This window comes from Pelecanus crispus, chromosome 2 (assembly GCF_030463565.1).
Source record: "Pelecanus crispus isolate bPelCri1 chromosome 2, bPelCri1.pri, whole genome shotgun sequence".
NCBI lineage: Eukaryota > Metazoa > Chordata > Aves > Pelecaniformes > Pelecanidae > Pelecanus > Pelecanus crispus.
The window spans coordinates 39,030,791-39,319,148 of record NC_134644.1 but is presented as its reverse complement, the minus strand read 5'-3'; the positions used below and the strand labels follow the sequence as shown (position 1 = coordinate 39,319,148).

The window sequence follows — 288,358 nt, the reverse complement described above, 5'->3', positions numbered from 1 at the left end:
TATTTGCCCCTCTCTCGTTCTCTCCTTCTTTCTATCACTCACCGTTTCTTTCAGTAAATGAGACTAATTTTTCCAGTAGCCTTTAACTCACTAGATTAAACTGATGTGGAAAATGTGACTACAAACCCGTAGCACTGTCTAGCCTCCAAACCCATCACAGAATCCACTTTGTTGTAAGTGTTGAAGGACACCTAGCAAGCTGCTACTTGCTAAGTTCATAACCCAGGACTATATAACTCACAAGGAACAGGACTGCGCCATCTAGTTAGCTGCCAGCAGGCTCTGCTCTGCCTGTTGGGAGCGGATGCCTCGGGATGTGGGGCTTGAGCACTTGGGAATGTTCAGTTTCTTAAAGATTCAATTGGTTTGGTTTGGGGTTTTGTTTTTTTTTTTTTTAAATAAAATATCACTACTGAGATAATCCACGTCTAGTGGATATGGGAAAATTTAGGCTATAATAGCGCCGCGAACGTCTACATCTATCTTTGATTTACAAGATAAAAGCAACTTTTAAATTAAAGAGCCTTTCTGCTAATAGAGCTTATTATGCCAGAGACAGGAATGATTTTCCTAGAAAGTTGTCCCTGTGTGCATGCCTATTATCTTTGCTTTCCCCCTTCCACTAATGAGCATTTATCTAAAGAGCCTGTTAATCCTCTGATGTGTGCTTCTGGTCAGAGGTAACAGTTTGAATAAAACCACTAATCACTTATCACTAATCACTGATCATTAATCACACTTTTCCCTAGTGCTTTGCGACCTGTACAGCTCCCCTTAGGATTAAGGAGTCACAAATAAGGATTTTAGCCATTTTTTATAAAGAATTTCAAGCTTTTGATACCAACAACCTCATTCACCACATGAAAGTTACAAAATACCGAGCGGGGACTTTTCAACACTGTACACTTTTCTACTGAAAATAAACCATACCCTTATGAAAGCGTACCTCCTTCAGCAAAATCCCCCCAAATTACGCTACACTTTTGCATTTGGCTCTCACCTTCCACATCTCAATTTTCTTTCAGTCCCGTTTCCGGATTATTTCTGCATGACAGTTTCTTACAAGAAAGTTTCCCTTCACCACTGTTACTTGACACACGGCTGCTTGTCCAAATGGCCAGACGAGGAAAGGCTGGTGCGAGGCAGCGGGTGAGTATCTCTCTGAAAACTGCACGGTCTCAAGGAAAGCCCAAGCAAGATGCTTTGCAGGAATTACTACGCTTCCGTTCAAGCTTTAATTTCATCTAGCTAAGCGCTGTTTCTTACTGATAATATATGGAAATCTTCTAATCTCGCTGCTTAAGATACTCCTAATATCGTTCTGGATTTTTTTTTTTTAAAAAAAACATATGGTCATTTCATTTTCCTTTATTCCTACCCCCATCTTTGAACGACCTCTCTCTTTCCGATTGTAAAGCTTATATTAAGCCCTGGAGATGAAGGATCACTCACCATGCTTGGACATAAATAATAGAGGAGGCAGAGTTTAGCAAGTATTCCCCTTACACTCCTGAAGCTCTTAGCGTCCTGAAAACTTCGCTGGGGAGAGAGAGACCCCTGTAAGAGAGGACAGCGGCGGGGGGGGGGGGGGGGGGGGGGGCGCAGAGCTGGGGTTGGGTGGGGGGGGGCGAGGAGCGGAGCAGCGGGGCTGAAAAGGGACAGCGGGGCTGCAGAGCGGGGACCTTGCCAGCACTCCCCCCCCCCCCGCCCCGGACCCGACGGCATCAGAAGCGGAGCATCAGCCCCGCACCGGGCCGCAGCATGACGTAAGGGCCGGGAGCAGCCCGGCACCCGGGGCGTCTCACGGGGGAAGCGGCCGCGCACCGCGCACCGCTCCGCGCCCCGCGCACCGCTCCGCGCCCAGCGCCGGCGGGTCCCGGCTCGGCGGGGCGGCCCGGCGCCGCCGCCAAACTCATCCAGAAGTTTCGGGGCGGCAGGGAGAGGGGGCGGCGGGGCAGCCCGCCGCCGAGCTGTCACTGCCGGCCGCCGCCGGGGCAGGCAGGGGCGAGGAGCCGTCCAGCCCGCCGCGGGGAGACCGCGGCCCCTCCGCCGGCAGCTGCCCGCCGCGCTCGGGGCAGCGCGGAGCGGGGTGCTGCCTGCGCCCCGCCGCAGCCGCCCCATCCCACCCCCATCCCGGGAAGCGGCGCGCTGAGACTTCCCGAAAACTCCCCGAGGTGCGGGCGGGGAGCCCGGCTACCCCGCGGCCGTGCGCCCCCCGCCGCCCCGCTCTGCCCGACCCTCGGCGGGGACGGGGTGGGGGAGCGGCGGGACCCCCGCGCCCGGCAGCGGCGCGGCAGGGACGGGCGCTGCCGCCCGCGGAGCAGATGCGGCCGGGAAGAGCCCCCGCGGCCGCAGGCTGCCCCTTCCCCGGCCGCTCACCCCGCCGCCGCCGCCGCTGCCCCGCTCCGAGCCGAGCCGCGCCGAGCCGAGCCGAGCCGAGCCGCGCCGTGAGCGGGGGGTGCGCTGCGCGCCGCGCCGCGCCGGGCGCCTTCCCGGGGCAGCCCCGTATTTTTAGGAACTTACCGCCCGGCGCGGCGCGGCGGGGACGGGACCGGCAGCGCGGCCGGAGGAACCACGTTGGACTGAGGGACGGTTACAATACGTTCTATTTAGAGAAGCATTACATCACCCTCCGTGACGTCACGTGGGATTCCTGAACTTCTAAATCATTGCGGTCCGTGCCGGGCGGGCGGGGGGGTGAAGGGGGGGGCGGCCGGGCGCGCGGGGTGGGGGGCGTGGCCTGGGCTGGCCCCGCCCCCGGCGGCGCGGGGCGGGCGGCGGCGCGTGGGTGAGTCAGCCTGGAAACAATGTCCCGCCCCCCGCGCGGGGTCCGGCACCGCCGGGGTCCGGCACCGCCCGGGCCGGCGGGGGGGTGGGGGGGACACAGGCTCCGGGACCGGGGACTCGGGAGGTGCAGCCCGGGGAGAGGGCTCCGCAACTCGGCTGTGTGGCCGCCCCAAGCGGGGATGGGGGTGTGCGGGGCCCCCCCCAGGGCCAGCGGCTTGGCAGGGCGCAGCGGGGCGGCGCTGGGGGCCGGGGGGGGGCCGGTCCTCCGGCAGTGCCCCCGCTGCCCGGCCGGCGCGGAGCCTCCGGCGACGGGGACTCGGTCCCGCAGCCCCAAACTCGTTTGTTTGTTTGTTTACCTGGGAAATGGCTGATAAATAACGCCGTGTCCGAGAAGGGGGGAAACCTCCGTCCCGAGCTGCAGCCCTGCGAGGGTGCGCCTTCACCTGCCCAGGTGTGCCCGGCCCACGCGGGTCCTCCCAGCAGGGCTCGGGTGCCGGGGCCGACCCAGGGTCGCTGTGGCAGCACAGCAATAAAGAGTCTTAACTGGTATAATCAGGTACTTCACTGCTTTTTCAACGCTTAACATTCTGCATCTAGCTGACAGCATGCCTGTAATTATCTGGGACAATGACCAGCGACAAGTTTATTATTCCACCCTGTAACTACTTCAGTGCCTCCTTTTCTGGGTGTTCTTGCATTAAGAATAATTCCTTGGTCTCAGCCCAGTGCTCCTCAGCAAGTGCCTCTAGAGCACCTGGGTCTGGAGGGTCTTCTAGCACCTAACTGTCCACACTGTAGCTATCCAGGAGGTATTCGTATCAAAGATACATGTGATAATTGACTGGATTTACCTGCTGATTCATGCCAGGAGGTATGACTTAATTTCAATGCAGTGTTTTAGCACCTAAGCCTGGAATGACTGGTGAGGAAACCTCAGTGTTTCGAGGCAGGGTCTTAGAATCTGCAACGTATTACTCAGTTTGGTTTTTCTCTGATAATTAACCGAGGAGAGAGTAATATAACATGTACTGCCAGAATCAGGAAATGCCTTATAAATGGCAATAATACAGCACTTTACTCCCAATAATACTATTCTTTCGCGGGCTTATATTAGGCTATCTAATAGTCATCCTCAGCTTTTAACAATTTGCTGGCACTTTATGCAGGATTTAAAGCAGATAGAAGCGGATCCCATCAGTGACTGATGATAGGTTTTGAACTCATTTAACTACTTAGGATAAGGCTCAATGATGCTGTCACTGTAAGCCTTCGTTCTGTCAGGTATTATCCTTGGAAATTGCATGCCCAGTGCAAAGTGCCTTACCTCTAAACGTCCTGAAATTATAAACTACAGAGATGACTAAACTAATAAATGCAGTTACTTCTGTCACACAGGAAGGGTTTTAACGTACAGAAACACTGCAGTTATTTAAGGACATGACAAAAAGATTTAAGTGCGGGGAGCAGCTCTGCATCTCTCATTGAGATTTCATCATACAATTTATGCACTCACAGTTTTTACAGAGGCACAGCCAGGACTGCAGCTGATCGATGGGTTTTCCTGGGGTAACGCACAGTGGTTTTTTCTCTATATTTCTCAATGAGACCAAACTGGAACTGGCAATGGAGAATTCAGATGCCAGTCAAGGATAACAGGGCCCAAATCCAGCAGGTACCTGTGTATTAAGAATCAGTTATGGCAAATTTGACAGAGATAGAAGCAACAAAATGCTAGGTGAAGTATTAGCCATAGTTTTATGTTATCAGCCTAGTGGTGATGCTTTCTTATGAATGATATTGTAGACTGTGTGTGACTTGTACACAGATTATCGTGAGTAAATAACTGGACCCACTTTGGGTGCGACTATAATTTAATACATTTTGTATTAAGTTCCTGACTTGAATACCCTGGATGTCCTTCTGCCCTGTGCAGTGTCATGCAAAAAGACATCCTAAAAGCAAGATGCACATAGACCGCCACATTAGTCAGATCAGTAACTTTACGTGCCACGTACCTATTTGAACAGATCGCTACCACTTGAAGAGACAGGCAGCTTGCAGCAGCGGTTTGTGTGTGTCTGCCTCTGGGAGGGTGGTGACAAATGCTTTGATAGTTGGTTACGCTGGGTTTTGCTGACAGCAGAGCAGAGATTCCTGAAATGAGTCTCAAGTCCCGAGGGAAGACTCTTGACTCTTGAAATGAGCTGTCGTCCTGGCGGGGAATGAGTACAGAATAAAGTCAACGGTTCCTCTCGGGTTTAAATCTGCAGCAATGTGTCGCATATCGTTGCTTTCCCCCATGCCCAACTTCTGCTTCACTTGTCACCCGCAGCCTCTGTTGCTCTCCTCCCTCTTCCAGCTCTTTCCTTGCGTATTTCTGCTTTCCTCTTGCCTGTTACCAACCTTCTCTCCATCCTAAGGCAGCTGCTCTGATCTCTGAATGGGCATGTGAAAAGGAGCACTGAGAGATGCGGCTTTGCTTTGTTCTACGTTCACTTCAGTGCCTGGTTGCTGAGCAGCTCACAGAGGAGAGAGTGTGTCGATCCTCCAGCCTGAGGACACCAACCAGAAAAAGGACATCGAGAAACGTAATTGCCGAGTTCTTTCTCGATGCAAACTATGGAGTGATGATAGGACAAGAGGAACTCCCCTGCCTGCAGAGTTGCTGCTTTCCAGCTGAGCTGATGTCTGCTTGCGTGTTGTCACTGTGAAGAACAACTCTTTAATATGACGCCCTATAAAGGTGGTTTAGATTAGCATATTCCACTCAGCAAATGAGGGATATACGCAGAGTCAGTTACCACAGCTCAGCTGACAAGCCGTAACTTGAGAACATGCTTTATACAAGGGACAAACTTGGGCAAATCTTAGAGGCTAATCAAAGGCACCTCCTGTGACAGCAAGACAATCAAGTTCCTGCTCCAAAAGCACTAGATGTTCCCAGCAAATAAAACCTTGTGAGATTTGGAATAATGGTAGGCAAGGAAACTTACCTTTTCTGGAATATTGTTTCTGGAATGATTGTATTTTGGAAGCAGCTTTCCAATATACTCCTGCCTAGGGCAGGCACCTGGCATGGAAAACTCCATCCTGAATGGTTCAAAACTTGGCAATGTTTTTAAGTGATTGAAGAAACTCATAATGAAAAGTACTGAGCAATCAACTACATGGGGCACTACCTGTTTTATCTGTAATGTTGTTTCATAACTAATTTAAAGGTAGAAAGTCATATGCTGCTTTTCTATTTTTATGCTCAGGTATTTATAAAGCTGCTTTCTTCTGACAGCAGAATCCCTACTTAAATACTTTTCTGTATTACATGTTCTAATAAATGTTTTCCAGATAGGTCTTTGTCATTTCTATTCTTTAATCATAAAACCCCAAAAGAAGAACATACTCTTTCCAGCAGTAGCTTAATTAATATGAAAACTACTCAGACTTTTGCAGTGAAATGAGTTAGAATGACATTTTGTTTGATTGATAGTAAATGACAGTAGTGCTGTTTCAGCAAACACCTACAATCTTCGTCATATCATTAAAATTTTTGGGAAGTAAAGATATTAAAATAATTATAGGAGTTTTGTATGTCAAATATCAGTCTCAGACACTATTGCTGTCACATAAAATTAATATTTACTGCTGGCACAGTTGAATATTTTACATATCCGTTGTTCGTATAACATCATTAACCACATGTTTAACTAAGCTGCTGCCAGCGTTGAGTGTTACTCTCAGCTTTGGCACTTGCAATTATCTCGTTACAAGTACTTTTCAGCAATATCTTTTAGTCTAATCGAACAGTAATTTATTCACCTCCTCACATGCTACTAAACACTTCAGATCTGCACATTTATCATGTGAAACTACCCACAAAAAGTAAGAAAAAGTCATTCAGCACTCTCCTCTTTACTACTCTTTACTAGTCACGCAGAAGTGAAGCCTTAGAAATAAAATGGTAAGGGGAAAAATTGATTTCTAGATCTTAACATATGCTTTAATCCATAGTGATAGTAGAATGCATTTTAAAAGGAGGTACAAATTATGCTATTTAATGTGTAATAATTCTAGTGATATCCTGAACAAATGTAAATATGGCAGTTTTATGCAACACTGGATTCCTTAATTATTACATCTCTGTTCAGATCTCATCTCTACTTATTTTAGTAACAGACTGAAAGGGATATGAGCAAAGGGAACCAAGTACTCTCTATGGTTTCAGGGGCTCATTAGGAAGTACCAGATTAGTCTTAAAGCTGAGACAGAAATTGGAGAATAAGTAGAGATAACCAGAAGTTAAGTAGTATTCAACATTAAAAAATACCCACTCTATTAGCTGAGATTTAAACGATAAGCAATGTTCCTGTTCAGCCTTGTCATTTCTCCAGTGGGCTGGAGAGGAAAGGAAGTGTGATATATCACAGGGATGTGAAACAGTCCTGTGGGATACCAAGCAAGTCATATCTGCGTTTCTTTGCTCTAAGTACACATCCTCACCTGTTCATCTGATGGTGTGACCCTTACTTAAGGACATTCCTCTGTCTTAGAGCGGGTGACATAAAGTAAAGAGAGCCAGGTCTCAGCAGGAGCACGTGCAATGCAAAAAAAATGCTTTGCGAGAGAAGGCTAACACGTCCTGTTTCTTCTACCTGTGTCTATAGGGTGGATTTACATGGGAGCATATTTGGTCCCATAACAGTATTAATTGCCACAGTTCGGTGTTTTCTGGGAATTAAGATGCCTCCTGGTTTTTACAACATCAAACTGAAATCTTAATTCTCCCCTACTTCTGAATGATGTCCTAGACTCTGACACTCCTACAGCTACTGTGCGACGCTGAGAATGGATCTAGCAAGGGATTAATGTTCTCTTTGACAGCATTTATCTGCAAAGGCAAACTGACTTGAATTTGGTTGAACCAAATAGGCGCTATCTGTGTCTTGCCATATCTATGCTGCAGAAGCCACAGCCCAGAAATGTTGCTGTTTCTTTTCCATTTCCTGGAAGGTTACCTGCTAAGTATCAAATCACTTAGCGCCAAACTCCCCTGTCTGAACTAAACTGCTGAGTGTCTGTAGGACAAAACCAGTCTACGTCACTACAGAGAAGCAATAGAGCTGGTGGTGGAAGGAGGCTCTTTCTAGACCTGCAGGCTTTTAACCAAAGTTCGAGATGTGCTGATCAGGGACATCTAACTGAGTTTTAAGCAACACTTAAAATGATGGCTTTTAGCTCTTCCCAAGTTACCTAAAGTCAGTTTTATTCTGTGTTTCTCCTTACTCTTCGTAAACTTAAGAGGAGCCACAGGTTATGTTTGTGGCATACAAAAAGAATGGGCAGGAGAATGGAGAGGCATGGTCCTTCCCAAAGATAAGACCCCGACCGAACCTAATCCATGCAGAAAGGTGTGTGCTGCCCTCCTCAGCTCAGTGAGAATAGCCAGGGCGCATGCAAGGCCCAGAACTGCAAGACGGAGAGTTGTCTTTCCTCTTTTTTCATCGCTTCTCTTGCTCCACTCAGGAGGGATGCCAGTATGTCAAGAAGCACGCTGTGTTTGTCCAACCTCCTCTCCTTCAGATCTCAGCGTACATTTGTTCTTGATGCCTGTGCTGACCACGCGTGTTCTCTCCGCTCTGACACGCAATGCCATTTAACTCCTCACCTTTTGTGCATGAGTGAATACGCAATGGTTCTCCAAGTGGATCTGATCTCAGATAACTGAACGATCTCTTCATCGTAGCTATGTGCCATGTGGTCTATTTCAGGGAGATAGAAAAGAAAGACTTTATATTTCCTTCTGTACAATTCAAAGAACAGTCTGTCTCCTCCATACTTGAGACACCATTATTTCATGCTTTTTTGGGATGAGATCACAAAATTATTCACGTTTTTATTCCCCCATAGAGCTCCTGCATGACTTCTTTTATATTCCATTTACCCTTTTTGATGCTTGTTGGAATATTCCTAGTTATAATTTAATTGTTTAGTGCATGAATATGGAAGACTGATTTGATACATGTTTTTTGGATAGCATAGCACCAGTCAGACAAATATGGAGGTTTAGAGAGATTTTTGCTGTTTGACTGGGCTTTGAGGTCTGTTTGCTGTTGTCTGGGTTGTTGGTTTTTTTTAGTCTTAGGAGCAGAATGAGAAATAAAAGGGGAAAGAGATGACATTTTTGTATGTTCATGAGAGTCTAATTTGGATACCATATTTAAATAAGAAGGAAAACCCACAAATTCTTCTACAAATTCTAATCTGCCTCATTTGGTTACATCTCTGGTTATTAATGGACTGGAATAGCATAGCAGCTCTATTTATGCACAAAAATCATGTGGCAAAAAGATCTTAAATATATTGTAAGTGTAATAAGCTTTTTTTTAACAGACTCTCTCTTACCAGTTATCTTCTTGGGGATGTCAAGAATGTCAGAGATACAGAGGTTGCTCTTCCTCCTCTAAATGTGCTATAAAGATGGCTAATTCATGCCTTCATATGACTCACTTCGAGTTTTTTGCTGCTTGAAACAGAAGAGGAGAAAATATTCTGCGTGAGAATCCGCAGGTACTCTATTTCAAATGCTTTTACTAACACTGACGCTTACATGAACCCAAGAGATGGGCAGAAATACATGAACTGTCCTAACAGAGAAGTCCTGCAGAAACTCGAGTTAGGTCAATCAAGGGTAAAGGTGTAGACTGTCAGGGGCTCATTTTCTAGCCCACAGGTGAGGGCTGCAGAGGGATTGTAATGGAGCCTCCCCACAGTTAGTGGATTTACAACCCCTCTTAAAGTTCTCTGCATAGTCTGCTTAGTTAGGCTTTGTGCAGGGAGAATCAGATTTCTGCCTTATTTTCTAGCTGAAAACCTGAGAAGGAGATGATGAGGAATAACTCTAGCAGTTCCCATGCAACTGCAAAGTTTATAGCGGTGACAGTGCAGCAGGAGAAGTAAAGTGTTTGCTGCCAGGCAGCACTGCCAGAATTTCACACAAACATCAGTAAAGGAAGTTAATAACAACTTTTTAGTGTGATTTGGTTTAGACACATGCAAAGAGCAGCCCTATCAGGAAGAAATAAAAAGCCATAGTACCCAAGGGTTAAAATACTTTTTTTTCCGAGAAGAAAATGACTAAAAGTCACATTAAGTAAAACAAAAATCAGTCTGCACTACTAAACTTCATCTGCCACTAAGAACTTACATAATGTACTGCTGACATCATGCCTATATAAATTAGATGGTACTTTCATATGTGACATAGAGATTGTATTACTAGTGTATGAAAAAATCCTTTAACTTCCGATTTTTTAATTTAGGATGAACTACTGCAGTATGTATTATAAAATTAGATGCACATACCAAAACAACGACAGCAGTTTGATGACTTTTTATTACTTTTACCCCAACAGGTGCAGAAACATTTATTTAATCAAAAGCTTATAGATGCACAAAACCATTTTTAGAAAGGGTATAGCTTTGTTTTCATTCTTGTAACACAGAATGTGTCACGGGTTTTATTTTAGCTGAAGAACAGAATCAGGTTTGTTGTGTTTTGCTGCTGTAAATCCATGGGTAAAATCCTGGCTTCAGGAAAAAAATTACAGCAAAATACTTGGAGTAGTTTGCAAATACTTTGGAGACTTGAGACTCGGGCATTAATGCCTCTCCTAGTTACTCCCAGAAAAACATTTACAAAACTCGTACGTAGGTGAGTTCCAGATTGGATTTTCGAAGCATGTTCCATATTTGACATTAAAAATTACATCAGTTTTCACTTCATCTCTCTCTCAATGATTCACTTGTTACTCTCGCAAGTTTCTTTCGCACATTTTGTTCTTTGGTTGAAAAGGAGAAACATTCAAATATCTTCACTTCCAAAACGGAAACATTCATTAATCTTAGATGATAATGCAAGAAAAAAAGGGCAGATAAATGTTTGCAAGTCATGCATTTTATTTTGCAATGCATTGCCTCCGAACTTCAGCACAGTAGCGTGAAAAAGAAGAAATGACACATGAAAGTGACAGAAAATCGAGAAGTAGGACAACAGACACAGTACATGGCATGAACCCTGATTTCCTCTTCTCCTCCCCTTCCTCTCATGGACCAAGCAACACACTGTGTGCTCCCAAGACAGTTATTTTTGTAATGTAATATTCAAGATGAGCAAATTAGAAAGGGTTTCTAAACTACAAGCTACATGAAATGCAGTGAAAGCTCCAAGGAGAGGCTTTTCTTACATATTACACAAAGTTACAAATAAGACATTTATTCAGACATAGCTGAACCTTAGCTACTAGCAACGCTAGCAACAAAATTAACGTGTTATGTAAATAGGCAAGAAATTCCAATTCCAACTTACCTGATACAGAATAACATATTAAATTAATTCCTTTTTTCGAAAGTGATGTATTTCATTCATAAGAGCAACAATAGAAGTAAATTCCCAATATATTTTTTATCTTAAAAGTCTCTCAAGGCCCCGTCAATAAATTAGAAGGAAGCATGGGTGGATGGGGGCTCTTTGTGAGCAAATAACAGGGAAGCATAGAAACTAAATCTCATCCTTCTGGCTCAATAAAAGTCCATCTTAAATTCAAGGAAATTTTACCTGAATAACCGCCATATGAACCAGGCACAGAATACCCATTGTCTCCACTTGTATAGCTGGAATGGACATATTGGAGCTTGAAGAGAAATGAGAATGGGGAATAAAACAGCTTTTCGTATTCTCTGCTGCTAGAAAAGATGAATGCACTTAAATATCCAGGATGGATTACCTAGCTCCTTTAAGCAAACAACACAACTAAAATTAATTCAACTATAGCAAGGTTGACTAGAAACACCTTTAGGAAATACAGGTACATCGTGGAAAAAGAGAGAACTTGTTTTTCTGAAGCTGTAATTCTAAATGGTTTCAAGTATTGTTTTAATAGCGAAGATAAATAGCTAATGTCAGGAGACAAAAACCAACACAACTCTTGCCAGAAGATCGGATGACACTCAGCACAAGGTAGCATGAAATAAAGAGCACTGTAAAGATCACAGGGTTAGAATGGAAATTAAATGGCCAGACAGCAATAGAGCTGTTTTTCTTCAGGAAAAATACCTGGGAAAACACAGAAATGTAACAGCATGTTTGTGTGCAGGAGAGTAGAATAAAAGAACGCAATTGCGACTGATTGAGACATCAATTTGTTTGTGGAAAGCCCTAAGAGATGGCAAAAAGCCTGCTGGAAGCGCAAGGGGAAAAAGACTTATGCTGAAATCCTAGACTCGCTGATGCTCATACAAGTTTTACTATTAATTGCTGACTCAGTGTTTACATCCCGGTTTTTCCCCACTGGGGAGGACATACAGGACACACCAGGTAAGACGATCAGAGATGGTGAAGAAGTGCTGTGAGTTACTAAAATATACACACAGATAAATGCCGAGGCCGTCGATGACTCAGGAACGAAATTACAAAGAGAAAGTTTGTATAGAAGTCTGTTGCTGTTAAATATTTCTAGAAGAGAAAGACTCTGGACATGAGTAATTTTGGAACAGGGAGCTGAGCATTTCCTAAGGAGTTTAATTTCTTTTGGAAGTGTTGGGCTTGAAAGTGGAGCAGAAAATAGCCAGGCAATCCATGAGATGTAGTATGGGGGACATCTTCAGGGAATCAGAGAAGAAACACAACTGATCAGAGCTTACAGGAAAATTATTAGATACTTGGCTGTACCAAAGTCATCCTTCTTTGGAGATGGGGAATGCTACCATCTAATTATATTTTTATTTACCTTATTTAAAGAAACACAGAACAATTTTTCACACTTTGTAACTGAAAACTGGTTTCAGTGTATATAAACACTACCTTGTACTTCAATAGAGTGTGTTTAAAAAGCAATATAAAAACCAAAATATGCTAAATTGCTCAATCTGAGAAAAGTTTCTTGTGTTTTAAAGATTATTGTAAACTGAAGGAAAGCATCTTTATTTTTTTGTTTTAAAACAGCTCTGAAAACCTACTATCTCATCATGCAGGGGGTTTTTTTTGTTGTTGTTTAAACGTGTGGTAGTTTTTCGAAGTATCTGTAGACTGTGCCTGCACAGACATAGCCCGTATGGGGTAATGCAAACTCTGAGCCAAGCCTGCTATCAGAGATATTAACACAACTGATTATGCTGATGGAGTGAAGCCACTATTTTTATCTTACCTGAGATAAGGCTCACAGGATATAAGTTGCTGTTCGAAAAGCAAGGGATAAAATTTAAAAAATTAAAAAGGAAAAAAAAGGAAAGAAACTTTTTCTTTTTTTCTTTTAAAGGTATCGCAGCAGTAAAGACTACAAGGGAGGGAAAATTGTATTGGGCACAGCGGACCAGGAGGACACACCGGGAGGGAGACAGAGCACCTCCGTCGGGGCTGGGAATCACAGAGCCAGCTGAGGCTGTGCAGCTACACGTGGGGCTGCCTATGGCCCAAGGCACCATGGCAGAACCAGCTTCCATCTTAAAGCAATTAATAAAACCTCTTAATCCCCTTATCCTACAGAGCACTCAAGGCACATTTGCCAAAGACAACTAATAATAGCCCCCCGGCACCATTCCTGCCCCTGTGGCTGGTGCTTCAATACCTCCAGGTCCTCCACTCTGCAGGGAAGCACCACCAAAGCCTGGCAGCTGTAACAGAATTAAAGTTTGGGAAATGAAAGATTTTTGACCAAAAATTGCTTTCCTTTATGTTTGGTGCCTTGCCGTGTGGTGAGCATTAGCTAACATATGTGTCTACAGACCAAGAGCCAGATCTGTTTGTTGCATTGAATTTTTGTCACGAGGGTTGTGCTTAACCTTGACAGATCCTGCATTTTCAAGACATATTCCCCCTCCTGTTCTTTCAGAGCTCGTGGGGCTCCAGATCAGAAGCAGAGCTTGAGTTTCTCTACCTCTGCCATATCTGGGATTGAGGATGAAAACGTGCAAAAGTTTGAATGCGCAGCCCACCACGAAGCCGACAGGCGTTTTGGTTGGCATCTAACCCCTGCGATACACAGGTTGCTGGGATCCCTTGCTGCTGCCAAATCTAATGTTTTAAAGCAAAGTTCTGCCTCATCTGAAACAGCAGTAAAATTTCTGGTGATTCCTATGGGGGTAAGATTTCACCCCTGAGCTGGATGATGGGAATACTCACTGACCTACCTCAGCTGCCGACTTCAAGCACACAAACCTGCAGGCAACAGTCTCGTTCTCAGCTACCGATAGAGTGACATAAGGCAGACTTTTCAGCCATGAAACATTAGCTTTATTGCAGCCTTCAGAGCAAAATGTAACTCCCCACTTTTGTATTAGCTTTCCTAAATTAATTTCTTCAAAGACAGGAAACGAAAATTTAAAAAACAGAAATTTTGTATCTTAGCCTAGATATAAATGTCAAACAAAACCACCCTAAAAAATCTTGCTAGGAAGTGCAGAATAACGCTGTGTCTGATTGTTATGTGGTGTTGGTTTTTAATCTGGTACATGTAAATGAGTTCCCCTTTTAATTGTTAGCCTAGTTGCGACATCTTGTTGCTGACATTTTCAGAAATTTCACTAACCAGACTAGCTAAAAGAACTGCTGGTTTGAAGCTAAAATGTTAATAATACTTGTATCAGAGTCTCAACTACAGAAGTCAGAGTAGGTCCACTGATTTCAGCACAGTTATAACTACTACCCCTGATTAATGTACTGAAGTCACAAAACAGTTTTCATTAGGTGACTTCCTAAAGTAGATCTTACAGACTTGCCTTCATCTAGGACAGAGAACAGTGGTAAAAACTTGAGAATATAAAACGCTCATTTTTTCTTTCACAAAATCTGCTGTGCTTTCAGCACACGCTCCATCCCAGCGTTATTTCACAAACACAAGGTATTCTAGAAGGCGATCCCTCCCCAGCTTCTCCAGTACAGCTGTACAACGTACATGATTTATCACCAGGTTATGTGGGAATGTCTTTAATAGGTGCATCTTACCATTTTTGAGATACACGTTAAGACTCAGGCTCTGTTTCATCTCCAGTGGTAACAAGTTCTGTAGCTCCAGGCCTTCTGTTAAGAATGCTTGTGCTGTTCCCCACCAGTTACATCACCCCGTTCATCCCAATTACATATACTGCAGCTGATGTAGTGCTTTAATAATTTGTTTTATTTGTGCACTGATTAAAAATTTCTAGATCAAACATTTAATGAAAAGTCCTCCAACCTGACAGGTTTGCTGCTGAATGCAGTCATTTACAACTCAAACCTTATAATAACCAGAGCAAGTGTTGGAAAAGCTGTTCATGCCAAATGCTCAGCAACTGACACATATAATCTTATATCTTTTCATTCAGACCCTTTTTGAAAAAAAAAAAAAAATCTGAGACCTAATTATATTGGTTGTAACTGTTCTGAAATGAATGGTGGCAGGAACTAATACTTGTTTATTTTCTTTCCTGACAAGTGCTCTGAATAAAAACAGTTTCTAGACATGATGGAATGACTTTTCCTATGACTCAGACACATTCAACGAAATAAGGTTTGAAGAAACCGGACCTTGTTTTCTGTCTAACAATAGTAATTGAAAATACCCAGAACTTTTAAGTATTTACACCATTTAAGAACATTGGGCTAAAACTGCATAGGGAGGCCAAAAAGTCTCCAGCAAACAAGCTCTCACCCCATGCTTTTTCATGTGAGAGAGATATTGCGCTTATGCACTCAGGCTTATTTCAATTTAATGAATTTCTCTTTTCAGCTTGATTTTCTATTTCATTTTTAATTTACAGGTGCCACTTAAAGTAAACAGTCATATTTCCAATTGGCAACATATTTAATGCTCTTCACAACTCCAGGGCAAACTGGAGTTTTAAAATATAGTACTCAATAATATAGGAAAGGCACATAAAACTTCATGTTTATTTCCATGTTGCAAAGCTCTAACTAGCACACTTTTTGCAAGCTGCTTAGCTTCCAGTACTTCAGTTATTTCAGCTTTTCGAAGAGTAAACTACCTAGTTTGGCTCTGTTTTATAATGAAGTTATCCTAAAATTTTGTTATTGCTCTCCAGTAAGTAGTTTAAAAGAAACTAAATATCAGTAAATATTATTTGAAAACTTAGTAAAGTGCCTGCTGAGAAAAGAGAGATATCTGGTAATTTAATTACAGTAATTGCAAAGGCATGAGAACCCGCTCAGAATACAGATTTTTTTTTTTTTAACTAACTTATTAAATACCTTTGTGTATATTCTTCCCTCATCCCTAACAATGCAAGCATATTTTCCGATCCCAGGAAAGCACTCAGGTTGCCGATTGTACTCCTGCAATTGTAATTAAAGCCACTTGGCCTTTCACCTCACGCTCAAAATGTGCAAGATGTATAAGCTGCAACGCACACCCCATTGTATTTCCTTGCTAATGCTACCTGTGACCCATCTGCTCTAGCACCGAAATCCCACGGTCAATATTGCCACACAAATGCCATCTCCGAGCAGCCTTTTTGTGGCGTGCACTGAAGTGTCAAACTCCAGCGAAGAACTGAAGTCATGTCAAGAACCTCAGTTTTGGGATCATAGAATGACAGAATTGTTTAGGTTGGAAAAGACCTTGAAGATCATCCAGTCCAACCATTAACCTAACACTACCAAGTCCACCACCAAACCAATTAAGGGTAGGGTAGTAATTTCGTGTTTCCTGGCCTGGTGGCTGGATTATTTTTTAATGAAAGTAAAAACTAGGAATCATTAAGGTTGGAAAGGATCTCTAAGATCATCAGTCCAACAATGGGATGCATCGGCAGTCCTGCTCCTAGGTAAATACGGGGTGATCACGCTCCATATTTGTATTAGCTAGGGGTAGGCTTTGCTACAGGGCACGTTTAGTTTCCAAAAGGACGGGAGGGAAGCCGAGCAAACCCCTGCCTCCCGAGCCATTCCTCATCGGAGGGCTCCCTCTAGAGGGGCCCGGCCCCCGCTGCCGGCGGCCCGCCGCTCCCCGCACCGCATCTCCCGCTCCCCCGCTCCCCGCACCGCATCCCCCTCTCCCCCGCTCCCCGCACCGCATCTCCTGCACCCCGCCGCTCCCCGCACCGCATCTCCCGCTCCCCCGCTCCCCGCACCGCATCTCCTGCACTGCTCCCGCACCGCATCTCCCGCTCCCCCGCTCCCCGCACCGCATCCCCCTCTCCCCCGCTCCCCGCACCCGCATCTCCCGCTCCCCGCCGCTCCCTTCACCGCATCTCTTGCTCCCCGCCGCTCCCCGCACCGCATCTCCCGCTCCCCCACTCCCCGCACCGCATCTCCCGCTCCCCCGCTCCCCGCACCACATCTCCCGCACCCCTGCTCCCCGCACCGCATCTCCCGCTCCCCCGCTCCCCGCACCGCATCTCCTGCACTGCTCCCGCACCGCATCTCCCGCACCCCCGCTCCCCGCACCGCATCTCCCGCTCCCCCCGCTCCCCGCACCACATCTCCCGCACCCCTGCTCCCCGCACCGCATCTCCCGCACCCCTGCTCCCCGCACCGCATCTCCTGCACCCCGCCGCTCCCCGCACCGCATCTCCCGCTCCCTGCCGCTCCCCCGCACCGCATCTCCCGCTCCCCCGCTCCCCGCACCGCATCTCCTGCACTGCTCCCGCACCGCATCTCCCGCTCCCCCCGCTCCCCGCACCGCATCCCCCTCTCCCCCGCTCCCCGCACCGCATCTCCCGCTCCCCGCCGCTCCCTTCACCGCATCTCTTGCTCCCCGCCGCTCCCCGCACCGCATCTCCCGCTCCCCCACTCCCCGCACCGCATCTCCCGCTCCCCCGCTCCCCGCACCACATCTCCCGCACCCCTGCTCCCCGCACCGCATCTCCCGCTCCCCCGCTCCCCGCACCGCATCTCCTGCACTGCTCCCGCACCGCATCTCCCGCACCCCCGCTCCCCGCACCGCATCTCCCGCTCCCCCGCTCCCCGCACCACATCTCCCGCACCCCCTGCTCCCCGCACCGCATCTCCCGCACCCCTGCTCCCCGCACCGCATCTCCTGCACCCCGCCGCTCCCCGCACCGCATCTCCCGCTCCCTGCCGCTCCCCGCACCGCATCTCCCGCTCCCCCCGCTCCCCGCACCGCATCTCCTGCACTGCTCCCGCACCGCATCTCCCGCTCCCCCGCTCCCCGCACCGCATCCCCCTCTCCCCCGCTCCCCGCACCGCATCTCCCGCTCCCCGCCGCTCCCTTCACCGCATCTCTTGCTCCCCGCCGCTCCCCGCACCGCATCTCCCGCTCCCCCACTCCCCGCACCGCATCTCCCGCTCCCCCGCTCCCCGCACCACATCTCCCGCACCCCTGCTCCCCGCACCGCATCTCCCGCTCCCCCGCTCCCCGCACCGCATCTCCTGCACTGCTCCCGCACCGCATCTCCCGCACCCCCGCTCCCCGCACCGCATCTCCCGCTCCCCCGCTCCCCGCACCACATCTCCCGCACCCCTGCTCCCCGCACCACATCTCCCGCACCCCTGCTCCCCGCACCGCATCACCCTCTCCCCTGCTCCCCGCACCACATCTCCCGCACCCCTGCTCCCCGCACCGCATCTCCCGCTCCCCCGCTCCCCGCACCGCATCTCCTGCACTGCTCCCGCACCGCATCTCCCGCACCCCTGCTCCCCGCACCGCATCTCCCGCACCCCCGCTCCCCGCACCGCATCTCCTGCTTCCCCGCTCCCCGCACCGCATCCCCCTCTCCCCCGCTCCCCGCACCACATCTCCCGCACCCCTGCTCCCCGCACCGCATCTCCCGCTCCCCCGCTCCCCGCACCGCATCTCCTGCACTGCTCCCGCACCGCATCTCCCGCACCCCCGCTCCCCGCACCGCATCTCCCGCTCCCCCGCTCCCCGCACCACATCTCCCGCACCCCTGCTCCCCGCACCGCATCACCCTCTCCCCTGCTCCCCGCACCACATCTCCCGCACCCCTGCTCCCCGCACCGCATCTCCCGCTCCCCCGCTCCCCGCACCGCATCTCCTGCACTGCTCCCGCACCGTATCTCCCGCACCCCCGCTCCCCGCACCACATCTCCCGCACCCCTGCTCCCCGCACCGCATCTCCCGCTCCCCCGCTCCCCGCACCGCATCTCCCGCTCCCCCGCTCCCCGCACCGCATCTCCTGCACTGCTCCCGCACCGCATCTCCCGCACCCCTGCTCCCCGCACCGCATCTCCCGCTCCCGCGCTCCCCGCACCGCATCTCCCGCTCCCCTGCTCCCCGCACCGCATCTCCCACTCCCCGCCGCTCCCCGCACCGCATCTCCCGCTCCCCCGCTCCCCGCACCGCATGTCCTGCACCCCTGCTCCCTGCACCGCATCTCCTGCTCCCCGCCACTCCCCGTGCCGCATCTCCCGCACCGCTCCCGCACCCCCGCTCCTGCACCGCTGCTCCCCGCTGCTCCCCACACCGCCGCTCCCTGGTACATGTGGCTGCGCTCGGCCGGCGGCCGCCCCGACTTTCCTCCGCCGGGCTTGGGGCTCCAGCTCCCCAGTGCAAAGCAGAGGGAAAGAAGCCATGGCAGAAAGGAGAAGCTGAAGGAAAGGAAATTTTGCTACCCTTGTCCACAGCAGTGTCAGCAGCACGGTTGTAACAGTGCTGTTACTGAATTTACAACCGATGCCAATACGATTTGTGAAAATATCCAGCTCGCTGGAGTTCATGCTATTTACAAGAGAGCTGTTACAATATGTTGCCCCAAATTATTAAAATACAGCTTGGCCTATAGGATGGCGTTTGGAACAAAAGGACACATGAAAACCACCCTCCATAAACCCTCAGGGAGACTGCAAAAAACTCATAAACGTAGCCCGCAGCCACCTTTCTTCACACTCCTAAACCCCAGCGTGTCCAAGGAGCCCGCTGCCTGCTGACATGCTGCTTCACCACCACCACCACAGAGATCAGCAGGTGGATTTCCAAAACACAGTGAAACGAGAGGTGGATCTGAGGGAGGGAGGTGTTTCACAGTGACTTGGAATAAGCCCTTCTGCGGAAGCGGTAAGAAATGATTTTAAGCTCAGGCTTTCAAGGCTGAATGGGAGCAGCGTCCCTGTTCCCTCACTCCGCATTTGGGTGATAAAACTTTGGCCTCACAGGCAAAGTCCAGCCTGCTCTACCGGTGCTTGTGATGTGCTCAGCACCGCAATGCCTCAGCACCTGCCAAGGGAGCCTCATCCATCGCCCCGACCTCCGCTGCGTGCATTTCTCCAACCCATCACATACTTCTCCTATACAGAACACGTATTCCTAATCACAAACCAGAACACCTCTCCATTTTAGACAGATTGTTTCTTTGGTTCTACATTCATACTCAGTATGGCAGTACTTAAAATATTATTTGTACTGAAGTATCTGAAATATATTAAGGCCTGATGTCATAAACGGTGTGTAAAGTAGTGACAAAGCATGTTGTACCTGTAGTACTCGAGGCATTTTCAAGTAAATAAAAAACTGTTCTGTAATAGCAACACAACACAGCATATGTGTCTGCTACTCACGCAGTAATTCATCCTCTGGAAGAGCACCACTCCCTCCACCGACTGCAGAGAAGTCGGAAAAAATAGCACAGACGAGCTTCGTGTAGGTCTCAGACATACAGGGTAGTGGAGATGACTCTCACCTGTCATTTATGTCATACTTGCAATTAGGTGATCTGTTCCTTAAAGTCTGATCTCTCTATACCAATAGACACCTATACTCGTCCACTTTTACTTCCAAGTAAGAATGCAACGTCACTTAGCTTACGTCTCCCCTGTGTGACGGAAAGGCACACGGCGGGCAAGTCCAGCTAGCATTAAATGAACTGGTGCATGTCTGCATGGAGAGGTGCGGATCCTAGCTCTGTCTTGAAACTACGTGTAAGCTGTGAGTTCAGCCTCTCACTACGATGTATTGGCTCAGGCAGAACATAATGCTGACCTGACTATATCACCTCTGCCTTGGGTAATCATTAGCCCCAGGATCTGCACTATACCTGTAGCCAGTCTAAAGCAGACATAGAGATTTGGACCAAAATTGCTACCTTGAGTATAAGAAGCTGACTAGCTTGGATTGGTGCACAGCTGAGCCTGTAGATAAGTAACACCACAGAAAGCCACAGATGGAGGCACTCTAAAGACCATTTCAACAGCATTGTTGAAAGAAAAACAAAGCCTCAAAAATAAGCTTGAGCTTGGTCCTAACTTATTTTCTTATCTGTGTTCAATTAAACAAGTGCAGTTATTTTCTATTTATTTATAGATGACATTTTTGTTATGCCAGAGTTTTATTATATGTTGCCAGCTTACAGAGAGCAAAGGAGTGTGTTTATAGAGCTCTTACCTATAATTAGTGTCACCCAGTTAAACAAGGCACCTCTGTTTTATAACTGCCAAAGCTGTCATGCTTTTTTTCAGAATGAATTTCAGTGATAGACCACTTGAGCCACAGTTTCTTTAAAAAGTAGCATAAAAATGTGTTACTACTCTAGACCTGCTATTCTAACCAACCATATCAGGTGGCAGGCTCTGCCCACAGTGCCAGAGCTCAGAAAATGCTTCCTCTATTATATTTCCACTTAATTATTCTTGTACTTTTCAATAACATTGTGTCATAAAATCATGGCATATAGTCGATTCGGATTAGCTTTATCCTACCAGGTTATGACAGACTTTCAGCCTAGTCATTAATCTGTCGTCATAAGTTTTGGAATCGTATAGACGTGCAAGCCAGTCATATTTAAATGGGGAAGGTATACTTTTTATGAGTCTACATTTAATTAGAATTCCAATAAAAGTGACACATCTATTTGAGGCAGGCTTAATATGCTGAGTTTTAACTTCTCTTTGAAACACCTTTCTCTTAAAGAGAAATGTCTGCAAAGAAAAGCAGTATTTTCTCCAGATATAACAATCTTTTTGGCCTTTCCCAAGGAAATATGGCCCCCAGGGCGAAGGCCCCAACTGATACTGCAGCCCAAAAGGAGACTGGGACGTTGTTGAACAACTCAGCTTGAGTCTATCGCTTCCTTTTGGCCATTTACTCACCTGCTCTTGCATTAGCAGTGTAAAAGGTGAATCAAGCTTCGCGGGGACAAGCGTAACTGAGCTGTGTTAGGCGTTACCAATGCTGCTTGTGCTGTGTAAAGGACTTACGAGCTGGTGGTGGGGTTTCTCCATGACCCACACATCCTCTTCTCCACTCCACATACTTCTCCTCCCTGCTTCACACAGATCTCAGAGAGCCCCTGGCTGATGCTGCTGCATCACCTGCTGCCCAGGCTACTCCTTGCAGATGAAGGAGCGGGGAGAAGGTGGTGAGGGTGAGTTTGGGTGGCATGGGGGAACAGGCAAAAGATGCAAGCCACCATCACAGAAACGATGCACAGGTAGGCTCTGCACCTACGTGCTTCCACAAGCCACCAGGACCCTCACAAGACATTTCCTAGTTCTTCAAATGAAGACATGGGTTGATTTCCAACCTGGTCAACCACCCCCTGCTGAGAAGATGGGATTCTGATCCCCCGGGAGTCAAGGAAACAGCCTCTTGCTTTTCATGGCCAGGTCTACCAGCTCCCATAACACTTTCTTTTTTTCCTGGCTGAGGCAACAAATGGCCCCTCTGTCTGAGGACTTCAACTCAATCAGTCTCCACACTTGAAATGCCTTACACCAAACTCACCGTCTAACTACCAGACTTTTAGTCCCTTGGACAGAAGGACACAGGCTATCGGCATCACCAGCCTCAGCCAGCCTGATAAATTTTAATTTATGTGAGCCAAAATAACCTATAAAATGGATGCATTTTAAACAATTCTAACAAGCCGGATAACATTTGCTGCTTTATAGCAGCTAGTATTTTTTCCTATTTAAACATATTTTTATTATTAAAAATAGGCCTGCTTAAAGTTACATTTGATTTTATAACACCCTATATTAAGACCAAAATTTAATGCCTGAAAACTGTTTACATACACTTTAAAAATATTCTGAATCAATAAGCCTCCTTAAACACCAAAGAGATAAAAGGTGCTATTCTTTAGTTATATGTAGTTAAGGAAACTTTTGAGGTCAGCTCACCTTATAAATATGTTGCAAAGTCATGCACTACATTAAATATTTACATTATTTTCAGTCTTTGCAATTGAGCAAGTTCTGATATTTACATTTCTCCAGACTGAAAGCACTCTTAGACTCTGTTGTACATTAAAAAAAAAAAAAAAAAAAAGTGTTGCCTGAATTTGCCCTGAGCATTTAAGTTAGCTCACAGGAGCAGGAAGAATCTTTACTTCATATTGCACTGCTGAGAAATGTGTGAGACAGTTGAAAAAAAAAGCAAGAAAATTGATTTCCCTGTTGAAATCATTGAACAGAGTATATCCTTCATCAGGATCAGATCTTGGAGAAAAGGCACCCGCTTTTCAAAGGCATGAGAAGACACAAAGGTTTCAGAGGGCCTGATTCCCATTGACTTCATCCCTCATTGATTACTATGAAAGCAGCTAGGCACTGAGCTGGCTGGGCACTTCTAGAAATCCTTCCAAGGACACAGATTACCTTACATGACTCTTCGATACCATGCTTGTGGTGCACAGACCTAGTCTGTGATACTGTTATGGCTTCTTTCACAGAGTCATTAGCTTTAGTTAATTTCACATGCAAAACAATGATTTCATAAGTCGGTCTTCTTATTTACTCTATACTTTCTGACAAATAAATTACTAAAATTAATAATGTTAGCTTTTGACTATTAACAGTCAAGTTACAGTTTCCACCTAAATGCAGCTTGATAAAATCCCCAGTAAAAATTACAATTCAGTAAATAAGAAATGCTTCATTTGCCATTTCTTCAGATGAGGAAATGTAAACATGGAGAATCTGGATAAACACTAAAACTATTTAATTGCTTAAATAATATACTTCTAGATGTATTGTGTCCTTTTTGGCTAAAAAAAAAACCCGCAAGTACCAGATTGAGCATGAAGTGTTCATTTGTTTTAATTGCTTTTCTAACCAATGAAAATGAACCTTTTATAGGAAAAGCAGTAAGAAAAAAACCCCACAGAACAAGTTTAAGCATCACTATTTTAAAATAGAAGCTTACTGCTTGTATCATTGTTAAAACTGGTGATTCAAATTACCAAGTATGGGATTCCTCTGATCAACTCTGATATGTATCTACATCTGAGTTTAAAGGGCTCTTAATTTCACTGGCAATAAAGGGGCGCTTTATAGGGCACAATTCCTCTCATCTGAAAGTAGACATCTTAAATCAGATGAGATGTACAGCATTAGATATAGAATAGACTATTTCAGTTGGAAGGGGACCTACAACGATCATCTAGTCCAACTGCCTGACCCCTTCACGGCTGACCAAAAGTTAAGCATGTGGTTAAGGGCATTGTCCAAATGCCTCTTAAACACTGACATGGCTTGGGGCATTGACCACCTCTCTAGGAAGCCTGTTCCAGTGTTTGACCACCCTCTCAGTAAAGAAATGCGTCCTAATGTCCAATCTAAACCTCCCCTGGCACAGCTTTGAGCCATTCTCATGTGTCCTATCACTGGATCCCAGGGAGAAGGGATCAGCACATCCGTCTCCAGTTCCCCTCCTCAGGAAGCTGTGGACAACAATGAGGTCACCCCTCAGCCTCCTTCTCTCCAAACTAGACAAACCTAGTGTCCTCAGGTGCTCTTCACAGGACACTCCTTTCAGCCCTTTCACCAGCTTTCTTGCCCTCCTCTAGATGTATTCAAGGACCTTTGCATCCTTCTTAAATTGTGGGGCCAGAACTGCACACAGTACTCCAGGTGAGGCCGCACCAACACTGTCAACACACCACCTGCTGTCAAACAGCACCCACAGACCCCTTTCTGCAGGGCTGCCCTCCAGCCACTCCTCTTCCAATTTATACTTGTGCACAGCATTACTCTGTCCCAGAATCGTGCATTTGTTCTTGTGAAATTTCATCCCATTAATTATAGCCCAGTGCTCCAAAATATCTAGATCCCTCTGCAAGGCCTCTCATGCCTCGAGAGAGTCAACAGCACCTCCCAGTTTGGTACCATCAGCAAGCTTCCTAATGGTGTATTCAACTCCTGCATCCAGATCATTGATAAATATATTGAATAGAACTGGCCCTAGAATTGAACCCTGAGGAGCACCACTGGTGACTGGTCTCCAGCCAGATGTACCCCATTCACTCAACCCTTTGAGCTCTGCCCTTCAGCCAGTTCTTCACCCAGCACACCATGAATCGCTCATCCCACAGTTGGACAGCTTGTCCAGAAGGAGGCTGTGAGGGACAGTATCAAAAGCCTCACTAAAATCCAGAAAAGCTATATCTACTGCCTTCCCTTCATCCACTGATGCAAGCTGTTTCCCTTGGAAAAATAAAACAAAAGAGCATGAGAACAACAATACTCTGTCAGACTGAAGGTCCATCTAGCCAAACAGTCTGTCTCCAAAGTGGCCAACCATAAATGTCTGAAGGAGAGTATATGAGCAGTGCAGGTCTATTTCTGTCAGGGTCCTGGGGGTGCTCATAGGCCACAATGGCTGGGATCAGCCTCCCCTGGGACCCCCACCCCCCACCATCTCCTGCCAAGGGCCCAGAGGACGTGTCTCAGCTCAGCCTGGGGCCTTCAGTCCCTGCCTGAGCCATGTTGTAGGTATGCCCATCTATGACCCTGTCTCCTGGATGGGCCCAGGACCTGCACTACAGATAGCCACTCTCCTGGATGGAACCCTCAGACCCAGGTCATAGCTTGTCATGCATAACATAGCATAACTCAACTCTTCTCTCTTCTCTTCTCTTCTCTCTTCTCTTCTCTTCTCTTCTCTTCTCTTCTCTTCTCTTCTCTTCTCTTCTCTTCTCTTCTCTTCTCTTCTCTTCTCTTCTCTTCTCTTCTCTTCTCTTCTCTTCTCTTCTCTTCTCTTCTCTTCTCTTCTCTTCTCTTCTCTTCTCTTCTCTTCTCTTCTCTTCTCTTCTCTTCTCTTCTCTTCTCTTCTCTTCTCTTCTCTTCTCTCTCCTCTCCTCTCCTCTCCTCTCCTCTCCTCTCCTCTCCTCTCCTCTCCTCTCCTCTCCTCTCCTCTCCTCTCCTCTCCTCTCCTCTCCTCTCCTCTCCTCTCCTCTTCTCCCTTCCCTTCCCTTCCCTTCCCTTCCCTTCCCTTCCCTTCCCTTCCCTTCCCTTCCCTTCCCTTCCCTTCCCTTCCCTTCCCTTCCCTTCCCTTCCCTTCCCTTCCCTTCCCTTCCCTTCCCTTCCCTTCCCTTCTCTCCTACTCCCTGCACTCATGATGGAGTTGAATAACAGTGAGACCATTATTTACCTGAAATGCCAGGGTTTTTTCAGCTCCAAGAACACTTTCAAGGACACAAATCAGAAAGATTACAAGTGGTAACATGATTTTATTTTATTTTTCTGGATCTGTTTCAGAGCTAATGCTCACAAGCATTAACACAATGTGCATGTGTAGCGAGGAGCAGACTGATGTTTAGCTTTAGTTTAGCTTGAAAAAACATCACTTGGACTCTGGCAAAGGAAAGGTACAGAGCTACAGAAAGTAGAAGCAGGAATACAGGCCAAGCAGCCCTTGTTTCCTGAAGAGGGAAAATTTGAAGAATGAGGATCGGTACCAATCACACACAAAAAAAGAAGTGTGGTACCATGGGGTATTTTCAAAAGTATAAAACCTATTGATGACAATCATACTTTTTGCCTTCAAAAAATTCCTCTGCTGTGCTGCTTGGCCAGCAATGCATGAAAAGTGCTCTCGTGCATGCCCTGCGCTTGTATTGCATGCAGGGAGAGCTGGAAAGTGGTAGCTCCTGATGGTGCAGCAAGCCTGGAGCCCTTTTGCACAAGCCAGAACGCCTGCGGGAATGGAGCCAAGGAAGGGCAGAGCTTGCTCCTGATACAAACTTCCAATGGGCAAGAGAGCCAGAGAGCACCAGGGCACGAGCGGTGCCTTGGTGGTGTGAGAGCAGCAGGCAAGAACCTCGCCTAAAGGGCCCAGAGGAGCCCTGACAGGGGCTGTGCTCAATGCTACAGAGGACAAGAAGCAACCCCCTGGGGCCACCCTTGGGGCCCACCCTGGGAGTCTAGAAAGCTTCCTCCCCCCGGATGCGGGGCACGAGGGCCACCTTCGTGGAGCAGGAGCAGCAGGCACCTAGCCAAAATGGCCCAAAGAAGCCCTGGCAAGGGGCTGTGCTCAGTGCTGCAGAGGAAGGCAAAAACCCCCCAGAGGCGCTGGCCAGCCCGCTGTGGGGGAAAAAAAGCCTTCCTCCCCCCAGCTGCAGGGCACGAGAGGCCATCTTCGTGGTGCATGAGCAGCAGGCAGTAACCTAGCCAAAATGGACGAGAGGAGCCCTGACAAGTGGTCATGCTCAATGCTGCAGAGGAAGGCAAAAAACCCCCAGGGACCAATGCCAATCTGCCCTGGGGGAAAATTCCTTCCTGACCCCAGAGCTGGCGATCGGCTATTCCCTGAGCATGCGAGCAAGACCTGCCTCCTCATCCCACAGGCTGGTCACGCCTCCCAGGAGACACTAGCACTGCCCATCCCCTTTCCTCCCTCAACCTGGAGCCGTCTCAGGGGCTTCCAAGAGTAGCAAAATGCCCCCGGCCTGATCGACCCTGGGGGCAAGAATCCTTCCTGAGCCTGGCAGGAGACCAGTGGGTGCTCCAAAGCACTGGGGGAGGGCGCTGGGACATCCGTGTATCCCATTTCTTACAGCTGCTGCCACTGGCTCCACAGGGGATGAGGACGGTGAGCTCTGCAGTGCTCCTCAAGTACCAAAAATGCATTCCTTTGGTCTTGCCACTACTATCCAGCTGAAAAAGCCTGAGAGCCTCGGGCACCTCCAGGGGTTGGTGGTTCTTCTCGTCTCCTGAGGAGCTTGCCTCTGTTCCCCAAAGGCTGAAGCAGGATTTCAGTCCATCAGATGAGCTCTGAGTGTGGCTCCTCTAGGAGCTGGAATTGCAGTGGAGAACCTCCAGCAGCCTTGTCCAGCCTCAAGTCTTCCTCCCTCAGCCCCCTCCAAGTAATCCCACCAGCTCCTCAAGGAGTCCCTCTCAGACGCCTTCAGGCTGCCCCCAGGCCAGCTCTGACCCAGTGGCAAAGCCAGGCAGGCTGGCAGCGAGACATGGGCGGATGTCCCCTTTATCCTGCCCTGGGGCATTGTGACTGCTGCGTTGGTGGGTGGTGGCACTGTGACGTGGGGGTGACAGGGCTCCCCACAGCCCCGCCCCCCACAGCCCTGCCCGCCGCCCCTCCACATAGCATGCCTTGGAGGAAGGCCTTTGGGGTGCTGGCCCCAAGGCAGCCCCTGTGCCCAGGAGGCCGAGGGGGCTGTCCCTGCCCCTGGCCATGCACTGGGCACAGCTGCTGGGTGTCCCTGACACATCCTCTGCCATTCAGCTCCCAAGGACAAACCTAGTGCTGTTACTCTTCCCTCAGGCCATGGCAGAAACCAAACCTGCACCCAGAGACGACCCCAATTAGCCGTGCCCTCTCTGCTGTAGAGCTAATGTCCATGAGGCCATGAAGACTAGGGACTTGATCTGGCTGGACAAAAACGCTTTTCTGGAGGGGTGGGCATGATTTTGGCAGCCGCAGCCTGGAGGAAAGCAAAAGTGTAACCAGAGCCATAGGTTGGGATGGACAGTGCCAATAGACCGCCATGGAAACAACACAAGCCTTGAAAAACAAGTGAGCAGAGGTTACACTGGTGTGATGGAAAAGTTGGTCATTTTCACATGTAGAACATTTGGATCCATGCCCCAAGCACAGTGAGGCAACAACAACTCTTCCAAACTGTAAAAATAGCCCATTGCTTCTATCGCCGTCACATCAGCTCGTCCTACTGAAACCAAGCTGCACAGCTCCTCTGGGACTCCACATCGATGGGATGGGGATACAAAATGTGCTTCAGCCATGGGGTAAAACTTCCACAGCTCATTGGTGACTTTAACCTTTCTGAGAGATATTTGCCTACCTCATTTTGTGGGAAGGTGTTCAGATCTTATCTAAAACCCTGGCAAATCTTTTTTTCCTTTACGATTTAGTATTTTTAGTACTGAAAGAGAAAGGAAGGTACTATTCTTGTCATTTTGTATGGTTTAATCATACTTTCCTGGGCCAAAATGCTCAGTGTTCTTTGATTTAGCTGGAATGAAGAAATAAATTAAAAAATATTTTGTTTTTAAACACACATATTCCACAGGGGTTTTTTTGTTCTTTCCCTGCACTGAACTGATATGTATCAAAGCCACCTCTGACACCAACTTAAAGATATTCTAGCAGACATGCTGATTTTAGGCTGGTCTTCCCCATTTGCAGTAATTACTGAGTAACCTTCAGAAGCCCACCTGAACCCAGGCGAGAGCCTCTGGTTAATCAGCAGCATGCTGGGAGGAAGATTTCTCAAAGCCATCTCCACTAAAGAGCTATGTAGAAACACAGAAGATTGCACAGACTCAATCATCCGACGGATGTACGTGTACTCAAAGAAAAAGAATGAGGTCAGGAAATACAACTCTGGAGGAACTGTGTGGGGGTAATGACATGCTTTTGGCACTAAGGACAGTAGCTTTTATCTGGATTATCAGCCAGAAGAGTTACAGCCCAAACTTCAACCTGGATTCTGACTCTCACTCCTGAACAAGTAAGAGTAGGACCTTAAAGAGCTTCAAACTCATGGGTTGTGAGACTACCACATGCTGCAATGAAAACACCTAGGAACACTTTAATACTTCACATCACAGACAAACCCAGAAAACCTTCCTGCTCTGCCCCCCACACAAATATTTACTCTCCAAGACTATACTATTCCTACACGCAGCTCTCCCTTTCTGCAGCCCAACCCAATGGCCTTAAATGTCCGTTTTTCTTTGGAACAGAATGTTCTTCTAATCAGTTATTTATATTATTTGTGTTAGTGTGATTTATTTGCTTGCAAAATGTAAGCCTCCTCAACAGAGTATAGGAACTTTTGACTCATCAGGAAGCTTTCCGTCTTGCATTAAACCTCAGGTGAGTGGTGCAGCTCTGCCCAGACCTCACAGGCCATGGTGATGAGGCCCTCTGTCTCTCCAAAGGCTTTATTGAGCATCACACTTCAGATACTCTTCGCCCAGTGCTGTTAACTGAAGGAAATGGCTGGTCCAAGATAAATAAGCCCCAGTTGAGGAAGAGCTGCACAGAGGAGCTTTGACAAAAGGAGAAAAGGGACAAAGTCTATCCACAGCTCACCTACAGCATCTCTGTCTATCCCATCACACTTAGCTCGTTACGCAGGACATTTCATCCCAAGTGATTAGGCAGCAGTGACACCTAATGCACAAGCTGGTAATTCCTTTTAATACAAAAATACTGAAGGCCCCTCTGCCTGCCCATTTCTAGAACCAGGGTGTACCCTCATGGACAGTTTGCAAGTTTTAGTGAGTTTCCAAGCAGCTGGTGGATGCAAGCCCATCAGCATGATTTCTGAGCACTTACTTATTATCAAGTCAACAGAAGTTTCTGAAAAAATAGCAAACATGTTTCTGCCATATAAATCTGGTTTTTATTTAGTGATCTCCTTTTAAAATTTTAATTGCTTAATTTGAAATTATGGTCACCTACTTATCTCTTAAATTCAGATTTTTAAAATTATTTTAATAATAATAATAATAAATAAATAAACAAATAAATAAATACCTATTTGCTGCTGAAGCATTTTTTAACAGATACCAAGTACTGAGTTGGAGGAGTCTTTTCCTTATCCCATGGAAACAGAATATGTCAAAGGGTAAACTCACGACCAATATAGGCTCTTTTACAGCTCCAGAGCGAACATCCTCCTCGTTTCTATTTATTCAGTTTTGCCAAGTCAATAATGAGTTCATTCAAACCAAGAAACTGATTTGGATTTGAATAGTAGGAAAATTTGTTCTCCTTTTCCAAGCTATGAACAAAAAGTCTGAGGCGCTTGAACATGCTAGTTCTAAAATTCTGAAGGACTGAATGACAAGAAATAGTAAGTTGACCATTTATTGGTAAAATTTCTTTAAAAGAAATCAGTTTTAAATTAATCATATTTTTTCTATGCATCCAGCATATTCCACATACTTTTTTTTTTTTTCACATCAGATTGTTTTCAGAAATCTGGTTTTCTGCACTGTTACTTGAATTTCTCTTCCTATCCAAAGGCATTTCTACCCAATAGTGAATAAGAACAATTATTCCAATAAATAAGAGATACCATTTATAATTTGATAACATAATAACATTTAGAAAATTTCCTTAAGTTTTAAAAGGCAAGTTCTATTTTCACTTATATATGAAAATAAAGCATTTTGTTGGTTAGCAAAAAGAAATATTAGATGAAGCATAAAAGCAATCTTTAATTGTAAATAAATATATATTAATATTTACCTATCAAAACCCTAACTTTCTTAGGAAAAGAACTATATTAAACAAAGGCAAAACAGGATGAGTGTTGCTTATTAAAATTGTGGTCTCCTGAAGGTTAAAATCTTTTCTTTAAAACAGCGAGCTCTGCTTATTACAGCTGAGCTATTTGGGAATAAAGGTATTTCTCTGGGCATTGCTATATCCGTTTCTGTGGTTCTTTATACTTTAGTTTGGAATTTTGAAGGCTGGTGGTGATTTTGAAGGTTGATCGTGATACAAGGTTTTCCTCCATCATGAACTATTATGTAAACCTAGCTTGAATAAGCTACATAATTTTGCCAAATGATTCCTGAACCTTAGCCAATAATCTGATTAAAGAGAGCAAGAACTCACTTTTTATATTTAAAAAGTGTGTTTAGAGAAACTCCACTGGTCATTCAGATTTCATTAACCTCCAAGTTAATAATTCACATTCTGTCCATTATATTACATTCTGTCTCCAGGCCAAATTCACCCCTGGTATGTTCAAACTCCAGAAAAAGTCACCCAGAATGACTCTATTTGCTCAGAAACAAGTAAAACTAGAACAAAAAGAAAGAAAACAGATAACACTGCAGGTCCTTTCCTTAAACTGCTACAAACACGCTCTGCTGCTATGAGTCTTATATAGAAGGTAACGTAGCAGCAGCTCTCAGATGAGAATAATGTTAAGAGTGAATTTAAAGACTAAGATGCATACGACAGCAGCACAGAGCAGGAACTGTAGAAAATAGCTTTCTTACCTAACATGTACCCAAAGCATTACCAGCTACGCTGAACTGAATTCTGCACACTGTTAAGAGGAGCAATGATGATTCATAGAAAGATAATACACTGAACTATCTCCAACGGAGTCCCTAGCAGATCTTAACAGATGGGACAGATCTCCCAGCGTGCTCCCCTGCCAGCATCCATTACCTCTCTTGTAAATACCAAGCCAAAACATTACTCAGTGCATGACCTGTCCATTCACAGAAGTCATATGCTCCTTTGAGAAGACCCAGGGAGTAGAAGCAGGAGGGAAGGCAGATTTTACGTAAGTTTCTTTTTTTTAAATGCTGTCTACAGTTTCCTCTGCCCTGAATCCCAAGATGTGTTGCTTCCGTGTTCCACTTCTTCACAGTGCACGAAGTATTCGGCCTTAAAAACATGCTGAGCCCTTTGCAGAAGAACAGATTCACTTACGCTCAGCTACCTGTATAAATAAGATAAAAGTCCACAGGCTTAGAGATTGTTTTGGAGAAAAATCTAAATATTTATATGTATCTCCAAAGTCTTAGACTGGAATATTGTGCCTTATCCCCAAGGTTTCCTTGTTCTCACCCGTCCCCATCAGCAATGCCTCGTGCTGAAAGTCCTCAAACGACGGAACAGATCCAGTTTATCTGTTCTAACTCACTTGTGTCAAGAGCAGGCCAATTCTCTCCCTCTCTTCCTCCCTGTCTTTGAGCTTCATCAGTAGATACATTACAGTAGAAAGCAAAACAATACTGTCTTGATTTTTCTAACGCAAGGTGACTAACAACTAGGTGATAGATTCTACACACTTCTTTGAATGACTCCTAGAAATATTGTAGTCCCTACCACCTAAAAAAAAGCAGTTCCTTGCTTATTTTTGTTAATTAGATCACAAAAATCCAAAACACTGTTTCCATGGAGAAAAGAAACCAAGTAATCTTCAGCCACCATTTCTGAGAGCAGGCTAGAATTAAAATGGGTAACGTAGTTTTAGGCTTGCGATTTTTTTCACTTGTCCACTCCCTGCCCAAACAGTCAAAGTCAAATGCATCCATATAATCTACTTATAAATGTTTCCAGACTTCCAGACAATGCAAAATTATATTCATACCCAGGCCTGACAGCCTCTTTCACAGACATTGTAGAACATTGTCCAAAATGTGCTGATCTGCAGACACTTTTCAATCTAAGCAATTTCACATTAAATATTTCTTGCAGGTCTAACTTTAGAAGAATTCCTGAAGACTATTATAGTGTAACAAAATCTAAAGTGAATTAATATGACCCAGCAAAATGAAGTACAAAAAGCCTGTATTGATATTCAAAAGCCTGGATATTCAGTTCTTACAGGTCTTGCTTCCCATCAGCTTTCGTGATGCTTTAAAAATGAGAGTAAGACCAATAGCCAAAAATTAGAAGGTTTTGTTGGGGTTTTTTTAATAAGCTAATGTGTGAAAAAAGTTAATAGATGCCTGATACACCTGGATGAAGTATTCATACGCATGGCTGCCGTATGTTTCTGTGAAAGTGCTGCTCTCATGGGAGTCTGTTCTATGGCATTTTGGTATGTGGCTATTGACAAGTCTTAGTATCAGGGCAAGTCTGATTTACATTTTTGTTGCCAAAGACCTTATGAAACCATGTATGAAAACAAAGTAGTATACTTGATATCACATAAAGTAGTATGTTTGATACCTCCCAACCACAAGAAATTTGTGTTGCGCTGCCTTTTTTCCCATGAAGGATGCAGTATAATGTAGCACTCACAAGAGTAAACCATCAAGAATACTGTTTCACTGGGAATTTGTACTAGAAGTTATCTGATTTGGATCTAACAACATGCTTATCAATACAAAAGGATGATGAGTTGACAATATTATAAGACCATTGACAGAAACCAGCAAGTCAGTCATGAGCAGTTTTCAAAGATATTCCTCATCCTTTCTTTTAAAATTCCTGATTATGGTATAGATACTATCAAAAAAATACAAAAATCCAAGATCACCTCTATATTGCTGTCAAGGTAAGCAGACAGTGTTTTGTTGGAAACTGTTTTATTATGGAAAGGCATATATATTTTGCAATAACTGTGTTTTAGAAAGAACTGAATAGTGGTCCTTTCTTCATAAAACTGAAGAAACAACTGACAGATCTTTTACTATGAGTAGTCAGGGAAATATTCCTGAAGGGGGAAGATGACTTCACAAAACATGGGTCTCTTGAAAAACTGCTTTTTCAAGCAGGAGGAAGCAGGTGAAGATGCTTCACATCCCTTCAGACTCATGTAGTTGACCCAGAATATCTTTTCTCAGAATATCGGGATGCAAAGCACAAATAAAAAAAAATTAGAAAAAAAAAAAGAGAAGAGCAAGCAAAAACATCAGAGCTGAGCAGCAGCCCTGCTGAATCAATTCTCATGGGCTGGAAACAGGGCTCTATGTGCTAAAGGAGAATTGTCAGATTACCTGTAAATTAGTAAAGAATTTAGAGCCATGGTGGATTTGCAGATCAAGTCACAATAAAAGAGTCGGTGCCCACCACCAAAGCTGTGTGTGCCCATGTGGCTGGGATTATCAGCCTCTGAGTGGATTAGCATGAGTGGAGTGCTGATGCGCAACTCATGCTGCTGTTGGGCAGGGACTAGAAATTACAGTCTGAAAGGCTGGTGGGCACTCTAGCCAGACTGCTATCGGCATTCGGAAAATGTGTAGGTCTTCCCAGTTTCCTGGTTTTATACTTTGAACACAAGGTTTCTTCAGCTACTTTTCAACATCTGGACCGTCCACCTTCTGAAAAGGATGGGCAGATTTGTCTTGGCATATGTTGATACGATTGATTATTTTAGCCAATCTCAGGAAAACAAAAAGCCTAATACTGAAGAAGTGTTCAAATTGAGGGCTGATTTAATGGATGAACAATAATAAAACAACAGAAGCAGATTATCCCAACAATGGAATGGAAAAAAATCAATGCTAAACTAGAAATGAAAAAAAGCCCTTTCATTTAGCAATATGTCCAGGTATTATAAAAAACCGTATACTAATATCTTATCTCTTTCACTGCATGCACCCCACAACAAAACATGCAAGAATAATAAACTAGATGTCGTAAGGGATCCCACTAAGTGGTAAAGCTTTCATAAGACCTGATAGAAGCTCTGAGAAACGTTCTGTTAGGCCTAGAGAAACATTTTCCCATGAGAAAAGTCAAATGAAGACAACCCTAAGTAGGGATGAAGAACCAGGAATTCCCTAAAGAGCCAACCTTGCTCTGTTCTTTTCTCTGCAGAAAAATAAAGGGAAGAAGGAAAAGGGGAGAACTGAGGAATAAAGGAAATCTCTCCACTAGTTTATAATGAATATTCTAACAATCCCTTATTACTCACCTGCTTGCCTACATGGAGCTGCATCAGAAAGAGTCACTATGAGAAGAAAACAGGAGACAAAGCCATGGATGGCTGAGAGATCATATGTTCAGTAAGAAACACAATGATTCTTAAGAACAGAAGGAAAAAATATTTATTGGAAAATACTATCTCCATATACCATCTGATGTCTTGGTCCTAAGACAATGTCCTAATAAAATAAAAATTTAAATGAATAAGAAAGCCTAGAGAAAAAAGAAGGATGTGGGGAAAAGCTAACAACCACTGAGATAATGTTTGCTAGACAGAAGGGACCATATATAGCTAAGTAGAATTCACCAGCCTTTACAATGAAAAATAAGATTTGTTAAGAATCAGTTGATTTTGCCTTCTGTTTTTGCAGATATCTATAGATGGATAAATAATAGTTTGTTGTGAACAGACAACACATTAACAGGCTAGATCATAGGCTTCTAAGCAAAGAGGACTTCTGGTGTCATACCTATGTGGGATGGTCGACTGGGAAGCAGGAAGATTACTGTTCAGTGACCCAGTCCTGGGACAGAGAGGGAAAGGAACATAGGATTCCTCCAGCACATCAGAAGCCGAGCCTGTTACCTGTGAGCTGAACTCCTGATGGAATAAGAGCTTAGTCTATAATTATGGCATGCATCACAGATCAAGCAAGTGCCCCAGATATGACCCGTGCACTTTGAAAGCTTTGGTGCAGCTAACACATCACAGTCATTCAATAACATCTTCTATAGACTGCATTTCCAGCATAATCCTGTGTTTTCTTAACTTTTTGAAACCTTTGCATTTTGGGCTAATGCCTATTCTGGGGAGTAGTACTGTTAAAAGAATTAAAAAAAAAAAAAAAAAAAAGCAGAATGGCTGTGAAAACTTTCAAAATGAAAAAAAAAGTTTCACCATAGGACTGTATAGAACAGTCATGTTTTTAAATCTGCTATTTGGAGTGATGTGGGCACTACTGCATTGCTGGTTTGAAGATAACTTTTTTTCATATAATGTGATTATTGAATTATTACATACCAAGCACGCTCAATAAGAAGACTAAAATAAAAGAGTCCATAGGATCACCTAGAAAGAGAGAGGCACTGGATAGATACGCACAGCCAGGAAAGCATGCACTAGTCTGTATTGGTATTAGGGGACTTTAAAACATCACAGGGCAAATTGGCTACCTTTACTTCAGCTAAGTGTGAATACGGATAACCAGATATACGGCACAGAAACAGAATGATTTCAACTGCATCAATGATTTCAACAACTGAAATGAACATGTGTGTAGGCCTGGAGGAGGAACAGGTTTAACATGCATACTGTTACCTCTAGTACCTGTAACCATTTTGAATGTCAGGATTCTCTTGGAATTTACCTGGTGTCACAGAAAATTATTAACAGATAGACTAAATGTGCATATATACATATGGAGATATATATTTACATATCCATATGTAGCAATCATAGTCTACCTGTCTCATACATATTGTGCTTTATAGAAGTTTTTCTTGCTTATGATCCACAGATCCCTGAGGTTTCAAAAGCTTCTGAAGGAAATTGGTACTGGAATTGTACAGGGGTCTCCATGTTCGTTAGCAACATTTGCAGGTCTACAAATCAAAAAAGTTTGAAACCCCTCCACTTAGAGAACTAACAAACAAGAAGTAAGTTGTCTTACTTTGTAAATAGAAACACATTGAATTTACCATGGCATAACTGTTTCATTTTTAGCTTTTCTCACATATTGTTCTTTTCAGAGAATAGATCAAAATATTTAGATAAAATTAGTTGGAAGAAAATGGGTACTCAAAAAAGAAAAAAAGTAGCCTAGTTTAGTCACAGAGCTCCAACTCCAATCCATTATTGACAGTACCTTAGGTTCACAATAAAACTTTGCCAAGAGTCTCCTTGATAGTATTTGGGTTAATGGGGAGAAAGGGACATGCATTTACAATACAGGACACACCGAAGACTGGGGTTTGTACTGCACAGAAATACAGAGGATGTTTGCTCAATATTTATACTCACAAAAAATGGTAACATGCTCCCTCCAGTATAGAAACTGGTTAACCATGACAAGATAAATTGATCAAAGGTCTGCATATCTGAGTCACGGGGAGCAGCTGGTGTTTAGCAGCCTATGTGTTAGATACCAAGGAAACCTTAAAAACAGGAAATATCAAGCACAACTCAAGAGAGTAGAACTGTTGTGAATTTGTACTTTTCTGATTCATCCAATGATTTGCAGATGTCCTCCAAAACCTATGGCCAAGTTATAAGAAGCTAGGCAAGCCTAGTCTTTAAATGAAGCTGACGCATCAGTCACTAATAGCAGATCCAAGCTAAAATGCTACAGATTTTTTTCTGCCAGATAGGACGAATGAATTTCTAAGAAGTTTCAAATTATGTTGTTCTTGAAGAAAACTGTGTCCCAAAATCTATTGGTTAAAGAAGTGGTAAAGCATCTGTTATTATTTTTAGAATTTCAGTAACTAATTACATTACAGCACATCAGCCAAATGCAGACCTGCAGCCAAAATCTGCTCTGCTACACTGGTGTAAATATGAAATAGCTGACCTGCTTTGACGGAAAATTTAAACTGATTTCACTGAGATCAGAATTTAGCCCCTAAAATCAGCAAGCACAACTCTATCAGCCCAGTTCGATCCTGTTGGAAAGGCTGGGCAATTTACTCTTACTTTGCCTTCAGGAGATGTACAATAATGTTGAACAAATCGAAGGGCATTGCCAAACACCACTGGTATCAAGAAAAGTCTCGCCATTAGCACTGAGGACAGTTGTTAATCCTTAGAGGAACTGAGTAAGCAAATACATACATGACAAAGCAGCTTGTTCTTTTCCCCCCAAAAAATGTTAATGACAAAATTCCTGCCTTAGGAGATACAAATCTTCCAATTTTAAGCATTGGGAATCTTCCAATATTAAGCATTGGGAATAGAAATACCCTCCAGGAATGCAATTTATTTACTGTGCTTTCAGATGGACAGAATTTGTTTCCCCCATATTCTGGGAAAAAAATTAAAAAGACTTTATCTGTTCTATTTTAATTAGAGATATGTGCACACACGTGAAGACCTGCAAATCCAGGTCTTTTCTTCTTCCCCTCCCCCTGCAAGCAAACTTTTTTTTAAAAAGAAAACTTAATTTTGTAATTAACAACTACGCAGGAAAGCAATAACCTCAATGTTTGACTTTGCAAATGAGCTACTGCTGACCTAAAACAGCCTTTATTTTAATGTCTGAGAGAACAGTGTACTGAATTAGAGCCGAGTACAGCACTACCACCCTCATACATAACACTGTTAGAAAACTTCTTAACCTACAGAGAATAAAACATTCTTCCTCTCTCCAGCGCAAGTTCTTCCCACCAGCTCAGGAGGTTTATTGACTAGTTGTTGTGAGAAACATTAAAACTATTATGAAGCCTCTTAAGCAGTAAATAAAAGAACAATCAAGGAATTTTGGAAGAGAGCCCACTATCCGTGGGTAGACAGATTTAAAAATAATTCCCTAAAGACTACTGGGTTCTAAATTGACAGTTTTACTTAAAGAGAGGGACCCAGACATTGCCCTGGACAGCCAAGTCACTTCAATGCCCAGATAAGGTCAAAAAAAGCAAACAAAAGGTAAGAGGGCATAAAAAAGGAGGGGGTGGGGTGTGTGAGAAATGTTGCCTATAAATGATGTCATTATTTATATCATGCTCCTCTGCAAATACAGTTGGTACTATGAACACTATCTCAATAAAAGTACTGCAAAATTAGATAGAATTAAGAACTGGAAGCAAAAAAGGGCATGAAGAAAGATCTCATAGAAAGAGAACGTGAAAATGTTGGAGTTGTCTGCTTCAAAGAGAAAACTAACTACAAGCCATCATAAGAAAATCCCAGTCATCTAGGAAAAAGAAGAATAGAGACATTAATTTACATTATATATAACTAAGCAGGCAATCAGTGAAAAAACAAAAGGTAGTAAATGTAAAACTGCTGAAGTGGACTTTCTCCATGCACAATTCATCTTCAGAACCTTCTGAAGCCAAAAATTCAGAAAGGAAATGGAAAGACAAATGCAAGACAAAAAATCTATAGAAATATTTTAAAGCACAAATGCTTCATTGATACTCCAAAGAACACAGTACAAGTCCCAGTTCAAAACTTTCTGAAGTCAATGGAATATTTTTCCATTTGTCTTGAACTCAGATGAGCCTATTGTTATGAATGTCCATGATTTGTGAGAGAGGATATAAATGCCGACTTTAAAAGAATACAAATGTAGTTTCTGTGTTGTTATTATTATTTCAAAAGTACTTGTCTTGGTTTCTCCCTTGGGATAGATAATGGAAATGGTATAAAAAGAAACATAATGAAATTTGGAAATAAAATTTACCAGAAAAAGAAGCAATATCAAATAACAGCACTCCCAAAATTGAATACAGTTATGGAAAGTTGCCATCTGAAGAGCTGACTTGTTCACATCCATTACTCAGAAATCACTTCGAAGATGGCAGATGCCTAAATGTGTGATACTTAGTACTTCATAGAAATCTACAGTAGACGCAGACACATGTAAGAAGTATTTCAGCTGTTTAAACAATCTGTTTTGCACAGAAAAGCTTTTGATCTTTTGGCTGGTAGTTTTCATGAAATATGGGGAAAGAACTTAAATGTAATAACACCATTACTGAAAACAGTACTTGCAGGCACCTGAAACAAAAACAGATTGGTAAAATTAACACGCACACAAAGAAAAACTGGACTAGAAAATAAAATAAATGTAATTATGCAGCTCAATTGACACAGCAACTGGACCAAAACCTTCGTTATTTCAAATACTTGCAGCATCGTCCCCCAGTGAGTTGGATGTGTGAAAACTATCTTCATGAGAACTGGAATCTATTTGTACCTTAGTGACTAATAACAAAATCAATGCTCCTTTGTGCTTGTAGCAAGCATTGTGTGGGCCTTTATCTCCAGCACTGATCAGCCATGAGAGCAAGGTGGAGAAAGACAGCAGGTGGAACAAAAGAGCAAACAGTACAAGAAATAGGAAATCGAAGAAAGTGAGAAGAAACGAAGGAGACAGCAACATAAGCAAAAGATATAAAAAAAGACAAACTAATATAATATCTGCAGAAGAAGTGTCATTTCATCTTAAACTCCATTTTTTGAAGTCAGAGAGGGATTTCCATGGCCCATTGACCTTGTGCTCACCTTTCCCAAAGGGCTGAGTTTCATTCACCATGTTCTACAGCTACAAGGACTCTGAACTTTGCTTAACAAAATTTTGCAACAGTGCTAATTACTTTGCAACTTTTTCACCAAGTACTGAAACCATTTTTGCTATAGGAGTTGTTCTCCACCCTTATTTCTTTTTGTAACTTACTATTGAGAAGGGAAAAAAAAGATATAACCAGATAAAACTATTCAAAAATACAAATTAAAAATATTTGCAGGAGAATGAACACACATACACACATTCAATGAAAACTAGGTGAACAGAAATAAATTAAGATTATGGGAGGGAAAGAAGTCTTGCATAGAAAGCAAAATATGGAAAAAAGACATGAAGTGCTGTGGAAACTAAAAGAAAAATAAAATATGACACAAGAAAAAATGTAAGGCTGATTTCCTAAGTATTTACAAATATCATAAATAGTGTAGCTACCAAAATCTGAGATAATCCTGAATCTAAGATGACTCCATAAATTTTCCAGCTTAATTTAGGAAAATACTTTAAAATTGATTTGTTGGCACTTAAAAAAATTTTTTTAATCAATACAAGGCATACAATCTTGAGTTACCTTGCAGTTATGGAGGGATAAGAACAAGCAGCCCAAGCAGTAAGTTACTGCAGCTTGGTTACTCCTGGCCCACCGCTCCAGCCAGGAGCAGGGCAGCTGCGGGGCAGCGGGGACAGCCCCAGCCCCGGGCATGGGGCACCTCCCTGGGGATGGGGATGGGCTGAGGCTGGACCAGGATGTCCACCCACGGCTGGGAGTCAGGACCAGTGGGGTCTGTGACCCAGCAGGGGTCCCGGCGCTTTTCCAGGCCCTCAGCAGTGGCTTGAAAAACAAGACTTGCTTCCCCTTAGTGTCTTCTTTGGCCTTCTTCCCACCCCAGAGGAGAAGTGGTTGCTTGTGTAGGGTGGGCTGGGAGCAGGTCACTGCATTAGAGGAGAGAAGAGATGGTCCATGGTCCTTGCAGAAGATGGACTAAAGAGGAGGAGGCTCCACGCTCATGAAACAAAACTGAAAGGAGGTCCCAGAAGTACAAACAGAAAGAGAAAGTTTCTTGTAAATCCCCAAATCTGTCAGCTCTCTGATGGACTCCTCCGCTCAAAACATTACTAACTCCACCCAGTCCATTCCCTCAACAAAATCATAATGCAAAATTTTGTAGCCCCTCCATGAACAGCGCTACGAAAACCCTAATAACTGTTCCTAATCCTCCTTCCCTCCCCCACTCTTCTTTACCTGCTCCAAAATTTCTCAGCCACCACTGCAAGACTGAGTCATTATGCTGCTGAGAAACTTTGAGCCAGCTCCGGGACCGGGTCCAGCAGCAGTGCAGCTGCTCTCACACGATGCTGAACCTGAATCATTAAGCTCTGCCAGACATGAGCCACAAGGGTATCTCGACACACAGATCCCCAATGCTCCCGCTTGTCAGAGAGTTTATTAGCCCAGGCAAAGTGCCAGACATTGGCAGACCCGTGGGTCTGTGGGGTGCAAAATTCAAGGTGTGGGAGCACTTCATGCTTTTCCAGGTTTTCCATTAATTGAGGCTAAAGTGAATTTGCCAAAGGGGTGACTGATCTTGAGCTATTTTTCCCTTTTGGTTATTTTCTCTATAAACAAGTTGACTTAACGGAGCACCTATTATAATTCTTTCCGTAATAGGTTAAAATACAGAATTCATGGATTATCACTGAAAAGTTTTGTGTCAGTCTTTCCACCTGCTGCTCTGGTACCTGGTTCAGTCATGCTTTTGATCAAACTAGTAGCCTAGCTGGCATCCCCAGTTCGAACTGCTGCACTTATGTGAGCAATTCAGTTGTTCGAAGATAATCTTGAGACCTCCAAAGCAATCCATGTAATGGATCCAGTGCACAGATGTCCTTCTGTCAACCCGGTGATCATAGTCCCAGTGTTCACTCTCCAACTGCACTCCAAAAAGAGGAGCCTGGGGCAGGTTAATGACTTGTACAGGTATGATATTGTAAGTACCTGTGTTACCAAGCTGTGGTGGTCCTCAACCCTTTTATTCAATTCCTGTATTAGCCCAGTCATATATTATTTGGAGTAATTTGGTTGTAACGTACCCAGATCCAAGGGAAAACTGTATAGGCATCAGAGAATGAGTTGTCAGTGTGCTTTCAGATGTTAGTAGGAAAGAAGTCTTTAAATTCAGAGGATAACCACAAAAGATGTTTTGCTTCCTCCAACAGATAGAAAAGTGGAAGACAAACTCAAAATATAATCTGGAGTTACATAAATAATAAATACAACAGAAATTACATACTTCTGTGTTATGTCAGTGGAAGAGTATATGAGAAGCAGCGAGCCATTAACACCTGGAAAGACTAAGAAAACTATGTATTTTTTTGATTTTATGAACTAGGCTTAATTAGACAGAATATGGCTTGCCTACGATTTCACTATGGATTCACAGATTTTGCTTTACCTCAAGTGTTAGAGGCTAAACTGACACATCTTTGGAAAAGGGGGCAATGAGGCAGCATGTCCACCTGGTAAAAGAATGAAAATCTACTGGATAACAGGGTTGATATTTCAAAATTACTTCTGCAGTCACAAAATACACATCCCTCTATCATTTCTAGAGCTTCCCCTTTGTGTTCCCACCAAAAGCAGATAGTTGAAAGTAACTAGCATTACCATCATAAGAAATAGAATTTCCCCATTCTCAATGTGGAAAGCATTTTAGTAAGATTACATAATCATAACTGTAACGATTGTAATGAGATTCACAGTATATCAGCTTAGTCTAGAAAAGTGACTTTACCACCCTTGTGTATAGAAATCTATTACAATTTCTTTTGTTGGTACCTTAAAAAAACCCCAAAGCCTAACTTTTAGAAACTTAGCACTCTTTCTCTCACTGAAGTTTTATATTACATTTATCACCATGGTATCCAAACACAAAAAACTTTAAAAATCTCTCTGTAGGAGCTTTCAGTGTTCTGCAGAGAACAAAATAGACACCTTGTGAGTAGAGAGGAAGGGCAAGAACCACGATGCTAACGACGGCACCAGGGAAAGGTGGGATTTCAGGGCAGCATGTCAGAAGACAGATCCTTCCGTGTGCCAGTTTTTCCAGCTGCAAAAGGAGCTTATAAAGCACAACCATGTTTCTAGAGTGTTTTGAGCTTTACTGAGAAGAATTACTAGGGAAACAGAGAAATTACTACCCTACCAATAACAAGACAATGATGGGAAAAAGGCATAAGAGCCCTTTTTTTTTTGAGCTTGAGCTGAGTTTAAAGTTTTCATAGTGCTGCTCATGCTGAACCACCAGGCATCTACTCTCACTTTCTCTCTCATTTTTACTGTTTACATTTAAATAACTGCTGCTGGCCATACTTTACATCAGACAAAACAACGAATCAAACTAACTTTTCTCTCTCAGGTTTCCTAAGCATTATACTTTGGATGACTACTGACTATCAGGTACAGAAGAGTTCCAAATTTTTCACTGACCACCTTATATTCTCTGACTCACTCCCTAACTATCTTCCCCAAAACCAATATGACACTGCAGGATAGTCCGGAAGGTTGACTTTCCCAAACACTTCAGGGGAAGCATATTAAAAAGCATTTGCATGGCAGGGGGGAAAAAAGTGTTATAAATAAAAAAGGAGGAAATGTGACTCCTGGAAAATGTGCTGGAACTTGTCCCTCTCATAGTAACCCTTGTGGCAGCCTCACATTTGGTGTTATAATCCAGATACCCACTTTTCAGTGGCACTATGCCATCTTCTGTGAAGTCATAAGAGGGAGCATGTTTTAAGCTCTATAAATAGTGGGCTCTTGGAACACAGGAGGACATCATTACACAGAATTATCATTAAATAAAATTATTCTACTCTTTTAAGTTAGGACATAACATAAGCTAACACCCAATATTGTCAGAAAGCTAAGGAACATAGCAGACTGGACAAAAATGTGATTTCTTTCTGGAAAGGAAGAATGAAGATAAAAATAAGCAGGTAAGTGGATGGGTGCACTTTGTTTATCCTCTCTAGGAGTACTTCCATCTACCTTTGTCTAGTTAGCTGGAGAATTCTGGCAGTTTCTTATTCTCTTATTTAGCAAGCATGAAGACAGATCTGTTTTCTTTTCAGCTCGGATTATCTAAGAGACATTTCAGCTCTGACTGACTACCAGTTGCCACGTACAGTCACAAAGCAGCAGCATACAAGCTTTCTTAACAACACTATCCCAAAACTGTTCCACAACAGTGACTTTCAAGAGAAAAAGAGGGTGTATGTAATTCTAGTCTTCTGTCTTTGCTGAGATTTGTAAAAGAGCAATTACTGAATGGAACAGCTGCCGGCTGAGAAATGGAACTAGAGAAGCATATGATACGCTATCCATACAGACAGCAATCATTTTATTCCAGAGATTAATTCAAATTAAGATATAGTTCCCAGGACAGACATGAACCAGTGATCTAAAGGTGAAAAGCTTTAGAGTTTATAGAAATGATGCACCTTTTTGCTGCAAAAGTAATAAACTATAAGTTGGAGATGTCTCTGACTTCTGGAGGATGTACCAAAACCGGAGCGGCATATTCTGAACAAATACAAAATGCAGCTAATAGGAATACACAACTCATCCCTCTGTTGTAGTTCAGAGCTTACAAGCATTTCAGGGTAATTCCCTCTGTATTCAATGGAATCAAAGGAAGCATAATTCTTCCTGGGAAACCAGAGATCTCATTATATTAGTTTGGTTTTTTGCTAAGCACATACTCCTGTCATCTGATATTTTGTTATTAGCAGATCCCAGAGTTATCCTGAAAGATAATTGCAAATCCTTCAAACTAAATATTTTTTTTTTAATAAGGGTTGATTTTTTGCAATTTGCTAATGAAAATAGTCATTAAGAAAATCTAGATTTTTTTTCTTACTGATTCTGCTTTATAGCTGAAATGATGCAACAAATATTATTAACCCTCTGTATCACAATTGTTGCTTTTCACACAATTCGCAATCCAGTCTCTGAGATTTTGCAGTTCTCTTCCTCCAGGCAATGTCTGCAAAAACTATATGTTATTATAACTCTGCATAAAATCAAAGTCAATGATAAAATGGAAAGTGGAGAGGGAGGAGGAAGGAACGAGAGCAGATCAAGCCTGCTAAACCATTGATTTATTAGCATATAATACTGAAAACCTGCTTTTAGAAAAAATGGCCCACACGGTCTGTTTTTGATAATTTTGCCTAGAAAAGAAAATTGACATATAGGGATACATTTTCAAAGCACCGCACAAAGTTTTAACAACATGATTCCCATTGACGTTAATGAGTCACATGGCTGAAACCCTGCACAGTGCTTTGAAAATATACCCTACAGCCTTTTAAGCCTGCTTTTGGGAAACCGGAGCACTTGCCTCCTAAGTAACCTTTTGGTTGCAAGTCCCGATTGCAACTACAGGCTCCATTCTTCATTCTTCACCCGCCAGAGAAAGCTTCCTCCGTGCTGTGTGAAGATGGCCGTAGCAGAAGTGTTTTGTGGGTGTGTGTGGAGCTGCTCCAGTGACAATCCTGCTCCTCCATGACCAGGAGAGGGTGTGGGTAGGGAGAGGAACATGGTCCGATGGCAGCTGCCATAATTGGAAACAGCTTCCAAAATGGTTTTAATTATGATGAGATTTGGCCTGGCATCTACTGTAGCCAGACTCAAGATTGCCCAGCCCTCTGTCTTGAGCTATGTTCTCGCTGTTGTAGTGCAAGGTCTTCAGATATGTCAACAGGCTCAAGAATTGTGATTTTTTTTCCCCCCCTTTTCTCTACTAAATGGTGCTACAAAAGGAAACAAACAGGGAAGTTTGCAGGGAAATGTGGTAATTGTATTATACCAGCTGCTAATTTACCCCTTCACACAATCTCGCTTGCCTTATGTCCTTAGTCCGTCATAGCAATAACTTCACTTCCTCACTACTTTCTCAACAATAAAATGAGCATTCGAACTGAAACAATTCCTCTCTAGTGAGAAGCAGGAAGAAGTTTCTCCTCTCTTCCTGAAAAAAAAAAAAAGGATAAATTTATTTTGGAAAGCTTAACATCTTGAAATTAAGAAATGGAGAAAGCCAGTAACAGGGAAAATCTATTTGCAACATGCCTTTGCTGATGTTAATTAAACTGAATGCTATTTATATCCTCTCAGACATAAGGAGAGGATCTTGCAAACCTTTGAAACGTTAGACCTGGACAATCCATAGACACTACAGAGGAGTGTGGGTTTTGTTAAGCCTGAAAACGTTTGGTCATGCAAAAACTCTAAATACTTCAGACATATATCAAAAGATGATGTAGTTAATGACTAAAAAGGATACAGACTTTGGCTAAGCTCCATGGCCAAAGTACACAGCATTTTTGATGAGCTGCTTAGTTAGATGCCCTAGCAGACCAGCTATACAGAGAAGCAACATTGTCTCTGCGTGGGACACAGACACCTTTCAAAGGCTGTCCCAGCATTACTTTCTATGAAAGGCACAGGATGTGTTAAGGCAAGAAACAAAAATGGAGGTTTGGATTTTTGCTGTATCCTCTTTCCAGCAGATGGCTGACCAGTGCTGTTCAGGTATTAGAAGCCTATTTTCTTTGTTAAAAAATATAACATTAAGCTTGCACAATTCATCATAGAAAAAAAAGAAAGATTACAGAATCAGTAGGCAACACTGACGCCACCTTTCTGTAAGTGAACTATAAAATTTATACTTTGAAGACAGATCAATGTTGGTATAGTTATGTTATATAGTTATGCATGCATAGTTTAAAAGTGCAGCATTTATCTTCCTAAATACACATGAAACATAAAAAATAAGTAATTCATGCTCGCTCCTAGTCCACAGCCAGCGCAGCATAATGCAACTTAGTTGAGTTCTCAGTAGGCATGTTACCTTGCATCTGCTGTGGACTTGTAGTACACAAGAGGACAATCACTCAAACTCAACTGGGACTTGATAACAGGTTACCTTGGTCATGTATTTGAGAAATTGGAAAATAAATAGCAAGGTATGTGCACAATAGGGTAGAGGCTGGTAACAAGCATTCAATCCTACTTCTTTGTCTTTCAGGGTAATCTGCACAGGTAAAGTAATGACACATAATTTTTACAGGGCAATGGCATTTGCTTGCATTGCAAGTGTTAACTCTTCCTGTGTGAACTTGTTTCAATAAACTGCAACAAACACCCGGTAGTAATGTACAAATTAAAGCACTACTTTCCTCTACAAGAGAATTTTTCCTTTTTTTTTCAATTTTTGTGTGGGTCTGGTTTTGTTTTTTCAATACACTCGCTGGCATATATCATAACATAAAAGAAGATAATACGAAGGGTCACATCATTACCAGGAGCCTTATTTAAAAACAAACAAAAAAAAGCCCACTTTTTTTTTAGAAAAGGTTCTAGAACGTAATAGTCAGACTATTTATTAGTTTACATGTTGGCAACACCATTTTCCCCAACAAGCTGCTGTCAGCAAAATGCAAGGCAGACTAGGAGACCTGTGACATAACTTGGAACAATATATAAAGTTACTCCGTTTACCTGTTAATTACTGCCTTTCAGCAGAAGGTTACTGCTTCCCAAGACACAGGACCTGACAGCATGAATGCTCAGTCTTCTCAGTGGAGAGTAAAACAGGTTAATTTGGGTCATCATCAGTGGAGGAGACCATGAAATTCCTAGTTCTGTTTCTGCTTTGCAGATAAGCTTCATCCGAGGTAACGGTGCCTGTCAGTTTTAATAGCAACTTTATAGCAGTACTGTGTCTAAGACTGATACGGCACAGATACATTTAATAAATAAATAAGTAACAATTCTTGTGGGATAACATTTTCTTTAAAAATTGTCTGAATTTTTTCATGTTTTGGCAAAACCTGGATGTGAAATATTTCCTTCTACTTTAAGAGTTTTTTATTCAGTATTCTAGGTTGAGTTTCAGGAATCATAGGATCATAGAATCATAGAATCATTTAGGTTGGAAAAGACCTTTCAGATCATCAACTCCAACCGTTAACCTAGCCCTGCCAAGTCCACCACTAAACCATGTCCCTAAGCAACACATTTACACATTACTTCCAGGGATGGGGACTCAACCACTTCCCTGGGCAGCCTGTTCCAATGCTTGACTACTCCTTCCGTGAAGAAATTTTTCCTAATATCCAATTAAAAGCTCCCCTGGCACAACTTGAGGCCATTTCCTCTCGTCCTATCACTTGTAACCTGGCAGAAGAATACAACACCCACCTCACTACAACCTCCTTTCAGGTAGTTGTAGAGAGTGATAAGACCTCCCCTGAAACTCCTTTTCTCCAGGCTGAACAACCCCAGTTCCCTCAGCTCCTCCTCATAAGGCCTGTGCTCCAGACCCTTCACCAGCTTCATTGCTCTTCTCTGGACATGCTCCAGCACCTCAATGTCTTTCTTGTAGTGAGGGGCCCAAAACTGAACACAGTATTCACCAGTGCCTGAGTACAGGGGGACAATCATTTCCTTAGTCCTGCTGGCCACACTATTCCTGGTACAAGCCAGGATGCTGTTGGCCTTCTTGGCCACCTGGGCACACTGCTGGCTCATGTTCAGCTGGCTGTCAACCAACACCCCCAGGTCCTTTTCCGCCAGGCAGCTTTCCAGCCACTCTTCCCCAAGCCTGTAGCGTTGCATGGGGCTGTTGTGACCAAAGTGCAGGACCCGGCACTTGGCCTTGTTGAACCTCATACAGTTGGCCTTGGCCCATCGGTCCAGCCTGTCCAGGTCTCTCTGCAGAGCCTTTCTACTCTCAAGCAGATCAACACTCCCACCCAATTTGGTATTGTCTGCAAACTTACTGAGGGTGCGCTCAATCCCCTCATCCAGATCATTGATATTAAACAGAACTGGCCCCAGTACTGAGCCCTGGGGAACACCACTTGTGACCAGCCACCAAGTGGATTTAACTCCACTCACCACAACTCTTTGGTCCTGGCTATCCAGCCCGTTTTTTACCCAGCAAAGAGTATGCCCATCCAAGTCATAAGCAGCCAGTTTCTCCAGGGAAATGGTGTCAAGGACTTTACTAAAGTCCAGGTAGACAACATCCACAGCCTTTCCCTCATTCACGAAGCAGGTCACCTTGTTATAGAAGTAGATCAGGTTAGTCAAGCAGGACCTGCCTTTAATAACAGGAATAAACAAAGGAGAAAAGGAAAGACAGAAAAAAAACATGCTGCTGGCTTCAGGCTTGTAAACGCAAGCACAAACAACAAAAAAAAGAATGTGCTACTTTGCTTTACACAGAGGACACCACCACAAAACAGATTTTGCAAATCATTTGTTTCAATATTTTGAGGAGAGTCAAGGACTTAGCCCAAAGTCATCATTTTGTAACAATTCTATAGCCTTGTGTAACAAAATGTTTAAATTAGATGTTTTAAGTACAGGAAAAAAAATATTCAAAATGGTGGATGTTCCTAAGATGTATTCATTCTGCCTATTTTGAAATAGCATAACAAACTTAATAAGCTGTTAAGAGTAATAAGGACATCATATTAAGTAGTTGAGAAAGCAGAGAATGCAGCAAGCTCAGACTTTATCATCTGAAGAAAGTTGCAACATATATTCCTGGTGAGCAATCTTCATGCCCCTTTCCAACAGCATTAACATATTACAGTGTAATTTTCTCATTTCTAGAGTCCCTTAAACAAACAAACAAACAACATTAGATGCAATCAAGAGAACCTGCCATTGAGTAAGGCTGGTATATATAATATATAAAAATATTATGTGCAAGGATCAATACAAGGATTCTGTTACTGAATCAGTCAGTGCAAATCAAGTCACAGAACTAATAATAGTTGAAAGTAATAGCACAAAGCAAACAAAGAAAATTCATACAACTCTAGAGATGGCCAGCCCTGAGCCTTATCTTGCTCTTCTAAAATCATAGAATCATAGAATCATAGAATCGTTTAGGTTGGAAAAGACCTTTAAGATCATCCAGTCCAACCATTAACCTACACTAACAAGTCTACTCTAAGCCAATCAAGGGTAGACTAGACTAAACCATGTCCCAAAGTGCCACATCTACCCGTTTTTTGAACACTTCCAGGGATGGGGACTCCACCACCTCTCTGGGCAGCCTGTTCCAATTCTTGACCACCCTTTCCATAAAGAAATTTTTCCTAATTTCCAACCTAAACCTCCCCTGGCGCAGCTTAAGCCCATTTCCTCTCGTCCTAATCCTCAAATATATTAATTTAATTAATTATTAAAGTATAAATATATTAATTTAATTAATTAAATAATAAAATCCTCAGAAACAAAAAAATATGTTGTCTTTCCTGCAAGACATTGGCTTGGCCTACTCTGCAGTCCAAGCACTGCTTCATAGACCCCTTAAAAATTCCGGGGAAAAGGAAATCCCTGTGAGTACCAAACACCAACTCTGTGCAAAATGAATGTCCAGCATATTACATGCATGGAGCAACTACAGTGAGCAAGCATAGGCTGACACTGATACCAACAGCTGTGCTGACTTTAGACATCCACATCCTTGCACACATCCTAAATCTATGCATGGGCTTGAACTTTTTCATAACCTGAAATATGTTGTACCTGGCAAATTTGCTACAGCTTTGGATAGTAGCTTCATCTGAAACATTTTATTAAATGTCTGTGCTCACCAGTCCTTCTAACAAAAGGGGCAGCCATGGGTGGACACCAGCTTATTCAATTTGACCCAAGCCTGTCCAGCTCTGAGTCTGCTCTAGATCATTTGCAATACAAATGATCTGCTGTAAAGTCAGACCTTTTGTCATTGCCCATCTACCATAACCTGTGGCCCACCCAGGTTCTGTTCCTAGCTAGGCAACTGTTTCCAATGGCAAAGTTACAACATTATAATGTGCTGAATAACACATTTCACTCGTCTCAGGTGATTTATGGCACTAATACTTTTGAATCCCTCTTCTCATAAATAGTGGAAATGGAAACTTTTTACTTTATTTTTCTTTTCTACCAGAGTTAACAACACTAACATGTACAAAGACTGTCTGATCTGGTAAATAACTAGGACCTATTCAGAACAGCATGCATTTTTGGTTCAGACTATGAACCTTTTTCTTTTAATTAAAATAGAAAGTAAACAGTTAACTGTGTAGGTCCTGTCTGATTAGATGCAGACATCACTTAACGATTATGATAAAACAAGGGCTATGTTACAAGAGGTTGGGAAGAGAAGATAGTGGCCATTATCCACTGAGTGTGGTTTCAAGGAGATGCAAACTATCAATTTTTCCTGGAACACCAAATATAAACAGAGCAATATTCGTTGCCATATTAAATGGATATCTGAATGCTTTTCCCTACAGTCCAAAGCACTGCTTCAGAGCTATACAAAAGAGAAGAGAATGAGCAAGAGCACACAAGTAACCTGAGCAAGAGCACACAAGTAACCTGAGAAACCTGTGGATGGTTTCCCTTTGGCCGGATCCTCTCCATGCAGAAGGGAGTTCAGCAATATGTCCCATCAAAAGCTTCATGCAACAGACTCATGAAACAACATACTATCAGATGTAGGCAAGAGGTGGCTCCATAACTTCAATAACTGTTCCAAATCACCATGAAGATCCAAGCCTTATTTGCTGTATAAACATAAAAGACATTTCCTGCCCCAAAGAGGTCACCATTTAAGTAGACAGACAAAAGCTTGGGCAACAGTAATATTTATGTTTCCCTAACACAGTTGGGAACTGCAGCGCTAACTGATGGAATCCACTGTAGTGCTAAAATACTATTCACATTACAACCTACACCAGGTCAAAACTTTAAAGTAGCTTGCTTGGGTTGTGGTGCACAACACTTAAATCACAAATGTTACCTAGTGAATGTCTATTCACAGACCTGAAGGGATTATGGCAGTGCACTGAAGTTCATGCTGCCATTCTCAACAGGTACGACTGATTGAGCTAATTTAAAGTTAGCCCACATAGGTAAATCCAAGCTGCAATTACACCTCCGGATAGAAGTGTACCTATTCTCAGTGACCTACCCAGTGTAGCAAATAAAAAAGACTGCAGTAAAGCTAAGATCTGACTGAACAAGGATATTTGAGTGCCGATCCAGCGTCTCGCAAATCTACCCTTACTCTCTAGGGTCTTTTTAGGTGCAAAGTTAATTCTTATACCTATAAAATTCAGACTGCACTAATATCTCTAATTGTGGTGTATGGGATGTAGGAAGTGCATGAACTCAACAGCAGGCGAAACTCTTTTCCTTCCCTCAACACTCAAGACAGAAACAGTTTCACTGCCAAGAAAGCCATATAACACACATATGAATGCCCATTTAATTTGGGTGCCTTGTCCCATGTTAGACCTGGCTCTGGATTTATACAGCATTGAAATGGGAGGAGGGGAAGGACAACACAAATTAAGTTGTCAGTGATTGTTCTGGGCTTGGGCACTTGTACTCTTTATAGTTTGGTGTTATTCTAGATATATATATTTTTAAGCTAATACACTCCATAAAAAGGCATGCCTTTTAAAAATAAGCTTCCTTTAAAAGAAATTAAATCTCATGACAGCTTGTTGAGTAAACCTTTAGCTTTGTGGAACACCTGAGCAAACAATAGCAGCAAATTTCTGACACGAATATAGGCAACTTTCTCCAGAATAGCTGCTGAACTACATCAGGTGATAAATTCTGTCTCTCCAGTGATGGCAACGAAGGCATTTTCTGGCACACCCCAAGGTGTGCCACCCAGCGGCAATCCTCTTTTGGTGGGACTAGAAGCCCCTGGCATCCTCCCTGCTGACACTGGAGCAGGAAATGCACATTGTCTGAAATGTTGTTCTAAGGTAGCTCACCGACAGCCAGCAAGAGCTGTCTTGCAGAAATATCACCAGCTTTAACTATTTATAGCATAGCCATCTAGTTGCAACATTTTTTCCCAGTAGGGGACGGGAGGTCAGTGTCTCCCATCAGCGTTTTGACAGTTTGTGAGATGTGAATATAGCTGGATGACACATTACAATTCTGCAGACCTACGTGAAGGGAGGGAATTTGACATTTTACATTCAGAGGACTGCACGGTGTTCCACACTGGTGGCCAAAGGATTAAAAGATAGATTAAATTTTGATAAGGAATGAACATACTTTTTCAAGTCTTCCCATCTTTGGATTTTAGCAAATTCAAATTCTCTCTTAGTTTTTCTTTCTTTACTTTTCCTAAAGTAAAACATTCATTTTTTAAATCATACTTAGAAGATTTCTTAAATCATTAGATTTTCTTAAAATATGTAAGATGAGCTCTTTAAAGATATCCACAGTTTTTTAACTTCCGTTAATTTCTTTCTAATATCCATCCCACTGAGGTAAGCCACTAACAAAGCTTTACTTTTTCAGTCACACTTTTGTCAAAATCCTACATTAAATCAACAGGAGACAGATCATCTACTCAACATGTGGTTCAAATAATTCGACATGGCTATCTTCAGTTACATAAAAAAAAAGTTTTCCCAGAGGCGAGAGCCATCTTATTCCTTCTCTCCTTGCCCGGAGAGCTCTGGTGGAGAGGTCTTCAACCACATTTACAAAACAATTCTCCAAGGATGGGCATTAGGTCCCTGCATCGGAACTTCTGTCCAGAGCCACTTCTGATCTGCCATCCCAGTAAGCTGCATACTATCTGCTCAGTTTGCCTGCAAATGGTGCCTCGTGAATATTATTCTACATACATGCCTCAGACCTTCTACCTCCTTGCTCTCATTTCTTATCACGGTGCAAAGTGGTGGGATGTGTTTCCACCACAGAGAGCAAGTGGCTCCAGTAGGCTTGGCCATACACCTCATGTGGGCTCTCCTGTCCACCAGCAATGACAAAACTTCACCAAGGCCAAATATTTACTTGTCCTTTCAGGGACACTGGGGTATATTCAATTTAGGACTCACCTGTGACAGCCAGGAAAAATGCTGTCCATCTTTCTGGATGGAACTGCACACAGACAGCAGGGAGGGCAGCAAGTGGACCTGGAGGCACAGGGGCTATGTTGTGTCCTCTCTCTGTCTTTCCACGGACACATGAGTCATAGCAATGGCTTGCATTGTAGAGGATCCTGCCAACTGTAGCAGAAATCTTCTTTCAGACATTTTTATAGGGAGGGAGGAAGGGCCAAGTCTAGTTGGACTGAGACAAATTCAGGTGGCAGACTTAGGTCATTTAAAATCACAACTACATTTGATATTCAAGACCAGTCCACGGATTGACTTTATTGAAGCAGCATCAATTCCAGCTGGAGGTATGACAAATAGTGACAAGACCACTGAAGATTTACATGCCTAGTTTTGAAGGCTATTATCCTTTGCACATATTGCACAGTCTGACTCAAATGAGTGGTAGTAAACACAATTGAGACCTCTATATTGATCTTGCAAAGCTGTTAAAAAGCACTAGAATCTGTTTTTTTCTAGAAACACATTGTTAAGATAAAGTGATTTAATAAGCAGTAACTTCCAAGTAAATTTGCTGCTGAGCATCTTAGATCACACTTGCATTCAGCCAGGAGCCACACACACCTTTTTAGCTTCTTGCAAAGTCTCATATGAAAGGGGAGAGTAGATATTCAACTGTCTCTGATGTAGGAGGAGAGAAGATACAGTAAACCCAAATATTTTTTCAGGGAGAACTTCCTTTAAGGGTTTCCAAATGGTGGCCAATGATGCTCTTGTGCCTAGAACATCAGCCTGTACTTTAAGGTTTCTGGGTACAACTGAAGGAAAAGAGCAGTTGGGAACTACCCATGTTTAGATATGCAGCTGCGGTGATCTGAAGCTTATGCTGCTTCACCTGAGAGGTAGTACAATGCCCCCACTCCTCCTATTTGAATGACTCATACCGAAGCAAGATCTTCGTTCAGATATGATCCTCTGTGGCCTCTACACTGTTCTATGGATTTGTCAAAATCTGTCCCTTTCTATAATGAAACAATGCTGCGTGTTGATGCAGCATTTGTGAGTGATGTTGGAAGTTCAACCATATCTCTTGTGATGGAAGAAAAGTTGTCCTGTATGAGCTGATGAATGAAGTCTGCAACACTGTACTGAGATGTTCACTGTTTGACCACACTGAAGCATATGTGAGCAGGTTTCAGAAATCAGTATGGTGATATAGTTAAATAGCAATGAGTTGCTGACATGTTCCTTAAGGAAACTGAGGTCTGCCTACGCAAGCATATCCACTCCCAGCCCAACCTGTCTGAAGCGATTAGGCTGCTCAGGGATCACGGGACTCCTGGGAGAAGACAGGGGAGGAGGATAATGGCTGTAAGGCAGGCATAGGCAGTGTGAACTGTTGTGTTAGATTGGGCTCCTTCACCCAGGTTGCCCTTTCTTCTTACTTAGCACTGAATTTGGTCCCGAGATGGCTGTTTGCTGACTGACTTTACTACTGGGCAAAGACTGGCCAAGGGAGATCCAGAAAAGTGAGAACCCAGTCAGATCTTCTTAGGAAGTGTGAAAAATAATTTGGAGTCAGCCTGAGAAAGAGGTGTATCAGTCTTCCCCATTGGGGGTGGTGGCACAATATCAAATACAGAAGGGGTGCATGTTTATAAAAATCAGGACATTTTTGATGTAGCTTGTCCAGTTGTTATTATACTACTTGTCTTTATCTATTCAAAATTGTGGCATTTACAATAGTAAACATTAAAAATACAATACTCAATAGTGACCAATGTTTGTGCCCCATTGTCGTGGTTTAGTCCCAGCCAGCAACTCAGTACCACGCAGCCGCTCGCTCACTCCCCCTACCCTGATGGGATGGGGGAGAGAATCGGAGGAGTAAGAGTGAGAAACACTCCTGGGTTGAGATAAGAATAGTTTAATAATTGAAATAAAATAAAGATAATAATAATAACAATATAATAATAATAATAGTAATAATAATATACAAAGCAAGTGATGCACAATGCAATTGCTCACCACCCGACGACCGATACCCAGACAGTTCCCGAGCAGCGGTCGCTGCTCCCCAGCCAACCCCCCCCAGTTTATATACTGAGCATGACGTCATATGGTATGGAATAGCCCTTTGGTCAGTTTGGATCAACTATGCTGGCTGTGCCCCCTCCCAGTTTCTTGTGCGCCTGGCAGAGCATGGGAAGCTGAAAAAGTCCTTGACTAGCATAAGCAGTACTCAGCAACAACTAAAAACATCAGCATGTTATCAACATTCTTCTCCTACTAAATCCAAAACACAGCACTATGCCTGCTGCTAGGAAGAAAATTAACTCTATCCCAGCCGAAACCAGGACACCCATAATATTCAGAAAGGACAGAAGCTCCTTCAGAGGGTCTGATGATTGGCAGCAATAACGCTTTCATTTATACTGCTTCTTTGTGTGAATGTAGCAGCTGGAGAAAGTCTTTGACTTGTGTTCTTGAGACTACAGATGCCAGAAGAGAAAAGCATGCTCATATAAGGAGGTTTGTTTTGCTGCATTGCCAATATGACCACGTTTAACTACAAGAATTAAAATTGTTTATAGAAAAAGAAATGCCACTCGTTCCTTTGCGTGGGACAGATGTGTGCTCCTCCTCCTCTCTCTGAAGGCAAGGCTTTCCAGTGGTTCCTCTTGGGAAGGCACAAGGAAAACTCCCCCTTCCTTTCCAATCTACTTTAGCCACAACCTGACCTCAAACTCTGATGAAAGAACAGTGTTTTTATGAGGCCCGTTCCATGGTTGATCTCTCTGCTGAAGCTGCTAGCAGCCATGGTCCCCTTCGGGATGGCTTTTCCAAGGACACCTCTATGGTCTAGAATTTGCAAGACTAGTGTTCTCTGCTATCCTTTAGTGTGCTTTTGCTTGTTTGGTGGTTTTAGATTTTTCTTGGGGTCTTATCAATTTAGTCAAGTTAACCTGATGTGGCAAATGCTGTATCAGCCTGTAACTTAGGTGACCTCAAACAAACCTGGAAAGCAAAAGGAATGCAGTAGAGGTTATGTTGCCTATGCAGATGAGACACGGATCTTTCAACAGCACTGGCCATGCATTTGGGGAAGGTTATAGAGACAGGACCTGCTTTGCTGGTTTAAATCACTAGGACCGCAAGTGTTATTGCCAAAAGGGCCACGCCCAGCCTAACCTGTGAGGTTAGGGTGTAAGGTGATGTTTTTCATATTTCTCTTTAATATTCTGACCACTTGAAAAGAACAAACTAGCAACACTGTAACAGCTGTGCCTAACTTAGCACTGAGGATGTTATTTCTCAATTGGACAAGAAGGTTTGATAATACCATTTTAATGGTTTCACCTACATTTTTAATGCACTCACAAGAAGCCCTGCTGCCAACCTTTTAAACCTTTGAACAGAAGGGGGAAACCAAAATACTACAGTGGCAGTGAAAAAAGCTGCGGCAGAAATGCAATTCCACTAACTTTGCTGTTACATACCTGTGCATCTTCAAATAGTGAGATTTAAAAATTACCTTGGTGAAAATAATTGTTTTCAATACACCACTTATTCTAAAACTTACTGAAAACAGGCTAAGTATAATTCAGCTGTTCCATTGCCAATCTTCTGGAATTGTTCCAGGGTCACCTGAACAGGTATCATAGAGCTGAGCTGAAAAAATTAAATATCCTAATAACTTGATCAGCCCATCCAGTATGGGTCTAGAAGGTCCTGCTTTGTCCCTCAGCCTCAGACTGAGAAAGGAATGAGTCATTTAGGAGAACTGAAAGGTTATGAGGAGGTGGGCTGAAAGAATGAACTGAGAAGTGCTGGGAGTTAGGAAGTGTCTCAAAGAAATGGAAGAGAAAAGGGTGATGATATATGGGAACCTTTTTGTTTTTATTACAGGCCATCATATGTAGTAACATTTGCAGCAGCCTCAGTGCAAGATGAATTCAAACCACAAGCAGAAGGCTCAACTGATTGTTACACTAGGTATACAACTGGGTTCCTCTTAGCTACTAGAGCTATTTTTTATACTATTAGAAATGACACAAAACACTCAAAAAGAAAATAGACTTTGTTTTTAAGCTATCTGTCATTTTCTTCAAGGTGTTTTTGAATCTCAATAAGCAAAAAAACCCACAAAAACACAGCACATACTCCCTCCTGTTAGTATCAGCTATTTTTTAATTTCCATCTATTATTACAAAAATGTATAAAACTACACTGAACATGAGCATGGATGTAGTCCAGTTCCTCTGAAAAACAACAGGAGTTTTCAACATTTGGTTAGCTTACAATTTCACATGAGCAGGTTTAAAGAACAGTACTTGACATAGATTAGATGCCAGCTAAATTTAAAGGTCTTCTGATGTAAATTATTGCAGTCCTGCCAAAGTCAGTGATACCAATTTAGGCAATCAGATGATAGAGCCTTTAATATTCTTAATAGTGCAAGCTGATGAAAACTGACCTACAGTTACCTGGTTTTATTTTCGCTGTTCTAAAATGATTCTAATTTCATTCTGATATGCATAATATGAATGAGATGGGTCCCAAAAATATCACACTCTGCTGCTTCTTGGGGTACCAATGAATTGTCACCACTGCTGTTGGTTAGGCTCTTTGTGGTTTTCTTACCTGAAGGTCAGCTGAACTCCAGGTGTACTTGTCTAGCCTGACTTCAGAAGCAGGACTTCTTGTTTCCATACATGTGCCTTATGAGGGCAAGGCTTCTGCTATTAGAAGATCATATTAATTCTGTAATAATCTATAATTCTGCTCTATCTATCAGTATTTGAAAAACCTAATAGTGAATAATGACACTAGTGTGCATTAACTGGACATGACCATTTCTGTACACCACAATCATCAGCTGTTCGTATCAGCAGTCAGAGAAGCAGCAGAAATACAACTCTAATCTACCTTGAACTATGATATTATGATGTCATAATATATGTGACATCACATGAGTATAATAGGCAACACAAGAACCGTTTGCCACTTGCTTTCTTAGTAAATATTACTTCTGCTTAAACTCAGAAATATTGCAGTTGAAAACCAAAGCCATAGTATAAATAGTTCAAAAGCCTTTAATTTTTCATATACAGTCCCAAGCACAATGCAGAACAATAAACTGCCCTGTTTTATCATACTTCTTTTTTTTCCCTCAGGCATTTCTTAAAAAAACACAGCCTATACCTGGAATCCCGGTTTACTCCTCTGCAATGACTTAGAAAAACTAACCTTTCAGTAACTAAATTTAAGTGTTATACAATCTACGTAACCACAGGCCTAGCCAACAGACTGCCACAGGACAAATTAAATTTTACTACAATTCACTTTTGCTTAGAAAAAAGTGTTACATTTCACAGAAGCCACACGAAGATTGTTGTTTAAAAAACAAAAAAATCAGGGTAGGTTTTCATGGTAGTAGCCACCGGTGACTTTTCACAGAAGTTACTAGAACTGTGCCAGTTACTTCATCACAGAATTTAGCCCAGAATTTCTAATTATTACAGTAACTTTTGGGTAGCATTAAGTAACTCTTGCTGACCAAATTTATTCTTATGAATGCTGATATCTCTGCAGGCTTCTAATATTCTGGTTAAGAGTAAAATTTCATTATTAGAAAAAGTTTAGAAAATGAACTGATGTCATATTTTGGAGGCAAGATCTGGGACATAAGCTTTCACAACAGATTGAAAAAGTGAAATTACTTTCTTTTGGTTCCCTCTACCCCTTAACTTCTGAGGGAAACAACTAAGCTTTAAGATAACAATTAACTTCTGAGAGTCTGCAGGATAGGATTTTGTTTTGGTTTTGTTTGCTTGTTCCACAGATAGTACACTTCTTTCCCTACACCTACACAATTCAAGCATGTCTGTAGATAGAATTGGCTGCACTTTATAGCTCATACCAGAGGAGCTCCATTTAGAAGGGTGTATCACCTTGATGCCGTAAGTTTATTTTCACTTTATGGAAGAAGGGCAAGAGTAATAATCATGTGTTCTCCTTCTGGGTCTCGGTATACAAGTCCTCATCCTGAGCAATAAACAATCACAGATAGCAGACACCTATGATTTACTAAAGTTAAACTAAATTTGAGGCGTGGTAGTATACGTCTGCTAGTGCTTATGCCAGTCCTTGTAAGGCCAGGCACCATCTTCTTGGGAGTTGTTTTTTGTTTGGCTGACAAGAATTTGACTTTATTAACAGAGCAAGGGATAAATGCAAATACAATAGAACTATTTCTTTATTATTTCTCTATTTTCAGAAGTTCTTCTGTGTTAAATCACAATTCAACACTCAAATAGCCTGGTGAGTGAGAAACCCTGCAGTAGGGAAACTTACTGTTTGAATGAAGAAGAGATCCTGCTCTTCTGTTAGCAGACATACCCTTTGAGATAAGTTTAGTGAAGCCAGAGTGGTTTTCAGTGTGCAAGCAATCAGTATTGAAGAGCTCTTGCAGTTTCACTTTCTGTCACAGTCTTAAATTAGTCTGAATTACATTTTTACTGCATTTACCATAAATTCTGAGAAGAAAGGCTTTGGATTTGTGACACAGTAACACATGGTGAAAATTTCCTTTTCAGTGGCTGTGAGAGCAGCAACTCGAACTGAGGAACTTCTGAAAAGAAACAAATCTCTCTAGATGCAAGAGCATGTTGTCCCAGAAGCAGACAGCATGCTAGCTGAAGCCCAGGACTGTGCTAAAATAGCTGTACCTGGCCCTTGTTCACAGCTGGCTTGCAGCCAGTAAACTTGAGTGTGGGATGAGCACCCTCTGCCTGTCTGCAAATCTCTATATAGATATACCCTGAGGCTTCCTGGAAGCAGCTTCCTCCAGCTTCCTCAATTTTCACAGCTCATATAGGCTTAGAAATGGCCATGGGGTACTTTTAGCGATGATATTTAGTTATTCTTTCCAAGCTAAGGAATATCAAAATGCAGCAGTGGTCCATTCTTATTTCTCTCACTGTCTATGCTCTGTCCTGGGAACCTTTGACAAACACTTCACTTTTTCAGCACTGAATCTCTCTCCCCGCCCCCCCCCCCCCCCCTAAGACTCATTAAGTGAGATACAGGGTCACTTTGCTTCCCGGCAAATCTCAGAGGAGCCATAAAGAATGGGAGGGGCTCATGGCATTGTGCATGTTTTTTGTGGAACAGGGGATTCGTAAGTAGATCACAATAAAACACTCCTGGAAACTAAAATATGAAGAAAATAAACATCAAATTAGTTAAGCCTCAGTATGTCATTCAGCAAATTCTAGCACAGACATTAGCCAGCTCTAGTGGTTTTGAGAAAGCTTGTACAATGCAGTATTTGGAAGAGAACCAGTGAGAACCAGTGTCCCTTCTGAAGAGCTGCAGAACATCCCCTGGCTGCCTCCTGCCAGACACCTCCCGCACACACCCCAGCTGCACCATCTCAGGGGACAGATCTGAAAAGCATTTGAAAAAGCTCAAAATCACAAACAGGAACCAAATCCTTGATTTCTTTTCAGTGATTGGTGTTCAGCACCAGATAGCACTACACTGGGAAGAACTTTTTTGTTCAAATACATCCTTTTGCGATGATGGCAGGACTTGAGACTTAGTAGTTATTCTGTTAGAAGAACAAAGGATAATGATGAAGACGACATTTCTTCCCCCTTATCACCAACTGATACAATGAGCATCACATGATACAACCACACACCACAAAGTCTTCCTCCTATTGCCCTATAGGGTATTTGCCAAGGTGAATGCAAAGCCACTCTTAAAAAGCATTTTTTTAACAAATAGCCCTATTGACATCAATAATATTAATGCATAGGATGTAGTGCTCATCAGGCTAAGAGTAATGCAAGCTAAGAGGTCATTACACCTAGTTCTTAGTTAAAGGCTTTATTTCCAATAGAAAGTGCTAGGACTGTTGTGCATCTGCCGTGCATCTTTCTCCAATTCCATCGTGTCACCTCTCTCAGAACTGCACCCCTCGAAACTCATTTGCCATCACCCAAAAGAGATGAGTCAGCTGAGAAACACCTTAAAAATCCACTTGGAACAGGGACTTCTAGAATTAAGAGAAAGGACTTTCCCCTCAGACTGTCAGAACAACTGGGAAAACTCCTGAGAGAACTGCCCATATCTTTCATGACACTGGATGTCTTTCCAGTGCTGCAACTAATTCCCAGTCTCATCTAACACTAAAAATGGATTTCAGAATTACTCAGACTAGGAAAATACATCGCGAGGTGAAACTTGACTCATGAGCTCATCCCACATTTAGAGAACAGGAAATATAAAATAGTCAGGAAGCCTCTGAAAAATGCAAAGTAAAAGTGGAAAGATCAAAAAGAAAACCACAAGAGGGCAGATGGACTACATAATGGATGATGAAATGATTAAATACAGAAGGAAAGAAAGGGAAGGTGTCCTATCTCTTAAGAGAAACCTCATCTAGGGAAACAAGTATTTTATGCAGAAGATGACAAGTCAGGAGCATGACGGGAATTCTACTTTTTCCACTTAAGGACTGTGGAATTTTTAGTAGCTGAATAATGTTATATCAATGGTTATGGAGATTTGGAGGTCCTCCAGCTATCCATGGGAACAACTGACATATACACCTTTGCTCCCACACACTTTAGCCTCTCTGGAGGGACTGGCAAGCAAAGTGATAATTAAATCCTTGGTCTTGTGACAGAGACTTTTAAATTCTCACCAGCAATAAAATCAGAGCTGAAATGACAGGCCAAGTCTTTATTGACATAGAAAGTCACAGGAACCTAACCATTTGGAAGGAGACTAGTTAGGAAAGGGATTACTTGCAGGAATAAGACATACATGGCTGGGACCATATGCTTACAGAGACTTTCTTCACTTACAGACAACACCGTGGTCCCCTTGAAGTCCATGTTAAAGCGCTCCCTTACTTCCATAGGGTAGCATTCACCTGTATTTATTTTACTCCTAGAGGACTAGTCAACTGCTGTACAGGAAGTTTTTAGCATCTTTGCTTTCTTTAATGTGCTTGAGCTCTGGACCAGGCCCTTTCCCCAGGCCCCTAGGGGGGGCGCAGCTTTGGGGCACAGCAGCTGGGATTGTGCCAGTTCCCACCAGCACTTTGCTCAGGGAAATGGTCTGGACCTGCAGCTTTCCTGCAAAGGCAATCCGGCAATTCTGAAGCTTTCTTAAAAAGGATACAAGCAACACTGCCAAATTGGGTGGTACTATGATGTGGAGAATAAAGAGTAAGCTCAGTTTATAACGTGAAAGATGTAGGTTAGATGCCTGCTTAGCTATTTTCAGGGTCCTTGACTAGAAAAGCCTAAAATCACCAGCTGCCACTTTTACCAAATGCAGACTGTTCATCTTTCATTAGACGTGACTATGTTCTCTACATTAAAACATTACAGAAACCTCCCAATCACATTTCCTATCTGCTATGTAGCTTACTGTAAATGTATTTGAGTAACCTGTATGTGAGTAATCTGTAAAACTTCTGATTTCAAAGGTTCCTTTTTTTTAAAATGTTCACTCTTTTTTATTCTTATACTTATTCCCCTTTTAATCTTAAAGACATACAATAAAAAAACCCACATGCCTATGCTAAAGCTTCAGTCCAAGTTTTGCTTGAATTCACAAGAGTTTTCCGCTGACTTCAGAGGGAAGGGATCCAATTCCAAAAGAGAAAATGTTTAAGAAAAAAAACCATTTAGTCAGATTAAACCCCACATTTTTTGACATCAGTTCACATTGCTACACAGATGATAATGTGAAGGTCGCCTGCTCTGAACTATACAAACATTCTCAGCATGGCACAGTTTATGGCAGCAACTGTGCTAATATCAAAATCTGCAGACAAATTATTTGGAACAGCTTGTACCAGGTGTAAAAATGGGAAGTATCCTCATCAGGAATGTATGGCGTCTGTTATATATATAGATCTAAAAATGAGATTGCAAACACTGTAGGATCAGAAGGCTGGATTCTTCCCTGGTTTATAATGTTTTAAATCAACAGCTTTCATTTCATTAGGTATATACTGGCTTAATCAAGAGTCGACTTTGATGCAGAAAATTTCAGAATGTAATGCAGATTAGTCCTTTATAAAAAGACGCTTATACCATGTACTCCTAATGTCACATACAAAACCACAGCAACCGGTGGAGTGAAGGCTTTGTTACAGGTGATGGGACCTGAGACACTTTGGCTCTCAGCTGCTTGTTCCAACCTAGCCAAGGTAAGCATGATCAAACCACTTATTAGCCCACAACTGTCTCATGATCTCTGTAAAATGAGCCTGTTGTTAGCTCAGCTGCTAGTGGATATCTGACAAAAATACCACCACACCTTAAGCTTTTATTGTTAAGTTTCAGGTTAGCACTTCTAAACTGATAACCTTAGAGATAGCCTCCTCAGATAAGATTTGAGATATATCCATGGGGCAACATAGAAAACCCTGGACTGCTGATTTCCACATTCATATCATCCATGCCAGAGGATTTGGAATTTCAGGGACTATCGCAGTGGCATGTCTGATGGAACTGGTGAAAAAAGGTAGGTTAAATAATCGTATATATTCTCGGGTAACAGAGGAGCTAAGGAATCTGAGATAGTTGAGCTTGCCTAAAAGTTAGCAGAACAAAAGCAAGAGCTCCTTGGGATGTTGCTCCTCGTACCTTGCTGACACATAATCCTTCCACAAGGTAGCAGAGCCCTCGGGAATCCCAGCTGCCATGCCCTGCTCCCACACAGAGCATTTCCTAAGTGGGAAGGATCCACAGAGATCTCTCTCTCCAGCAGTACAGAAAAACCAGCATAACTTCCGATCCTCTGTCCAAAGCTGAGGGAAAAGGAAAGGCTAGGAAGAAGGAAGACTGGCATGTAGTCACTTCTTAGCTGATCATACGTGATTTAGTTCAGGAAATGAACTAAGATTTGGATCCATTCCAAGTTATGGGATATTGGTTGGGTGGCAAATGTAGTCTGCTAACTGACAGTACATCAGGTACCTTTTTCTTTCTTTTTTTCTTGTAGGGTTGTGACAAACAAGTTTATACACAACTCTAATACTCTGTTTCAAATTTCTGCTTTCAGTTATTCATAATTTTGCTGCAGTCAAAACAATGTTAATTAAGTTAAGTTGCCTGTGTAATAAATACTAGAAATGTCAGAATTAACTCTGACCCTCTATGTATGGCAGAAAACAAGCTATCACATAATATTTTTTTTCTGTAATTCATTTATTGCATTGGGCAAACAGTAAGCTACTCTTTCTAAGGCACTGGACTGGTTCCAGGAGATCTGTTTCTCTCCCTAATTCTGCCACAAAGATGCTACATGAAATATCATCATGAAGGTGCTTTTCTATGTTTTAGTCAATGAACCACCTAAGCTTCTTGAAAAAACCCTGGCACCATCTTTTGCAGCACTTCTATGTTTGTTTCATCTAAGTAAATAGCTAGACACTCAAAGTTTGGTTTTGGCCATTTTGCTTGCTTTGCTGTACGTACAGGAATACAGGTGAATAGTTTTGCAAGCCATATAGTCCATCAGCAGTTCACAGACCACAAGTTAAAAAGCATGGCACTTCAAGATTGACTTAAGCTTATTGTAGCCTTAATTTTGACATTTACTGAATGAGGCAAATTGATTTTGAAAGCTTAACATTTTAACGTTTCTTTGTATGTTGTCAGGGGTTCTGCCTACAAGGTTTGTAGATGGCTGGGCTTGACCCCAAGACACTGTCTCTTTGGCTGTTTCACCTCTGAAGCAGTCAGGGCAGCTACTTCTCCCAAATTCTTACATACAGGGAGAATTAGTTTAGCTTTGTGCAGTACGGTAGAGTTATTCATAGAGAATATCTTAAAAAAAAAAAAATGCTGCTTTCCTATTGTTTTCTATTGTTTCCTGTATTCCTATAATTCACTTTCTTTTTCTGTATCTGATGCAACTAAAGAAGATTTTTTTTCCCCCAGCACAGGTAAGATAAGAGCGAATCACTGTGATTCCACATTGTCTCTGACTTCAAGACTCCTTGAAGTCCCTCATCCATGAGGTGAAGAAATCTTGCTCTAGGGGTTAGATTGTATCCCTTGACCCACTGATCACAGAAAATCCTTCCATCTCAGGGAGTTTTCTTAGTACAGAGGAAGCATCCATGCAAGATTCTGCTGAGAAAATCATCGTTATGCAATTTGTAGTGCAACCACTTATTGACGTACACCTCTTCAGCTCCATACAACTTACACACAAAAGCCCTCATGTAATGGTCATGGGACACACCACCTTCTCCCTCACCATCCATGAATTTTAATTCATGTGAGTTAAGGCAAGTATTTTGCCTGTAGGAATCCAATCGTATATTTAATATACACAGCTATGGCAAATTCCTGTGTGACTATCAGAAGACTAATTTATCTCAGGTTGAAAGTATAACTTATAGCAATTTATAACAACCTTACCCAGTGTTAAAAATGGTCTTTTTCTATCATGTATATTATGAAAGAACATCTTCAGGAATTAAAAAAACCCTACAAAACACATCATGCTTCTTTAAAAGTTCATGAATGATTACTTACACTGAGTTGTGAAACAAAGTGAAAATTGGAATTGAAGTGCATGATCTCTCATGTCTGGTAGCTTATATTCTTGATGTGTGAATAAAAGGAAAAATAAGATGATGCAGTGTTTTCCTATGATTCTAAAGGAGATTCCAGCAGAGTTAGAGTCAGAAGCAAATTAAATTTAATTCTGTCATATACTGTTTGAGTGTACCTAGGTTAGCAAATTTTCCATGGAAACTTTCTGTTTAGATTTCTATTTTTTATGTAACCTTCCTTTTTGAAGTTACACTAGGGCATATACTGAATAATTAATAAACTATATAGTGAATACTGAATATACTATCTAGTTGAGCTTATAATTTTATTATTTTTATAAGTAATTTCATATCACATATAGGCAATCCATCCCTTTAAGAATAACATGGTACACCAGATTGTACAAAACATTTACAGAAGACAGAATTATTTTAGACGTTCTTGGTTGTGTATCCATGAGGTGGATTTTGTAAACACAAATAAAAAGGCAAAGCTTGATTTAATAAACCTGTATTTCAAGAAAGCAATGCAGAGAGAATAAAGTTAGCATTTACTTGTGGGTGTTACGTGTTAAGTACTGCAAGCGAGGTATAATTTACTAAGCTGAGTCAAACCAGAACAACAAGCCTACTTTATTCATTTGGTGCTTTCTGTTCCATCTAGGAGATATGATAGTTGGAGAAGCCAAAGCAGAGAGTTAACACACAGAGTTTTGAACTCTCTGACATATTCAGCAGAGAGGCCAAAGTTCTGCAGAGATTAAACTGTTAAACATAGAGATTAAACATAGAAGGTTCAGGCACGCTGTCAAGGCAGCCAGTATAGGAAGTTTAGTGCAACAGCTGTCCTGTAAATAAATAGAGGACAATATTTTCCAGGGATTTGATACCTTCACCAATACTTGTCAAGATGGACTTAAGCCCACAGAAAAGCAGTCGTCTGTAACACTGGAATTTTTTTTGCTCTGGGCCACATATATTTATTCACCCAGACAAGTCTGAGTTCGCAGTACCCCCTGCTGTCTTTGAGAAATCCACTGAATAATGGTTGTTCCTATGTTATCTGCTGTTGCCCCTCCAACATTGAATACGCTTGTCTCACATGCATAGATGACATCAGTCCATTTTGCTCACCTGTTCTTTTCACCGATCTTGCAGCAAAAATGGACTATCTTCTTCAGCAGTAAAGCTGCAGTCATTTAATGTGAAGATTAAGTTTGCTGTATGCAGTTTATTTGCAAATCCACAAACAGCAATGAAATGGTTCACAGAAAACTGTATGGATCAGCAGTTATCTGCAAAACCTCAGGCACAAACATGGAGCCACATTTAAGACGCAGCAAAAAACAAAGCAAAGTCAAAAACTCAAGACCCTAAGAATATAAAACGTATCCTAGCACAGAGGCTGAAAGCTCCCATGGGCCTTGAATGCTCTGAAAAAGTTATACAGCTTATTTACAGGAAATGACAGTTTTTGCTTCGATCATATTGTCATTCCTAGATGAAGAAATGAAGGAGGTAAAAGGTACTCATCTACAACATCCAGTGTAGCCATTTGGCAAATACTGAAGATCAGTATGGCCTTACTCAATACATTCATAGTCCAGTTTCCATATTACAGAAGCTCATTCAAAGATACATATGCCACAGGAAATAGTCTTAACTTCTTTAGAAAACCTGCCAAGATTTTAGTTTTAACTCATACTTGCAGTAAAAATATAAAAGGCAAGAATCTATGCTTACAAAATGTTCAAACTGATATTCTTAGGCCATATTGCAACCCAAACTCCCATGGTTTCCAGGGGCTACAAGCATGAACAACACTTAAGGAATGTGAAGTATACTGAATGTACTATTTCAGCAGACTTCTCAAATAAAATTCCACAGGCCAGCTTTTCCATTGGAAGGAAAAAAAGATTTTTCTGAAGGAAAATAGTACTTTGTGAAAGAACCCTCGCACAAATAACTTAAAAGATGCCATCACCTGTCTCAGTAACAGACTGATAAAAGTTACGTTAGTAGTTGTAACTCATAACAGGACTTTTAAAAATAATAACCAGACTTTTAAAAATAATAACCCCATGCTGTATGTTGCAAACTATGGTTTGTAATTTTTTCCTGGGTCAGCTTTACTCTACAGAGAAGAATCACAATCTTCTTTGCAGTTTTTGAGATTTTAAAAAACTTTGCAGGAAGAGAGGAGGTGGGTAGGACTGCCTAATTATTCAGGCTTAGAATTTGCTTAGAGCAATATGTCATGCATCACTAAAACCACAAAATCACAGAGTAATTTGGATTGGAAGGGATCTCTGCCTAGCCCAATGCCCTCCCAGGAGCAGGTTTCTCAGAGCCTTGTCCAGCCAAGTTCGGGCTTTCTCCAAGGACAGAGATTGCTCACTCTCTCTGGGCACTCATTCCAATGTTTGACCACTCTAGTGGTGAAAAAGATTTTCCTAATATCTAATCAGCATTTCCCATGATCTGATTTGTGTCTGTTGTCACTTTTCCCGTCACTGTACACTTCTGAGAAGGGTCTGGCTCTGTCTTCTCTGCACCGTCCCATTAGGTGGGTTGTGAGAGTAATAAGATCCTCTCCCAGCTTTCTCTTTTGCAGGCTGAGGAAAGTCTCTCCCTGTACATCATGTGCACCAGTCCCTGATCATCTTGGTGGCACAACACTGGACCCACTACGGTATGTCAGTGTCCTTATACTGGAGAGTCCAAAACTCGCAAGTAACAAGTAAAGGCTATTATATATTCTATACCATACACGTACTATGTATGCATATATATACAAGCATATACATAAAGAGAGAGGAAAGGCAAAAATACTTTGCATTCCAAAGTAGTATTGTCTTTTGATTAGACTTTCATTTTTAGGCCCTCATTACTTCTATTCAATTATTTTCACTGTAAATTTAAATTTAATTAAATTTAATTTTCATTTAAATAATTGATTGTACCCGAGATAAAAAAAAGTCGGTATCTAGGGGTCTTAAACTGCAGGCACATTTAATTCTGGGTGAAAAATCACACACACTGTAGTTGTTTTTCCCAGTTGAAGGCAGAAAGGTAGAAGCCAAACTCTGAAAAGGCTCAAATTATTTAAAAAACCATTAAGTGTTTGGGAAATTAGCATTAACCACACCATTATTGCAGAACACACACAGTGAATGTTCATACAGTCACCACACATAACAAATGAAACCAAAAAAACCACCAATGTTCAGTAATGTGGGCTGGCAGTGACAAGCTAGAGCATTCCCCCACGGAGAGAAGGCCCTTCCTGCAGTTTACTTCCTCCTAAGATAGGATGGCTTCTCGCCTCTGCAGACTGCAGATGAGGTCTTTCCAAAGAGTTTGCTTTCAATTTTGTGGTTAATATACTTCCAAGAATTATTATCCCAACTGTGAGGGGGAACTCTTTTCTTGAGTGATATAAATTACCTTGTGCAAAAAGTGGTGAGGACTGTCTTATTGTGCTCCAGGCTAGGCTTATTTCAGTTTGTGTTACATCAATTGCTTTAACCAAATGGAGACCAAGCCATTTCTAAACCAAATAAAGTGCCTTTGTAGAGGTTTGCAACTGCATAACCTAAGCAAAGCAATTTGGGGTGGATATAATACAGCAGGCTAAATCTTGTAAAACTTTACATGGTCAAATAAAAATAGACATGATTGGGGGGTAGGTTACATTATGGGGGATATCACCATTTTTCTCCCATTTTCTTATCTTTTTTTTTTTTTTTTGGCTATTATTGTTCAGCATAGTAATGAATTGGGATACTCTTGACACGGCCTTTTTGAAAAGCCAAGAACCTTCCAGAGATTTTTATTTGAAGAGACATCTTAGCTCTTTTTTGTTTATCATCCATGCATCAGTTCAAGTGATTTAAATAGGTCCAGAATAATACTGTAGGTATTTGCAGAGGTGCTCAAGATAGTACTACAAGCATTTTCTATAGGCTGAATTCTGGCTTCTGCATGTATTCATTATTTTACTTCAATAATGCCTTTTTCTCTTTCTGATCACATGAGTAATCTAGCCTCCATTCATTTTAGAAGGAAAAGACTTCTAAAGGATATTGCACCTTGCCTGGGTACTTATTAATGCCTGTTCTTGTTCAGTGATTATACAAAGATTGTTTGTACAAAGAAGTTGCATTGGCTTGAGTTAAATGGGTTTTAAAAAAAAAAAACAACCCACAATGTATTTAGGTCAGTACAAATTCCTGGTTGGAAACTTCTAGATAATCTTAAATCTTTAGCTATATAAACTTTAAATACTTTACTGAAAAAAGCAGTGTCAACAAAAAACTTGTGCTAAAATAACAAAAGTTAATTTTAAGAAACCCAGTTGTGTTTCTGAGTAAATCAGGCCTGGCAAATTCCTCCCACCTAATTTTATTTTCAGAGAAGGAAGCATTATATTTGGAAGGAAGTACCTCTTCCCGCTACTAAAGTTGTACAGCTGTAACCAATTGCTTCATCAGCATGCAACCTGAATGCTTTTCTTTTGTTTGAGATGGAGTTGAAAGGAACAGCTTCGGCTGTAGGTGAACTAAATTCCTGTTTATAAAGATTCAGTGATTTTTGCTTCTTGTTTAAAAGGCTTTGGGATCTTGCTGAAGGAATTCTTTAATTACTACAGGAAAAATACAGGTTCTCAGAGAGACAATGACTAAGGTGTGTTTCATCTGTATTAGGCAACATATAAGTCTAACTCAACAAAATACATTTGTAGTATTTTATACAGATTTGCTAATAATTACTTATAAGTTTTACTCCTACGCTTTTTGCTGTATAGAACCACTGCATCATTTTTTTTTTTCAAGTTCTCCTAGCCTCTGGCATTATCGAGGCCTTCTAATAGGATTATTTCTTGACTCTTCAGCTAATGCTGTGAGAAGGAGCAAGGCACTGTTCTGCACTCTGGAATTATAAACTATGATCCTCTCTCCGTTAGGTTAAACGGCAGTTTCCTCCTTGGAACACCATGCTGTCAGAAAACCCAGGCACCCCACTAAACCAATAAGGAGCCCTATCAAAACCCTATCACAAATAAGGTAAGCATATGCCTGTGTGTGTATATATATGCATATTTTTACATATATATGTATATGCAGATATATATATATATAGATGAACAATGCTAAAAACCTGGCTTTGCAAACAATTCCCAGAATCCCAAACCTCAAACCCCTGCTCAGGCAACACTCAGCTCCTACAGGCAAAGAAGAAAAGGTAGTCCTGAAATATAATAAGCTTGGTCTACTACAAACCAAGGAAAGAAGATCCCATGGCCCAGGGCCCTACAGAAGTCACAACTCTTTCCTTAGACCAGTCACTCTCAACGTACTTTAAAAATAGGGACACCAGAGAATCCTTGTGGTAATTATGATGAATCCAAAGAAAACTAAGAAAAAACAAGGTCTTGGTCTATTCCTCTGTTAAAAAAGCTTGAAGGGATCTGCAAATAGAAAAAAAATGATGGGTTTCAAGCCAGGCACCTCAGCTGGCCTCAGGTGCCATCAGTATATCATAGAGTTGGAGTAAATATCTCAGATAAGTAGAACTTTGGTCATTTATGGTTTTACAGATCACAACCAACAGCTAAAAATGAGTCCAGAAACCAGAAGGCCAACAATGCAGACCATAAGGAAGACTTATAATGTAGCTGGGAAAGAGACATTGCTTAATAAGCAAACCACCGATTTTTTCCGCAGTGGCTCAGATTTGTTTGAGATGAAGCTTTCTAATGGAGTAGTCTACTGGAATATGACCAGCGTGTATAGCAGATTGCAGAGCTGCACTGTCCTACTGATTTATGACACCCTCGCAATCTTCTTTGTACTAGTTGTCTGGTCGCCTTTGCACTGGGTCCTCTGTCCCATGGGCTCATGTCTTAAGATGGAATGAGATTGATCACCCCCCAAAAAAAGTACAGCCTTGCCATCCCTGAACAGGCAGCTTCTGTCCCTGCTGACAAGAGAGGAAAGAATGAGCAGCTAGGTGTCTAACAAGGTAGTCCAAACCTCCAGAAATCAATGAGACAGAAACCATCATTATCTCTTCCAGTTGTACCACCTCGCTCTTGCCTTGACTAAGCCACAACTGCTGGTCCTTATCCATCCCAACCACTTTCTCCTACTACTAATAGAGCCAGCTTGGTTGTGGAGTGTGGAAATGGGGTACAAAAGACACTGAATGTGTAGTCTCAAATGACCACTTATATGCATTAAACAAGGGGAAACAAGCAGGTACTGGGTGGAACTCAGTGAGGCAACAATCTTTGGCCGTTGGAAATGCTCAGCAAGGTGAGAATACCACCATCCAAAGGGTACCTCATCCATTTTTGGTAGCAAATGAGACAAAACCATTTTGTGATCCAAGGCAGTGAGAGGTGTAATACCATCAGCACAGATCTTAATCCATCTCCAGGAGGAGATGCCAGCGTGTCTCTATTCTATTCACCACTCAGCAAACAAAATTACATGGGGCAGGCAGCACTGTGGCCAAAAGACAGTATGTTAACTGTCCCCACACAGCCTCAAAACGAAAATGGAAAACATTAGGTAACATCTGGTAATAAGAAGAGTATTGAGTAATAATTAGCAATAGATTATCACTAGACAGTAAGGAAATTGCATGCTGCTTCAAGTCGAGAGTTTACAGTCCTTAAAGAAACACTGACAACTACTGTCACTATGGGACCCAACACTTCCCCATACACTTCCAGAAGTAAAAAGGAGATGAGTCTCAAACATAAGATGGAATTAGAAGTGCTCCCAAAACTTCTATTATTCCAGTGAAAAATGCTGGCAGTGAGGATGTGGCCCTCTTTGCACTTCTACCCTGCAGACGAACAGTTCTGACAGAATTGGACAGCATCACTCACAAAGCAAGAGGCAGTTTACTTGCAGTGAAGGATAATCAAACAATTTGGATGAGCAATGCTGGTCTGGGCTTACTGAAACCTGTCCAGCAAAATCAAGTCTGCTGATTATGATTATGCAGATGCTGTGGTGAGAGCATAAACTTCCCCATTTCTTAAGCATGAGAAGTCTGGCCTGATGACTCCAGAAACAGATTTAGCCTGGAGTTTTCTATGAAATAGATCTCTCACCTGAAAATAGCCTGCACAAGCACAAGTCTACTTTGTAAAAGGAAGAGGGGCACTGGAAACGTGCTTAAATCAATAATAATGGAAGCTTTCAGGGATAAATAGTCCTTAGATTCACTAAGTTTCTTAGGCCCTTAAAACTCACTACCATGTCAAATGCTCCCACCTAGAACTTAAACAGTGGTGAGTAAAATAAAAGCCATTTTCTTCTAGTTGACCAAACTGTATACATTTACTTGTAGACCAATAAACTGCCCTTCTTTCTGCTTTTGATTTGTCCTGGCCTATTAAGGCAACACACTTACAGCAGTTAGAGAAATAGTCACCTACACCAGCCTCCTGTGGTCCTCCAGAGACCATTATTTTTTCTCTCAGATGCACTGTCAGGAGGTGGGGGGAATATGGTGTGCAGACCCTTCTCAGGGTTCATCACCATCCCTTCACCAAGGAAATTGTGCTCTCAAGAATCAGGCTGAGCCACTATCATTGCTGCTCTGTAACATCAAAAGTGCACAACACAGCCACTGCAGAATTGAGGATATTGCCCGAGTACTAATAGTCCTTCTAACATGTTTATCAAACAAACCAACATCCCAGAGGAAGAAGGAAAAAGTATTTGGCTCCTGCTTTCCCAGACAGCAGAAACAAAAGAAAATCAGAACAAAACCAAAACACAGTGAATCATAAATTCCCCACTGCCAATCTTGTTAGACACTGCAGATCAGACAGAAGAACTGTACTCAGAAAACACTAATGCTGCAAAGCAGCTGTGAACTGCATGTAAACCCATGTAGGTGTGGAATCCCTCTGACTTCAGCTGGGGTTAGTTAAGGGACAGGGGAAAGGAAACCATCTGCTTTCTATGATCAGGGCCTAAATCAGCGGTGGAAAACCTGCAGCGTGGAGGCTAGGGTATGGCCAGAGTTCTACATCGCAGAGTCTGATCTACTCTTTTCTCTGAAATCCTACCCCAAATGAAAGCTCCAACAACTTTTACGGATCTATGATAGCTTACTTCAGCTGAAAGAGTCCTTCTAATCTACGTAATACACTAAATTTAAAGATTTAATTATTCTTTTATCCATATAAAAATTATTGTGACAATGCTCAAAGGACAAAGCAATTACCAAAAAAAGGCCAACCAGCAACATCTGACTACTAATCCAACGAGGAGATAGAAAGACAATATTGTTACATATTAAGAGTTCTAAATTAAATGATATTTTTTCTATGTTTGTACATCAGAGAATCATTTCACGTTTAAAATTTAAGAGGCAATATTTGTGTGTACTTCCAAGACAACACAATGTGAACATGCAGTTTCTCAAGCTGCAGCTAAGCTGGAAATGTGCCACACAAAACAGTTGAAGGCAAAGTGTGAACCTGGCAATGCTTCTGAGTACTTTTTTACTATCATCACAAGGAGTCACATCTGTTAAAGGTGTAAGAAGCCTCTAATTGTACTCTTCCATAGATTCATACATCTGTATACCCCAAAACTACACAAAATGAAGTATTAAAAATAGATGTAGAACAAAAAAATCATCACATGTATGCGCTGATGGACCTCTTTCAGAGAAAAGCCAAGAACATTTTTTGTTTATTAAGGTCCCCAAGTCTTTTTTCTAGTGCAATTTTGGGTATTCAAATTGTATGCTGGAAGATGGATTGGTACAGAGAATGAATTAAGCACAAGCAATTTGAACTCCAAATGAACAAAAAGGATTAAGCTCTTGCAAATAATATCTGTTCTGTTTGGTCCACGTACAGGAGAAAAGCAGGGATAAGGATTCTTGTTTCACTATGTTCTTTGATACTTTTGTGGGGCTGGCCATAGTCTAGTTACAGTATAAACACCCAGAAGCAGGAAAAATAACTGAAGACGTTGGGATTGTTATCCGTAGATATACGCAGACACTATTACAAAGATGTATTTCCATTAAGAGTTTTGTGAGAAACTGAAAATGAGTAGGGCTTAGGATATGCTTTTTTTTTTTTTTTTTCTGTAAGATTAAGTATCTCTATGCCCATGGAACATTGTTTTTTCTTTTACATACCGTAGTTTGAAAAAGTCATTGAACAGTCAGTAATTTGTTCAGGTTGAAATATGATGAATTTGCAGGATGCAACTATAAAAGCTGGAAATAAGAGGTGAGACACTTCAGCATTCTGCCAGTGCTTTATGATACCTTATTAAAATACCACACACAAATCTATTCCCTTATATTTCACGCCTTCCCTTGCTAGGAGCTCCTGGCATCTCATGTAGAAGCATGTTAGCTTCTTTTGTTTCATGAGATAACTAAATCAGGAGATGTTCTGAAGAGTGAGTAATGTCCAAGTTTGTTTCCAAATACTGCATTATGCATAGGCATTTTTGTTTGTTTGTTTATAAAGCAGACCCATGACTTTCTGAGACTATGATGAGTAGTTTTTTGTTTATGTAAAGCAGGAGCTTCCGCAGCTGTTTACAGATTAAATTCTGCAAAGTGCTGAATACCTAAAACCACACTGAAGACAGTGGGAATACACAAGTGAGAATATACACAAAATGAGGGGGAGTTTAAAGTAATTAAGTATATCGTAGCTTCCAACCTTTATACATTCTTATGCAGATGAGGAAAAGGATAAATTTTGTATGAACATGCCAACTTTTTTTTTTTTTAACATAAGATTTATGATGTAATAGACATTGAAAGGTATCAGAGGAATGCTTGAAGTCTTCACAACTACACATTCCTCTGAAGGAAATGAGGGAATCGTTGGGTTGTCTTGGCACTTATCTTCAATGGGCATTCATATTTTCTATGACATGGAGTTGCACCCCTTGCCTAGGATGGGAAACAGCAAATACTGTCTTTGTGGAAGTGTTAGATCCCCATTCTTGATCATGTTTCCCATGTTTCTCTCAGATAACTGTTCAGTTTCTCCTCACTCCTTTTCATTTTTTCTTAGCACTGTACAATTCACCTGCAGGTTTCCCCATTTTTGGATTTTTTGCACAGCACCATTTCAATATTCCATTTTAGTATTCCAGAGACTTGCTTTTTTTATTCCTGTTCAATATCTACTTCCAACGATGCAACGTATTTGTGGATTTGAACAGCTGATTCTAAGTAAATCATGTGCAGTAAATCTGCTCAGTGGAGGGGAGAGCCTCTTCAGAAGTCCTCAGCTGCTACTAGAGTACTACACAAATTTTCACTAGTTGACGTTCTTCTGTTCTTTTGTTCAGACTTGTAGTGGCCATATTCAGTCCTCACGATCCGTGTGATGATAACAGGCATGTTATTTGTACCTCTGATTTAAGCTGTCACAAGAAATACATATTTATTTGACAAACCACCCTTGGTGGTGATTGCAAGTGATTTGCAATATTCTTGCAGCTGAGCTTCTGATGTTTGTTTGCCAGAGATCATTAGAGACGTTTACTAAGATGGGGGTTTCTTTCATTTGTTAACGGGTCTTATTCTGAACTGTGGATCTTGTTCCAATGATGTCAGGCTCCACAGCGAAGGATGGCCAAGCCTCCTGTTGACAAAGTTACTTGATTTCCTTTTCTGCAAACTGTCCCCAGTGCTGTAAGCTAACTTTATGCAAAAGCTTTCTTTTCCCTAACCTAACTGAAGAATGTGAGAAAGGCGTGTCTTTTAAGAACAGGAAGAATTCCCTGTGTAATTGCCTGCTTGAACACTGGGGATTCTCTGCCCTTGTGTACAATTTAGCAAGTGGATTTTTGCTGGCGTCTATGCCTCGGTGCAGAATTCTCCCTGTCACCGGTATTCTTGGCTCAATGAAGAATTTTTAAATGGGAAATTCTCAGGCAAAACAGAAGAGAGTCTGTTCTGAATTTGCAGGCTCTAAAATACACAGCTCCCTGTGACTGGGAGATCCAGAAACGAAGGACCTGGATTTTCCTAGGTAAATTTTGCTTTGGGGCAGAGGAATAGGCAGGAAAACATGAGATGGCACGAAACCATGTGGGACTTGTGTCCCATGTCTTTGCACTCCAGATCACTGACGTAAGTTAGAGTCTGCCTTGGGATTGCTCTAAATCACCCTGTAACTATAGCATCCTAAATGATCTTCAGGGTCAGAGGAAAAAGAGTTTGACACCCTGTCAGTTGTGATGACACTTCTACTCCAAACAAAGAAAACTAGGAAGTGCTTGCTCTAATTTAGGATTTATTTTTGTGAAAATGATACTATAATCTCAATACATTTTGGAACTAATTTGTCTTTTTTAATTGACTTCATGAATTATTATGTCAGTAGATGCCACGAAATCCAGGTACAAGTTGGGTACTCAATTTCGGAAGTGAAACTGGAGAAGGCAAAAATTTCAGAATTATAGACTTCAGCATTTTTTAGATGCTGTAAAAGCTATTAAACTGAAAGTTTCACTCTGTACTATTAACCTTCATTAAAGAACAAGTTTACCTTTCATTGAGATTAACTTACAAAATTGTGTTATTTCTCTAGCAGTTATTTTAAAAAGTATATGTTAATTATCTCCGATTGTCTGAGTGAAACAACATAAAAGGTTTTAGTAAAGTACTCCACTATAACCCATAGTGAGAATACAGTAGGTTATTCAGCATCTATGTAATTGCGGGTTCTTACAAGAGACCACTGAAATAGTTTGCATTTTATAATTCCAAGGCAGACTAACACTGTAACAGTGGTTTATGCTATAATATTATGTTAGCTCCAGATTTCCTGAAGCATACAAAACAAGACAAGAAAATTCCTTTTTTCTAGGCCACAGGTAACTGGAAATACAGAGGCAGCTTTGATCTCCTGTTTATCTGAAGCTTTGTCCTTCTGAAAATGTGGAAGTGTCTTAGAAAGTTCAGCTAAGCAGGATTTCTATCTATTGTTTTGGGGCATCTGGAACTAGTGGGGAATACAGTGCTTTCCCAGCTTAACATTTTGTTTTTCCATTGCACCCTGAAGCTACACAGTGCACTGCCAAGAGAAAACTAATTCAGCAGTATAAATTAAAAATAGGATTCTCGTGACACAAACTGCATAAATATGTTTTACTTGTATAATGATTTTGCAGCAGTGATATGTCTCTGTTATGAAATCTTCCCAAATTGTGCGATATTTCTCACACGGCCAGTAGGCAGAGGCAAGCAGAAATAAAATGATTAAAATTCTTACTGAAAAATGAATCAGTAATTTTTTTAGGGGAAGGTGTTGCCAACCATTTCTTTGTAATACCCAATTATCTTTGGTTTATTTTTTCTTTAGAACAAACATAAGTAGATATTTTCAAGTATGACTTCAACAGTGTAAAAATCAGAACAGTAGGAAGACTGTAATTTTGAAAAGTTTCACAGATTCACATCGTCCTTCTGCAAGGGTCATAACAATCTTCTCAGTAACACTCCACTACCACAAATGCAGCTGAAAACAAGTACTTAAACTATACTTTAAATAAGACTCTGCAGCAAGTGTTGGCTTTTCCTTACTATCTGACAGAGGGGTGGTGTCTTCAATAAAAGTCTTATCGGCCCCAAAGCACCAAGGGCAGCAACTACCAAGTTGTTCAAATTCAGACCTCTAGCCTTCCAGAGAGCATTAGGACAGAATAATCAGCTTTCGGGAATCCAGAATAGTATGAGTGGCTGTTAGCAATCTATCCTCAGATAAGGCCCAGCAGTTACAGCAGTTAATTACCACTACATAACTACTAAGTTGTTAGTAAAACTTGGTTATTAGAAAGACCAGCAGTCAAAAGTCATTGAAAAAGGTCTAAGAGCCAGACCATCTAAGGAGATAAGGGATCCAAGACAATAAACCATCAGTTGAAGGAAGAAATGAATTAAAATTACTCTAAACATGTTTCTTTACCAAAATGGACTTAAAATGAGGCACAAAGATATGAAGTTAGTGAAGAAAAGATGCAGACCTAACATACGCATTTATAAGCAGATAATCACATGATCTAGGATTCTACCCAGTTAATCAGGCCTCAGCCTTGTACGGAGGTCTGAATAACAGCACGCGCTTCTCATACGCAGTCCTGCAGTTGTGCCTAAGAGTCTGCCTAAGCTTAAACGATTGTTAAACTAAATGTCTAGGGGCCTTCAAAATAACTTCTTCAAAAACAAATAAAACAGGGCCTACCAGCCACCTGAGCTTTTTCTCAGCTCCATTTAGTTGAAGTTATCCTTTTAAGATAGCTATTATCACCTCCGAAATGGATCTACTCAGCACTTAGCCCTGGCCTGACAAATCACTTGGGTCCAACTTCCACTTATTTCTCCCGCCGAACAAAACGACAGGGGCAACTTCGGAGCAGTTTCTCTTAGTTTGCCAGTTTGTCGTATGGACACCCTAGTTCTCTATCCTAGTAAAGCTTGAATAAGAAAATGATCGTTCATAATAAAGAACTCTAAAATATAGTGGGTTGGGTAAACTACTGATAAGAAGTCTGATAAAATTACTCCATCTCCCAGATAGTTGAGAAAAGAATAACAAGTACATGGGGAAGAGTATGTGTTCTTTCTACAAACATCACTTATTATCAGGACATAATGTATTTTGTCTGTTATACACAGATGGTAATATGACAACAACAGTGAATCAGGGATGGGAAGAGTTAAGTTTGGGGCATTCTTCACCGGGTTTGTTCATGCCTGTCTGTCACCACCCTGGTCCCTTGCCCTGACACCAAAACCAGGGGCAGAAGGCCCTTAACTATGCTGGGAAGAAAACCCTCCTGACTCTATGGAAGAAAATTAAAAAAAAAAAACCCAAACCCCACACCCAAACCAGGGAGACTGTTCCAAGTGCTCCAATCATAGGGCGAAAAAAATAAAGTGGTCTAACTATCCTAACTTCTCGTGAAGCCATCAAAGCTGAATATCTACAAAATCAGGCCCTACAGAGTAGGAGGAGTAATTTCATCAAAAGATACTGACCTGAATCCTTACCCTATGGGATACTAAATAGCTCCTGACTTTCCAGCTCTTCTCGACTGCTGCAAGAGTTAAGTGCTCTCCCTAGCTCAAAAGGTCTCAAAAATCCAGAGAATTTAGCAAACAATGAATGAAAAGAGACCTGCAGCTAACTGAACAAGTTCACGCATCAGAAGGCAATCATTACATTGTCTATTACTAGCAGGTGGTTAACCATGAATTTTTATTACTTGACAGCTCCAAAACTACTTTGATTCCTTTGTAGGTGACCAGTGTTCTTTCTTAATAGCTATTAAAAGTTATTGATACCAACCCAATGTCCACCACAGTTTCGTTTCATAGCAAACAGACTAAATCAGGCATCTGTTGACCTTGATAGATCAGCCACATGAAATTCTTGTATTTAATACTCATTCTGATTAATCTTGATTTCTTGCCTTAGAAATTTTGTTTGAATTATGCTGGTGATCGACACGGAGACAGTGCCTACTCATATGCAAACAAAAATGTAATATCTACAGTCCTGATACTGTTAACAGCGCTGAGGATTCACACTTACCAAAACCACTACAGTCTGAAAAAGGCCTATGTGTCTGACTATACAAATTAGTCTCCAAAACTGCAACTTATTAGGGAAGATGCTTACCTTACCATTTTACTCCTCTTCCCCACCTGCTATTCATTGCTTTATGTCTTGATCCACACGGGTACTTGCACATACCTGATTTTGTAGCATTTTTCACGACAGCAGCGTGTGTGGCATGAGTTTCCAGGGCCATGGTCTTAAGCAGGAACAACTCCTCCTTTGCCGAGTCAACTCATAGCGAGCAGTGGAGAAATTAGAACAGTAATCTGTGAAGTAGCTATGCTTGAAACAGGTGGATCAAATGACAGATGTCCAACACCAAACCCCTCTGTATTATTCAAAATAATCACACATTTTCATGAAATGCCTAACAGCAGCAGTTCCCCAACCCTCTAGACTACAGGTTGACCGCAGTCAACCCTGAAAATGTACTGTGGACTACCATGTGTCCATGTTACCTTTTTTTTAAAAGTGTAAAATTTACCATATTGTTAGAGTTCTGTAGTTCAGCACCTCATGGCTATGTAAACTCTATTTACAAACTCTAGCTCTGTGCGTTGAAGTAAGAGAAGGCTTCTTCACACGGTATTTTTCTGGAAAGTAGGGTTTGTGCTGGCTTTATTTTCTTCAATATAAACTAAATGGAGTGGATTAATACATGAAGAAAAATACAATTGGCTGAAGGCAAAACATCAGAATATTAAAGTGAATGCCTAAGAAAATTACTAAAATAACCTGCAAGATAAAGCTTGTTTTGTCACCATGAACGACAGGTTCTCTGACATACAGGACACCAGGGACTAGCTCCAAGATTTTTCATGCTTTAAGCAAATGGGCAAATAGTCATCTTTCCATTCGCTAACCACGCTACTGCATTTTTAGGCTTTGCTATTTTTTGGCTCCCGCAGCAATGTTAGGAACATCCCCACCTGCAATAGAGTTAATAAAACAGGCAAGGACTCTGCTCATTCTGATGCACACGCTTAATTGTACAGAGATGAGAACAGCCTGGGACTGTTACCCATCAGCGGGATCAGTGGAATCGCTTATGTCTGTACAATTAAGAGAGCCTTATGCAGATTTTGAGGCTTTTTTTAGGCACGCTTTTGCTCAAAATCATTAATAATATTGTAGAACCATATAAATATGGAAAGAAGAGAGATGATTATAAAACAGAAGCTTGGGGGGGGGCGGGGGAAGAGCCTTCCTGACAAGCCATCTCTCACTTTTTATTTTTTTTTTCCCCTTTTAATTTTAAATAAAGCTGTCTGTGAATTTGAGCCTAGGGAGACCTTCATTAAAATCAATTAATCAGTCAGCCTCTCTGCTGAATAGCTTTCCGGAGACAAAAAGTCAAAATGGGGTGTGGGAGCGAGGCGTGCACAACTCCTGCTAACTCTCCGCGCAGGGCCGCAGCCTCGCACCCCCGCCCCGCGGCAGCGGGCACGCCGGCGGCACCCGGGCGAAGGCGGCAAGGATCCGGCCCGGGGGCCGTACCCGGCTGCCGGGGGGGCCCGGAGCCCACGGGGCGGCGGGGAGACCCCGCTGCCCCCGAGGCCTGGCTGGCCGCAGGGCACGCAGGTGCCCTGGGCCTCCGGCTCTCGCCACCGGGCAGGTGAGGGCTGGCTTTGGCGGCCTGGGCTCCCCTCAGGGAAGAAGCGACCGCCCCGCCGTTTAGCGACCTCGGCGAGGGCTGCTTGTTCCCCCCCCCCCCCCCATCTGCGGCGGGGGTGGCGGCTGCCTTAGGAGCCGGCTCCCGGCGGCCAGGGGAGCCCCCCGGGGCGGGCGCCGCCTCCCCGGCCCCAGCACCTACCCTGGGAGTAGCCCCCCTGGCCCCGCCGGCCGCTACGGCAGCCCCCGGCCCCGCCGGCGCCTGCGAGAGGCTGAGGGGGAAAGTTAGCGGCGGGGCGCGCCCTCCTCCCCTCCCCACCCCCGCTCGGGGCCGGCCGGCAGCTTCCGCCGCCCCCGCAGCGAGGAGGCGCGGGTGTCCCCCGGCGGCGGCGGGCGGCCCGGGTGCCCTGCTCCTCCCGCTGCCGGCGGCCGCCGCCGGGGCAGCACAGCTGTTACAGAGCCGCGCTGGTCCCTCCTCCCAGCTGCGGCTGCCTCATCTCCCCCCACCCAGCCCGTCCCTCCCCTCCGCCGCTCCCGACGCTGCCGCTGCCGCCGCCGCCGCCACCTCCTCCTCCTCCCCACCCCCACCCACCCGCTCGCTCTCTCGCTCCCCATCGCTCGCTCTCTCCGTCCCGTTCCCCCCTGCCCCCGCCTCTCCCCGCCCTGCCGCCGCCGGCCCTGGCAGAGCAGGCACCGCAGGGGGATCTCGATGTAACACCATGACAGGCATCGCCGCCGCCTCCTTCTTCTCCAACGCCTGCAGGTTCGGGGGCTGCGGGCTCCACTTCCCAACCCTGGCAGAGCTCATCGAGCACATCGAGGACAACCACATCGGTGAGTGCCCCGCGGGGCCGGGCCAGGGGCCGCGGCCGGGGCAGGGCAGGGCAGGGCGGGGGGCGGGGGCGCCCCGCGGCGGCGGGCGCGGGGGGCGTGGGGGCCGCGTGTGCGGCGGCGGCGGCGGGGGGGGGGGGGGCACAAGGTGCAGCGGGAGCCGGGGCGCGGCGGCGGCCGCCGCCGGGGGAAGGGAGGTCGGCGGCGGGCGAGGAGTGGCAGGAGGGGTCTTGCGGGCGACGTGGAGGGCTCCTCGGGGAGGCGGCGTGCGGTGCGGCGGCGGCATGGGTGGGTGCGGGGGAGGCGTGCAGCCCGCCGGCCCTGGCGAGGGGGAGTTAGTTTGCATTGGCAGCAGGGAGCGCAGAAGCCCGGAGGAGGCGGTGGAGGAGGGAGGAGGACGCGCACAGCACGCCGCCGGCTGCTTCCGCCCCGGCTCTGGCTGTCAGGGCTCCCGGGAGGGAGGGAGGGAGCCGCCGCCGCGGCAGCCATTCCGCTTCCTCCTCCTCCTCCTCCTCCTCCCGCCGCCGCCGCCACTGCGTCCTGTCAGCGCCGTTGCTAGGTGTGGTGGGGAGGACGGGTCGCGCTCCGGCCGCACCGGCCGCCGCAGCGCGGGAGGCGCCTCTCGGCGGAGGGACGGCGTGAGGGAGGCCGGGGCCGGCGGCGCGGTGGGCGTGGAGGGAGGGCCCGGCGGCGGGCGGGCGGGAGGCCAGGCGGCGGGGCGGCCGGCGGCCCGCGCCGCCGGTGCAGCCCCCCCCCCCCCCCCCCCCGGGGCCGGGCGGGCGGGAGGCGGCGGCGGCCGCGCCGGGACCCGCTACCGTTAGCCGCGGAGCCCGGGCCAGGCCGCGGAGGGCGGGTCGGGCAGCGCCGCGCTGGATCATCACCTGTAGGCTCCCCCCGCGCCGCGCCGCCGCGGCCGCTGCCCCCCGCTCCCCTCAGCCGCCCGTCCCGCCAGGGGCGCGGGGGCGGGGAGGCCGCGGGGCCTGCGGGCGGCGGGGCGATGACTCGTCAGTGCCTTCCCGGCGAGGGCGCCTCATGGGCGGCGGGCGGGAGCGTGCGCAGGGGCCGCCGGGGCCGCCCCTCGGCAGCGCGGCGACGCCCAGGGAGGAGGGGGCGGCGCGGCTCCCGGCCGGCCGCGGGCGCCGGCTCGCCTTCCCTCTCCCCCTCCTCCGGCGGGACCGGCCTGCCCGCGGCCGGCCGGGCCTGAGGCGTGTGCCGGCGCGGAGGGGCTGCCGGCCGGCAGCGCGCCGCCCGCCCCGGCTTCTGGCGAAGCATCGCGTCCCAGCCGGGCATGGCGCTGCCGCTGGGCCGCCGCCGCCCCGCACCTTGGCTCGTCGGCCTCGGCAGGTGTGCTGCCTCGGCTTCTAGGCTGCTTCCCCTCGGCAACTTCTCGACTTTCTCTTCGCGCTAATAAAATACAGCGCTTAAGCTGTCAAAACCTGCGGTAGTTCTTTGAAGCGGACCAAGTTTTAAAATCGGGGGGAGAAGTACAGAAGTTTGAGGTACCCGGGGAGCGGACACTCCCGTGTTTCGCTAGAAGTATGAAGAAACAACACGCTGCTACAAAACAATGAAGCTAGCGTGCATTTCAGTTTATTAAGTTTTAATAGGTAGGTCCGGATACCTGAAAAAAATCACTGAAGCTTAAATTGCGAGTGTAACGTTATATTAATGTAATGTTATAGGTCAGCGAGATGAAAGGTGTGGTTCTCGTAATTATCACGATGCCTAGTGTGAAGTAACAAAACCACATACCGCAAAACTCTGTAATTTATGACTCGACATGGTTCAAGTATACTGTTGCGATATTGTTGGGGTTTTTTTGAATCTCAGAGTCTTTGCTTTTCCTACACCGTGCATCACATTACAGCAGAAAAGCTTAGGGGAAACAGTTTCCCAAAATGAAAGTTCCTAAGTCATCTTGTGTGTCCCTCAAGTGGATTATCAGCCCCTGTGTGCCACAGCCCACAGGGTGTCAGAAAAGATACAGTCCGGCCCGTGTGTTCTGTGTGTTGCTGTTTAATCCCCAATCAGCAGTTGTGAGACTTCTCTGCAAAGAGGAGACCCGTATGCTGAAATACTGTAATTTCTTAATAACTGTATATTTAATTCTGTAGCCAGTATTCATTTCTTTTTTCTTATCTCAAAGTATTACAGATTGAACACACACATACATTTAATTGAGCGTGTCATTTGCCAAGACTTACAGGACACAACTGAAACTTTGCACAATGTCACACATGCAGCTGATTGAGTACAAACTGGTGGAGAATGACGTAAGGTTGCTCATGCTTCATCTTTAATGGTTCATCTCGGCGTCATGGCAGGTTAAAGTTGACCTGTTTGAATACAAGATGCGGGTATCTCATGTTACTCACCAATATCAAGCACTGTAAAAATCAGTAGGGAGTTGCAGCGGGGACACCAAGTACGGATCCCACATGTCGCATGGAGGCTCAGCTTTACAATTTGGTGCATGTGAGGGGCTGCTGGCGCAGCCTGAAGGATGAGAATCTATGAAAACTCACCAGATAAGCGCTCAGCCAAAAGATGATTAACCTTTCTGAAGGCAGCCGGGAAAAAAAGGAGTAAGCATCTGAATAGGAGCTTATGTTGGAATTACTTTCTCAGTAAGTCTGATGCAAACAGCGTCCAATTTTTGCTGTCATACAGGGCTAGAAATGTGTGCTGAAATTTGTTGCTTTAAAAATTGACTGTAGTTTTTGGTACATAGAGCAAAGAGTAACATGCCATATAAAAAATACATTGCTTTGGACATTCTGTGTGTGCTGCAGGAATAAAGAAAACTTGATTGAGTTATATTCCATTATTAGTTTAAACTGAAGTGGGCGATTGCTAGGCGGACGGTATTACAGCATAGATAACAAACTTGATGCTGCAAACAGCTCTGTGTGGGGAGGCGTGTATGGCACGGGCTCTTGATGGTCTGGCTGCTGCAGTGCTGCTGCTCTGCCACATTTCATGGGATGGGTTAATAATCGCTCACATCACCAGTGGGGTGCTGGTAAGAATTTGGTTGGTTTTCAGAGCTGTATCGCATTACTTGAATAAGTAGCAGTGCAGGTAACTTGGAAGAGTTGTGCCCATTGGATAAAATATTAAACACTGAGGTGGTGCTATGTGCCCATCAGCGTATCAGCTGCTTTCTGGGTTTTGCATTTATGTATTGAAGACTTGTGAAGAGTTAGGCTAGCTCGGGAGCACTGCTCTGGGGTTTTTCATAGGGACCAACTGGTGTCCTCTGCAACGAGACTGCATTCTGCAGGAGGAACTCTCTAAGTCTGTAGCAATACTATCAAACTGTATTCACGTTTTCTGTGGCTCACAGCTGAAAATAGACATTGATTTAGAACTGCTGATTACTAAATGCTTCTTTGTGAGCTTCTTCTACCAGCATGTTGTCCAAGCAACCTGAAGTGCTGTTACCTTCTCTCCAAGTGTGCCAAGAAGGGGGGCTTTTAGTCTGCCTTGCTAGGCCATCTCCCTGCCTCTTGGTTTTGGCTGCTCTGATCCCTTGCAGGTAGTTCGGTTGACTTTTCTGATGTCTGTAGTTTGGGAGCAAAAGGCCTAATTTACTGCTATTCGCCAGATTCACATTGTAGAATGGAATGGACTTAATCCAGTCAATTCCCCAGACTACTGTCAAGAGAGGAGGGGAAAAAAAACCCAACACCAACCCCCAAAACCCACCCAACCCAAACTGTTGAGTATTAGCTGTGGCAACGTGGCAAATTTTACTGCATTTCTGTAGTCCTGGCAGTGTCTTCAGCTGTGATGTTAGGAACTGCACCTCTGGTTCCACAGAGTCTTTCTGAAACTACATTTAAGTCTTAACTTGGTATAAGTAATCTTCTGGGGCATTTTCAGCTGTTCATAGAAGTCCAGAGAATCACACGCTTTGGTTTCTGTTTTTTTTGGGGGGGGGGGCTTTCCCCCATCCCCATGATTTGATTCTTCCTCAATCTACACATAGTTGAACTGCATCCTTTAGAGTGGGAGGGGTCAAGTAGCTCCTTAAAGCTAGTTGCTAATACAAAGTTTACTCTGATGCTGAAGAGCCAATATTTAAACTGAATCTCTTAATCAGATTTTGACAACATCAATGTATTTTAATTTTTGCTTTGTATTTATAGTCAAAGAATATTTTTAATCACATGTGCGGATGAGGTGGTTGCTTGTATGAGCCACTATGCGTTCACTTGGTTCCTGATGAGTACTGGCATGCCGTATGCACCTGTGTAGCTGTATGGCTGATTTGAACAGTCCTGCTTCTCTGAGACTCATCGAGCATTGAGGGAATGGATGTGAGGGAAATGAGCGTCTGAACATATAGTGGTGCGCCCAAAGAGGTGGAAGAGTGGATAGGAAGAGATACAAAAGATGTCTGAAGACCCTCTTACCTTAGTGGAAGCAGAGTTTGTTAATTGTATTGCACTGAAACTGCTAGAAGAATTTGAAGGGGAAAAAACAACCCAACCCATCTGCTTATAAGTAATTACACAAACTAAGATGATCTACTGTCGCTGAACATTTCATGATAACTTTGTAAGAAGTCCCAGTGTTGGATAGCTTCCAGCGAGGTATTTGTGTAGTATTGCTGTCAGAACTGGGAGCTATGATGCTTCTCATCAAAGTTGACCGATTCCCGAATATTAGAATGGGTCCTGCAACAGAACAGTGCTTGCTGTGGCAGCAGAGGCACCTGCTTTCCTAAGTGATAGGATCAGCAGGAAAAATAAAACTTCTTCTATAAAAGAAGAGTTGCAGAAGACAGACCAAAATCTTACATATAAAATACTACCCATCTGGAAAGTTCAGGTTTTATGGACGGGGAAAGAGGCTTCTGAAATTCTGTGTCTGGTGACATCTGCTACCTTCAGCAACTTCAGATCTTACTTAATATTAGGCAGTCAGGGGGCCAGATCCTACAGCAAAGAGCTCGAGTGGTTTAATAACCCATTGGCTGAATGCATGCAGCTTGCTTAAAGTTGGCCCCTTCAACGTTTTCTCAGAAATGCTAATAACAGTTGTGCTGTGTCCTCACTTTGATAGTAAAAGGTGTTGAATTACAAGCTGGTTGTGAGCACATGCAAAAATGGCATTCAGTGTTGCTAAAATGTGTGCTTCACTCCCCTCTCCCGTGTTGCCCAAACTTCCACCAGCGTGTCGGGTAGAGTGCAGTATGACATCGGTGACAGCTTCTATATTGGAGCCCACACTATGTTGTGTAAAACAAGCATAAAAAGATGCAAACCTCTTATGTTGCTAAAGTTGAGGATGAGGGGCTGCACACCAGCATTTATGGAAGGCCTAGCAAACTTAAGTCTGTATGAAAGATTTTGTTCGCCTAAACCTGAGCTCTTCAGAAGAGTGTGAACATCGTTTAAGTGGTTACCGTCATGTAACTCTCTTTTAGCATTTGCTCAGTGTGTAATTTAGTGCTTGGAGTTTAGACTGGCTGTTTTGAAGAGGTGGTAGGTCTTAACCCAAGGCTTTTTACACTGAGAGTGATGTGGCAACTAGATATATGGGATGCTTGTTTCCGTGTCTGGAAATCGGAGGACAGACCTGTGCTTAGTTGCCAGCAATGCGCATGAATGTGTGGCCTTGCAAAATGAATGAACAATTATGTGTATTTACCTCAGCAGTAGTACTAATTATTGTTTGTGGAAAGCAGCTTTCTATGTTTATGGATACATTTATCTTAAATTCATTCTCTGCGCAGTACTTCTGTAGCTGTAATTTTTGTTATTTATTGAAAATGCATTTCACAGTGATGTGGAAGGATGTATGTTCCAAGGATGCTGGTTATTCGCTTTGCAAGTTGGTGTGGTGAGGAAGGCTCTTCTGTTTCAGGAAGGCTTTTCTATCGAATAGAGTCTTTTCTGACTAACAGTTCTAATCAGCACATTTTTCCCCACTTGTAATCTTGAGCAGAGCAGGTTTTTGGATTATTTTCCAGTTCCAAGTCTGGTTTCCTTTGCTCTTTGGGTTTGAATTTAAATTGTGATAAAATGTAAGTGCAACACTTGTAACAAATTCTAGGTTATACTGATCGTATGGAGGTAAATCGAATTGCCATCAAACTTTAACTAAAATGTGATTTTTGATACCTTTGTGACGTGAAATTTGTTCTTGTTCTGAGGTTATCAAGCACATCAAGGCCAAGGCATAAAGTATTTTAATGGTATAAAGCTTGAGTGATATATTTTCTAGGAAGAAAGGGCCAAAAACAAACATCTGTGAACGTGCTGCAAACTGATTTTTCCTTTTTAAGATTGAAGGCCTCACATAAAGCCGATAGGGATCTTTCCTTTTTCCTCTGGCAGCCTGAGTGGCTTTGGGTGAGACCCGTTGCCGGGCTGCGTCCCTACCATTGGCAGGGATTGCTCCTCTTGTATGCCAACAGATCTATGCAAATATGAGTCAGAAAATGAAAAACTGAAGAAACATCAGGTAACTTGTAGCAGTAGTGTTGTACTTCACTAGTGTCGGGCATACTTACCTTTGGGGGGAAATTTATAGTGATTATCATGTCTACTCTTCAGAGCGTGAGAGGATGTTTTCGTAGCTAACCTGCAGTCCCTACAAGAATTGTAAAATAATCAGATGGCTGCCAGTGAAATTATCTTTTTTTCACTTCATCATTTCTTGGGGAATGTGAAAAGACCAGGAATCGTATAATAAAAAATAATTAGAGGAAGAGGTGATGCGAGAACATGAAGAAACATATCTGTTCAATCTGGAGACAGTCTTACCTACCATTTCTTCCTCTTATATAAGATAATGTAGATACAAACAAGTAAACAGAAATATTTTGTGTCAAGCTGCAGAATACTTTAATGGAAAAGAAATAAGCACTGGAGGCCAGCTGCTTCCAGTGTACTCTTTATGTTGCTCCTGCATGTGCTTTTTTTTTTCTTTATTTATAATTCTTTTTCTTAAATAAGCTGTGTTTCACTGAGAACTAATTTTATTTGTCTCTATTAAGCACCAGTAATTCAAAATTTGGATGATAAACATCTAAGTAAATAGCAGCTATATACACTTTGAGAAATGCAGAGACAAAGATTTTAGTGTTAATTTGAAATGGCGGCAATTAGAGAATTGATTTGATAAATCAGCTGTGCTTAACAAAACAAAAAAAAGAAGTCCTTGGTTTTAAGGGACTGTCTCAGTGAATAATTTCACAAGTAAAATTAAACAACCAATTCCTGTTACTCAGTGTCTAATTCTATCTTGAGACTTTTGGAAATGCTTTGGGGGAGTACATATGGTTTATTACACTTTTCTTTAGTTACAAGAGGCTGGAGCAATATTCTGATCTGTAGAATAGAAGAAATATTCCAGTTTATGGTTTAATGATTTTTCTTTGCTATTAATATTTGCGTTTTTCACCCTGAATTCTTAGGAGGCACCTTCTTAATTTTGTGCCGTGATAAACAAGGGGAATGGATTGCTTCACCAGAGATGCTGATGACACTGCAGTGCTGTTTGTGTCTCTGATGAGTGCCCAGGATGGAGTACATTACTACTTTGCAGTTTCATTTAAGATCCTGTAATTCATTAAAGAATGAATTGACTTAAATACAGGTGTTAGTTATATCTTTTTAATGTTCCATCTTGTGTTACGAAGGATGGACTAGACATTGAAAAAGAAATTTACCAGTTTAAGGGAAAAAAGAGTGGTATTTTGAAGCCAAGCCAGTCAGTTCTTTGTGGCCAAAAGGATTAGAATTTATTTGTGAATGAATTGTGAAACATTTCTTCTGATTTTGAGAAAGATTTCACTGTGTGCTCATAGAGGCCATCTCATTTTTTTAAGAGTTTTTTGTGAAAAGCTGAGCACTTTCATTTTGAAATGTTGACATTGCTGAAACTGCTCCAACAAAATGTTTTTTTAAATTAGGAAATATTTGGACACTTCTGATATTCCTCCTCCCTTTTTATGCCCCCCCCTCTCCCTCCCCCCCCCCCCCCCCCCCCCCAACTACTTTGTCAAACTTGAGTAAGCTGCAAACGTTTCTGTTCCTTCTGGAAATTCATTTTTTTCCCAACATATTTTGACAGATGGTAAATATTCATTGAACAAAAATAGAACTGCTGAATATCTGAGTATGCCGTAGAAAGGAGAAATACATGTGAAGTATCACTTATTTCTTTAGCAGTGTGTAATGTAGTCACCATCTTAATTTCTGGGAATTATCCCAATAGAAGCAAGTGGAGCTGTAACTCGGAAACTGGGAGGTAGTACATTAAGATGGAAGAGGTCCAATTTCAGTGCTATACGAGATTGGCATGGGTACATGAATGTGAACTCAGCCCCTTATGTGGTAGATGGCGGTGGCATTCAGTGAAGAAATCAACACCATGTCATTATTTCAGTCATTTATTTTGATGCAGTCCTGCTGTGTATCTTCATCAGAGAGTGTGTGTGTGTTAGTGTTATGGGAGTGACCTCAAAATTCATTTAAAGGCTTCATGTAGACTTCAGATGCTTGCCTGCTTGCAGGTGAAAGCTGCATACCAAATTACTGAGCTCTACCCTTGCTTCCTTTGTCTTCAAATCAAAGGGCTGACATTGATCCAAGTAACTTTGGTGACAAACTTGGAGGCAAACCCTGGAAGTCTACATGGTTTTCTAGCAGTCTGTTGGAGAAGTGTTGCGACTTCTCTAACTTGCTGTTGAGTAGAGGAGTGTCTGCTACCTCGCAGGCATCATGGATGGTTGTACTGGGTTAACTGGGTGATGTCAGAGTTGTTAAGGTCCCAGTTTTGATGCAAAAAATAACAGTGAACTGCTCATATACCTGCCTCTTTTTCAGTTTGGGGCCAGGGAGATTTTCTTCCTGTTTCTCCTGTTAAGCTCTTGGGATGCATGCAGAGCCTTCCTATTGAGGCATCAGGTCTTCATTATCTGAACATTTTTTGTGCATAGAGGGAGAGGAAAGGTAAGGGGAATTCTAAGCGAAATCCCAAATAACTGCTTTTCCCTGTAAATTTGTTTGGACTGTATTGCAGGAGCTTCCCGACTGACTTAATGAGTATGCTAATGTGAAAAAGATGGATTTGTAGAAGGGGAGTGAAAAATCTCCACAGCTGCAACAGCACAGAAAGCGGAAGAGGCTCAGGGAGTATGCTGCTTTGCACTCTGGGGCTGGGGTTATTCATCCAAATGCAGAGTACCATGGATGTGGCAGGGTGGACCAGCTTCACTGACAGTAACAAATTCACTAAAAATTGCTTAGAACTACTATGATCTTTGGAGGGAAAAGGAAAGCTAAAAGGTGTTTAAAATAAAATCCCATGGTTGCACAGCCTTCCAGGGAGGACCTAGGATGATCTGGGGTCCTCTGCTGTAGTTATAAGTGCTCTATGTTCCTGGGAAGACACGGGGCAAGGTAGTGGTGTGGTTGTGGAGGGTGGGAAGATAATGTTACGTGGGTTTTTTTGTACACACTTTCACAGGACTCTACTAGGGAGTCTTCCTTTTCCCAGGCTCAGTGTAAGCCCTTGTTATGCTTCAGAGAGGCTTTCTAGCTGTGCTGTAGGACTCTTTCCACACAGTCCTAGCATTGGTAATAATTGCATTTTCCTTACACCTCAGAAAATCTCTTAAATTGACTGAATACTTCTGAACTATGTAAATGCTCTTATAGGTGGGAAATGCTGACACTGTAGCTGTATCAGTCCTCATGCTTTATCTTCAGCAGCCATACTTAACAGTGGTTCCAGATTTTGGTGTCTGTCCTAGGGCAGCTATCCAGAGAGTTAGCTGCTTGTACCTAACGTCTTGTTCTTGTTTCAGCTATCCAGAATAACCCCCTTCTCACTGGCAAGTTTTTTGTGAGATTGTGAAGAGCCTGTCTTCAGAACAGAGCAAATACCCCATCTTTGCTGACAGTTACCTTGGGGCAATTACCCAGGGCTCTCCTTAGACCAGATTCAGTGGGGAGATAAAGTCTCTGTTGGACACCATGATCTGGAGCATAGTTATATGCCAGGGAGTTTTAGTGGCTTGCTCAGCCTGCTTCCAGAGCCAGGGTAAATATCAAGAGCTTGTTCAGGTATGCGACAATAACTGGGTGCCCAGGATGGGGAAAAGGTATTTGTTGCTCTTACCTTCTGTGGATATTTTTTGTTGCATTCTTGTATTTTAGTATTAAGTGTTTGGATTTTCATTTAAAAAAAAAAAAAAAATCACCTTTGAACAGCCTTTACCTGATGAATTTCAGTTCTGTGGCAGTTTTCATATCTCTGAATTAGAAATCATTGTGAAAGAGATGGGTGAGAAATTCTGTATCTTCTCTTGCTATACCTGAACTGTATGTATAGCCTCAAATGCGTTTCAAATATTGAAACAAATATAACAAAAATGAAGAGTACTTTGTAAGCTTAATCAATGTTCTGGAGACATACTGGGTTAATTGATAGCTGCATTTTTTTCCTCAATAGTGACCTGACTTTTACTTACTTTCTTTTTTAAGTAAAAAGTGCAGTTCCTGTAGCAGTATCACCCTAATTCTACGTTATTCTACTGACCTCTGATATGTGCTGGGTGTACAGCTAGTGACCCCTTCTGTTCTTGCAAACAGCACAGTGCGCCAGCCACAGGATTGCTTACTACCAGCAAGTACTCTGGAAACGGAGGAATCCCTTTTCCCTGACCCTGCCTATATGGAAGCCATAGAGTTTGCATTTGGAAACCAAATCCCTTTCCCCTGCCCACCCACCCCCCCCCCAACCCCTTAATATTGGAAAAGAGTGGCCTTTTGCCTGCAGTGGTGTAAGTGGCTGCTAAAAATACTTGGTACCTCATGAATTCAAGACTGAGCCCAAACACATAATTTTGCAATTGCTTGTTCTGTAGTAGCAGGTGTGCATAAATATTGAAGGCGTGTTGGTATTTGTTTATAACCTCTAGTGGTGTTGTGTGGCTAATACCATGGCATGGAATTGAGCGTACAGTTTTCTAGAAAGTATTGTTAACTTATGTGGTGTAGTAATTTAAAATTTATTGTACAGTCATTGTATGCCATTAGACTCGTTATATCGATAATTAGGAACACTAATTCACGCTGATCTTTCTGCATGTGTAATTTTAAAATATTAATTGTAATTGAAGACCAAGTAAATGTTTCTTTCAGAAGCCTGCAGAGATGCAGGTGGTTAGGATTAGAAGTGAGAACTGAAGAGAATTGATTAGGAAGAGCTCACATACTTAGTTTGGTTTTGGCACATTGACACAAGATGCAGAGGTAAGAAGAAAAAAAACCTTCCAGTATCTGTATTTTGGGAAGACAGTTGCATGGGATAAGTCATCCTTTCACGACTGAAAAAACAACATACAAACTGGGGGGTGGAATTAAAAAAAATTTTTTTCCTCATCTGTGTTGACCTGTGGAACAAAGACGGACCTTTTACATCTTTCTTCTGTTCTGTCCTAGCTTTGCTTCCTAAACCAGGAAAATGCAACTCCCCTCATCACCTGCCACCTTTCTTCTGCCAAGCCCTGACTGGTGATGGAACAAAAGGGATTATAAATTCCATACCTGCCTGTTACTGTCTGTGCAGGAAACTGCTCTGGCAGTGTTTAGTTTTTGATAAGCAGTTATGTTCAGCGGAGCGTTCTGCTGCGTGTACGCACAGACCACAGACTTTGGTTCTGGGTGCACCAAAGTGGTTTGCCCTTTGCATAATAAGTATCCACCTAGAAAGGTGTTACACATGCATTCTGTGGTAGAGTTGGTGGGTACCTGTTTTAGCCTTTTTAGGGAAATCAGAAATTGCCTACTGCTCTGTTACTGCTTTTAAAAAAAAGAAAAAAATCTCCAGCCAGTGTCTGTGCTCACCTACTGCTGACCCTTCTGACTGTTCGTTCTGTTCTCTTCTCCTGTTGCTCCACAGACGAGTGGTTTATTGGAGCTTTTCTGTCACAGCTGCTGCTGTTGCTTCTCTGTCCTGGAACCACTGAACTGCTTCATCCTGTAAAATCTCAAAGCCTTCTTTTCTTGTGAATGCTGATTGTTCTAATTTATTTATTTTTGATGCTCTGTAGGGCAGGTGTGGCTTAGGAACAGGACACTTAAAACAGGCATAATAGTAAGATATAGTGTACTTGTGTTGTTTAGGCCCCTGTGTTAGTACATTAACCATATAAATACTGAAGGTGCCTTTCTTGTCTTCACTGTGTGTGATGTTTGTCTTTCAAACTGAAGAACTAATGCTGAAGCACCAGGTTTCAGGACTGAGGAGACTTGGATCTACACGTATTGGCTTCATTATTTACTAATGTCTAATGTCTTTTTCCTAATTTTCACTCTCTTCCTTCGAGAGAAAACAAAGAGCAGGGTATAGCAAGGAGTAAAGATGAAGAAATCTGAAGTTGAAGCAAGGAAGGAAAGTAGTTTGTGAAAGCCAAAGGAATCTGCTTTTTTAAATGAGCTCTTTTAGCAGGAGGTCTTGGTTGGGATTTTTGAATATCGGAAGCTGGGCAGAGTTACCTGCCTGAATAGAAACCATGTTTTTTCTTGCTAGTCAGAGACATCCCTAATTCACGAGCAAGTATACAGGCCACCCACTTTCTCCTGACTCACTTCGGGGTTGGATGCTGGGGGTTGTTCATGTAGTCTGCTTGAGGCATGTACTTGATGAGATTCAGGGCTCTTCATGGCTGCCAAAAGTATCCTCAGTACACTGCCCGCAAAGTCCTTATCTAATTTATCTTGAAAACCTCTCTTGTTCGTATTACTTAACACTTAATCATAGCGGATCTCTTCTGCAGGTTATTGTAGCGATCTTTTCAAGCTGTCTCAATTCCTCTTAGTATTTTGAATTTCCCTCCTCTGCAGGTGACCTGTCACAGTGCTGGTTTTTAACTCATTTTCTGTAGCATGTTCCTTAAGAGCAGCATTAATGATCTGGATGTAGATAACTCCTATTTTCATTTTGAAGCAGAACTTTACATATCTGAGACTTGAAATTTATTGCTTGGCTTTGCTGCTCAGGGTGCTGAGAACTGAATGCTCAATCAGGGCAGGGTTCAAAGCACTGGTTCTCAGTTACTGACTGTGTATGCTGAAGCACTCCTGGTGAAGAAATAAGCAATCTCCTTCTCAGATATGACATATCCTCTTCCTGTTCTTCCAAGAATACAGTAGACTTTCTCTTAAGGTCAGTTTTAAAGCCATCCTGTTTGGAGTCCTTGGATTTGTTAAATGTTGGGCTGGTGGCCCATCCCTCCTAAACAAACATTGTTTTGATGCTGTTGTAGCAGAACTGCACTTTTTCTTTCTTTTTCTTTTTCTTTTTTTTTTTGTTTCTTTTTGTTCCCCTTTTGCCTCCCAGTGGTTCCACAGCAGAACAGATGTCTTTTCAAGATCATAAAGGCCTTCCCTTATGGGTACGCTTTGGTTGCTTTCTACCTTGTTGTGGGTAGGTGGCTGAGTAGAACAGACATCTTAATAATAGCTTCTCTGGCAGGCAGTCTGCAGCTAATTTTGAGACTGTTTTCCTGGACCTCCTCTCCTGACTTGTACACTGATTTACTCACCATGAGCCCATTGCAGCTTCCCACTTTTGAACCTCTGCAGTTAAGCAATTGCACATCTTGCATGATGGCAGTTCTTAGAATCCAGTAGGCAGGGCTAATGACAAGTGCTCAAGAAAGCCAGGTTGTCAGTTTGTTGGGTTCCACACCTCCCCCCCCCCAACTTTTTACCAAGAGCAGAACATAAGCATGAAGACCGTTACCAGAAGGTTTCACATTTGTATTTGGGTAGATACAAGTCTGATTTGGATTCCTTTCCAAGACAGACTTCTATCTCACAAGCATCTGAGACAACAAATTGGCTCTCCCCCATTTTAAAAACAATGCACCAAGTTGAACTGCTCTGTGTTGTATATTTTGAGCTCCAAAGTGTCTTACAGCATGGCAAAGGAGATCTGCTTTCTCTGTCAGTGTCTTTGCTATGTAGTGGAGTATTAGACGTTGATTGTTAGGTAGATGAAGCTGAAGTCTCACAGTCCTCCTGTCTCCTTGGTCTGTACTAGTTGATGCTATAGTGTCATGGCTGTGCAGTAGGATGTGGAAAAGGATTCCTACAAACAAATAACAAGTGAGTAATCATGTCCTAAGCAGTATGAGTTTACCTAGGCAGAACAACGTACTGCCACTTCTGGTTGAGCATATGTCCGTGTGAGTGATGAAACAGGAGCTTGCCTGTATGGTATCTCACAGAACATCACGTGCTGGCTGATGCCGAGACATATGCGCTGTTTGGTGCCTCTGGTTGCATAGGTGATTGCTGGGCTGTGCATCCCAAAGCAAAGCACAACTGTGATACTGCTCTGTTTGTAACACTTTGACTGTCACATATCATAGATACACTCTGAGTTTTCTTTACTTTGAGAGGGAAGAACTTGTGATTTGGGGGATGACAGCACATATCCTAGTTTTTGCACAATCAGCATAAGATACTTTTCTAGAGGGGTTGATATTTAGGAAGTGCTGAGCTCTTCACCCTCTGAAAACTGATGGTCTTTTGCGGTGCCTCTTTTTGGTACTGAGTGCTTTTTAAAATTGATGTATATGGTTTAGTTGAACAAAGCTGATCGATTGTTACATGGAAAACCTGTAGTACTTAACACTGACTAAACTGAGCTTTGCAGCTCTTCCTACCTGATGGCCTGAGGAAAGAGAAGACGTGGTAGCAAGAGGTAGATCTGTGTAGAGGCTGCTCCATCCTCCCTTCTTGGGTGCTGTTTCTGGAGATGGCGCAGCAGAGAGCACAGAGCTGTTTCTGTGCTGTAGCACAGATTTGAGAACACTGCATTTCTAGTGATTTGATGGACTTGTTAATATAGTAGGAACTTGTTTAGCTGTCATTTTGTTTCTATTGCTTAGGATGTGTTGTAATATGAAAGACATCCAGTAAGGATGACGTGACCTTACGAGAATGGCTTGAATAACACATTGGCTGGCTTGGGGAGATGCAGACTTTTTAGCAGATATCTTGGTTGGAGGAGAACAGAGAAAAGCCTGTATGTTTGCCTGCCACAAAAATGTAGTAATAATGAGATATGTTGCTAAGTGCGTGTTTGTCAGTTGTGTTCAAGTGCTCAGATAACCACAGCGATGGTCACAGTTTAAGGAGTTAGATAAACGGCATAGTGGCTTGCGGTATTTTAATGTTTGTTCAGGTCTTGAATTTGAGGATCGATTGTGGGCATTTTCTAAGAAGGAACAAGTTCCTACACGTTTTGTGATCTGTGGGTCTCATGCTGAGTGAGTGTGTGGTTGGCTGATTTTTATCAGTTCCAGTTTTGAGGGAGCAGCTTATACACAGGTCTTCTGATGAGGAGTAAAGATTTTCCGATAAACACAATCCTTTTCTGCTGATGTACGCTTGTGGTGGTGTCAGCTTAATGGTACTATTTTGAACTGGATATAGGAAAATGAAAACAGTGCTCCTTGTTTCCTGAGCATGAGTTACCAGCACCCCATAGCTTGCTGTGAATACAAGGTGTTGGGATTAAGTTTTCCTTTTCAGCATATATCCAGTGTTCCCAAAGAACTGAATGTCACAAAGATGACTTCTAAAAATCACCAATGCCTTATCACTAGGTAGGGATTTCTGCGTTGTTTTTGACTTCCATCATTTCTTCTTTGCACCCAGCTTTAAAGTTAGTTGATCTGGATCGAGGATTTAGAGTTCTGTATTTTTCCTTGCAATGGAACACTGCTTTAGCTGACTGTAGGTGAACAGATAAAGCATTGCCTCTAAGAGATAGCTCACACTTTTCTGTGCATATATGGACCACAGAGGAAACGAATCTGTTTATCAAATACAGTGTAGAAGTGGAATTTGGATGGTTTTGTCTTTATGTAACCATGAACCAGCATTACTCGTGCAGATTCTGTCTAGCGCGGTGAGGGAAATAGGAAGGCCCTTTGTAAAGCAGATTGGAATAAGATCCAAACTACTTTTGTCCACACAGTACTAATAGGTCTGGGGTTTTATAAGATTTGTGTTACTTGTTTTGGCCATCTGATCTCCTTCATGGCTATTTCATTTGGTGTAACAGATTTCAAACTTTTGCTTCAGCAGTAATACTGTAAAAGAGAAAAGAATAAAATGCCAACTCTGTGTGGTGGTGTTGAGTGTTGTGTTTGGGAGCGCGGAAGGTTTTTTTGTTTGGTTTGTTTTTTGAAAGCTCTGCCACCTTCCCCTTTTTTGCTAAATCTTTCAACTGTTCTTAAAACTGGTGAAAATCCTAATTCTCAGCTTTCCTGCATCTGGCTATGTCACTGTAGAAGTGAAAATGTTGTTCCAGATCTTGGTCTGATTCATGAGCATTCACCTTGATTTAAGTGGGAAGAGGAAGGGAATACTTTATTGTGAAAGAAAACATTTGAGCTCCTCGGTAATAAAGTAAACATACCTTGCACTTAAGCAGGAAAAGTGTTGGTGGATAACAATGGTAGAATTATAGTGCAATTGATTGACTGTAATAATAAACATTAATGTTTGGCAATGTGTCTTTTCCATTTAGAAGTGGCTGCAAGGATTACATGGTTCAGCAAAGCACGGAGGAGGAGAACCAACCCGGGAGGTGGAACCAGTCCTGGGCTGCTGGCAGGGCTGGGTCTTTTCCTTACAGGAATTGTTGTGAGATGCCAGGGAGGTGTGTGGGCAGGAAGGATTTGTGCACCTAGGACATAGAGGTAATTTGCACCTCTCAAAAGCAAAACCTTTAGGTGATCCCTGGCACTTTTGAATTGTACGTGGATGATTTCTCTGCTGAAGAGATCCCGATGAGCATATCAGGAGATGTAGGCTAATAAATAAGCCTATACATAAATATATAAAACCAAACATACACATGCATGAAGGACGTTTACACTTCCTTTGTCTACATGTAAATATCTTACGTGTAAATAGATACTTTGTTTTGAGTAGGAAACTGAAGTCCAATTTCCCTTTCAAGGAAGTGAGATCACAGAATTGAAAATGGGTTTTACTCTAGAGAGAGTAGATAAATACCTTCTATTTCCAATTGCCTTTTTTTTTTTAAATAGATGTTTACAATAACTATACTCTTGTCATTGTTTTTCTCTATCACACAAACTGTGCTGCTGAGGCTTTGATAACTATCTCCTCTCAGTTGGTTGCGAAGGAGAAAATCTTAACTGGTCCAAGTATGTGGGCAGGTGAGGTGAACCATAAATATTTATCCCAGCAGCCAAGTATTTTAACTTCTAAGCTTCATGTTGTGTCTGTGAACTTTAATTTCAGAGCAGTGTCTGTGAGACCGTTTCCGAATCCAAGGTTTATTAAGTGCTCTAAGTGCTCCAAGGACTTAGTGTTTTTATTAGTTGCTGTATTCATTTCTTGATGTCTTTTGAATTTGCTATTTTTGTATTTCTTTGGTGTTGATTTTTTTCTTTTTTGATTTTCCTATTCTAAAGTTTATCTGGTTAGAGCTTTTGATGTGGCAAATGTTGAATAACTTTATTATACATCATCTGACTACAGTAGGACTTAATGACCCTTTCATATGTTCTTGTAGCTCCATAAATTTGGCAATAATTCATTGGCTTTTTGACGTTGCTATCCAGAAGCTGCTTCAAGATGTGTATTGGTAGTACTTGAACCTGGCTTAAAAAAAAAAAAAAAAAAAACCAACCCCATCCCAGATAAAAAAAAAAAGTCATACCCTGAAGAAGATGGTGTGCATGAGAGGGAAGTTATACAGCACATCTGTGCTGCGAAGACCGACAGAGTATTGTGTGTAGTCAGAAAAGCTGCTGAAGATGGCAGAGTAGGCAGAGTACGCTGAAGGCAGCAATGCACAGTTTCAAGGGGGTGATGGGTTCTCGGGGGAGTGCAAAAATGGCTGTGAGCTAGAGGTCAGCAAAGGGAAACCACCTCTCTGCCTCTGTTTTTCCCGTTTTTCTGTGAAGTGATGGCATCACACTTCCATTGTGTGTGCTGGGACCAGGAGACTGCCAAAGATAACCCTAGGAAGGTGAGGGAGAGATGGAGACCCTAGATGGGTAACAAGGTGCTGTTTCTCTTACTAGAGTTTTAGCTGTTGAATGAGAATCTCTTTTTTTTAATGATCTGGGGTTATATTTGACTTTGTATTGAATAACAAAAATGTGGTGCTACCAGGTTGTCTTTGCAGAAAGAGAGAAACTGGAATAAGAAAGAATTGATGAATAAAACGTAAGCAGTGGTTTGACAGCGATTGTAGAAGGAATGCTCTTTCCTGCAGTTAGCAAACCTTCTTCCTCTCCTCTGTTTTGTTTTATTTTTCATACCTTACATACCCTCTATGTTCTTTATAAACGTCAAGAATTGAACTAAATGGAGTCTTTGAGGCTGGGGTAAAGGATTTCATTTGCTACTAAGAACAGATTAGCAAGCTCTTTTAAAGCAGAGCTGTATTAAAAGATTCCCAAATGATTGCTTTTCACCCAGAACGTAGTGTTAAGTTGTGAAGTCACTGAGGATCAAAGTGGGTGCTGATGAGCAGCTTGGCCCTTAATGAGTGTGACTTGCCACATACTTACACTCTTTCACTGTGCTTGTCCTGCATTTGCCTTTCTTAGACAAGGGACAGTCTGTGATGTGGTTATTTTTCTGTGCATAGTACTGTTGTAGTGCCGGTGAGGGGGTAGCTGGAAAGGAGTGTGCCCATTATATTTGGTTAATTTTAAGTTAGTTACTGTAGCCACTAATTCTTGAATCAGTTCATCTATAGAAACCACTGTCTGTAAAAGAAGCTGTGGCAGAAATAGCAGGCTATGGACGTACCGTAGTTTCTCTTTCTATGAATCAAAACCATACTGTGGTCTGGCCTAAGGCTGACTTGTGGAGTCTGACACTGCCGTAAAGACGGTTCATATTTATTTTCTCTTCTGCCTTCCTCCTCACCCCACACCCACATACTCCCGCCTTCTGTCGAGAGTGTGAATGGTGACTATCTGAGGTCTTCTCCATCATGAAGCAGGGCAATTTTCTAGGTCACCATGCTGTTTTCAAGCAGCACATACATTCACAGGTGTGTGGTTTTTGGTTTTGGGTTTTTTTCCTTCTTTTAAATCTAGAGAGGTTTGCCTGCAAGATAAAGATTAAAGTGCTTGCAAGGGTAATTTAAAACTGTGTGTGGTTATAACCAAGTTTTTATATAAACTCCAGCTCTGCCCCTCCTCAATCCCTGTCACTTCTTTCACGTGAACGCTAATATCTGAAGAGCAAAAGCGGGTTTTCTAGTGACTCATAGGTCATGTTAAAGGTAAATGTTGCCCCTGGTATTAGAGGGCTAGAGAGTTGTGTTACCTTGACCGTATTTACCTCCCAGATGAGAACAGGGTTTTGGCTTGATTCTGTTGGCTGTAGGTGCTCACAACGGAACTGTTTTCTCCTGTAATTCACTAGGAGAGTTAGGAACTTGCATTAATATTTTGCAGTAATTTGCTTTATTTTTCCTCCAGTCTCTTTTCCTTCCTCCTCTGAGTTTGCTACTCCTCATACTTAGCCACTCTTGCATTGGTCTTGTCCTTAATCCTTTTGTGCCTTGGATTGTGCCTTATTCTGCACAGGACTGAATGAGGTCTTCTGGATCATCAAAGTGCACAGGCAATTGTGTCTCCTAATCATGTTTATAAGTGTTTTGGCTTCTCTTTTAAAACACACTCTGATATGGCCTCCCATTAAGAATACAAAGTGTTAAAAACTGATTTTCTGTGATGTTTACAAATCTTAGTCAAATTTCCTGTCTAAAGCTGGGCTAGTTCTTCTTGTCTGTCTTTTTATAGTTTTCCTTTTTCCTATTGCAGCGTCCAGCTTACCATGTGTTGCACTCTGTTGCATATGAAACTCAAGGAGGAACATTTAACTTGACCTGCTCTGGTCTTTAAGAGTGTGATGAGTGGTAGTAAAATCTTTTTCAAATTAACTTTGACATCTGTCATTGTTGTAAGTATACTGTATTGAGTGCTGGCACTAAGCATATGTGAGAGGGAGTTACATGTACAGCTATGGACCTCAGGTGTGTTTTATTCAGAATAAAACTTCCGCCCCCCCCCTTGATAGTTGGGCCACTGGTTAATTTATGGCATGTTAATTTTCTCTAAACCAGGGACCCTAGTGTATCATGCAGTTTGAATAAGTGTACTCTCAGTTTTTAGGAGTCCCCGCAGCACCTCATGTAAGGCTGAACAATTCCTTTGAGACTATTTCTGTGAGACTATTTCTTTCTGTTAAGCTCTCTGTACAGAAGTAATGGTTGGTTGGTGGTTCTCTGTCTGCATTCAACTAATTTCTGCTGATTTTTAAGTTTCAGTTGTTTAAAATCTTCATCTCTGGAACTTTCTTGGCAGTGATAGTCCATATGGTATAGGATAACTTTTTGTGCATGCCTTGCCTTTGTTTTGTTTACATAGTTTTGTTTTGTTGCAAATGTTTCTCCTGTTACTTGTAAATGTGCCTTTTCTCCAGGAACTTTGTATGCTGCATAAGTTTCAATTATTTTAGTTCCCAACTGCAAATGTCCTGCTGGTTCAACAACTACTGCTTTATCTCTTTTCAGTCACGTGTTGTGGGTATGAGCTCCTGACCCCTGTGTCATGGTTTTGAGGTGAGAGTCCAGTTAGCCACTAAATCACACGCTAATGGTCTTTCAATGCACAGCTGTCGTATCATGTACACTGATGGTATATGTAATGGTAAATCATGCAGTCAATGATGTAGGTCTTTTACCTTTTTTTCTTTTTTTTTTTCTTTTTTTTTTTTTTTTTTTCAAAGGTTCCAGCTAAAAACAGTTTGGAAAAATCTGGTTGTTAACCATCTATTCAGAGAGAGTCATAAGTGAAAGAGTACTTTGCTGTGTGTTTAATTGTAGTACCATATGATCAAATAAAGTTACTTTTCTGGTGCAGTGGATTACTGGAACCCAGTGTGACTGACCTTTGCTTTCAGACTGTAGAAGCCACTTGAAAAGCTGTATTAATAAGGAGAGAATGGTATTAGTTATGATGTGTATATACTATACTAAAAGGGTTTCTGGAAATTTTCCAAACAAAAATAAAATTGAGTATCTCAAGATTTTCACAGAAGTCTGCCTTACTCTCCTTGTTTCTCCTACCAGAAGCTAGATTTGGATGGAACAGCAAATGTTACAGCATAAAGGTCAGTGAAGTAAGGTCCAGAGCTCCTACTGCAGGCTTTCCTGAAGACAACCAGCTCGTAGGTGATCAGGATGCATCTCCAGACATGAGCTATATCTTTGAAACTGGACTTCGGCTAATCGTTGTCTGGCACACATAAGAAATTTGTAAGCAGTGGGGGAGGAGTTGGCACAGGAGGGAGTATTCTTGCATGTGTCATCCTGGGTGTCCCTCCCTTCCCAGCTCTTGGTCAAGCCCAAAACTCACTTTCGGGTCTGTCTCAGACCCATGATTTTGAGATGGTCTTGGCGTTTTGAGAAGGGGGATGATCTGTGCTTAATGGATATAAACATTTTTACTGATCGTGCCTTCTCAATACTCATCTGTTGTGCTCATCTGTTTCTTAGAAAGTCTTCCACTTCAGCTTTTAGGATCAGCTTTAGGACATCGCTAAAGTTTGCAGCCTAGGGCTGTAGAGGGAGGGGGATTATGTCCTGTCTAAAACACTTTAAGTAGCAACTCTAATCTGGGATAGAAAAAATAAGCCTCAACAGGCTTGTAATATCTATGTTAATAAACTGTGCAGTGGAGGAAGAAAGTGCTTCTGCTTTTCTTTAAAAGTGTAGCACCATAAAACGTTAGAAGATGGCTGATGTATGCTAAATTACCCATTTTGCACTGATGTAGCTGATGCCATGGAAATCCTGATTGTGTAAATGTGCTAGACTAGCACGAGCGTGTCACAGTGAGCTATGAAGACACCTGCCTGCATCAGTATGGACAATGAAATCTCGCCCTATCACCAAATGCAAGTCTGTGTAATGTCGGTAGATGTAAATCTTCTGTTTGAGCCTAGTGTCCTTCTTGAGAGGATTAAGAAGGAAGGGTGGTATTTTCTACTAGAAAATACTCTCAGCTGAAGAGGTTAATTCTGAATACTTGCTTTGTGCTGAAGGTACAGTGCATCAGTTCTCAGCTTCCTCTTGACTTCTGGCTAAGTAGCAGTAAATCAGCCTAATGTAATGCGAATATTGTAAAACAATGTATGTTAATGCCCTTATTGTGGAATGCTGCAACAAGAAGAAACGTTTTAACATCCCTGTTGAATATCCCTTTTATATCCCTTTGAATATCGCCTTTCTATATGTTTTCTGCAAAGATCGTCTGGCACTGAGTGAATGCATACCTGACTAAAGTGTTTGAATCCTACAGTTGATTGACTGTGCAAAGAACAAACTTTTAGACTTTGGGAGTAACGTATGTTCATTTTTCGCCCCTACCTCCTGTTATTTTTTTCATGCAACAATTGCAGCTAAGAGAGGCAAGAAAACTTGCAAACCGTCAATGACTACGTGGTATTATAAGCTTTAACAGTCTCCTCTGTGCTATATTTATTTCCTGTAATTGGCAAGTTCTGTGACTGAGAAATAAAACAGAATTTTTCACTCCATTGTATTTGCTAACAACAGAAGGTATGGCATTCAGATACAGCTCGTGCACCGCACTTTTAAACTGTTGGAATTTCGCATGCAATCCGAAAGGCTTTATATTTTGTCTGTTTTGCTCTTAAACAAAGCGGGAAGGAAGGAGATGATGGAGAAGGTGATTCTCTATCCAATTTCCATTTCCTTCTGTCTTTCGAAGGTTTGTAATAATGTTGCTGTGTACATGCAAATGATGTTAATCAGGAGATTTTCGTATCAGCTTTGTCAACGTTTACATTCACTTTACACATTGAATTTGCATTTGAAAAGGGCTGTTATAATCAACATTTAAGGGATAACATAGTCAAATTTACATTTGATTGAGTAGAAATGTTAAGTAATTTTAGCTGAGCTGTTGCTAGGAAACAAGCCAATGTTTTTGTATTTTTTTTTCCTTAATCCATACTGTCTTTCTATTTAATTGGCAATTCATCTGGTAACACAAGAACACCAGCACTCAAACAGTGTAACTAATGTCTTTACTACATTTCTAGATGCATAGTTTTCCTACTCATCAGAACGTAAGGTGAAGTTTTGGAGAAATATGCTTGTAAATGGTCTAACAGTCATCCATGACTACTTTTTCTATTGTGTGATCATGGGTAAAATCAGCTGTTTGACTTGTTTAAAAAACACATAAATTCTGGCTGTTTTTATGATAAGCTATCTTTTTGGAAGTATACTAATGCATTTCCTTTTTTTGTGGTCGATGTTTATAATGTTAGTCACCATTCACAGAACATCACGCAGCTGCCCAAGAATTCAGCTGAGTTTTAGGTATGACTCCTCAGAGTTTGTGTAGTACACTCTTTTAGTCCTTATCCTGGGCGATCATTTTGATAATTGTGTTATTTTCATTCAGGTGGGCAAAACGAACCTTTTCCTGCAAAAGGAAATCTTCCGATTTGGGGTATGCTCTGGCTGTTGGTTGTGTATCTCTTGGAACTTGCAGGAGGACTCCACAGCTTGGCACTTCACAGCAGTGTTCATCTGGCAAAAATGCTAATTAAAGGGAAGAATAGTTCCTATTCATATCAGTCCCAGAGCATTTCAAGTGCATTATCTGTGTGGCGCATATAAATGTGGCTATCCCCTGAAACTTGTTACAAGGCAGTTGAAGGAATGTGGCTCCTTACAAGGCCAAATAGAGACTCTCTTGCCTCCCCACCCCGCCGAACCAGACAGAATACAATTTTGCTTGTAGGTACACTGTCCTTCTCGCTTCGTGTACCCCAATGCTTTTCACAAGGCTGTCAGTCAGAGGCTGGTGGTATGGTGACTCTGTGGGCAAAGGTAGCAGCTGTTCTTCACAAGTCAATAGCTCACAAGCGTCCCTGGGCATCCAAACTTGTGCAAACCTGGGAAGAGGGCTGGCCTGATATTACCCCTTTTTAAGCCCTTCCACAAGCAGCGATAATTCTTACCTTTCTACCTTCATGGCCAAGTGAAGTGGGCAGATGGGCTTCTACCTTGTGCGCAGAACTAAAAGGATTCAAATCTCGGCACAACGTGTAAACCTCACGGCTTTCTGGCTGAGACTAGGAGTGCTACTGGCTTTAATCATATTGACAGTAGTTTTGGGGCTACTATTATTTTAACACTGCGTAAACAGTACAGGCATTCCAGATCCATGCTTCAGGAAAGACTGTGGATTCCTTATATTTTTATGGTCTCCCAGTGGTATGGGCTGCATTCCTCAGATTCTGAGTAATCCGTGCATGTGCAAAAATATGTATTATAAAATCTGATCAGGCAGGGCCTACCGTCGGCAGTGGAGCAGATGTGGGTTTCCTTCAGCTCTTAGCACCTGTTGCATTCCTTAGTGGAAAATACTGATTAAAATAGCTTTTTCTCACTACTCATTTTATTTGTCTTTAAAAAAAAAAAAGTAAAAAAAAAAATTGGCCTCTGTGGTGCAATGTGTTTGGAAAGAAAGCTCAGGCAGTTAATTCTCATTTGCATACTAATTTTCACGTGTTGGTAGCTGTGAACTTGCAGTTCTTCAGCGGCTTTCGGAGCCTCTGACTCTGGGAAGAAAGGCATACAAGCTGTGTAGCTGGAGCCCCACTACAGAGCAACTGAGAGCTGCATTTATGGAGGGAAAATGGATTAACTTGGTGGAGGAAGGTGGAGAAAGAACAAAGGAGGAGTGTATCTGTATGTCAACGTAACAGAAAGAGTTCTTGTTCATAGAACAGGAATGGGAAGAACGAAACCCCATGCTTACATGTAGCGAATCCTAGTAAATAGGACAGCTGGGAGAATTCAGATGCTCTACCCAGCTTTTTAAACAGTTAGCCTTGTAACATGCTCAGGCTGAGTACAGAAAACTGAGCAAATTTGAACAGAGTATTGAGAATTTCAGTGTGGAGGGTGGGGTGTAGTGTGTGTGCAAGGGTGGGAACTTGTGTGTCTCGCTCCCTGTGTATCTCACTTGTGCCTCCTCTCTCTTCAAGACATAACTTCATTTAGCTTTCTCAGTATGAAATCCTGGTGGAATGCACTTATATATGTCAGCTGCGTCTACATAAAACTTAATGTAAATGGCTATCTTCATGCAGAAATCACCTCCCTCCCCCCGCCCCATAAGACTGAAGCCTTACAGCCTTAAGGTGTGGCACAGGCTCTCAGGCAGGATGCATAACAAAAGACAGAAGCTTTCACTTAGCAAAGCTGTCTATTAGTTCTGTTTAAATATTACTCTAAGTGACAGTTAGAAACTTTAACACCTTCCACTGCTCCCATGTTTTATGTGTGATGTTCAAATAACATATGCGGTTGCCTTTTGGGACACTGGCCATTGATACAACATCTGTGTTATGTAGTGTAGTGCAAGATCAGCATATACTGCTAGCCTGTGCTAACTGGATGCTTACAACTCCTTTAGAACTTCTGTTAGCCACTGGTTTTTGTGTGTGCCCCCCCCCGCGCCCCGCCCCGCCCCGAACAGTGACTGCAATACAGAACAGGTGTGGGGTTTTGTTTTTTCCTGGACAGTATTGTACTAGAGATTGAAACATGATTTTACAGGCATGAAGATGCACAAAAAACGTTCTTAGCTGATTAATTCTGTATGCTAAACTTTTATTTTGGGTGCTTGATTGAAATTTTTTGTCATACTTGAATTTGTCCATTGCTTACTCCTTTTCTGGGTAGGGGGAGGATAACCTAAAGATGGATGCACAAATGCAACTTGTATAATACTACTCCTCTTTAGAAAGGTTTCTTGACCTAGCAGAGTCTCTTTAAGTAAGCGAACTTACTGTTCACTTCTTAATTTTCATTATTAGTAATAAAATATCCCTGTTCAGTTTTGTTTTTTTTTTTTTAAATTGATCTCAGTACCATCTCTGAACCTCTTAACAGTCCCTGTACTGGGCATGCAGCAGTGCTTATTCACTCACGCGTTCGCTGTGTTTCATCTTCATCTTCAGGAAGGAAGCCCAGGACTTGCTGCGTGTTCTTAGTCGTGCTGATCCTTCAGTGTTTTACTGGCTGTATATTATTATATGCTTGTAGAGCCATTCACGTTATTACTTGCTGCTTTGTTTTACCTTCATAGAACTCTACTTGTTATTTCCCTATCTCACCAATTAGTTTCCATTGCTATAGTTATTATTGAGGTTGCTTACTGTCAAGTGATGCTACTTGATTTACTTTCTCCCTGTGCTTACTGTATAGTTGTTTTCATTGTGTTAAATTTCCATGTGTTCGTATGCACCTCCTTCATAAGAGTTTCCAGTGATAGTACTGTTGCTAGCTGCTGGCAGGTAGAAGTTTACGTGATTTTAGTAAAGCTAATTTCTTTGTGAGTATCCTTCTGCAGAATGAATAAAAGCAGAGCAGCAGTGGACAGCCAAAGGGGACTCCTAATACAATTGAAAAAATGACCTAGAGTCTTGAATGTTTACTGCAGTAGTCAGGTTTTTAAAAGTCATGACCTACTGGATTTATTAGAACAGTACTTTAAATGTGGGGGAAGCAAATTTTTTTTTTTTTTTAAATGAGTATGCAATCTTTGTGTCTCATCAGTGTATTCCTTTGCGTTAAGACTCTTCACAGGAGGTAAGCATGATTGCGTAGCCCTAAGAGTGGATATTCATCCTTCTTGATGATAGATTAATTAATTGTTCACAGCAATTTAAATATATCATGGAAGAGCATATAGCTTGAGATATCCAGCATATTTTGTTTGAATGGCTGCAACGCAGAAAGTATAGTCTAACATGAAAGTAAAAGGATTTCCAACCTCCTTCCCCATAAAATGTTGCAGCTCAATGGGTATAAAAGGCACAGTCTACTCTTCCTAACTCTGATGCAGAAACATCAATATTTCTGTTTGAAATACAAGTCTGTGAAATTCAGCTCCATGGGTACTTCAAGGTACACAGAAAGAAAAGAAAAAACTTTAAATCTCATTAAAGCCTGTTGCTGATTCTTGGTCATAGTTGACCTCTCCAAAGCTCTCATATATACTATTAATACTATGAGTAGGTTGTGTTTGCCAAAATCTTCATTTGGGGAAGACGGGGAAGGCTGATTATTGAAGGCAAGTACATTGGCTCCATTATAATGATGAAGTTCCATGTGTGGATGAGATGAGAAGCAAAACTGTACAGTTCTAGTGATGTTTAGTTGATAGTTTTTAATAATCTGCTTGGACTTCTTGTGACTGCAGCTTCTTTCTCAGAAGGCAGCGTGAGTTCTTGAAAATGGTTGATAATTTGTAAGTAGGTACTGAGAATAGGCTCAAAAAAGGAGGGTGAAGAAGATGGGACAGAAAGAGTACTCTCTTGTTCCATCTTTCCCCTTTTCACGATGTCACAAAATACTGTTCATCAGGTACTTACTGTATTCAAACGTTGATGTGTATTTGGTTTTGGCTCCCTAAGGTATTATTCAAAACTTAGTTTTCCCAGCTCCATTCAAAAGTATATTTTGCCAACTTACGTTTTAGTGCATAGATGTGTGTGCATGTGTTACGATATGTTAAGTCAGCATCACTGTATTTGTTTCTTTGTAGGAGTTCTAATTTTATTCTGAACTTCTTTTATTAGAGGAATGAAGAGGTTGAGCTGGTTGCTGAACTTGATTTTGCTAAATCATTACTTATGTCATTCTCTTGCTGTATTACCAAGAGAGTGATTTTTGGCATCCTGGTATGAAAACGATTATTTAACAGTATTTTTATATCCAATTTCTATATGAGGCTGTCTGAAGGCATACTATAAAGGTGAAATACTCCAAAGTGTGTATGTAAGGGAGACAGAATTGTATTTTCATACCCATGTAGCAGAAAAGGCAACCTTTCCAGTTACCTGCTGCTTCGGGAGCTCTGGCTGCTCTTGCATGTGGAGAGCCGCTGCCTCTGGCCCCTCTGCGTCAGTGCAGAGGGAGAGTTCCCCATCCCTCCTACCTCGCTGATGTGAGTTGGACCTGATGAGTCAAAGGATGGCCGAAACGTGAAGTGCGAGAGTGAATAGCAAACCACAACTCACTCACAGAATGTATATCTCTACAAATGCAATGCATACTGTCCAGGGCTTGAGGGAGGGACTTGTGCTATATGACTCCATGGCTGGAGGCCCTAATGTGGTGTCCAGTTAACAATGACGATCACTTGATGAGCAGAAGTTTTGTTTGCACCGTGGGGTAGGCATAGTCCAGCAGCTTGTCTCCTGTATATGCTTCTGGACTGGCTGCTCCCTGTGTTTCGATGCATACCGCTGTGCTATGAGACAAAGGTTGTTTAATGTTTTTCTTCTGGTCTTGGCCGTGGAAATGAACTGGACCCCAGGCACTGTGTCTGACATCATCTCATGACTGTACTGCCTCACTTTTCTAATGCTTGGTTAGTGTGATGATGAGTCAGGTTCTTTTTCTTCCCTCTAGCCTGGTTTCACATGCTTTCTCTGGTATATGGAGACCACTTTTCTTGGCCCTTTTTATTCCCCTATGGAATTATTGTTCAACTAATTTTCTCCATAGTCGTAACTTCTCTTACAACCTTATAACTGGACTTCATGCACTATGTGATGAGCTTCAGGTAGATGAAGGAGTGGCACGCCCACTTCAGCAGCATGATGGACAATGTGAAAAAGGATGCGAGACCACAATTTTCCATTTCATTTCCATACCAGAAAGAATTCTAATGTTGTTCTTCCTTAACAGCTGCATGTTGATGTATGGCTGTTCTGGATAGCCCACAGGCTGCAGCAAAAGCTGTAAGTTGCTGCCTTTGATACTGTGCTACAGGCATGGGATTCTGCCAGAAGGCCCAACCACAGCTCTTCTGCCTTCTGCACTGCTTTTTCTGGGCCCAGCACAAAACAACATCATGTATATCGAACCAACTACTTGTGTTGTGGGCCTCCTGCATGAACTGGAAAAGAGAGGATAACTGGCATAGTTTGCCTTGGAGCTGATACAACTCCGGTGTCAATGAAATTTCTACCACTTAGTTGTCCAGACTCCTTCCATCTCCAGCCCAGCAGGAAAACTCAAACAGTCTTCCCTCTGGAGTGTAATTCTCATGTATGTGAGTATGTAGAAGAGCCCAATCTCAGATGTGTAGGAGTCTTCTGAGTGGGCATCATCACTTTCTGGCCCCCAACTAGCCACATAAACTCTTTCCCCCTTGGACTGGTTTTTAAATGTCTAAGGAGAGTATTTGCTAAACTGCTAGCTATGCCACATGTACGAACTCCCTGTGAAATAGAGATAGCTGGGGCTCAAGTTTCAGAGGGAATAAGTGTCTTGTCAAAGTATCTCCTCTTGTACTTGACGGTGTTTACTTCTGGACTCTCAAAATTTTGCTTCAGCCCTGAAAAAGGCCGCTAGCCCATTCAAAAAGATCAGCCAGGTACCCCAAAGTGGCACCTAAAGCTTGTTGTCTGCCAAAAGAGTGCCCCTTGGAAGCTGGAGGTGGAGATTGCTAGTCTGCACCCTCTCTCCTGACCTGAGTTCCTGCACCTTCTCTGGGCTGGACCTCTGTAACCTGAAAGTCTTTGGCACAGGTACCACTTCAGCCTCTTTTGAGGAGGCTGATCGCATCCGTTTCAGAGCTGGGATAGCATCTCCCTAGGTTGCTTGCTGCCTCTGGGAACCAAATTCCGGATCTTCTGAAGGCAAGAAAAGGATCTGCTAAGCTGGTATGGCATCCTGGCCTGTGCCATGTCTGGAAAGGGACAGCAAAACCCTAAGGCACTTAAGAGATTTGGCTGTGTATACCCTGTTATCTGATGTTGGGGAAGTATGTCAGCTGCCTCTCCTTTAAGCTGTCCCCACTGGATCATCCTAGGTTATTAAGATCACTTAGTCCTTCAGGTGAGGTTATGGTGGTAGTGTCCAGACTTGAGAACTTAAGTAGCTGTCTAATTGGCTGAGATGATCTCTTTTGTGTATTGTACCTCTTGCCTTAAAACGTATCCCTCAGTCCTCTCTGTGTCTGGACCTAGGGCTGCCTTTTGCTGTTGATTCTGAGTGCAAAAGCAAATCCCAGACCCAAGGAGTTCCCGTGCTTTGAAACCAGCCTTGTCAGCTCTTGTCCTAAACTGCACAGTGTCCTTCACACTGGTGGCCTGGCACAAAATGTACTGCCTGCTTGCTCTAGCAAATAAAGTTAATGTAATACAGCAGCAGCTGCAGTTTCCTAAGAATTACTTACTTGAACAGGTTTTTACATTTAGACTGAGATATTTTTTTTCTGACTTCATTCTGGCAGTACGCTCCCATGCCTGGTGTCTACATTTTGATTTTTGGGAGTGGATCTCAGTTTTGTCGGTGTTTGTTGTACCCATGGCCATCCCAAAAGCAGCCAGAAGCGCAGTGCCCTTTCTGGTCCCCATCGCACCTGCAGACATGGTGACGTGTTGTCTGTGGTGTCTCCACTTCCTCAATCAGTCTGCTCTCATATTGAACTGAGTTGCTCGGCCGCTGAGCAGCAAATGTCACCCAGCAGCACCGGCTTGTTAATAAAACACAGCCCTGTGATGGGGAATCCTCGGTGATTAAATGTCACAGATAGCAAATGGAATCTAGACTTTTTTTTTTTTTTTTACACTATGCATAGAGCCAAAAGACTTCAGTTCTGGATTACTGCTCTAGTTCATTCAAACATCCAGTAACACACAAAACCAACTGGTGGGTCACTGTTGCTGCCACTGATGTAGAGTAGGAACGATGAGAAGAGTTGCAACACCACACAAGGGGGCTGGAGCATGGTGAACTTCATGGGATTCATCAGTGCTCTGATTTCATTGCTACTTTTATTCTGATCTTTCTGCACTCATCCGGGTTGTCATTGAGAAAGGCCACCGCAAATTGGACCTAGAACACCAAAGCCCTGCTTTTCAGTGTGGCTTCCAATAGCATATAAGCCTTTTTTTTTGTTGGGGTGATGTTGTTCTGTTTGGTGTATTTAACTTTTTTTTTCCTTTTAAGCTGATTGCAGTATATTGCCAGTAGAAATCTGTTAAAAGAAAGGAACTGTATAAGCAACAAAAAAATTCCCTAAATGTAAAAGCTAGGAGATCGGCCTATTACTTGCTGTGGCTGCCTGGGCTGCTGGTCATGTTGCAAGTGCCCAGTAAAGTAAGCGTGAAGCAGCCCCTGTAAACTACTTACTGAGGCAGAGCTGGCTTGGCTCTCTCCAGGGTTATGATGACACTACTGAAAAGTGAGGAACTTCTTCAAATTACTGTCGGGATCTGAAGCCCACTCAGGCTGTTTTCTCCATTGTTTTCTCATTACTTTCCATTGTTTTCTTCTGATCCTCTGTGCCCAGTGGGTAGCATTGAAAGCCACAAGTCCAGCTGTGCTGGAAACAACATTTCAGTGCAGTTGTGGCACCCTTTATTCCTAGATGTGAAAAAATGGAGGTCCCCTTCACTCTGGGGCAGTGAAGAGTCTGCCCTCCTGCTTCAGTACCTGCCCTCTCTACCAGCGAGATGTTTCAGGCAGAAACAGCTATTTTGCATCTTTTAAATACAATATAACACAAACTCTTTCTTCTTTGCAGCTGGTATTATTTAGCCTGTACTGATCCATAAGTGCATTCTCTCCCTGCATTTGGCATGTGGTGCCAAAGCTGCCACTTGACACTTTGTTGGCAGCATCGGAACTTTTTTTGGGAGGTGGGGAGGGGGATGGAGGTGAAGCCTCTTGACGGCAAAACGTGCTTAAAACAGGTAGCTTTATGGGGGAAGAAGCTTGCCTTCCAATGTCTGCTCCTGATATGAGGTTGACGCCATGACTTAGTAGGTCGCTGAACTAAAATGTCGTCACAGCAAATTGATATTCTTGTGGATGAGATCTTCACATTTGGTTTGCTCTAGAGCTGTGTGAAATGGTCGATCTCACCTTTGCGCCCTGCTCTTGCCTACGTGCATCCCCGTGCCCAGCTGTTGCTTACTTTTAACGGTGAAGTTCGGTAGTTTTTGGTCAGAAGTACTTGGTTCCCGTCTCATTTGATTTGAGGCATTATTACTTTTCAGCCTGAATATAGGTTATTGAACTTCCTTCCCCCTGCCGTTGATGCCTAAACCTCACTGCTGTTTTGAGGAGAAGAGTTGTAAGCTGGCAGCAGGAGCCTCGCTTTTCACCCCGAGCCAAGCAAGCGTTGCTAGGCCGCAGAGGCCATTTCCCTGACGAGCAGCGGCAACGCTCGCGCTGCTCGTAACGGACAGCGTTCATAGCCGAGAAATTCACGCGTGGCTCCTCAGTGAATTCACCGTACCACGAGGCAGCCCGCCTCTTCAAACCGCGTGTCGTGATTATCGCGGTTCCCCTTACCCCTCCTCTCACGTCCCTTCCCCCGATTGCCTTTAAAAGAGGGCGGCGGGGGCCCCCGCGTGGCGGCCGGGGGCAGCGCCCCGAGCTCCGCCGGGCTCAGGCCCGGCCCGGCCCGGCCCGGCCCGGCCCGGCCCGGGGCAGGCGGCGGGACAGGCCCCAGCTCTGCGCCGAAGGCCCGGGGCGCATCTCCCTCCTGCCCGGGGGAAGGTCGGTAAGCCAGCGTTTAGCTGTTGTTGATAATAATTTGGTTTTTTCGTGTTTTCTCTCTTGGCTTCGTCGTTGGCGACGCAGCAGGTGAAGAAAAACGCTGTGAAGCCGCTGTGAGATTTATTCCCTCAGCTTTCCAAACGAACTGGTTTTACAAAACGGGAGCGCGTGATTTCTTCGCTTCAGGACGCTCGTTATATTTTGCCTTTGTCTGATTTATTACAGCGCCCGTGCTAGGTATAAATATTAAAACGATTTATCATAAATTGAGTGTTGTGAAGCCAACATCTGGTTTTGATAATGTTTTTTTGAGGCTAAACTCTCACTTGATTCTGTACAGTTCATAAACTACACGCAGGTTTTAAACCCCTTCCTTTAAGCTCAGGTCTTTCGTTCTGTTGTTGAGTTGACCGATGCTTGCAATATTTATTAGAGTACTTGTATCCTCTGTCGTGGCTTTAGTGTGTATTTTTGGAGGGAAAATGTTAAAATTCCCTAGCTTAATGCATGGTGGTAAGGATGCACTTTATAACAAAGATTCCCGGGTCCATTCCGACTTTGTCTGCTGTGGCTCTGAAGCTGTTTCATGTGAAGTGTTTCTCTCTCCGATACTTGGTCAGGAGGCCAAGTACCAGCTTTGTGGCAGGTACATAAACCCCTAAAAACTGACAGCCCCCACCCCAAATTCTCTAGCTACACTGATAACATCCTGAGGAGAAAAACACCATGTAGTTTTTCCATTTATATGTTGTGAATCTGTTTAATAGCTTTAAAAAAAAAAAAAAGTAAAGGCTCTGTTTTCCTGTGTCTCCTTTACAGGAAGAAATCGGCAGTTGAATTGACAGTTCAGTATATTATAATGGGTTCTTCCCCAGATTTGAACTTCTGTAACAGAACAAGTGTTTCTGTCATACGCTGTAATCCTGCTCTCCCATGAGATATCCTGAAGAAACCTCAGAAATGGCACATCAAAATTGTAAACCACAAAGCATAACCCCTAATATAGCCCTGGGGCAAGCCTCTGTCTTCTGAATTGCATAGCACAACGGAGATCATAGAATAAAAGAATGTTTTGCCTTGGAGGGTTTTTTCCTTCCTTTTTCCAAGCCAGTTCTAGTATTTACAGTATCTCTGTTCTCTGCAGATTTAATTGAGTCAATTAAGATTCTTAGGCTCAATTCCCCCAGGTGTAGGTTAAAAGTTTCTCCCTCCCTGCCTCTTACCAGCTGCTGTTTCTTGTTCTTGCCTGGTTATAGAGGAAGCAGCTAGCTGGGATTTTGGTACAATTTGAAAAGCTCCGTCAATTGCAATGAGGTGATGATCTACTGTACGTGTAAACATGAATAATGTCTGACTTTATTTGCCTTTATTTCTGCTTCCTTTTCTGCCCTTTAGATTGTTTCAGCTCTTTGAACTGTGTCTTCTGAGGTTTTCTCCTACACAGAAAACAATTTCTGTGTTTTCCATTAGTCTTGTTGCCTTAAACAGTTGCTGCTTTCTTATGCCTTGCTGCAAGAACTGGCAGTGGGCATGCCTATATTTCAGCCATATTCAGTTCTGTTCCTTATCAACACTGTTACCAAGGAGCTAAGTTGGTAAATCATGCAACTGTTTATGACCATTGATGTTGAAGCAGCAAACCTTTCTCAGGTCTGTATTCTGTAAGCCATGTAGTCCTTTTAGATATTTCTGTCCTCTGTTAGCAATGTGGTGTCTCTCACTTCTTGCTTGGCTTCTTGCTTTGCTTTTGGGCTAACTGAAAATACCCAGGTACACCTACAGACTGCATTTTCTTGAGCATTCAGGCATATGCCAGGCTCCTGTTGAAGTGTAGCTGTCAAAGGTTTCAGTTTAGTTACTTTGAGGATGTTTGGTTGGTATCCATGTCTTGTACATCAGATGGGATGCTGCCAATGAACATTTCCTTGGAAGCCCAGGGTAAGAAGTATCGCGGCTGTGGGTACCAGGAACGTTTTTAGTTCATGCACACAAAAAAGCACTTTTTCTTCTCCGAGATCAGTCATCTTCATTTGACACAAAGAACAACATTGTTCTTGGTGTTGTACTTTGCATGTGACTTGGATTCTTGTATTTGAACAATTATTTTATGCCAGTCGTGATATTTTAAATATATGTTCTTGGAACTCCATAGTCACTTGTTTGGGGAAAAACCAAATTCACATACAGCTTTCAAGAAAGTACTACTCTAGGTACTGATGCTCATTTGGATTACCTAAACTGGTTGTCAATATAATAAATTTAGCCGGCAATAATATAACTTTAAAGGAATATTGGTGGGAGTCTGTGTCATTGCTTTAATCCCAAGAAGAGTGTCTTAAACCAAATCTTGGTGGTGATCTTAATTTATCCAGTAGCTCCAGGCAATAATAAAAAGTCTGTTCTTAACTTGGAGCCTTGTTTCAGAGGCCAAGTTAATGCCTTATTCTCTTACTCTGTCTTTTGGCTAAAGATTTGAGAACAGCTTACTCCTAAGTTTCTTGCATAGGCAAGATTACCAAAGGTGTTTGATAAATTTGCTACTGGATTGGCAAGAGGAGCGGTGATAACTCTGCTCAGAACAGAACTAAGGGAAGAGTCAGTGCCCAGAAGACCCCTGGATGTGGCTGCAGTGTGTGTAAAGACTCCATGTTTGCTGCATTAAGGCTTGGAGCGGTCTTCTGTACAAATGTTAGCTAGACTGCAAGCTTTGTTAGGGATTAGATGCTGCTTTGGTGCTTAACCTGGTATGGAAATCAGCAAGGTTCCCACCTCTGGCTTGTATGTTGTTAAATACTGTTACAAGTGACAGCTGTGAAGATGAGCCAGCAAAAGGTACATCTGTGGTGAACTTTGTTATAATGGTTTGGGTTGTTTGCTGTGTGACAGAACTGAGCTGCTAGCAATCTTTTCCCCCCATTTAATAATGAAGATTGGCAAAGCTTTACAGCATATTAAAAACAAAACCAAAAACCCACCTGATTTGAGCAAACCATTTACGTGCATGTCAGGCAGCAAAATCTGTACATTCTGTGTAGAGCTTGAATTTCTTTCAAAGGACCAAATTCATGGGAGTGGGATGACTTCTGGGGAAGGGAAAGAGAGGTTATAAACACTGTGCAGACAGCTTGGGTATGTGTGGGAATGCACAAGCGAAAAGATAAATATTTGCAATGGATTTTAGTCCAAATCAAGTACTTGCTTTCTCGTGTGCAGACATTCATGTGTCATCAGTGACATGGGAAGGGTCCAGAAGCCTGGTGAGGTTGGGTCGGTTTTGCCTGCGTAGGGTGAGGGAGGAAGAAGCTCATGCCTGTGTGACTAGGGTTCTGACTGTTTTTGTTGTGGTGATGTCTCACACAGAGAAAAAAACATTGCACGTTGCAACTGGTACATAAGTAATAGTGTGTTATTCAGTGGGATTCTCCAGTCTGTCAGGTTTGCTTTAAAATGGCAAAGTCTTGTTTGCTTATTTATTTATTTATTTGGTTTGGATTCCTGTTGCATAAGGGAAGTCTCAGCTCTTCCAGGGCTGACCCCATGCTCCAGAGAAATGAGTTGTGGGGTAAGAATTTCCTGGACTTGATAGTGCGTTTGAGCAGCAGGAGTTTTAGCTCTGTTCAACGTGCTTCTGTAGACAATCCTGGCTCAGAGGCACAGATAAAAGTGACTGTGTACAACTGTGATTTATGTTTAGGCTTCGGAGCCGACTATTAGCCAGCTGTCTGTTCTTCCCCTGGGAGCAGCGGCTGTTTCAAGTATGAAATTCTTATATTAAAAAACCCCAGCAAAACACTGCTATCAAAATTTGGTCTGCAGACCAGGAAACTTCACTGTGTTGATCTGCTCTGAGCCTTTTGCACAGCACCGATTACAGGACTTCTTCGCCCTAATACTTTCCTGAAAGCATGTGTCCTCTGATCTTGAGCTTAACTTTTCTAGTATCCAGTCATCTTAATAGTTGGTAAGTTCTTCCAGTGATTTATTCTCACTATTAAAAACATGTGCGTTGTTAGGAATTTCAGCTCCTGTGAATTAAAATTTGAAATCTTTCTATTACAGCCTTCCCACCCCACTGCCCAGTAGCTATCCACCTTGATTCCGTAGTCTTTCCAAAACAAATGTTTCCTGGACAGACATCCCTTCTCCACCGTGCTGTTAATGTTGCAGATATTCTCTAGGTGACTTCTGACATACAGACCAGTTTTGGTTTCTTTTGTCCTGATTCCCATCAGCAACGTTCTACAATTTCTCTCTGTATCTCAGGATTTGTATCCTTGGCAAACATGTCAGTAGTAACTTGCTTAATAACATAAACTTTTTAAAGTTGCATAATAAGGGTCTAAGAACTAGTGTAGCAATGATACTGCTAGAAGCTCATGTGCTCATGATGACTTCTCAGTTACAAGAACCTTTTGAGACTTGCAACTGGTCTTCAATTTGTTCAGTTAGTGAAGAGGGGATATGAGTTTAAAACTCTTTTTAAAAATCTATGTAGTACTGTGGTAGGATGTTAACTGAGCATCCCCATGTTAACCAGCATCCCCGAATGTTAGGGGGGAAGAGAAGTATTACGATTTCATGATGGGTAATTAGTGTTTTGTTGGGGGGGGGGAATAAAGAATTACAGGCTGATACCAACATGGCTGAAGCAATTGGATTTTGGCACCTTACTTCTAGTCGATAGAGAAATGTGGTTTCAGTTCCTCACCTAAGAAGGGTTCTGTTTCCTCTTCCCTCCATGCTGGTGTGTGGAGCAGAGCCCTCAGTGGCTGTGTCATGCTCTGATGGTGGCCAGGAGCTCTTGGCTGTATTGCTTGGCTATGGCATGTCAAGGAAGCAGGTGTAGTCTGCTCCTTGGCTTAAGTTGTCCATCCCTGCATTGCTTGGTGCCAAGGAGAGCAGCCACCGTGTTTCATGCACAAGAAGGGAATCAGTGAGCTGGGTCTCATGGGTTCCGTGTTAAAATGAACTGCAGTCTGTCCTCCACCCCATGGTGAGGAGGAGGAAACATGCAAATTGTAGCTGTGGAAAAGATTGTATTAGGCGTTCAGGCTCTTACCCAACAGGCGGGTGCATTCTGGTGGTGCTAGACTTGTGCAGGCTGTTTTGGCACTACCTGTGTGGAGGATGCCTGTATTTTGGCTTTTGTAATGCTCGGTATGTCTGGCTTAGGACAATCTCTGTGCCACCAGATCTTCACTTCTGTTTGCCCAGGCAGAGCGCTGTGGTACATGTGCTTCTTTCAGTCTACAGCGTTTAGGGCCAAGGCTGTGGTTGGAGGATATTCTTTTGGGGTTGCTGGTTTTCTTTTTGTCTTCCCTTTCCCCCAGTCTTGCACATCCCTGGATATAAGCAGAAGAACCTACTGTAGAGTTTCATTTGTGAGTTAAATGCTACTGACTTTATCAAGAAGAAGTTTAACTTTGTCAAAGCAATGAGAAAGCTGTTCAGTAGTTGGACTTGATCTCTTTCTGTAAGTCTATAGTGGTTTGCATTAATTATATTCTCTTCCTTTATATCTTTACCTATAGAATGTTGCTTTAGTCACTGTCATTGCCAGGTTAATAAGATAATTGCATGTGTTATCATTCTTTAAATGTTTTCTTTCAGATTTTCTGAAACTTTTTTCTATGTTCTTTGACTTGTTGAAAATAAATTTAATGAGCAGACGTTGAAAAAAGGCTTGAGATGCTGCCGCAGTCTGATTCATTCCATGTCTCCAATGAATACAGCCACCATATTGGTAACAATTAGGGGAGTTTCCAAAAGAAATTTCCTGAAGACTACCTTGGAGAAGAATATTTCTAAAGCGAGTTTCCATAGCTTTCAGCAGGGTTTCCACCACACATCTCTTGACGATACCCATGCATGTTGATACAACAGGAGAAGGCTCTTAGTTGGGTCAGGAGCCACATGGGGTGGTCACTCTGCTCCCTAACTTCAGTTTTAATACCTGATGCAGTGTGGCGTCCCAGTTTGAACAGGAATTGGCAGTCACTCTGTGGCCCATGCACTTCTGTCTGTGCTCACTGCTTTCTCTCTAACATGAATGAAATCCTGTTTCCTCACTTCATATTAGTGACGAAGATGATGAATGCTTTGGAGTGTTGTGTGTGGCGTTAGAGGCCAAAGAGAACTATTACTGTGTTTAAACGTCAGCTTTAAGAAGGCATGGTTTTAAAATTGGTTCATGTTTATAAATGCAAAGTTAAGAGCAGCCATGTGTCCTGTTGGCAAAACCTTACTGTAGCTGTGAAAATTAAGCAGGTAGTCAAAAGCTTTCTCCTTGACCTGCCAGGGGGAATAAATGTTCTTTACGCTGACGTAGGTCCCTTCTGTAGCCCCAGACAGGCATGTACTCAAAACTTTCTGAAAATACTTGAAGATTATTTATTGTTCAACTAAATTAGGATGAATGTCTCTTTAATTTATTTCTACTAACAGATGTCATGCATACTAAAGACCTGTGAAATGGCTTGGCTAGTCCTAACATTATTTTTAAAAAAGAAACTTCAAAATACTATCCCTAATGGAATTTCATTACTAATAGTAGGACTAATCTCTGTCTCGCTGTTAAATGTTGTTAATCCTTAAGAAACTCACATGCATTCTTTAAAAAAAACAAACCCAAATAACTTTGCCCCAGAAGATCAGCAGATATTTTGGCAAGGGATTTGTATAAAGATTTTTTTTTTCTGTTTCAGGTTTTGCTTTTTCTTATTGCCATTTGAAGATTTTAAAATTTTATTACTTTCTTTTAAACCTTCTGCTTGAGGGATTTATAATTCTCATTTAAAAAAAAAAAATCCTGTGAACAAATATCAGCCGCGTTCTTCTAACTCAGCAGCAAAATAAAAGAAAAGCTATGAAAGTTAAAAAGTGGTGGGTTTTCTCTTCTCTCTCTTTTTTTTTTTTTTTAAATTCTGTTTTGCCTAGTTTCAAAATGTGGCTAGTTGCTACTGTTTTGATAATGATGAAATATTGTGAATGGCTCATGATATTTTGAAAGATATAAACCTATTTGAATTGTCCCACTACCTCTTTACCCCCTTCCCCCATCTCACCCTCCCCATTTTCTACAACTCCTTGGGATATTTTTTCCATCATTTTGCCCCTAAATACTGTCAAACTAGATGCTCAGCTGCAGTGGGTCTGTCAGATACATACAGACCAGAAACGGGCCTATTATAATAACAAGTAGATCCAGCTCCTGAATTTACACTTGCAAGTAGAGAAAAAAGTCCCAGTTTTCAGTTGGAGTGTTGAATGCAATCAGAAGCCTTTCCTTTTTCACCAGCTTAAACTGCAGTCTGATCACGGTGGATTTCAAGTTCATCTCAATACAGTACTTAATTTTTAAGCTGTAGAGCACAGAAAGCCCTGTTCTTATAGCTGACATGAAGGTCAGTAGGTCATTTTAGAAGATGTGTCCTTTCCAGGGAGGAGAAGCTCTGCAGGTAGTTCAGGTGTTTAAAAGCGAGTGAAGAATCAGTGCCCTGTCTCCTCATCTTGTGTGTTTGCTCTTTAGGGCAGTGTGTGGGAATAAAGATTTCCATTTTCCTCCTAAACAGCGTAGAAAAACTGTCTTAGATGAAATTGTACCATGTCTGTACTTTAAAGTGCTCTCTGTGTACTTCCAGTTAGTCTTTGAAGAGCTTCATGTCCAAAGGCAAAACTTCTCCATTTTGCAGGGGCGAGGGGAACTACCCTGTAATATGCAGCTGTAGAGTTTCTGGGGTTGAAATACTGTGCATCTGTGTTTTGGACTATTTGGTGTGAATTAGCACAGTTTCAAAACCTAATGGAATCAGGAAGTAAACAGGATTGTACTAATGTAGCCAAGCAGAGTTTTAATCCATCCTTCTTTGGTATCAAAACGGCCAGCACCAAGGAGAAAATGACTTCTATGCAGCAAGTCCTCTGGGCACTCTTGGGACCTTCTCAGGCATGGCTGAGGCTGGCACCACTGCGATTTCATGACTCTTGCTACCCCAGCTAGCAAGGTCACTCTTTGCTTGGCAATGTCCACATACCTTGCAATCCCACCTTGGATGGCACATGTAACTGTAGTGATGCCTGGCTAGCTCTCACATTTGTGCAGCAGACATAAGGTGTTAGGGGTCAGTGATATAGGCAATGCTTCTTGCTTTTTTTTTTTTTTTTTTTTTTGTAAATAAATTATTTTAAATGAAACATCACACTTTTTATTCTTGCTCTCATTCCATTGCACTTCATTCTCTTCTTAGCAAAGTTACTGGAACTTTGAGGACAGAGATGGAAAGACCCTTGGTGGTAAAGCTTTACAGTACAAGCATACGGCTATCTTTCAATGTCTTCTTCCATGAGTTGCAGGCTGATGTACTTAAGAGTGAGAAACATCTTGCCTGCTGTGGGTTTGGGTTCTTGGTTTTTAATTATTCTATTTATAAAGTTAGAGAAGACTGCTTCCAAGTTTTTACTGTCTTAAAGAAAAGAAAAAGGGAGAAAAAGTGAAACTCTGAAATACCTTAACAGTAACTCCTTTGAGTAGACTAAAAGGTGGGATAGGAAAATGCTGGTGCCAAAGTGCTGGAAGTCTAGGTGTTTGCCAGTCTTTCTGACAGTCATCCTCTGAGCGATGGAGAATAATCTGTCAGTTCTCAGCTTTTGTATTTCAAGCTGCAGTTAGTCACTGAGATTTATTCTAACGAAATTCCTACTGTAATGGTTGTGGTTATCATAGCATTACTTTTATTTACTCAAAAGTTTAAGAACACTGCCTGCAACTCCTGCTTTTGAGATGACTGTTCTTCATGTATAATGTTGTACCATCTTCATGTATAGCTTATAGCCTTAGCTTTATGGGAGAGAAGAAAAGGAATTATCGTTCAGGGCTGTTTTCCCACATTTGCTAATTTCTGGGGAAGATGCAGAAAAATCTTTTCCTGCACTTTTTAGGAAAGTGTGTTTCGGTGAAGTATGACCACATCTCTTTGATCATCACTGTTGCTCTGCTTAGCCTGGGTTGGTGGCCCCAACCAATAAGGTGGATGTCACACCTTGTTACTCAGAAGGGGAACTTTTTGCACAGTTCTGCAAAGTGGCCTCTTAAAAACATGCGTTTTAGTGCCTGATGTGTTAAAATGTGTGCGCTTTGTCACATAAATGATGGATTTTTTTTTTTAATTTACTTATTTTTGTTTCTTTTCAGGGACCCACCAAAGTTAACAGCATTCTTTACAATTCATTAATGATCATTTTAGAAAGTGATCTTTTTTTTAAAAAAAAAATATATATTTTTTTTTCTTCCATTACTGAAGTGCCTGGATGTTCAGTTACAAAATAAAATACAGTGACTGCAATTCATCTGACATTACTAGCAGTTTTACTGTCTGTTTTACAAAGATTCTGTCGTGGTTTTGCTGTCTGGAATTCTGAAGAAACACTGAAATAATACATTTGAAAATAATTATTTTAAGAGGAAGAAACATTATTTGAAAATAGTGGAACATCTTTCACTGGAGTGGAAGAGGCGTTTAATGGAAGTACTTGTGGCAGTAATTGAAAGACATGTTTTACTAGATGCAAGTAAAAAGCACACAGCTTGGGAAAGGAAGTACTTTTTTGTTCAGTGTAGGAAGAGAATTAATATTAAGAGATAACTTAATAATTTCAATTTAGGCTGAGCAGTTTGATTATTCCAGAAAACTTAAAAACCCGTGCCTGCCACTGCTTGCAGCTTCAAGTGCATATAATTTGGGATTTGAGAATATTCTGGCGTAACTAAACTTAGAAATACTATTCTTTTTATTTAAATGCTTGTTTGATGCAATAAGCTTAGCCTTCTGAAGTAATTTGTAACAATGATTAATGATTAGTGGCTAACATCTTTGCTCCAGCATTGGTAACAAAACTTGGCTTAATGTTGGAAAAAATACATGACCTTACCACGTAGCTGCAGAAAACTTGACATGCAGGAAGCAATTTGTGAGACTTTTTTTTTTCCCCCAAAGTGGTTGCTTTGAGTGTTCATAGAATTGTTTAGGTTGGGAAAGACCCTTAAGATCATCAAGTCTAACCGTAAACCTAACACTGCCAGGTCCACCACTAAACCGTGTTCTTAAGTGCCACATCTACACGTCTTTTAAATACCTCTGGGGATGGTGACTCAACCACTTCCCTGGGCAGCCTGTTCCAGTGCTTGGTAAACCTTTTGGTGAAGAAATTTCTCCTAATATCCAATCTACACTTCCTCCGGCACAACGTGAGGCCATTTCCTCTTGTCCTATCACTTGTTACTTGAGAGAAGAGACCAGCATCCACATCACTACAACCTCCTTTCAGGTAGTTGTAGAGAGCAATAAGGTCTCCCCTCAGCCTCCTCTTCTCCAGGCTAAACAACCCCAGTTCCCTCAGCTGTTCCTCATAAGGCCTGTGCTCCAGACCCTTCACCAGCTTTGTTGCCCTTCTCTGACCACGCTCCAGCACCTCAACGTCTTTCTTGTAGTGAGGTGCCCAAAATGTTCCTGACATTCTCTGTTTGTTGAGAGGGGGCGGAGGAGTTTCCCAATAGCAATCGTGGGCCAAAGCTTTACCTGGCTGGATGTGTTGTCATGAGCACTTGGTCTGACTTCATCTCAGCTGCAGGATCTGGGGACTGTACAGCTCTGCATCCTTGTGCTAGCAACAATATTGCCCTTGACTTTAAGGATGGAAGCAGCAGTGCTGGCTGCTCTGAGTTTCACTGTGGAGGTGCTCAGCTTGGTGTAGGCAGCCTCGTCTGCAGTGGTCCTGAACTGGTGCCTCCCTCCTGGGGAGCCGGAGGCACTTCCACTATGGAAGTGGGCACCTGGGGCTGCTGAACCATGGCTGGATTTTTACCTTGAGATATGGCGTGTGCCTGTGGAGTAAAAAGGCAAAGCAAAGCAAACCAAGATAGCCCCTGTGTGTGGGTGGGGGAAGCGTACTGCATGCAGACTGCTTAACTGAATCTTTACAAACTACTCTGAAGGGTCTTCAGGAGAAGGAGCTTTGAGGATGTTTTTAATTTGGGACTAACTGCAATTTTTTTATTGTCCCTTCATTTGAAAGCATCTCTTGTCATTGTGAGAGTATCCTGTTGAAAGCATCCATCTGTCTGTATTGCTCATTTAATTTTTTTTTTTTTTTTTTTAAAAATCCCCAAATGACTGGCACTGAAATAAAACACTCTTAAAGGTTATGGGTGTTTATCGATCTTTTAGCTGGGAAGAAGGGGGTTGTGTTCTTTGTAGCTTCTAAAAACTATAAGAAATATGGGACCTGGAGATTTGTGAACAGGTGGAAATATAATTCTGACCTTCCCTCATTGTATATTTTTATATTCTGAGTTAATTTGCGGATGCTCCTTTTTCAGGGAACAGTTGTGTTGTAGGTTTATATTTCCTTGTGGAATTTTGTTCAAGTGACGCCTTGTGCAATTCAGTGCTTTTCCCACAGTTATGCTCTTTCCATTAAATACGTGCATGTGTGATTATATAGAGGCTGCAGAATTTTCGACTAGGGGTTTATGACACCCATGTTTAATTCTCTAGCCAGGAGCACTGGTGGCGGGGTAGCTTGGGTGCCATCAGTGAGAGCGTGGAGATGTTCCACTTCTGTACTAGCAGCACCAGAGGGCACTGCAAGGCAGCGGATTGCTTGCTGCGCGCCAGTTGGCAAAATGCTGCTCCTCCTGCTCCTTAAATTTCTTCCTTTTGCTACCAGCTTTGTAATTAGCTTTTAAAATGCTGATAGCTACTCTGTTCCTTAAATGTGTTAACTCCATCTTGGAAACTTCAAATTTGTTTCGGTACTGATACTACCCATACTTCCACACTTCAATTTTTTTGGTGAAGCTTCAAAAATAATTTGTAATTAATTATTAAACAAACCCCATGATTTATCGTCCAGTTTTATTTATCACCTCAAAATATCATCCTGAGGCCACTGACAAAAATAAGACTGGTAGGAAAAGACAGACTGGGCAGTTACGATGATGCCATATTAAAAGCCGTAAAAAAACTTCATGAACAGAGCAAATGTATGGTGTGCTTGTCTGTAATCTTGCTTTCTCTAGGCATTGTAGCCACTTTTGAGAATCTTTGTAACTGGAAACGGTGTTCCTTCCTGTAACGTTTAAGACATGACTGAATTGGAAATTTAGTTAAGTAGTTGAGAAAACTATCTGGAAACTGATACCTTTTATTTATTTTTTTTTAATTATTTTTAACTTGATTTATTTTCATGAAATTTACCGATCAAGTCCGACTAAGCAATTGAGTTTTAAAATGTGCAGTGTTGGGGGTAGGCTTTTGGGCATCACATGTGTTATCACTTGCGTTATCAAACTGACTTACTCAAAAACTAAATATAACTGTTTTAAAATTGGATCCTATTTAAAAATAGCTGTGTTTTTGCAGATTTTTATAATTGTTCCCATTTTACTTGTGTAATCAGTATTAGATTGTCCATTTCTTGAACCCCTTGTTTCAGTTAAGCACATCAAAGTTACGCTGGCGGTGCTTTAGAGTGAAGAAATTCTGAGATATTACAGATACTAAAAATCTGTTCTGTTGATACTCATGAAAGCAAGGGCTTTGGCATTTTTCAGTGGGCTTTGCTTTAATATCCTGCTGTCTTTCTACCTACATTTTATGATGAAGTTTGACTGTGTGTGTGGTACTTCACTAATCCCTTGAAAGGTGAGGCAGTTTTAGCAAAGCGTGTGATTCAGAACTGTTTTCTGCATATTTAAACACATGCCTACGTGCTGCCCTCCTCAGGGCACTGCTCACTTGTGGGAAAGCAAAGCAGGTAATTTTCTTTCAGCTCCCTGTATGCCCATATCTGCATGGTGCACTACTGTTTCATTTTGCCTGCAAAGTAATGCCTTCAAAGAAGTAAATGTATGCCATGTTTAATTTCAGATTAGAGTCATAGGAATTAATGATGGCTTTTTTTAATTGGCACATAGAATTCTACTTTTGTTCCGGTTTCAAAAATCTGTGAATTTTTTTTTTTTTTCCTAAACTCAAAACTGTGCAAAAGCTACAGAAGGAGCAGAGGTTGCAGTTTAGTTGTGGCTAAATCCTGTCCATTTCAGTGATGCCTTCCAGTTAATGTGGTTGGATCTTCATAGATTTCCTAGGTTAAATTTCTGACGGGGGCTTAAAACTGAATGCAAATCTGTTAATCAAAGAGTGGCAGAGCCTGTTACGCTGAACTTGGGGTATTGGGAAGGAGAAAAACATGTCTCTACAGTCACCCACCCGCTGGTGCGATGTGTCCTCGGCACAGCTCTGCTGCTGTGAGCTTTTCTGCAGAGGTGGCTGTAGTCAATCAGACCTAAGGTCCGTGTTACGCAGCTTTTTTTTACAGGCTTCATTGAAGATGCCTTTCTGGGCAATAGGAACAGGGCAAGCTTGTGTTGATCCTGCTGGAGAATATTCTCCCAGTCACCTGCAAATTGTGGCTCAAAGCCTTCCTGAGCCATGATGGCATCTCTTTATGGTTTACAAGTAGATAATGAAAATGAATAAATGCTGCTGTGAGCACCTAAAAAGAATCCATGTCTCTGGTTTCCATCTTCCAGAAGTAAAGTGAGAGAATGACTTCATAATGCAGTGGAGAAGCTCAGGGCCATGCAGGGCCTTAGGACTCATCTGTGGGGAACAGCATAGCTCTTCTGTGCCCAAGCTCCTCAGGTCCCTGGCAGTAGCTTTGCCTTCTGAGAAGATCCTGGGGAGGAGAAGTGTTGGAGGTTTCCTGATGCCTCTGGCCACGGACTGTAGGATGCTCTCTCTGCTGAACTTCAGGCTGTGGTTCAGGCAGATTCACACATGAAAATATGCATATGAGGGCAAGAGGGTAGGAAGGTGTACGTAAATGTGCATGTGAATGCAGAAGACTCTTGCAGGCTGATTGCGGGGTATCACTTCGGAAAGCTTTCTTCCTATGACCTAAACCACAGGCATCGACAGCACTTTGCACATGCTGCATACACTTCCATAAAAACATGGCTTTTAAAACTGGTGTAAAGAGTATTAAGTCAGCTTGATTTTTTTTAAAAAAAAAAAAAGGGTTTCAGGTAATTAAAAAAAAATATTAGCATGTTATGGAAAACACATTCACAACAGTCTGGACTTTCAGAGGAATGGAGGGAGGGAGGATGACATGGTTGCATTTGGATTCTTATTCTGCATTTATATATGGATAAAGACTTTGAAAACCAACCCAGATTTTTTGTTTTCAGACAAGTTTCACTCAAGCCTGGCTAACCCTGTGACTGAATTGAAAACTCTTTCTGCAGACTTATATAATAGTTTCTTAGTTTTCCTATTGTACTGCTCTGACAAGTTGAAAAATAAAGACATTGGGTCCAGTGAGTGAGTCTGTGTAAGTTTAAAAAAAAAAAAAAAAAATCTATGCGGGTTATCGGTCAGTAATAATCAGACCGTGGAACAGCTGAAAACATGGAAACAATTTCCTCCCTAATTTGGGCAGATTGGAATGCATCCCCAAAATCCAAACGGAAATTGTAAAATTTAAAAACATTTTATTAGTACCTAACCCAGCTGCACCTGGCCAGCCTAATTGCCTTCAACCTGGTCATTATTCAAAGGCATGAAGTTTAGCCACCAACAGCACTTATTAATGTATAATAGGAATTTACTTGTAAAACAGAATTATTGGAACGGTGTGATATCATAAAGACTGAGGTGCTGACATTTTAGATTGTTTTATATAGGGATGTTGAGTTATAATTTAGGAGTTGGATATTCTTTGGGTGATTAATCATTCTTAGGTATAATTTTAAATGTCTGGTGGATATATGTAGAATTAATGTTTGTAATGGCCAGCTCATGAAGCATACTTACATGAATAAGGTCACATTTGGTTTCTGGACAATCTACTTCTCTAGCATTTTGTGAAAGGTTGGTGCAAAACCTAGAAATGCTGAGGCAGCAGATTAATGAAATGTTTCAGCAAGACAGCCCCTCACTGATTTCTGTAAAGATGTCAAAGCCTAAGCCCATAAAAGTGCCTGCAAATTCTCCCCTTCATATCGATGGTGTGAGAAACTGAATACATTAATTCTGTTGGACCTCAAACTTAGAATCTGTCAATATGATTCCAGTGATTGATGGTTACAGACTTTTACCTACCTCATAAATATAATGTGCCTTGATTACAGAGGCACTGCTAGTGCTGCTATAGTTAGTTATGTCAGCACTTCCATTGTAAACCTTGTTTCTTTAGGGGTTTATAACTCCATCATAAAAATTCACTCTGGGATGAAATTTATACCATAGGCTTCTAGACTGTAAGCAAGTCATTTAAAATACAGATATAGTAAAAAAACCAGTTGAACAAAGGCAAAAAACCCCAGACTTGCTAATTTTTTCATCTGTATGTGGTATTTCTGTAGCTGAGAAATGACTTTGGTTTTGAGATCAAAGGTTGCTACCTTTTGCTCCCTAGTGGAAGTTAGGCTCTGTGTGCATGTCTACATATATACACATACATACATGTATATGCTTCTGTCATAAATATTTTAAAACACAGTATGTGTGCAATAACTTTTTTCAAAAATCCTTGTAGTGTTAATACCTTGAAGTTTTTATCCACAACATAAACCAACACTAAACACCAATTTATAGATAAAATATAATTGCTGCAACGGAGTGTGAAGGTCAGAGGGAAAAGCATTAAAAACATATTCGGTTAAATACGAGGATTTGGGCATGATCCTCACCTGGACTAAGTTAACTTCAGTAAACCTATACAGGCTTCTACTAGCAAAATATCACTGACCCCACGTGTGATCATTTTTTAAAGGATAAATTTTTTAAAAGCTAATTTTAAGCAGGCTTTAATGTGTTATCTTAAAAACACAAAAATTTTTGAATACTTTATGATTACCTGCTAGAGGTTTTACTTCATGAAGTTTTGTGTTTCTTGTGTCTAATGCAGTAGGACAGACCTAGAGAGTTTTCTTTGCTGTTGATGGTAAACAGCACTGTAAGATGTGAATTTTTTGAAATTACAGTAGCGTTTTGAATGCTTTTTAATGCTGTTTCTTAGTCATTAATTGAATATTAAATGTATTTTTGTCTTTGTGTTTTGTGTTTTTTTTAAAAATACACATTTGTGGTTTGGGTTTTTTTTCCTTGCTTTTGCATGCTGTAAAGCTAGTGTTTGGATTTCAAAGAAAACTGAAAACAGTGTATGTAACATACCAGAATGGTGTTTCCATATTCAGGCCTCATGATACGATAAATAATGATTGGACCTTAATATGTGACACATCTTCCCAATGGGGATGTGTTTACAAGTAGTGTAAATTTGGACCATTACCATGTAATTAGTTGAGTCTTAAGTTTTATTAATTTTTTCTTACTGTGCATGTAACTGAGGACGCTCTGCTTTTCCAACACTACTGAAAAAGAGGAAAGAAAAACTTTGTTACTTCTTTCCCCCATTCTTTCCCATTGCTACTGGTTAAAACAAAATTAAGATGTCTAGCTAGCTATCATTTTTATGAATTAAAGATAAAAATAGTGGAGGAGAGGAATCCGTGAAAAGGTATTTATTTCTCTAAGTACCTAAATACCTTTAAGAAAAATCTAGATGAGTCTGAGGTGATGGTTGTTCTCATTGCTACAAGTCCTGCTGCTGTGAAGTATCACAGCTTTTGATGAAGAGTCAAGATTAGCCTCTTTTTGTTTTAAAGATGCAAGTTAACCTCAGACAGATACCTTAATTTCTTTTACTGATGTTAGCTTTCCAGTTTGTTCACTGTTGGATTTTTGGCATATACTTTCTAGCATGACCATGATTTTTAGGACCCTGCAATTTTCCCATTTGTAATATGAATTGAAGCTGTGTAGTTTTGATTCTCTCCTCTCTCTCCCTCCCTCCTCCCCCTGCCCTACCTGCAAATAAAAAGACCAATCCTCCCAAAAAGCAGCTTGCATATATCAAAGGAGGAACCTGGAATCTTGAATAACTTTATTTATGAAACAAGAGGGAGTGGGTGGTGGGACGCTAGCACTAAACCTTTTGAGGGCGGGCATCCGGCTCTCACAGTTTACTTGGCTGGTTGGATATCTTGAAAGCCTTAATTTAAAAGTCATCTTACGATCCTTTTTAATTGGCTCCAAAGTAAGTAGTTGAGCATTTGGTCTGATAAGGAGGTTTTTGGCTCTACGTGTGCCATAAAATCAGCAAAAAGAGGGATCTGTTTAATACAACAATGATGCTGGGCTTTTTTGTTTCTAGGGTTTGCTCTAAACAGGATTTACCCCTTAAGGCAGCAGTAGCACACCATAAAAAGGCCATTCTTTTACTCCACAGCAGCAAGGCTTTAACTTTCTGGTTTTCAGATTTCTTTTTTTAATAGGCAGCAATAACAAGACTTCCATAGGGTGGTTGTTATAAGTACTGTACGTGGTGTCTAAGATCAGAATTCTTTGCCTACAATGTTTTATTGCCTTTGGTTTATAAAGGCCTGGGAAAGAGCATCTGAGAAACTTCAAGGTTCAGCTCATGTTTCTGGAAACTTTTCTGGGTGGGGGAAGCTTGTAGATGGAATAAAATGAACCCGGTTTTGCTGACTTTTACACTTAGATTATTGCTTTGGAGTTCTCAAATCTGTGTCCTCCCAAACCCTGAAAAATATCCTAAGTAGTTTGCATTGTAACCAAAAAACAAACAGTGAAAGCCAGAAAATTTAATTGAAAATGTGGAATTAAATACTTCACGCACCATTAACTCCGTTGCTATAGAAATGTCAGCCTTTCTTTGCTCCCACGTATCTATTCATTAAGTAGATGTGGTTTTTATCTGAGGATTTGTTCCTGCTTCCCCAGGAACTCGAACTCCAGTTTACAGCTGTGGAGAGTATTTATTTGGAGAAGCCAGTTACTTTGTACCACCCTCTCAGTTCCTTTTATCATCTGTATTTTCACAAGGTTTTTAAAGTCTCCTCCTGATGAAGCTGTAGGCGGTCTGCTTTGACAGATAGCATGTGGAGCAGACACACACACACGCACACACCACTGTCTAGTTCCTATGTTCAGTGTGTGTGATGTGAAATTTCATGCAAGTCCTATGATGTTATAATTTGCTTGTTTGCATAAAAAGATGTTTTATGTTGCTTGTCCAGCAGGTTGGTCACGATTGTTCATTACCTGTTCATTAAAATTCCCTTGGTAAGCTCTTTGTCTAGTAGCAAATTAACGTTGGGAATCGTATAGCGCTGAGAAGTCTGACTTCTCTGGAATTTCATGTTCTTCTAACTCTATTTTAATGCGATGAGCGTCCTGTAATGGTGGTGGTAGTCAGATGAGCTGTCTTCAAATGCTGCTGAAGCACGTCTGAAGGCGCAGCCACGCTCCTGAGGACAGAGGAACTTTTTCCTCGCCTGGTGCCTAAGCCCATGGTCCTGAGTGCTCATGGTGCACTAGGTAATGCTGATAAAAAGACAGCAATTTCAAAGGGAAAAGGAACATGCATTAGAACACGGTTCTGACCCAAGGTTTTCTACTCTGCCAGTTGCTGAACAATTGTTAGAAATATTTCAGTATTCTGGAAGTTACTAGGAATTCCTTTTATTGAAAATTTTTCTTATATCTCCCTGTGAAGTCAAAGCTCTGTGAGCTCCTGTCTTTTGACGCTTATTTGCTTATTCACACCCAGTTTTTGGTTTTCATTTGTACTGATTGATTCAGAAAATGTGGCAGACTTTTTCTGATGTTTGTTTGAACTGGGTCATCTTACTGCCATGAAGTTCTTTGGAAGGGAGAGACTAGTGAGTCAAAAGAAAGACACTCAGACTGGTGCAGATGAAGCAATGCATCTTTCCCCTTCTCCAATGAAAATGGGTCCCCTGACCCTCCCTCCTGTCTTCCCTAATCCTCTTGAAGTATTGGTGTGTCTGCTTTCTTTGCACCTAGAGGTACAGTGGGCTTGCAGGAAGGAGTGGTTATATTCATTCTGGCAGTGTGAGCTATCTTGGAGCGCTACGTGGTGTTTGCCCTGTTTTTTGCTCATGTGATGGGGTGTAAGCTGAGCCTGCTCCTCAGAAGAGAGGAGATTATTCAGTGGTCATATGCCAAAATACGTGTAAGGTCTGGGAAAACAATGTATCAGTCTGCACTTGTGAAAATTGGCCACTCTGAGAACAGCTGGCATTGCTTGGGAACCTAGGTGGTATTTAAGACAGGGAAACTGCCCTGTAATGCAGCCTATGCTGCCTATTTTCTCCAGCTACCTTGATCTCTTTAAAATGCCCTATGTAATGGTGGATGCCAGGGGCCTTGGGCTACTTGGAGTAGTGGCATCTCCTTCCTCCGTAAGGCTCTGTGTATATGCTGGCAACTCTGCAAGGTACCAGAAGTAATGGTGTACCTGACTAGGGATCACATGCTTTTTCTCTCTTTCAGTCCCCCACCGCCAGTGTAGCAGAATTATGTTGCTGTATCTAGCAACAAAATGGCCTGTCAAAATGTCTTCTGGTGACACTTAGCGTAAAAAATTTTGGTGACATTTGGCATGCAGTGTTAACAGCAAGAACCTGAAGAGCATATCTGAAAGGTCACTTAGATATCTAAGAACAATGTGTCAGAATCTGATGATCTTTCAGATGATTGTGAGGGGCTCAAAGAGTCTGTAGGAAGGTAATCTGGGTGCTAATGAACTTTACAAACTGTCCAGCTCTGCGGAGGTTCCTTTAATGTCCCAGTTAACCGGTGCATTTCTGTTAATTCTGAAGTATGGATGTCACTTGAATGTTGACAAAATACAGGGGAGAACTTCAGTGGCTTTTGAAGCTTTTCTTTATTCTTTTTGTGAAATCAGGGACTTTTTTTACAGCACGTAACTCCTTCATTAGCTTGATGGACTATTCTGACATTCTTAAGAATAACTGTGTCCTTTTCCTCTCTCAAAAACTGTTCATATGCAGTAGACTCACCATGACTTTTCAAGCTAGGTATTTTTTTGGAAGGCCTTGGGATGTGGAATTCATGAGATGGGAAAGGAATTAAATACTGATCGTCTATCCTTTAAAAGGAGTGAGGATGTTTGTGGGTATATGTACGTGCATGTGTGCATACGTGCAGTCTCTCATACGAAAACTGACTTTCAGATCATTTAGAATATGGAAAATACTTCTTTGGCGACTGTAAAGTGCACATAACAATTTTGAAGCTTCTTTTACAGAATCCCAGAATGGTTGAGGTTGGAAGGGACCTCTGCAGGTCATCTGGTCCAACTCCCCTGCTCAAGCAGGGCCACCTACAGCCACTTGCCCAAGATCGTGTCTAGACAGTTTTTTAATATCTCCAAGGATGGAGACTCCACAACCTCCCTGGGTAACCTGTGCCAGTGCTTGGTCATCATCATGGTGAAAAAGTGTTTCCTGATGTTCAGACAGAACATCCTGTGTTTCATTTTCATGCAGATTGCCTCTTGTTATGTCACTGGGCACCACTGAAAAGAGCCTGGCTCTGTCCTCTTTGTACCCTCCCTTGAGATATTTCTACGCGTTGATGACACCCTCCTGAGCTTTCTCTTCTCCAGGCCGAACAGTCCTAGCTCTCTCAGCCTTTCCTCATAGGAGAGATGCTGAAGTCCCTTCATCATCTTAGTGGCCCTTTGTTGGACTTTCTCCAGTATGTCCATGTGTCTCTTGTACTGGGGAGACCAGAACTGGACACAGTACCACAGGTGTGGCCCTCACCAGTGCCGAGTAGAGGGGAAGGACCTCTGCTCAGCGCTGCTGGCAATACTTTGTCTAATGCAGTCCAGAATACCATTTGCCGCCTTTGCCACTAGAGCACATCGCTGGCTCATGTTCAATTTGGTGTCCACCAGGACCCTAAGGTCCTTCTCTGCCAAGCCGCTTTCCAGCTGGGTGGCCCCCAGCATACGTTGGTGCCTGGGGTTGTTCTTCCCCAGGTGCAGGACTTTGCACTTCTTGTTGAACTTCGTGAGGTTAAGGATTCTTTGAATGACCTACATAAGTTTCATAAGCTGAAAATAATTTCCAAGCTCAGCTATAAAGTATGCTCTATTTGGCTTCATTTTAGTATGTCCAAATGTTAAACCGGTTGAAATTTTTCAGTTTATCTGGGGGGTGAAGGGGAAGGCATGAACTTTTTCTTTGTTAACGAACGCTATTATGAAAGTTTTTAGCAAGTCAGAAATGTATACTGTTTTGGTTTTTTTTTCCCCACGTGAGCTGTCTGTACAAAAATAAATCCCACAGGATCTGGCCCTAAATGTTTGCTTTTAAACTGATACAGCTTAATATTTTCAAGCAAAGTAGACATGCTATTGTGACTGTGTTACCCTCAGGTTTCAGCATTTTTTCTCAAAGAACAGGTAGCTGCTGATAAATTAACCTACCACACTTAGTCACTCAGAAGTACATGAAATATAGTCCTTCTCATCTTTGAATGTTCTTCATAGTGCCTTTATTTTGTATCACGGCTACTGGTGTTTTGCAAGTCTTTGAATTTTCTAAAAGCTGCAGCTAGCAACAAATTGTAGTCATAGGTCAGACTATGAGGATCAGAATAGTCTTTGATTTTTCTTCCCCTGCTGTTCTTCCTGAAAAAGGAAGAGGGAATGTCTGTTTGAGAAACTGAATTTATTTAGAAGATTTCTAGATGCCACAGTAAAATTAGCTGTGCGTTCCCAAATGAACAGACAGAGCTCTACAGGTTTTGTCATGCTGTGATGTCACAGGGGTAGATATGTGGAACAAGGAAAGAAAGGTAAAGTTGGGTAAGTTTTGTTAATACTCCTCTAGATTTAATTGTTTTACCTTTGAGTCCACTGTTGGATTTTATTCTGTTGTTGTCATTCACAAGATGATGGCAAGAATCTTGCAAGTAGCTTGTGGTCCAAAGATCAGCTCAAAACTTAGCCTGAACAGAACCAGGTGGAACTGCTGAATCTGGAGGTGAAAATGTGCCATTCATGCTTTTTTCTAAAAAACACGGATGCTTTTTCAAAATACGGAAGATAGAACACTTCATTAAAAACACATCAAACATATAGGTATTACACTGCAAGAATTTGTTAATGTGTTTTTTCAGGTACTGTGGCCCGTAAGAATGTTCCTTGCAATTCTGAAGCGCATTACTGTTCATGGCACTTTTAAGAGTCAAACATACTAGCTACTTTAATCGGGATAATAATTTAGAGTGTCAAAAGGGTAGTGTACCTTCTCAGCATTTCCATTTGGTATTATTTTACTCCTTTAATAGTACTTTATAGTTCCCAACCTTACCTCAATTAGCAGTACTGACAGATGCTAGTTCAGCATTTTACCTCTAGCCAGTAGAGCTTTCTTTAGAATAAATGTCAGTAATTTTATGTTGCTAATTTGAGGTGATATACCTACATGTAAAATTACATTTTAACTTTCTTGTTATACTTGCAGTGAGAGATGGCAGCATAAAGAAATATAAGTGAATGCGCCTGGGAGATAGTTCAGGACTAGGAGGTTCATTATGGAACTTTTATAGCTCATTTTGAGGTGTACTGCAGTTTTTGTTAACTCTTGCTTCCACTATTCATGTATTTCCCCTGACACGTCTTTCCTCATGAGATTTTTTTATTTTAAAAACTGTTTATTTCATTAGAGGCTTTGGGGAAAAGTGGGGTTGGGATTTGGATTTTTAAAGATTTTTAAATGCTGTTAAATGCTGCTTTTTAATCATTGGTTTCGTGAAAACAAGACATCCGTTAGTACACTAAAAATTTCTATCTGAAAAATGTCAATATAAGTGTTATGTAGGTAAAATAAGGAAACATGATGTTTCTTAAAGTCAGGCTATTCTTGAGAAAGACTTTAAGGAAACTTGTCCCAGTTAATAGGAAGCAAGCAGAAGGAAAATATTTCTGAAAAATACGCTGCTGATCAAGAACAATAGTCATGACAATACTAATGATTGGTATCAGCAGATGCCATCAGAAGTCTGCGCTTGGATATTGTTCTCTAATTCACCATGCAGAATAGAGGGGAAATTGCATGAGAAGGCAGAGCTGCAGCTTAACATTAAAAGAAATTGCAGTATTAACTATTCCATAAGTTACTTGGGATTCGTTTTTAAAAATGGTGTCTTTTTACCTGTATAGTTATGTATTTCAGTCTTTCTTGAATGAGGTCTTTTTCCAGTAGTTTAGATTGTATTGCAGATTCTCTCAGTCAGTCAGTAAATTACACTTTTATCTGTTTGGTAAGAAAAACACCATGTACATGTTAATAACTTCATATGAGGCAAATCTGGCCATGCATATTGATTGGACAGTAAGCCAGTAATTGCCAAGTAGGAGGAAATAGATGCTTTCTACTGGAGTGCAGAAGCCAGTATACTGATTAAAGAATTTACTTCCTCTTTTTCGGTATATTCTTATACCTCAATAGAAATTTCCAAGGCGTAGAACTCAGATCTTTATTATAAATAGTACGGAATTGCTTAATGTAGAATAATTTGTTTCTTGTCTTTGCAACACACATTTAAAAGTGTTCCTAAATGCTATTATTTATCAGGAGTTAATTGACGCTTCCTATGTCATTGCATAGCTCTGAGTTTTTCTGTAGTCTTTGCTTTACTGTGTGGATATGCATTGATTACTGTGAAGCAATCTCAGTGTTTCAATTTCTAAAAAAAAAAAAAAAATAGCTTAGTACACTGTTTAATCTTCAGTCATTCTGTATGAGAAATCTTCTATAAATTTACATAATGACTGTAATTTTAATTTAGTTGTAGCTGCAGAAATAAACTTGGCCTTATTTTGAGTTGAAAAAGAGTGTCATGTTCATAAAGGTTCGATTAAAAATAGCAATGGTATTTTTCAAAGAAATTGAGAAACATTATTAAAACCTCTTTAACATTATAATAAATTTCTCAATAATTACTGACTCATCTCTCACTACTGATCTGAAGATTTTATAATACCAGCCTGTGTGCATCTACCCTTGCCCCCCCCCCCCCCCATTTGATTTTTAACATGGGAGGGGGGAGGCACAAACGAGCCAAGTTAACATAAAAAGTACAAGAATTTTCGTTTCATATCACTTGTTCATATCACTTGTCTGCTAAAGCTGAAATGTGCCACCACTTTTTGGTAGCATGAGTGGTACTACTAATAGTCATCTAACATGGAATGAAATTACATATGTAATTTTTAGTAAAAGGTCAGCATTTCTTTCAAAAAGTTACAGAAACTTTTTTTTTTTCCTTCCAAGCTAGCTACACAGTTATTTTTCTTTTCTCTGCCTTGAACTTTTGGCCTTGGCCTCAAGAATATGGGTGGTATATGTTTTAAAATTGATATATTAATGTTGAATTTTTATTGTCACCATTTCTGTTCGTGCGCCTTTCAAATCCTTCATTTGTTTGTTTCTGAACTTCGGATGTATCGTAAAAATGTCACCATTGTGCCTGAACATTAAGCACCTTCCCATTTTGCTCTGGGCCGTTGAAATAAATTTGGACCAGGTGCTCCTCTCATAACAGAAGTCCTTGATGTGCCCTGATAGCGAGCGGGAGAGCGGAAGCTGTCAGCCTTCAGCTGGCTTGAAGAATGCAATTAGAGCAGTTTTAATACTGTTGAGGGACCCCATCCAATCAAAGCTGTTTGAGTTAAGCCAAGTCTAGGATCCTAAACATGTACTTTAAGCACGTCAACTTTGTCTTTTTAGTCGGGGCGGATCTGTCATTCCCACACATTATGTGAGGGTGGTTTTTTGTTGGTTGGTGTTTTGTTGGGGTTTTGGGGTTTTTTTTTTTTGTTTGTTTTAATACTAGGAGAGAGACTCCCATTCCTTACCCACTTGCTGTTATTTTATCTGTTAGCTTTGTCTTTATGGCATTGTTAATACTCATGGTTCAAAGCATTTATTGTCAAATTAAGGCTTAAAATGCATTTTTAAATGTCAAGTGCCTATGCCTTTACATAAACCCTAGATTAGGTAAATTCATAAGCAGTTCATCCCTAGTTTTCCAGATTTGGCTGGTGAAAAAAAAGGGAACATCAGTACAGATCAGAACACATGAAGTACATAGAAAAAAGCCTAGAAAGCAGGCAGTACTACAATAAGGTACTATTTTTACTGAAGACTTAGCTCAAATTAATTTCAAAACTGGGTGTGATTCATGGATACTAAAAGCAAAGGGTTGAAAAACTTGCAGGCTCATCCTTTTTTCCCTTCTCCTTTGTTTAATTAGGATTTTCAAGTTTGCTTGTTGCTTCCTCCATTGCTCAGTGTTAGGGTTGACTTCTCTGGAATTAATGCTTCCCTGAGGGATACTCCTCAGCTGGATGTTTCATTTGTTTCCCTGCGTTTCCTTTGTTGGTAAAGTTGTGGCTCAGTTGCCTGTTTTGAACCTCACTAGGTTGCAAAGTAGATAACAAGTAGATAATGAAAAGAGTTTTTTGGTAAGCTCTGTATATTAGGGATACTTGTTTTCATTGGGTTTTGGAATGGGCAGGATGGTCAACCTAATAGATCAACCTAAAAGAACAAAAAAGTAACAACTGTCTGCTCACATGCCTCCCCAGGTAATGAAGATGAGGAAGGGAGCAGAAAGTGAACCTAGTTTGTGTGGGATTTGATAGACCAAATTAGGTTTTGCAATGTCTTTGAATCAATGGCATTAGTGGCTTAAAAATATATGATTGTCTTATTATGAGTTATGATTGCTTAGTATGAAAACCTTTTAATTGTGTCCATAACTTACTGCATAAAGACATTTCCAAGGCTTGGTTCCTTGTCGTGAGTTGGAAAGGGAAGTACTTCATCTTTGTAAGTAACTATCACCGTTTCAGGAATTTTTATATGTGTATATGGAAACTAGAAAAAAGCCCAACTTACTGCCTACCTCTTAAAAGGCTGAAAGGAGAAATTACAGACTGTTAATCTTAATTTTGGTTCCGCAGAAGGTACTGAGACAAATCACTGAATAACGGAGAGAGTAACAACAAACTGGTGTTTGTTCTTGGATAATGTCTGCTGCTTCTCCCCAGGGAGCATCTCTTCCTTCTCCCTTGTCTTGTCTGTGCTAAGACTTTTCACACAGCTTCTTATGAGACTGCCACGGTGTAGACAAAAGTACTGTAAGAGGAATGCCAAACTAGAAGGGACTTGGCTCCAGGCAGACAGTGATGGGCAGACTAGGTCCTGGAGAGCTTGGTTCTGGACCGAACGTTCATTCTGTGCTGTCGTTTGCAATGTTGCAGGTGGTGTGAGTTAGTACAGGGAGCAAATCAATAAACTCCTCTCTGCCATTAGTTCCTACTGCCGCCTTCCCTCCTGCTGGTGACTAATTCTTGACCCTTTCTAGTAGTGTCTGGCCTTTTCCCCCCTCAGTCTGAAATAGAGCAGTCTGTGCTTCACTGCTGTTAGTGGTGCTGGGAAGGCCAGAGCTGAAACGGTTAAGTCCCGTTTTGAGTCAACAAAAGAGCCAGCCAAGCTTACTCCTAGCTCCCAGAAAAGCCCTCAGTGGGTCAGACCTAGTGCTTTGTAAGGATCAGGGAGAAATTTGTGTCCTTTTGACACCCCACCCCCAAATGTATATTTGGACAAAAAGTGACCACCTGAATTTGCAGTAAGAATGATTTGGGTATGATGGAAATAGTTTGAGACTGGTATCTTGGACTCTGGAGGTTATTCAAGCAAGTGCTAGCCTTTTGGCAGATGAGTGGACTAATTAACCACTAGAGGTCCCCTCTCATCTTTTTTGGTCTCATCTTTTGGCCAGTTGTAACCAAGTTTGCCATGGGGATGCAATTTTCTGAAGAAAGACTCCTTCTATGCCCTCAGGTGATGGACAGGCTATGCGGTCACCTGGCGCCTTATTTTGTCATCCAGTGTGATGGAGAGGTGATGAGTGCTGTAAGCACAGGGAAGTATTCAGGAGGAATTAATGCCGTGTTAAATATCAAAGAATGGACTTCCTAAGCAATGGTCCTCTCCATACTGATCCCCTGGTATTCATTCACGTTTTCATCTCAGTCAAAATTTCTTCTGCCACAGGAGACGCGTTTGTGGGAAGTTCTTGAGCCTCACTGGAACTTGTGAAGCATGGCTTGTTTGCTTTTCATTGCAGAGACCCTGTCTTTTGCAAGAACTGTGTGTCAGGCTGTACCACTGGATTGTCTTGAAACCAGCACTGTGAGCCTAGCTTGGGCAAGACTACAAGTGAAGTCAATAACCCACTTTTAGTTCTTCTGGATAAGGCGTTGTCTGGCACAGTGCCTAGCAGGGGGCTGTAGTAGCTGCAGAATTGCTGAAGCCAGCATATTGCCCACAGGCATAGTGCCTAGATCGAAAAAGTGCTATCAATCTCCCATTTAAAAAAGAAAAGGAAAAAAGTATATGTTAAAAGTTCATTACATCTCCCTAAAGCAATTATTTTTTTAAAGTGTAGGAATCTTTTTTTTTTTTTCTTAAGACTAATACTACTTAAACAAATATTAAATTAAAGAATTGGATGAATTTTAGACAAGGGTAATATTAAATCTGTTTCATTTCTGTGGAAGAAATTGCTGCATTTGACTTGACTTCCTTCACTCCAGTAATTACTGAGTATTTTAAATATGCAAGAGCTATGTCCCATCTGTAATTACAGTTATTTGCTTTCTTGATGCATTGAGGATGGTGAGTGTAATGATTCTACTGCAAATTTAAAGCAGGTTCTGCTCATAAATTATTTTCCTTCTTTGTTGCAGATCTGTCCTTGCAAGCCGTCTGTCATTTGAGCGTATTTTGCTTATCACTTGCAAACACTTTAATCAGGCCTAAGTGCTGTCACTGTGTGGATTAGAATATTTGCAGTGCAGGGGGGCACAAAAAGAGGAAAGGAATTGCAGGAAAAATATTTGGAAGCTGCAGAGCAGTAGAAGTAGCTTTGACATGTCAAGTTATCAGTTCTTCCACACTCCAAAGCAAATAAAACGTTGAAGCTCTGCAGAGAAATACACTCAGATTCTGCTGTCATAACTCTCAGCAGAAACTGTATAGCAGAGGTGGTTGCCAAACTGCTGCTTGTCTGATGCAGATGGGATGTTTTCCTGAGTGGCAGAAAGGAGGAGGGTGTCAGAGGCAGCAGCCCTCTGTGCCTTTTAGCAAGTTAAGATAGGAAAGCAGAAGGTACCTTCCTTGCTGAATACGGTATGTGGCTTAGGGTAGTTGTTTGCCTAGTATCAGTTAGGAGCCGATGAATACTGGTACAGGGTTTTACTCTCACAGTAGGGATGGTTCCTGTCTGACAAGCATGCCCGTATATGAAATGGTTGACTGTCCTCTCTAATCCCTTTGCTGAGCTTGACAGCAGTTAATACAATCTAAGCAGTAGCTATATTTTATGGAGGATATATAGGGAATAGCTGTACATAACATTTAACATTGCCTTTTCTGCAGCAGCAGAAAATCTGACTGTGCCTTATGCTTTGTGCACAACAGTGCTAGGTAATTCTGTGCTCCTGCTGTTGTATAGCTTCACTTAACCACTTGCAGAAGTACAAGCATTAGTGATTTAGCATCTGCAGGGCAGCCAGACCTTGATGAAACGCGCAAGCACTTCTTAATACTACTGTGAGATCTATCTCTGAAGCTGTGATATCTGATGTATTGACCTTCCTCCACATGCATACCTACCCAGTGTTTGAACTGTAAGTTCTGTTTTATGATACCTTTACAAAAGCTGGAAGTTATTGAAATACTGAAGATAGAAATCCTCATTCTGTATTTTCTAAGGTTCCATATTTACATTATGCCTTTTGTTCAGCTCCCTGTGCAACGGGAATGCTGTGTCCTCACGCCTGAAATGCCATCTGAATTCCTGTAATTCTCTTAGTGGTGTCCTGAAAACATGGGGCTTATGAAGTGGTCCTTTACCTATTAATGAATGTGTGCATGCACGTGTAGATGTGTGTAAATGTATCTATATATCTAGCTGTACATGTGTACATATATATACACAAATGTAGTGTATTTGTGCATATGTGTATGTATCTACACACAGAGAATTTGCTACCTAGTCAAGAGATAGTATGATATTCAGTGTTTTCTATCTACCTGGATATATGGGGCACTGAGATAGAGAATACAGCTAGGGTAGGATATAAGAATATGATCATGTGAGATCACTCTAGAAGCCTTTCTGCTCGTTAGCGGGATAAGCAAGGAGCTTACTTCATACATCAGTGCAAGTTAAGTGGAACACAATGCCCATAGGCTTAATTTGGTGTCTCAAAAATTAGAATAATGTCCCTCAGCTACAATATACCGTGCACAACAAAAACAAATAAAGTCTGTCGCTGCGTTCAGCAAGCCTGGGTATAGACTGTACCATCCCACATTGAAGGCAAGTGTTGGTGTACGTAAGGGATGAATTTCTGTGTTGTTTTTTTTCTCCCTACCTCAGATAAATAATAGTTGGCAACTTAGTAGCCGCCTGAACATCCAATGAGTTTTCAGTTCCTGGATTTCTGAAGTAATCTCTTCAGAAACTCCTTTAAATTATATGAGTTCAAGACTTAGATAGTTTTGACCTCTTGAAACTCTCTGAGTCTTGAATTCGTATCATTTAAACTGTGGAATTGTGTCCTCTCCCTAATAACAGTTTAAAATTCTCCTGACTTAAGCTGAACAAAGATTTCTGCATAGTGTCTGTCAATGGCTGTTCACTTTTAGAATAAGTACCCTTTATTTACTGTTCAAAAAAAGCAAATAATAAAAAACTCACAATCTTCTTGTGGAATAGTGGTGAATGACTGAGATTTTTCTGTCAGAACAGGTAGGTAGCAAGGTCTGTAGTTATGTTTGGCTTAGCTGTTGCTGTTACTTTGAGACATGGTTTTACCACAAGAGTAATTTGATCAGCTATCAAAATAAAGCTGTATAAATTAGAAGACCAGGTATGTATTCTTATCAGTGGTAAACCAGTAAGAGAATTAAATTAGATGAATAATAAAAAATAGATAATAAAAATGAGATCATTACAAGTCTAAAAAATAAAACAAAGCCCTAAATCCAGCAGCAGTAACTTTTAACAGACTGTTACAACATAAATTTGTGGTTCTTACTCTGTCACTTAAAAAGAGTAAATACAGGAGTCCCATGAGGAAATATTGCTGTCAGTGTTACTCTTATGAAAAAAAGATCTAGGGTTATTATGCTTTATAATCTACAGGTTGAGGTTTGGGTTTTTTTAAAAACAGGGTCTAAAGTGAGTATCTTTAGAATTAACTTTAGGAAAGATATTCAAGAATTATTTCAAATTCTGGATTGATGGTATGTTCTTGCATGCAACCCTTTCATGCTCACCAGCCTCAGGGATAGTGTATGCACATGTATTTATGAAGAGACACTCCATGGTTATATTGACTCTTTAAGACCAATGTGGCCCTCAAAACATAGGGGAGTGTCTATGGTTTTGTGCATGTAGCTGACTGCACATACTAATCTTTATGGTAGGAAAAGTGCCTATTGGAACATGTATAGATGGTTCAGTGTAGCTTATTAAGGTCCCTCAAGCATTTCCATTTAGAGAGTTTCAATATTTATCTTTTCTCTCTGAACAGAACAAGAGAAGGCTTGTGTTGTGTACCTTTGCCACGTATCTTAGATGAGCATGTGGAACTCTGCTCCAGTGGATGAGAGCTGACCTTTTTAAGTGGAATATGCTCCTTTGGATTGAAAAAGCAGCAGCCTGATTATGGGGCAGGCAGAGAAGCTTGTGAGTTACAGGGGAGAGGAAGCAGGGAAGGTAGCAGTCAAGATCTGAATGGGAGAGACATGCTAATATTTGCAAGCAAAGACCCATGTTCAAGTCAAAGACATGACCAGCTTCACAGTTATTTTATGTGAAAAATGCCAGGGATCAAAACCAAGGTATCACTGAGCAGGATCAGTTAATAAAGCAATTGAAATAATAACGCTTAAAGTTGGATAAACTTAAGTGTATAATGTTTTGCTTTTTACCCAGCATCTCCAATTGGTTAGGGAGGCTGTTAGCAAGAACATGAGATAATACATTTTTTATTTACTTTCTTGTCATGTTCCATGGTAGGGGAGAATTAACACTACTACCAGTAAACTGGGCAGGATCAGATGGAATTGCAATAAGTGGTAGTTTAGAGGATGCCTCACTGAAAACAATATTTGATAGCTGGGATGGGTCAAAGGCTTTCTGGAAAATGTTTGTTTTTCTTGGCAGCTCTTTTTAGCATTTCAAGAGGAAATCAGGTAATGATATCAAATAATAGCTTTTCTGCAGGAAGGTACCGAAACATTATCAGCCAGTGCCTAGCAGTCTCCTGTTTGAAAGACCAGAATGTTTCAAGGTAAACTTCAAGCTAGAATAAGCAATGAAAATATTAGAAGAAATATATACAGTAGGCAGGTTCAAAAAAAGACATATTGGGATATTGGTAATGTGTTCATATTAAGGAGATGTGTGGTGTTGAGAGATGTCACTCAAAATTTTTAAGGCTTTCCTTTTGTGAAAACTGTTGTGAAACCAATTTGAAAATTAGAATGCAGAGAAGTATATTATTCATAACAAAGTTTACTCCAGTTACCAAAAGGTAGATAGACATTAATTAAAGACATGCTCCTTTGTTAGTTGTTATAAAAATCTCTCAACTTCAGAGTCTTCAAACTCTGAAGTTATTTCAAAATACCAGGAAGTAGTAGGCTTGCCAAGATGCATTAAAGCGATAAAGACACTTGAAAGAAATTCAGAAGGAAAGATAACCTTCAAGGCAATAAAAAGCATGCGCACTGGTGTAACTCCAAAAACAGATTGTATGGAGATAAATATGTATAAGGTCTTTTCACAAACCTGTGCGGACGTGTGCTTTTGTGGGAGAGCATGGTATGTGATCCGCAAGTGAATACTCCAAATTGGTGCAAAATACGATTTGCTCTTTGTGAGAACTTTTGGTAAACATACTAGGAGAAAATGAAATTAAAAAAAAAAAAAAAAAAAAAAAGGAAAAGCAAATAAGTACTGTCATCTTTTGTGCAGAATTTACTGGTAGCTTTTACTTGGGGAGAAAGTTCTCTGACTGAAAAGGAAAAGATGTTTTTAAATTGTGAAGCCTTCACTGAAAACATGGATACTTGCTGTCATAATTTGTCTGTATTGTAAAAACAGTTATTTACATATTAATTTGAAAAATACTTCTGGGAGGATAAATAGGGTTTTCTTTTGTTGAGTGAATACAGCATCCTGAACATTGCACTTCCCTTGCTAATAAAGCAACCTCCTGTTGAACTGCTCAATTGTTACTTCACTGCATCATGTCTCTTTCAGACGAAAAATAAGCTGTGATAGCCATTTTTTGTTTTGATATTTAAATAGTAACAATATGTATACCAGCTGACTTTGTCTGCTTTGGAATAGCGGGCTTCTTCCTTGGTTTCATCCATCCACCTTCACCTCTTCAGACAGGAAGAAAGATACAATGGTGGCTATGGACAGGAGGTTTCTGCTTCTTTTAAGAAGGTGTATTTATTCAGGTGAAATTATAAGGTTGCTTAGAATTTTGCATTAAATTGTGTGTGGATGTGTGTGGTGTTAGTTGCTTTTAGTATTTTGCAGCTGATTAGCACTTAAACGTTGCCAGCATTGTACTGCCATACCTGAATCTGTTGTTCTCTCTGGTGGTACTACTGAAAGCACTGGCCCTTCTAAGGAATCATCTTTTACCCTTAAACTACCGTTTCAAAGCTGTGACATTGCTTTGAAGTTTCCTGTTCATATATTATCACGGGGGAAGCTGCCATGCTGTTTGACAGAGACTGTAGGGTGAAGGACTCGGGTCGGGGGGCTGCTTTTTCTCTGGACACAGTTTTGCACCTCAAATGAACATTCTTTTCCTGATTACTTTCGGGGCACTTCTTTGAGAGCAATTCATAGTAGGCATAAAATTTCAACACAGGCTATTTAAAATGCTGCTTTTATTCTTGCCTGTTAACTCTCACAATTGAGACCCTAAGGAATATTTGGAAAGTGCTGGTCACAGTTTTGCAGGTAATAGGATCATAAATAAACATCTATATGCAGATAAGGACTTAACAGAAATCCATCCCTTGAAGGAAATCCTACTCTGCAGCTCTAAATTGCTGGATTTATCTCAATAACATGCAAAATACTACAAAATACATGTGCACAATACCCCCTAAACAATTAGAGATATCTGTCCTGTTGTGGTGGGATTTAGGATTGGAAAGCTGAGGTTGGATTGACTAAATGTTGTGGGGGAGGGGGTATCTTGAGAATGTGTTATACTTGGGGTGGCTATTATTTTCTTCCTTGAAGTGATAAGCACCTGCAGTTCCCATTGAATTTCCTGCTAAGAATCACTCTAAACAAAACATGATCTGATGTACACACACCCCTCCAAAAAAAAAAAAAAAAGTTAAAGCTTTGCATAAATTTTAACTCTGGTGTAGTTCAACCATATTAACATGTAGATAAGTGTAAACTTTCATGTACACACATGGACAAGTACATAGCAAAAAATTGTAACATTTTATTCTAAACTGTATACTGACTACAAAGGAAAAAAAAAGGCTGAGTGGGCTGTGAGAAACAAGAGCCGATAGAGGTTCATTTGAACCCATTGGAGAAAGATGACTAATGGGCGAAATAAATGTACAATGCTTCCTCCCCCCCAAGTATTGCATGGAGAAAGTGGGTAAATTTTGGCTTCACTCGGCTCTGACAAAATGAGCACCATGATTATTATGCCCTATTTAACCAAAATATGGATCCAAAATTAATCTGACAAGCACCAATGTGCCAGTTACTTTGTGCAGAAGAAATTAATTGCTCTTAACCAGGCAAAAAATAAGTTGATGAAGGAAGAGTAGGTCAAGGTATCTCTGCTTGACAGTCCAGTTGATGCCTAAAGAGAAGGGGCAGAGAGGTTTGGGGTTTTTTTGTGTAAGAGCTTCAAAAAGATAATAAAAAGCTAAAGAAGGTAGGAGACGAAGGGGAGGTGGTCTTAGTTTTTTACTGTTGTTCCATTTTACTTTAAAATACTGTCAGTTTGTATGTTGCTTCTTGTCTGCTGAGAAGTGAGTCTGTGTTTATGATTTGTTTCTTTTCCTGACAAAATCACCATGTTAAAGACTAAATTTTAGTCACGGAGTGCATGAGTTGATAATGATAGTGGACTTATTTGTGAACTGTCATGAAGACCAGTAATGTTTTCAAAAACATGCAAATGGAATTTCAAGGCCATCCTTCTGTTACAGGTATTTCTTACTTACTGTTTGCTATTTTGTATCTCAACAATACTTGGTGGTGTAAATGCTGGGGTAATGTAACAGCCGTAAAAAAAGAAGGTGCTCGTTTACTGAAAATAAATCAAATGTAGGTTTAACAAGTGCCACTGAAGGAAAGTTGTGATCTGAATTTGTAGGGAGCTAAGTTAGGCTGCAGTAAAACCTATCTTTGATTGTTCACACAAAAGTAGTAGAAATTACTGTTGCTCAGATTTTCACTAAATATTTAGAAACTGTTTGCATAGCTGAAATTCCAGATGTATTTTCCTTGATTTTTTTTTTAAAAGTATTATAAATAGATAGTAAAAAATTATATACATAAAATGTATATATGGGTTGGTGGGGGGTTTTATTTCTTTGGTTTTTTGCTAGCTGATAGACGAGCAAAAGGTACACTTTTTTATATATAGCCAGCCAGAAATAAATGTACTTTGAGTAGCTAAAACACACACAAATAATTGTTCAGGTTTTCCTTGGCATTATTTGGTGAAGATATTTTTGGTTTTTTTTTTTTCCTCTGTTTGTGTGTGCTTGTTCTGTGTCTGTTATTTCATACACCACCCAAACTTAATGTTATTACTATTTTAAGTATGAATGTCTTTCCACTTGTAGTGTACTTCCACTTGTATGTGTGCTATCTTGAGAGGAGGAATTTTCTCCTCTCATTCTGTTCTCCTGAAAGCAAAGAATTTAGCAGCATTTGCAACCCTTTTTGCATGAATGTTTCTAAATTATCCCCCCATGTTTTTTTTCATTCCTATTAGCAGAGGTGAATGGGCAGGAGGTCATGTTTGAGGACGTTAGTAATTTTATCCCATTATTTTAATACTGTTTACAACTGCAATGATTATAGAGACCTCTGTAATTTGTAGGCTGAGTTTTCTTTTGTGATTTCACTTGTTTCTTAAATGTTACAGCAACTTCTTGTGTAACATGTCTAAAACAATGATAATTTCTGTAGACATTAGATACCTAATGTTGAAGCCTGTAATATTTGTTGTAATCTTAGTACTTCTAATGTTTCTCTGTAACTTAAAGGTAATATTTCAAGTAAATATTTAAGTTTAACAATGTAAGTACAAAATGAGTTTGTGCAGGTTTCTAATTTTATGCTGCAACTCTACATGAGCCTTGCAAAATACTACTTTTATTCTCTCATTTTGGCGCTCTCTTGAGCAGAGACTGCCAAATAGTTCAAATTCCTCCTCCATTTGACTGTGTCTGTAAATGCGGTGCAACTGCTCCTAGCTTTCTGCACTCTAGTCCTAGAAGGAAATTCCCTCCCTTCCTGCTCTCTCCTGGATACTGTCAGTACATGGGTAACTAATATTTGAAATACCAAGCAAATCCGTCCCCTGTTACAGGCTGGAGTGATAGGAGCTGTGATGTTCTTTCAAGACAGGATATCCCACTCCCTTCTTTACTAGCTGATCTGTGTTGTAAGAGCTAAAAACAGTGACCCCTTACATGAATCCTGAGAAGATCCACCTTCCAACTATAGTTAATTAACAGCTATTGTAAGTCTGTACACATTAATACTAGCGCTAACATCTGCAGTAGGGCAGGGTGTGGAACCCCACATTACAGTAGTACCTCATTAAAAGTTTCTTAGGTACACTGTGTAGCTTTCTGGTATGCAGCATTAAAGCGGGAAGAAGGGAAGCATTAAACACGTCTACACTTGTGATTTAGGGTGAGTTTTGCCCAAAATAAATAAAGGATGCATGTCTTGGGATAATTCTCCTACTCACAAGAAGCAGCATATTCCTTCCTTGTAGAACACCTCCTTTAGTCATACATATTTGCAACTGAACCCTGTGGGATGGCTAGTTGGAATCTCCCTCTTTAGTGCTTTGAAGGAAAATTAGACCTGGAACCAGAGAAAATACTCTAATACTTCACAATACACACTTCACTGTTGTGCTTGTAGGTATTTAGCAAACAGAATATAGTTTCTTGCTCTTCATAGTATAATTTACTTAATAGTGCTTCTGTCCCTATGTTCTAAATTTGGGCAGGGTTTGCAAAATCTAATTATTGCCAGGTTTTTTAATTGTTTCAGTAACCCCATCATGCCTGTTTGCTCAATGTCCATATTACTGAGAATTTTCCAACTAAGAGTCGTTCTTCCAGTTTTTCAAAATGAAGTCTCCACTACTTCGGAAGAGGAAAAAGCGGAATTAGAAGTTGAATCAATTTATTTACCTTCAAGTCACAACAAATACTAATAACATGCTCTGAATATATTACGAGTGATACTGCACATGTTTGGGTTTTATTTTATGTATGGTGGATGACCCAAGGATTTAAGTAGAAATAGAGTAATGTTCTGATATTTTTCTAATATTCTGATTTTTATATATTGAGAAGTAATTTATTCTGTTCCACTACAGTTGCTGGGAGTGTTTTGAGGGATTGATACACTACTGATCAGAGCGAAGAGAAGCAATTTAAAGTCTGAGCTGTCACATCAGTGGGAGAGTCCCCACTAGAATAGCCCCTCTGTTTTGACCCAGTAGAGTTAACATACGGGGGTGAATTTCTGCTGCTGCTGAAGTCAGCATGTCTTTACAAGGACAGTGTTTTCAGATGTATTACCTAAAATAAGATTTCCCCCCCACACCCCCCAGTTGCTATTTCTGGTATGCCATGTGTGATCCCAGATTAAGTAAGTGTTAATTCTTTCATTTTTAAGATTTTCTCCTTTGCTCTGAGATTATCAACAATTTTTTTTAATGGTAAGTCTATTTACATGATGTACTTTGCTCATGTTATTTTCTGTATTCAAAGAAAAGTGAATGCCTGTTTCTATGCAATATTTTATTCTAAAAAGTATGTTTCTAACTGGTGAAATCTCCCTTTTCCCCATAGGAACTGTAAAACTCCTACACTGTATATAGTTGTCCAACACTGAATAGGCATTGTATGTGTGACATCAACAACTGTTGGCCATTTTCATATTATTACAGCTGCTCCAACTTCAGATGCTGATTTTTTTTTTTTTAATTCACTTTTAAAATAAAACTCATAATGAAATATGTTGCCTTTTCATTTCAAGGAGCATCCTTATTATGCCCTGGTGAGGGGTGTGTGTGTATAAACATACGTTTAACTTCTGTTGTATTCCTTATGTCCTCATAACTGCGGGGTTAGCTCAGTTGGTTAGAGCGTGGTGCTAATAACGCCAAGGTCACAGGTTCAGTCCCTGCTCACTGCAGGGAGGTTGGGCTCGATGATCTCTCAAGGTCCCTTCCAACCCAAAGCATTCTATGATTCTATCTCCTCAGTTTCTTCTTTGTTTGACCCTCTGTGTTATATAGTAACAAAATTACACAATTACATTACAAATGGCACTAAATTACTGTTTGCTTGTGGTTTTTTAGTATATGGAAAGCCAAATTCACAGTAGGAATGCTAAGGTTTTAGAACTGCTACAGTAGAAAAGTATCTTTCTGCAATCAATATATTTAAGTTGTTATGATATTTCCATCCAGTCTTTAGTCTATGAATTTTTTGTAATTTGCTGTCTAACCAAGCGCATTAAAAATACTTGCTAAAAGCTGTGTTTGAATCTTTCACAGATGAAGCTTTTAGATTTTTTTTTTTTAAGCATCTTATGATTTGCAGTGACAGCAATCTCTTATGAAGATTGTGCAAAATATAAAAATTTGTCTTTCATCATGGAATGAAAATTTCAATTGTGGCGAACAACATTGGTAGCTAATTAATGCTATATTAAATTGGAGGTAATACTTCAAGTTACTATCTTTCCCAAGTTGACATTGTGATGGATGACTATTTTTGAGATATACATGGTAGCTAAATGTCAATTCCTGTTGATTTTATTGAGTGTTTGGAATTTGATTAGTCTTGTGCCCTTGAAAATGTCCATAATAAACACTCCCATTCTGTACATGCTTTGCAAAGGAATGTATGGTAGCACTTATATACAGTATGGTAATCCCATGTATAAGAATGGGGCATGTTTAATACCAATGTAGTGATTTCTTTTTAAATTCAGCAACCTTACTCAGGATCTACATTTTGCCATCATTGATACTAGAATTGGAATAATTTGACAATTACTCCAATTGACAATGTTCCACATTTTTTACAGTACTGAAAGAGGAAAGTCAACTTTATGTTAAAACATAGCGTTTCTGGAGATACCAGACAAGTCTTTCTGGGATTGCATGCCAAACAAAGCTTTTTATGAATATTACAGGGTTGTAATAAAGTCAACATGTCTATATCTGCATACATTTTTAGGGTGTTAGGGGCTTCTCTGTGGGGGAGATACAACTGTTACGTTTGTTCAGCAGTGACTTCCAGCATTAAGTCTAACTAGCTAGATTCTGTGTATAACATCTTGGTATTGTCTTTGGAGTTACTGCTGGGAAAAAAAAGGTTATTTTTTGTCAGATCGGATTCCCTACACAGCTACCCATATACCTACCTAAGCATGTAAGGCTGGTGTCTCTGTGTGAGGGGAGGAGGTGGTGTAAGATACCTAGATGCTATGAATTCACAGCGAATGCGGTGTGGTGGCTTGGAAAAGTTCAAGACTGTGTCTTTTACTTCTATGGGAATGATCACAGATTCTCTTTTTGAAACAATTAAGACTTTAGATTTCCAAACCACTAAGGAAATGCATTGTTGGTATTCTACAGGCAGAAGCATTCATAGGACTGTTGTCTAGGGCCGAAGTGATTGATTTAACTTCACAGTTCCTGCTTTATTTATTTATTTTTTTAATACCAGAAGAAATAAAGAGCACAGCATTAGGTGAAGTCTGGAGGTTTGATGGAACTACCTTGAATGCGAATTTGGAATAATTTAGATTTCCAAGGCTTGTAGTATGTGACCGTTGTTAATCATGCTAGCAAGCTAGCCATCTTTCAACATTGACATGATTTACAGTATTGGTATTAAGCTTTGCACTGCACCAAAGGTAAAGGTGATTTACCAGCTTCTAGTTAGGATGTTTCTTCTGATTATGCAAGAAATATTTCATATTCTATGACAGACTAGGGTGAATCATATTTATCATTAGCAAATATTTCCCTCTTAAAGAGGAGACCAATAGTACCAGGAAAGAAACCCTGGCAAAACTATGTAAGTGGAAAATGGGATATGAACCAAGATTCAAGGGAAATATTGGTAATTTAGAGATTGATGTAAATCACTGTATCCAAATACGGGTTCCTTACCCATAAACTGTATTGGTGCTCTGAACAAGATTAAAGCAGTCTAATAATGAAATTAGCCGTTTTGCAAGCTGTTTTTTAGTATTAGATTACTCTTCCCTTTCTCTTCTCTTCTCCTGAAGGTAAAATTTTAAAAGGTTGAACATTTTTGTTTATGAACAGCTAAATTACCATAGATTATTATTAAGGTTTGATACCAGGCCAAGATTCGTTTTTACTTGATGGTCTAGTGTTTAAGAACAAGAGATGTCTGATGGGGTACCCACTCTTTCTTGAGTGCCTGCCAAATCTTGTATGTCAGCATTCCCTCTGATCTTTTAATGGGGGTTAAAAGGAGAAACCCAAGGTTTTTATTGCAAGTGGAAAGTAGTTTGTAATAGAGAGATTTAGTTTTCTTTTAGTTATTGTAATGATGGTAGTGCATCAAATACCATTTTATTTTTATAGGAGCTTTTTTCTCTTTTTTTTTTTTTTTTAACTCTGAAATACGGTAGAGAATAGGAAGAAGGAAACCTCAGAATTTTTGTTAGGTAATGAAATGCTTTAAAAATATTCTTTGAAGTATACAAATTAATGTTGGACTGAGCTTCACAGTTGTTTTGGGATATCATGAAAGGCAACAGTTTGGCACCTTTTTAAAATACCTTTGTTAGTGCTGGGGATGTGTTGTCTGGTATCTGCACCCACAATGGTCACGGGAGCTGTTTGACCCCTTCAGTGGAATGTGCTGGGAAGCAGCCAGTGAACTGCAATGCAGATCTCCATGGCTTTTTCCTCTGTGCTTTCTGTTACGGCAAAATCCTGGGCAAATTAACAGGGCATAGATGTACTTACTGAAAAATTATGCTTTCTTTTTCTATATTACTTAGAGACTGTAATCCCCTCAAGGATTTAGCATCTTTTTTTTAAACTATTAATACTGTTTTCCTTTCTATTACATTCTACTTCTGAATAATATTACTGTTTCATCTGAATTAAATCCTTCAGGTTTGGGTGGTTTTGGTTGGTGTCCCCCCTGTCTTACTATGGGAACTCAGATGTGTCTTCCATTGTACAGTCCTGTCTGTCTTCACTTTCCTTGACAGCTGCCTCAGCTGTAGCACTGACAGTGCCACCAGGAAGAAAAGGAGACTGCAGGCCTGTAGCTCTCCCCGCGAGCTACGGAAATCCATGATTTTTTTTCTCTGACCAAACTACCTGAAATGTGAGAGAGCTGAAGTTGCTTCTGCAAGTGTGTTTTTCTGTGGAATGTAATGGCTATGCTTTGTCAGTTCAAAATCTACCTTTTCAGGCAAAAATGTGGAGGCTTTTAGGCTACCGGTGAATAGTAGATGAGAGTTCACTATGTACTGTTGGAAGACAGTTACTCACAGCATCAGAATTTATGCAGAGTATGTTAAACAGCAGTTGTTGTCAAAATTGCAATTAAACAAACCCAAACGAATAAATCTATGTTTAACCTCAGGAACGTAATTTAGTCTCCCGTAGGTGGGTGAATGATGGAATCACCCACACAGTTTCCTTCCACAATTTTTTCTTTTTTTCTTTTCTTTTTTCTTTTCAGATAGGGTAGGAAAAAAATAACCTGGAAGCGCTGTTTCCTAAAACTACATATGTATATTCCCCATTCTGGTCTGTTTGGTCTTAGAATAAGCATGGCAGGTTTCTAAGAATTTTGTGAGCGTTTTGCTGTATGTTATTGATAAAACCACTAACGCTGTAGAAAACAGTACAGATTATGCCATCTCTGTTAAGCAGTTTAACCTATCCGTTGCATAAAATCTGTGTATTTAAGAGGACTGTACCTTTCGTAAGGAGCCTGTTTGAAAATCCATTGGTAGGATCCATTAATCCTACTAATGACTTCAGTGAACCTTGTCACTTCATTGGGTTTTAATACCCATACGCTAAAACAATTCTGCCTAAATCTCATGACCCTACTTATTCCAATAAATATGCAATGTAACTTGTAATACAAAAGAACATGGAATGCTGCTGCTGTTTGATTTCAAGGGGTAGAGAGAAGGTGAGAAGTTTAAGCAGGAAGCAAACGCACTGAGTAAAACCTTGGAAATACCTGTGGGGGGCAGCAGTGACTCAGTTCGATCAGGAATGGGGCCATAATTCCCCTGAGGACTACCTTTGTGTCTAGCCAGAGTTTACAGAAAGCACCCTAATTTAAAAAAAAAATAGTAGAATGAAGAGCAGAGCAACACTTGAGATGGTCTGGCTCTTGGGAAACCTTGTCTTTTCTCTTGGGCTCCCTAGCTGCTGCTGTGTGCTGGCCCGAGCAAGCAGGACTTGGGCACTTTTTGCACTTGCCTCCAAGAAGCTGCTGGAATAGCTGCTATGCTGCCCTTCCTGCAGCTCTGGTGAAGATTGAGTGATTTTGTTTTCAACAGCAGCTGGATTGCTTGAATCTGTTCTGCTGTCAGTGAGCTTGTATGTCTCCCTTTGTTGGTAGACAGCTAGGCAAGAGTAATTTGTGTGGATGGAGAAAAAGACAGAAGCTGTATAAAGTGTGCGGATGATGTAATGTGGGTCAAACCCCTGCAGAAAGGTGTCAGAGATGTAATGTTGATTTTATGTGCCATAGTTGGGGGTTTTTTTTGGATGCAGTTCCCATTGTACAAAGTTGGGAGGAGGAGATGCTTAATTTTTAATACGAGCAGTTTACAACCATTCACAGTTAAACAGTTTATAGGATTCTTGGTAACAAAAGGCGGTCTAATTATAGAGGAAAGGAAAACAATATAGTGAGGATATTTACAATGTGTGACCTATTTGAATTATGATCTTGTTAACTATGCAAAAATGACAAAAAACAGAACCATCCTAGTGAATTAAATGTTTAGCCTTTCATTAATGAACTTTTTTAATATAGAAGATATGGAGGAGGTTAATTTTTTTCCCTTTAACATCAAAAGAAGCTTGCACTTTGGGTGAACCTGTGCTTTCTTAAGATTCAGCGCACTAGACTTCAAACTGGAAAAAAAAATGACAATATTTTTTCTTTACAACTAGCCCACACTAGAGTGTTTAGTTTCTGCCAGTAAATCACATGCCAGGGTTTCTACTGCCCTTTTAAATCAATTGAAGGTGTGATTCCTTTCCCTGTGATTTTTGTTTAACTTCCCTTTTGTAGTTGATCTTAATTGTTCTTATTTGCAGGCTTTAAATATAAATGGACTGTGTCATTTATAACCCTTTTTCATTGCACAGTGACCTTCATAGGGAAATTTCATACATGTTTTCATTGGGCTTTGGTGGTGTTTTTGTTTTATGCATGTAAGTGAAACTGGCAATAAAAATTAGTATGCAGAAGTATGGCTTTTTGATTAAAGCAATGTTATAAAAAAATCTGGTTGCACTATAGATAGAAACATTTCAAAATGCTTTGCAAACCTACACTAAAACTGTGCTTTGCAACTGTACACTGAAACGATTGCCAAACGTAATGTCCCCAGTGCATGAAATTTCAGGGTTTTTTTCCTGGACAAAAGCAAACCAACCGTGAATTTTTGTCCCTAGACTAACACTTCATGTAATCTCAGTTGCAGTACTTCTACCCATTGCATCTTCTTATTGCTGTGCTTGGTGGGAGGAGTTGCACCCTGTACAAACTGAGGTGCAAAGAAACCCCATGTCCCTTGTTAGAGGATTTATTGGGCACCCTGTGAAGATAAATGAGTTTCACCCAAGATACCCTGTCTCTGCCATGAAGCTACTGCTGAACTAACACTGCGGCAGGGGTGTGAAGAGGTGATGGAGAAAGACGAATGCTGTTTGCTACAGTGCAGTGATAGTAGTGTGTAATAAAGTTAAGGTAGCTTTAGATGTGGTCAGCTCATGTGTAGTAACAGCAGCGTACCCATGTCAGCATGTGGCTGGGCACAGGCTGCAAAAATGTAGAACAAAGCAGAGTAAATTAGATTTAACCTCCAGGGAGTCATAACCATCTTCATATTGGCTCTTAGATTAAATTAGACATGGAAGTCCAGAACTAATGGTTTGCTCTGATTATTTTCAGTAGCAGTGGTCAAAAAGACCACTTTTGTATGTTCTTGATTATTTGCCTTAGTTGAAGCTGATGTGCTCTTTTCAAAAGGATATGTGATAGGTAAGCATGACAGTCCTTCATTTTTTTTGGCCCCATTCACTCCATGCAATTTTTGAATCACAGACTTTCTGGCATATAGGACAGATCATGTGAAAGCTTTAGCACTTGGACTGGGATGTTGTAACTAGTGCAAATTTGCCCTCCTTGCTGAAGGCTGATAACATCAGCAACTCATCTCTGGGAACAAGATGACCCTCTTCCCCTCTTGGAAAGACGCAACTCAACAGTTTCAAGTTAGAAAAACACGAACTAATTTGGGTGTAGCTAATTTACGGCTGTACAAGAACAGAACTTTCTCATCTTAGTTCTTCCTTGCTGTACTTTTGAGAAGCCTGTTCCAATCTTTTTTCCCCTGTTTTGGCCAGGATGACATTAGCTGACTGTTTGTGTTCTCTTGTTTTTGTTTGTTTTCTACTTTTTGGGAAGCAAGGCAATTCACATGCTTTATCACTCCTTTTCTTCTTTTCCTTCTACTTCCAACTTTTAAATACACTGGCTGGTTTCAACCAACACTGATTCAAGAGTCAAAGTATCAGAGATGTGTCATTCCCTTAACTTGCATTTTAAAATTAAAAAAAAAAAGGTGGGGGGGTTGTAAACAAGAGGTGGTATTTTTCTGGGTGAAGAGACTGTATGAGAAAGGGAAAGATAGTGTCATAAGCCTATTGTATACCAGAGAATCCAAGGGGAGAAAAGCCCCTGTGCTACAAAGGAGTTGGGGATTCTTCTTTTACTTCTAGTGTTCACAAAAGTCCTTGAGCTTTGCATTTGTATTTTCCTTGTGGATGCTGTTCCAGCTCTAGTATAAGCAATGTCTTCTGGGTGGCTGCTCCAAATAAAATCCTCACCGGTTTCTCTTTGAGGAAGTTCAGTGCACTGCCTGAGAATAAATCAGATTGTAAAGATTATGCTTGTGATGCTGGGTTTCAAGTGCAAGTATCATTGGTAGCAGAAGTCCAGTACAAAAAAGCAGAAATGGACTATTTAGGCTGCACATTATAAATAAGTGTTTCTCTCCCATTACTTAAAGGCATGACTGCTTTCTCCTGTATTAAAGAGTAACTTCTGACAGTAATTTGAAAGAATGCATCCAAAAGTGAGAGATGTGTTCTTTGGTGGTATGTGAGCTAAGTGGTGAAGAGGCTGCAGTGTTTTCTGTTGGGTACGAATGCTGTCAGTAGTGCTGAGAGAGTGCACTTTTTTTTTAAGTAGCAAAATACTATTTCAGTGCCCATTACTACAGTGTGACACGCAGAGTTAGTCTATTTTTCTTGCATTAAAAAACAGAGCTTTGTCCTCCTATGGCTGTTGGTGCTGCTTCTAAACTTAATCAGAAGATACCCTTTAGGGCTAAAGGGGAAATTAAGGGTTTGGGTGTTGCTGGTGCTTAAACTGGTGTTGCTTTTCCTGTTGAATAATCTCCAAGTTTATCTGTGTTTAAAAGGAAAAAAGCTAGCCTGCTGTTCTGTCACAGAACAGGTTAGGGGGCAATATGAGGAAACTCCATTTGATCTCTGCTCCCCCGATGCTCTCTCTGCAGTAGCTCTGCTGTGTCCTGTTCTCCCTTTTTCTGAGGGAAAATGGGAGCATGATATATGTGAAAATACTATGCTCTGAGGATATAGCCAGTAGCACCAGCAGTTCAGCAAAGCTGAACTAACATGTGGTTCATAGTAGCATTTTCTTCTATAATACGGTCTCACTCCATCCACGTTCTCATAAATTAAGATTGTTTTGAATGGGATAGCTATCTTTTACAACCTTTTTGAGGTAGGGCAAACACAAGAAGTTTGTCCTAGCTGTTTGGAATGGGCAGATTAAGGTTGAACCATGGTCTTCTAATTTCCATGCTAGGCCTGTCTCACTGGATGGTCTTTTTCGTATCTTCCTTGCACTGTTGCACTTTCTTTCGTGCTGACATGTTTATTTTGCATTCTGCTGAGAGAAGGTAATGATGAGGATTGCATCATATGATTTATAAAAGGTCATTTCACCCCAGCTAAGAGACTTTACTGTCTATGTATTGTTGTTTCCAGACTCAGGAGAATGACTTCATTGACCAGACATGGAAGTGGCCATTAGTCTTTGTCCTAAACAGACTTACCTAGACCACAAGGCTGGATTTTGTTTGACAGTAGCTGAAAACATAAAGGTTTACATTATGGGAGTGAGGTTGCTAGAAGGAGCTGAAGCATCTCCGATGAACTAAGTTAAAGCTGCAGTGCTTGGCAAACAGCTACTCATCAGTAGTTCTGACCGGAAAAATCCTGTGGAACAATGTAATAAATTATCAAAATTAAGTATTTTTTTTCATCAAATTTCTAACGAAAACCATAGAGGGTTCATTCACGTGTATTGCACAGTAGAGTGGCTCTCTGCAACGGTCTTACTGGCTATTGAGCAACATTGCAGAAATCAGTCTATAGCAAAATGCCGTAAGATGCAAGAAACCCTGTTTTGTTCTGAATAGTTCATTTAAAAATCAGTTAAAACTGTAGTACATGTCATAGATCTTGAAGTATTGCATGTTAAAGAAACAGTTGAACATAGTTTTAATTGTTCTTTGCCTCGGGTTCTTAATTCAGAACCTGAAAGTGTTTGCATTAAGAGTTAGGTGGAATAATTAGTATTCCAGGTAATTTTATTTTAAATGCTGCCTCATGTGGTGCTGGTGGTATGATTTTATGTAGAGTCCTAATGGAGAACCTTCTGTGGGACTCAAATTTTTACTGTGAGGTCTTGTACTTAACCTCAGGGTCTGAATTGTTGAACCATTAACATGATTGCTTTCTCAAATTGTTGATTAGGTATTAGATTTGGAAGGAAGAAGAAAGCAGTGAAACAGAGCTTAATTATAATTCACTCTGCTGCTGCTTCATATTGCAATTTCATTGTTTCACTAGTTCTTTGTCACTGTGGTCTGCTAGAATAGACAAGACCTGAATTTTAAAACTTGAGTCATGATCCCTCTTCTCCCACAGCTTTTATCATATATTTAAAGGTGTGAAAAAGAGACTGCTATTTTTTCCTTGGTGTATTGCTCCTAAAGCTGAAGTGTTAAGCAAGAGAAGCAAGATGGAAAAAACCTGCTACAGCTTGTAGCATAAATACCCTATAACCTTTCACACAGCCTAGGTGTTCAGCTTCCCCCCCCCCCCCCCCCCCCCCCAAGTCTGTTTTGAAATTGATGGGTGTCTTGGTAACAATCTGGTGGCTTCCCGTGTCATTCTCTGACCCAACACAGCTGGCAGCATGCCAGGGCTATTAGAAATCATACACCGCTTCATAACCTTGGCATGTGTGTCATGAGTGTTTGTCCCCCATCAGCAGTTTCACATTCCAGCACCAGAAGGCTGAATTACTACAAATCATTTGCAACAAGTAGCAGTTTTGTCATTAGATAGTTGTCCTGTAATTACAGGAAGTAGATCGGGTGTATGAGGACAGCAAGAGAAAGTGACTGAAAACATATAATGGCTGGAACAATTTCTCAATTTTAGTTTGGCTGAACATTCTGTTCTGTTTGCCTTTAAAAACAGGAAGAGCAGTCTTGCTGCATTTGCACCAGGAATAAAATGTGATTGGGTGCACACTCCTAGCAATGGAGGCTTCCACTGTACAGCAAACATACTGAAAAGCATCCCCAGGACGGCAGTCATGCTGCTGCAAAGATGCTTAAGAAATAAGAGGCTGCTAAAGCAGGCTGTTGTGGGTTTTAAGGTTTTGAATGTTGCTCCTTTTGTCTTCATAGTTATGTTTCAGTAGGTCATGGGGGAGTAGAAGAGGGGAAGCCATGTCAGGGTCAAGTCACCATTGCTTCTACATTCTCTACAAAGCTTATAGCTGGAGGAATTAATAAACCATGGAGGTGGTAACATGCTAAGTTTTTTTGCTTTTTTGTCCCCTGTGTCCGTTCGTCTGTCTCCCCCCCCCCACCCCCCCCCCCGCCTTTTTTTTAAAAATAAAATATATGCATATGTTTAATTACAGTAAATCTTACCCAGCCCTTCGTGGAAGATGACAGCAGTTGGTTACTTTCTTAGGTTCACTAGGAACAAAAGTTAAAGACCACTGTATCTCCTTCTAATAGCTTTTGAATGTGTCGGCAGGTTTACACTACAATTCAGCTGTGGGGTTGAAATCTCAAAGATAGTTTCCAGAAACTTTGTGCAGACTTTGGGGGTGGGGGATATTATTGCCTCTGCAGAGTAAGTAACGGAGAACTGCTGAGCTTCCCTCTATTTGGCAGCCAGTTGGTGTGCACGGAGCTCAAACAGGGCTGTTTCTGCCTGGCCAGTAACAGGCATAGAGTTGCGTATTTAAAGCAGTGGGATGTCTTGGGGATCTGTGTGGAAGCTGAGGATGGCATATCTGGGATTTAGAGTGCATGCGTTGGAACTGGCAGGGAAGAGTCTGAGGACAATAGAGGTACTGCTCTGGAAGGTAGAGTGGCCACTGACGTGGAGACAGAAGGTATAAGTGACATAACAACTGCAGTGGAAACTGGTTTGGTTTTTCCTCATGTTCATAAAACAGCTGATCTTCTAAGCTGAGTTTTGGGATGAAGTCACGTAAGTTCAGGTCAGGGAATTTTATTCTAGAAAGACCACTCTAGAAGTAGCTGTGGAGGTGCTTTTGAGATGTAATGATGAATGAATGCATGATTTGGTCTTGAAGCAAAAAGTGGGGGACATAGTAGTACATTTAAAGTGCTATGAGATTCTGCTAATGAGGGATACAACTATGCCGCTCAGATTTGCCACAGTACCTGGAAACAAATCATGGTGCTCTTCCCATATAATTGCTGAAGGTCTGCAAAGCGAGCTTACTGGTTACAGTCTTTCTTAATCAACAATAGAGCTACTGCTTTTTGATTTACAGTTCCCCGGTTCAGATTCTTGTAGAATTAGGTATCTCATTCTCTAAAACATTCCTAGGTTACACGTAACTTGCTAGATTGATGCTGTTTAATTAGTTTTGTATAAGAGAATTTGCAAAACAGTCTCTTGAGAACTGCTAGAGTATGGTCACAGAAGAGCTGAATCCATTAGGTTTAGCCCAGGTTTATGAGAGTTCATGGGGGTAAGAAGCAGTTGTTACTATGAATGCATTTGTCAGCTTCATACAGTTTGTAATTACAACTGGCATTTCTTAGCCTGTTGATACCTGAAAAGAGATATTATTTGTGATGCTTGTAGTTGGAGAGTTCTGTGTAGGGGAATGTAAACCGCTTGATTAAAACCTGCTGTGCTAATTGTTTTACTCTTGGGGAAAAATACATTAATGTTTTACTTGAAAATATTTCCTTTAAAAATGGTAGCTTTCAGAGGAATGTTGGATGACTTTAAATAAATAAATAAAACTGAGCTGTGATAATTACACCTTCTATTTGGCTCTTGAGTGCATGTATTTCAGTTTAAAATGGCTACAAATTGAATCTGAGCTACCTTTAGCTTTGCTTATGGTAATAACTGCATCTTACTCCTTCAGAACTTTTATGCAGCTGGTTTAAATAAAATAAATGCAGATTTCCTTTAATAGCCTTCCAATGTATTTAACTACTATTAGACTCTACTGAGGCTTCTTGATGTGAAGTTCCCTTGCACCATCATTAATATAATTGCAACAGGGAATTACTGTATTTAGTGCTCCCTAAATTGTTTTAATAGGCTTGGAGTATGTGTTCTTCTTGAAACTCCATTTGAATTTCTAACTTCCTTGGGCACCTGAAGAGAGACTTAATAACTGTGTAAGTCTCCTGAGGCATGATCCCAAGCTGATACAAATGCACTTGCCGACTTTGAGTTTCAAACCAGGCTGCTGTGGGAGAGTTCATTTTTTAGCCGAGAGCTTTGCTAGCATTTTTATGTGTGTCATGGTAACAGGTATGAGATTACTTAGACAGGAAACAGAGACCTTACTCATCTGTTACCATAGCTTTACTTCTGTAACATCTATGAGAAATAAATGTTTGTATTATTCTATCCTGTGTCATGTAATACATCAGAACAAAATATATAAATTTACCTTAGTTGTATAATGGTTGTCTTGAGTCTGTTACAACTCAACTTGAAAACGTGTTGTAACGCTAGTGGACGAGGAGAGGGGAGTGAACAAAGGGATCTGGGAGTGAAAGAAGTTTTTGTTGTTGTCATCTCTTTCTGTGGCTTGTACAGCAGATGTCTAATTTGATTTCTCCTTTGTCTGTCTTACCTTGTGTCCTTTTAATAATTGTCTGCCCTGATTCAATTTGGAGCCTTGAGCTCTGATGTGGAGCAACGTTTCTGAAAGCAATGCTGGCAAAGAAAGTTACAACTCTTTGTCTGAGAATGCGACTGCTTTGGAAATCAAAATAATTTTAACCTTGGGCATCATATAATGTATTTATGTAACTATATTCTTTCCTCAGAGATGAAACCGTAGTTCCTTTATACATGTACTGAGAAGCAACATGTTTTGTCTGTGATGTGGCTCCTAGCTCCATTAAATTACAACTGTGTGGCTTATAATGTGCATTTCTCTGTAATCTGTGTAGAACAGATTATTTGGCTCCCCCTAAGAATATCTTGTACAGATGGTGGGTTATCTCTACATCATGATTCTTAAAAATGAAGTCTGTTGAGCATCCTAAAAGGCTTTCTCATTCCTAAGGAGGAGAGCAGATGGTGTTTGTAGAACTGGGTGTGTTTGCTCATTGCTAAATTCTCCAAATGAGGTATGTGAGGTATTAATCTTAAAAGAAACCCCATATAAAAGAGAAAAACTATTTCATGTGGTATTACCTCTAGATGACTTTGGAGAAGGGCTAATGAAGTTCTTTCATATGTAAAACTTACCAAATATATATATAAAAATCACAAGTTATGAAGAACTACAGATAATTTTTTTTTCTCAATAGTCTTTTGCATTACACTGGAATTCAGAGTTTTGACTATAATTTTGAGACTTCTATAGGGGCTTAGCATGTGAACTGTAAAGGAAAACTGAATGCTAGGAATATATGTGGGGAAAGTAGGGGGAAGAGTGTTGAAAATAAAATCCAGAAAAAAAAATCACCAGCTGCATAGAGCAGTATCTGACATTTTCTGTTAACACAACTCAGAATGTTGTCACTGATTCCCTGTATGTTTTTCTAAAGAAGTTACCTTTGGGACATACTCAACATCTCTAGGTCTGTATCACAGATCTGCCTTTTGAAATGTAACAAAGAAAAATGGCTAATCACTTGAACAATCTTCATCTCATTTTGCTGTGTTCATTAAACCAACTTTTTTCTCCAAAGTGTTAAACTCTGTGTTTCAAAAGCTGCTAACAAAGCACCTAAGTGCTTAAGTTGTCAAAACATCATAACCAGATTCCATTGCTAATCCCATGAAAAACTGAAGTGCATTTTTTTCTGCTGCTTCCCAACTACTTCTGTAGTTGAAGACACTTTGTATCAGTTGGGTTTGTATTGATTCTTAGCACTGTCAAGTTAGTATGCATTTTTAAAGGTAATAAAAATAATTTAAATACCTCATTGCTGTCTCCCTATCTTGACGATGTATTTATCTTCATCCTTCTTCTAAAAATACTATGCAGTCATCATGTTTAACACATCTAAAACATGCTGTCACCACAAAGACATGCTTGCTAGTACTCTCTGAGAAGTGCCACTGCTTTGGTGCTCTCCAGTCTCCCAAACAATTTCTGGTGCAAACAGAGATTGCTGGAACATGCCCGTTCATGTTCATAAAGAAAACAAATGAGCTGAAATGAGGTATTGTTTATACGGCATTTTTTGCCTATGTGGAAGTAAGGCCTGTGTCATGTGGATGTGGAGCAGGACATACATGGCAAGATGTCTAATGGAAATCAAATCAATGCCCCTAATAGTGACAATTCCAGTAATTACCTTTTCTGAAAAGAACACAAGCAATTGCAGTGAAAACACTTTATTCATCTAGGGGGTGTGGTCTTGTGACTTCCACAGCTGCTTGTTTTCTGAGGCGCTGCTAAAGCAATGCGAAGTGGGACCACTCTGGATACATCTGTCCTCTGGTTTTATGTGAAACAGTTGTGATCTGATTGTTTTTTGACAGCAGGTATTTCCATCTTTGCAGGGATTCATGAAACCCTGTGGTTCTATACTGAGAGCCTTAAGACAAACCATTTAAACTCAAAAACGCTTTGCTGAAAGATGTCATAATCCTTTACTGAAAAGTGTAAGGCCATGGCAGGAGTTTAGGCGGCTGTGGCATGCTATCATGAACCACATGGAGGGGTTGAATCCATGGACTTTCTTGCTTCCACAGAAGTGGTTCTGTTGAATACCTAGGAAGTGGAAAATGAGTTGAAAGTGTGAAAGTGGGACAAAACGTAACACTTTGGACAAAAATCAAGGTCATGATAGCCGATGAGCTCACATGATTTGTGGGCATACTCGTATATCTCAGTGCTTATATTAGCCCAGTGTTGTCCCTGATAATAATTTCCTTGACATTATTTTGTTGGGCTACTGGTTTCCTGTTCCTTAATGGCATGCTCTCATTTTCTTGCAAGTTCTCATCTCCATTACCTTTCACTTGCAATCACTTAGCAGAAATGTAAGCAGACATAAAAATTTTAACTTTCATCTTAGTTGAAACTTTGATCAAATTCTGACTCAGAAGGAAGCTTGTTCTCAGAGGCACTGCCACCCTTGTCCTCTCTTAGCCACAACGTATTATGTATCACAGGTCTTGTTTTTGCCTCATGAACTTTTCACAGAGCAAATTACCATTTATCTGAGGCTTCATAGGGTACAGTTCCCTCACACTTCATTTTATCCTGGCTGATAAACTCAGTAATGACAAATTAATTGCTTCCATTTTTGACTGCTTCACTGGAGAGGTCTGACCCCAGAGTCCTTTTGCATGACAGCAATAATATTTTGAAAAGTAAAGTCTCTGCTCTGTTTCTGTAGCTGTGGTCCAGTGCAGTCTACCTATTTTCTGCTATGGCAGCTATTTCAGGAGTTGAACTATTACTGCACGGTTACCAATATGCTATGGTGCTGCCTGGCTTGCAGTTTGTGGAAGGCACTGCCTGATTTCACAGGGCAGCCTACATCTGTCTGCCGCTACTGCCATGATTATTTCAGAGAGTGGGAGCATCTGATAAGAGCATTCTCTAACTTCATCTTCTGTGTTCTGCTGCCAGTGCTGTCATCATGGTTTGACAGCCCAAAAGATGAATGTAATGCATCACGAGAATTCTAAAACCAAATGTCTTCAGCCCTATTTGCACCTAGTTCTTAACCAGTTAGACTCAGTTCTTCTAGTACTGTTTTCACTTTGGTATCTGTCTGAGTTACTTGATCTCAGGGCCCCCACTGTTTACCCTCTTATGCACACATACTCCTCAAAGGCAGTAAGATGAAGCTGTGTGAAGAAGGGTTGCAGGATGAAGCCATTTGTTCTTCTAAGCTTATGCCAGGGGCTGTAGCATATAAAACAGATCAATCTTAATAACTGTCTAAAATACCTGGAAATTTGTTTTATAAATACCTGTTCCTTTCTTATAGCTCTTATTTTCTGAGTGCATTTTGGTTTTGAATAGTATTGCTTACTCTCTCACATTCTAGGCAGGAAACAGCAACAAAGATGGCGACAGTTTTCCATGTGACATGCAGAAATTTATCCCTATCTATAGCATGCTGTAAATTGAATTTGCGTAGTTACATTCTTTCCAAGCTTGTGGTGGGGGAAGTATCAAAGTACAAACAGTTTTTCCATAATCTGTTCTGCAGTTTTGAGTTGGTATGAGTTACTCTGTGATTTCCAGAAGTCACAGGGAAACGAAGGATGAAATCTTACGCTCAGCTTCAAATGACTTACTTTTATGAGTTAAATTTGGCTTTGCAAAATTATTAAATTCAGAAAGCCCTTCCCCCCCTCCCTTTGTGTTCTTATCCTAGGCTCCAGCTCTTGCACACTGTTACTGTACCTTTTGTCCAGCATTTTGTCTGGTTTCTCTCTGAGGTCTCAAAAGACTGGTTGCTCATCTGAACATGCGAGCTGCTCTCTGTCCTGGCAGTATTTGAGAGTTCAAATGTCTGGCTTGTCTTTTGGTGAATAGTACCAGTTCATTTGGCAGGTCAAATACAGACCTGAATTTTGTTATTGGAGATAATTTTTTGTTGGTCTTCATATTTCCTTTGAAGTTAAAAAAATGCTGCATAGCTGCTATAAGCAGGTTGGAGGGGGGAGAGAGAGAGACAGACACAGAGAGAACACATTAGAATGGGTAAAATAAACAAGAGTTATAGCAGTTCTCACATACAGCAGTATTTTCTGGTTGAGCTTGGAGCCAAATGCCAGTAGCTCATCAGGTCCGTGAAGTTCCAGGCCTAGCGAGACTGCAGCAGTCACACTGAATGTATTAATTCCTGAAACTGGGAGTTCTCCCGGAAACAGTTGTGAGATGTGGCTGGGGGCAGGGGGGAAGAAATGCTGCTGCTTATCCAGTGGAGTGAAAAGTTCCTTATGGCCTGATATTGCTGAGAACATGTGAGAACCTCAATGTTATTCACCATGATGAGAGTCAAAGAATTTACTGCCACCTGGAAGATGCAACAGTCTTCTGGGACCGGTGTTTTCAGGAGTTCTGTTTGTTTCAGTAGGCTGTAGGCTGATATTCCTAGCCTAAAACTTCTTGATGCTCTTGAGCTAGTTTTAGGAGCATATGCATTTTTAGGATTTTTTTGTTGTTGTTAAAGTTTTTGTGTGTGTGTGTGGTCAAGATATACAAATAAATAAACTGTTAAAATACAAAACTAACTCTTAAAAGCATTGTTTTTTAACTGAAGCAGTAAGTTTTGCAAAACAATAATCTTTTTTTGCTACTGATTTCTGACTGGCTGACTTAAGTGGTGTATTGAAGTTGAGTACTTTTCTGAAGAGTATGCCATAATTTTGGAATTACAGATATAATATAGTTCACACACACACATATATTTTCTTTCATTACTTTCATTTCACTCATCCTTCCCATATATAGGTGGATGGTGGTAAATTCTGTTCTGTGGCAAATTATTTGGGAACCTCATTAAAGCTTTAAAACCAGCAGGACTTGTATTAAAGGGAGTTCAGTGGATCCTTGTATTGCAGAAGTAGTAGTGCAGCTGACTGTGATGACAAAATAAACATCAGATGAGATCAGTAAATACATACATCTCAGAACTTGCTGTCCTTTTGGTCTGAACTGATTCCCTTTGTCAACTCTGTACTTCAAAGAATGTTTCAGATGGTGTATATGGAGGTAGCTGAAACTATGGGTCTGGCAAAAAACAAACTTGGGAAGCAGTCAAAAAGTTAAAGGAAATCTGGAAAAATAGAACAATAAATAAATGCTGATGGTGCCAGAGACTGGCACAAACTAAGCTGGGAAATTCTGAACTGGGAAAGGTTTAGTTTTCCTGTTCAGAGATTGGCTTCTATAAAATAGCTAAGGTGCAAAGTTATCTGGGAGGTTATTCTCTCCACTCTTGTTTCAAAGTAAAGGAGAGGGGTTAAAGAAATACTTAGAAGAGCAGAAGAAAGAAAGGTTCTGCTAGATAGTATCTCCTCCTGCATTTATGTTGTCATGATGCTCTTGTTTTGTCAGTGAGGCTATTTGTTTATGATAGTTCCTCCTTCTATACCTGTTCAGCAGATAAAGAAATTGTGGTAAAACCTCTCAATGAACTTTTTTCTTTTGCAAAAACATTTTTAATTACATGCTTTCCACATCTAAACCATTTGGACTGGTGTTTCTGTGTTCTATGTCTGCTTTTGGACCTGTTCTTTGTTTGTAATCTTTAATAAAAAGTTCCATGTGATTTTTAAAGAAAATTAGGAAAAAATGTTTTTCCTAATGTTAAAGAAATGATACTTATTTCATTCAGATGACCTGTATCTCTGTTCTGGAGCAAGTTTTAGCATTTAACAGAGGGCAAAGGGGACCTTTTTTAATGAAAACTGTTCAAATTTGGCCAAGTTACAGGTCTCTGAAAATTGTTCATCGTTTTAGCCTAGTAGATGTTTATTAAGAGATTGTAAAGAAGGAAAAGTTTCTAAAAATTCTTTGAGTTTGTCAAAGGCTGTTTGCTGAAGAGGTTGAAAGATGACTTCCTTGCAACTCTTCTTGTAGGCTGCTGGGGTCTCTTGGGCTCTCTAAGTATTGGAAGAGAGAACTGAAGGCTTTCTCTTGTTTCTCTGTTTTCATCTGATCAAAACATGCATGTAAGCACACACTACCTTTATGGACTGCTGACAGGTGAGGAAAGGAGGAAAAGTTTTTCAAGCTTGGGTTTAAAGGAGAATGGAGGTCCAAGGAAACAGGCAAAGGTTTTAATTTAATATAGTGCTTTTCAAATCATGGTCTTTGAGCTTTGTAGGCCCATAGCTTCCAAACTGTATATGCAGTCTCGATAGGTCAAACTTGTGAAGTTGGCTTCACTGGGGTACAAATCTAGGAATCAATTTCTTTCACTTGACTGATTTCCAGATATGGCAAACTGGGGTCTATATAGGTATACATATTTTTTTAATTATTACCTAAATAGGACAAAGAAAGTTGCAGTTTTTGTTTAGAAATACAAAACAAAACCCAACTTTTTCTGGAGCTGTCAGATTTACCGGTCTAACAGAAAGGCTTGGAACACAGACTATCTCTTATTAGTAATTATGAGTTTTCTTATTGAAATTAAAATTTACTTTAAAAAAACCCAACCCAAAAGCACACACCTGGTTTCAAATGTATAACTTATATTAACAGGTACCAATACCGAAACTGATATAGAGTTTTGTCTGATAGTTGATTCTTCTGTTCCTTAGACTCTTTCCTCCCACCTTTTATGCATACAAAGGAAAGCGTATGGAATGTGACGGTATTTCTAGCTTGTGTGTGCTCATGTAGTAACTGTGAGGTCATCGATGATGGTTGGGGTTTTTTTTTTCCCCCCACTATAGCATCAGTCACCAGAAAAAAAGCTCTTGGTGTAAGAGGTCATTTGACACAAGGAACACACAAATGAGTTGTGTATCTCTGCTGTCTTGAAAGCTATTCACATTTAATTGTGTATACTTAGTGAGAAACAGCTTATATTCATTGCTTATCAAAGAATAGTTCTTAAACTTCTGAGCAATACACAAACTGATTAAAAGAACAATCAGCAGTGCATTTTTTGAAGTCTTCTAAGGTCTTCTAAATACCATATTTGATTCCTCTGGTTTTACATTAAACTCATCGCTTGAAGGTATTTTTGCAGTCACGCAATGTAAGAACACTTCAGGATTTTGTGGCAGATGAAAGTTTATAACATAAAACATAAATCTCTACGCACACACTCACACCCTCCAATACAAAACAAATGAAAACTGAAGGTTAGATGCAATAACATCCATTACTTATGCAGACGTATCCATAACAACTAGTACTTACCTCAGTGCTTTCTGCTCGAGGATGATGAGCCTATATATACACTGGTTTTTCTCATCAAGGCGTACTGTATCCCCTGTGTTTTCATAAAGCACTGTAATTGGAAAGTCTGACAGAAGCCTTCCAAGTCTTCATCTTGGCAATGAATCTGGCTGCAAAGTGATTCTAGTTGTATGAAGCATTTGAAACTGTTTATCTCTCACTGCTGGTATTCATTGATTTGTTTGTATTTCTTCAGTGTCTCCTCTAGGCCTATAAAATTCTCTGCAGTGCTCAGCAGACATTTTGCCAGGAACATGACAGTGAACTCAAACTGAGTGCTGCTTTTTGATTTTCAGGGTGGTTTTGGGTGTCATCCTCCCCACCCACTCTGATCACACTGTTTTGGTGGCTCCAAGCACTTGTAGATTATTGAATGTTTGGATGCAGGCAGTGATGAGTGTTATATACATTGACAGGATAGAACCTCTTGCATTTTCTCCTCAGCGTTGTACCTTACAGCTTGAGTTCTTTGTGGTTTTATTTACAGTGGTACACTGTAAAGTATGGCTGTCTTAATGCTACTGGTAATAATGTAGGCAAATGGCATTTCATTTTTGTTGGAACTGTGAAAAGAAGCGTGTTTATGGGAAGATTTTTAAGTACAGTTATGCTCACATCTCACTGTCTGTAGATACTCAGTTGTGCCAGCAAATATAATGTAGCATAAGGAATCTCATTTTATCCACAGCAAACAAGAAGAAGGGTTGAGGTGTAAAAAAAAAAAAAACAAAACCCAACCCCAAAAACACACCACCAAAAAAAAAACCCACCCCCCAAAAAAAACCCCACTAAAAAAAACCCACAAACCAAACAAAAAAAAAAGGTGAGTTGAGGAGAGAAATGAGTTTGTCAGGACTGTTAAGCAGTCTGTGGCTGAGCTGGAAATGGAACTTGTAGCCTTTCATCCTAGCCAGTGCAGAACATTCAGTGTGTTATTTAAAATTTGGACCAAAATTAACTTTGGTACTTAATAATTTTCTTTAAGATAAGCTTTACTAGTAGTGATAGTGGGCTAAAACAACACTTCATGTGCAAAGTTTTTCCAGTTGCCTTATGAAAATTCTTTTCCATCTTTGCTTTAAACCTGGAGGAGTGAAGCTGCTCCTTGTTATATGAAGATCTTTGTACCTGGACAGAAAATAAGATGTAGAATGTCTTGGTTATGCTGGAGAGCAGGACTGTGTCCAGACTTGCTGTAAGAAGCAGAAAAGGGTATAATATTCTATGTCATCTCCTAATCTGTTCAACAGAGTCCATGAAACTCTCACATCTGCTTAATTTCTTAGGGGTCCTGTCTTAGAGATATGTGGCATAACTTGTTACTGTCTCCCTGTCCACTGTTGCAGACAGTGTAGTAGCTAGTAGGTTCCCTTCTTGGTTCATGTTGAGCATAACTGGACTTAAAAGTGACTGTGGTTCTTTTACTGATGGCATCCATTCAGATTTTGTAACATGCTCTTCTCACATTCAAGTCCCAGTCTCAGTGAAAGCACTGAGTGATAATTGCAGCTGTTGATCATCATTAGCCAGAGAATTCAAGGATCTTTTAGTGGTCATGGCAGATACTACAATGTTCTTTTCCCCTTCCACTCCAAACCTGCTCTTAAATAACCAGGTCTAGTGTCCAGCAGAGATGTAATTTGCATAGGTGACACATCATAGGAACCAAAGCTGCTGTTATAGAAGTAGTAGTCTACCTTCCTTTTTGGTAAATTAAGTGATCAGCTGTAGATTAAGAGCCATTTGACTTCATATGAGAAAAGAAACTGATAGGCAATGACCTTTTTCATGCCTGTGTGAGGAAGAGCTAGTGTGTGGATTCCCCAGACCTCTGGTTAGCATGCTGATCCTTTTGACAAATACCTCAAACTGTATCCCCACTGTTAACTTGACGTGCATTAATAGCAACAGGGAGATGAAATCTGGAGATGTTCTTCAACCCAGGATTTTGTCTTAATTCAATTCAAAAACATCACATAGAATATAGAATGTGATCTTTTTAAGAAACAGAGTTAAAACCTTTTATTAAGAGCTGAATTTTTTCCTCATGGATCTTACTGGCTTGATCTGTTAATTAAATAGTTCATACAGGTCTCTTCCATCTCCTGTAATAGAAACGAAATTTGAAGCAGCTATTTTACAGCTGTCTAACATTCTCAGAAAAGCCTCGCTACTGCCTGATGCTGTTCAAAGGTGCATTGAAAAGAATTTATGATCTTGGTTCCTTTGCAGCTGGAGTGTCTTTTAATATTGCAAAACATGCTGATTTATAATCTTAGCTGGTAGCTGCAGAGGAAGGCCATTTATTGCATGGACATGGAGAATGGACTATTGTCTTTCCAGCAGACACTACCTCAGGCTGCATCATGGCTGTAGTGCAGTCTGCCTCCTGTCACCCGTCTCTGTCCTAGCCCACTGGTGATTTAGACTGAGAGATGTTAGAGCATGTTGTACCTTCCTGTGCCAGCCCACTCCACCAGATTTCTTTCTGTTGAAGTCAGATTGCAATGGGTTATTGGAGTATGTCGTGGTTTAGCCCCAGCCAGCAACTAAGCACCACGCAGCCGCTCACTCACTCCCCCTGCCCTGGTGGGATGGGGGAGAGAATCGGAGGAGTAAGAGTGAGAAACACTCCTGGGTTGAGATAAGAACAGTTTAATAATTGAAATAAAGTAAAATAGTAATGATAATAACAATACAATAATGGCAATAATAATATACAAAGCAAGTGATGCACAACGCAATTGCTCACCACCTGCCGACCAATACCCAGGCAGTTCCCAAGCAGCGATTGCTGTTCCCCAGCCAACCCCCCCCCCCCAGTTTATATACTGAGCATGACGTCATATGGTATGGAATAGCCCTTTGGTCAGTTTGGATCAACTATGCTGGCTGTGCCCCCTCCCAGTTTCTTGTGCACCTGGCAGAGCATGGGAAGCTGAAAAGTCCTTGACTAGCATAAGCAGTACTTAGCAACAACTAAACCATCAGAGTGTTATCAACATTGTTCTCACAATAAATCCAAAACACAGCACTATGCCTGCTACTAGGAAGAAAATTATTCCATCTGAAACCAGGACAGAGTTCTTGGGTCTCATCCTGTATTGGAATGATATGCCAGTACATGCCGTCAGTCTTGGAAGCTGGAAAGTGTTTACCCCAGTGATATAACAATAGAAAAACTTATATTTTGACTGCTCATATTGAAATTCTGCTTACCAAGGCAATACAGAGGGCATTTTTTTGACAGCTGTCAGTCTGGTATGTTTCATTGTTACTAAATTTAGTAAAGTGTTTTCCGAGTATGTAAAGGAGGAAAAAGGTAGATCTTTTAGGAGAAGATGTAAGCAAGTCTAATTACCTCATCAAATTGGCAGGCTTGGCTTCTGAGCTGATACAGTGGAGAGCCTCTGCTAAGGAGTGTCTGAAGCTTTTTACAATTCAGCCGAATTGTAGGAGACTCTCATCCCTTTCAAAACAAAAAGAAGAAACCTTCAACCCCAGCATTTTACATTAGTACTTGGCACGGAACGATTTCAACTAGTAGTAAAAGTGATATTCTTTAGATGCTTTTGTTTGTTTGTTTTGATTTCAACTCCCTTCTCCTCCCCAGAAAGAAGAAAAGCAAAAGAAGTTATTAATGTTTCTGGCTTCAGGGGTGGTGCTGACATGGGAACCCTCAAACAATATGCAGCTTTTTCTTTGTTATGGGGCTTTTCTAAGCATCTTGTCTGCAGTTCATTGGCAGACAGACAATGTCAGTCTCCCACTGAGGTGGTTTGTTTAAGGTGTTTATTTCCATACTCTTTAATTCATGCCACCTTCCCTGCAGTTTTCTGTCATAGAAGATATTTGTCTTCATTTTGACTAGGCTATTAGGTAGTCTACTGACTGTAGTGAAAAGCTTTAGAGCTAGAATATATTACGGAGGAGTTACTAGACAGTTCTCTGCTTCTCGCTGCAAATCAATACCACTCTGTAGAGCAAGGGTGAGCACACTGACACTGCATTAAGGAACGAATATTAAAAGCTGCTAAAATCCAAACTGAATGGAGAGGGAGATGTTTCACTTAGCCTTAGCAGATGTATTTAGAAACAGCAGTAGGGAATAGAAAAGACTTGTTGGGAGGGGCAGGGAAAATGCTTTGGGGGAGGGTAGTATTCTTTGTGGTGGTCTTAATTTCTCTGGTAATCCAACTACCATACTTATTTACTCTATGTTAGTCCCGAATACAAAGAGAGTTCAAAGCACCTTCACCTAAATACTGTGAACTAATCCCGGCAGGAATGCAGTTATATTGTCTTGATGCTGATATGCAGGTGTCTATTGAACCTGGAGATTTTTGTTAACAATTGGATTCTTTTATTAGTTTGTTTAGAAACAGCAAACCAAACAAGCTTTTCTGCTGTAATGCGTACCCTTTTAATAGGCCATACCTTTTTAAGTAAGTGTTTGATAGGAACGTTTTAAAGAGTTTGGTTAAACTTCTTAAGCTATTTCTTGAAGAGAGAGACACGGACTACAAATGGGAAGCCATCTGCTGTTGCATGTAGTAACATACTTGGAAAGGTGATGTTATTGTTCTAATGTTATGTGCAGTTACATTTGTAAGATGATTATTGAAATATGTTCTGAGAAAGAACTGTTATTTTTAAAGTTGAAAGTGTCTTTCTATAGACTGGCAGTCTTTTGGGGCCAAATTATTTAATACTCTTCAGAGAATTTTGAAAAATCATGTTTAAAAATAACTCCAACAGAGTAAGTTACAGCATAGCTGAATAAACATCGAGCCAAATTAGTCAGAATTTAAATTGTCCTTAAATTCAGCATCAGAACCTTTATCTTCAAAGTGTCTTCATTTTATCATATCCCTTAAAACATTTTGATAAATATATGCTGTGCTTTCTATTTCATAATCAGCTGTTGATCAGAGAAGGAACAGAATAAAAAGAATATTAAGATTTATTGCTGTAATAATGGATAATGCTATCAACTTCTAACAGTTAATTGCTGTTTAGTAGTAACAATAGTAGAATTTAGAAGGTACTAAATCATCACTTCAGGAAGTAATTTTTTTGGGCAGCAATTAAATGTAAAATTAGCAGCTGCATTTTTTAGAGGAATGTGCATCTTTTCTCTGAGATACCAGGAAAGGGGTATATATACTGTAGATATTTATGTATCATGATCTGAGAAGGCCTTGCTTTAGTTTTCAATATCACTGATGTCCTCCTTTCCCCCTACCTGTTTCCAAGTTCTTCTTGATTCTAATTACTTATAATACACAAGAAGAGCAAAATAACTGACATTTTGGTGATTCTGAATAATCCATTTTTCAGATGGCTACAGACATGTAAATAGAGTAAATTTAACACTGTTTTGAAACAGAGCAGTACTACCTTTTGAAGTTGTACTGAGCTAGGAGTGAGGCATTGCTTGTCTGCATTCTTACAAGACAACAGAGATAGTCAACATAGCAAGCTCAGGCAAAAATGAGTGAACGGATTTTCTTTGTACATAATTCTGTGCAAGAAGAAATTTTACTGTTTGTAGAAAATTTTCTCTTTTGTATCTTTTATCCTACCCTAACTTAATTAAAACAGATTTTTGACATATCAGTGCATTTATTAGATTGCTTGATCCTCTGAGGTGTTCGTGAGCAGAAAATGAGCTTTTTCTGCTGAGAAACCTTCCTGAGCTTGACTTGTATGAACCTGGAGCACCACTTCCACCTGCCAAAAGTGCAGTGCCCTTCTGTTGCTTTCTATTACATGAAACATTAAGGAAGTACAGACACTTCAGCTTACATGAATATCAGGCAAAACTGTGGAAGCTGAAGGATTGAATGTAATGTTTTGTGAGCTTTTTTAGTGAATAGTCTTCCTGTTGTCTTAACTGTAAATACTTTTTTATTATGGTAAGCTAACTTTGTGTTCACTGGTGTGACTATTTGATTAATGATTCTATATTCAAATACTGTGTGAGGGCAAAGAGAGTATTAGAATTTTAAAGGAATTTGTAACTTACTGCATTTCCTTTGTGTTCACACTGGGAAATTAATTTTTGTTTGTTGAACACAGCATGTTTTTGAATGGGATAAGAAAGTAGAAGGTGTAAGAACATGCCGTGGCCTTAAAACATCTTTGATTATTAAGCTCATTGATTTCCTTAAATCTCTACTTAATGTCAACATTTTTAGGCTTATCTGAATTTATTTTCTATTTTAATGTGATCATTCTCACCCCCCTGCCCACCCCGCCTTAAGTTTTGTCTTTCAGCAACACTGAAGCTAAGCTTAATTCAGTCTGATTTGGGTTTTCTCTACATCAGAGCTATTGGAAGTAGAAAAATTATCTCAATACCTTTCAGTTTTGAAGAAATGACAGAAAACAAATAGGTAGAGTGACACAGTATTTAGGCAGTGGATAATATTGTAAGTTCTAACAGGAATGTTTTAACAGTACTGAGTGGTGATAAAGGCTGCATGCCCCTCTTCCGTGAAGGTGAACTGGCGTACCTGCCGCGTTCGTCAGGGAAGCCATTTTGTGTACCCCGTTTCAAAACAGGGGCCCACAGTCGCAGAGCTGGGGCCTTGGTGTGGCAGTCGCGCCTCGTCTTTCCGTGGCAGGTTGTCATGCTCAGGTTGCATCGCAGTCACTTGCTCTGGCTTCCCCGACAGAAGCAGATACTATTATTGTTGTTGTTAAATGCTGTACCTCCCTACCATTCTTCCCGTCAAAACTGGCGGGAGAGCACCTGAGGGGCTATGTGCCTGCCAGAAATGATGGGGGAGACACAGCGGCTGCCGCCGGTGCCTTGTGAGGAGCAAAGGCAGACGGGGAGAAACGGCTCGAAAACCCCTCCTGTTGCGGGAGGTGAAATAACGTCTCTGAAACTGCAGCCGCCGGCCGCTCCGCGCCTCAGCGGAGAAGGGAAATGGCGGCGGGCGGGCGAGCGGCGCTGGCGGCGGGGGCCGCGCTCTCGGCGCCGCCACGCGGGGGCGCGGCGGGCCTGGCTCTGCCCGGGACCGGGACCGGGACCGGGACCGGGACCGGGACCGGGACCGGGACCGGGACCGGGACCGGGGCAGGGGCCTCCGCCGGCAGCGGAGCCGGGCGGGCGGCAGCGCCCTGGGGGTGCGTCTGAGCCGGCCGGGCACCCCGTGCGCGTCCCTGCATGGGAAGCACACGGGAGGTTTGCAAAGACTGTGGTAAATCCAGTGCAAACTGATCCTCGTCGCTTTAACGACCCGCCCCTCGTGGTATGTCTTTTCACACCAGAGCGGAATGTCTCGTTTCTCTTCAGTCTTCTGCTCAGGAGTCGAACGAGGCGTTTCGTTGCGCTTGTCTCTCCCCGTGAAGGAGTGGCCGCCGCTGCCCGTTGTGGGAAGGGTGTTTCCCCTCCCTGGCTTGTCGGGTTAAGGGTTAAGAGCGACTTTCTCTCCTTGAGTTGCAGCTCTCCTCCCGCTCCTGCCTCTGCGGATGACACACCAGGGTGAGTCAGTGTGTGGAAATCTGCGCTGGGCTTGATGATGAGGAAAAAGTCATTTGGCTGTGCTGAAAACCTGAAGTTTTCTCACTGAAGGAAACTAGCACAGCATTCCCCTGGACAGAAAATGTCTCCTCTCATCCCTCCACAAGCCTCAGTTCATGAGTGGTTGGGTGAGGGTAAAACCTCAGTTTTATCTTTGTGTTGTATAAATTCAGACCATTGCACTGAGGCAGCAAATTACAGGATCCAGGTTCAGTCAAGCTGTGAGACTTCACCTCTTCCCTGCTTTGCAAACACTTGGCCGCTAGGAGCTGGACCAAGGTGGCCAGATGCCATTCAGCGGAGGGCACCCAACCGCTTACCATACTTTGCTTCCAGTGGCTGGAGATACTGGAACTGAGGTGGTAACTTGAGTTTGTGAAATAATCTATTTCATCTTACTAGTTCTCAAGAGAAGATAATTTAAAATGCTCTTTCAAGAGCAGGTGTCAAAGGTACAAAAGTGCAGAGGATCTGCTCCACTGTTAGTACTTAAGGGCAAACAAAATAGTCTTGTTGCCCAAAGCTTATGGGTAACAGTATTTTAAAAATTTCTTCCATACCAGTCCTTGTTATCCCAGTGAATGAATATAGTACCTTCAAAAAGGTGCTATAGAAGAGATGCAATACATCTCAATAAAAATAGTTGTCAGTTTGCAGAGTAGATTTTTTTGCCTCACAGTAGCGCACAAATGTGAACCTAATATTTTCAGTGATGATGTCTTCCCCTTAGAGAGAAACCTACCCCCCCCCACCCACCCCACCCCACCCCCCCCCCCAAAATATAGTGATAGATGGTGTATTTGTGTGTTTCTCGTTCCCTGTGGGGTAGGCTTGTTGCTGGATGTTTCATGCATAGCACTGGTGACAAATGTGGAGTTGTTCATAGTCTTGGATAAGGCACACCGGTGGTGAAATTATTTCCAATGAAATAAAATTGTGTAAGACACAGTATGTCCAAATGAATTTTGGAAAAGACGTTTCAGGAAATAAAGGTTATCTGAGCACCTGGCATTCTTATGCAGTTGGTTCCCGTCCTTGCTCCGCGAGCCTCTGGCTGCACCAGCTACGGTTGCCATCTTCTGCAGGGGGCTTCTCTGGAGTAATGCTAAGTAATGGTGCCATTGCCTTCTTCCTTACAAGAAATTGCTTGGGTTTGTGCACTCCCTGTCAGCAGGAAGTGAAGATTAGGAATCCAGTCTGTCTCCTACAAGACTGTGCAAAGTAGTAGCCCAGAAGTTAAGCTTCTTACAGCAATTCTAGTGACTGACAGGAAAAATATGTATTGTTTCCTTCTAATACAACCCTCCCTCAAAAAATAAACCAAGAAACCCTGCAACCACTCTTTGCAGAGGAGTGTGGACACAGTAAATAACTTAGAGTAAAAAGCTTTCCTTTTTGATTCCTGGTAAAGATGAAGAGGTTTAATTTGTGAAATACTAGCTGCGCTGCCTATAGTGGCTCATTTTAGTGTTTCCAGCCAGAATTAAAAGTGGCCTGTTTTCAATGACACTTGAAAATTTAGTGCTATGTTGATAGTCTGAAATGGAGATCTTCTGACATTGCAGATGAAATATGTGCCACTGAAGTTCAGTTGTGGTTTAGCTGGCCATGGAGTTGGGATATAATCATATTATTTTAACTCCTGGAGATCATTACTACTTTGGGAAATAAAACCCTCAAGCATCAGAACTGTCAAGATATATATTTTGAACTTTTATTTAAAGTAATACTAGGTTTTATTTATTTTGGAATGTTTAGCCAGGTTTTCATTATTAAAACTAGATGAGAACAAGGGTTTGAGTATTTGAGTAATAATAATAAAAAGGCAAAACACAAACCTATAAATTTTCAATTTTTTTAATAGGAAAACTAGCTGTTTTGAAATAACTGCTTGCTTTATGCAAAACTGTTTGTCCTCAAATATGGATTTAAGCATGTACTCACCTCACATGCTTGATTTGAAAAAGCACAGACTTGTGGGTTTTGTAAAGGTGGTTCTTCTACTACTAGTTAACCGCATTTTGCCCAAAAAAGACCAAACCTCCCAATGGATTTGCCCAGGCCAGGCCTGGGTTCTCATAGAAACCCACTAAACTCAACCCTCAGTCAGTCCATTGCCAACTCCAAAAATTATTTCCTCGTAATTTTGGCAAATGCTGAATGCAAGATGAATGCTCCTCATTTTTCTTTTTTGTTGGCTTCCAAATGTAATGGGTAATGATGTGTATGACCTTAGAGAGTGGAGAAATGTGTGAATTTTGGAAACAGAGGTTTCTGACTGAACACCTAGCAAATCTGCGTGCAGGGCTGGGTTCTGCATTGGAAAGTACCCTCCAGCCCTTTTCCTCCTTTCTCTCCAGTCTGTCAGCGCAGGGAATGAAAAATGCTTTCCCCAGCAGGCATCCCCATACCTGCTCGCCCTGGGGGGGGGTCACAGCTATGGTGGCAGACTGTTTTTATTGGCCTCGTGTCATCTGGGGAGGTGATACAACTATGCCAACAAGAGAAGTCCTTTTGATGTGCTCTTGCTGTGCCCCCCTTAGAGGACTCTGCCAACATAGCTGCAGTGTTACCACTTGTGCAGAGGGCACCGACTGTAGTTGGGACCTACAAAAGTGATTTAAAAAGAGCATCATGCTGGTGTGTGTGTTTGGGGAGGGTGCTGCATGCCACAAAGGTGGTTTTATCATTGTTTTAGAACAGAATAATACCCCTAAATTATGGACTTAATTTTTTAAAATTAATTTTGGGGAGCTTCCGATTCGGGTGAATTAAAGGTGAGTGCCTTTCCATAGTATATGAGTTTTTAAAAGTCTCAGACAAAAGAAACGTCACAGCATGGTGAGGAATAAAAATACTCATTTCATTACTGAAATGGGATCATTTTAGAGATATTAGTAATAACATATGTTATGTCCTGTGTGCTTGGCTGTTAAGTGAGAATGGACCTTTTATTTTAACACTCTCCAGTGGCACCTCATGAGATTACTTGACTTGAATTAAATGTTGGGAAATTCCATGAAAATGGCATTCTAATTTTTCTCTATTTCAAGCTTCATTAAGTATATTTGCACTTAGAAGTTGCAAGCAAGATGTTAACATTTCAAATGCTTAAAAATAGAATACATAGAATACATCTCACAATTTAAAAAGTAAAATAAAGTAGCATCAGACTTCCTTCCCTTCCCCCCCACCCCCTTCCCCCCGCTTCTGTAAGGGTCCTTTCCAACACACTGCTGGTCTCCTGTTGATTTGATTTACTTGTTAAAAGTAACCATTAATGATTGCATTTGGTTGCAGCAATAATTGTATGTTTCAAATAAAAACTAATTAACATAATAAGTGGAAAAGCATCACGGCACATGAAGTGTGCTTGCAGTTCACTACATCTGAAAGATCACGAGACGCCTTTTTGACATTTGCAGCTCTGCGGCTAGTTACCAGCCATTATGTTCCATTTGAATAGAAATTAAGTATCTGATTTACAGCATTACTTTTTATATCCCGAGACATGAGCAACCAAGAATATTATGAGGATTTCTGTAATCACAGTGCACAGTAATACTCTCTTAATGCGTTACGGTTATACCCTTCCACACAGCTCCCTGCTTTGTAGTTGCTGCTGGAGTTTTGGGTGGGTTTTCAGAGGAGGGGGTACATGGGAGATCGCTTAAAAACTGGTTGATCAGGTGCCATCCCTTCTGCCAGAGGCAACCTCAGGCTGAAGCAGCCATAGGTGGTAGACTGTTGTTTAGCTGTGCCGGAGGTCTGCAGAGGCCCACGTGGGCTGGGCTGTGTCTCTAATCGGACCAGCTTCTAATGGGACCAGGTAAGGCCACAGCTTGAACTTCTCTGCTGAGAGAGGATGCTGGTTGTGCTCACCTGCCGGAGAGAGGGGATTCGGATGCAGGATGGTACACAGAGAGCTCACACACCTTGTAAGGATGGAAAGGGAACTGTGATGTTGTTCCTCACAGGCTGCATATGACCTTCAAGCTTTCCACTGAGAACACTTACAGTATATCAGTATATGATCCTTTTTTTTTTTTAATCTTTTAAATAAAGAATTTCACAAATTCTGCACTTGGTTTATAGTACTGTAACAGGCAAGTTCTGGTCAACCAGATTGCCCCATGGAGGAACAAAGGAACAGATCAGTTGCTTGCATCTGTCCACTACCTCACAGTTATCCTAACATGTTTGATACTATCCACACTCGGTTAATGCAAATTATATTGGGGACAGAGGAATGGAAAGGTCTTTTAATTTCTGGCAAGGGAAGACTCTTCTTAAGGTAGTAGCTTGTCTGTAATAAGGACCACAAGAGTAGCAAAGTAATATATTTTAAAATAAACAGATGAAGGCATGACTAAGTTGATCAAGTGTTTGGGTTCAGAACTTCTGTCCTGTTCTTATTTGTGTGTTGTGTTATTTATGTATAATATATGGCACTGGAAAGTTATGCACACTCTCATTTTTCATTTTAATTGCCTATTTGAAGACAGCATGACAGATCCAAAGGTTGCTTTCAGCAACTGGGGAGCACTGTGGTCACTTACTAGTGTGCAATAATTAACTTAATTGCAGAAATTAGAACATTTTAAAGATTCAGGATCCATGATTGGACTCCATGCATTCTTCCTCTTTTCTGTTGTCCATATCTGAAACACCTTTTTCTTACATAGGGTTATATCACTTTTTTTTTTAATGAAAGATACTTTTCAGAAGGTTTGCAAATCCTGGTGTTTACGTTTACTTGGCTATTTGGTTTTTAAATTAAAAACTGAAAACGTCAAATGATCTACTCAGTTGTATTGCTGAGCTACCATTTTAACCTAAAATCCTTTTAGTAATTATGCATTAAATTAGTGCATGTGTAGCTGTAATCAGAACCCTATTTGGCTGGGCAATGGGAGGTAAGGGATGGCCATTACTTCTAAGAGTTCACAGTCTGATTTAAATAGCGGCAGCTTGCAAGGATGAAACAAGATTGCTCAGTAATAGTGGTACATAAAAACGTTCTACTCTTCTGTTTGCTGTAAGACCAAAGCACAGATTTGTTTCTGTGTAGGTAATCCGAAATAGCATATACTACCTTATCACCAAGCAAGATACCATTTTCTCTTATGACAAAGCTCTGAGTTCTTGTGTCTCACAAAATTTGTGTATTTATAAAACAGGGTTTTACATGTGCTAGTCTGCAGCAGTGAATGGATGCTGTTGGTTGTGGTGTTCTTGGAGTTTCTTGTGCTTTAATTTTCAGCAGGCTGCTTTTGAACTTCTGTGACCTCCTTTTTTTATACAGTCCCTCTTGCAGTGATACCCTCTGACTGCTTCTTACAGATTCTGCAGTCATTACACTCAGTGCGGGTAAAATCCTGGAGTGTGGCGTCCCTGGGATCAGGGTGCGTTTCCTATGAAGAGGCTGTTCTTACACATTCCCATTTTCTTCAGAAACTTCGATGAAGACTGCTTCGCTTCCTTATGAGGGGCACCTATGTGAAGAGGCTAGTGTGTGCTAAACCAGGGTGTTAAGTCAGCAGATGCTGCTTTCTATGCCTTCCAGCTGCCTGTGTGTGCATTCCCAATGTATACTTGTTGGCTTTTTTCCTGAGGCAGCTTTCATTTAAATAAACCTTCTGTTTGATACTTCTTTTTGCTAACCACTTGTCCACATGCATAATAAATAATTTGTAGTTGTTAAGATTAATGCTACCTTTTCTGTGCTTGCAGGCTTTAGGAGAGGTCCACGGTAGTTTAAACTTTGGACTGTGACCTTGGCTTTGACTCTTTTATCCTTCTGCAGTAATGCAGCAATTGCAATCACTTGCTGAGTGGAAAGTATGTGGGCCTGGTTTGAGGCGCAGCAGAGTGCCAGTAGAGCTCTGTCAGCCTGATATAGCTGTCTCCCAGCAGGCCAAAAAGACTGCAGTTTCGTGACCACCTAGTAATATTTATGTGGCTTGTGTTTTTCAGGGGTTTTTTTCATGGCTTCATGCACTTATGAGCAATTTGGTGGGGGAAATAAACTGTTTGCAGCTAAATGAGAAAGTTTTGCAAATCTGGGATAGACCAAACAGGGAGAATTTTGTACTAAAATATATCCTGAAGCCTCTAATGTTCACTGAAACTGTTAAGGTTGAAATAAATACAGTGTTTTCTTGTTTGTACTTGCCTGAATGTAGCTCTCTCAGTCATCTATTTAATGAGACCTTAATCTGGAAATGTGGAAGAGTTTGGTATCTAATCTGTTTCACACATTTCGATAAGTCCATCTCTGTGGGCATTTAACACCTTGATCTTGGAAAGAACTTAAACTTGTGTCTAAATATTAAGGTGTTCTCAAAGTCATGTAGGTTTAAAAGTATTGCAGAATCATGGTATTTATCCTCCAGTGTTCTGTCTGTGAAGTGTAGAGCATCATCTCCTTTTTGGAGATGAGGGAAATTTTTTTTTCTATTAAATTCTATTAAAGATATAATTAAGGGACCATGTTAATATCTGTAAAATCAGTTGTCTGTGATCTTATCCTTTGAATTCATAAGAAGACCTGAATAACACTGCATTTGGAATTGAAAACGTGAAATTCATAGTGGCTTCCTTGTAATGGAGCTTTTGGATGGGGAAACAGTTTCCAGTAACATTGAATTTATCTGTTTCTGGTTTTTTAAGCTACATCCATGTAAGAACAATTGCGGACTTTTGAGGAAGCCAACAGAAATGTTTGCCTTGGCATCATTAGTGAAGCAAGCTAGTTTCAAGGGAAGCGTAGGTTTTAATTAATTAGCTGAGATGACTTATATCAGCCAGTTTTCAAGGCCAAGTGAAATACAAGACAGGCACTCTGCAAACCTGGTGGTGGGCGAGCGGAATGTGTGTATGGATGTTCTGACAAAGCCAGTTGTGAGTCTAGGGGACCTCTGTGTTGGCAGTTCACCTCAGCGTGATCTTGCACCGATCTTGCACAAAAAGGTGAGATTATCATAAACATCTCTGAGTGACTTGGGAGATAGCTCATACTGCAAGTCCTTGGTCCTTGTAAATACAAGTTTTGGTGCTTTTAAAATCCTTTGCAGGGCCATTATTTTCATAACATTTGAGGCATTTTGTTATTCTTTTTGAGATTAAACAGAAACAGAAATAACACCCTTGGGTTGGCAAGTGGAGTTTTATGGTTTTGCTTTTGTTGCAACTATTTGGCTTAAGTAACAGCATGGCTGATAGAAGACATGTTTTTCAAACCTAAGTCTTTTTAAGATGTGGACATCCCCCCTACCCCTCCTCCCCTGAAATGTAATATCTACAACACCAGTGAAACCTGTTGGAGGCTTACAGCTACCAAAAAATCTTGAAAATCCAATCACTTAATTTGTATGTGAACAGGGATTCATATGTCCTTCTTTAGGTACCTGGACTCTTGTCAGTCTTGACCTCAACTTCTGCCTGTTAAGTGACGGCACAGTGAGGTAAAAGCAGCACTGGCCACTTAATATTCAAGAAGTTGAAGAGCAGTTTACATTTTACCTCCTTTAAGTCATTATTTTTTTCTTCTGAGACTATCTTTACCACTTTGCTAGTGGTAGTGACATTTCCTAGTCCCTGTAAGAAGAAAGCTTGCGGTTGTAAAATAATGCCACTGAAATTTGTTAGCACTTTTCTGTGTGCCCTCTATAAGGTGAAAAGTGATTTTTCACAGTGATTTAAATGCTGGGACTTTATGAAAGTGAAGTTCTCATGTGAAGTTGCTTATGATAGCTATCTTGCAGGGCAAAACCTACTGCTCCATTATGTAATAACAAAGATGTGGCATGTATTTCTGTGCAGAAACACTCGTGTAGAACAAAGTTACATAACTGATGGAGACCGTACTTACACAGGATGCGTGTGCCTCTTTTATTATTTGCTCTCTTTAAAATACTTCACCAGGTTAGGATTTTGCAGCGTTTTCAATCTGCAAGCTATTTCTGCGTAGAGTGAGGTGATTTAGTAATCGTAGCTTGGTTCAGTAGTCAGTGATTCAGTTTGTTAGAACAAGCTCCACAGAAAATGCCTGCCTTCGTCTGAGCACTTCGAAGATGGCGCAGTGCAATATATGGTCTTAGCCTTAATTACACACTCATACTACTTGTCTGGTTGCCCAGTATGAAACAGCTTGTGGATGTGAGAAGTTGGAGGTATCTAATTCTATAGAAGATCAGTTGAGTATCCCTCTCTCCTGGATGTTAGCGCCCACACTTCAGTCTTTTAATAGTGAGGTGGTGCGACCCAGAACAAAACCCTGGGGTAGTTCATATGGAAGCAAAATTTTATTTTCATTAAAGAAAAAGAGAAAAAAAACCCAGGATTTCAAAAAATCTAACACCATAGTAACATAAGAGGACGTAGCTAAAAAACCCCACAGCATTACAGAAAGTCCTTAGTGCTTTTCTTCTTCCCGTTGTGGAATTAAATCAGTGGAACATAATGCTTATGAGAAAAGACAAGTAATGAAGGCAGCTAATGTACAATGGGTGGCAATTTGTCCTACCAGTGTAAAGTGTTACAGCAAAACTAATGAAGTAGCAAGTCTTTGATAGCCCATTTTAATTCAAGAAGCGAGGGTAACTAGTTAAAGTAATGCTAATTAACCAGTCCCTTCAAAAGCTGTACTTGTGTTTTTGTGCGTGTGCTGTCTGGGTATTTTTCTTATAAAAAAGGGAGCTCATATCAACCCTACGTTGTACTGCTTAAATACTTTTCAAGAAAAAGATTTGTCATCTGTGAGTGTTTAATCCATTATAAGTGTCTGTTCGGAAACTATTTAAGCTACTTTTGGCTGACTTTGGCCAGCCTGTGTATGTTTGAAGAAACATTGACTAAACATTTAACACTATACAGGGCCATTTTGTGAGATTGACAACAGATTTTTGCCACCCCTGCTCCTCATCCTCGAGTGAGATAGTTGAGAGTGTTGGCTGATGCATAACATCCTGGTCAGTGGGGTAACATGTATTTGGCGACTGGGGCTTTGGGGAGCATGTGTTAGAAAACGATGCTGGTGTCTGTATGAATGTACCTAGGCGTGAGAGAAGCTGAGCACTTGTACAGGCTTGAAGGTTCAGCATCAGGGAATACTGCTACTTAGTCTCACTGTAGCTGTGTTTGCTATCTGGTTTAAAAAAAAAAAAAGAAAAAAATGCCAATTACTGTCTTTTTTGTTTGGTTGGGTTTGTTTTTTGTTGGTTTTTTTTTTTTTTTAGCAAGCACCAGATGGTTGCAGTCTTTTTGTAGTTGTTAACAGTAATGTATATGCACCCTGTGCTCAAAAGTGTGCTAACTAACATCAAGAAAGTAAGTCAAGACCATCTAAATTGGAAGTAAGATACAATAAGGGGTGGGGGGTCAGAGGCCCCAGGGAAGAGGGCAGTACAGGGAAAAAATTGTATATATGTTCAGTCCTGTGGTACAAGAGTGAACAAGTGGTTATAGACATCTCCATGTGATTTTTAACTTGTTCGTATCTCAGGAATTTTGAGGGGAGAGGAGTGGGCAGGATGACAGTGAGGGCAGGAGAGAGCGATGGGAGGCAGGACAAGTAGCAAGAACTGGGATTATGAAGGGGCATGAGAGAGGAAAGGTGCTGGCTGAGGTTGGGCAGAGAATAAGGAAGAGGGAATGGAGGTGGGAAGGAATGGACTGGTAGCATTTTAAGACAGTGAGAAAAAAGCTGGCAGTGGTGATCAAAGGGTACATGTGCCCTGGATAGCAAGGCTGTGCAGGTTTTAAGTGGGTGCAGCGGGGCTGCTGGTGTGGCCTTCATGCCCCTCCACCTGGGGAAGGGCTGCTGGCACTCGTGGTACAGCTGGCCTGGTCTGCTCTTTTCTGCTCTTCTCTGAGAGCCATGCGGTGGCCTCAGCACAAGTTTCTGTGCTTCCTTTTTATCTTCTGTTATTATAGCTGGGGAAGAGAAATAATATCCAACAATGTTATGTATAGTTCCTGCTATAGTGCAGAAGTGAATGCAATATTCTCATGACCGGCAACCCAGCAGCTGGCTGCAAGAGGGATAAAAACGTGTCAAGCATTTTGAGTGCTAAATTCATACAAGATTTTATTGACCACCTCCTGGATTATTTTTTGGTGGGTTTGGGATATACAACACAATTGACTTGAAAGTCTGATACGGGGAGGGGGAAGGGATAAGTACACTGAATAGAGACTGTGCAGTGTGTTCCTTGTGTGTCAGGCAGCACCTACTGAGAGACGGGACTCTGCTTTGTGCAGGTGTCAGCAGGCGAATTTCTCTGTGCTTTGGTAACACACTCCTATGAAAGTTGTGGGACTTTTGGGTTTTGTCTTTGCATTTTCATCTTCAGCTGGTGTTATGGTAAGCCGCTGGCAAGCAGCAGAAGGGTGGTGGACTCTTCATTAGAGCTTTCCCTTGTCCTCTCCCACAGATATGTGCAGCACTCTGATGTAAACCAGCCGCAGTTTTGTCTCCTTCAGTCACAGAAAGTGTTGTTTATAGATGGAGGTTAATCTCTTTTAAGAACTGGATTAGGGAAGACGTAGTCATTTAACCACAGATGCCTAAACTTGGGTTGAGGCAGTTCTCAGATAGTTCTGGCTGGGATTAATGCTCTGCAGACACTGTGGATCGAGAGAGTTTCATGGCAGGCTGCGCACCACTGAAGCGTAAATCGAACAGAGCTCACTGTGACAGCAGTTGTATGCTTGGCCTGCTAAATGACTGTGGGTTTTGTTAGAAACAAAGGCAAGTAAAAGATCTTTGTGTGTTGTGTGAACCTAACTTCCTCAGAGAAATGAATTATAAAGATAACACAGAAGATAGCTGATGCTTTGCTGTCTTTGGTTAGCTTAATACAGAGCATGGTGTGCTGGTAATTACTGCAGAATTTCCCCAGGCATCAGCAAGATCTGCTCTTTTTAAGGATAACAGGCTTGGGGTTGCTGGTTGGATTGGCACTTGTGCTTTTATCCCTCTTCTCTGAACTTCTGTAAAGGTATTTATCTCTTTAGGGACATATTGATAAAGGCATGTTAGCAAATCCTGGAGCATGAGCTTTGCAGGAGCAAATGTAGGAAGAAAGATTAGGATCAGTCTGAGCCTTGAGGGGGTGGGACAGGGGATTCCCTGCTCACTGAATAAAGACATTTTGATTCGGGCAGTGGTGTGACAAATGCACCTACCTCAAGCACAGTCCCCATTCAGTTCAGTTAAAAATCTTCCTTAAGGCAGGGCAGCAGAGACAGATTTCAAAATAATTGTAGCATGTTTTAAAAACAAAACAAAACCCACAAAAACGACCAGAAGCAACTGATTAGGTCAAACAAATGTGGCTATCAAGATCATGAGCTTTCTAAGATTATCAGTGCTTAAAGTTGTAGGAGGAAGCGAGAACAATCCAAAACATGGGTTTTGCTTGGAGTTCCATTCCTCCCCCACCCCAACACAAAATAGTTGTTTCTCAGAAATAAAAGATGGAAAGCAGCAGTACTATGGGGAGCCATTTAGTAAAAGCAGTTTGTATTCTTTGCAGTTAAAACACAGAAGTTGCACCCAGAATTGCTTTTAAAATAGTGTTAATGACTATGTAGTAATCTGCATGGGCATAATACACATTTCCCATTGGAACTTTTGAAGTCTGTTTATGCTTGGCTCCTAAAGGTGCATTTCTACAGTGTAGGGCAAGACTGTATTCAAAACCTCAAAATAATGCTATTTTTTTATATAAGAAAAGTACATAAACTGTGGGCATACTCCCTTGGTTTTGGTTTCAGCAATTTAAACCAAGACTACTTCTTTGTTAGATAAAAGCAAAACTTAACTGAAAAGGACAATGAAAACAGTGATTGAAAACATATTCTTTCATTTGAGTGAGAAAGTTAGCACTCAAGGGAATTGGGTTGTGTTTGCTTCAGGGCTTTTGGTGGGCAATGCTCTGCTTGGCAAGCATTTTGCTTCAAGTGCATTTTTGTATTAGTTTTGTGATTGAGAGCGTCAGAAAGTAAGCTGTAGAGAAGGGAGAAAGCAAAGCTCAGAGGTGCAGAAGAAAAGTATCAAGTCCGAGCTTAAGAGATCTAATCACTCTTGAAACATCTCCAAATGTGTCAACCATATTTAGAAATAGCTACATTAAAAAAGAAGAAAGCTTGATCCTTTTAACACTGTAAATCATGGAAAGCAGTGAAAACTAATATTTATGAGGGGGATTGTGAAAGCTTGTGTGACAGTTGGAAATTACATCACTGTTGATGTTTCAAATTCTTGTGTAAAGTAATGCAATACTGTGTTTATGAATGAATGAACAAATGATTGTGCTATGCTAAGCATACTCTATATGGATAAACTGGGTTGAACTATTTTATCTCTCTTGTCTTCACTTGTGTTACTTTGCAGTATACAGTCCCATATGTTTCAGTGTAAATACAGAAAACTCAATTCAGTGTATATATTTTTTATTTCAGATACAGACCCACGTGTGTTAGAGAAACAAGAACTTCAGCAGCCAACCTATGTTGCTTTAAGTTACATTAACAGGTAAGTGTGGTTATTTTTCAGGTTGTAACTGATCTTGCTTTGTACAATATGTCTGTATGTGCATATGCCAAAATGGTATGCCTATGTATGCATTCTGTTTAGTTTCATGTTATATGAGACTATGATAACACCTGTTTTGGAAAGACAGTTGAATTAAAATTTAACTAAATTTTTTATCACTTTTACATAGGGCACAAGTAGTCTTTCAGCTGCACTGCTCAAATACTTAAGGGATGAGGTTTTAGCCTTTTATGTTTAAGCTAAATCTTCTGCAAAACAAGGTAATTTGTCTTTGCTTAATTTTCTACTTTCTTATACTCCACACAAGTGAGTGGAGAAAGAAATTTTTTTTAAATCAAAAGTGAAATTTAACTGTTAATAGTCCAATACGAGAGATTTTTTTACAGTACTTTGCAATTTTTTTTAACCATGGTATATATCTTTAAAAATCTTGCTTACCAGCCCTATATAACCTAAAACTTGAAAAATTTAAGAAATTAAACCAATTTTTAAAGCATTTATCTAAATAACAGAGCCTTCGCTTTTCAGTTGTTGACTGATGGCAGAACTGAAACCTCCAGAGTACTCCAGCATGGAGGAATGGAAGGGATGCTCATGTCTCAGGCTGTGTTATGGTAAAGAGCAGCCTAAGAGCTGCTCCTTATTTTCTCTCTCACGTAAGCACATTGCAGAATTCAGTGGAGGTAGCTCAAACTACTTTTTGTCCCGGAAAAGAGTGACCCACAGAGCATGCTGCATGGAAGGGAAAGATGGCAAGGTTTTGTGCAGTTGCAGTGCCCCTTCTTCAGTCTGTTTGCCAAACTGTCTTCTAATCCTAAATGAACACTCTACAAGAAGTGTAATTCCTCATTTTAAAACCTTTTTTTCTGTTCTAGGTAAATCAACATGCTGCTATTCTGGGATTATTTTGCCTTCTTTTACATCATACTGTTTTGTTGATCAAGTGTGCTGTGGTTGAAAGTCCCAGTTAGTTGCATTTTGGAAATGCATTTCTTGGAAAATATTCTGTACGGGATTATTGGCTTTTATACATGGGTCACCAGTTTCCTTTTGTATCTTTGCTGTCTAGAGGATGGGATACAAACTCACAAGCCTGGAAGATTAACCCAAAAATTAATTCAGGATAGACTGAGTTGATTCAAACTCTCATGGGTCATATATAATGCAAAAATTTTCTTTCTAATTCTACTTCATGTTAAAAATAAAAAAAAAAACCCAAACCAAAACAACAAACTTTTTCAAACACAGAATCCACCATTGGCTTTGTATATTTGCTCTAGAGAAAGGGTGTCAGTGGAGGGGGAGAAGACGACTTTGACATATGAAAGTAAGAAGTGGTGTTGATTGGTAAAATGACTAAATTTTCTCCACTGCATGAGACTATGATGATTAAGAATAGCTGGTATTGACGTGATTTCCTACTTGGCAAGTAACTCCTGTTCTTCCTGGAGACAGTCTTACCCTTTAAAGCATATTTTGAAATTAACCAGGACCCTTTTTAACACTTATTTCTGTTGATCTCATTTAATGTATAAAACTATTTTCTTCCCAGTATGTAGGCTTGGTATGTTTTCGTGTGTGGTGGTGTGTTTCCCTCTTCCCACTATATGCTTGGGCGTTTTCTCTTGTTGCTTCTGTGATTATTTTACTTAATGTGAGGGAGGGGGAATTTTTTTTTTAAATTAGGGAAAAGCAGTTTTGAGACCACAGAAAGTGCCACGGGAATTGATTGTCCGATTTGGAATCAGACTAATTTTAAAGTAGTTTGAAAGTGGTACCTCATCTAGATTTCATGATTTTGGTACCCTTTTTAACCGAGTTGTGTGTGACTGAGAAAGTTTTAGTTACTCATTTGTCCAAACATTCTTACCCTTTCAATTCTGAGTAATAATTCTGTGGAACTGAATTGAATTGTTCTTATAGTAAAACGCAATCGGAATTGACTTTTATTTAAACCAGCTGCTATTTAATTGCTCTTTTAATTGTATTTTTTAATTTTTTCCAAAGTGCTGATGTCTTTCATTGAACCACCTGCTCTATGCAGCTCAAGCTCTTGAGGGAGCAGCGATATCCATTACACTACGAGACATGCCTTTCTATTTCCCACTACATATGCCAGACCCGAGTTCTGCTTTGTTGTCCCAGGCTATGAACTCAGATTTTGTAGCCTAATGCATGTCATAAACATGTTTCATACTGTTAGATATCAAACACCAGATACTGCTGCATTTTTTTTAAACCCGTGCTTTTATGGCTTCCAAGTGGAACTGAACTTAGCTTGGTTCCTGCTGTGAGTTCCAGACCTTAAAACAATTTTTTCTGCAGGTTTGCATATTCAGTATGTTCTGTGTGGGCATACGCTCTCATGGAGCCTGGGAAAATAGGGACTTCTGATTCTCGGGGACTGTCAAAATTGTATGATAAGATGTACACTTAATATATTTTGTGGTAGAAAGATTAAGTGGGTGTGCTTTATGCTCTGCTGATTGCCCTGTTGTATGGTGGCCATTATAAGCTAAACAAAACAAAACAAAACATAAATCTGGGTTGTCTGGTTTGATAGCTGGGAGGATAAAGTATCAATAAAGCAGATAGTAGAGACAGAAGGTTACAGGAGTCTTTGTTACCAACCTGAAACATACTCTTGTGTCCATTTCCCTTCTACCCCTGGTTATTTTCTCAGGCATATTAATAGGGCAATATTGTATGTGCCCTTCAGTTCTGGAACAACCGTCAGATTGTGGATGTCTGAATCTGTAACGCTCTGTCTCTTTCTCTGCTGGAGATTTACTGCCATTATAGCCTTCAGTAACTACACACAGATGCAGCTTCCATAGTGTGTGATCCTCATGTAGACAGATAACATTCCTTTTAAAACCGGTGGACAAAATATAAATTATAGGTCATAATGGTTTATTATTGCTACATCAAACACTTGCACCAGGCACTGACTGAATTGCCCCAAATTCTTCTCTCAGATGAAGTTTAGTGTAGCCTTAATGCAGTCCCCAGTATTGATGATCGTTCCCTACTTACTTTATGTGTGCTGCTTTAGAAGTCAAAATTGGAGTCAGTAAGGCACGCTACTGCCAAAGCAGATGCAGTTCATCTGCTTCCATCCTATAAATACAGGAGTGGTTTGTCTGCAAGGAGTTCAATAGTGCTACTACATGAATAGGATACTGGCTGTGATCTGTCAGGAGTAGTTGCAAATGAGCACTTGGGCCAACATCCTCTAGTACTTCATGGAGGTATTTCCTTTGTATATGGGTCAAGACACCTTTGTATTTTGTATTGCATTGAAATGCAGTGATTAGCAGCAATAATTAATACTGCTTATACTACTACTTAGATAAAGTATTTATAGCTTTAAGTTAATTAACATGAGTGTGAATTTTTGCTTGGTGTTTATTGGAACCTTTATAGTGCTGTTTGCGCCTCCGAGTCTGTTGGTCTGAGACTTTGGCGGCGATGGTTCTTGAGTTTGCTGTAATACCATGGAATGTGCAGCCCTGGCGTTGCAGCATGCTGTCAAGGCTCTTAGGCTTGGGCAGTCTAATGGAGAGAAACTCCTCAGTATTTGCACATTCTAAAATTTGTTTAATATGGATACTGCTCGTTACCTGTTAGTCATGAAAGCAGCTGTTGTGGGAACGGGTTTGGTTTTGTTTTAAAAAGTAAAACAAACATCCCAGCATTATTGGCACAACTGAGAAGACAACAGAGGCGTACAAATACTTCCTCTGGTTAAAAAGGTGATACTAAAAAAAATGCTAAAAATAAAAAGGTTTGATTCCAAAACTTAATGAATGAAAAATCCTTTACAATTAAGTTTTAAAGGAGGTATTTCAACTTTGAGATAGTAAGTACCAGAAATAGGAAGCAAGCATAATTTACTGGAGTACATTCCTGTCACCTTGAAAATGGAAAATGGGAAGTGCTATAGTAACTTGTATTGTTGGAAGCATATGCCATAAACAGAACAACTAAATGTGCATTTAATACAGTTTCTATAAAATACATTTTCCTTAGCTACAGAAATTGCTTTGATGAAAAATTTTCATCATGGTGTGGAAAAAAGGAAACTAGAATGCACCTACAATTGCAACTAAGATGCCTTAATTATATAGTGTTTCTACTGCAAATCACGTAATAGCTGTATTAGGGAAATGTTGAAAGCAAAGACTGTTGTAATCTTAAAATCTTTAAAAAGCCACCAAAATACTTTAAATTACATTAATCCTAGATTCTTTTTTAATAGTGGTTTTCTATTGATAATTGAGATCGTACAAGAAAGGCTATATAATAAAATAGGTTTTAAGCATTGATCCTGCAAGCAGTTACAGTACACTGGCGCAAATGTTTTCAGGGTAGCCTGTAAGCAGGCTGTTGAATGAGGCTGTTGAATGCATATAAAGTTTATTCTTGAGCACATTTGGGAGCGCAAATGAAGCCTGTGATCAAAACTGGGTGGCATTCTTGGGTGAATAGTCCAAGACTGTCCTTGCACATCTCTGAGCCAGTCCTAACATTTTTGCTCCTCCCCCCAGATTTTATTTTTAACTAGCAAGATTTTGCCTCACTGTTACCATTATAAATTCCTGCAGGCTCCAGGCTTCTCCCCCCCATTTCCCTTTCCTCTCAATGGTCATTGACTTCTCAAGAACAAATTTCCCTACTCTGCTTCCTTTTTTAATACCACTAGAAGTAAAATCGATCATTTCTGTGAGCATACGCATTTGTGAAAGGAATTAATTGCACATAAAGTTCTAAGCACTGCAAGCTGTCCCTGTGTCTTGTCCAGCTCACTAATTCTGGTTCTACTGCTATTACCTGTTTTTTCCAGGAGTAAAATTAACAGCCAACACCATAGGATTTAATGATCATTTAAAAGTTATTTTAAAATAAGCGGTAAGTCTTTAGGTAGTGATATATTTAGTATGCACTATGTTACTAAAGCAATAACAAGAAGAATGTTTTGGATTTGGAGGCAATGCCCTTTGACTACATCCGTGTGGTTTCTTGGCAGAGCATCCAAGCCACATGACACTGGTCCATTATTTCTTTGGCCTTAACTACTTTTTAAAAAAAAGGTGCTATGCTCAGTGCTAGATAGAAATTTAAAGTGCTTCTTACTCCTTTCTGTGCAGGAGGTTCACTCTTGGCATTGGCCACTTCCATTCATACCTGTTCTTTATCACTAGCATTATCTTCTGCTGCGTGTTTAGTGGGTTTCCTCTGACAGTCGGTTCTGTGTATGCATTTAGTTGTAGCAGTTAAACATGCCTTCAGTAAGTATAGCGATTTATGTTAAAGCTGCCTGGTAGCATCTACAGCTTTTGCAACACATTGCACTTTTTCCTGTGGTTCTGCTCTGACAGATTTTCCTGGGGTAAGCTATCAGCAGTAGTTAAGAAGCTAATGAAAGACTGTAGCCTCTCAGAGGTCATACCAAATAACTGGATGTGCCACCAAAAAGCTCTGCAGAACTTTTTCTCAGCAGCAGTGCAAATCCTGTTGCTTCCTTTTTTCTAAGAGCGTGAGCATTAAGTTGTTTGAATAACATGTGGAAGACCAACATTCAGTTTCCTCCTCTAATCCCTTAGGAGTGTTTTAATCAGAAGACTATTAACTGCCTTGGGGTAGGACATAATTTCTCTTCTTTGCTTCTTGATGTCTGTGTACTGTCATTGGAGTGGCTGTTGGGGCACAGTTTGGAATCAAACTTAAAGTCATGAGGCTGGAGAGAAGTAAGTTTGTTTCTCCTTGCTTGCTTTTTTAATAGATGCTTTTTGAGAAGGTGTATGCAAAATGGAACAATTCTGAAACAGTGAGCATCTTCCTGTAAAACAAGTATTCACTGCATCATTCAACTGATAAGCAGAAGATCAGACTTCAAGTCTTTCTAATTCAGGCCTGAGATTTCCACTTCAAAGGTGTATTATTGGTGGTACATTATAGACTAATCGAGGCATGCTACAAATAAATATAAAAAGCCCCTTAAAAACTGATTTTTAATCTCAGAATAGTTAGTTTGATTTTTTGAATGAAAAAGCAAAGTTTTAAAAAAAGGTAACTAGAAGAAAACCATCTTTTTTTTTTTAGTATAGCATACACTGTCTTAATTCTCATGTCATGATTCGGAAGCAAAAGGGTAGAGACAAGAAAGGCGCTTCCATTTTAGGAATCCTACTGGAGATCAGTTTTTCTGCACAAGAAAATCCGAGCCAGTGAATCTGGTAAACTATTGCTGTGCCACCTGTTCAGACTTGCTACATTTTATAGTGCCTAGTACCACAGTTCTTACCCTTTGTCTTAAAATTTAACTTTTCCTTTCTGTAATATGATACTGTCTTATTTGAATTGAATATCATGGCTCTGTAGAAGCGCAGTGATTCCCTCAGACTGTTGATTCTCATCACATTGAAGGTGCATGCCGATGCTTCCAGTAGCTGCTGGATTGAATGCATGTGACAGAATACAGAAACGAAGGGATCAAAGTAACGTGTCAATTGCCAGATAATATTTTTCTGTCTGAGCTTATTTTTAGGCTTGCAGTGACCAAGTAGATCATGTGTTTTTATTCATGTAGTTATATCTTTATGCTCTGCTATTTGACTTGTTCTGGAGATGGAACAAGACAAACTTCAGATGATAATTCAAACAAGATGTCCAGAAATGAATGTTAGTTAGGGTAAGGGGAATGCCTTTTGGTTTGGAAGGATTTATGCAGTTGGCTTTGTTTTCTCTTTTTATCAGTTTCAAGCTAAGCAAAACTGAAGATTTATATAATGTACAGCTCTTTTTATTTTATGTCAGCAGTAAAGATCAAAAAGCAGATTGGCATTTTAAGGAAAAGCCCTAATGCCATGCCCTGAAATAAAAATTACATGATGAATTAAAACGTGTAGGACACTGAAAGAATGTGTTTTAGTTGTGGGGTTGTTTTTAATTGAGAGGTAATTAGCTTTCTTCTGGCAATGCTCATATGGAAGGCTCAAGGACAGAAAAAATAACGATCTCATGAATCTCAAGTGAAAGAAGCATTGCCGAGTCAACATCGTTCCTTGCGAGTGTGCATATACACACGTCTGTGTGTGTAGTTTAGTTAGCAAACACTAGAGCTGGCAGTATAAATCCTTGAGACTTTCAGGATTCTTGTCTTTATCAGTATTTCTTCATCTTTTGTCAATGTGGCATGCCAAAACTGATGAAAAAATCATGTTGTCTTTCTAGCACTGGTTTTTGTCTTGGCTGGTTGTGTTTCAATTCCCAGCTTTCTGCGCAGGTCTCTTGCACAGGTTGCATCATTTTGGGAATGGAGGGGAGAAATTCTTCAATTTCCCTTGCTTTAAAAAGGAGGGCATTTCTTTTCTGTGATGTTTCAATTTGATCATAAGCAGTAGTAGTGCTCGCAGAAGGACTGTGTGTTTGCTGTATGAAAAAGTTGTATTCAGATATTTCTCTGTCAGCCATGTGGGGTAACAGCTCTCAGTATCTATTTCTGTGTATGGTAGCACAATGAGGCCCTTATTCTTTTTATACTCTGGTAATAACATATGCTCATTCTTTATATTACAGTTATTTAACACAACTCACAAAGCTATTTGAAAAACACAGTGATGTGCCGGTTTCATATCCTCTGCAGAAATAAGAATTTGTGGAAACTCTATTATGCTTTGATTTCAGACTGAAGGATGAGCAAAAATTTTACAGTTATGCATTAGTTTTCTTTCAAGTACAATCTGAGATAAAATGGCTGAAAACAGTGGCTGTTCTTCCTGTCTTTACCTCTCTCAGAAATGGCTGCTGTATACAGCTAGTTACCTCCTATCCTGATATGTTTTTTTCTTTAAATCACCACCAATAACAGCAACAAAACATTACATGCACAAGATAAAATTGCAAGTGGAGTAGATAACTTTTTAGGAAAGGTCCTTGCTGTCCAGTTTTTTGCTAAAAACTTGTCACGACCATCTGACCTACATGCGATAACTTACAGATTGGCAAACTTAGCATCCCAGGAATCCCGAGGCAGTCCAGACCAGCTGCTGGTAATATTCATTGACTGTGGCCTGACTTTTTTTGAATCTGAAGTTTACTTGTTACTCATCTTTTGTACAAAAGTAGTTGTGCTTCTTTTTCTAACTTACTGATTTTTTTAAAAAAGGTAACAATTTCATGGTAATGCTACCTGTTTAGATTTGCAAAAAAGCATGCACAGGATTAATCTGCAGTAAGACTAAAAATGAGATTTTCAAATAAATTTAGTAGTCAAAATGCAAATTATTGCATTACTTTTTTTTTCCTATATTAGCTTTTAGATATGTTAGCACATTGTGTATTCTTAGATTCCTTCCAGTAATAAATATCCCACTAATTTGTAATTTATTGAAATGTAACAACCTACACTCTGCAATAATCCCTGAAGTGTCTACGGGCACTTGATGTTTCCCTCCCTTCCCCTTCATTCTCATTTTTGCATATAACACTTCCAGGTAAGGGCTCTCACAGATAATTTGCAAAGTCTTGCTAGTATTCAACAAGGGACAGGGACTGTGAGCATAAAGGCCATGTAACAAAATAGAGTTGCAGCACAAAATATGTCTTTGTATCTTGTTGTAGACATTCAGAACTAGGGCTGCAGTTTGGAGGTTGCGTACCAAGGCTGTCCAAGTCATGCGTTAAGATAGCCTATAGCCTAGTCTAGAGATTAAGTGCAGATGAGACAATATTCTTAATGTTGGAGAACTTGGCTCATGAGGAAAGAATATTGATGTCATCTTCCACTACAGCAAATCTACTCCAAAGCGTTCGGTCTAAGCCTTATTTTCATTAAATATTTTTGCGGTTGGGTTGACCTCTCAATTTGATTTTGAGCCAGAGAGAAAGTTTGCATATCCTGCAAAGATGCATTCATTATCCCACCACTTCCTCTGCAATACTCCAGTGTTCCAAGAAATGGAGAACAGGTGGAGAGCTTGACAGAGTTGGCTTCTTCCCTAATATTCCTAATGAGGCCAGGGGTGTGTTCAGCAGGCTGACAAGGGAGTTCTGCAATTCATCAGCAAAATGCTCTTGGAAGACGGTTCTCTGAGATCCATGTCTGGGATAACACAGGTTATAACAGTCACCAAGCACCTTCAATACAGAGCTGAAAGGAACCTGTGTTGTGCACTGGAATCCCAGCTAGGATTCATGCTGTGGAAGTGCAAAACAAAATGAAGGTTAAAACTGAAGTCAACTGAAAGCAACTGGTGGATATGAAATATGAGAGTAAAAGAGAGCAATGAGGATATATATATTATGACAAGGAATTAATGAAGCTTGACTGTCTTGATTGTGAGCAGGTATTATATAGTAAAGGAACTTTTAATATGATCAAAACAGAAGTAAGAAGAAGAGGTTCCTGTGTAACTGAATCTTATTTGGCTTTTGATTTTCCTTTGGATCTGCTCTCATAAACTTGCAAAGTACTAGTAGTGCTAAGAGGAGGAAGCCCTGGCACATCATCTGTGATTTTTTTTTTTTTTAATCTTGTTATTTTTACTAAGACAGTATGGCATCATGTAATCAGACAATAATTTTTCAACAGTGTAGAAACATATGCAAAACCATGGGACTACCTTTTTGTTCTGGTTGTTATGAATGCAAAACCAGAGGATTGATTGCTCTGATCTTGTCCTTGGATTTTTCTGAAACTTCTTGTCCACACCTCAGAAGGTGAAGAAAATGTACAAGGCTGTAAAAGTGAGAATTCACGTGATGATGTAGAAGTAAAACCCTGAAACTGGTGCACATACATGGTCTACTTCTGATATACAGCTGTTGAACGTGTTTGTGAATACAGGTGGACACCTTTGACTTCTGAAAGTCTAACTCTAAAATCTAATTCAATGCATTTTAACAATAGTTGTTGTGTATGTTAGCATTACACATTGTTTGAGCAACCTGTCTTGGATTAAGGTAGCCTAAGACAGTCAAAAAGCTTGCTTGATTCAGCAAACAAACACTGTTGAAGAGAGGCTTTATTCAACTGATTTGGCTTGGTTATAGTACAATTAGTCAGGCTGATTTAATACTTTCTGAGTCTTGGTTTCCCTGAAGCAATACATTTGCAGACACTAGGTTTCTTGTTCTAATTTCCCTGAGAACTGAGAAGGGTTTTCTTTCTTTGTGATTGGTTGGTTGGTTAGTTTGTTTGTTTGTTTTTTAAATCAGGCATATCTTTTTTCCTCAAGTGGTATATGAGGATACAGGCAGAGATGGAAATAATTACAACAGTCATTCCATCTACAGGTGTAGATGGTCCACAGGGGTAGACACTGCTGATTTGTCCTCGATTTACAGAATTGTTGTGGGTTTGCCTTGCATGGCGGTTTAATATCTAGTCATTTCTAATTAGAATAGCTTTTGTAATGTATGCAAAAGACACCGTAACAGAGAGAGAAGTAGTTGCGAAATGTGGTACATGCTCTACAGCCGTGGCACTACTATCTCTACCAACATGGAGAGGTATTTCAGTGAGACTAGCCTCATCATCCTAAGTTTGTGTGACAGTCTATGTTAAACTCTCTCTCCTGTAATAGCGTGACCTTTCTTATTCAACATACCATTATTTCTTTGGTATCTGCTGCTGTTGTATTCTACAGGGAATAGTGAAGATGTGAGTAATTTTCCTCTGACTTTCTTTTAATGCTGTTAGACTGAGATTATTGAATCTGGGGGTTTTCATGTGGTTTGTTGTTGTTCTTCCAGCTTTTCCTCCATACAATCTTTTCCTGGCCTTTCTTGATGTGTCAGGTGTATTAATCTGTATTTCTAATGAAACTATCATAATGAGGCCTGCAGCCTGTTTTGTTTGTAACAGTGAAGCTCAAAGATTGTTAACGCTTTGTAGCTGGCTTCTGTTCCTACTTTCTTCTCTGCTCTTCCTGCTGCCCCCAGCCTCTTCAGGCTTCTGCCACCGTCTCTTATGTCTCCCTCTGTTGCTGGCTGGGCAAATGCTAGCAGTTTATTGGCCTTGAGGAGAGCATATAATCTTGGTGCCTCCTTACAAGCTGATGAGGGGGCATTCTGGATGGAGGCGCAGAAAAGGCGGGTTGTTCCACAGTTGTGCCACCATCAGTGTAGGGGATTGATGATGTGCCTTGAATCAGTAACTTTTCACAAGAACTCTTGAAATGGGAATAGGTTGGTTTTATTACTTGCTTTTGTAGTGTGGATAGCAAGACCATTCCTGTTAACATCCAGTTCACCCATAGTTCCTGTGGTGGTGGTGGTGCATTCCTTGACAATTTGTGATAGTAAGTTTCCCTGCTGCTACACACAACGTAATTTGTGAAAGTAATTTCAACACCACCAGAGTTTTTGTTGAAAGCAGTTTCCTTCCCTGCACTAACTTCTGATGTGAAACACTCTTAATAAAGGGTTTAAAAAAACCCCAACAAACCAACAAATCCCTCTGTTCAAGGTGAGTCTATGCTCAGTCTTTAATAGTCAGACCAGTTGTTCTTGGGGTACCCAGCCCCCTGAGCTGTAAGACAGGGATGGGGAGCAGAATGAAGCCCCCGTAATCCAAGGGGAAATGGTTAGTGACCTGCTACACCACTTAGACACACACAGTCTATGGGGCTGGATGGGATCCACCAAAGGGTACTGAGGGAGCTGGTGGAAGTGCTCACTGAGCCACTTTCCATCATTTATCAGCAGTCCTGGCTAATTGGGAAGGTCCCAGTGGACTGGAGGTTAGCAAATGTGGTGCCTATCTACAAGAAAGGCTGGAAGGAGGATCCGGGAAACTACCAGCTTGTCAGTCTGACCTTGGTGCCGGGGAAGGTTATGGAGCAGATCATCTTGAGGGCCATCACATGGCACATACAGGGCCCAGGTGATCAGGCCCAGTCAGCATGGGTTTATGAAAGGCAGGTCCTGCTTGACTAACCTGATCTCCTTCTGTGACCAGGTGACCCACTCAGTAGATGAGGGAAAGGCTGTGGGTGTTGCCTACCTAGACTTTAGTAAAGCCTTTGACACCGCTCCCCACAGCACTCTCCTGGAGAAACTGACTGCTTACAGCTTGGATGGGCGAACTCTTCACTGGGTAAAAAAACTGGCTGGGTGGCTGGGCCCAAAGGGTTGTGGTGAATGGAGTTAAATCCAGTTGGCGGCTGGTCACAAGTGGTGTTCCCCAGGGCTCAGTACTGGGGCCAATTCTGTTTAGTATCTTTATCAGCGCTCTGGACGAGGGGATGAAGTACACCCTCAGTAAGTTTGCAGATGACACCAAGCTGGGGAGAGTGTTGATCTGCTTGAGGGTAGGATGGCCCTGCAGAGGTATCTGGACAGGCTGGACCAATGGGCCAAGGCCAGTTGTATGAGGTTCAACAAGGCCAAGTGCCAGGTCCTGCACTTCGGTCACAACAACCCCATGCAATGCTACAGGCTTGGGGAAGAGTGGCTGGAAAGCTGCCTGGCGGAAAAGGACCTGGGGGTGTTGGTTGACAGCCAGCTGAACATGAGCCAGCAGTGTGCCCAGGTGGCCAAGAAGGCCAACAGCATCCTGGCTTGTATCAGAAATGGTGTGGCCAGCAGGAGCAGGGAGGTGATTGTCCCCCTGTACTCAGGGCACTGGTGAGGCAGGCTGCATCTTGAATACTACATTGTTTGGGGCCCCTCACCACCAGAAGGACATTGAGGTGCTGAAGCGTGTCCAAAGAAGGGCAGCGAAGCTGGTGAAGGGTCTGGAGCACAAGTCTTATGAGGAGCGGCTGAGGGAACTGGGGTTGTTTAGCCTGGAGAAGAGGAGTCTTAGGGGAGACCTTATCGCTCTCTACAATTACCTGAAAGGAGGTTGTAGTGAGGGGGGTGTTGGTCTCTTCTGCCAAGTAACAAGTGATAGGACGAGAGGAAACAGCCTCAAGCTGTACCAGGGGAGGTCTAGGTTGGATACTAGGAAAAATTTCTTCACGGAAAGGGTTGTCAAGTATTGGAACAGGCTGCCCAGGGAAGTGGTTGAGTCTCCATCCCTGGAAGTATTTAAAGGACATGTAGATGTGTTGTGTAGGGACATGGTTTAGTGGTGGACTTGGCAGTGTTAGGTTAACGGTTGGAGTTGATGATCTGAAAGGTCTTTTCCAACCTAAACGCTTCTATGATTCTGTGATTTGTGTGGGACTTCCTTTTCTACTATTTCTTATTTCATTTGCTCACATGCCATTTTTGAAAGGTCAGTATTTACCAAAAGTTGTTAAGCAGTTTAAACCAGGTCAGTCAGGCAATGCTATTTGCAAGAGATAGCTGAACAGTTTCTGTCCTCTATATAGAGGATTATCAGGGCTGATGCTCACTTTTTAACCGCAGAGCTTGAATATAAGAGCCTGTTTTTAATATTTCCAGCGCTGAGATTTTGAGCTTATGCTTTTAATGTGATCTTTGGGATCTGAACGACTACAGACATGCTATCTGTAACCTATGTTGATATCCTAGAAATGCCCTGATTTTGTACCCAGTGCTATATAGCAACTCTTTCATAAAAAGAAAACCAAGAGTGTTACCATTTTCAATAACAAAAAAAATACCTCTTGCTAAATGTAATTCTTATAAATCTTATAATCACTAAATATACTGTAAAAACAACATTTTGGGGGGGATTGTAAGTACACGCATGGGAGTACTTAGGTTTCCTGTGCCCATTAATTTTGCCATGTAAAACATATCCCTTTATTTTTTATAATTTTTCTACTGATTTCTCTTTCACAGTTCTTAGTCATTATGCACCCAGAGGTTGCCGGTTTTTGTGGTGGTGTTGTTTGCCATTTAATGTAGAAAGCTGGAAAAAGGGTTTGTGGGAACGTGTAGTGCAGTTATATAAAAATTAATGTATTCTTCTTTGTGCTAGTAGAAGAAACATACAATCAATAGGTAAGAACTCCTAATTTTTCTTTTCGTGCTCTGTGTGGTGCAGCCTCATTTATTCTTACTGGCACCTAAGGTCCTGTGCACATAATTGATCATTTGCATCGTACGTTTTAAGGGCCTGTGAAATGTTGCTGGTAGTTTTGATTTTGTCCATCTGGTTCAGTTAAAACAGTGTAACTCAGCACATCTAGGCTGGAAACTGTAGACAGTACCACTGCTCTACTGGAAACCAGCATACATCCCTTTCAGTTAATAATGATTTCCCTTTAGACTTAGGGCCAGTCCAGTAGGGGCTCTTGACTGGAATAGTACATTGACTTCATGTGTATCCACCTCAAAATCCGTTATAGGAAACTTCCTGTCACAGTTTCTAATTGACTTCTTTTACAAATCACATCTGCATAAATGAGGACTAACTTCAGCCATCTCAGCAGCACGTTGCTTGTAAGAGATCAGAGTTGACTATCCTCCTACATGGCTTGGACCATTAATATTATGAAGCCTATTTTTTCTTTAACAATATTTTTGTGCAGGGATTAAATCATTCCCAAAACTGAGTGTAGCATGGATTTAGTTTTGATTTCAGACTACAAAATTTACAAGATTTTGCTTACATGATAATGTACTATAAAATAACAACCTACATCCCTTCCCAAAGTATAGTAAGTCTAGGGATTTTTTATTTTAATTATTGTTTTAATATGATTGAGAAGTAAGGAGACATTGCTAGTAGTACAAGCTTTATAGGAAAAGATGTCATATGTTCAATGAGCTAAGCAATTAAGTGCATTTTGGCTTTGTATTCATGTGATCTGTAAAAGATGTTCAGTTTCCTCATTATTTTTCCTTTCCCTTTGCTACCTCAGTGATGGTATATGTAGGCAGAAAATACTGCTTCAGTAAAGTTTGGGCTTAGTTACTTCACATCCCGAATGTCTAAAAAGCATGCTGGGGGTTTTGTGCATGTGTTGTGATGAAAAGGCTTGCAGTTTCTTAGTAAATTATTATGGTGGGGAAAGAAAAGAACTATGGCACAGAGGTATTCCATCCACATTTCTTGAAAATAGTTTCTTGGCAAAAATTGTAATGAAGTAGAAGTCCATTAACCGTGAACAATTTTTGATTTGTAACAACAGTAATTGTATGCATGCTGCTTGTCAATGCATGTTCTCACATATGGTATAAAACTAAAACGTTGCTATCTGAAGAGTTCTTCAGTTTTGCTGATGTCCTCATTTTGTTTGAGAATTGTTTATTGGGGCAGCATGTAGGGCACAGTGAAACTTTCATGATGAAACCTGAAACTGGATGAAACAAACCTGAAGGTTGGATCAAGTTCATAAGAACATTTGCTGAGGTTTGTAGGTCTGGGTTGAATTTGCAGCCAATCTGTGCTCACTTACTGTGCGTTGAAAGAACCACAAGAAATGTATTGGTTTCATATGGTTTCAGCCTTCAGTCATTTCACACTACTGGTGACTTCAGTAAAAGCTGGACATTGCTTGCTCAAACTCTAGTGAAAGTGAGGACATTGCTTGCTCAAACTCTAGTGAAAGTGAACTGAGGCCCGTGTAATGTGATTTAAAAAGTCAGCTGTGGTAAGTGGTTTGACTGTTACCATCAGGTAGGAAGGAGACAGAAGAAAGCAAGAGAGTTTCGTGCTCCCAAAAGCACAAAGAGGAAAGGCAGGTGTAGGCAGGATCTCCCATCACACCTGAGAAGCTCCCACTTGGTCATTATTGGGCTGCGGTACAAGTGTCAGGATTGGACCGTGCGTGCAAAGTGGAGTTTTTGTTGACGGGGAAGAGAGGACAGGGAAAGGCTGATCAGCAAAAGTGAGGATAGCTTCCCCTTGCAGGTACAAACATGGGAGTTTTGTGGAAGATTTCTTCTAGTCAGGGGAAAACAAGGGAGAAATTGTAATTGTGGGTATGAGTATTTGGGGGGAGTAAAAGACTGGATCAGCTGAGTTACAGAATGACTGAAACATACAAAGAAAGGACAATTCAAGGGAGGGGATACACAAACTGAGTCCCGGAAACATCCTTCAGTGTGATAGGTGGGGGCCAGTATCTCATTTAGGCAGTTAGAGAAGGGAGGCACTAAATTTCTCATTGAAGAGTTATTTCTGGATCCTGATGAGTAGATGTAAAAGGAAAGCTTTCTATTTTGAGTCAGCTCTAGTAAATATAATCTTCTCGCTGCTGGAAGAACTTTCTTGCCTCATCCTCAGAAGATACTTGCTGATATTGGTGCTTGCAGCTCTGTCTTGTGAGCCCTTGTCCTGGTTTCGGCTGGGATAGAGTTAATTTTCTTCCTAGCAGCAGGCATAGTGCTGTGTTTTGGATTTAGTAGGAGAAGAATGTTGATAACATGCTGATGTTTTTAGTTGTTGCTGAGTACTGCTTATGCTAGTCAAGGACTTTTTCAGCTTCCCATGCTCTGCCAGGCGCACAAGAAACTGGGAGGGGGCACAGCCAGCATAGTTGATCCAAACTGACCAAAGGGCTATTCCATACCATATGACGTCATGCTCAGTATATAAACTGGGGGGGTTGGCCGGGGAGCAGCGACCGCTGCTCGGGAACTGTCTGGGTATCGGTCGTCGGGTGGTGAGCAATTGCATTGTGCATCACTTGCTTTGTATATTATTATTACTATTATTATTATATTGTTATTATTATTATTTTACTTTATTTCAATTATTAAACTGTTCTTATCTCAACCCAGGAGTGTTTCTCACTCTTACTCCTCCGATTCTCTCCCCCATCCCATCAGGGTAGGGGGAGTGAGCGAGCGGCTGCGTGGTACTGAGTTGCTGGCTGGGACTAAACCACGACAGCACTGTCACAGGAGAAGTTGCATGGATGCATGTTTGAATATCTAGGACTTGGTATTGTTCTTTTGAGGTAATGATGTAACAAATAGTTCCCTTTTTATTTCTCTGTCAATAATGCTGAAATCAAATTAGCTAGTGCTTGAAGCTGCTGAACTTTGGTTTTAGTTCCAAATGTATTTGGCAAAAGAAAACTCAATAATAAATAAAAAGTGATCTATAATAAATAAAAAGTGATCTCTCAAAAAATATGTAGGAAGCCTGGTTTCTGGGAACCCACCATACTTCATGCCAGTCAGAGTTGTGGAACCTGCTGGCCATTTTTTACTAAGCTTAACAGTAGGGTAGAGGTCTTAAAAGTTAGATAAATTAATCTAATCTTCATCTAATAAGTTGTTGGCTGGGCATGAAAGACCCAAATGAATGCTCTGGGTACTGAGGGAAAGGACTCAGCTGCTAAGTGCTGTCTGGCAATGCAGCCCTGGAGTAGCCTTGGCACACAGGAGTTTAGAGAAAGCAGGTTTCCGTTATTTTTGCTGGTCATAGGCAATTTGTTTTCTGTCCATATCATCTAATGGAAAACTCTCCACAGCCTTCTGTTGGCGCTCTAACGTTTCTCGCAGTAGTTCCCAGAACTACTGGTTAGTCCTTGGGGAACTCACTAAACACCTATGAGAAATTAAGTGCCTTGCTATAATGCTGGCTTCAGATCAGCGGGAGTTGTAAAGAACAACGTAAGGTAGAAACAGTTCTAGGAGGAACTTATAATAAGAATAATCACCCAGATATCCAAGAAACCTCCCAAATTCAATCTTCCAGTTATGTCTCTTTGGCACCTGTCTTCCTAAAGATGCTGCTTGCTGCAGACAAAGGCAGGCAAAGTCTGATGGAGATGAAATTGGGGCTGGGGATCCCATAGTAGCCATGACAGAGAACAGTGTCTAAAGGGACAAATGCTATCAGTCTTGAACAGTGGGCCTTCAGATGGGTCTGTGTGCTTATTTCATTTGTAGCCAAAAGTTTTCTGCTAACTTTCAACAACCGGTCCACAGTATCTGAACTACAACCCCAGTTTTCAAGTGACAGATGCTGAAGACTTGGCTAGATATTTACATTTACTTTTGGGTATCAAGCCTAAAAACTATGTACAGAAAGAGGGCATTCTCACAAGACTTTTACATGAGAGCAACAGTTCACAGAAAGTAGCATTTTCATGATCATGTCTGTGATACAGCTTAGAGAACAAAACCAGATAGTCCCTGGGGAGCAATTCAGCCAAAGTGGCTCAGAGTTGTAAGAACTGGTCACCATTAGCCTTGAAGCTCTTGCTGCCTGACCATGTATTTGTACTCTCTTTTTCCCCCCCTCCTGATTTCTTGTGAAAATGAAATTCATGCAACTCAGACTGTGCCTCTGTGGTGTTTTTTCCCCTGAATAACTTCAGAGCACTTCTAGTTCTCAGTGCATTGAAACAATAGGGACAGAGCTGATGACTTAGATTTGTTTTGGTGACGTGCTATGTGATTTAAGTAGTATCATGTAGGTTAAAAGGTAGTGGCAGGATATCAAAGGCTCGTTGCTGTGAGGAGGAGCATAGGATCTCACCAGGTCGGAAAGAAGAGTGAAAGGAGAAGAGAGTGGGGTCTACGAGGAGGCCATATTCACTCTTTACCCCTGTTCATGCATTATAACTTTGAGACTAAGCATATGTATTTTTCAAACACTGCTAGGTGAGGTGCAGAGGAAGGGAGGTGTTTTGCATGAAATCCTTTCTGTTGTACCTCTCACATGGGGAAGAAATGGGAAACGTTTTCTATGGAAATTAGAGCACGAGTATAAGAAATATTCCCAGTAGCATGTAAAATACCTAAATCTCTTTTTCCTCAAATACTGTCTCTGTTAACATAGCACAAGTTTCAAACTGCTCTTTCCTTGCATCATTTGATTTTTGGGAAAAGCATTAGCAAAGGTATGAAGCTGTGAGTCAAGATGCACAGGTTCTGTTCCCCATCCCATCAATTACCTTCGTGATTTGAGGCAAGCCATTTTCCTGCCCTTGTGTCACTTCCTAATCTGTCTGATGCTTTGGATGACTGTTGACAGATCCCTCCACATCTATGATAAAAAGTACGTTATGTCAGACAGGTGGTGTTGTCAACTGCATCTCTCTAGTTGGTGTCTGTTCCTGCAGCATATTGAGAATTACAGTTAATAAGCTAATCAAATAGAAGTATGTTAATTTAATTTCAATGAAACAGATGTTACTTTAAATTCCATAATATATAACATAGAGATTAGTTTTTCAAGACTGGACAAGATGGGTGATTTAATGTAAATTAAATGCAGAAATTTCTACTAACATAAGTGGAGACTCTGCTGTAGTTTATAAAGGTTTGGTTACTTTCCCTGCCCTCAACTGTTCATTCTCCTACACTATCAAGGTGCTCCGTCAAGGGTTGCTTTCTAGTGAAAGCCTGCACAGAAACATGCAGTACTGACAGCTGTGTGAAAATGTATATGCTGGGAGACTTCTTTCAAATTCCAAATACTTTGTGCCTGGCATTCATATAATAGCTTAGATCTGTTGGCTTCCTGAACTTGCTATTTGTCAGAAAAGGGGCATTTATGAACTTGAATGTATGGTATGTATACAATATAACTAAAATTAAGCTATGTAAGCTTCAAAAATTACATTCCAAGAACATACCAAAATTAGTTTGTAGCCCGTTCTCATCTTTTAATTTCTTTTTTTTTTTTTTTTTTTTAGTGGTGATTGGTAAAAAGTCCACACCTCAAAATATCATTGTCCACACTTAATATATTGTCCTTAGTTCTGTGGAATTAGTGAGCTTGAAATCCTACTGACAGGAGAATATTTTAGTCCAGATGGCCTCAGCTTTGTGTAATTTACCTTTTAATGTATGGCTTGCCAGCTGGGACAACTTTGCTTTGGGTGAAATTTGCATAGCCATCAGATATTTGTTACATGCCTGGAAAGAAAAGTAGGAGCAAGTTCTGGCTTATGCTAATACTTTGCTATTGCCACATGCTACCACTAAAGCGGCAAAAAAGAATTACACTTTTCATTTGTTCTCAGCAGTTAAATTATGAGTCTCTGCCTTATAAAGATTAGATATTTTTCCATGAGCTCTTTAGTACTGATGAAGCAGGCAGTGCTTTAATCGTGAAATTGTTTCACCTTGTTAAAATACTGCCATTCTTGTTGAACAAATTAAGTTATAAAATACTGACTATGTGCACCAGGCATTTCCAGACTTCAAATAAATTTTCAGACAAAACAAACTAAAACGTTATGGGAATTCACTTTTTAATGCTTGTTTTTATTCTAGTTCTATTTTTGTTACAGTAGTTTTAAAAGATTAGACATTATTGGTTCTAAAATAGTGCCACGCTATTCTTGTAAATGACCCAATAACAACAATAATTAATATCCCCACATTTGCATTTTAAGCCACTCCATTTCCCTAGTCATCTATTACTTGGATGTAAAAAATAATTTCTAGTCAAAACTTGGCACAAAATACCTGAATTGCATACTTTTTACCAGATGTAAAAATAAAAGTGAACGAATTAATCTTTTTTTCCCCCCAATTAAAGGGTTCAGTAAAGTATGAGTTAAATTTTGTCTTTGTTTTGATAAATTGTTTTCATTTTTGAAAGTTCAGAATAGCTCTGATTTAAAAAAAAAAAAGGGAAAAAAAAAAAGAGGGGAGGTAGAGAGGAAGGGAGATCTGCCTCAATGATTGTTAATAACATGAAAAGTCCTGCCTTCCAGTATGCTGAACAGCCTCAGCTGCTTGGTGATTTCAGATGTACGCTCACTTTGTACAGCAGAGCACTGTAAGAAAACAGTCACTGTCTCCATTTGGCCACCATTTAGATGGGTTTGGTCACAGGCTGTGGTAGGGTGCTGATCACATCTGTCTTGAAATATTTCCGAGTGGTTAATTCATGCCAAGGGCCTTGTCAGAGGTATAGTTGCTTCAGAGTAATGTGTGTCCTTGCCTTCCCTGGGAAAGATTATAAATGTTTCTCACCTACATCCATTTCTTATGAAGACCGTGGTTTGCCCAAACCAAAAACTTATTACAAAAGCCTGTAGTTTCTTATTGAACCTTCTGGAAGGAAACTTCTTGAGCCCAGGGTGAAATTTCTGGATATTGAGAGTGTGACCTATTGAATGACGGATTTAAAATTATGCTTGATGAGATGCAAGTTTTATTCTGTTTTTGCTGTTCTAATTTTAGTTTTCATTGGGGGAAAAAGCTGAGAAATTTTAAGAATCTTCAGAAAATGGCAGAAGCGTCTCCTGCTTTGGGTTAGTGGCCATACAAAGTTCACAAAGTGTGCTGGCCAGAGCCCTACCTTGTGACACTGGGAGTGGGCGGGTGGTTGTTTCATACAGAGCTGAGGGGCGGTTTTCCTGCTGGATTGGTAAAAGTCTGTTGCAATACTACTGCTTTTATACCAATGAATGATTATTTAGTTAGAAAAACTTTTTCTTCAAGCCTGACTTAGTTCATGCAAATATCCCAACTGCATCTCCCATCAGGAGAATTGCACGGTTGTGGCAGGTTTCTGTCCAGAAGTGCTAGCTTGCCCAAGGTGTAGGTGTGAAAGTTGCACGTAACTCAAGTACATGACTTTCTCTTCAATTAATGTGCGTTGCCACCACCTGAGGAGACTAGGACAAACAGTGGCACGTAATGACCAGACCAGGTTTGAAGCCTGCTGTCAATTGCTGTTCTTACTACCGGCACAGATTTTTATAATGCTTTGGCTTTGTTCCAAATGGAGTTGAGGTTTCACGTCTGTTTTTGAAAGTGATATTTTTTGAAAGCCGTAAATGTGTGGATGTACCCTCATGCATCTGCAGAAGAAGGAGCAGGGAGGGAGGGGAACAGTGTCAACCTGTATCACTGGAAGCACAGCCCCTCCATGAAGTGCAAGGTGCTCTGCTGTTCAAGTCCCTGCTGCTTGCTTTGACAGAGGACAAGATGCTCGCCCTCGATGGCTGGTCCGCTTCATGCCTTGCATGAAGGATGACACAGATCTGCTAAGGGTGTGTTACATTGACACAGTCTTGGCGAGCATAAACTGCTTATTAATTTAAGTGGATGAGGAGTTAGGCTGATACTGAGCCTGAAGAAGAAGGGAAAAAACTCCAACCCACCCTTGCCCTAAATACATAAATATTGGCATACAGGAGTAGGCATTTAAAATTTATCACAGAAGTGAGAGTACTTTGCAAGGCGGTGCCCTGTCAGAATGACAAAAGAACAGGCATGTTTTGCAACTTGAAACTCAGGATTCTTTCCCATTCCTGTCTCTAGTGGTTAGAGTTCTTCACTCTTGCTAGATTACAAGTCCACAGGGACTTTTAAAACTACTTATTCAGACTTTACTGTTTTGGATGTACAAGAGTTAGTTGCATTAAGCTGTAGCTTGGAAAAAAAACTGAAACCATTTTTATAGCATTTTAAAAATAACTTTATTAAAGGATAGCATAAAAGATCACAGTTTCTCTTTTTATAGCTCTGCTTTGAAAAGATAATAAAGCTACTACACAGGACATGTATTAGGCTGGTGATTAATGTGTCTGTGTTACAACTCCGAATACTCTGAAACTTACTTTATATTGGAATGAATGAAAATGTCACATAATGAAACCGCAGAGGAGGAGTACAGCGCTAAGAAAATAATGTACACGAGTCTCACTAGGTAACATTTTACATGTAGCAGAGTGGGCTAAACGTTTTTTGCCTTCCATATGGGGATCTTAAAGTACTTAACATCAAAGAGGAGCTCTGTTTTGATAGAGTAACTGATAGAGCCGGGGTAATCCTATTACTCAGACCTTAGCAGGAAGCTGGGGCTGTTGATGTGCTGAAGAATACAGTGGAAGTTTTGAAGTAGTTTTTCTAGAACTATTCTTTAATCATAGATCTGTATTTCAGGCACTTGAGTTTTAATAGCTTGGTTTTAAGATTAAATCCAGTATTCAATATCTAAATAAATGTTGTTATTGGGAGGGAGATGCTAAGACAATCTCTTTTTCCTCTAGGGAAGGAGGGACATCTGTCCTCTTTTAGACACTGAATAATTTAGGTTGGAATGGATCCCAAGAGGTTTTGTAGTCCAGCCTCTGGCTCCAAGCAGGGTTAACCTCAAAGTTAGATGAGGTTGATCAGGATCTTGTCTCTTTGGGCAGCCTTTTCCAGTGCCAAGGTGCTCTTGTGAAACCTTTTTTCTTTATATAAAAATATATAAAATGGAAATTTTCTGTGCTAAAGCTTCTGTCCATTGACTGTTGGCCTTTTGATGTGCACACACCTCTGAGGAGAGCTTAGTTCAACCTCCTAGCTAGACAAAACCAGATAGCTTGCTCAGCCTTCTCACATCTTGCATGGTCCAGCCTTGACCATCTCAGTGCTTCCCTGCTGAACTGGCTCCCATTTATTACTTTCCCTCTTTGTTGGGGTTGCAGAAGTGGGCATACTCTTCCAGATCTGTCCTCAGAAGTGCTATGTAGAGGGGAGTGGCTTCATTCAGCCTGCTGCCTGCCATCGCACTGAATGTGACACAAGCCATGACTAGCCTTGGTTGCTGCCATGATGCACTGCTGGCTCATTTTCTGCTCCTTGACCACCAGAATCCCCAGGTGCTTTTCTGAAGAGCTGGCGTTCATCCAGTTAGTCCACAGCCTGTACCTCAGGATAGGGTTATTCTGTCCCAGATACAAGACTCTGCAGTGGGTTTTGCTGCCTGAGAAACCTGCTGGGATCAGTGGGAGGGGCAGTCTCTTTTAGAAGAAAGCATGCCCTTCAGTGGAAGCCAGGGTTAGGACTATGTGAGAGTGCTTGAGAGAGAAGTATCGAAGCTCTGGCACTGCTGCAGAGGGACTCCACCAGCTGTGGCTTTTTCCAGATCTCCAGGGAAATGCTGTAGACAGCAGAACATTGCTAAAGGAAAGCTGTGGCTTTATAAGTGGTCAGTGGGAGAAATTAGATGCCCTCCTGTCATTCTCAAGATGATGTCCTGTACTTAGCAGCCATAAAGACTGTGTGCGAGAGCTGGAGATTGCTGCTGCAGGGATGTGGTTATTTTCTTTGAAAGGAGTAGAATGTTGTCTCTTGGGGAGGGCTAAGATGCTTCTCTTCCATCACCAATTCTTTGCTAGGAGGTAGCATTTCCTAAGACCCTAGTCACTGCAATGATCTGTAATAGCAGTGCTGTACTTTAAAAAAAAAAAAAAAAGAGGGAGCTCAGACGAGTATAATAGCTGACTAGTAGTCATCTGTATGTGGCTGGCTGTTAAACACCAGAGGTTGGAATATCAGTTGCCAAATATTGAGTTGCTGACTAACCCAAGTTCACATGAGGAATTTTTCTTTAGGTACTGTGCCTCAGAGTGTGCTGTAAGAACAGCTCAGGTAACCTAGTCAGCTTATGTCTTCAGTGAAACTTATCTCAATTACAGATACAACCACCAAGTATTTTAATAAGTGTATCACTAATAGTTTAAAAAAAGAAGGATTAAGGGGCATATGTTCTCCCAGGCATGTGAACGTAACAAATGCAGCATTTTGCTATAAAACCTTTTTTTTAAATTTTTTTGGTTGGTTGGTTGGGTTTTTTTGTTTTTTGGTATGTAGCTGCTCCAACCCTTGGCAGAAGCATGATTCTACACAGCAGATCCACAGGCTACAGGCGAGGGTGTGTGGTCTTACAGCAGCATGGGAGGAGTCGGGTCAAAGGCAAACTTTATGTATGTGCTGTGCTACTGAGGGGAAAGGAAGCAGTAAACCAAGAAGGACTGCCTTCCTTCAGTATTGGCTTTTTTGGTTTCCCCTTCTGCAGCTGAGGAGTCCCCCTCCCTTCTCCGCTGCTCATGTAAGAGCACAGATGCAATGTTAGAGAGCCAGTGGAGCTGTGCTAATAGGGTTGAAGTCTAAATGAAGAATCCATCTTCCAGAGCCAACACTAGATTGCATTGCCTGAGATGCATTATGTGGAATACAGACCACATTGGATGTATGCAGTATATTGTATATGAAAAATAAATCAAGCAGCGAGGGGAACAGTGTGGTAATTTCTGGACAGATCTGCACTTCTGGATGCCAAACGTGGTTACAGTAATCTCCTATTTAAGGAGTACAAATTGAAACCTGATTTGAGCGTAGCCTGACAGTAGAAGTATTTTAATTGATGCAGCTACAGTTTCCTGCACAAATTCTTCTCTTTGCTGTGTGTGGATATGAATCAAGAGCATTTTCATTATTCCTTTTGAATGTGTGTAAGCACAAGAGAAAAGGGAACAGCGTAGTATGGTTAGTCTGATCTTTGATGCTAAACTTCCAGATTGATACACTTTCAAGAAGAGTGTGAAAGATGCCTAGGTACATGACTTTAATATTTCTTTTATCCTGAATGCTTTTATACTATCTAATATTCTTGGGTTAGCTATACTGGAGTATATGGAAGTTCTGTAGTTTTACCACAGTAACTACTTCAGCTTCCAAAGAACAAAGAGAAATTCTGGGTTTAAGTCAGAAGGCAAAATGGTGTGAATCTTCCAGTCCATATTCGGCTTCATCTGTTTCAAGTGCAATGGTCGTGCTTGCACACCTCTGAAGCTCCGGAAAACAGCTAGTAGCCCAGCAGAGGCAATTAGACAACCATTAAAGAGCAATCAAGAACATTTTCTTTATAGGGAAACAAAGAGTACTTTTAAAGGATGATTGCTAAAGGTTAAGTGCAGCCTGAAAGAAAATCAGGCCATGTAGAATTTGTGAAACACTTGATTTCAATATTTGCTGTACTAATTTGACATACTATTGGCACAAAGATCAGGTCGTTACACGGAACTCGCTTATGAAAGAAGAAATAATGCCATGCTGAAATATCTTCTTTCAAAGCTTCTTATATTTTTTTCAAAGTTTTTGGAGTTACTTCATTCCGTTTGCAGCTGGGATTGCAATCTCCTTGCTTCGCTTGAGAGAACCATTGCGTCTGAACCAAATATTCCTCTCTGCTGTGAGACTGTTTCAGAGGATATGTTATTGGAGGAATGTTATGCAACTTGATATCGACATTTGAATCTGTTCCATCTTCTTGATTTATAAACTGACACAATCTTCACAAGTTTTTCATATATAGTGAGATAGATTCATTTCTCAGCATTTGGAATCATTTAACTGAGCGAAGAACTTAACCTATAAAATAGTGTGCAAGACAAGGCGGTATTTTAGTTTTGCTTCATGAGTATGAATTTTGGTTGTCGGTCCGTTATGGTCTTTAATCCTGCAGTTGCTGGTACTGTAAGTGTTTTGTGGGCTCAAAATTGAATAATGAAAGAACAACCGAGACAGAGAACACAGTTGCATTAATGAGAACTACCTTGGACACAGTGACCATCACAAATATGGCTGTGGACAAAAATGTAGCAAAAGGCCTTTTTTTGTATGTCAGGGTTTATTCTTAAGCCCACATCTCAGTTGCAGTGTTCAGTGTCCACCACCTGGCTATCTTTTTTTCTCATGTGTTTCATAGGTTTCCTATCTGTCCTGTAAGCTTGGGGTTTTTTTTCTCTTGCTTGCTGCTGTTTATGGTAAGAAAATAGATCATAATTTACCTCATTCACTTTGAAATCAGTCTAAAGAATTCATCAATCTTTTGCTTTCTTCAAGAAGATATGAATTTTATCTGCTTCAGAGTAGCAAATGCATATTGGGAATTGATTGAATGGAAACATTTTTTTTCTTACTATTATTTTTCTTTTCTCCATGGTGCACACACCTCTTTTGCAGGAGCTGATGACATGGGAGTGCCGGTTGTCAAAGTCACATAAGAATATCTTCCCAAAATGCAACACATCATCATAGTTTAGTTCTTTCTCATACTGTTTAAACAGCCATATCCTTGGTAACAAGACTGTAGAGTTGTAGCTCAGTGTGCACTCTGCAACTATCTTGTTGCATGCAATTGAGAAAATCCTAAGTAATTTTAGTGGCCAAGCTGTGCTTTCAGAAATAAACTGTATTACAAAGCAAATGTGCATTAGCTTCTTAAATGACAGGGTTTTGACTGATACTGCATCCTGCCGAGCCTGATGCTTTTATCAAAACTGCAGCCAGCCAGAAGGTAGCTGGCATGGAGTGACTAGCACCAAAATTGGAGCAGATTTTTCCAATTTTAAATCTCTAGTGCAACATCTGGGGGTGTGTTGTAAACTTCTTGGATGATATTCTGGTGTAGGGGTCCCTGAAAAGCTCTGAGGGAGCAGGAAAATGGAATTGTGCTGAACAGTTTTCAACTTGTTTCTCTCTCTACCCTGCTTGTTAGTCTTATATGTGTATAACATTTTCATGGAGGCACTGCAAGATGTCATGAGTTTGCAGGATGGTTCTGGAGACTGAGGTGTATTTATCTACAAAATACCTGTATGCACGGGCAGAAGCATTTCACAGAATCCTAATCCTGTTAAAGATTCACCTGTGGGTGAAAGGGTTATTTGGTTTTCACGTGTTTGGTACTTGCCTGTCTTGTTTTTGTCTGCCTCAATAAGTTGCCAAGGGTGGATGTCCTGGAGTCTAAATCCTGTTCTCACCTGAAGGGTTTTTGTTCTGATTAAGGTTTACAGTATGGTCAGGCAATGAGAGGGATTTCTGTGTGGTTTCGATCTGATTGATGCTCTTCTGTGGAGAGTGTCTCAGTTTTGTAAGTTCTTGAAGCAGATCATTCTTTCCCAATGCTTGTATTTTTTTATGTATGTGTTGAAAAAAGTATATAAATTATTTCATGACTCTTTTTAAAAACAAATGACGGGCATCATACTGAAGAGGGAAAACAAAGGATGGAAGCTCTCCTCCTGTGGGTCAAAATTACATTGCTGTCCCCTTCTGAAGTGAAATAAACGCCTAACCCTACTGGTTCAGTTGACCTGTAGGGTCCATTAGCAGGGGAAGTAAATAAAATGCATCACAATTAACAATGTCTTGTTGATCTCTCACGGACTGGAACTGTAGTGGATAATTGTCTAGTAGTGGGAGCTTTGCCATGACTAGCTTTATCATTTTGTCAGTTTGCTAATAAAAGGTCACCAAGGGTACAGAGCATCTGAGATTTACATATGGCAGATAAGAAAGCATTCTGGGGAGCCTGCTTTGGAGAGGGGCCTGGACGTTTGTTGCAATTGACACCCATGCTGTGATTCCAGAATTGACAAGAAACGCTATTACTAAGCGGATCTGCCGAGATAATTAGGATTCAGGGTTGCATTTTTAATCTGACTTGAGTCAGATAATTTATCACAGCAGTAGCAAGCTGTCAGGGTCACACAATAAATACTGATTATGGAAGAATAAAGATTAAGTGCGGCCTTGCGAAAAAATTAGGCCAAGTAGTACTTAAGGAACATTTTCTTTCAATGTTTACCGTGCTAATTTCATGTAATATTGGCAAAAAGATCATGTCTCTAAAATGAGCTTATTTATGAAAGAAGATAATGCTGTGCAGGAGTGTCTGTACTCAGTATCTGTTTAAATTTTAAATTTCATTCCTAATTGATTGCAAAGAAATATTAATTTTGAAAAGCTGATTTAGCATGACTGTTCCATTCCTATCACCACCATAATAATTTGACACATTAAAGAGGGAAATACTCTATCCTGAAGGCAGACCTAATTTGTTAGCATTAGTAAGATACTGCACTTTTAATTTAACACAGCTCTTGTTTTTGATTCACACATGGACAGTTTATGGCACTTTCATTTAGTTAAGCCCATTTATTAAAAAAATGCAACTTTGAAAAATGTTTTTGAAAGCCATTTACAAACCACTATGTTAAGGATTCAGCACTTCCATACTCACCTATAGCTTCTTAAGGATACAAAATCAAATGAGAACATAGCATTTATGAACACAGAATGTTTTCTGGAAAAAAGTAGTGCAAAGGTGAATAATTAATAGATGTATGTTGTATTCAAAAAGAAATTTCAAGAGATGCAGAAATGCAGTAGCTACCTATAGAATATGGTTTCCCAGTTAGGCATCTCATACCTTTTTAGCAATACAAAGCACCTTTAGCAGCCATGTTTAGATGATGTGTGCTATTTGTTATATTGCTTTCCTTTACTTCTATAAGATCTTAACTTACTATATGTCTCTGTAAGAACTCTTTGAATAAGTAGTTTATTACTGAAATGTCTACAACTTAATACTGCTAACTCTGCTCAGCTGAAAAAAATGTGTTTTGAGATAGCAGCCTTGCATTCTAGAGTCCTTTTTTATTTGCTTTGTGGCACTGAATGTTTCATGTAGAGTGGCTGACGTTTCCACTTTTCTGTTGGGAGCATTTATAGTTAACTCATTATTTTACTTCTGGAAACAGAGTTTGTGGTCTTTTTTTATAATGATAGGACTCTAGTAATCAACTGCTTAAGGAGAGCACTAATTACTGTGAAATTCCCTCAGGTAAAATTAAGAGAATGAAGCATGGGTGAATGATACTTAAAAAAGTAATATGTTATAAAATCTTTGGAATATGTACATTTTAAGGGTAACTGTAGGAAATGTAAAATACGTTGAAGTATTATTTCAGTTCCAGAAAGTAAGATAATTTTCAATTATTTAAAGTCTTTAATAACCTTTGAGCATAGATTGTTTTCTGAATGGGTATGCGTAACTGTTTTTTCAAGAGATACTCTGCCTTTGTCTTAGGAGAGAGCAAGGGAGGTGTTTGTGTTACTGTGTGAGAACACAGCTTTTGGATCAGGAACTGCAAAATTCCTTAATACTGACTCTAAGGCATAGTTAGAAAATGTTTCCCCTTGAAGTCATGAAAATGATGAATTTTGGTAGATGCATCAATAACAAAGTATCTTGTCTGTGGAGAATAAAGCACTCAAATCTCTCTTTTGTTGTGCAGGTCTCTCTCAATGCAGGCACTTGAAATAAAACTTCCATGCCACGGACTATTTTGCTATTCCTATAGAAAGCTTTAGTCTTTAATCTTTTGAAATATCTGATTGTAACCAGTGAACAACTTAACCCTTTTGTGTTATTTGTATGACTGCCAGGAAGACATTCCCAAAGTAATAACAAATATTATTATTGTTGTTATTAAATATTATTTTCTAGGTAATGAAGTGACCTGCTACCCTACTTGAGTAATAGGGAGCAGAAGTGTGTATCCCTATGGCATTCAGCCTCTTGCTTGTGCAAGCAACACACTGTGTATGAGACTCTAATGCTTGGGCCACAGGACATTAAAGCTAAAATTGAGGCCAATGGCGAGAGCAGGGCACCGTGCTGACCACGGCATGTAAACAGTTTGTTACTATTGCCATCGGGCAATGAGTGCTGAGGACCACTAGCCTAAGACACAGCTTTTATGGACCCAGCAGTCTACCCTGCCCAAGTCTGGGGTAGAGTTTTCAAATTAACATTGTTAATGTATTGTTAATTTTGTGTTAATAATGTAAACAAATCCTGGGAAGGTGTGAGCTTAGATTCTGCACAGTGAAAGAACTGTGTTTGCAGGCAGGTTGGGAATCACATTTGCTCCGAGGGCATTATTTAGGAATTTGGTTTCAAATAGTTCCTTTCATAGTCTAAGTACAAGGGACAGTGGCTGGAGTTGTGCCTGGAATAAAATAGGAAAAAGAAGGGAGGCCACTCCCTGGAAGCCTGGCAGCTCTGTGCCCTGGAAAACCTCTGGGCTGCTGTTTCCTAGGTGCCTATCTATCAGGTAAGGATAAAGGGGGGCAGGCAGAGAGGGGTGCCGAATGCCTGGGCAATGAAGAAAGCATACTGGGTCGGGCTCGCATGTATATCTCTTAGGCATCTCTTTAAAGAGCCCTCTCTCCCCATCCGTGCAGCTCCTACAGCTGTCATCTGCTCCGAGTGGCCCGTAGCTCACGTGGCAGCGCATTAAGTATGCCTACCTTGGCAGTGGTGTGGGCAAGTGCCCTCAGTAACTTCACTTGCTGCATGCAGCCATCTTCTCTGCAAGAGCTGTTTTTGACAACGTCAGGTTTTGCAGCTGACAAGCTGAGTGACACACATAACCTCTCCTGTAGCAATATTGGCAGAAGATGTGGTATCAACCTCCCTTTTCATAATGATTATCTATGTATAATACAGCTCCTACCTTAGCAGGACTCTCTGAAACCAGTTGCATCACCTACATGCATGTTTGTCAGAAAGGTTGCTTGGTTTTGGTAGTGTCGTGTTAATTTATAGACAAGGAAAGAAAAAGGTCAGAGGAAGAGATAACATTTGTCTGTCTTCTGTAGTGGTCTTGCACTGATTAATTGATGAAGTCTTAAACTTCATGATCCCATATGTTATGACAAATTAATTCCTTATAAAATAATAGGAGAATAAAATAAAAAGTGACTTGAGCATGCTTGTGTTCCTCACTAGGAACTGACTTTAATCATGTTACTGAACACCATTCAGTCGTCCCACAGTATAACGATTGATGTAAATGTGCAAGTCATAAAAGACCAAATGTGATGTGCTGGAAGAGTTATTTCCAGTGGAAGTTAAGGTGAGAGCAGTGCTGTTGCAGTGAGCATTGAGACTCATTTGGGGTGGGGTGTAGGGCGGCGAGGTCATGTGTATAAAAATAATAAAGTCTTGTGTAAGAGAAGGATAGATCTCCTTTAGAGGCTAACGAAGGCTAGGAGAGAACATCTTGGTTTTTACAAATGTTGTATGAAGAGTAACTAAGCAGAGAAGGGAACTATCTGAAGTAAAGAATCATGTAGCTAGCAGACTAATTGGTTACAAATTTGTTCATGGATCTACTGAAGCTGGAAACTGGAAGAAAGTTCTTCACTTTAAGAGCTGTAGTGACCTTGATACTTCAGATACTTTAGAAATAGAAATTCTGCATCTGGGGGTGCTTGTGTGCTCCAGAACTTCGCGAACGGTAACTAGGCTAGAGGATTTGTCACAGTAGTTTAAAATGCTGTAAAAAGTTCTCTTGCCCGTGATGTGTTTGAAATACAATATCCCTTAATTTCAGAGTGGAAAAATCAGGAGTATAAATGTATTTAGCAGTTGAACCCACGCCCTTTGATTCATACAGTACTGTGAGCTGTATGGAAATCTAAATGTGAATAAATATGTATCAGGATTTGGTTAGCCAACACTCAAGCCATGAAGAAATACCGTGCTACAATTTTATAATGCATGTTACAGCTGTATAAATACGAATAAGGAATCTGTAACATCTCGGATGACTTTTTGCACTGTTTTAGATGGGCCTTAGGTGGTGCTGTTGCATTTGTTTGCTTTCGTCTGTTGCTGGTTTTAGAGCTTCAATCATTTTTATTCTGCTTTGCTTTCTAGATCATATTAGGAAACTAAGAATAGTTGGCTACACCAATATTTGTAAAATTTACCAAGGTGGAACACTAAAACGTAACCACTTGTAGGGTGCATTTCATTTCCTAATTTGAAACACTTTAGCACCTTTATGTAAGAACTAAGTAATACTGAACTATGCTCATAGCATAAGGCATATCTTGTTCTACGTGTGTTATTTTGTCTAACGGTGTATAAATGTGAGTATAAAAATAAATTAAAGACACAAGATTGAGTAAAACCTCTCAGAAATTAAGCTCAACATGTGGGATTGATGCTGTAAGTTCACAAGTCTTTCAACTTTCCATATGGCTAATTAAAAAGAAAAAAGTGGCTGAATTTTAGAAAAGAAATGTGTATGTCACATTGGCAACTTGCAGAGTGCCTCCTCTGTTAAAGGACCTATGCACAAGTTTTACATCCAATTTCCTGCCCTTATCTTCCTTATGCCAGCTCACAGTGTGGTTCATTGGGAAACAGTTTGCTTTTTTTTCCTTTTTCTTTTTTCACAACATAAAAAAAAATTCCCATGAAGGTTTTTTCCACTACAACTGCCTACCCTTTATGTTTTGCAGCCTGCCAGGCTTGCCAAAACTCAGCAGGTAGCCCACATGGTATGCATGTCTGTGTGAGAACGCTCCCCTGATGTGGACAAGATGTTGGTTGTAAAATGAAGCCAACATCTTGTCCACAAGTGTGCAAAAAAAATATCCTCAATCTGGACAGACGTGTTTTTGTAGGCTGCATGCATTGACTGTACTAATTGAAAGACTAAACCTTTTAAAACCAGGGAAAAATAATTATATACTTACAGTACCAATAATGCTATCAGTAGTAGTAAGCTGCAGACATATTTGTTAATCTGAGACCATTTGGTTAGACTTTTACTGCCCCTGTATTTACAATAATTCTTTTGGCATCTGTAACTTCAGGGGTTTTATCGCTCCTATTTTAGTCTCCACAACCTGGGCAACTAATGTAACCCCAAGATTGCAGGCTACCATAAGAACAATACAGGAATTAAGAGGAGAGATGCTGTTGGTTCAGTGTGCAGTTAGCCCAGAACTCCCTTCGAGGTGGGTATTTTTGCTTTGTAGCTGTGCTCTGTGGGTTGCACACGAGGACCAAGGGAAAAAGTAACATATAGACAGGGAGGGATAGCAGTGACAGATAATCTTAAACCAGACTCCCTTGCTCCATACTCGGACATAAATGCTTGAGGCAGAGTTGGTTGCATAACCAAAACAAACCCAAAAAAGCCCTGCAGGGTTATTCCCTGGAACTGTGTATGCCTCATATTTTCCAAACTAAAATTGTCAAAATGTTCTGGTTAGTTTAAAACTTGGAAGTATTAAAGTTAGGCTTTCTTATGGGAGCAAACAAAAAAATTAATAAAAAACTTAAGGCTAAACTTCAATGTTTTCACTTACTTTAGGCTGAAGTACTACAGAAAAGGACAAAATTTGCTTTAGTTTTCACTTTGATCTTCTCAGCTTAGGTTTGTGGTTTAAACTTTTTTAATCTATCAGATTTTGAGGGTTTGTATAAGATGAAGGTGTTCTGAATAGCCCACCTCTGTCTAAAACTGTGGTTTTTCTCTGATCCATGTTAAGGATTTTTCCACTTTTTGGTCAGAAGTTTAAAACATCACACTATTACACTACACCTAAGGGTGCATATAGTGACTAAGTATATGTACACTTTAGCTCAAGACCACAACTCCTGCTGATCCACACAGCTCACCTGCTGAGCCCATCAGCGTGGAAAACCAGGATTCACTCTTTGCTTTAAAGGATATCTTTCTATATGACCTGATAGTATATGCTTAGCTTAGTTGCTTCTGTTTCTCTCATCTGCCCTTCCAGCGTGTGTTAAGGCTTGGGACACCTGGACTCCAGAGCATTTCCTGCACTTGTGTGGGTGCTCTGCAGAGGTAAACTTGGAGCTGCAGTTGCTTCCTCTAGATTCCCACTTGAAGTTAGTGGAATATGGGGATGCTTAGCATACCTGGACATTTCCAGTAATACAGATTGATGGCACTTACTTCAGGCATTTCATTTCAGGGTTTTTGATGCCTTTTTTCTTTCTTTTTTCTTTTTTTCTTTTTTTAAATAAAAGTTCTTTGCTTTTTACCTGGCAAAGTACATATCACATATTCTCCATTTACTTGCATTATTGAGTAAAAGCCTATGAAGGTTTAGGCTTTCTGAATGCATTTACCTAGCATGTGCACAAATCTTTTTTTTGTAGACACAATGGTCAACAGCTTTGAAAGAATGTTCGGCTGTTTCAAATTTGCAAATTAACATCTAGTGAATGTTCAGGCATGTTCTTCCACACAATGCTTTTCATATCTAGATCATCAGGGTACATTGTTGGTGTGTGTCTGGTTTAAATAGTTTCTGGGTTTGTCTTGATTCATTTTGGTTTGAAATTTCATGTTATACAAGATTTAAAAATTGAACTTCAGTGTAGCTTTCTAACGGAAAGACAAGATTAGGTAGAATATATTCTTAGAAAAAGATGAAACCTTTTATATTTATGGGAATTTTCTTATGAATAGTTCATGCTCTGTTTTAGGGAGGTAATTCTTTTCATTCCTTCAAGAGATCTTTCTTGATGCACTAATATGCATGACTGTCTTGAAAAATGACTGCATACTAGTGTTCAGTATGCAAGAAAAAATTATGGTGTGTGTAAAACTTCTTGATCGTGCATGACATTGCACAGTTTACGAGATCTTGCAACTAAAGAGTAATCTATTTTTAAGCTTGTAATTGTTTTTGGCAGGCGGGTATTTCAAAATACCTAACTTAAACTTTCTTTTCTTCTGAGTCTACTGCAGACTGTGTGCTATGCCCATTCTTACAGTGGAAAGGACTTTTTCATTTTTCTTCATAAATGTCAATTTTGAAGTTTCATTTCAGTCTATTACAGGTGAACATGGCTCATAATTTATGTGTTACACTGACAGACTACAAATAATAATGTCTCTTGGAAGAGCAAGTCAGAAAGTCACCCAGCATATTAATTACAATTGTCAAGCAATGACTGATCATAAATTTAATATCAAAGACCCAGACTTCTTAAGAAAGCATTTTAAATACGCCATTAAAAAATTTGCCCTTGAAATTGCATGTTAGATAGTATGTATTAAAATGTAACAGTGTTTTTTGGGTGTTTGGGTTTGGGGGGGGGGGTGTTGGGTTGTTTTTTTTTTTTTTACCCTGGAAACATCTTTTTAAATAACAGATTGGTAGAAAATTTGGGCAGTTTTTTTATCACTTTTTTATCTAACCGGTATAAGAATTCTACACCTACATGTCAATAAGAATATATCATTGAAGTTAGTTACTGGGTTTGGGTATTTAATATCACTTCAGAAGCACCTGAAAAGTTTAACAAGGCCGAGAATTGGACAGCATCCTCCATGACAATGTGTAGACATGGTGTGTAGGACGGCGTGGCTAAACTACAGCCTTCTCTCTGTGTCTTGGTGTCTCCAAATTCGCAAACTGTAAACTGCACATTTTTGAGGAGCGGCACATGTGCCCTGCTAGAGGGCCAGTGGGTGCTCGGTCATCCTACATATCTGCTTGGCTGCAAGGCCATGCAAGGTCAGCTTATTCAAAGAAATATTCCAGTTGGTCTTTTCTGTCCTGCATAGACCATTTGATTTTGCTCCATCACAGAGGCAGTACATGGTAGGGGATTCCAGCACGGTATGTCTTGTCCACCTCGCCTATGCCTTGTAGGTGGGTCACACTAGAGTTCTGCATTTCAAAGTTGCACAAGTTTAAACTTTTCCCTCCTTGCTGTGGGTTGGAAGTTGCCTGCTGCCATATCTGCACTGTTTGCTACATGTGGTCAGGATGAGAGCCGAGGCCTGGCTTGAGTGTAAACCCCAGCCCATCCTCAGAAGTTTTTCAGGGGGTGCTGGCTGAGATGGGTAGGAGTTCTGGGCTTAATACCAAGAGTCAGGAGTTTACATGAGGATTTCTAAGTGACTAGCAGTTTGAAGGACCCAACTGTAGATGCCTTTGCATGGCTCTCATTTTCAGAGAACATTGTAGCTATTGAAAGTCAGTGGGATACAGTGAATATTTAGAAATTTGTCTGAGGTTCCAGCCATGGTTGAAACAGCTATAAACACTGTGAAAGAGGATCTGGGCCTAAATGTGGAGGGAAATGGGTCACAGAGGAAAATGAAAATGAGAGGAAGGAATTGCAGAAGACACAGAAGGAGCTGGTGTTTATTGCAGTAGGAAGTTGAAGGAAGCGGTTTGCATGTCCTTAGGAAATCCAGCTTCATTAGTTCTGTTCTTTACATAACTTTTTAATTTAAGCTGAATGGGTAGTGGACTCACAATTGGGGAATGACATGGTAACAAATACCTTTTAGGTTTTTGCACAGTTGAAGTCCTTTCCTTTTCTCCAGTGTGTCTCAGAAATCGCTCCCATGGTGTACGTCTAACCCAATGTCTGGATTAGTATATGGGAACAGGCAATGGAAAGACTTGTCATGCAAAATAATTTATTTGAGGAATATTTGGAGAGAGTCTGTGATGAGGCAAGTCAGTCTAAAGTTGTCATCGCTTTCGTTTGGCATAAGTCAGTGCTGCTGTAGAACAGGATGATTGCCTCTCCCTGCTTGGGCTGCCTGTTCCCTTTGTGTGCTGTCTTTGTGCATCTGACGTGGTTTTGGTTGGGTTAGCTTTCACTTGGACCAGGTCCATGTTCCAGCTTGCCCACAAGCGCACAAACACTACTGCTGGGAAGAGACAGTGGTGAGAACAGGCAGGTTGGTGTGGAAAGAAAGGTGGAACCATCCGCCTTGCCTGACAGCAGTGGGGAGTTACGCCAGGCAGGGGGATTGCAAAACCATCACCTCCACAGGGACAGTGGGAGAGTCGGCAGGCTGGGTCCAGGGAGGTCCAGTAAAGAGCGGTAATCAGCAATAACATTTTTAAGGACTTCTCAGAACCATTAAAATAACATGTTGTGTCACTGAAATTATTTATTTTTCAATAATTATTTTTCAATAATTATTCACTAATTAGAGTGCCATTAACTTCTGACACTTAATGTTGATAACATAATACTGGGCCTTCCCCCCCCCCCCCCCCCCCCCTTTTTTTCTTTGTTTTAACTGGGTCCCATTAGAGCACTCTTAAGATTTAGGACCATTGCACTTGGGGGTACAAGCCTATATTAAAAGACATTGCTTGCCCGGGGAGCTGAGCACCTCAGGTAAACCACAGTGCCGAGGGAGTTGCGGTAGCTGGATAAAAGACACGTGGAACATCCATATAGGCTTACCAGCAGGCATTAGACAGAGACTTCTTTTGGCTTTTACTGAGATGAACTAGTTTGAATTAGGTGATGTCCAGGAACAGTTAAGTAATATCTGCAGATGTTATCTCTTACCTGGATCCAAGGCATACTTGACAATGAGGCTGACTTTTTTGAAAAGATAAACATATTAAATTCAGCATTAGCTCTGAAATGCAGGCAAGTAGACTTACTTCATCATATTTGGAATCCCAAACACATCATGGAGAAGTGCTCTGTGGTTTTTAATGTCACTAAGCAGAACACAAAGACTGAATTGCGGTAAAACAAGATGCTAGCAGAACACTTACTTTGGCTAGTGTTACTTATTCTGTATTTCCACACCCATATGAGATGCCTGGTCATGGTACAGATGTCTGTCTGCCACTCCTGATAACACACAAGCTACTGGTGGGACAACCATCAGGACGTTATCTTCTTTTCTTGTGGCCTGATGCTTTCTGAGGGAACAGCTCCATGTTACAGTGACACTGCATCTGCAGGGACTGAGTTTGGGGCCTGATGTTGTTAAAAATGTCATCAGTTTTGGCTGCTTCATTATGAAAAAATAGCAGGTCTGTCAGATGGCAGGTATTAGTAAAATCCTAAATTTCCACACTTAACCTTATGAAAAGACAGAGTTACAATACAAGAATAGCTTACAAGGGCATGTTAATTTTGCAATTTTCTTTCTGAAAGGCAGTGTAGAAAAATGTTAAAACTGGGTGCAGAAACCTATGCCCTGTTTTCAGCTCTTCTTCAGTGACTTTTTTAAGTGTTCATCTTGTTTGCAAAACAGAATGCCAGTTACCTCAAGGGCTTGGCTGATAATAAAGATGCTGAAGAATGAAAAAACAGTAAAACTAACACATTTCATAAAAGTAGCTTGGCTTGATCTGTTGTTTTTCAGAATTACTCCTGAAACTGCACAAAGGCTACTTAGACTGTCTGGGAGCTGAGGGGTCATTATGTGGTTATAAGATGCTCTTGAGAGGTGAAAATGGGGAGGGAAGAGACAGCCTGGGGCTATGCTCTTACCTTTCCTCTGTTGCTTCCCCATATGCACTGGCTGAGGGAGTTTATATGAGGAATGTATAACTTGTCCTGTAAAGCTGCTTCTCCTTATTTTCCCTAGAAGTAGCCTGGGGTTCTTTAAAGATAAATATTTTTTTGTTTTTTTAAAATCAGTTTGGTTTAGCCAGCCCAATTGCCTGGGCAATGGTGAGAGCCCTGCCATGCTTTTGGGTTAAGTGGTGGACCACGTGAACAAGTGGAGAAGGAACTTTGGACCTGAAAATGTTGCCTAGTTCCAGATGCAATTTATAACATATGAGAATAATCAAGTCCTGAAAGGGTAAAAGTAGAACAAGAGGTCCCCTTACATTCTTTACAGAAATCCGTTGTTAGTGTGGTCTTTTGCGTGTAAATAGCAGAGGGGTTCTAGACGGGAAGCTCAATACTTAAGAGTCAAATAAAACCTGTTGTAGTGGATTAGGCTAAAATGTACTAAGAGCAGCCCCTGTTAGAATTATGTTTTATTTCTCATTAGAGTGTAAATTGCGAAGGATTGTCAGCAATAAATTTGGAGTTAGTTTGATACAAGACATCATCTACAACTTGTGAAATCTAATAAAATTCATTAATATGCTATGATTCAAGATTTCTATAAAGCTTAAGAAAAATATGGCTAAACCTAAATAAAATATTATTAATCATGTGTTTATTCTAGACTTAAGCCATGTTAGCATTATATTTTCACTTCATTGTTCAGCAGTTGCAAATACCAAAAAATATTGGCAGAAGACTGTTCCTTAAGTGAAAACAGATAGCCTTAAACTCAGGAAGTACCTGAAGAAAAGCTGTTTAACTGTTAAATATATATAAATAATCCATTAACCTTTGGAAGAGAAATCAAATTATTCTTTTCAGATTCTGTTATGACCTTGCAATAAAATGCAGGATTTTAAGGACTGCACAAACTGTACAATGCAAGTCATGACTTGAAGGCCAAGGAATTTTCTGAAAGAGCTTGTTATTTGGGTAGTAAGTTTGTTGCCACTGAAGGTGGTGAGTTGTTTGGTAGACTTTGTCTTCTTGGCTTTTAGAAGTGAATAGCAGTGGGTTTCTAGATAGGAAATGTTCTACTGAGGAGCCAGAGGAAATGTAGAACTGTATAAATTAATGAGGAAAATGCATCTGGTTTTATGAAGGCAATACAAAAGTACACAGCTGTGTATGTCAGGCTAGCAGCCACATCCAAAAAATTCAACTGAATGGGTTATTACTGAAAAAAAATGAATGAAATAGTGGGCAAGTCATCCCAGAGGTTGGTTAGGGTTGCTTGTTTTAATGTGGTATTGCCTTCCCCTGCCGTGTTTCTACAGCACGGTTGGAGAGCATTCCCCGGTTGAGTTCAATGGGTAGGAAAAAGAGATTTAGATGCTTTCTTGTATTGCAGTTTCACCTGCAAGTAAGTAGAATAGAAACTAGTTTTGTTTGAAATATCAACAGAGGTTTCTTCCAGCGAACATGAAGTTAGTTGCTTCTTTTTCTCAGCTGGCATCTCTCACACTATAAGAGGTGTGCCCCTGTTCTACTGGTATACGTGAGGAGAAACTCAGAATTTCCCAGATTCAGCTTAACCTTTATACCAAAATTTCAAACTTGTCCTTCCTCCCCCTTCTCTCATCAGAGTCCTATATGTCCTGGTTTTAATTATTTAATGTTTTTTTATTTTTAAAGATGACAGTGAGGTAGTATCTTATGAACCCAGAGGTGATGATTATCCCAACACAGAAACCAGTTGTGGGCTCTTTGTCAGTTCCTGGACGATGATGATAGAGGAATGGGAAAAGTACGCTCTGATTCAGCTGTTTATTCCCACATGTAGTTACTAGTTTCTTAGTGATGTTCGTTTCCTTGACTAAGAATTGCAAAACCAAGAACAACAGTGGTGAAATAGCCAGAATATTTGAAAGCACTTTATTCCAAAGTGGAAATAAATAAGACATGTAGAGAGCTAAATCTTTGTGGTTCTTTGTGATGATTGTCTTGATTATCCCCAAGTTTTTGATTTTAAAAAAAGAAAAAGTGAAACAAAACCACCACAGAAGCAACTATTCTTCATGTTTCTTAAAAGGCTAGGTTTTGTACATCAAAACATCTCGTTTGTTTACCTGTTAAAATAAGTTCTTATTTGTTGTCATCATGACAACAGAGAACCACCATGTGAAGACAACCGTAGTATTGATGTTGTTCGTCTTTTATGGTCTGTAATTTAGCATTTTGGAATGAAAACTCTTACTGTATGTCTTCTGTGCTAGAGGAAGCTCTCTGAAATTTGCCCAAAGTGCAAACATGTGGCCTTGTCTTTTACATTTATGTAACTACTTTTTCCTAAGTATCTGATAGCAGGAAGGTAGTTTTTACTTGTGGCCTCACGGGATAAGCTGTATTCAAGCAACACATAGTTTAGAGGCCAACTCTGTGGACTCCTAAGAGTGGTGACAGTCAGTGCTTGTCTTATGTATACTTTACCTGAAAAATTATTTGGGAGGTTCAGGTTTCTCTTTCCTATCTTACCTCTTCTGTGTAATGTCCCTGGCAAATTGACTCAGAGTTTTTTTAATAAAAACTGGGGGAAAAAACCCTGCTAATGTTGAGGGTAACATGAACTGTAATATGAAAGATTGCTAATCTGGTCGGTGGTATCTTCTTGATCAGTATCTGCTAGCTGAGAAGGTGTTCACAGAAACTGGGGATTCGCCTCCCCAGGGAAGGCTGAACTGCCTCCCTCATTAATCAATGGAGGAGAGAGATGCTTCTCAAGGATATAGCTCAGACTAGGTAAATTAAGCCCTTCTCTCTGCATCAAGGGCAATATCAGTGAAGTGGAGTAAACCAGCAAGACTAGATGAGAGAATTACACTGGACCGGAGAGGTACATTAGGAGGTTGATGTGTATCACATGGAGATGAGTTGGTGGGGACTTGGAAAGATTAACTTGATCGTGGTAGCTAATGGAAGAAGGTTCTTTCCGACCATGCAACAGTGGTCTCCTGCTTCCCTTGTGAAAGAGTAGTTCTCTCAAATGGCTCTAGAGAGATTAAAAGCTGTGAACAGGCCCCTGATCAATTATGTGTATCAAGGTTTACAAAGCTTTTGATAGTACAGGATAGGTCCTTATGGATACTTAGCTGTACTTCAGGCATACACAGGCAAGGAAACTCCCTCACCACTTCTGCAAAGGAGTTGTACTCTTTCATGGCATAAGTGAGTGTAGCCCAAACCCTGTAACTTGTGATTTGAAGTAGAGCATGCATTTTAGAAAAACATCCAATATTGGTTTGAAGCCAAATGACAAACTTCATTTCACTTGGTAAATTTTCCTTACTGTTAACTAGGTGATGGGTTTTTTTAGTTTGAAGTCAGACTATTTCCAACTCCCGTCCATTAGATAGTTATCCCTCTGTTTATTTAGGTGTAAGGGCCTTTATGTATGTTTATAATCCACAGTGACTGGATCATTAAGTTATTCTTTGAAAAGTTAAGAGCTATATAAGATGCTAATCTAAAATAAATTTTCAGACTTCATTCTGTGGCTGTTGTGGTGTTTGCGTGCTCTGGAGAAGGCTCCTTTTTTTAATGGGTAAAAATTACGAAGAGTTATTTTCCAATTTCTAACTTGCTGTGATAGCCAAAGGCTTAAGAAGACAAGTCAACCACTGCATCAACACTTGGAAGGGAAATCAGCAGAACATGTCTATCTGGTTTAGCACCAGATTTTGGCAGAGAGCCAGCATTCTCAGTAGTAAACCGAGTAACATGGATAATAATGTTTAACCTGCACAGATTCTTTAGAGTGTTACCAACTAATGATAGTCATTAATCCATGGGTGAAGTGAGTCTTGAGCTTTATGTGCTCATGTCTATTTCTGTTTTGTTTACTTGAATGGATTTTTAATGTGATAATGGCCAGATTGTTTTTGATAGCCTGATGTCATGGCTGATTGAACTGTTCTGTTTCTTCCATTAGCTCTGGTCTGCTCGTCACTGCCAATATTACTCTGACTAGCTTCGCTCCTCCACTCCTACATCAGTTGTGTGGGTTGGGGGACAGGAGGGTTAGTGTTCATGGGGTTTGGTTATTTTCTGTCAGTGTTTGCTTTAAATTTTATGCTTTCCATGTTCATGTTTCTGCCATTAAATCATGACACCGCGGTGTGGTTTTCCTCCACTATGCTGAAGATACTCAAATTTTATTTTCTCTTAATCCTCATCACCTGTGCTCTCCCATATTCTGAATGAGGGAAAGCATTGGCATTGTTGAAATTTCGCTCTGGCCCATAAGAGTTAAGCAGCAATACTCCTGGGAGGGTGGGGGAGCAGTCTGTAGATGGTGCTGGGACTTTAACCCCATAAACTGTGCCAGCTCTTATGCAGCTCCCATTCTCTTGGCAGTCTGGTACACGGAGGCATGTGGTGTGCTAAAGTGCTTCTCCAGTTGTGCCATGTCAGATCAGGCTAAGCAAGGGTGATGCTCCCCTCCAGTTGGGAAGTTACTGGGAGAGTCAAATGATCATGATCTAGATAAGAGTTTTCTCGGTGAGTTCACAGGCGTATGTGGACACACTGTCATTTTTAACTGGAAAATTGGGCAACATCTTACTAATCTTGATGATTTAGGGACAGTTAGATGAGGCTAGCTGTTTGGAATGAGAATGTCATTTTATCTAATTCTTAACACTGAGCTTCCATTGTGGCAGTTGAGTTTTAACTGACTCTCCTTTTCTGCTAGCATGGGACTATTGTAAGTGAAATGCCTACCTTAACTACTCCTAACCTCTCTATCCTGCCCAGTTCTGCACATTTTAAATCACCTTTGCAGCGTCTTGTCCCATCAGGTTGCCATGCGCTGTTTTGAGTCGCTGCTGACAAGAATGTGAACACCCACAGTATCGAGTCTTTCTATGGTAGCACTTACATCTTAGTCTACTTACCTTGGCTCCCACTCAAGTACTGCGGTGGCCCTGATGGTTTCATTCCACTGCGTCCAGGATTCGAGCAGCGCTGAAGCTTGCGTTGTTTGTATTTGATTTTTGCAAGTTGCTGAGCACCTCGTGCAAGTGTTTTCAATTACTCCAGTGTCAGTGAGAGATGATAAAAATGGTGCTGAGCAGCTCCAGCAAGTTGCTGCTATGTTGCCACTGAAAACAGATCAGCCTGTATCACACTGAAGTTTATTACCTAAGAGGGAAAGAGTTAACTTTTGGGGAGGGTGTTAACTTTGGTACTGATTGTCACAGTTTTTAGGGCAAATACACGTTTCTCAATTTTTTTTTGCTTTTCCTTTTCGTAGACTACAGTGCTTTACAATAATGTGCAGCAAAAGCAAATAAAAATATTACAAAGCAAATAAAAATATTACATCTATTTAGTCTTTTGACACTGCTAGGGTAAAGAATGCTGCAGCTCAGGATTATGTTCAGCGATATCCAGCTTTACATTTAATACATTTAATCTGAAAATCTCATTTAGGGTTATCAAAGTAGGGTCAAGTGCTTGACAGCTTTGCAGTAATTACTCCACAGCTACTGAAAAATTCACTGAATCTGTTTGGTTTTAAGGGACAAAATAGGGCCTTCAGAGAATATCAAAAGCAATGTAAGATTTTTTTTTTTGCATTTAAATTAATATCTTTTATTACTCTTATTTTCATAGTTGTCATTAAAATTCATAGTTTTATGAAATTCATATTTTGCCTTAAAAAAATTCAGACCTTTATGCGCCTTCCTTTTAAAAAAGGTATGGACCCTGCATATAGGATTTCATTATTCTTTCCTCTCAATTATGCAGCACAATAGACATGATTTATTATGGGGGTAGAGATGAGTTTAAGTATTCTAACTGATTATATGTGAGCATTCACATACAACTCACATAGGAAAATACTATAAAGGCAATTTCAGAATTCTTCCCTTCATAGAAAGGGGTCTGCATCAAGGGGCAAGCCTACCCGAGTGATCCAGAAAATTCCAGTAACTATGAAAGTTCTCGAGTAAAACTTGTTGGAAAGTGCTGTTTCTATATTGTTTAGTCATGCTGAGAGTTTATTATAATAAAGAAGTGGCAGTTCAAGTAAAAATCAGCTTCCATGAATGAAAAACTGTTTTATAAAATCAGTTTGGACAGAAAAAAGAATACTAACATTGAAGGAAGAAGATAATGCTTAAGGGAAGACAGTTCATCACACAACTTTTGCATTTGCAGGTGTTAAAAAAATTACTTCTTCCTTCTTTGAAATGTTTCGTTGACCCCCTCTACTTGCGAAAGACTGATTAGAACTGTCTTTCAGAGTTTCTAGGAAGTCAGGTCCAAGAAAAATTGTGAAATGTTCATTATCATTTAATTTCATAACTTCTGTAGAAAATAGGTTTTAAAAATCCATTCTGAACAATGATCTGAGCTCTACCTTGATCCTATTTATAGAACAGCCTTTAGAATTTTTTTCATTGATGAATACAGAAATGGGGAAAAAAAAACATTTTAAGGAGCTGGCCTTAGAAACAGCTAAAACATTTTTGAGGACTTGGACTAAATCAGGGGAATTTATTTGAAGATTAAAAGCTCTTGCTAAGATCTTGCTAAAAGATTTGCAAGAGGCAAAGTTTTGTGTCAGTGCACTATACTAAAAGTGTGAAGTTTTTTACCATAGATCTTGATCAATGAATGAAAAGCATTAGGGGTAGCTATTATTGACTTATATTGACAGCAGTCCATAGGTTGTTTTCCAGGCCTGCAGACTGTCAAATGATTCCTGTGGTGCTTGATGTAGGTTTTGGGGAAAAAAAGGAAAGGACATGTATCTCTGTCGTGGTTTAACCCCAGCCAGCAACTGAGCACCACGCAGCCGCTTGCTCACTCCCCATGCCCTGGTGGGATGGGGGAGAGAATCGGAGGAGCAAGAGTGAGAAAACTCCTGGGTGGAGATAAGAAAAGTTTAATAATTGAAATAAAGTAAAATAGTAGTAAAATAATATAATAATAACAGTAATAATAATATACAAAGCAAATTATGCACAACGCAATTGCTCACCACCCACAAACTGATACCCAGCCAGTTCCCGAGCAGCGATTGCTGCTCCCTGGCCAACCCCCCCCAGCTTATATACTGAGCATGACGTCATATAGTATAGAATAGCCCTTTGGTCAGTTTGGATCAACTATGCTGGCTGTGCCCCCTCCCAGCTTCTTGTGCACCTGGCAGAGCATGGGAAGCTGAAAAGTCCTTGACTAGCATAAGCAGTACTTGGCAACAACTAAACCATCAGAGTGTTATCAACATTGTTCTCACAATAAATCCAAAACACAGCATTGTACCAGCTACTGGGAAGAAAATTAACTCTGTCCCAGCCAAAACCAGGACAATCCCTCCAGTCTCTCAGTATTTGGTAGGTAGTTTATGTGGTAGGAATATTGCAAAGCAGACCTGGAAGGTGGACAGAGCAGGAAGGGGAGTGGGGGGGTTTAATAGATTTTTAGCCCCAGTGAATGAAATTTTAAAAAAAAGAAAAAGACAAAAAGTCCTCCTACCTCCAAAGACAGTACTATGTTAATATGTAAAGCAAAATTTGTGAAATACTTGTGACAAGCAAGCAACAAGAAGCTATTTTGTTGTCTGCCTTTTAACTCTCTCTCTTTCTACGTGACGCTGCTGATGTGAGAGGACTGCCCCTCGCTGAGGGGCTGCTTGGCCCAGGTCAGGGTTTCAGGTGAGATGCGCAGCTGAGAAATGCCCTCGCGCAGATTCACGTATGATGGAGGAGCAAGCCCTGGTCCTGTGCCTTTTGACCAGGACAGTGGTTCTCCAGTGTAGCAGTTCAGCAGACTGGAGTCAACACTCAGTATTTTTCTCAGACCATAATGCACCAAATTTTACCCTCTGGCTTCTAATGAACTGCTGTTTAATATAGTTTTGTAGACCATCGAGGAACCACTAAGCATACGCTTGTGGGAACCGCTGTGCTAGTTGAGAGGGCCAGAGGTTTCAAGTCCCTGTAGTTGGTCATAGGATGAGCAGAGAATTGCATTTAAAGCATTTTATTAGATGAGCTTTTTGCAGGTAGCTGAAATAAAACAGGAATTTGAATATGCATTGCAAGATACCGTGGCATAACGGCTTAGGCACTGACTGAAGAATGGACATAGTGGTAGCAGTGTTCTGAGGCTGCTTCTCAATTTTCTCTGCCACATTCCCTCTGTTCGCCAGCCTTTCCAGAAGCAGAAGGGGATGCAGGGGAATGTTTTGCATGCATGGTATTGTGTCTCATTATTGACAACCTCGAAATTCAAAAATCATGTCAAACCTGATCACGCTTTATTATGGTATTTTGAAATTAGAGTACTAGTTAAGTTCCTCCTTACTTTCTGGTTTGTGAGCTTTTAAGATGTTCTCAAAGGGTATTTGCAAACTTCTCTAGAGTTTAAACCACGTTAAAAAAAAATCTAAAACTACAGGGGTTAGAACATTTCCCTTCTTGATATAAATGCTGTGGTCCTCTTCTCAAAAGAGATTCTTTCATCAGGGCTTACTGTAGAGAACCATCGGGAATCACACAAACTGATAATTCTGTTGTGTGTGCTGAATCTTGATAGGTATGTGCTGCATGAGTAAGAGCTCTTCCAAAGCCATGTCATCTTGGCCACAAATTTAAACTTCATTATTTAGTTATTTTGGTCCTCAAAAGCAGTGATTTCACTTGGCTATTAAAATGAAAAAAAAAAAAAGTATATATATGTTTAATATACATACATATATTTAATTCGTATGTATGCATATAATAGTGTGTGTATGTGTGTACATGTATATATGTGTGCATGCATGTGTGTGTGTATATATATATGAACACGTGTACAAGCAACAATGCAGTGCTACTTAAATTCAGGACATATATCCTTAACCAGGGCAAAAGACTAAACTGGAGCAGAGGTGTGTAATGGAGAGGGCTGAGATCAAAAGGGCCCTAGGTCAAAAGGAGTGGTGGAATAATATTGATAATGCATAGAGTACAGACCTCACTTGGGTGTAGCAAAGTTGTTGGAGAACAGGGCAAAAATGCAAGTATGGATTGATAATGTATGTAAATGTAATTGAAGTGTAAAGACAGAAGTGTAAAAGGTAGAACTGTGATCTTTTCCAGAAGAGTGGTAAGTGGAAATGAGGACGGTAAATCTACCAAAAACAACTGTGGAGATTCATTAGAGAAAGCTCTCAGTTTGATTATTTTCGCTTTACGTATTCCTACAGCATCAAAAACTGCGGAAAGATCAAGGAAGTAGATAAATTACACATCTTGGCACACAAACCAGCTTGAAAATAATACCAAATATAGCAGTCCCTGGATACCAGCTGGAGTTTGAGATGGGGTATTTGTTGCTTTAGGCAACACCACATGCACACACCGTGTGTGTGTACATATTTTATACACTGACATTGTAGGAAGACTGTCGTGGTTTAGCCCCAGCCAGCGACTGAGCACCACGCAGCCGCTCGCTCACTCCCCCTGCCCCGGTGGGATGGGGGAGAGAATCGGAGGAGTAAGAGTGAGAAAAGTCCTGGGTTGAGATAAGAACAGTTTAATAATTGAAATAAAGTAAAATAGTAATGATAATAGTAACAATAAAATAATAATAATAGTAATAATAATATACAAAGCAAGTGATGCACAACGCAATTGCTCACCGCCCGATGACCGATACCCAGACAGTTCCCGAGCAGCGATCGCTGCTCCCCGGCCAACCCCCCCCCAGTTTATATACTGAGCATGACGTCATATGGTATAGAATAGCCCTTTGGTCAGTTTGGATCAACTATGCTGGCTGTGCCCCCTCCCAGCTTCTTGTGCACCTGGCAGAGCATGGGAAGCTGAAAAGTCCTTCACTAGCATAAGCACTACTTAGCAACAACTAAAAACATCGGTATGTTATCAGCATTCTTCTCCTACTAAATCCAAAACACAGCACTGTGCCTGCTACTAGGAAGAAAATTAACTCCATCCCAGCCGAAACCAGGACAAAGACGTATTTTGTGGTGTTGAAAATAAAACGCGAATGCCAGTGCTCTTGGATTCTTCTAGAGGATGTGAGAAGTCAGACATTTTTGCTGTTCCCTTTGTGATGGGTGCTGCTGGTGATGTTTCTGAAGGTGAAGCAGGTGAAGAGTTTAGCTTTTGTTCCTCATTACTGGCACAGAGTTCCACACTTACAGAGTTGCACGAGGCCAGATTATCTAAAGCACCCTTGGGGTGTCCACATCGACTGTGGTGTTTTGGTGGCATGCAAGCCGGTCAGGAGCCACGGCCCCAGGGGCCTGTCGGGGATCTCCGAGGCTACCAAGCCCCCTTCCCTCGCGTCGCCTGGCTTCATGAACCCGCCCTTGGAAAAAGCGAGCTCTTCGGGGCATCCCGAATCCTCGGGTGGTGGTTGACGCGAACTTTCCGCCTTCCCGTGACAAGTACTTTCCCGCCTCACGTGGCCCAACAGCCCTTTCCGGAGCCTTCTGGAAGCGGCGACTGCCAGCGCAGGGCGAGTAAGCAGGCGGCTTGTTTTGGGGCGGCGAGGCGGGCCCGTGAGGCGGGGCCGTGAGGCGGGGCGGCGGCGAGGCGCGCCCCGCCCGCCTGCAGAGGGCGCTGTGACACCGCCTTTCCCCCGGCGCGGTGCGGCCGGCGGCGGGAGCGGGGGAAGGGAGCCGGGAGCGCGGGGATAATGCTTCCAGCAGTCTGGTCTTAGTCTGGTAAACAGGCTAGGAATTGTGGGCTAAATCCTTTTCCTCAGGCTTTGCACCAAGGCTGAGATCAGATGACTCAGTCCGGACTCATTATTTTAATAGCCTACAGCTAGTTCACATAGCAGCGGGAGTCCACAAAAAAGGCATTTAATTGTTGAAACTCAAACTGGTACATTGTAACTGCAGATTATAGTATTCAGATTTAAGTGATTCAAGTAATTTATAAAGCTTTTGCACAAGCAAACTGAAAGTTAAAATACTGATATTGTAATAAAAAGTAAATAAAACATACTTTTGTACATTAAGACCCAATTAAAGAGCATGATTTCATTTAACAAACTTAAAACAGGCAGGTGATGTTTGCCAACGTTACTACAGCTGTGTTTTGCATTAGGAAATTAATTAAAATAGTCATTTATGCTTTTTTCCACTTGCCAATCTTAGGCCTTTCTGTGTTAGACCATCTATTTTCTCTTCAGTCATTGTGTTACGGTGCATTTGTAATCTCACTTAGCAGGCTGCATCGCAACGTCGGGTTTTTTTTCCTTACCTAATGAAAAACCAGCTTTCTGCAATAACGCCGGCAAAGCAGATCAAACAGTGCTGAAGGAACTTCCCTGCTGTCTGCCTGAGAGGCAGCGCATTGTTAGTTATTCAGATGTCAGTCCTTTTCTTCCGCATCCTAGCAGGGTTTCGCTGGCTTCATCAGATCACTCCGAGCTGGAGGTGGGAGGGTGGCTGCCGGCAAGGGACGCGAGGGAATGGTTTCTGTTAGACCGAGCGAAACTGGGGAATTTACAGCTCTCACGTATGTGCTTGGGTCTGGTACGATAGCACACCGCGAGACTAACGGGGACAGAATTTCAAAATGCAAATCGGTGTTCTGCTTTTATACCTCACAGCTGAATAAGGGGATCTCAGGAGTTATTCTTGATTCTTGGGTACTTCCTCCCCGCCAAAAAAAACCCCAAACCTACTAATACAGCAATTATATAATGAAATGTTAACTTTGTCAGTCATTTCTTCCTCCAGGGAAATCAGCTTGAAGTGTAGAAAGGTAAATTTTGTAAAATAGCACGTAATTACAGAAGCGAGAGTTCCTTCTTTCTTTTGTATGAAAGAGCACAAACACGTATGATGGTTATCTTCTTCCTTCTCCGCTTTCCCTTGTCTACCTTCACCTGAACTTTCTTGCCTTTTAGGAGGGGTCTTTTGTATCGGCTACTTTACAGATGTGTGACTCATTGCAGCAGAGTCTGAAAGATTGGGAACGTTCAGTTTGTCATTTCAGTGTGGCTGGGTTGTTTGTAAGTTGCTATCGTCCTTCCAAACAACTCACGATGCCCGAAAATTTGGTTTATTAAGACCAGACATGTCACATTCCTAATGTTAAGATTGCAGCAATTTTCCATTATAAGCTTCACCCCACCCAGTCCTCTGAATACAGATTTATAAATCAGTTTTAAAAAATGCTTCTCCATCCAAATCTTCACTTAGATTTTAAGCTTGGGAGAGCATCTTCTGAGCCGAATGGAGGATCATGTTCTGTATCGGTGTTCTTCCAAACAGATTTTGTGTTTCTTTAAAAATAAAAGCAAACAGTGAATGCATTGTAAGTGACTTTGGTGTCTTTGTATTTGAAAGAAAATCAGCATCTATAGGTTTTAACAATTAATTTATTATGCAGCTCATGACCACAGTTTCTTTTTACCGTGTTTTTGTTGAATGGGTATTCTGGATTGCTTACTGTATCAATGCTGCTGGCCACTGCAGACAGTATGTGATACATTTCTGAAAGACTGAAAAATGTATTGGTTAATGTGTTTGACTACTGCTGTGTAAAATACTGAAGATTGGCTTATTTATGCAGATTGATATTAGACATCCTTATAGCTAATAAGCAATGCTTTGTGATAATATCTATTTTTAAATTCTTGCTTGATGAATCTGTCTTTGGGTGTTGACTTGAATTCTCAGAAGAGCTCGGTATGAAGTGACACAAGAATACCCAGACATAAATGGAACATTACAGGAATAAAATATCTGACATTTCAGCTCCCTGCTTCTTAAAGCTAAAAGTCCTTGAGGCATCAATAAAACCAAACCAAGTCCAACAGTAAATGCATGTCATGCGTATACAGATCATTTTCTATGTAGGGCTGACTGAAAGAAATTTTTTTTACATAAATAGTTATAATAAGCTCTTCAAGAAGGAAAGAGGGTGGACCAGTAATGGAAAAATATACGATATTTTAGGTTAAGCACATCTGAAAGTAAAACCTCCTACTGGAACTAGGCAATTTGACAATACTGGAGCCTGTACAGAGAGCCAGAGCAGGGCTGGTACACTACTTAGTCCCACATAAGAACTATTTTGAGGTTCGAGTCAAACTTAGGAGATACAGACCCCTTATTTTTATTCTATGAGCAGCTTAATTCCGTCTTCTCCAAGGAGATTGGAAATTTATTGAAGTTTACAGTTTGTACAAATAAAAGGGCAAATACAATTTAACTCCCCCACACTTTCCTCCCACTAAAATAAAAGTCAATTTTTACTCTGCCTGCAAGAATTTTTCACTTCATTCATGTGAAAGCACAGAGTAGTCTTAATAAGTCATAAAATGCGAAATAACTATTTAAAATATTTAAATTTAATAACTGATAGGTTAAGTTAGAGTATTACTGAAAAGATACCATCAGTACTCTTTCATTTGAGACCGTATTTAGTCATTTTCATACTTCATACTAAGAAAATTCATTTGGGAGCTTTGTATATGTGATGCAAATTTAAAAACCCTCAGTGTGCGTTTTTAAAATTATGTGTTTTAAAAAATACTTTAGATGTACAAGTACTCGGTTGTCTTTCACGTTATTGATGGCTGCTAGGATTCTCATTTTGGTCTCTGCAACATTTTATGGCTGTGTGACATTACATTATTCTTGTATATTAACAAGGATATGAACTGAAATGTAAGGATTTATTAAGTTATATTCAACAATTAATTAAGCAATAATCCATAAAGTATCTGTTGTTAGCAGCAGGCGATGACTGGTTTGTTCCTTAATGGCCATAAGCAAAGCCAAGGCTGATGAATGTCCTAGTAAGCCTGTTAGTAAATGCAGGGAGGATGATTTCTGAAATGATGACTGCTACGCTACGCTAAAGGCAGGGGTTTGCTGAAGCGTTTTGAAAAATCTATCCCAACTGCGAGAAAGTCTGCAAGTTTTTTACACCATCTGAATGCTTTTTTGCCAATGGTAAAACTCTGGAATTAGTTTGATAAGAAATAAGTTGATGTCGAGGCAGAGCACAGCATAGTGAGCACTTTGATCAGATGTGCCTGAGAGGGTTATCGCTACTTTTTAAACTCTTACTTATTTGTAACAGAGGTGACAATATCATGCCAGGCAGTGGTTGCCTTCCTGCTAATTACCTCCTTGAAGTATCTCTTTTGCTTAACTATTGCCTCTCACTCCATGGAAATTACAGAATTTTGAAGTTGCAGATTAAGTTATAGCTCCTTTCTGAAACTCACTCATTTACCTCAAAATCAGGTGGAAAAAAATGGGGAAGGAGTGGGAGGGGAAAGGAAGAGAACTAGCAGTATGTTTCTAATGTTTTGGAAATTACTGTTGCTCTCTTAAGTTGATTTCAGTGAGCTCTAATTTTGTTCCTTTTAAACACAGAAATGTCATTTGTTTATTTTAACAGCGGCAGACAGATGATGTGGGCTTCTCCTCGAGTCCCCATCATCAGTCTAGGGAAGAAGTAATGAATTTTCATTATGAGTGAAATATCTAAAATAAGACTGCATCTGTCCTGATTACATTGCTGTTCTAATGTTATCTACTCAGTGCATTTTTTTCTGTCAATTTAAAAAAAATATGAAATGCAGTCCTGCATTTTGCATTTGCTGCATGACCTACACAAATTCAAGAAAGAAAAGGCCAAAATACCATGTTGTTTAAAAAAGAAACAAACAACTTAAAAATCCTTCGGAAGATTCAGAACAAAACATTAATTTCTAAGTAAACAGCTGTTTTTAGGGGGGGAGCATACAACACTGATTTAATTTTTAAAATTTTTTTACTTTTAAATTAAAGATTACTGTGGTGTTCCATGAAGAGTAGATATAGTACAATAAGTGTAAGCATGGTATTAACAGAATAAAGGAGAAAAAAACCCCAAACCACCAAAGTAAAAGAACTCTTTCCCAAACAGAAGATATTAAAATAACTATATTAAATATATAATAGATATATAGTAAATAAATATTAAATGGGAAGGTAGGGCTTATATCCAGTGTTTGGGATTTATGTTAACCTAAATATGAAAAGTAATTTACACTGATGTTTTTGTATATTCCCAAAATCAAAAGATACTAAATTCCTTTCCAGTACTTTTAACACTGCTTGTATTGTTCAACAGTGGATAAACATACAGGTGTTACTGTAGGCAAGTATATGGTTTGGGATGGTTAGGTAATTGCTGCTTTATTTTTATTCTGTTTGAGTGATAATAGATTATTTGTCATATCACTGTCAATTAGCTCCACTTACGTATGTTTCAATATGAAATTACTCAATCTTCTGAATCAGTTTTCCATGCTAGAAGCACAAAATACCTACTTGGTAGATATTTTATTGTGTCTTATTGTATCTTTTAAGAATGTGTGAAGAGCAGGCAATTAAAGTAAACCCACTGAACTCTTGGTCATATTGAACAGATTTCCTAACTGACAGCAATATGAGTATGACTGCATGTTGTGTTTGAGTCTTTTCAGTGATGAGGCAGAAATGCAATGCAAAGTCTGCTTTTAACTTTTTTTTTTTTTTTAAGGTAGATGTGCATCCTAATAATCTCTACTGCGTCTGTTGAAGATGCAGATATTCAGAAAAATGCGTATTACACTATAGCTGATTTTGTGGTGATAATATTTTTACATCTTGAGAAAACAGGTTGAATAATGGAAATGAAAGAATTGTACCAGGAATAAATTAATCCTAAAACTAGTAATAAAAAGAAATCTGATTCTGTCCTGTCTCTCTAAGGTACTCATCAGTTCGTCATAAATATTTCTTATTTAGGACATAGGGAAAGCTTTCAGTAGATGAGTCTGAGTACAGCTGGTACTGGGAATGAACACTGAATTCCTTTGTAAGACCTGATCTCAGATGAATGTGCATGTTGGAGTCCAACTTAGATGTGTTGTGTTTCTACAATACCTACTGGGCTGAAACTGTTCTTTCCAGAAACTTAGAAATGCCCTTTAATGATTTGTTTGATCTGGTTAGGGCCTGTTGTGGAATGTGATATAGGTTTGGGGGAATAATTGAGAGGGGATTATTGTTTTGTGCTGTTTCTTCTCCGTTTTTGATGCTTTTTGTGAAATCAGAAAAAACAAGCAAAAGGGAGTTTTGTATAAATCATATGCTTTAGCACTATGCAAATACTCTGTGATCTAAATAGTGTGGAGGCATGTGTGTGATTATGCACGCATCTTAATGGAGCTTTTTCACACTGACATTTCTTTTTAGAGTTTTGCTAAAACTGTAATGGAAGATCTCTAAAGGAAAAAACGGTTGATAGCTTCTGTGAAGCAAGAGAGGTTTGTACAGAGCTGCAGAATACTTCTGTTTCCCCCACGCTATAAAGAGCGGTATGTGAAAGTGCTCAAGGGTGTTCATCAAATAATGTGAGTTAATGGATGGTATGAAGCTTGCTCATATATTTCTTTCCTCATTATCACATAAATACTGTGGCAAGGCATTACTGGGGACAGTGACTGTCTTTGCTTTGGCCCAGTTTTGTGAAGTTCAACTGAGAAAAGCCTTTCATTCTTCCCAGAAGACAAGACAGCCTGCTGCTGAGCTCCCGCCGTTTAGATTTCACCGGATTTCTCCTTAACCCAACAATAGTTCAACGTAACAGTTGTCCCGTCTTCCCAGCATTGGCTGAACCAAACCATGTTGCTTTGTCTTTGCTTGTAAAGGCAGCAAAGGGTGTGGAGTACAGTTCTTGACTAAGGGGTTCACTAGTTCATTTCGGGGTCCACAGAGCCCCACCCTACTGAAATGGGGTCCTGCCTTGAGAAGTGGATCCTCCTAATCCCTCTTAAAAATAGAGGTCTCGATTGAAATTGTAAGACTCTCTGCAACTAGAGGTGCTTCCCATCCTACCCTTTTCTTTCCCTAAACACTGCTAATGTTGATGAGGAAGACTGGGAGCTAAAATTACCATCCCCGCTTCCTTATTTCTCTTGGTACAGCACTGACAAAGAATTGCATAAACATACTGAGACAGAAGTGGGAAAAGACTGAGGAGAAAAGCAGATTTAACCAGCACCTTGCTCTGATAGGTATAAAGAATACCAGGAGAATGACTGTGGGGCTTTCAGTATGTAGTTAAGCTAGCGTGTGCCCCATCTGTTAAGTAATTTTGACCACTTCTGGTCTAAATATAATACAACCAGGAAGTAGCGCAAATCTGGTGTAGAGCACCATGGATTTTTTTCTCTTTCCAGTCAATCTTGAAGTTGACCAAGTGTTGGGTTAAGGAGCAGTCTGCTGAAATATGAGTGGTGGAAGCTCAGCAGCATGATTTCTCATGCTCTGGGAAAGGTGACGGGCTTTTCCCAGTACAGGTTAGCCAAATTAGGCAAACACGAATAAGAGCTGAATGTTAACATCAATGTTTTTCCTAATTTTCTGGGTGATAACAAGAAAAGGTCAGAACTAATTCTGTTCTGCTACCTTTTCCTGTTGTGGTTTAGTGCAGCTTGTCAGTGGTGAGGCACAGGACAAGGTATATGTTATTGTCAGGTAGTGCTGTCATTTTTTTTTAAGTTGGTGTGCAACTGGACAGTGTTGTGGAACAGTCCTGGGCCTTGAGCATCTCCACAGTGCAATCTGCTTGTTTTGCAAACTCGGAATAATTCCCCCTCCCCTTTCTAGTGTGCGTATGCAGTAACTGGCGAACAGTAGACCTGTGATTCCATCATCTCCTCTGTTTGCGTATGTTTTAGAGACTAGATCATGAAGAAACCAAATGTAACAAATTAATATTCACATCCCACAAGGTAGCTGTGGTGCACCTTTTTCACTGTCTGTGTAAATGTCTGTGGACATAGAAACAGATCTAGTCCAAGCAGGGTTAAGTTCCTGCATCAGCAAGCTGTTACAGTGAGGAAGAGGAGGAAAGGACATCTCACACCCTTATGACCATTATTAAGAAGATATATTCTGAAGGTCAACCTGTTTGGTTTTTTCCCTTTTCAACTGAAATCTCAAGTAAAAATTTTCAGTTTATTTGCAACTCAGTTTTATAACTACCCTTACCCTCAATCTGGGTGTATGAGTCCAGAGCTCTTAAACTGTTAGAATTGTGTGTAGTAAGAGTTTTATGATAAACTAACTCTGACATCATCATGTGAGTCATACTGGGACATGATACTGAAACAGTCAGTACACACTAATAGCTCAAGGAAATTTCTGGGGGAGTGTGTTCTGCTTCTGTTCATTCTTGATTCCAAAGCTTTTGGGGGCGACGGGACTTACAAACATTGCAAAGGTTTGATTTGAAAAGGCTTTTTAAAATTTGAAGGTTGCCTCTGCTTTTTTTGTGACTTTTTATGTTGGTAACAGCAGCTAACGCTGTTTGTATTATATTGCCACCTATATGGAAGGTTGTGCAACACTTTCCATTATAAGACTGTTTCAGTTGCTTATTATGTTGCCAACATTCAGCTGTTTGGGCTGAAATTTTCCATGCTGGGTGTCTCCTTCAGGCTGAATTTCTTGGGAAAGTTTCAATAAAAATACTTGAACCATTCCAGGGAATGAGAGGAGGGGGAAATACTATATTTTGCTCATGTTATTAAAGTTGCTGCAAGCACTTGATTCAGAAATCATTGCACCTACGTGTTTTAGAGCAGGGAGTTGAATTATTAGGAAGGTGAAAGGGCAAGGAAAGAAAAAACGGGGCTAGAAGAGATTTCTTTCTAAGGAATGGGCTCCTCCCTGACATTATGAACCATCTGCAAGAAAGCACACAAACCCCATGCTTGTCAAAACAGGGTCAATGAATGGCTGGGAACTGAATGATTCTCCTTGTTCCGCTGCGCCTACGTGGTATATTGGATTTGGAGAGAGAGGCTTATGAGGTGTAAACACAATCCTATGCAATGGGGATTGCAAAAGATAACTAAAACCTGCGTAGTGGTAGAACTAGAGGGGCAGGGTTATGGAGTTAAGAATAAGAGTTGAAAATAGCAGAGGTAGATTTGCTCAGCAAGGAGATGCATCTGCAGATGGTGAGAGAGACTGTTAAGCAAGGAGATGGGTTTTAACCTAAGTGGTCTTACAGCAGCCTTTGTTAGTTACAGTTCATTTTCTGTTTCCCACACATCTTGTGCATGTAAATGAGGCAGGGAAAATTGTATGCAATCGTGTAATTTAGAGACCAGTATCCAGCCTTAATTCCAGCATGTTTCATTTCTGAGCACTTGATGTTGCAACCATAATGTACTTTCAACATGAAAAGTAAAGCCTGAGTTGGAAATGTCATTCTATACCCATCACTAAAACACTTATATTGTAAGCTTTGAAGAACACCACCATAGCTAGGCACAAGTATATTACATTTCAATTAAAATACTGGAAAGTGTTTTATATTAATCCATTTAGAAAAGTTTCCTTTTCAAAACCATAGCACTGCCAGTGCTTCAGCAAACATGTATGGGACTATTTGGATCTGAAGAGGTTAATTGCATACTTGAGATATCAGGAACTGAACCTCTCAATTGATTCTGCCTTCCATTTCTTGCAGGTTCACAGTGTAGACAACAAATGATGTTTTGGAATATACCCAACATGCTTAGCCCAAATGGGAGTGAGTTAAAAGGACGGGAGAAGTTTCAGCTATAACTTCACATTTTTCTGATTTTTATTGACTTCAACCAGACTGGTTATACCTCAATATTATTTTAACATTGTTATTTGTGGCTGAGTTTATTAAATAGCAGCGTTCATGCTGCTGTTTTTAATATCTCACACTTGAGGTTATCTTCCAAGTTTTCAAGGATTTATAATGTTGCCATAACATTTTCATAAGGAATAAGGCTTCCCATCCAGAAGCAAGCGTACGTTATAATACAAATTCCAAAAACAGTGAATTAGACATTTCCTAGTTAGAGGAAAGCAAATGTGTACCAAGTGCTCATTTTATTAGATCCTTTTACTTCTTTCTTGAATGAATGAAATTTAGACTTCTATTTGGCGGCTGTTTTGTCAGTAATATCTGCATGCTTTTTTAGAGAAGAGAAATTTAAAACTGAACTGTTACTATGGATCTCTACTTTTTAAATATTAAGTTCATAAAAATGCCACATCCGTGTTTGACATGATGTATTGTCTCTGTTCAAAGATAAGCTCTCATGTCATATACCTGTTTATTAATGTCTGCAGACTGTGTGGTGTTGTTACATATCGTGGCAAAGATCCACTTATTAATGCCTCCATGGTACGGATGGACAGGATACATCTTTGTTGCTCTGATGGTACTTAAAATTTTATGCTACAGTGTTTGGAGGCTGTGTTAAAGTACACAAATCTCTTTTGAAAAAGTGCTGGTGTTTTGATATTTAGGCCAAGTATTTCTTTCATATTTCGCACAGATGCATAAAACCCCATTTTTTTTTTCTTTCTCCCTTCCCCTTCCTTACGCACCCTATGCCAGCAGTCACAAAATGTTGGGTTTCTATGGAGCCTAAATGAATATAGTGATTCATATTAATTTAAACTGTTGATTGAGGCCCAGAGGAGAAACTAGACGGTCCTACAGCACCATGTTGCAGATGCTGTGGCAGATATTAGGTATTGCTGTGAGACCTAGTGTGACCTGATGGTCATGTTCAGTGCAACTGTTGTGGTACTATGGTCTGCAGAATCAGTTTGTCCAGCCAGCCTGTGGCCTGATCCTTCATACAATGGCAGGATATAAACTGTGAACCAGATGACCAGTATGGCAGTACTCCCGCTGCCTTCCTCTCCTCAGGGTCTGCTGCTCTTCCTCGGGAGCTAAAGGTGGATCTGCCAGTCCTCTGTTGGATTCTGGATGTACATCGGGTTGCTTCCATGTCTTCTCCTATGATAAGGAACATCAAGTCACAAGACAGGCAGTTTGGCGACGTAGCAAATATAGTTGTCTCATGACAAGGAATTTGTTAGAGTGATGGGTTGGCCCTGGCTAGCAGCCAAGTACCCACATAGCCACTTGCTCACGCACCCCCACACCTCCGACCCCAACAGGATGGGGGAGAAAATAGGAGGAGCAGGAGTGAGAAAATTCATGGGCTGAAATAAAGGGAATCACTTAGAAGTACTGTCACAGGCAAAACAGACTTGACCTGGGGAATTTCACTTAATTTATTTCCAATAGCATAAATATTTAATTACTGATTCGGGTATTGGTTATTGAGAAACAAAAGAAAAATCCTAAAACACTTAGGGGGAAAAAAGCCACCATTCCTCGCCCTTTCCCAGGCTCACCTTCACTCTCAGGCTCACTTCACCCCAGACATCTCTCCTCCCCTGCTACCGCTGCGGGCCACATTGTTCCCTTCGGTGAGGCAACAAGTGGTGCAGGGGTTGGGGTCAGGTTGTAAGGGTTTCTCGCTGCCACCCCTTGTTTGTCACTCTTGTCCTGTGCTCTGATGTTGGTCACCGACAGGCTGCAGCGCCTCCAGGGGTCTACCTGCTCTCCACCATACAGCACCTCATGCTCCTCTGAGCTTGCTATTCTCTCTGTTGTTTCCTCCTCCTCTGTCACTCCAGCATTTTCTACCCCTCCTTAAATACGTTTTCACTGTGGTCCCACCAGTTTCACTAATGGGCTCAGCTGTGTCATGTGGGTCCATTGCGGAGGCAGCTGAAACCAGCTGTGGCTGGCATGAGAGAGACCCTGACTTCTTCCCACCCTGCAGCCCCCTCCGCTACCAAAACCTTGCCACCTACACCCAATACAGCAACTCAGCATCTTCATTATTTCCTGCACAGGCTTGTTCTCTGTGGCCGCTTCTATCCCCAAGTCTGTCTCATTCTCTTTCCTAGGCTCCTGTGAGGAGAGTGTGACTATTGAAAGAAAGCCAGGTCACCCTCGCTTAGTCCAATACAAATAATTGCTGGTAGTTTTTGTCATTCTGTTTCCTTACTGGATTGCAAATTTGAGTTTCTGGGTGACAGCTGACTCCGAGGCCAGTGCAGCATACCGGCTGCACCATGTTCTCACCTCTTTGAATGTGCCCTTCATGGTTTGCCAAGGTTGCAAGAGCTCATTATGTAAAGCTTGTGTCTTGGCTAAAACCTGATTTAACTCTGTCCAACCTGGTCAGACAGATGTCTAGGTGTAACTTAACTTTTTATTCTGTATCACATGCTAGTGCGTATTGTTTTATTCACTGACAGGGCATAGTTTGTACTTTAGCATGAAGGACAGAGGACTGTATGGACAAGGTGATTTACTTCAGCCTGTCTTCTTAGGAATCATGCAGGATGGCTCCTTATGCAGTTGAAGGGGAAAGACAAAGGATTAAAATATTGCTTGAACGCTAAGTGCATGAAATCTGAATTGCAGCAACCCCATTGTGGGGGAACCCCAATGCTTTCACGTGAGGGTTAATACAGGGGCCAGCAGTGATGCTTTGAATGTCAGCGTAATGCAGTATCAGGTGTTCTGGTGTAACTCTGTGTAGGTACTTGGAATAAAAGTGGTCTTTTTCACTTCAATTGTTCTTTTTTGGAAGGAATGAGAATAAAAGTGAAAAAAGCTATTTTTATTCCAGGTGAGAGATACCATGCAAAAAGTTGCGCTGCTGGAGTTCCTGCACTACCGGTGCACACCTTGTGTTGTGCTGGTGGAATTCCCTCTCGGCATCCCACAGAGATGAACCTTGAGATGCATTAGGCCTTCAGCAGCATGTACCAAAGCTCTACAAAGAGACCTCATTTGGTTTTCAAGAGTTGGGAACTCTGGTTTGAGGAATTGCAATTTAATTGGACATATTTTATGTCAGGCAGCATTGTCTGAAACCTTTAAAAAAAGGATGTGATTATCCTAAGTTGGAAATGATGTATCTACACAATCTAATTCATACTATCCCTTTGACCTTCAGATTCAATATATTTGCCCCTAACATTTTTCTCCATTATAGCTACTTTTTCACAGAAGGATTGAGTGTAGTTATTATAATATTGTGTGCAATGCTGATCTCTGGTAGGAGTTTAAAAAAACTTGTGTGTTTGCCCATGATGCAAATGTCTAATGTAAGTTAGAGAGAGGAAATGGCTCGGATCTTGAACACAGGAATAAAGCTGTTGATGGAGAAATTTGTATTCTTGAAATCTGTGTGTTGCAGAGGAACTTGTCATGGCTGTTTGAAGTTCCATTTGGCCACTGAGGCTGAAAAATACTTTGCCTAAAGCTTGCTTGCAGACAGTGTTTCAAGCCTCTCATCCTCATGATTGTCCTTGTTCTAGATTTATGACTGATGCAGCTCGACGTGAGCAGGAGTCTTTGAAGAAAAAGATTCAGCCGAAACTCTCCTTGACTTTGTCAAGCACAGTGTCCCGTGGGAATGTATCTACTCCACCTCGCCACAGCAGTGGAAGCCTTACTCCTCCAGTCACCCCTCCAATCACTCCCTCATCTTCGTTTCGCAGTAGTACTCCTACAGGTAAGCACCTACTTTTTGGTTTATCCCAAAGAAACTAACAGTTTTGCTACATGACATTTGGAGAACAATAGACATACTGAGGCACTGGGAGGAAGAACCCCTAAAAATAAAATGGAAGAGCTTTGGGCTCTTTGATTTGCGTTAAAATGCGTTTGGGCATTTGTTTCCAAACGCTTAAGCAGAGAAAGACACTAACTTTAAAAATCGCAGCTGAAATTACTACATGAAGAAACTAACCTTACCAGAAATACCAAATGTTCAGAAGACCCTGATATATCAGTAGGAGAGCTCTGCACATGCTACAGTGCCAGTTTAAAATACAAGTAAAAGTGGTCGGGATCTTCTCCCCTACCCCTTTCCTTTTTTTTTTTTTTTTTTTCTTTTTTCTTTTTTTGGGGGGGTTTGGGTTGGGGTTTTTTTTCTTTTTTTTGAGGGGGATTGAATTCATAAATAAACGAGTGGACCGGGAGGAATGTTCAGCTGCTGTCATCATGTAGACATGATTTTCATTAGGAAACTATATTCAAAAAAAGTAATGTATGAAAAAAGTGATCTGTGTTTTCTTCAAAAACAAGTATTCCAGTGGTTTTCCCAGGTATAACATTCCTGGGAATTTTTTTGCACTGATTACAGAAACTGAAAATTGCTTGCTGTGCTGAACTGGATCTCTTGGCCTAAGTCAGTCTGGTTTACATTAGGTAGAAATCTTGTCAGATAATTCTGATATACTTCAGATTAAATACCAATATTTCCTTCTAAAAAGCTAAATGCATATAATACATCTGTTCTGTTCTATAATAAATAGGCTCAACATATTCTTAATAGGAAATCACATGAGCATCCCTGCTTTGATAAACTGCTATGCCATGTGCTTTATATAAGCTAGTTAATGTTTTAGTATTAATGATTAAATGGAAAAGTTGTAGTGGTCCTTGTGACACTTTGTCTGGAAGTTCTGAAATGAATTGGCTGTTCAGTGTGGCCCTGGATATGAAAAAGGGAAGCATGTTGAGAACAGCTAAATGATAAAGTCCTAATGTAATACAGAAAATTTTAGAAGTAAGATTTTCTTAATTATCTCCTCTTTGAAACAAACTGATTCATTTCCTTGACATCCTACAGATGTCAAGGAATTTCTGCTTTCTTTTGTTTTACTTTTTGTACAGCTCCTCCTGGGAAGGCTAGTTCATGATGTGGTCAGGTAGTATGACTTTGTACATGTGTCAGGAACATTGGTTAGCGATGTATTCTCTGAAACATGTTCCATCAAATACTAAAGAAAAAAAGCCAATATCTGTCTACTGAAATATATTTATTTTTATTATTTATATATTTTTCAAACTTTTTAAGTTACTCAGAATGTTGTTTTACCTGTAGCTAGGAGAATCAGCTTGTTTTGGCTAACTGAGTTTCTGGGAGGCCTGGCCTGCCAGGTTATAAATAATACCAGCTTCCACTTTCTGCATCCTCTGTTCCAAGTTCCCTGTTGGAGCCCTGTTCCAAGGTTAGGGTTTGTATAGCCTCGTAGCAAAAACTGTATATTCTTTCTTGAAGATTTTTTTTTTAATTAACTATCAACTGAGTTGCATTTCAGCAGCCTCACCCCAGAATTTCCTTTTTTGTCACCTTAAAAGTTTTTCTGGACCTAAAATAAGCATTGAGATTTTTCTGATAAACTACCTGATTTTTCGCAGTGTTTGCTTGGCATAGGATTTTGTTCTCCGTGATGGTTGTAACTTGCATAGATGAGGTGCTCTGAGTCCTGCTGTGGCTGAGTTTCTCTTTCTGCTGGTGCAGTGCCTGCAGAGGGAGCCCAGGAAGGCCAGCAGAATAATTTTAGATAGGCAGCTCACATATCTGTTGTGGACTGATGTGAATCTGTTTCCCTCAAGTGTGAGTATATATGGCGACTAGTCGACTAGCAATGTGATAAAACCAAGAACAGTTAGCCAAGATCTGTTTCAGGGAAACAATTTAGAGCATGTAAATCATCCTGCATTTCAGCCTCCCAGTGCCTACACAACTTGCAAGCCCTACAGGCATATCCTCCACTGCATCCAGTGAGAATGAAGAATATTGTTGTATTCCTTCTGTGCAATCCTGTTTGATTTGTACTCCAAGCCAACTCTTGTTAACTCACTTTTGAATACAGGCAAACTTGTATGTTGTGGTAACTTCAGAAAATAAAGAGGCTGTTTTTCCTTAAGTTGCCTGAAAGGGCGTCATCTGGGTTATGTTAAGTGTTTGTTATAATCCAAATATCGTTGTCCTCATCCTCCTTTAGACCTATACTTTATCAGAAATAAAATGGGATTGCTTTGACCCAATTTATTGGGTCAATAAATATTCTCTTCTATTGTCTCCCATCTCAGTTGTTCGATGCTTTGTTAGGGTATCAAACTTCAGCAGTGTGCCTGGCATTACTGTTACTGCACGAGGTGTAACTCCAAGATGGCGCCACTTTAGATGCCGGAGAGAAAGCATGCCTTACAGACTGGTGAGATGGCACACAAATATGCATGTCCCTCAGGAGACAGTGTCTGTCCTATATGGCTGTTTGGCATTCTTGTTCAAGGCAGAAAGCAGGAACCTCACTAATCTTTTGGGTCCCATTTTCCATGTAGTGTCTTCCCTTTAGGTATGCTGCTTGTCTTGGCTTTGCTAGGTGTGGTAGTCCTATCTTGGGTGAAGCCAGCAGCTGCCTGAATCCCAGTCACCTCTGTGCATGTCCTTACAGCTAAGTCCCACCATTTCCTGATGCTGTTAAGCTACTGTTGTCATTTTTCAGCAAAGCATAATTTCATATAATGATCTCTCATCCATGTAGTGACCAGGCTCGAACCCACTTAGCTTGTGAAATTTGATAAGAAACAGTTCAAGGTGGTTTGGCTGCAGAGAATGTTTGTTAAGTTTTGCAGTAAAAATCCGTGCCAAAAGACTACAGGCCAAATTCTCAGACAGAGCTGAGCAGCTTCCAAGCTGACACACATACATGCTGCAAGTGTTGCATGCGTACGTATAACACCTTCTTCTGCATAAATGAGATTATTCATGTAGAAGCAGAAATATTCAGCAAAGAAGTGTGCTCTTTAAGGCTCTTCTCAGGTAATGAGGTAGACACGTATTTATCTGCAGACTCTGTATGTGTTAGTCCCCTGAAACGGCCCGTTTGTGGTTTCGGTGGGAAGTAGAAATGCAGCAGTTAATTTTCTGTACCTCCCCTCTGTTCCCTCAGGGGTGACTGGCATGTGCTCTTTGCTTACATTTGGCTTTTTGTTCCCTCTCCTATAACAAGTTTTCACTTCTTCTTAAGACCTGCATCCTCTAATGATTGCAGAAAGTTCACTTTAAAAATTTGTTCCAGTTTTCGTTTTAACAATAGTGTCTCCCGGGAGACTTTGTTTAGTAGGTTTAAATGCTCTTGTTAGAGTTCACAGGCGGGACTGAGCAAAAGAAATGGCTTCCATCAGTAATACAGACTCCTTAGGGTGATAGGGAAATATAGCTAAGTAGCACCAGCACATAGCTTATTTTGGAAATATGTTAACAGTCTGCAAACACTGAAATATATCTTTATTTAAGGAGCACTCAATTAAGTCACAAAAACGTATGTTGCCTTTATTTTTAAATGTCAATTTTAAACCCACAAAACTAATGAAGTCTAGTTATGGATAAAAATGGGGCTGACATTGCATCTTTAACATACGCTGTTAATTTTTTAAATGTTTTCATACATCTGTGTGGCTCACAGATGAATTTCCACCCCTAACTTCCTGGCTTTTGAGTGTAAGTCAGAGCATTGACATTCCTTTGAAAACTATGATATCTCTTCATACTGAAAAGCTTTAAAAAAGATTCAGTGATAGTAACTTATTGGTAATTCATTATTAACATAACCTGGTCCCAATTGTAGTTACAAAAGTAATTGATAGTAATGAGTCTCAGACTTAAAAAAAAAAAGCCACTTTTGCATTGAAGGAGTGCCAAAAATCATCTGAAACCACTGTTTTGTGTTTGTTTGTTTTTTCCTCCATATTTATGACAATTTTTTTTTTTTTTAAATGATTCCAGGCCTGGGATAGTAAATTTCAGCCTGGAGTGAATTTTTGGCCGCCTTATAAATCCTAAAGCAAGAGTTTAATACTACCAACTGGCTTTTTAATGGCTCAACCCTAAGTCTTGCCCACCCCCCAAAAAAAAACTGGAATATTTGAAAACCTCATAATTAGCATTACATTTTGCTCTGAAGAAACTGGCTCTCAGACCTTCTTTCCTGTTTATTTTGATTTTAATAGATTACAAGTTATAACATTTATGCTGGTTTAATAGGTTTATAGACCTACTTACTGCCTGATCGTGTTGGGCCGCGGATGGCAGCCAGTCCTGGCAGCGAGCATTGAGGATGCTATGGTTGGCTGGAATAGCTGCAGCCATCTGTCAGTCCTTCCACTTGTAAAGGAGATGAAAGAGTGAAGTTTTCATGGGTGGTCATAGCTGAATAGCCAAGAATTGGCAAGTCCCATTTTGATTTGCAGCTGTCATTTAAGTAGGTGACTAACTATTGGTTTATCTTATTAATTAGGATAAATGCCTTCCTGGGGAGTCATACCTGCGCAGTGATTTTTGATTGACTGCATTTGAAAGATTTTACCTTTCCTTCATATGGCAAACTTCCTTGAAATTTCTGCTAGCCCAAACTCAATATTTACAAAAGTGACCCCATTTTCTACCCACAGAAAATATCTAACTTTTCGATCTTTTTTTTTTTTTTTTCCTTTTCCTTTCTGGTAAAACATGAAACTAATAATTACTTTTAATTTGGAGTAAAAAAATACTTTGTAGGATTGGCCTTAACCTTAACGGAATCTAAGATCTAAACAGTGATATTGTAATCAAATATGCCTGAAAATTAAGTACAGCGATATTTTAAGACTTAAAAAAACCTTATGACTGAGGCTTTCAAGTTAGTACTGTTGATGTAGAAACCGTATACATTTACCATCTGAGGATACTATTTGAATGATTTAGTAGATCTATAGTAACTGAGTAGTTTTTTAGATATATGGAGCATATTCTTAAACTGCAGTCAAGACCACTTTGTAGCTGTGTCAGTAATCCTAAAGCTGCACTGTTTCAGCCAGTTAGAACATATCATGTGAAAAAGGCCATTTTTTTCTAATAAATCATACCAGTGGTGAACCATGACTTTATATAATATGTGATTTAAAGACAGGAAGTGAAAATCAATATCTTTTCAATCAAAATAAAAATCAGTCTTCACCTAGTGTGTATTTTCAGAGCCTGGTGTAATTAGAAATACTTTAGATACCTAATGTGACTGCATTCTTAAATATCTACAATTATTTTAAATATGTGTGTGTTTAATTTAGTTTGTTAACCTACAACAGAGACTCATGTCCCATTTACATCATTAGGGAATATATTCTAAGATTAAAATAGCATATATATAAATTTTTTTGCAATAAAATTAATAGATTCTTACAACTCAGACTATTAATTTTCTCTCTTATTCAGCTGGATTTTGTTCAGGATTCAAATGCAACTACTGGCAAAACAGTGACCAAAAAACTACAGCTTCCTTCTTGTGTTAATGAGTGTTCTTGCTACTGATGAAATAATTTAGAGCTTCATTGTTCCCTCTATGGGTGACTAATTTACAGGGGAGGAAAGTCTGTGTATTACAACTAAAGATCTCCTTTCTCCTTCTGCCAAAGACAGTTGGGACTCAGAAATGAATCTGTAATGATCCACCTTGCTTCTGGTCTGTTAAGGACTTGTCTGTTGTGGGAGCTTTGATTTTGGGAAGCAAAGCACTGTGTAGCAGTTTATGAGTTTTCCCAATAAACCTTGTTATCTCAAGTAATGTTATCTCAATGACATGAGATATCGTTCCTGTAATTCTGCTGTGTAGCGTTTGCCTTCATGGATAACTCATGAAGGAATCCCAAGGGCCTCCTCTTGAATCTATTCCCTTTTCTTTTCCAAGAATGCAAAAGTTGAAAGAAAACCACTCATTGTTTGCTGGTAATAGCAATCAAAAACACAATAGTAACCAGCCATTGGAATTGGGCATTGAAATGGAGTAACAGGCATGCTGGAAACTAATATGGTTTAGATTCTAAATGCGTGTTTAATTTTTGTTACTTTAAGTTGTTTAAAAAATGTGTTGTCTTCTTGTAATGCAAGAGCTCATTCCTCTTCATAGGTATCAAAGCAGCTAACATTTCAGTACAGTTTCCATATGTTACGCTTTCAACAATGAAGTAATCATATGGCACAGACAGCTGTTATGCAGAGTGCTATAACAGCACATTGAACAGAATCCAGCAAGAAAGAGAGATCTGCTCAGCTAAGCTACTTCGTAAGTTTAAAGTGTAGAAATGTAAAATAAGGGGGGACCCCCCCTAAATGAATTGAAGACTGAGAGGAAGAGGAATTAGGTGCCCAAACTTTTTTTTGTTTGTGGATGTGCTATTAATACATAGTCAAATTAACCTGAATTTATAGCAGAGCTGCTATTTGTATCAGAATCTCTTTGGCTTCTGTCAGCAGGTGGCATTTCTGAACTCCATGTTAGGTTGAATCAGAGTAGGCTGTGAATCATTAAATCCGCTGTTCATTTGATAATGTGCAACTGCTTTTTCTTTGGGCAGCGCAGATTGGCTCATTATTGCTACAGCTAGAGTGAGCTTGCTCTTTTGTGCAGGGCTTCTTTTTTTAAGGATAGTGCGCTGCAAAATATTCTTCGATTAAGATTTTAAAGGTGGTTAAAATTAGACTTGGAAGTCAGGACAATGCGGTGGAAACAAGTACACGTTGATGGCTTTTTGAAAATCGTGCTACAAATTCAGGTCACGTGCACTTAAGCACATGATTAATGTTAAGCACCTAATACTCACCAAGCAGGTGAATGCCTGATGTTGAGCGCATAGCAAGTGTTTTGTCAGACTGGAATGAAGTATTCTGCACTTGCAGAGTTGCAAGCTCAAGAATTTATGTACGCACAAAAGTCTAACTTTAGCCATTCACTTCAAAAACTCTTCACCTGTGTTAGCATATTGTAAGTGCTCAGGTTTAATTATTACACTTTATGTTAATGTAGTGTAGTATCATGCAGATGTAATTGAAAAAATAATGAAAAGTAGACATATGAGATCAAATCCCAGGGTTCTTGTATTAAATTGTTGCTGAGAAGTGGGCTGAGAGTGCTACATTTTTGTGTGTTTGACTTATGGGGTGTCTAGCATAGTGAAGCACGACTCAACCAAGTTCTGCTGCAGCTTGAACAAACACACTTTCAGATGTCTGAGGAACCATCTCATTAGTTGTTCAGATTGACTGAAGTTTCAACTTGCTTAATTGCCTGTTCAGAGACTGAAGAACTTGTATGCTCTGTTTTTATTAAAAATTAGATATATAGACCCACTCTTGTATAAACAGTATGGGCAAATAACTAAGCCATACTTCACAAAATGAAGACCAAATTCTGTTCTCCAACATAACAAAAGTTTGTCTGAATGCATTTGATATTTCAGGCCTGCAAGGTACGATAAAATCTATGATAAAATACCTTGAGGCAACTGTATTGTGGTCTGTGGCAAAACTTCCCTCTGAGGGACTTCACTGGTGCCAGGATTGCCCATTTCTGTGCAGATGACGAAAGAGAACTTTCTTTATAATTACTGGAGCCAAAATCTAATTGCATCTAATTGCAGGTTTGGGGGCCTATATTAATCCTGCACGCTAATTAATATATACATATGTTTGCCCAGCATTTAGCAATCTGAGGCACCTATTCTAAGAGAGCCTTATGGGTGTTCTTGTAAAAAAAAAAAACATAAATAATAATTAAAAAATAATGAAAGGCATTGTGCAAAACAGTTGATCAACATATGACTTAAATATAATATATGTGTGTGCTCAGACATGGTATGAGATTTTAACATGAGCTTTTGGCTGAGGTCGTGACTGAGCATGAATAATAAGTAAAATCTGTGTTAATTTCTAGTTTCTGCCTTAAGGAATAAAGCTATGGTAGGAGGTTTCCAATAACAATGAAAAATAATAAGTAAAAGTGCAATTATTTCCTATAGGGGTTTTCTTAGCCCAGGTGGAATTTGTTCCCAGCAACAGCTAAAAGATGATGTTTTTTCAGAGCTACATGCCACATTCCCCTTCTAGGGAGCCAGTCTTTAACCTCGTATATATTCAGCTCTTCCTTCCAGTAATCCAGAGTGAAAAATGCTCAAGTGCTCGTCACTGTGCTTGGCTAAGTGCTTCAGAAATGGATCTCTCTTTTCTAGCAGTTATCTCCTGTCAGGCTGCTGTCTGGGTTCCTTAGAGAGGCAAGAGTATGTATTATATTGGTTATTCACTGACAAAACCAAACCAAAAGAATTATATTCCCAGAACATACTGAAACTCAAGCTTGGAGGATCTGTGGAGCAAAGATGATGTCGTCTTACATGCACAGCAACAGTGCTGTTGTCATATCTTGGGTGTGACTGCATGGCAAATAATAATTACTAACTTACAGCCCCAATTCAAACAGCTTGAAATTATCATGAAGACCAAAAACATTATCTTACTCAAACCTGCACAAATTGGTGGCTCAGTGATTTCTAAGTACACCTAGGTTGTATGGAAGTAACTGTATCTTGATGTCCCATAGCGGCTGGAGGTCTCTTCTGCTGAGGGACCACCGGAAGACTGCTGTAACTCTTGTTGCCTCTGTTTTCTTGATCAGTTTTCGTGGAATTCTGGTAAAGCAGGGGCAATAAGTAAAAGTAACTTTCAGTGACAGATTAGTTTCTCGTATTTACTGTTGGAGATAAACTAGATAAACAATAACATCCTGTAGGAGTGCGGAGGGGGCCCTAGCACCAAGGTGTTGCTGAGGGTCAGGAGTCAGAAGGGGAAGTGGAACAGGTGTGCAGAAAGGAAAAGGGAGAGAGATTTTGCCTAAGAAATCTAAACAGGACAAGTGTTTACAGACAGAACTTTTCTGTTTAAGTCATTTCATTTTCATCTTTGTTCTACCAAAGAGTATCTTGATGTTTCTCCTTTGTACCACTTTGTTACATGCCACTTATTGAAATCTAGCTGTGTGATTACCTGGGTACCTGCTCTGCAGTTTGGCTGGACCCTGAAAGAAGGATGAGAGTTGGCCTAGGCTTGGCGGCCATTTCTCTTACAAGGGAGGCCATGGTGTCCTTTTTTTCATCTCCTAGGCAAAACTGGAGTCTTCAAGGACTCTGCAAACCCCAGCCTCCATTTGCATTACGGGAGTTACCTCGTTTGTTTTACAGTGAGTTGGGGACTCCTCAAAGGCCACCTCTTTCAGTGAGGATGGACCAGGTTAGAGAGGAGTGTCGGTTAAGTGTTTGCAAGGAGCATAGGGCCCCAAGCACGAGACTTCAGTTCTGTCAAAGTCCTGTAGCTTTGGGGTACGGATCCTGGAGTATTTCTGCAGGGCTGTGCTAGATAAGCCAACACAACCCATGAGCATCTTGCTTTTTCAGAGGTTTGGGATTCCCACTGATCCAAGGCTGTAACCTTGTAAAAATGGAGAAAAATGATGGGGATTCACCGCTAACAAACCTTTTCTGTGGTTCTCACAAGGACACATATCATGATAACCTCCCCTGCTTATTCCTTTTTTTAACTCTATCCTAAACTAGCTTAGGTTATAAGTACAAAAAGGCCTATACTACATTCACAAAATGAAATTATTTTAAAGTGGTGCTTACAGCAATTGAAATTACTTTTAAAGTTAAAAGGCTATTTCTAAGTGTATATAGAGGAAAGTAAGATTGAGGTAAAAATAGCTGATGGGGGAAAAAATAGGGCTGTGCTGTGAGGGGAAAATACATGAAGGCTTTTTTTTTTTAATTATAGTTCTTCTCGTAGTTTTCCTCTGCATTTTCTGGTTTTCTTCCTTTTCCTGTTTTATGGGTGCATTTCCCTTATAAGTCTGTTAAATTTCTTACTTGCTCTTTAACTTGGCAGTAAAAATGTGTTGAGCCCAGTTTGCTACAAAAATATGTTCTGGGAAGATTGAATCAGTTGTCAGATTTTGTGCTTTCTGCCAGAGGAGAAGGCACATCAAAAATTTAACATTGCATCTTATTTATCTCATCCTGCTCACTACAGGTAGCTTTACACGTAACCTCCTGTTTGTTGTACTTCGTCTTCCCAGCCCCTTCAGAGCATTCTTGTTTGATACAGACATAAATTGCACCAGCAATTGTAAAGCTACTGTGCTGTAGAATTGTATATTAGTTGCACATACCTGTAATTAATTGGATGGGAATTTTCACAGTACTCTCCCCAAGGAACAATTTCATTGAAAAGTAACCGAGTTGTCTAGACTATAGCAACTCATAAAATCATCACTAGTTTTGGGTTTTGAGCTACAAAGCAGCAATAGAAACATGGCTTGTAGATTTAAAGTACTTCCAAGCACAGGAACTGTTTTATAATCCCCATCGTAGTAGTCTAACCTGGCAAACCATTTTTAACAGGGTCAAGAACAGAAAACATACAATAAGCTTAAAGTAAAGATTATCTCTGTGTTAATTTGTGATGGGGTTTTTTTGGTGTAGAAGTGAACCCAATGTACATGGACCTTTCTTCCTCCAAATGTGTGAAAAATACACATTTTGTAGAAAGCCCGTTGTGCCTGCCTTTCACAGCTTGTGGCATAACTGGTTTAATGTAAGAATAGCTTGACACTCAAAAAGGAACTTCAGTGGTTCTGGGTAACAATGAACAGCATTCATGTTTGTGTGTTTATACTGCAAGGGCCAATTGGTGGAAGGATGATTTTTTTTTTTTTTTTTTACTATTTAGCTTTATAAGTAATCTGCTAATTACCTTGAAAATTACTAACTGAAAGCACAAATGTTTTTCAGAAAGTTGGAAACTGTAGTTGGACACGTGGAACTTCTAGGTGCTTATTTAAATCATGCCTATGCATATGCACATATATATACATATATATATAAAAAAATTACACTGCAAGATTAAACGGGATTTATTTGTACCATTGTAGTGCCTCGAGAACGTGAACTTAAAAAAATCGCTCTAGCTATACTAATTCTGTATGTCTGCGTACTGAAAGCGGTTAAGGTTTTCAAGGAGTTTTTACAGTGCCTAACAGAAAAAAAAGCATACTTATTCAGGCTAGCACTTCAGTGTGCTGAAGATGGTGAAACTACAGCAAATGCTTGAGTTTTCCTTGCACTGTAGCCAAAGCAAATCAGAAGTAGAAAAAAGCAAGGACTAACATACCATTTCACACTCGATGACTTAAAACACAGAGAGGTTTATTTCACAGGGGAAATGGTGTATTATGAGTCGATGTTAGCCAGTACATGATCATCAGAATGATGTAAAATTCTAGGAAAAACAGGGTGATTTGTAGCTCCTGTGTATTACCAGGTGAACTAAAGGCTATGAAACATTTGCTGGCCCCAAAACTACACATTTTCTTGTCTTTATAGTGCTTGTGGCCTGGCAGGTGGAAGACACCACCCTAATTCTTGTTGAGGATGAAGCCTGATGCTTTGTCCATGCTAGCACAGGCTCCTTCTTGTAAGGTTTTTCCATGTATAGTCAGACAGCATCATTCACAGCAGTTTCTCAGTACTTCTGCCTCTAATGCCAAAGGATACAAGAAGCCAAGGAGCAATGGAAAATAACAACTTGAAAAGTACTTTCATTTCAACTTCAGCCCAGTGATACATCATCTGAAACAATTCACACCTGCTGGCATGTGTTTTGTACACCTGATTGAAATGGTGATAGCCTCAAAGAAAGGTTTGTGACAGCCTACCAGGCACAGTTCAGATTTTATTTTATCAAAATATTTGTTTTTTAAAAAAATAGAGAAGACATGACTCCCCACTGAATGTGTTCTTATGTTTGGGTGTTAAAAATGCCTTTCTTTCTCAGAAATGCTAAGGAGGATTAATTAAAATACATGACAGATCTTTCCTGTAGATTTTGTGCATAGGCAGGATGCCAAAAGCCTTGATTCTGGCTCAGTAATCAATAGGCATTTTAGTCCTTACTGGTAATTCTGAGTATTGTCATTAGGGCTATCTTTCAAATTAAACTGATGGAGTTTCTTTAATCTAGATGATCAGAGCATTTAAAAGCAGGTAGAGAGAAGCGTTAAGTATATTTTCGTGCAAAGGAAATCTTTCCACCCTTAAGTGCGTTGAAGTAGAGAATCTGCCATTGCCTCCCGCGTTGCTGGTCAGGGGTTTGTAACCCTCCTGGGGCTCATAAGCGTGAAATTTCCTTGCCCCAAAGCTGCTGAAAGAGCACTGAGCTGCCCTGGGTCTCTGCAGCTCCGCCACACCCTGGACCTCCATGGGCAGCCTGCCGCGGGATCCCTTTGGCATGATTCAGCCCATTCACGCTTAAGGGTCTAAGGTCCGGCCCAGAAGCATCTTGGAAATCCTCTCGTAGCTGAACCCTGCTGAAATCAGTGGCGCTCCTCATGTAGCGAGTGCTACCTGCACAGCGATAGCAATTCCTTGGATCGGAGCCTGGTCATAGCTCGGTGCATCCTTGCTGGGTTCGTGCGCCGATGAAGGCAAAGCGCACAGCAGTCGGGGTGGGTAAGGACTGTGTGCATTAGCAGTTTTATGGCCTGTACTGTAAGTGGCTGAATAGCTTTTGTACAGCTGTAAAGCATGTTTAACCCAATGTTATAAAACACGTCTCAAATGTACTTTCATAGCTTCATAAACTGTAGTTCATTTATGTAGGTACTTTTTATTGTAATCCTTTATCTTAAACATGAAACTGTTTCCTGATACTGTTTCTATTTTTTTCTTCTTTTTTATGAAAAAGGGGGAAAAGAAGAGAAAAGAAAAACTGCCTTTTTGTTATATGCATCAGGAGAGTCCTTAAGTACAGTAATAGTGCCCTGAACTTGTATTTTTGTATTTCTAACCTCAGAATGCAGGCCTAGCAACTAAAAAGCCAAAACAACATTAATTATGACTGTTCTTCACTGTGGTTTTTGGAGTATAAGTTTGGAACAGATGTTTTGGGGGAGAGAAGGAGGGAGGAAGGATGGATTGTTTCTTTTTCTCAGCCCCAACTGGTTTTAATTCTTTCTTGAACATTTTGAGAATATCTTTAAACATTTGCCAGAGTTCAATTAACATCCTGTGACTAAAGGTGGAAAATGTTCTACTTTGTTTTTCTTCAAACATATACCTGCTCTTGCTGTTCATGCCAAAGCCAGAGAAAGAAAGGATTCCAGCTGGCATAGGTTTTATTACTGTTACATTAATTTGCAGGTTAGGCCTCCAGTTGGGAGGGGTCTGCTGGATTGATTTATTTATTTACTTTTTTATTTGCATGATTTTACAAAAGTGCTGTGTAAAACACTGCTGTTTAATTACAGGAAAGTTATGCTCTTTTTTGGTGAGTGTTTAACAGCTTATTCTTGTTTACATGAAGTTGTAGAAATCTAGTTTTAAAATATGTTTCAAGCAGAGATTGTGTTCTTGGATTTATCATGTTTTTCCTGTACTATGTATAAACAGAAGATTGTACATTATTGAAAGCCCTTTTTTGTGGAAAGCAGGATTGGGAAAAAAAGTTTATATAAGAATGCAAAATAACTTCCCGAGACTATTGGCGCAGTGTGACCATAAAACCTCAACAGCACATTGTGCAGTGACATTATAACAATTTGCTTTAGCACCTCTGCAGCGTTCTCAGAAAGTCCTGTTCTACAAAACACATGCCGTGATATCAGTTGACTGTTTTTTCCAGAATTGGTTCTTTGCATGCATGTTTTTGTGATTAGTTGCTGTTTTGCAAGTAATTGGAAGTGGAGAAAATTTTTTTCTTACGTAGCTTATTACATGTATGTTTTATTTGCATACTTTTATACATTCAGTAAGTTGTAACATATCTGCTTATATAGGTGTGCAAGCTCCTTTTAGTGGATTTATAATCACTGGATTGGGATTTTCTGTTTTAGTTTTAAAGACTGTTCTTTGATACGCTGATACCAAGATAGAAAATGGCACGCAATTGCTTCTAAGGCGAGATACAGTCCAGCTGCTCCACCAACCCCTATATTGGCTCTGGAGGACTATTTTTTTTAACCTGAGTGTTAATAGATCCATTTCTCTTGTAGCACAAAATGGTGAGCAGATCTCATGTGCAAATAGTTCCCAGTTTTACTGACAGTGAATAAGAATATGTAATACTAATGTCATACTAATAGTACTTTAAATAAAAACCTTTACGTTTATTTTGTACCTTTATCATTTTAGCTTTACCTCTAGGATTTTAGGGTGATTTCCCATATAGGCTAGCTCAGCTGAAATCATTCTATACCAAAATACAGTATATTCAGTTCTGTGTTTTACCTATAGGATCTGAAGTGTTTGCGTGCTTTCCAAGGTGGATTCAAACCTTGTAATTGAATACATTTTCAGCCACTTAAAATTCAGCGTGAGCTTACATTGAGCGTTTAAATGAAAACTAAAGGCGATTTGAAATGTTGGAATCGACCTATCTACCATTTCATTTAAAACACCAAGGTTATCCATGGGTTGGGTGCATAAATACTTGTGGGTTCTTCTTGTTTGAGGTACCACCCTCCAAAACAGTTGTGCAAAGGATCTTTTCAGGCTGTCTCTGTGACTGTGCAAGTTACAGTTGCCATTTCTGCTGCGATTGTGAGAGAGAGTAGAGGATGTCCAGAAACATCTACCTATATCCTTCCTTGCTTAAATATTCCCTCCTTCAGTATAGCAGAGCCTACTGGCTGAAAGCTACTCTTCAAATGATGCAAACACGAAAAAGTATTTTTTTTTGTCTAACTTATTTTCTCTAGTGCTTTTAAGTACCTTGTGCATAAAAATAATGTTAAAAAAACCGTATTGCTCTTTGGATGTGAATCCAAATTACATGTGGTACATTTTTGAAATTGTCTTGGTGCTTATTCACTAACTGAGCCTTGCTTCAGCCAGAGACAATAGAAAATTAGTTCTTGTGAGTAGTAATAGTTCCTAAACAGCTCGCTATTTAGCGCTTGATACTTGATCTAAGCTAGGAGAGGACTGGAAGGAAGGGTGGTTTCTCCAGAAGACATTTTTCTGGCCAAATCCTGCTCTGACTAGTGTCATGAGGAAGAGTAGGATGCTGGCAGCAGTGGCGGCTGAAGTGCAAGACGAGGGATGCACTCCTGGCACGAGCGTGAGTGAGAGCAGCCTGGCCGCGACCGCCGCAGACCACACAGCCCGCGGGACCCGCTGCGTGGGGCTGGCAGCAGCCAGCAGGACATGCCCTGCGCCACCCCCCCCGCTCGGCGCAAGGCCGAGTCAGTAATAAGTTGTAATTGTTATTTTGATGGGTCTTTTGTGATCGTGCGGAGGGATGGAGGTCTTTGCCAGCCTTGGCAAGTGCCCATTTGACAAACCATAACCATCTCAAGCAGCTCCCTCGAGTGACAGCAGAGCTGCCAAGCATGCAGTTGGCTTTGAGAACAGATTTGCCTCTCCTCTCCCAGGAACAAGGTTGAGAGATATTTACTAGGGTAAGAGAGAAAACTTTTAACTGCGTGTGCCTTTTGGCTGAAGAAAGGCTCCAGCCTTCACCATGGTGAACCTAGTGCTCACTTTATGTAGGTGCTTAATCCAAACACTGGAATTGCCCTTGCAATCTAAAATGCCAGTGTCTGTAGCACTACACAGACATTTCGGTGGTTTTACATGCATTTTTACATCATTTTTGTGGACATGAATGATAAAAGTATTTTTGAAAACACAAGAAATTAATCTGAATGCACCTTTCACAAAGGCTAAAAAGCACTTTCTGTACTCGGAGTCCCCTTCTCCCTCTGCCCCCAAAGCAAGCAAGCAAGCAAAGGAAAAACCCTGGCTTAGTCTGTTTGGATGATCCAGTGTCTGAAATACGTTGCCTGAGTTTGCAGAGCTGATGCATGGTGCCACCCGCACCAGCTTGCAGCCAGGAGAGTCCTGCTACAGCTTCTAGAGTAAAGAGTTGCGTAGCAGCCATGATGCATGTTATCAACTGTTTTGTATTTCATTGCCCCTAGCGTTTATTTTCTGTGCTTTAGATAAAGGAAGAATATTTCATTTTGAATGACTTGATGTGTCTTCAGGTAGGCAATGAGTATCAGCTGTGGGAACATTCTCCCTGCTGGTGAGTGTGGAGGAGACTGTGTACATCCATGGGCACAGAGGGAAGAAGTTTGACAAATCCATAAATGTGCTTTAGTGTTAGACCAAAATTCCCATGATATTAATAATTCACTTTTTTTTTTTTTTATCAAGGAAGCTGTCACAGTATATGGGAATGCAAACTTCTTAACATAAGAAGTGCTCTTGTAAAACTGTTTCTATGAAATACAAACTGCAAGTCCCGCACGGGACAAAGTGTGAAGCTGAATTTTTATGAGAGATCATTGGAATTACCATGAACTTTCAGTGACATTAGCAATGTTGGTTCCCGCTGCAGTAAGCTATTTGCTCATCGTTATTCATTGTATACTTAAATGTATGCTTTCTGGTCACAAAAATAATTGGCAAGGTTGTTTTGGGTTTGTTTTTCTTCATGGGAGGAGAAAGGAAGAATTCATAATGTTCTTGATCAGAGGTCAAGATAGATCGTATTCATTGTAATGGCACACACAGCTTGTGCTGGTTTTCATCAGCTTTGTCTTTTTTATATTTCAAGGCACAGTATAGAAGTTAGATTTAAAAAGTGACATAACTACAAATGATGTGCACCTGCTAGAACCAAGATTCATTCAAAGTTGAGGGAAAAAATCCTCTGTAAATCTCATGGTGGAATGAATTCGCTCACACAAAAGGCAGAATTTATCTTGGCTACAGTGGTGTGAATACTGAATAAACCCCAGAACATAAAAGATAAGGCTCCAGATCTTCAACAGTGTAGCTGGGATGTTGTCTATTCCAGAATGTCAAGTGATTAACTCTCTGCAAAATGTTTCTGCACTATTTAAATTTCTGTCTTCGTCTACTGGAAAAAGTAGTAGATGGGCATTCAAGAGGTGAGATCTTTGCTGTAAGATTAAGTGATGTTCTTGCTGATTTTGATAGCAAAACTGACTGGAAGAAGAGGTAGAGCAAGTCTTTATGGTGCAACTTTGCTTTTTATCACACTACAAAGACTTCTTACCATGCAGGCAGTAATCATAATCCCTTTTCATGCATGTCTTTACTTTTGGCAAATAAACTGCTGTGATGCAGACAGCCTTCTTACTTGTAATGGGTTGTGTTTAAACGCAGCATAAAAATTAAAAGAGAAATAACTTGCCGGAATACTTTGTGACCCCATATGTTTTCTGTCTTTTCATAACTAGTGATTTTATGTAATACCTGGCTCTGATGTGGCATACTATGCCAGCTGTGCCTAGTGGTGTCCACCTCAAGTCCATGCCCACCTCAAGTCCATCTACACCAGTGGAGTCCACCTCCTCTTTGAGGAGTGGTGGCATTGTCTCAGCATGGAAAATTCCAGGAAAAAAAAAAAAAAACAAACTAGCATTCTTTCCTTGCCTTTGTTTTGTTTTGTTTCATGTTTTAATCTGCTGGGGGCAGCACAGATGAAGTGAGCCTCTTGGCAGGGCCACTGGAGTGGGGAGAGGGGAAATGGCTTTGTGGGCCAGGACTGAGGGAATGTTGCATGCGAGGGCAGGGACAACTTCAGGAAGATGTTACTGAGTCGTTTGGACAATAAAACATTGCTTTTAGGTTAGACTGAGATAGAACTATGTAGGGTCTCTGAATGAAAGCCAGATTATGAAACTGGATATGGTAAAAAGCAATGAGCTAGCTAGCAAGGAGCCTCAGAAAGAGCATTGCCAGAGCAGAGAGGTGAAGGAAGTTTTCTTGCTATTGTAGAACTAGTACATAGTTAGTTACTGTGTGTTTGTACATCACCTTCCTGAAAGCATGTGCTTCTCTATCGCCCTTTCCCCTCCAGATATTTAGATGCTTTATCTTAGAGAAGTGTGTGCTGTTGACTTTTGAGAGAGTTTTTTGCTATTCAGACTTCTGAAGCCTAATTTTTCCTTTGAGTATTGCATGATGAGAAACGGTAAGGCCATTAGCACACGTGCTACAGGAACGGCTCTGCTCGGTCCCCCAGAAGGGCAGCACGCCCCAGCAGAGCATCCTGTTTTCCATGTGCATGGCAATGTCCAAGCGTAGATCAGTGAGCCAGCTCTCCTGGAGCTCTCTTAAGAGTTATTGCAAATACTTGTCCAAGTCACGCAGTTGTTATACCCTGGAACAGGCCATAGGTTAGATGCAAAGGTGCTTAATTGTTTGGGTTTTTTTTTCCTTTCAAAAAGTAAATATTTACAATTATTATTGTGAAACACGGACCACATTTAAAAAAAAAGCAAGCAAGCAAGCTATATCTTGATCAAAGTGCACTTCTGTGCGCTTCCCCTTCACCCCTTGCTGGTACCCTGGCGAGCTGCCCGAAGGAGGCAGCGGCAGCCGGGGGCTCGGGTTGCAGTTTGTACACCTGACGTGTAGCTGAGGACCAGGGACTCCTGCTCGGCGTGGGAACGGCTTCGCAAAGCCACCGTCCTCGGCCTTACAGTACTTAATTAAAATACCTCATCTAGGGGCTGTTTATTATGGCAGCGCCAACCTGTGTGTTGTGCCTTTTGTTTTTCCTCTTTTCCCACCCCCCCCCTCTGATGTGTTGCACGCAATCAGTGAGGCACCACATGGGTTGCTGCTCTTAGACACTGACAACTGAGGAAATTAAATTCTGAGGCGGAATCAGTTAAAAGCCTGACTAAATCAGTGTTGTTTTTCTATGGCAACTGAAACAACATAATCATTTTAAGGATAAGTTTTTATTGCTAATGAATTTTTTTCAAGACAGTAAGTTTTTTGCATTTTCTTTTTACCAGGACCCTCTTAAATACATTTTGGGATTTTTAATTTTTTTTTTTTTCTTTTTAAGAGAGTGCAAGCAGTTGAGTTCAGCAGGACACTGTTAGATAAAAGCAGTGATAGACTGCAGTTCCAGCTTTGTATAAAGTAATATGCCTTTCAGGTACTTGGCACTGTTAGTATTACTGTTTTGTGCAAGAAGGAATAGATACGGTTATTCATACTTGAAAAAGCTCATCGTATTTGTAAAACCCGTAGTGACAAGTCTGGATTTAAAAACTTAAGACAATGGAGCATTTGCTCCATTTGTTAAACAATTCGTTTGACTATACTAGACAAAATCTTGTGGTTTTGTTCAGGTAAGCTAATTAAAAGAAAACCATAAGGTTGGTTGACCTCACAGGTGCTTACGCAGACATTTTGGTTTCTTCTGTCACTCTCCTTCAATGTGTCTACCTGTAAGTGAAGCATGGGCAAAAGTTGCTACAGAATTGGGTCTTACTGGACAAAGCTATTAGAAAAATTAAAAGGATGCCCTGAAAGCACAGGAAAACCTATGGAAATGTATAATTGCAATGATTGCTTCTTCTCCCCACTGGTCTGTGTATCTTTTCCCTTATATACCCTATTGCGTCTTAAGTTTTATAGAACACAGATTGTTGTTTTATAAAAGCATGCTCCTTGTTATCACTAAAAGTAGTGATATCCTTAGTAGATGTCGTACAGTCTCAAATGATGTTTTCTTTGGGAGGACAAAATCCTATTTGGGAGAAAATCACCTCCTCTTAAGGGGGCTTACAAGGGGGGTGATTAAATGGCAGAAATTGTTGGTATCAGTGTTTAGAACCGTTGTATATTTTCTCATCCTTTGAGTGCATGTGTGTATTTACAATAGGGTTTTCTGTTGCATTTGCTTAAAAAAACCCCACTGAGCTAAAAAGTTTGAAAGGAACAGCTTGAGGAATTTTTTCCATCAAGATACAATCAAGGGCAGGAAATCGTAGAAGCAGAGTTGTGGTTTTGCCTCCATTTTTTTATTAGTTAATTAAACTATAACAACTCTTAACTTCATTTTAGGTTAACTGTTCCTAGAGTTCAGAAATATTTTAAGAGGTCAATAATGCTTTCTTTGGCTTTCGCTCATTCAGTGTGGGATAAGGAGTCGCAGTCAGCAGGGCAGAGTTTTCCAGATGTGCTCCAGAGCGTGTGTGCGTGCGCTCATGTCGACAGTTGTTGACGGTGGGAAACCATCCATCTTTCCTCATCTGCGCACCACCCTGTACGGATGAAAACCACAGGAAAGAAATGTGGATAGCCTGACATCTGTAAGCGAACTTAGAGTATCTGGTTCAAGCTCAGGAGCCCTGACTACTTGCAGCTACCAGTTGACATGCGTTTTTACCCAGTGATGGAGAGGTGCCGAGTCTGAGTGAGAGTAGTGTGGGAGGAGGAAGCCAAAGGGAAAAATTTGAGATGGTAGGTGTGTATTTAGTTTTGCCAGAAGGAAAAAAACCCCAAAGACCCCATTGTACGTTGCAGCATGGTTTTTCTCTGTGAAGTTGGGATGTTTCTTTTTTAAAGTGCCATGAGGCATCTGTCTGCATTTTCTTCTCGGCGTGCAGAGCTGCTTAGAGGCGTGCGCTTAAAGGGCATATGAGGGAAGCAAATAGAGCCATGCAAGTGTCACATAACTGTCTTTAATAATGGGAGCTATTCCAGTAGTCAGAGCCAAATTGTCTTTCAGCAGAAAGGATAAAATTTAGCAGAGCTGGGAAAGGGAAAGAAGAAAGGGGAGGGGAAACACAGCACCACCTCCTGCTGACACCACAGAAGTTTCCCTCGGCTTCCCCTCTCTCTCCCTCTGTGCTGTATATTTTCTTTTTAATCAGCTGGGGCTCTTCCCTCCCCTGCTTCCCCCCCCCCCCCCCCCCCCCCCCGTATTTTTATAGTTGGAATTCTGCTTTCCTAATTTCTCTTGTTTCACATTTAACTTCTTCAGAGAATTTCATTAATAGTTATTGCAATTAAAAATAATAAATAAACTCAGCACCAGCTGCTCAAATGGCTGTCGTAGCATATCTGGAACATAATGCGGTCTGTTCAGGGCAGCCACACAATGCAATTTATCCCCACACCTGAGGGAATGAATTTCACAACTATAATTGCTACAATATAATTCTTATTAATGTTGTGCTATAATTCCTATTAATTCCAAAGGGCTAGTAAATGCATTAGGACTTGTCAACATATTATTTTACACTGTTTATGATCTGTAGAATTACGCTCTTCAGTATTGTATTGCATAAAGAAAAGCCTTAAAATTAGCTTTAATTGCAAGGGGGGGAAAAACCACATTTTCTGTTCAGGCACTGGGAAAGAAAGAAGGATCCTGGCATTTGAGGAGTAATGAAATGGCATTTCAAAATCAGTCCTTTGAATTTTCTGTGCCACGCAGTTAAAAGTTTATGAAGATATATTAATAATATCTGTCCTGGTTATTAGAAAAAGAACCACTGGTGTCTTTATGAAGGAATAAATAACTATAAGAAAGAGAGGTTTATAAAATTAAAAATAACCCTCTTCCAGCAAAGACAAACGTGGGGAAATTACAAGTCATTGTAACTGAGATAATAAATGCAGAATGTGTGATCTTGCTGTGCTCTTATTTATTCTTGTTTTATCTCACTACCCTGCTTTTTTAGGTAGTGAATATGATGAGGAGGAAGTAGACTATGAAGAATCAGACAGTGATGAGTCCTGGACTACAGAAAGTGCTATCAGCTCTGAAGCTATCCTTAGTTCAATGTGCATGAATGGAGGGGATGAGAAACCTTTTGCCTGTCCCGTTCCTGGATGTAAAAAAAGATATAAGGTAAGCAGTAGTGCAGACCTACCTTATTTTGTGCTGATGTAGTTAAAGGGGGGGGGGGGTGGCGGGGGGAAGCCTCTAAACTCAATTTGTACCTTTCTCGTTTAATAGACTTTTCACATTTATTTTTGTGGTGTTTTAGCAGAGTACATATTTTATTCACTGGTTTCCTCTCAAGCACAGCCAACTTATCAGTTTACAAAGGATGTAGCCTTTTGCATCCCTGTCTGTCAGGAGATTACATATAGTGACTCTCTTGCTTTACACATTTTAACTAGCTTTCTATTATTTAGAAATGATAGAAAATTAACTGCAGAATGCAGGAGATACTACCAACAAAATAACCTCTTGGATCCCTTTCAGAGATGCTAAATAAAAGGTTCTGGCCATCAGTACCAGAATGAATTCCTTCTGCTTAACTGCTGGAGATACTGCCTCTCCTTCAGTGAGACTGTGCCCAGGGTACTTTTCCTGGTAAAGGTGATGTGTGGAAGGTGGTAGTTAACGTTTTGCAAGTTGGAGGTCACCTCGGGAAGGCAGAGCCTCTGAGAAATTCTGGCATCATTCTGTCCTGGGTCCAAGTCCCCATGACCCATCTGCACAGCCGTCGGGGCTGGCTGGCATCACTCTGCATGACATGCTGGGAAACAATTCCACACACACACACCCACCCCCACTTAATTACTCTCCGTCATGAAACATTTTTGTCTGTTTATGGGAGTGAAACATCTTTAACCTTGAACCCTGAGCTGGCTGGTATAGAACATGCCGTGATTTTGTGAGGACAGGAGTATTGCTTCACATGAACTGGTGCAGGGACAGATGAAATTGTATTAAACAGCTTGGACTTCAGTATGGTATTCTGTAGTGATTAAAATTTGGGAGCAGAAATAGCATGTTGGCATAGTTCCTCTAAATAATTTTCTGAAGTTTTTGCATGAAGTACTGGAAAATTCAGCCGCTGACCTATACCCTAGAAAAAGCAGTGGTGGTTGGGTTGGTGTTATACTAGTTTTATTTTATGGCTTCTCTTTTAAATAACTGAAAAGTAAAGACTTAAAAGAGAACAGAAATACGAAAGAGAAATATAGGAAGGCTAGTAACATTTGAGATAAAACAGTTGTGACAAGAATGAATAAACTGCATGAAATCGTGTGGTAGACGAAAACGTGTTTCAGTGATGCTGCAGCTGTTCTGGACTGTGGCAGCTCCCATAGCAGCAAATCACAAGACTGGGATTCCCATACAGATCAGTTAATACTGATAATACTTACTTAAAACATGAGCAAGAAAGCAGTGTGCTCATTTGTTAGTGACATACAAGTCTTTTTTTGCAGAGATTAGCCTTAAATGTGTAACAGTTATTCTCTTCAGTTGCAGGAAAAACTGAACACCATCTCCAGGGGCAGGGCAGAGGGAAAGATGTTTTCAGACTATTTGCAAGTATGACTTTGCAGATATGCCCACGTTATTCAAGATTAGTACTTTTCTTGAGTGTGGTAGAAGCTGTGCCAGATCAAGGGTGTAGTATAAAAGCTAAATCCCTAGCTCAGGAAGCAAACAAGCTATGGTGATTGTTAGAAGTCACTGTGCCCACAGGGCATCTATGCATTGCAGAAAACATTCACTTAATGGCAAAGGCTAGAAGGAGAACCCTGTAATTTGCTGTATCCTGTCTGTTCTCTGTTTGACTGCCAGCCTTCTGTCTTTTTATTGCCCAAATAAGCAGGCTGTTTCTGCCTGCTTCTGCTATCTCACTACCTTCATCTCAAATGCATGAGGACTGTCTAAGGGATATCTTGTACACCATTAATGTTAGAACAGTCGGACAGGGAACAAATTAACGACCCTTAGAGGCTGACAGACAGAGAGCAGCAGCAAATAAAAAGTACCGTATTTTCCTAAGAGACTCACCTCTGTTTAGTCCTGATAGGAAAACACATTTCCTTAAACTCTGCCTCACCTCATTTCTCTTTTCTGTGGGCTCTGTTTCCTCCCTTTTTTAGCTTAAATTTTTTTCTTTTTGCATTTTTATCTTTGTTTCCTTCCTTTTAGCTTTATGTCAGCTGTGTTTCTTGTTTCCTCTTCATCTTCCTTCTGCTTAACCCCCCTCCTCTGATGAATTATTTGCGGAGTCTGGGTAGGGAGTCCTGTGATCAAAGCACTGGGATTTTCTGGTGGGTACTGGATAATCACAGTCAGGGCTGTAAAACAATTATAGAGCTCCAAACAGGAACACGGACATGCACATACAGTAATTGCCAGGCTCACTTTACAGCTGAGAAAGGATGCATTCCTTTAGGGAGCGAGGAGGAAAGGAGGATATACACAGTTTTCTTTTGTCTGGCCTTAGGTGACGTACATTTGAGAAGCAGAAATGTTATTTTTTGGTGTGTTATTTGTATTACAGTACTGCTTAAAGGACCCAGTAGGGATGGGGCTCCTTTTTGCAAACAATGTACAAGGATAAAAGATAGCCTCTGCACTGAAAAGTCATTATGGAAAGGTAAATAAGACAAGAATGAGTACAACAAATACTCCCAAGGAATGGGCTGGGGCGGACAATGGAAACTATAATGAGAACATGTTTATACACAAGCCCAGATGAGTATCAGAAGACCCTACTGGCCTCCTGCCCAGCTGCTATCTCTTGGCAGTTTCCCAGTGCAGTAGAAGTGAGTCATAGACATCTAGTTGTTCTTCAGGAACTTTATTTTTTTAAGAAATAAGATTGCTTGCTTATAATATGTATTGGTACTCTACAGTGGCACAGATTTTCTTGAGGAGCCGAAGATTCTGAGGGGGAAAAATACCCTTTATTTTTTAATGATATGTAAATTTGTTTGTGGGATGGTCAGAAGCAGCTAAATTAATTTGGAGCACACTGACTTCTAGATGCCTAAAACACAAGCCCCTGAACTAATTTCTGAAGCTTGCTTTCTTCTTTTCTAATTATAGTTACTGACCTGGAGAACAAATTATAAGTATTTTATAGTTTGCCATTTATGGAATTTTTTTTCTTCATATGATTTGTATTTGATGCCTTAAATTTGACTTTTAGAAAATCATCTGCATGATTCAAAGGAACCCGAAGATCTTAGCCTTGTTTCTGTGGAGTTCACCCTCACCAGCTTTTAGATTTACATCCACATTTAGATGCCCTGTCCGGAAGTGTGTGGGTATCGAGTAGTTAACGTACTTTGCAAAATGCCACCTGTAGGAGCTAAAGTGTGGATTTATGAAGGTGGCAATTAGTTTTCCTTTTATTCAATACCACCTTATGTGTGCCAGTTATTTGGTCTCTAGCTCTGGTGAAGGACATTCAAAATGTGTGTATGATGTACATAAACTTATTCAGGCAACTTCCAAAGAGCAAATGAAGTTTTATAGATAATAGATAGATACAAAAAAACCCATAATTAATGCATATATACTATTATAGAGAAAACCCTAGAGTATTTGTCATAATTTTTCTAGTTTATGCAAATGCAATAATAATAATAAATTTCTATTCTATCTATTAAATGTAGCTTATTATGCATGACTGCTTTTTGGCCTTGTGCAAGAGGAGAAGTGGTACCTTTCAAGAATGCCCAAGGCATTGGGCTTGTTTTTCTGGCAGGTAATGGGACGAGGGTCCTAGGCCTGTCAGGTGGGGCAAAACCCTGTGAAGGCTGATCTAAGAGCAGTGAGACTCGGCAGAGCTTAGGGAAGGAGACTGTTGACATGAGATGCGGAAAGAAGGGAATCTACTTGCAAGAAAGGAGCAAGCCAGAACTTGCAAGTTGAGCAGAGAGAAGCTGGACCCACAAAGAAAACTTCAGGAGGAACAGCCAGGAGATACAAAAACATCTCTGAATGTCCAGGTCTGAAACAAGAAATCCTCCCAAACCATCCTTGATGTCTCTTTTCCTACTTGAAGGGGGTGGCAAGCCTGTGCAAGGGACCCTGCCCAGCAAGTGTCCTTGTGTCCCTGCAAACCAGGTAGCACCAGTCTAAACTTCTCTATTTCCTCCTGATCTGGTCCCAGGTTAATAATTGTTTCCTCCTGTTTAAGATTTTAGAGTGCCCTTCTCTACTGCCATCTTCTTCCTCAATCATTTGTGAGAGTAAATAATGAGCAACCTAAGTAACCAGAGCAATAAAAGTGATGTATGAGTTTGGCAGTGGGTTTTGCCATACCTCAACGAACTCAGCCCAGACATACAACAAAGTGTTTACATTACAGCAGTGGAAAAAGCGCTGAAGAGTCGACTGTAATTCTAACAACAGTTTTCTTTTAGACCGGAGTACAGGTCAAATTTCATGTTATACTAGCTCCTCATACTCTGCGTGTTTTACTATTTTTCAAACCTTCCATGGCCCAATTCATTCCACGTAGGTTTCTGGTTTAGCATTTCCTTAAATTTTTCTGCCTGAAAGTACTTTTCCCCCTTCATCAAAGCGCGTGGTGTACTTGAGGCTGAGTGGGTCATAAAAAAATCTGGATCAGGAGGGTACTATTGGCATGGAATAGTGAGGATATTTGTGATTGCAGATTGATGGCATCTGTAGCAATTGATACTAATTTAAAAGTATCTTAAAGTGATTTCTTAAAAAAATTGAAAGTCTAAACAGCTTTCTATAGTTTCTGAAATTACAGATACAGGGTTTGGGGATAGCTTTGTTTTTAAAATTTAACTGCAGTAGCAAAAAGTTTAGCAGGTTACCCCCAGATTTTCTCTTCTTTGAAGGTGTAGGTCCTTATCGGTAGTTAGGTGTTGACAGATGCCTTGCGACAGTCCTCATGCCATCCAGTGACATTCCCGGCCCCCTCACCCCAATAGTCCTGCGGGTGCTGAAGGTTGTAACTATGTGCAAAACCATCTAAAAGCTGCCTCAGGGTCTCAGATAACTTGCAGGGAATTCACCTGACTGCTCTGGAGGATGATTTGTAGCTTTGATGTGCTCTTGTGTGTCTCGGTGGTACAGCATTCTACCTCCGCTAAATACTCTTCACCCAGAAATAACCTGCACTAAAGGCTCGTATTTATACGTCTGGTTTGTATTGGGGACTGAAGATTTTTGTCTCCCACATCTCAGGTGACAGCTGTATGGGAGTTGTGCGGTATTTTTAAGGATGTAAAGGACAATTTGGGGGCTGGACTTGTGACTTCAAGTGAGGATTCAGTTCCTGGATTCTCTAGAGAAGAGAAGCATGAATTTGTGGGCAGAGCAGTTGCGTGGAGTCTTGCACCATACCCTTTCTCCAGGGTGGATATTTTAGGTTAAGTTTTTCTTTCTAAAGGATTTCCACAAATCAACTTCTCCAGACACCCACGCTGCCCTAAAATGCCACTTCCACGGTACAGAGTCCACTGGGCATTACGAGTTCTGACAAGAACAGTACCATGTTCCAACTTTCTGATTGAAACCAGAGAACTGTTTTTGCTTGAAGATTAAAAATACACTGTTGCCGTGGTACAGTTACGGTGTAATAAGTAACGACCAGCATTTTACATTGTAAGGTGAGAACACCGCAGCTCTCTTGGAGACTCGGTGGTTTTGCTTGCAATTACGCTCCTCCCTACTTCCTTGATGGGAGCTGTAAGTTCCCTACACTTCTTTGCGTGCCGTTGTGAGCTGTGGTGAGAGCAGGGCAGTGGAGGGCAGCACACGGGGACTGTCCCTCTCCAGAGTGGGACAGAACACTTGAGATTCTGACTCAGAAGAAGTTGGATTAGGGAGTAGGGGAAGAGAAAGGGAGGTGCTGGCAGGAGAGTGGTATCAAAGGTGTTAACCTTGTACCTTTCCGGGGTTTGCTTTCTGATATGTATAGAATCTTCTGAAATTTTAGGAGTTGTAGCTCTATTCCGTTTACTGAAGGCTTTTTCTTTTTCCTTCTTTTTTTTTTTTTTTTTTTGAGCAAATTGTCTAACTTGTGTAATTGCTGTGACTTCCAAGCTAGAGCTTCCTCTTACTGTAAGCTGCACGTTAATAAAACTGAACTCGCTGCTTAAAAAGAGCCAAGGGGACTTGTGTTATGTGTAACACCAGGGAGTGGTTCAGCGAAGACAAAATCCCTGAAACTTTTAATTTAGTGGGTTAATGAATATCCATGCTGTTAATTGATTTTGTCTTTTCTTTAATAGTTTAAAAAAAAAAAATGAGATACGTATCTGGAAGCTTTAGAGAGGACACAGTAGAGCCTCAGAGCTGTGCCTTTGTCACAAATTGTCTTGGCGTCTTTTTTCTTTCTAGGAGAAGCTCTAATGAAAGACAGTTTGCCTTTCCCTGTTTATCCAAAATCCAAGCTCTGTTAGTGGAAGCAGATAAGAGAGACTCCAGTAAGATGAATCCTAGATAAAGCAGTATCACATACTAGTGAGACCACAACAGCTTCCTCCACTTCTGCCAGAAAGATGTGAAAAGGAGGACGGGGGTATGATTTTGACTTAAGTTTAGTAAGGTTCTCGGTTCATCTAGCAAAAGCGTTGCCCATTTGCTGGCTGTGTCAGTATAAGGGTAAGTAAGTGTGTTGTGGTGCTGGTTTTTGTTGTTTCTCTCCAAACTACAGTGGAGATCAGTTCTCTAGTGTTAGCTGTAGAATATTCCCAAACAATAGCTGTTTTGAAGACAGCTTCTCTGGATTATTTTCTAAGTGCCCTGTGTAACTCAAGTGTTCCCTGCAGTTAATTCTTCGGAGACAATGTGTAAACTACCAGAATTTGCTGGTGCCTAAAGACATATCTAGAAACAATGACACAAAACGGAACAAACACACCATGGGGGGAGCTTCAGCTTTTTGAAGAAGTGTGACTCGAGTCTTCATGCCAATTCTTTGTTTTCTCGTAAATGAACCTCTGAATAAAATTTGTCAATCCTATATGAAAAAAAAAAGGTCAGGAAGTAAGAACATCTCTGTGTGAGCCCATTAAATGGTGTTTTTTGGAAAGTGCCATACGTTGGGAGATAAAAATCAGGATTACCCAGGTAGACAAACTTTATGCGTTAGAACCACACAGGTAGTTCTCCTTCTTGTCCCACCTCGTGTCTTGAATGCCCAACACGTGCGTAACACCTAGCGGGAGTTCCTAGCAATTTGTGTGATTTTGCCCGTAACGTTAATCAGTTTTGGGGTTTTTTTTAACAGGAAGCCAAGCCATTATCAGACCACTCGACCACTAACGTTTTACTTTTTCACTCACAGAATGTGAACGGTATAAAGTACCATGCCAAGAACGGCCACAGAACGCAAATCCGCGTACGCAAACCATTCAAATGTCGCTGTGGAAAGAGTTACAAGACAGCTCAGGGCCTGCGGCACCACACAATCAATTTCCATCCCCCCGTGTCTGCTGAGATTATCAGGAAGATGCAGCAATAACATGCTGGTCACAAACGTGCCAAGAAATCCTCACCAGCAGTTGCTGATTTTGAGAACAGCCACCTTTTTCAGGGGAAGCATTCAGCAACCCTTTAAAAAAGTTAAATGCATGCTTTAAAATTTTCTGTAATTTTGGAATGATGTATCTTTGTAGAGTTAATGATTTTGTACATTTGCACATGTAATCATCATACCCATTTTCATTACTTTGAGATAAGGTGCTATAAAAGCTATAGGTTCTTCAGAACATTTTTCTCCAAAACAAAAAAAATTGGGGGGGGGGGGGGGGGGGGGCGGTGTGTATTTAGTTGTACCGAAGTGTTGAACAGGAGTGAGAGGAGGAGAGCTTGGCACTGACATCCTTTCAAGATTGTAACGTGATGAAGACTTTCAATGCATCTGTCAATGTGTGTGCAAAACCAAAACAGTACCACCCTCATCGAACTATAGTTAACATGCCTTACATAATGGAGTTATCAGTGGAGTAGCAAGTCTTTTAGGTAATGGAAATATAAATAAGAAAGAATGTTTAACATAATATGCTAAAAATATTTTCATACTTAAATAACATAACATAAAAAGGTGTGCTTGCTGTATTTTATATTATCTTGCAAATCTTTTTTTCCCTCCCCCCCGCCCCGGAAATGCTGAAAACCTTGCCATTCAAACTAGTAAACAATCACTTTAGTGTTAGAAATTACTTTTACTTTTTTTTTTTTTTTTTTTGGTACAAGATGTCATACTATGCTCATGCCCATCAAAGTTTTGAGGACCAATATCCCAGTCCAACTAAATATTTAACCCTGAACTATCTGTTAGAAAGACACTTGGAAATACTTAAGTGCAAATTTATGTGTGTGTGAGAAACAATTATCTTCATCTCAGATGAAGTTTTGAAGCACTTTGTAGTTCTCTATTGCCAACAGATTTAATGTTTTATGTGTTGCCAATTCTTGCAACTACCGTACGCGCACGTGCCTGCAGTTGCAAATAAAAATTAAAAATTCTGCGCATGGTTTAAGGAGGTCCATTATTTGTGCTAAGGGAGTTTCTAATGCCTCTCCCTCACGGTCATCGTGTTTCGAGATTTTCTTTGTGCATTTTTTTTCTTTTTGCTTCTCATTGTAGGTCACCGCGTTCTGTTCGGAAGTGTCTGTTTAGCTTTACAGTTAATTTTGCTGAAACATGACATATGAGCCTTACTGAAGATTTAAGTGCTTCTTGCAGCAGGTGGTCAGAGACCGACTTAAAGCAAAAGGCAACGTGAGAGCGCTTCGTGTCTGGACCATACCTGAACATTTCTTGCTTACCATCCTGCCTTGCGCGTTCTTCTCTCCCAAGTGCTATTCCTGGAGCTTGGCTGGCCGGGAGCAGCGGTGGGCACCCCCAGCCCAGAAACACCACTGCCAGGGTGAGGGTTAGGGAGGAACTGGCCGTGTTAAACACGGCAAGCGCCTGCGCTTAGTTCCTGTTCTTTTAAGTGCAAAAGAAAGCTCAGAGGAGGAGTGAGCTTTCCCTTTATTTTTTTTTCCCCCCAAAGCTTTAAAGGAAAACTTTGTAAGGATAAGTCCTATTCTCCAGCGGAGTAAGAGTCCCATTAAACCACTTAGGAATCACCCTAATGAATAAGCATTTATAACACCCAAACTGAAATACAACATCACTTTTTCTAAACCCTAGAGAGGTGACGGTGGTTGTACTGAACAGCGCCGTCAGCCGGGTTTGAAGGATGATCCAGACATGAGAGTCAGTGGTACGGAAAGGGCCGCAGGTGCCCCCTTCCTGCCTTCTGCAGTTTTGGCAACAGATCTGGCCAACAAACATGTTTTGGCTCTGCTCCTAGTGCAAGAAAACTACAGGCTGGGCGAGTTCATTCAACAGCTAAACAGTCGTAAAACATCATTGTCGCATGTAAATTCCTTTCAACTATAAAAATGAAATTCCAGTTTCTATTTACCTATTCATTGTGACAGTATTATTAAACAGGTAAAGATGGGACTATTTTGTTATACTGTGTATAGTGAATGTATTGTACTGTGTCTGTGAAAAGTGTGCTTTAAATTATATTTTCATATGTTTTGTTGGGGACAAAGTACTTCTTTAAGTTTGAAAGTGACAGAGGTTTGTTTTAGAACTGAAGGCAACTTAAAGAATTCCTGTCAAGAAAGCTGCTTATAAATGTAAATCAAATCACATTTAAAATAAACTGCCTCTGACCTAAAAAGACTGCTCTTTACTCGTTACTGACCTAAAGAGTTAAGTTCTTGGGCTGTATATAGTCCTTTATTTGCATATTTTACTTTGGTATCATCAAACTCTGTATTCAATAAACACCTGAAGCAACATAAGCACTACACCCTGAATGCACAAAATTACACAGAATGCTACCACCTGGAGAAGGAAAAAAAAAAAAAAAACAACCCAAAAAGGCATTTTGATTTAAGCAGTCATAAGGATTTTGGATTTCCCGGGCTGTTTCCTTCCAATATTGCAACAGGGTTCAGGTTACCAGGTAAAATTGGTATTGATGCTACAGCAGCCCCCCTTTTATTGGTAGGATGTGGGTTACCTTTCTTCTGAGGGTTTTCAGAAATGAAGTGGCTATCACCACGAAAGGAGAATCATTACAATTTTAGTTCAGTTAGGCTGCAGTAGAGCTATTTGGCTTCTGTCATGTATCTGTAAACTGAGCAGGTAGGTTATTTTAAGCAGCCATGTCAGGGTGGCTATTTAACAGGGAAACTTTTTAAGTAGATCCCTGTACATAGACACACATCTGAGAAGTCCCTGCTTTGGCACAATCAGGTTTTGAGGTGGTCCTGCCTGTGTGGGACACCAACCTCTGAGACTTCCGAAGTCTTTACTAATATGATAACTAATATTTTGGTTTTATAGCCTGTTCTAACTATTTTCATATGCTGTTGAGTTACCGTAAGAAAAAGAAAATTGACTAAATATTCTTTCGGTACTTCCATGCCTTACCTCAGACCATCTCCTGACATGAAATTCACAGTTTAAAAAAAAATAATCTAAGG

At 40.8% G+C, this 288,358-nt stretch overlaps 1 protein-coding gene across 1 annotated transcript; it reads left to right on the top strand.

The window, feature by feature from the left end:
* Positions 1–84,113: 84,113 nt before the first annotated feature.
* JAZF1 (JAZF zinc finger 1) lies at positions 84,114–285,323 on the top strand. Its single transcript, XM_075706310.1, has 5 exons — positions 84,114–84,228; positions 194,034–194,106; positions 255,930–256,126; positions 277,791–277,960; positions 285,147–285,323. Exons 1-5 carry the CDS (start codon positions 84,114–84,116, stop codon positions 285,321–285,323), a joined length of 732 nt encoding a protein of 243 aa, XP_075562425.1.
* The last annotated feature ends 3,035 nt before the right edge of the window (positions 285,324–288,358 follow it).

What these genes read in the sequence shown, in the direction of transcription:
- JAZF1 (XM_075706310.1), top strand. Translation starts at nt 84,114, where the DNA reads ATGACAGGCATCGCCGCCGCCTCCTTCTTCTCCAACGCCTGCAGGTTC. An exon ending in TCGCAGTAGTACTCCTACAG is followed by an intron (nt 256,127 to 277,790) that starts GTAAGCACCTAC and finishes CTGCTTTTTTAG; the next exon opens with GTAGTGAATATGATGAGGAG. An exon ending in GATGTAAAAAAAGATATAAG is followed by an intron (nt 277,961 to 285,146) that starts GTAAGCAGTAGT and finishes TTTCACTCACAG; the next exon opens with AATGTGAACGGTATAAAGTA.